Source organism: Periplaneta americana, chromosome 9, assembly GCF_040183065.1.
Source record: "Periplaneta americana isolate PAMFEO1 chromosome 9, P.americana_PAMFEO1_priV1, whole genome shotgun sequence".
Taxonomy (NCBI): Eukaryota; Metazoa; Arthropoda; class Insecta; order Blattodea; family Blattidae; genus Periplaneta; species Periplaneta americana.
The window spans coordinates 51,603,761-51,873,116 of record NC_091125.1 but is presented as its reverse complement, the minus strand read 5'-3'; the positions used below and the strand labels follow the sequence as shown (position 1 = coordinate 51,873,116).

The 269,356-nt window shown below is 36.8% G+C and overlaps 1 protein-coding gene and 1 non-coding gene across 2 annotated transcripts; one reads left to right on the top strand and one right to left on the bottom strand.

Annotated features, from left to right (window-relative positions):
- Positions 1-46,152: 46,152 nt before the first annotated feature.
- Positions 46,153-243,134, bottom strand: LOC138705929 (forkhead box protein L2-like). Its single transcript, XM_069834719.1, has 9 exons — positions 242,843-243,134; positions 171,767-171,833; positions 83,854-83,992; positions 81,291-81,652; positions 76,770-76,989; positions 75,068-75,176; positions 72,144-72,219; positions 56,597-56,743; positions 46,153-54,184 (listed from the first exon to the last, which is right to left on the bottom strand). Exons 1-9 carry the CDS (start codon positions 242,894-242,896, stop codon positions 54,084-54,086), a joined length of 1,275 nt encoding a protein of 424 aa, XP_069690820.1. The 5' UTR covers positions 242,897-243,134; the 3' UTR covers positions 46,153-54,083.
- Positions 208,501-208,572, top strand: TRNAF-GAA (transfer RNA phenylalanine (anticodon GAA)). Its single transcript has one exon. It is a non-coding gene; the product is annotated as a tRNA-Phe (tRNA).
- Positions 243,135-269,356: the final 26,222 nt, after the last annotated feature.

Sequence of the window (269,356 nt, the reverse complement as noted above, 5' to 3'; positions counted from 1 at the left end):
AACTTCTGTCTTCGCATAACATCTATCGACGTGATTTATTGTTTGAATAATCAAATAACTCGGTGGCGCATTAGGCCTTATCTCCACCATTCAATAGTCACATGGTGAAATTCACGATTTTCGGCCTTGTTATACCAAGCAATGTTAGAATTAACTGAATGGTTCATACCTTAGCATCTAAACAAATTTAAGATTTGATTATGTTTAACTTTTAACTAAATTCCATGTATTTGGAGTTTTAAAATTACAAGAAATTCAATAAGGAAATACGTTAAATATTAAATAAAAATAGAAATAAGGACAATAGTGTAATTGGACATTTTCTTGAAGAGGAAAGAGTATGGGATAAAGTAGCCTATATGGACCTCTAAAAGAGTGTAATACTCTTCAAAAGTGTACGTCTGATCAGCCTATCTACTATGAACCCATGCAGGGCCGGCTTTAAGTCGATTAGACTGATTTATCCCAATTGGTCCCTGCACCTACGTGGGCCCCGCACCTAAGCACATTGACTTATTTGTATTTTTGTGCAATTCTCTATAAGAAAATGCGCAACAGATCTAGAAGTGTCATCGACAGCTGTCAAGCTGGAACAGGAAAGGTAATAAAATAATAGGCCTACATAACAGTGCTAACAGAAACTTTATCTGAAGCTTACCATCCTGAAGACATATGTAAATTCTAATTATCTTTAAGTTTACACATTATACTGGGATCACTTTTCTTTTTTCTGCATTGTTCTGCAGTATGTTATTCATATTTCTCCAAGTGGCGGCCTAAACACCTGCAGGCTTCTAACACGTGAGTGCAGGCTGTCACAAAAGAAGCATTACAGTGCTTCCACTCCTCAAATGAGGTACTGGTATAGAAATTATTATACAATCAGAAATTTAAAATAAATATTATAGTCCAGACACATGATCTGAAGACATTAGTTCTCAATTTAAACACACAAACTTAATCATAAAAAAGCAAGAAAAATCTTTTGAATTCATTATTTTCTAACGTTAATAGAAAAAAAAAAAAGTTCAGAAAAGTTTCGGGGGGGGGGGCAGCCCCATGCCCCCCTCCCCATAACTCCGCCTATGAATGGTAGCAATTATCAAAATTCTCCCTTATTTTCAGTACAATGTTTCGTGGGTGCGCACCTGTAAATCTACTTATATTCTTTTCAGAGAACAAATTTCTAGTCATCCTAGTCATAGATGATTTTGCGAATATAACAGTAGGCCTAGATCTATTTGACTTGCTTTCATTAATTTTTATCCTGCATTTAACATAACTGAAACAGGCTAGTGTAAAGTGGCATTTCTAATGTTTGTGGAATCGAAAATACTTTAATGCTTTCAGTAAATAGTAGGCTATAACAAGTAAGCCACTGAGCCAGGACAACACGAATTTTCGGTGATGGTTCTCTGCCTGAATATAGATGGCGGTAACACCATAGAAATCGCGGACCCTGAGAAATCGATCCCGTCATCTAGCGGACGGATATTGAAGCTTGTATGAGAAGTATAATACATGTATATTTATAAACATATCATGGATTATTATAATTATATTATAATATACTCATCCATGCACATGCGTTCTTGTAGGTCAATTGCAATGATTATAAAATAAATACCCGGAATATTATTAAATTACATCGCTTATTCTTAGATATTTAAAGCAATCTAAACGTGCAAAAGTTTGGAAAGTTCAAATGTGGGATGATTACCAGGAGTATAGTTGTGCCAGGGTGCCGCCTCAGTAGCCTACTTTTTTCTGTGACCTGGGAGCGACATGCTTCTTTATTTTTGCTTAAAATAAATAATTTAATTAATAATAATAATAATAATAATAATAATAATAATAATAATCTATTATAGGATTTTCTAGTGCTGTAGCTTTTTCCTCAAGCAAAGTACCAATCATGCTGTTCGTTAATTTTTTCCTTCATTGTTCCCTATCTAAAGTATCAGGATCTTGCAGTCCTTTCAGTTGCACATTTCTTCTTACTCCGTCCATTCAATTTTCATTAATTCTTCCTTTCCTATTCCGTCCTTCTGGTTCCCATCGCATGGTTTCCTTTGGTATTCTTCCATCTTCATTACTTTTAACATGCCCATACCATTGTAATCATTTTTCAACTTATATTATACCTTTCTCTACATTCATTAGTAGGCCTACCTCTGATTGAGGTTCTGGCTGATATGTAGGCTTCTATTATCACTGATAATTTAATCAGGCACTGCATCTCACTTGACGATATTGTATGTCAGAGGAAGAACAATATTGTTTATGTACATCTGAAGTCTGATTAGTGTAATATGTAGCTAATCGGCAATGTATGCAATGGAGGAGGAAAGGAATTGGCCACCCTACCCCATTATCTCCTGGCCTAGTTGCCTCATAAGTCGTGCCTTATTCGTATCACTTGTGAAGTTCAGACTTGTCTTCGGACAGTTGACTAAACAACAATATTCATTAGCTAACTTACTGTTGTATTTATCTTTTCTCTTCTTGACCTTCTAGCTGATCTCGTCCAAAAGTCCATTTCAATGATTCTTAATTTAGTAATAATAATACTTACTTACTTACAAATGGCTTTTAAGGAACCCGAAGGTTCATTGCCGCCCTCACATAAGCCCGCCATCGGTCCCTATCCTGTGCAAGATTAATCCAGTCTCTATCAACATATCCCACCTCCCTCAAATCCATTTTAATATTATCCTCCCATCTACGTCTCGGCCTCCCTAAAGGTCTTTTTCCCTCCGGTCTCTCAACTAACACTCTATATGCATTTCTGGATTCGCCCTTACGTGCTACATGCCCTGCCCATCTCAAACGTCTGGATTTAATGTTCCTAATTATGTCAGGTGAAGAATACAATGCGTGCAGTTCTGTGTTGTGTAACTTTCTCCATTCTCCTGTAACTTCATCCCGCTTAGCCCCAAATATTTTCCTAAGCACCTTATTCTCAAACACCCTGAACCTATGTTCCTCTCTCAGAGTGAGAGTCCAAGTTTCACAACCATACAGAACAACCGGTAATATAACTGTTTTATAAATTCTAACTTTCAGATTTTTGGACAGCAGACTGGATGATAAGAGCTTCTCAACCGAATAATAACACGCATTTCCCATATTTATTCTGCGTTTAATTTCCTCCCGAGTGTCATTTATATTTGTTACTGTTGCTCCAAAATATTTGAATTTTTCCACCTCTTCGAAGGATAAATCTCCAATTTTTATATTTCCATTTCGTACAATATTCTGGTCACGAGACATAATCATGTACTTTGTCTTTTCGGCATTTACTTCCAAACCGATCGCTCTACTTACTTCAAGTAAAATTTCCGTGTTTTCCCTAATCGTTTGTGTATTTTCTCCTAACATATTCACGTCATCCGCATAGACAAGAAGCTGATGTAACCCGTTCAATTCCAAACCCTGCCTGTTATCCTGAACTTTTCTAATGGCATATTCTAGCGCGAAGTTAAAAAGTAAAGGTGATAGTGCATCTCCCTGCTTTAGCCCGCAGTGAATTGGAAAAGCATCAGATAGAAACTGACCTATACGGACAATAATAATAATAATAATAATAATAATAATAATAATAATAATAATAATAATAATAATAATAAACTTTTCGCGATGCGCCCCGCAATATTTTATTTACGATTACACCCCTGTTGATTAGGCTACATCAACTGACATTTTTAGTAGGTTAATTTACGACGCTTTATCAGCATCTTAGGTTATTTAGCGTCTGAATGAGAAGAAGATGATAATGCTGGTGAAATGAGTCCGGGGTCCAGCACCGATAGTTACCCAGCATTTGCTCATATTGAATTGAGAGAAAACCCCGGAAAAAACCTCAACCAGGAACTTGCCCCGACCGGGAATAGAACCCAGGCCACAGTTACTCCGCAGGTGTGGACTCAACTGACATCGGGTTTGGATTATTGTAATAGGCCTATCTCTCACAATCGAATGAGTAGGTGTACATATTATTTGTATTATGCGTTAAGAGGAAGAATTGTATTTCATTAACTACAACATTGGTAATTTCGCAACTGTTACAGGTTTTGATTTACATTCACTATTGAGACAGAACGCTTCATATGTTCCCTACTTAAAGAATAGCAAAACGATGATGATTACGATTGACAATGACGATGATACCTTTAACTATTAACGGCTCCATATCTATACCTGTCTTTTTTTTTTTTTTTTTTTGATATGGGACATGACAGTTAAGCGGGCGAGCTCGGAATTACAGTGCTATGTTGCCAATGTGGACTATCACGCTGCCAGCTGATGGAAGCTAGCAATTGACGTTAAGATGGCTGACGTTAAAACATTCATTGGCAATTGACGCGAAGTTAAGAAGACAATACAAAAATCGACAGAGAATCAAAGACGAAACGTATCAATGCTAACATTGTGTGCACAATAAATGTCGCCAAGACAGCTATTAAGCACTCGCGACGTGGGAACGGTAAGTTTGGCAACTACACCGTTGTTACCATAGCAACAGGCCTACCACGCTATGTGACATTCAGTTGTTTTTCTGATCGCAACGCTCCTGTCATGTCCCATCTTTAGAAAAAAAAACAGGTATAGTGAAAGTTTTGTGAAGGAGAGAAAATGAGGATCTACAGCAATGTTCCTTATCCGTAGTATAAAATGTAATTTTTAAGCGTAGGGGACAGTACAGAACATCACGCCCGGAAAGTTTTGTTAGACTGGCGACCGGTACAGCAAAACGTTAGAAAGAGCTCACAGTAGGCCTACTACGCAAAGTTTATGATTCTATTGCGTTTTGTACTTGAGCCAGAATTCATTTGAACACTATTATTGTCATCTATTCTCACAGAGTTCTAAAAAAATATAAGTTATCGTAGTTATCACGAAGTACGAGAAGGATATGACCACATTCAAAATTCTGTAAAACGATGTCAGTCAATTGATGATTTTGTACCTAATATTTAAAAAATAATAATCAGATGATACCAATGACTGTAACTAATATTGAGCAAGAATTTAAAGTACCAAAGAGAAACTATCACTCTGTTTTTATTGCACTAAACAGTCAACGCTGATATTACTCTTTCTGCAATAAAAAATTACTAGTATGTTTATGTGTTTTAGAGGAATATGCTAAATTTCAGTTCACGTCAACTCCAGATCTTATAGAAATACAGTCAACTTCGGTTATAGTGAACCTCTATGAACCGGCATATTTCGTTCTCTATATCCGAGGTTCACTAAAACCGAAATGTGTTTTTATACTATTGACGTTGCTATACATACAGTATTAATGTCCACTTGGGACAGACCACGTTCAATATCAGTATTTAATAATGTTCGCTTTATCTTCCAACTTAAACACTTCACGCTTCGACATTCTGAATCTAATCTGGCCATGTAGGTAATAGGCACTGACCGATTTCGCACCTCTTCCTACTAGAGGTATCCTACTGTGTACTCGGCCTTGGAATTTCCCCGGATTCATTTTTACAAAGATGCGGGAGGGAGGGTTGAGGACCATTATACTGTAATGCTTCTTGTATTTACTCTTTGGCCTTTTACAAAAAAAATCTCTTCCTATTCTTCGAATAACCTCTTTTAAAGGAGTCAGAACTAATCCTTCCTTTATCCCTCACTGTGTACACTATTCTCTTTAACATGTTTCAGGCTGTCCAGGAAGCTGAACGAATCCTTTGTCTTTCAATGCACATAATGAGTAGAAGGTTTGAGATTTTGTTCTGAACATATTCTTGGAAGTTTATAGGAGAAAGGGTTTCCGAAATTTCCATTTTGGCCATTTTAAAATTACATTTTCTTGGGGAAGTTCTAGTTTTACGTTCACTATAACCGAAGTGAGGGTTCACTATAAACGGAAATATTAATGTACTTTATAATGTATGCGGGTTGGGACCAACGATTTAGGTTCACTATAGCCGAATGTTCACTATAACCGAGTTCACTATATCCAGAGTTCACTGTATTTCATATTTAGACTACTTTCCTGCGTTGCAATTATTGGTCTTCCTGTAAATACACGCTCTCTCTTTTTTTTTTTTTCAATCACACACGATGAGGTAATGATGTAACCTTAATGAAGTTAATGGTGGATTGAAAACGGCATGCGAAACCGAAGTAGTCCGAGAAAACCTGCCCCACGGTCGCTTTGCCTAACAAAAATATCACAGAATCTGCCAAGGGTCGCACCCAACTTCTTTTTCTTTTTAAGAAACCATCCTCTATCCTTTGACTGAGCTACAACAGAACTGGTACCAACATTGCATCATAAAACATGTAGAAAACCACTTAACGTTCCACTTCCAATATAAAAGGTGGTACTCGCAAGTGGCGTGCTGTAAGCATCATGCCTAGGACTCACGTTACGGTATGCGCGCTGCTTCGAGCCTTCATGGGGAAGGAATTTTCTTCGTAAATTTCGGCCAGTATCATGATGAATTTGAAGAGTTACGGTAGGTACTGAAATTCGGATTCAAAAAACAGCTACAATAATAGTTGGGAGAGATAATCGTGCTGATCATACGATACTCCCGTTTTGGTTAGATGATCGTTCGCTTCTACTGAGGCTAACAGCCAGCTGGTCGGCCTTGGCCCTTCATGGCCCTTCAGATAATACGAAAATGAATTAAACTCAATTTACAAAAATTTGTGACCTGATCCACTTTAGCTCTGAAAGCCTCAATTTTAAAACGAATGCCAGAGAACAGAATGCTAAGGAAGATAATGAATTGCGAGGCGAAAGGGAAAAGAGGAAAAGGTAGACTACGAGAATGCTGGATGAATTGGGTACGAAGAAGCATGGAAGGAAGGGGCCTAAAGCTGCATCTACACGGTTCAATTTTCCATGCGCGTACGCATGCAAACTGAGAAGAATATTGAAAGAATCAAGTTTAAAACACGCGTGCATTTAAGATGCATGAAGATTTTGAGTCTACATGGTGCGTCGTTTTGAACGTCATCTTCACTACGTATAGGCCTACATATTAATTAATATTAACCCTAAATATCAATTTTGCATGAATTGATGGAATGCGTAAAATTGAAAGAAAAGTTGAACCGTGTAGGTCAGCCGTGGCAAAAATGCGATCGTGAGCCGAGCCACTGTGTAACCTGCAACGTGCAGTAGCACCTATGGAGGGACGCGGACACCCGAAGGGGAAGTGAAGCAACTGTCTGACTTATTAACGGATTTTCATTTTCCTTATGTCAAGCACTTAAATATAATTTTATACAGTACAAGGCTACAAACTAATGTTTAGTACGTGTAACGAAGAAATAAATGAACAAGAAAACATAGGGCACATTATCACAACCTAAAATTAATTGTCTTCAGAATGTTCTGCGACAGAGTTTCAAAATCAGGAATTATGTCATTTACTAGCAGTTGTAGTTGATCACGAAAGTATTTGTCTGTCAATTGTGATATAAATTTGGTTTTTACTATTTTCATTTTGAAAATAATTTTTCACAAAAGTAAGTTGTAGCGAACGTGGCTTCAAAAGAGCAGGCGAAAGAACGAAGGTTTGGATATTTATTTTTTGGAAAAGATTTGAAAAGTTCAAAATTTATCAAGTCCTTACATCTAGCTTTCACTTAACATCATATTGTAAATCTGTGAGTTTAAATTGAAGATCTAACCGCATTATTCGTACATCTGCTGAAAAAGGATCGACGTACAGAGATGATAATGATGATGATAATAATAGTAATAATAATAATAATAATAATAATAATAATAATAATAACACATCCTTTTAATGTTTCATCAGTAACATGTAGTAACTTATAATGCCGTTTTATGTTATACAACCGTTTTCCTTGTAATACTTGTGAACAAATCATACATTTAATATTGTCATCATATCGGCAGCAAAATATGCGGTCTCCCATCCTACTTGAAACTTTCGTTTTTATAGAGGTACATGGTTTCGAGAGAGACATTGCGACGATACACCACTCGCAGGTCAGAGACAAATACAAATAGAACGGAGTTTGACTTCAGTGAGTGAGAGGATGGGGGTTGGGGAAGGTAGGAAGCAAAGAAATGCACAGCTATCATTGCGAGTCACAATGTGCTCGTGAGTCGCATTTTCGCCTCGGCTGGTGTAGGTGCATCTTATGTGAGAAAGACAGACACATTTGATGGCAAAGATCGTGTTGGAATGAAGGAGAACAATTATATAGTGGAATATGATCAAACATTTCTGTGGATGTTTCGACAAAAGATTCCCTTGCGATTACTGAATTGACGTTTACATTCTGAGATGGCAGGAGAGTTGGAAAAAGAGAAATTTTGGTTCCGGAAGGAGAAAAGGCACGAGAGACGTAATTGAACTGCTGCTTACATGAGCATTACGGGCTCCAGCTGAGCACTATTTCGTCAGATTTAATAGGAAATAAGAAAATATACAAAAATTGTCATCATTTGAGATTTATACGACTTCTTGTAGCGTTAACATAGCAGTTTATTAGTGAATAAATTATTTCGCTAGATTGCATCTCATTTGGCTGATTTATCTTCAACCCCGCGCAGGGCGCTGCTCATTTGTTCGGTGCGTGTCTCGCTATAGCACGACTTCCTGCGCGCCGCTCCGCTTGATTGACGGTCGCCAGCTGAGGAGCCCCCGCACTCACTCGATGGCGGTCCTCTGGGAGAGAACAGGAATTCTGTTCTGCCTTAAAATAGTCGCCGTGCACTCCGAGGCTCATAGTTCGCAGCGGGCTCACGAAGCCGGCCCAAACGTTCACATAGCAAAAACCTATTTTGCAAATTGTTCCATGTATTGTCGAAATCAATGTGGGATTTCTTTCGGAGGGGCGGAGGAGGATTATAATATGCGTCACAGATACATAAATATCCAACGATTCAGAGAACCTATTGCTCCATCATCAGAAAATTTAAGGACAAGGGAGCTATCCGAGAAAGAATCCCCATTTCGTTATCTTTCTTGATAATATAATTGGCGCAGCGTTTAAGTATTTATTTTTATTTTATTTTAGTTGGTTATTTAACGACGCTGTATCAACTACTAGGTTATTTAGCGTCAATGAGATTGGTGATGGCGAGATGATATTTGGCGAGATGAGGCCGAGGATTCGCCATAGATTACGGTTGGGGAAAACCTCGGAAAAAACCCAACCAGGTAATCAGCCCAAGCGGGGATCGAACCCACGCCCGAACGCAACTTCAGACCGGCAGGCAAGCGCCTTAACCGACTGAGCCACGCCGGTGACTGCGTTTAAGTATGTTCTATTCAAAACTTGGATGTGAATCTCCTTCCAGTAAGTTATCAGGTAACATCAGATACTGTCGGACTATTGATGTTTGTTTTGATTATGAGCCGATTGCACAGTACTTTAGGCTTACAGAGACAGCATTGGATATCTGGAGAATGTAAACTAGTCGCAGCCTGTTTCCTTCCTCCTACGGGCCAACCAAACGGGAGGTAAAGGATATGTGAACTTAAATGAGTGTTTACTCTCTCCAGCTATCCATTGCGACAAGTGTACATTCACTTCCGAATAGCAATAATCACTTTAAATTGTATGTTACAAGATATTCAATTCATTCACTGTCGTTTTAGTTTTTCATTTCAATATCACTAAACAAATTTCAGCAATTCTCTCGCTCAAAGCGTTTGCTTTAAAAAAAAAACAACGCTTATACTGCATTACGAGTGAATTGTAGTTTCTTTATTCACTGAAATCTAAGATCATGGATTAATCTTCTCAGACCTGTAAAACTACAGTTTTTTCGTTTCAGATTTCGTTAAAAAAATATTTATGGTCGGCACAGAACCCTCTTGCACATACTCGTTGACGTTATGATTAGTACGTCTTCTTTTTAATGGTAAATTTCGGTAATTTTCTTGGAGACAAGCTTGAAGTTCCTTTTAATGTTTTAATATTCTTCAAATTAAACTGACATGCCATTCACTTCGCTAGCTCTTTCGCACTTTCGGAATGTGGAACGTAAATCACACTGGTTGCCATGGAAATTCTCACGTCATAACTGTTTAAGTAAATAAATGTGAATGAGTAATTTCTATACGTAAGAGGAGTCCGCACATATACATAACCTACTTAGAAGAGTTTATTATATTTCATGTAGGAGTTGCAATAAAGCCTAGGCTATTAAAAACTGTTATTCAATTGTTCATGGACCTGGACGGAAGCAGAGTACCGCCTTGATACCCTGCGTGTTACGAATGGAGCACATATTGACATTTTGTAACTGGCTACCAAAACTTCAAGTGTGTCTAAACATAGTGCAAAAAACCGCACCTTCCTATCACTTTCCATTTGCAAGTTATTAGCCATCAAATCTGTAAAGATCATTTTGGGACACTCTATACTACAGTAAATACATAGAATGTATAATGGAATAATACACGATTTAAATAGCAGATAAAGTGGGTAGAACGAAGCACGGGGTGGCACAGCCTATAGAACTGAAAGAGCTTCAAAATGTTGGATACTTCTACATATGTAATATTGTGGAAAAAGGAACAAAAACCTCACGTCGAACAGTAAGAGAGACTTTAATCTTGCAGTTATATCGCGCTCTATTAGTTCGTGAATTCAACACCGGTCAATTTACAAGAGACGGGTAGCAAGTAGTTACTGACTAGCTATCAAATAACTTCCATCAAACAGAAATATTACTAATTTGAAATCAGTAAACTTAGCGTCTCTAAGAAGATTGTTATTTTTAACTTGAACGAGTTGAGAAGCATTTCTCCCCTCAAACTGACGAAGATTCTAAGGGCAAATATATTTTAGGGAGATACACGAATCTGATTAGTGAACCTTCATTTTATGAAAATATTCCGGAGTTGAGGTCACCGAACCTTCATCTGACGGCAATATTTCTGCATAATTCAAAATCTGAAAGAAAAGTATTATTATCCTATAGATAATGATTGTCAACTTCAGACAAAAACGTATAATAAATGTAGTAATCTTAACTTCTTATATCACATGCTTGCCAAAGCAACGTTTCAATTATTCTGGTATACCGAATTTGTTACACTTCTGTTATCTCGCAACTGTGTTTTGTCGAGAGGCATTGTAATTTCTTAGGTAAATAATTACAGAAGAAGGGTTTTAAATTTTCATTTAAACCTTTCGTACATTTAAAACAGTAGAATCTCACATTTTTTAAATTTTTAATGCGTATATTTTAATTCTCAATATTTTATAAAAATTTGTTCCCCTCATGCCTTGCAATCTCATCGTAAAACTAGACCAATTTTTCTCACAGTTATTGGCTCATGCAATGACCTTATGCAACAGTCAATTTCCTTGACTAGGGGTGATCAGTTCGAAGCACTTTATCGGAATGACTGCTTTAGCAGTAAACGCTACCAATTTCAACCCATCAACAACTAAAAACAGTTGTGTTATCTTGTCGTAGCTGTAGGCAGAATGTATTTATTTAGTTAGCTTTAATTTCTATTCAATAATTTATTTCACAGGCTTATTTCGTTTAGAAGCAAGAGTTAGTCATGTTTTTTGTTGGATATAAATTGTCCTATATGCAAGTCGTGGCATGGTTTACATTGTAATTCTTTGTGAAGCTTAATTTTTATGTTTCTTTTATGCAATAGAGAGATTTAAGAGTTACAGCTTTAATATCCAAAATTCATTTGGTATGATTGACATAGGCTACAACTGCGAGCACTTATGAAGTCCCAGATTGACCTCTCGTGTATTGCAGGTTGAATAACCTCAGTAGAATTACGAAATATAACCATGGCATCACATCTAGTTTTATAAATAATAGCCGTTTCTAGAGTGTACACAGCTTCAGCAGGACCGACTGTAGGGGATCTTCCTGATGAAGTGCAGTAGCCTCTGCCACAAAGTGCCGTCTTAATTTATTTAAGTAGTGTGAACATTATCTAAGAGGCTCTTAATGCGCGTAACATAGATGTCGCCATGTAAATAAGTGACTACTGACAGCCAGGGCCGGCAACACAGTCATCTGCTGCCGGCCAGGCCACAGTCGTTTGTTTGGTTGCTACATGAAAGCAATTCTGGAGCAGGTAACGAATGCGACAGATACATTTACAGCAAAACAAGTTCATTTTACTCTACGTATTTTCCAGAGGTGACGCAACGTCAGCAGTAAAATTAAGTTATAGGTTACAAAACAACAACTACAAAACCTGTTTTAACATATGGATCAGAAACATTAATTTTAAAGAACTCCTATGAAAAACTTGTGTATTTTTGGGAGTAAAATGTTTAGTGTCATAATTTGAGCTAGTCTAGAGCACTGGACTTATAATCCTGTGGATTCGGATTCGATCCCCGGTGTACCTCCGATTTATAACTTGTGTGTTCACACCTGTGGAGTAACGGTTAGCACGTTTAGCCGCGAAACCAGGTGGCCCGGGTTCGATTCCCGATCGGGGCAAGTTATCTGGTTGAGGTTTTTTCCGGGGTTTTCCCTCAACCCAATATGAGCAAATGCTGGGTAACTTTCGGTGTTGGACCCCGGACTCATTTCACCGGCATTATCACCTTCATCTCATTCAGACGCTAAATAACCTAAGATGTTGATAAAGCGTCGTAAAATATCCTACTAAAATAAAAAAAAAATTATAACTTGTGTTGGGCAAGCTCGTGGTCCAGGTAACGCAGGGATTTTCTCCAGGAACTCCGGTTCCCCTGTGGCATCCCAACAAATCATCATCATCATCATCATCATCATCATCATCATCATCATCATCTCTCGGGAGTGTAGCGTTAAACCAGCCTCCTATGACGCACTCTGGGCAACGACTCTGTCGGTAAATTGGTCTACACTTCTAGTTTCATACAGGTGAATAACGAAAAGTCAAGTACCCGCCAATTGTAAAAAAAAAAGGGCCTTAGTAACTTAAATGGAGAATGGCAAATAAGATACAACAGCGAGTTACATGACTCATATAACTACACGGACATTACAAAGGTATCCCTGTCACACCCCATGAAGGCATTTGGGGGACATGGAGGTAGAGCCCCATGCTTTCCATGACCTCGGCACTGGAATGAGGTGGTGTGGTCGGCACCACGCCCTGACCGCCTTTTACCCCCGGGAAAGACTCTGTAACCTATGTATATAAAAGCAAACCGGCTAATGTAATAACAATGAGATAGGCCTACAACAGCGAGTTACATGACTTATACAACTGCAGTATATGGACATTAGTGTCTTGCAATATTTGAACATGAGAGAGGCAACCAAGACATTAAAAACTTCGTCTTATTTCATACGAAAAAGTAATCGCAAGGTATGTGCTAAAATTCTTCTTCTTCTTCTTCTTCTTCTTCTTCTTCTTCGACATTCCCCTTTTAGGAGCTAGTCTTTTGTTTCCAAAGTTGCCGGTTATTCCAGTCTCCTATTTGTAGTCCACGTTCTTCCATAGCATTAGCTATCTGAGATTTCCATTTCATAGCTGATCTTCCTCTTCTTCTCTTACTTCTCGGAGAGAACTGTAAAATTTCTTTGGGCCATTCTGTTTGACATACGCTCTACATGTCCGTACCATTGGAGTGGTTTGTTTTCCAACTTTTTTGTTACTGAACAATTAATTTCCATTTTGTCCCAGATAACTTATGTTGTGTTTTCACTCGGTCTTGTCTTGTAAGTTGTAAACTTCTTCTCATAAAATCCAATTCCACAGTTCTTATTCTATCTCTTGTTTTTTGTGTAATTGGCCACATTTCCGCTCCATACAACATTATAGCTAAAATTCTTAAGAGCTTAAAACATGGGTGAAGCATTGTGAATATTCTTATAACAAGGTAGTACAAACACAAGCCTCGTTCTGTAGACGAACATCGGCGAATATCGAACTTCACCATACTCGACAAACTTGACCGAACATAGCGCCTGTAATGCACGACGCTAATGGACATTATAACCTATATAAAAGTAAACCGGCTAATGTAATGAGCAAGTAACGAAATTACTTGTTAGTGCCAGATTAAACAGGTTTGCCGTTCCTTTAGGTATGGATTTGTTTACTTGCGCGTGGAGAGGGATAGGTACAGACCACAGATTTTTGCATAATGACGTGAAGCGTAGAATGAATACAGTAAATGCTGGTAATGTAGAGAAATCGGTAGGCAAATTATTTCAGTTCGGACTTACAGACTGAAATATAAGGATAGTTTAAGCATGTAAGCAAACTGGGGATTCAGAAAATTGCAAAAATACGAGTTACATGATTCATGTTCATTGTTTGTAAATTAAATGGGTTATTTAACCCAACAAATATTATACAGATGTTAATGCACTCACAGCAAGAGTTAAAACAATGAGTTACTTCAGGGACATAAAAAATACTGATTACAGGTAGCATTCCTTACTTTGAAAGAAATACTAGTTTCGAAACAATAATCCCAACACTTCCAGTGTTACAGTTGACGTGATTGAGACATTACGAGCTTTCATGTTGAATTACTCTGAATTTACATTTGCTGTGTTGAAATGTGTCTGGGTTCCTTGGGCATCTGTTGACGCAAAAAGATTTTATCTCAAAGTATAATTTTTGTTAGAGAATAGTGACCGTAGGAACAGAATTAAAAAAAAAAGTAATATTGTGACTTCTGCTATGCTTTCTTTCCACAAATAAAAACAGTAGATGTTACATAATACAAATAACGTTTTTTTCCTCCTCAGTGTTATAAAGTTATGTTTTATTTTAGTATGTAGTCTAGAATAAATTTATGTAGCCTATGAACCATTTTTATCGTTATTTTGACGTATAATATGTAGTATAGTATTATTTTTTCACGTAAAAATCAATTTCCAATTTATCCGAAATTATTGCGATTATCTTACAACTAATTAGCGATAAAACACGAAATATATTTTATCACAATTATTTTCGAAATTAATGCGAAATTCTGTGGTCTCTAGCCCATGATGTAGGCTAAGTTACTCGTCGACTGCAACACAAACAAGTAAACAGCAAACGACTCCGTCTTAGTAACAACCAAGGCACAGTAATTCAACGGGGCACGACCCTCGCAGCAATCGATTATACACAATAGAGGAACTCTAGAACACAATTAACCTGAAATCACCTGCCTCTCCCTCATCGGGCACTAAGTTTCGCTGCCTGGTAATGAGATATAACATCGAGTTATATGACACAAATATATGGACATTATAACTAGGGAGCGGATTTTTATGTGCTAAAAAATTTAAATATATTTATTTTTATGTGCTAAAAAGTACAAAAATATTTGCTAAAAATAAAGAAATATTTTTTTTTTTAAATATGACAAAAATACCTTACTTAGCTTGGAAAAAAAAATGTTACTAGGTACTCACCAACCACACTTGAGTGCTAGTAGTTGGCCGAGAATTGCAGTGAACAACAAAGGTCACCTCCAAATTCTCCATCACAAATGCATGCCGATTATCTCTGAACAACGACGTATACTGTGAAAACGATCTTTCCACATCACAGGACATCAGGCGTGCATATTTAAAGAGAGGAATGTCACAAACACAAACACCGTCAATTTCACCTACAGGCACACCCTCCAATACTTGAGCAAATTTACACATTTTTTTATATCTCCTGTTTTTTCCAAACACATTCTGGAATTTGTCCCTTAGTACTTGTACTTCTGAACCTGGTAGCGAGTCTAGTTTAATTTTCACGGCACGCACCTCCCTGTTTCAGATAACAGGTTTTTGGATGTTTCGAGTTTTTTTATGGAGTCACACAAAAAGCTTAGATTTGCTAATAGGAAAGCCAAATCATTTTTAAATAACCATCTTTCAGTATATCTTGAAGGATATCGATTGACGAAGCCCGATAACAGGGAATCACAACAAGATAATATATATATTGCCTTGCGAGAGGCGAGAGATTTGTTTAAATTAAATAATGTTCATACTCAACCTCTTATCTGTTGTGTTTCACAAACAAAGCGTGGAATGAAATCATCTTCAGCAACAATAAACATTCCTAATTATGTGTCCATGTTAATTTATTCTCTAATAACAACATTGATATGCTGCCTAGCAGTTCTCATAACTTGAGGCGATACTATTACGAAAATGGATCATGGATACTCCACTCAACGCTTAGAAACACGAAGCAACCAAGAATTCTTAAAAAAGATAACGTACTTCTGAGTGATATAATTGGTTTAGTTTTATAATATTTAAAATTTCTTGTAAAAAATTATATAAGTAAAAAAACTCCAAGATTTATGTGTTTATAATAGATTTCCTGAAAATATGTATTTACATAATTTTTTTGTGAAAATATGTGTTTTTATGTGAAATAAAATTCGGGTTTTAAATTTGAAACTTCCTGTTCGGAATTTTTAACTTTGTTAATTGTGTTTTATCACATTCAAAAAGAATATTTAATTACATAGGAATCCGCTCCTTAATTATAACCTAGGCCTATATAAACAGTCAAAATGAGCACTAGCCTACATGTAATAAGACCCGACGACCAAGTACCCACTAAAAGTACTTAATTCAAAAGTTGAAGGATACGTAGGCCTAATAACGTACTTTCAATCGGCTATAATGGAGACATTGTCAACCATATTAAAATCTATAGCCTTATCAAACCATCTTAATACGCCTATGCAAGTTCAAAAAAGTAAAGACAAATTTTTACAACAGTGGGTCAAAAGCTATTACGAATTGTAGGCCTACGTTAAAAAGAGTAATTTATTTCGTACACAACCCTATTCATGAAGAAATATCAGGCTTACTAGCCAGCACTGCGGCATTCTTTTGGTGCATCCGGTTTTTCTAACTGATCATTTACCCACCTACCAAAGCTGTCTTGTTTTGCCGTATTACATAATATGTAATTTTATTTCACAACTTTTTTTCTGTTAAGTTGACACATCAAATTACAAGCCTGTCTATGCCTGGAAATTCCATTTATGTGTAACTATAAAGGAGAGAGTATATTGGTATTTCAAATTCAGAAATCCATAGTCAGAGCACCAACGTGAGAGTTTCCTAATCTACAACATTCATTCGTACATAATAGATAATTCTTTTTAACGCTAAGCAAAAGACTCCTCTGTACTTTCCATGAATATAGCATAAGAATTGTCATAGACACACATAAATAAGACTTTCAGATTTAAAGAAATTGAAGCGTTGTTTTTACCGTGACACTAGACCGATCTCATGACTTGGATTTCTATATAAAGGCCTAATATACCGGTAAATGGTTTAGTGTGCATAGGGTTTTCATTGCAGATGTGAAAGAACAGAATGTAATATATTAAAGAAATTAATCATCTTCATACAATATTATAGTATAGCTACTGGTTCTTTTGTCCATCCTGTCCTTGGCCAAATGTGTAATTACACCACTTTTAACTTTAAAACGCAAAGCATTTCTTGATGCAACATGAGATAAACACAAGATCAGGAAAGGACGCACCATTCTTGTGGCAGAATAACTATTGTCTTCCATGTCAACAAAAACGCACAGCATAATAATAATAACCATCATTATCTCCATCGTCATGTTATTCCTGAAACTTTTCTTCTTCAGTTGAAGTTTGAAATTTATGGTGGCATTCTAGAATCTTTTATTTTAGAATCTAGCTACAGAAAAGTTTTTGCTTGTCATGAATGATATTTATCATTTGTTTTTATCTCAATTATTAATTTATTGTATACGAATTACGTCATGTTCTACCCGTTTAATTTTGGTTAAATTTTTAGTTCATTTTGTGCCTTTTAAATTTCTTGTTTGAAGATATTGAAACATTATTATTATTATTATTATTATTATTATTATTATTGAAGTGAATTGTTCAAGGGGGGATCTGAAAGCATAATTTCCTGACATGCTGAGTGGCGGGCGAGATGCAGACAGCTGACTGTCGTTCATCACCGCACACACGTGCACTTATTCTGCTTCATCTGCCGGTTCGACTGTACGACGTCGTTTTATCAACTGCATGATATCGGTTCCAAGGAAGCTCTCGCTGCCGACTCAACACATGGTCCACCAAATCCGTTCCTCGGGCATCAATATTGGAATCGAACTATACACTACACATTACAAGGAAATTACCGACTCTATCCTTAAACTTTAAGTGTAAAGTATTCCGAAAACTATTGATCTGCAATGCACAGCATTTCGTAGTTGTTTTTGTGACCCTTAAAAGTATTAAAAATAATGCGTAATATGTAATGTTACCTATAATTATTTATTTATACAGACTTCTCAATATCCCAGTTGAACGAATCAGTCAGCAGATGATTATTACTTTTACATTTTTTACATTTCTTAATAAAATTTTACTCAAGACTTCAGGATACCCTGTGAAAGAATTTCGTGGCTCGCGTGCTGCACCTGAGCGATATTAATTCAATAACGATGAAAGAGTAGTGGAACGGAGAAAAATTCTCTCCGGCACCGGGATTTGAACCCAGGTTTTCAGCTCTACGTGCAGATGCTTTATCCACTAAGCCACACCGGATTCCCATCCCGATGTCGGATCGAATCGTCTCAGTTTAAGTTCCACCTCTTGGGTTCCCTCTATAAAACAGCAATATTACCGGTTGTTCTATATGGTTGTGAAACTGGACGCTCACTTTGAGAGAGAAACAGAGATTAAGAGTGTTTGAGAATAAGGTTCTTAGGAAAATACTTGGGGCTAAGCGGGATAAAGTTACAGGAGAAAGTTACACAACGCAGAACTGCATGCATTGTATTCTTCACCTGACATAATTAGGAACATTAAATCCAGACGTTTGAGATGGGCAGGGCATGTAGCACGTATGGGCGAATCCAGAAATGCATATAGAGTGTTAGTTGGGAGGCCGGAGGAAAATGTCCATGAGCTTTATTTTAATATAGCCATTACAAATGCTAGTCGCACTGAAATTGCAGTTGTTTAAAAACGAAAGGCATGTTAGTGGATACCATAGGAATATGTGTGGGATAAAAACATCTTCTCCTTTCGTTTTGTCAGCTAATATTGTCACTTCTGTCACGTTTTTCATGAGTTTTTCACACCAATTCTTGTCCTATTGCATAATTTTGTTGGGTCAATATTTCGCAACAATATTGTTGATGATTCAATATGAAGTATTAAATTATGTGATGGCAATCCTTGCATTTTCAAAGAATTCAATAATTCAGCTGGATAAAATACAGTCTGCTCACTATCTACAACTGTATCGAGAAACTCAAAATACGGTCCTGATCTGCGTAATGGTACTTATTGCATGAATAATTATTGTCTAGATTTTGGCCTTCATGATGTATCAACAAAACACTTGCCTGGATGCTACTTATTGTACATAAACTGATACGTTTACATGTTCGCCATGTACTAAAGTAGTAGATAACAGTTCACTTTGTTAAGTAATTCATACAATTTGGCGCAGTGCACAGTAAAATTTTCTACTTGGAATTGTTTGTTTATCTCATATCATCAGAACAGAATATGCAAGTACTCATATCTTTTGCAGTTCATTTATGTAGGGGCATTTCTTTAAGTTACTAACGCAATAACATTTTCCTTTCCTTAAGTTTATTCCAGTGTTTTATGTTCGCAACAGAAAGAGTCCTCAGAGTACATCTTCATGTTTTGATACTGGTACCTAAAGTTGCAATAAAATTACGCAAGATCTGAACTACACTTACATCCTAGTTTGAACTGTTAAGTACTTGGGCAGCGGACGATTCAATTTAATGTTTTTTTTCTTTCTGCCAATCAGTTTTTAATTCAAATTAATGGTCAGGTAGGAGGATAAGACATGTAAAATGGCAAAATCAGAGATTTCCTTATGGCTCGATGTTAACAAATTTGTAGGGAATTAGATACATCAGACTAATAAAAACGGGAGTACTCCGAGAAAATCTGTCCTAACAATCAGCCACCGCGTGGTCTAGAAGTGCTAGAACGTTGATTCGAATTCCGCTTGGGTTGATCGCTTTGGTTTCTTACGAGGTACCACGTACTTATCGAATACTCTTTCCTCCGACGTGGATTGCTTTCCAACAGAATTAAAAGTTAAAAAAAAAATCGGCAAAGATATGTACATTCATTATGAACGAGTCTGACATCAGCATTAATCTCTGGCGAAAGTGACTTATGCGGCAATATCTACATCGCCTTCTAACTCGGAACTGCTCACTGTCTAACATACGCGGCCGCTGACGGTCTGAGCCAGGAAGCCGCTAAGAGGAATCTCATGTTGGAATCCACCCCTACGCACGGCGGCTGCTTTGAGTCTTTCCTGTGGGAACCAGGTTCAATCCCAGGGGCACAGACGACGCGTACACCCGCAGAACGTGAGATCATCGCACAAGATACTACTAAAACGGCAGTGAAAACATCGACGTCTTAATACACAACTTTTGACACAAAATATTTATAATACTACCTGTATATAAAACGAAGCTATGTCGATAATGATTGGGAATGTTGTTAAGATTTAAAAAAGTTTTGACGGTATGTACTGTACAATTAAAACCCACAAACAGTGCAGTAATTTCGCAACCCTTTGTAATAAAAACCACAGTTCAATTTCTATGCTGGGTTCGTCCCTAAGGTTACAAGGTCAGGTCTTACCTCCTTTACTATATATACATACATACATACATACATACATACATACATACATGCGGGCTATTCCATCTCAAATCGACCGAAATATAGAGAAAATTGACCTTGCAATTTTTAAATACAATGAAACTTTTTCTGTCCGTAGACAACTGTGATATAATGCTTTGTGCAAAGTTTGAGGCATCAGAACTTAATAGTGTTTAAATTAATATTTAAATTTATCGTATTTTCATAAAATTAGCAACTTTAAACTGTTGTGGCTCCGAAACCCTTTCACCCAATCATCAAAATCATGGTTTATTTTGATGCTGAGAAGTTACAGTTTATATTGACATGTAAACAGTTTTTCTTACTTTTTATGGAAATGGGGAAATTTAGATTTTTCTTCATTACAACGCCTTTGGCAACGAAAAAATATTTTTAAAATATATGGTTAGATTCCGCATTGAAAGTACAAATAAACACATCTTTTTTACTGGTGGTTCGTTGAAAAGAAAGTATTGAAAATATCAAATAAAGAAAATAAATAGTACGCGCGTGAACTAACCAGCTGACTGTGATGCGAGAGGTAGTCGAGACAAGCAAGGCAGTCGTGGCTGGGCTAGCTTTATCACAAGTTTTCATAAACACAGGATAAAAATGACGCCCAATGCTCGCTTATCTACAGCTCTCGGCCATTGCGCCGTTCAAGTCTAGGCGTGTGAAAATAATCTATGTAATACTCTCGAAACTTATTGCCGTACCACTAAGCAAACAATGCCGAATCCCTCTTAATACTGAAAGGTTTTTTCTCAATATTTTTTTTACATTTTTACAAATGATCAAAAAACCTAAAAACAAGTAAAATCAGATTATCTGTCTGTGTACAATAAAAATAAGGATTACTTCTTAACATAACCTACCAAATGTCAGCTTCAAAATAAGCTCTCGTTCAATGTTCTGCAATAAATGGTTCCAGAATTATGAGCGCTGAAAGAGGCTTGTTTTTATAAAATACGCTAAATTTGTCGCTCAATAATACGAAAACCGTTTGACTTACGACAGTATATTTTTGAAAATGCACTCCCCTCAGCACCTTGTATAAGTAGGGAAAAAATTAGAGTATAAAAAATGCGAGGTTTTTTACTGATCGCTTTCATATGGAATAGCCCATACATACATGCATGCATGCATGCATACATACATACATACATACATACATACATACATACATACATACATACATACATACATACATACATGGACATCATTTTATTTTTACTAACATTCTAATATTAACCTAGCTATACCTTTGGATCAACGATTGAGAATCGGAAACACCGTTTGCTACCCCCTTCCAAGACTGGAGTTCGATGATATTGGCGTAATATACAAACAAGTCACTTTATTAGGTATAGGAGGGAAGAAAAGTAGTTCATCCATTTACGTAAACTAGGAAATATTGCGATTTTGAGTTTGATAATTTTTATTAGGTTTTTGTTTAATCAAAATACAGTACAGTATTAACAATGAGTGTTTTTACTCACGAACTGAGCTTTCCATGCGGACGTATTCATTATGCAGTGTATATTATACTGTCTGTAGCACATTAGCGTTCACTATAGAGGATGAAGTTAAATTGAAAAATAATCATAATATGGATATTTAAACACATTTTTGAAAATGGTGGCCGTTCATTTCGATACAGGCTTCAGTTCTAATGTGCATATTATCGCACTATAGACTATTGTACGTAATTCCAATTACCAGGTTCGTACTTCGTATCAGTAACTCATGTTGAAATAATTCTGTACCTATTCTATAAAATAAACCTTACATACTGTAAATTCAATCTTCACTTCTGCCCGATCCGAAAAGATAAAATTACTCAGACATGCTATCTACTGTCCGTCCAAGTGGTTACGTCGCAGCGTCGTAGAAAGGGAGGAAATCACGTGACAGTTAATTATTTAACGAGACCCTTTTATTTAAGTTATTTAAAAAAATTGTATGGGTATAATATTACGTAGACGTCCAATTCCTAACAGAAATTAATGTTCTCAGAAAAGAGCTAAGACAGCCCAGCCACTAGCATTTACAGAGAGGCGAATAGAAGCAGGTGGGGGAAACCGGGATGTGACGTAGGCAACTGGAAAATGATGCAATATTGAAAGCTCTTTCGCCACTGGAAAACGCGAACATATTTTTTTGGAACGTACTGTTTACTATGACCGTAAGGCTACTATGACTGTATATGCGGTCTTGAACTTCATTAGTAGAAGGGGTGGGAGTGAAGTACATTAAAAAATTCAGGTACAATAAAAATTGAAGTAAAAATAAAATGATGTCCCTACACATACATACATACATACATACATACATACATACATACATACATACATACATACATACATACATACATACATACATAGGCGGATGGATGGATGGATGGAAGAATAGATATGGTTGGTTGGTTGGTTGGTTGGTTGGTTGGTTGGTTGGATGGATAGATTTATTTATGTGTTTTGCGATTTGATTTGTGTGTTGCATGATTTATTGACTGACTAGTTGATTGATCCATTCATTCATTGGTGGAGTTGTTACGTATGCAGCCAGGTAGGTAGGTTATATAAATACTCCCTCTGTCCCATAATAATTGTCCAGTACTCTTTTATTTCTTGTCCCATAATAATTGTCCGATGTCCATAATTTTACACTGGCGTTTACATAGGAGCAAAATGAAACACATGAATGAGTAATACAATTGTATTATTCCAGAATCAGTACAAAATTGTCACTCAATTAGCAAAAGATAAAAATTATTAGTCCGGGATCTATATAAATTGGCCAATCATAAAGCCAAAAAAGAACATGAATACTACTTGTTCAAATTTATGACTCCAGGATCAGTACAAATTGGCTAGTCATTGAGCCGAAAATAAATACTCCTAGGAGTGCAACTTTATTAACTCCAAGAGTAGTACAAATTGACCAAGAAGTGAAACAAAGAAAAACATTCTCCTACGAGTAATGACGAAAAAACTCCCAGTTAGACCGGGAAGGTTGTCATTCTAACAGTTTGCCTAGAACCACAGACCTATTGCTGCAGTGCTACTGTAGCCTCGTCGTAAATGTTCCGAGGACACTCCAAGCGAGATGGCAGGATGTTGAGGTGGTCCAGGTGCCCTTTTTGCATATGGGGAATCTTGTTGTTCCCGTCACTGACTTTCATTATTTCAATGATATTGGACTGCAAAGTGAGGAAGACATTGTTGAGCCTGTGGAGTATCAGCTGAGAGAAAGCTGTTTCAATGGCGGCGATCAACTCATCAATAGTTTGTGGAGCTGACTGATGCTGGAGAGACTGAATTGCCCCGAAGTAACCCAGATCTAAAACATTCATATCCAGATAGTTTGGCGGTTGGCACACGAGTTCCAAAGTGATTCCACTGGCTGCTGCAGCGTCCATCCAGGTGCGGTCATTGGGAGCGATATGCGGACGCGCATTGTCCTGCTAAACTGACACCTGAATTCTCCCTGTGCGCGGTCCAGGAGGCCATTTTGCATTTATTGCTGGGATTAATTTGGTGATGAGCATGGATCCACTCTCCGTTGCCAAATGCAGCGTGCTATTCTTTTACTGACATGAAATTTCTCGGCCGCACCTGTTATGGCACCATTCTTCACTACGTCAGCCGTAGTGTTTTTCAACAAAACTCCTATACCGCCTGCCGTTCATTGTCTGTAAGGTTCTTGCTACCCCTGTCACTCACTACCGCCAGTTGTGTTCCCAGGATGTCCATGTCTGTTCAAACGTAAGTACTCACTGCAGGAGTATGCTCTACTAACAATTTCCAGCTTGCTTTGGTACACTGGTTTGTATACAGTGCCATACCGGTGAGTTGAAAACCAATACCCACTTTCGGTAATTTTCTGGGCGGTGTGTGTTGCTTGTGTCAATAAGATCATGTTGTTGCTCTGCATAACCTTGTGCACTGATCTACTGCGCTTCTCCTCATGCGTGCCCTTCTCATTTGCCACGTCGTCTGTAATTACTGTAATACCATTTCGGCGTACCGGACAATTATTATGGGACAGAGGGAGTATATAGCTACATGAATAGATTGGTTTATTGCAGTGGTTCCCAACCTTTTTTGACTGACAACACATTTTACTGAACGCTCACGATATCGCGACACACTTATTTGTTTTCATTAATAGTAAAAATAATGCATTTCTTCTGTAGAAAAAAGTTATGGAACTCTGTGTAAAATATTTTATAGCTGACGGGAGATGCCGTTTTTAACCTCCTTTTCGTTCAACTAAGACTTTCAAGGTCTAAGCGGAATTTTCCGCCAGAAAAAAAGCATTGACATTTAACTTCTATGTAGTGTCCGACTTCCATGGGTGTAGCTAGGTCGATGTTAATACGCAATAGAAAATTCTAAGAAAAGCAAGCAGCAACTTGAGTGGCATTAGAAAAAAAATTAAGGTATGTGTCAAAAATCCTAACCTATTTATGATGCTGGATGTACGATAAAATATTTTTATTATCGTTTTTGAAAACTCATCTATTTGAAATAATGTGAAGTCTGCGCTTTGTGGATTGCACAGAGTTTATCTATACGTGGCCTTATGGTTGACAGGCCAACATGTAAATCATCTTCAAGTTGCAGCAGTCTGTCCCTTTGTTTAGATTTCACCATTTTTTATGGTAGAAAATGCAGATTGACACAAGTATGACGTTGAAAACGGCAGTTCTAAATGTCTTTTTAGTTTATTCGGCACCATCGACTGATTTGACAAAACATTTCCGCATATAAGACAGTCGGGATTTTGTTTATATTCATCTCCACGCCAAGTAAACCATATTGCAAGTATTCATCACTATATTTAAGAAACGCAGTGCGTTTTTGTGAACCCTGAAGAGAATTTTCGCTCACATAATTTGAATTAGAACTGTTGTCATCTAACCTAGAACTTGATGGAGAACGTCTTTCTCGAATTAAAAATTTGTCAGTAAAATCTAAATAAAAGTACTTTTGGGAAAATAGCCTAGTCGCGCTATCACCCGCTCACACGTATCCTACTGAAACTGACCAAAATGTTCTGAACGATTCTAAACTCTGTTAATAACTAAGTTGGGAAGAGTAAACGAATTACTAAGCATTGTTCCAGGTGTTCACTTTTTTTCGAATTATCGCCAGACAGAAAAAATTAAATTGAACACGGTTTCATTCGTAAAGTCTATTTCAAAATAAAATTATCATATCAAAGACTCCGTTGTAAATAAAAAATGCGTTGTAAAGAGACTTTCTGGATGGCATAAAATGTATTTTTCAGGTCCAAAACTTCGCGATACACTCCATGGGGCTGCGCAACGTACTCCGGTTCGGAACCACTGACAAACTACAATGAAAAGTGCTAATTGCAAAGTGAAAGCTCTAACGTTTTTCTTTTATTTATTTTTTTCGGAAAAGGAACACAAAGGCTTGTTCCGTAGCCTGACCTTATTGTGCTTACTACTCCTTGTCTATGAATGATATTTGTTGCCAAACGGTCGCGCTCTTGTAAGAATATAACACGTTGCACGTTGAACTTGAACCTGGGCTATGATAATGATGGTACTGAAACGTGTTACTGATGACAAAATGAGTCCGAAGTCAAACGCCGGAAGTTAGGCAACAATTCTGCTTCAATTGCTTAAGGAAATCCTTGGAAAAAAACCCAACCAGATTGTAAACCAGGGCCCGCTCGTTTCACTCAGACATATCTACTGTTACTCCACACATTGAACTCTATACTCCGCAGCAATGAACGCTGAAAAGTTTAGTAATGAAATAGGCTCCAGCTTGGGGGTGGAGGGGGGAAACTCGGCAGAAGAAGCGATCGCCTGAATGAAGGAGTTCTGCTAACTCAGAAACTGTTAATTAGTCTTCCTCAATAAAATATTATTGGAAATTTAAAGACGACCATTATTCATCACCGCTTTAATTACCAAAATCATGCACATCAAATCTAAATCAGTTAGGTACATGAACACAAGCGATCTATAAAGTTAGGTAGGGCCTACTTGCGAAAGCTTCAGTCCACGACTAACCAGATTTGACAAAATGATCAATATACAAGTCGAACGACGGCTTGAGATCTATAATTCTGTATAACATCTAATACAAAATCATTAAAAAGAGGATTATCTCATATTCAATCAAAAACAAATCATTTTACGCAATCCAGCGCTTTTTTGTAGGATTTTAAAGGTTAAATTACACTTTTAAAATATTCTGCATAATCGGACTACTGAAGCGAATATTACTTTAAAAAATGATTCAATTTACGTTTTGTAAACTCGCTATCAGTCTTTAGTTAACCGAAATTGAGTTCTTTATCGACATCGCAAGCTCCAGATGTAAGCCAAGATTTTTTTACGTTTTACCCCATCTAGCTTATGTATGTTATGATTAAAGCTCGGAACTTGGGGACTCGTGTGTCGTGTGCGTGAGTAAGGTTACAGGTACAATGTACACAATGTTCACGCTGCAAGTGCTCAGGGACAGTCATATATACTAAGAAAGTGGTCACATCGAGTGATAGGAAGACCGACGACGAAACTGTGTCATGTCGAAGCCAATGACATTCAGAGAATTACAGGTAAACGGTCTGTTTGAGGAATTAGAAAATACGTGTTATTCGAATGGGTATTATAGAAGTTTCAAAATACATTTTTTTAAATTTTAGGTACAAAATTTCGTGGAGGACTTCGGAGATACATTACTTTCTTCGAATGGAAAGTTTATATTTTGTAAGTTGTGCCACACACAAACTAGAGGCTGGAAACGGTGAAAGACATTGCAGTTCCTTAAATCGGTGGAAAATTTGTCCACAGCCATGGAACAAGTCGTAGAGGGACCTGCCCTAGTAGTGACACACAAATTGAAAACTATTTTAGAGAAAATTTTGGGAAATACTTATCTTTCTAGCAACTACTGAAAATCGAATAGAAAACAGTAACAGTGAAAAACATTCAGTATTTTAAGTTTGTTCCCGTCACTTCATGTGAAGTGGAAATAAGTTTCTCTCGTTTCAAATCTTGTTTAACTAACAGGCGAAGAAGTTATGGGTTCGAAAATCTTCGAATGTACGTAGTCATACACTGTAATAAAATGTACAGAGCAGAACAGGAAATTTGATATATTTCTCGTGTTTATTTTCATTATACATTCTGTAAAATTACGTGTTTCAACCTACCATAATACAATCAATATGTTGTTACAGCCAGAAACCACTTTTATAGCAGAACTGACTGTACCTTCATGCCGGAAGCGGGAGTTGTTGACATGGAAGTCCAGTCGCTTAGCCACGTGCAAAGGCACAAGTCCCCAAGTTCCGAGCTTTGGTTATGATCCAATCATTGCACCTTCTGATTGTTTTATTCCGTTATAATATGGCTTAATTTCTGAGAGGACAGAATTTAAAAACTTTTACGAAATCCATACGAGTTTACGGAAGTTCCTTGTCTCAGATTCTAAGAAATCGTCAAATTGAAATAACAGCACAAAGAATTAACATCCTGTAGCACCAAATGCAATACAGCCAGCCTTCTAAGGCTATGCAGTTCGAATCGTTCTTAAACGAGAACCAGTATCGCATTTCCTAAGTTAATGTGCCATTACATAGAGTGGAGTGCAGGGTTCGAATCCGGAACTTGTTCAGGCAGCAATTAGCCGCGACAGCTTTAGTAGCTGTAACAGGAAACTGAATGGTGGAGTTGAATGACTCGAGTGCGCTGCGCTGTTATTAAAATCAATGAATTATGAAGTGACTCACTCATTCCTGTTCGACCACCCACGTCTCAATACGCTGCAGTTACGGTTTTTTTTTTCTGAAAACAGTGGCGTGCAATTCCAGTGCAACAACTGTGGTTTTATTACAGCACCAACACCTACAAATATAGCAAGACTATTCATAATTGCGGCAAAACCAAAGCCACTTTTAGGTTGAGAAAAACAATGATAAAGAAACAATGGACTCTAACAGATGAAATAACTTATATCATTAACGAGTTTCACACTAATTCGTAAACTTAGAATTGAAGTTGTCTTGAAAGAAAAACTAATGTGTGTAGCTTCTACGCATGGCACAAGAAAAAATTCTTAAGATAAATGTGTGGTGATCTTCTTAAATGTTGTGCAACGAGAGACGATAAATAGGGTAACATTTAACATTTTTATATTAAATACTCTTGAAGCATTTAAAAATAAACAATTTATTGTCCACTGCATTCTCATGTTTGTTCCAATCTACTATTTTTTCGGTTTTAGGCTCAATTTTTGGCGTTCATTTGCAAGCATTCTTACGTGTCATGTTCTCGTTCCTTCAACCACTTTTCTAGCAAAAGCTTCTTAACAATGTAATTTCACTCACTTGATTTGGCTATATAACACCAGAACACTACACTGCTCACTACCCAGTAGCAACCCCATTTCCACTAATTTATGTAAATTAGTTGAAAATCGCGAACATCAACATCATTATTTACGCGATAACATAACAAGGCATACAATCCCGTAGCAACAATACGCTCATTCATTCATAGTTTTCTGCCCAAGGGCAGGTCTTTCACTGCAAACCCGGTATTCTCCAGTCTTTTCTATTTTCTGTCTTCCTCTTAGTCTCCGCATATGAATTATATATCTTAATGTCGTCTGTCATCTGATATTTTCTTCTGCCCCGAACTCTTCTCCCGTTCACAATTCCTTCCAGTGCATCCTTCAGAAGGGAGTTTCTTCTCAACCAGTGACCCAGCCAATTCCTTTTCCTCTTCCTGATAAGTTTCAGCATCATTCTTTCCAACACAGCTTCGTTTGTTATTCTGTCTCTAAGCCCTCTTAAAACAAGTCACAGAATTTTGTTTCACAGCGTTTAGGTTGTATCCTGCCTAAAGAAGTCTCACTTCGATAACAACCAACTGAACAGTAAATATGCAGTCCTTGTAAGGTAAAGAGAATTAAAGATTTTCGCAGCTACATAAGTTAGAACGAAGTTACAATATTAGGTCAAAGTAACCGTTTCAAATATCTAGGTATATGTACATGTCAGCAATTAAGTTCTTGCAACGTCGACCTCACAATTTTGCATACGGTGCCACAATTACATTTATTACATACACAATTTCTTGCGGAACGCTCTATTACACCTGAATTACATACCTACTACTTTATTCCCTCGTATTATCGTAACTTCATATTTATGCCTAACCTCCTGCCCTTGAAATCCCCCTTCTCTATTCATTATAATCTCCTATTTCTCTCCTAAGTAATATTTATTTTTCAGTATTATATTTCATTATCGTCCCGCGCCGTGGCGTCGCGGTCTAAGGCATCCTGCCTAGGACTCGCGTTACGGAATGCGCGCTGGTTCGAGTCCTCATGGGGGAAGAAATTTTCTCATGAAATTTCGGCCAGTGTATGGGACCGGTGCCCACCCAGCATCGTGATGCACTTGGGGAGCTACGATAGGTAGCGAAATCCAGTTGCGAATGCCAGCTATAACGGCTGGGGGGATCATCGTGCTAACCACACGATACCTCCATTCTGGTTGGATGATCGTCCACCTCTGCTTCGACATGTGGGCGTGAGGCCAGCAGCCGGCTGGTCGGTCTAGGCCCTTCACGGGCTGTAGCGCCACGGATTATTATTATTATTATTATTATTATTATTATTATTATTATTATTATTATATTTCATTATCATCTAGTAACATTAATCTACAGTATTTATTTTACTGTGCTGCGTATTCGCTACTCTACTTTTTCCTTCCCTCTTCAACTAGTTTCATACTATTTTTCCCTATAATCTTCATTACTAGTCATTACTTTGCGCTATAACAATTTCGTTTTTCCCTTTACTATTTTCTGAAACCTCTTATACCCACCCCCAACTAATTTCTTCTAATCATATTTTCATTACAAACCTAATGACTTAATTTAACCTTCAAAATTGTGACTTTAATTTCTCCTTTCTTCATCCTTTTTTATCAGTTTACTTATCTCAATCTCATTTTACTTACTACTAATCTTATCACTAAGCATTGCTTTATTCCTGTGAAAAAAGGTTCGTTGTTAGATATATTTCTTACATTAATCCACTGTTCACTAATTTGACTCATTCATGTCTTTCACTTCTTTTTCTCACTTGTTTTCTTTATTCTGCATTTTGCTATTCTAGTTCATCATCCCCTCTAGACTTTTATTGCATCTGTCTCTCTTCGTCTCTCTGCTTACTAATAATATTTATCACTAGTTATAACCTGCTGAAAAATAACATTGTGGGTTATAAACTGCTAATCACAATCCACAAGGATAAGGGAGTCTAAGATTACAGCGACCAAATATAAGGTGGCAGGAACAGTTCTGAAGAGTCTGAACCGACAAAAACATTATAAATGCTTATTATTATTAGTATTATTATTATTATTATTATTATTATTATTATTATTATTATTAGGCTGATAGATAATTCAATTCGTGGCGCGACAGCCAATGGAGGGTCAATGCGTAACAACAGACTGCTAGTCTGAAGTTCACATGTCTCAAAAGAGATGCACGAACGTCCAACCACTATGGACGATGATCCTCACATTCCAACCGTAATAACTGGTTTTCGAAACCGGACGTCGCTACCTAAATCATCAAAATGCTGAGTTGGCACAGATTCCATACTACGGCCAAAATTTCATGAGAAAATTATTTCCCGTGAGGATTCAAACCTGGGCTCATTTCCTAACGTGAGTCCTAGGCACGGCGCCTTAGACAACGCTATGGCGTGGGACCTAAGCTAATCGGAATTTTACTGAAATTAAATTTAGGCCTAAATTTCAACTGAAAACGACGATAAGTATTCTCTAAACTCGTACATCTACATCAATTAACATTTAAAAATACATTTTCAATTGGGACGGTGTCGGGTGAAGTTCCTTGGTAGCTCAGTCGGTAGAGCATTCGTGCGCTAAGCGAAGGGTCCCGGGATCGATACCCGGCCCCGGAACAATTTTTCCCTTCAAATTATTCAAGTCTGCTTCATAGGGAGCTTCACCTGAAAGTCATATTTGCACTTCAAAATAAATTATATCGTTATTCTTATTAATTATCAATTGTTGCATATCTATAGTTATTTATTCATACTTTTATCCCGTTATAAGTTGTACAAATTGATTCGCTACGAACTCCATGGTTCACTTCATTAGCAGCGTTAAATTCGAATGACGATTATGTTTCTTTTAAAGAATTTGTTTGCCACAGGTGCATTGCTTTGAAATCCAAAGCAAGGGGTCGGGGGCACACTGAAGTGTGGACTAATAAAAGCCATCGTGGCCACCTGTCGGACCCCTAAATGATGGCCGTGTTTCTTGCGCCTTGGCAAGGGACAGTCAAACAAGTAGCGGTGTTGTGTAAACCACATTTCATCACACGCGCGGCAGCATGTTTTCAGGACAGGTAGTATGTAAATACGGGGACAAGTGCTGACTAAACACAGCCCCGCGTTTATTTTGAAACTTCCAACTGAATAAGCAAATATCACATTCTTCATTCAGCCACTTTGCTCGGCCCCGTCATTAAAACGTCATCATTTTGTTCATTACGACTGTCAGCCCGGCCCGCCCTAAACAACTCGGTAACATGTGAACTAATTTCGGCAGAGATTAGGAGGAGGCGTGGAGTACGCGTCTCCCCCTCCAGGATGTCATTATGTCTTCCAGGATCATTTTTAAAGCTTATGAGTTAGTTTAAAAAGAAATAAATTCAATGAAGCTGTGTGTTGAATGAGAATGTATGAAAGCTTCCAGACGAAAATTGACACACAAACCTATGACGAAAATATTTAAAATATGTAATTACGCAACTCTGTTTTGAAATATTGACTTGTCGCCGACGTTAACCTTCTTCAATGAAGAGCAGAGATCGTGTGTGTGATTATTAAATGCATTGTGTTTTAAGTTAGGCAATTATATTTCATGGAAATGAGCCCTCAATGACCTTACTCCTTCCTAGTTGCATACACAAATCATGGAAGATACAAATAAAAACTAAATAAATAAATAAGTAAATAAATAAATAAGTAAATAAATAAATAAAAATTCATTTAGATTCTTAAAACAAAGTCAGTTCTTGTAAGTAGCCTTTCGCAGCCCCAATTCCAGACCGTAATAATAATAATAATAATAATAGGTAAAACAATAAATCGTAACAGCCCATTAAGCGCCCGGGCCGACCAGCCGATTGCTGGCCTCACGTTCACATGCTTCCGCAAAAGTGAAGGATCATCCAATCAGAACGGATGTATCGCGTAATCAGCACGATGATTTTCCCCAGCCGTTACAGTTGGCTATCGTAACCGGATTTCGCTACTTATCATAGCGCCCCAAATTCATCACTATGATGCGTGGACACCGGTCCCATACACTGACCGAAATTTCATGAGAAAATGTTTTCTTCCATAGAATTTCTAGCCAGAGAGCATGCCGTAACAGTCCTAGGCATGATACCTTAGACCAGTAGTCTGCAAAAATTATGTCATATTACAAGTAGCCCGTAATACACAGCAAAGGAGAAAGTAGGAGAAGAATGTTACGGAAACTGCTTAACATTGAACGAACAAGTGATGGTAAAGGGGAGGAAGATAATGCCTTAGCTCTCCGCCCTGCTCGTGTATTAAAGAATTGACTTGCGAATCTATAATTGCCGATCACTGCCTTAGACCACGACGCCACGGTGCGGGACAATATTAGGTGGTGGTGGTGGTGGTGGTGGTGGTGGTGGTAGTGGTAGTGGTAGTGGTAGTAGTAGTAGTAGTAGTAGTAGTAGTAGTAGTAATAATAATAATAATAATAATAATAATAATAATAATAATAATAATAATATATTTATTGTATAGTTGTGGTGGTGGTCGCAATCTTTTCAAGTGCAGGAATTATTTATAATCGAAACTCATTGTGGGATAGAAATGATCGAAGAATTTTGCCTGAAGTCCTCTATTAGAGAGAGGTTTCTTTTACAAGTCGACAAAAAGGGCTTTCTAGGTTTATGTTTCTTCGGGAGGAAGCCATGATAAAGATTGTATCACCTCGGACGGGTTCAAACTCTCGGACCTGGATGCAACGACTATATAGTATGGTGAAAGCTAGAAATACTGTATACAGTAAGAGGTTGTTAAGTCATTAAAACCAATAATTACGTCAGTAGTTCGTATATTGCACTTAAAATTGTTATTTTTCAGTATCGCTATAAATTTATTTCAAGACTTACTGATTGAAGGCTTCAGGCAAAATTTGTTGTCCATTTCTGAGCCACGTTGAATTTCGACGATGAATAATCTCAACAGTTCGAAGTATCATAAAAATAATCACTACTTTCAAATGCAAAGCTTATTCCGCGTCGAAATTCAATGTGGGTGAGATATTGCCGACAAATGTTTATGTTTATCGCTCTTCTGCGAATTGAACTGATATTCCGGTGCCATGTCTTATATCAACAATAGTGACTAGCGCGACGGAACTCTCTGAGCTGTTATCGCGATGTGTGAGCGCATATATTCGCCAAAGAATGTTTACGAATGATTAGGTCAATCATTCGTGAAAGAATAGGTTGCAAGTTCATTGTAGCTTGGGTATCAGAGTTACCGACGTTAACCTCTTGAGTGGAACGAACATTAATTTTATTAGATCTTAAGGCCCATTCACAATGAAAATTAAACATAAACATAGCGTAAGCATAAAATCTTGTGTCATGTTATTTAATGAAAGCATTCACAATGAATTACATAAGCATAAACTTAATCTTAATCATAAGACGTTAACATGAAAGTTTGCAAACTCCATACTTTCATGCTTATGTTTATGCGATTTGGAAACAGTACACAAGCGGAAAGCGTGTTTTCACTTTTTGTTTAACATCTCATGGGCTTTGCCTACAGGCAATATTTTGATCTATTGGCCGTGATGATAGCTAGGCGCGCAACATGGAATCATATGACGAAAAGTTGATTATTTTACATCTCCGTTTCTTTGATTTCAAGTAATGAAAGCCCTATACTGATGCCATTGTAGTTATTAGAAACATAAATTGAATAGCTACATCGTCAGTCATTGTGCAATTCTCCATTTTTATGTAATAGATTCTGTAGTTTTGTTGATTCGGTATGTTTGTTTCCACACACGTGTTATGTTTACGTTATGTTTAATTTTCATTGTGAATGGGCCTTGGCTACTTAAGTTTGTGGCATATGTTTATGTGCTTATGTTAATGTTTACGTTATGTTTAATTTTCATTGTGAACGAGCCTTTAGTTATGTTATCCTTCGAGTTAATCTTCTGACTTGAAGTTCCCTGGAGTCTGAAATTGTCACATTACATAGTCGCTAATATTCAGATTTTGCAAAAGTGGAATTCGATTCATATATAATTCCTCAAGACGAAATAAATCTTAATATATTTCGACTATTGGACGTTGATAATCGAGCAGTATTACCCATAAATACATTTATTCGAATTATCGTAACAGCAGCAGATGTTTTACACTCATGAACAATTCCAGAAAAAAAGACTGAGCGCACCCTTGATAGCGCATGTGACGGGTTCCCAACGCTGCGTTCACACGAGTACGTTTTCTGCATTTCATGTTATTCGAATGTGGAAGGAAGAGAAAGAACAAGTTGGAGAGTTGCGTGATAGCTATAGGGTTAAAGGTACAGCACTGATTGGAATCGACGGGTGACAGAGACTGGTGTAGGTTCAAGTTCTCCTAACAACCTCTTTTATTTATTTATTTAGCTCATTCCATGTTGTTGTAAGAGATGTAGACGATACCATAAAAAGAATATATATATATATATATATATATATATATATACTTTACTCATAATTAGGGACCGGATTTTTAGGTTTTTAAGAAATCCATTTTAAGTTATTGGAATAGGTGAAATAGTTTTATTTTATTTTTTACTTTTGCCGAACTGTGAAAGGGGTCGCAAAAATTGCCTGATTGTTATAAATGTATGCTTACAGTCAGCTTTAAATAACATAACGTTTCCCTCAGTGCTGATTTGGACTCATGCACTTTCGTAATAAATGTTATTTCACTCGTTTTGACATAGCTTAACAAAACACAAAATATTTCATATTTGTCAGCCAACTTTACAATTCACAGTTATGGTGGACCTTCACATTTCTGCTTTGCGATCCATCATCCCTTTAATACATTCCCTTTTCTATTAAAATATTCATTTGCGAAGTATTTCTTCATTACTTCCTATTCTTTTCTTTTAACTGACTTGCTACATATCCTTCCCAATCTATCATATTCTCTCACACCTAGACTGTCTCACTTCCATTTCTCGCTTTCCTATTAAATACTGCATGTTCCTTTACTTAATAATTCACATTATTTATTTATTTTCTTCTCTACTTTCAAACTTATCTACTCTTAATCATTCTTTTCCAACTATTTTCTCCTAAATTAATTATTTACATTTCCTTTTTCTCTATTTTACAACACTTAGATCACTTATTTTTTCCTACTATTCTATCCCCTGTTTATTTACGTATTTTATCTCTTTCTCTTCGCTTCACTCCTAAATTTCCTTTTTTATTACTTCTTTCCATATATTTATTCCTATAAAACTCCTACAATTATAGTACCCCTCTGACGCTACTCCCAATCCACAACATTGAAAAACATGAAATACAATTACACTTTCAATTTCTCTCTCTTCCACTTCACATTTGTTCAGATGTTTTTTCACTTTAATTTTCTTTTATTCAATCTTTGTATGTATATCTTACTACACTCTTACTCTATCTTCTTACACTTAACACTTTCCTCTCTATTCCTATTCTATTATTTTTGCCACTCCCAACTTTCTTGTACTCACTTTTCAGCACTCTTCTTCCTCGCTAATTCCATTCTCCTCACTATTCTGTCCTCCATTACGCCATTTAAAAACATCTCAAAAGCCCTATCTGTTCCGTCCTCAAAATCACTAAGCTTAATAACTGGTAGTCGCTTCATGCCTTCGCTCGTTCTTACCATGTTTTCTCTTGCATTTCCTCAATTAGTCTTGTCTATGCTCTTGATCACAGACACTTCCAGCTGTTTCCCTAATCCTTCGTATTTGCTTCACATTTTCTTTCCTCCTTGGTTTATTCTGGTCATCTGTTTCGTACTTGAAGTCGGCGTCAGGTACCAACATTTTACATCTCTCGTTTCATTGATTTTGAAGTTTTGTGTCATCTGTATTTTTTAAAGTCAAAATATAAAAATTCACTGTTAACATCAGAATAAGTCAGACTGCACAGAGACCTCAGAATAGTTCACAGCTTGTACCCGCACACGCAAGATCACAGTCTTCTATCTGGGAACATGCCCAAAACTTCAGGAACTTCAATAATACAACTTTTTCGCAGTTAATTCACATCAAGAGCAACTTTAGGCACTTCACCCTTCTAACTTCATACCCTTCTACTGGTGTGTCATATCTGCGATCAGTGGAAACTCCAAAATACACACAGTCCCAACCAGTGCCCTTGAAACCTCTGAAGGACGGTCCGCTGTACAAAGAAAGACTGAATTCCCTGTTAACCATTTTATCCAAAACATCCAACACATCAAAAGACTGAAATGGTAAAGACCGCAGATTGGGTCCCTTTCTCCAGTGCAGAAGGAAATAAAAATATAAGATGTACTGTATTGAAATTTCTAAACATAGTTATATAAAACGCAGTGAATATAGAAAAATACATATTAATTATGATTTAGAATTTTTAGTTCTTAATATTCCATACTATAGATTACATAAGAGCAACACAAATTTTTATATTATGGGGATGAAATTATATAATAAGTTTCGCAATCAATATTATAAGTTATCAATCTTATCAAACTTTAAAATTAGATTTTATAATTGGTTACTAAATAATCCTTTTTACTGTTAGTGACTTTTTAAATACAAATTTGTATGAAATTGTTTTTTTTTTTTATAAAAACAATGCATTAAGGGTAAAGTGTTTTTATTAATTTAATAGTTTCAAATTATTTCATGTTTTCATTTAATTGAATTTTACTGTTTCAATCATGAATTTTACTGTTTCAATCATATATGTTTTTCAAATGTATTATATGTTTTTCAAAGTATCTGTGACGAAGCCTATTACTGTATGTCTAATTAATAATGGCCCAATAAATTGAATTGAATAGAAAAAAAAAAGATTTTCATATAAGTACTACAATAATGTGAGGTGATATTTACAGTAATTGTTTGTTAGTTAGGTTAATAATGTAATACAAAATAGAAAATATTCATTCAGTTAAATAATTTACATTTTGTTATACATTTGTATGACAATAAATGTAAGTATCAAATAAAAATAAAGGACATAATGCGTGGTTTTGTTATGTTCCTCGTATTGTAATACAAAATGGGAAATACTGTTTACTACAAATGAAATGATGAACATTTGTGTTAAAACAATGGAACAACTGGATAATACGCATGGTAGACCAACATCGGTAGTCGACGTTGCTCGCTGGCCACTAGTCACCGGGCCGTACCGAGCCGTGTCAAACAAAAGATAATCGAAATGACGGTAATAAAATTCGCCAATAAATTCTCAAATAATTCACTCCATTAGTCAAATGCAAGGTTTAAGCAGTACAACTGCGATGTTTTGAATGCACCAAAAGAAAATGCAGATGTAGTAAGATCTTAAAGTAAGATATCACAACGAAATAAAGGGGGGGGGGGGAAGGTGTGTTTCGGGGAATATCATTCAAATGAAGGAAAGTAAATTTCCGGTTAGCGTTCACCAAAGCGTTAAGTACGTAATTATGACCGCGTTGTCGTTTTATTTGTGGTCTAGAGAAAATATCTCGACTTTTACGAAGAAAACTTTTAGCGGCCAGGAAATTATTCACAGCTTTCATCATATCATTGTTTAACAATATTACGAAACAAAAACTGTCACAAGGGCCATGATCGAAAGGATCGTCTTGGCTGTAAGCGCATGAGTGGACTTGGTTAATAAAAACCTAATCTAACCAAACCTAACCTTCGTATAATATGCAAGATGTATAACCGGAGCAAGATTTGATATGGAATATACACACGAAAATAAATTCAAGTAAGGCTCACGCTGCTACTGCATGAGGATCGCGCATGCGTCAATGCAAAACTGTTCCTGTGGCGAAACCACAGTCTAGTATATAGATACAGTTGCGAAGTTCAATACGTAGTAAATATGCAAACATTAGATAGTTACCCACCACTAGGATCGCTAATATCGCCTCATTACAGGCAATGCAAAATAGTACCGTCACAGTCTATTGTTTCTAGCACCCTCAAAACTCAAGCTTCGTGACTGTATATAGTAGACTGTGGAGAAACCCTCACCTAAGACACGTAATCTATTCGCAATATTTACGCAAATACATCTTGTCGCTAACAGTGCTGCTCTCTCTCTCTCAGTAATGTTCAGAACGAAGCAGGTAGAGGAAAAAAAAAAAAAAAAAAAAAAAAACAAATTTCTCCTTCTAACGACGCCACAGATCACCGTCATGTCCTTATGTTGGCGACATTGTGTATTTAGCTCAATTTCGTCGTACCGTAACAGCATGGTTCAAAGCTACCGTAGCAAATTCTCCAGTTTAACGAAAACATTTTTATCGCATTATTATTTAACGAAAATATCAAAACAAAAAAGGAAGAAGAGAATTACACGGAAAATAATATTTTGTTCATCCCTGGTACGAGTTTCAACCTGTTTGTACACAGTCAGTATAGATCCGCGCGGGGGCACGTAAGATAACTGCTGAGCTATTTTGTTGACGTCACACCATCTTATCTAAACCTAACCTAATATTCAACTCTTAATATTTAGAAACCACATCAACGGATGGTAAAATAGTGCAGCACGATTCCCACGATCAGAAGGTACTACTAATATGTGCAAAATGGTAAACCCACAGTGCTATTAAAGTAAATATTCTAATCACAATTATTTGTGAATGTGACCTGAAAACAATGAAATATTAATACCTTCATATGGAATAACATCAATCACAAAAAGTAGGTATTTCAGTACTCACCTTTGCTGAATTCTGCAACAGGAACCAGAAGTAGGACCTCGAAATAACCCTTGATGCATCACAGCATACGAACAAGCTCATAGAATTCAGCGTATTTTCTTCCAATATTATTTCTTCTCTTCATCCCGGTTATTTACAGACGCATCCAACATATAACTGCCTTTAGTAAACTACCAATTGGTAATAGGTCGTTACACATAATAAAACTACCAGGAGTAGAAACATGAAGAGCACAGTTTTAAAAATCGTTCGGTAATATGCATATATTTGTAACCTATTTTAGTTTGTGAAGTAGTATTAATGGAATCTATATGTAACAAACAGATCTATAATAAGATCCAATGTGAACACATCAGGGACTGTTATATTCATGACTACAGATACAATAGTTACAATAATTATTTATTATTAAACTGATAACGGACGCCACTTCACTGACAGCCGCGCTTGACCGGAAAGAAAGGAATATCGAACTTCCAATTGCTTCCTCGGTCGAGGAAAGAAACATAAAAAACTGAATAACGAAATGCGTCTTAACAACTCATGCGAGCAACGCCATCTGGCCAATAAATATCGGAAGTAATTTGCCCAACGCCTGAAAGGGCATAAGAAAAAGCTGGAGGGAATGAAAATTCAAACATAGGAAATTGTTCTCATGTATGAATGTTAAAATGTGTTTTGTTTCTATGTAAGACTATTTGAAACATTGCTTACGTTGTATAATTACAGCTGAAAACACAGTAGCCGGAATATTCAGAAAGCGCTCTACGAAAGTTGTCTGTCTGTCTCGTAGGAGGTAGGAGCTCTTATCAATGACATGAAGATATATTAATTGTCATTAATTAATACTGGTGGTCTGTCAGTGGATTAATCCAAATTAAGGTCGTTTATTTCTCTCCAGATCCATTACTGTGACTATTTTACTGTAATTGGTGGGATATAAATTTATTCTGAATCATATTGAACACATAGATAATAGAGAAGCCGCATATGCTGGCAAATATAATATGTAAATGTATTCATTAACCACTATCATCCTTTTTTTCTTTTCCTCCTCCTCGTACTTCTAAAGGCACTAGATACTTTTATCAGTTTCGTTTTCGCTTTTCTTTCTTCCTTTCTTTCTTTCTTTCTATTTACCCTCCTTCTTTCCTACAGATTTACAACTCAATACTGTGTAAGGTAGGATATAAGCTAGGCCTGTGTCCAACACTTAACAGGCACACATTACGGGCCGCTAGGCTAACAAAGAACACCCATCCCATGAAAGAAAAGTAAACGTTATCCATTGTCCACAATGGGAATCGAGCCACAGACCATTTGGTTGGAAAGCGAACACGCTATCCACATACCCACAACGGTGGAGGCTTCTGCTCTTGAATTGAATTGAATTTCGAGAGGGGACGCAGCATTGCTACCTTTCAAGATTTATTAAACTAACTCACAAGCTAAGCGCACTCCCAATCCACACCAACTGATTGCACTAAGATTCGCCGCGTACCCAGGTTTCGAGCAGACAACCCCACTCGTCCCTAGGCAGTCCCCTCCGTGCGTTCAGGGAAAGCTACGGAATGATGACGAAATGGAGAAATGTTGACGGAATTATGTAGATGCCTAATGTGGAGAAAAGAAAGAACCCCGAGTAAAACCCAACTGCAACCTTGTCCACAACAAGTGTCACTGTGGACTTGTCAATGAAAAATCCCAGATCCGACCGGAACTCGAACCCGGAACGTCTGCGTGACAGCCTGAAAGTCTGACCACTCAACCACCGCAGGGACTGCCCTTGGTTTGTTATAATTCTTAACAAGTAAGCGTATTTGTGCAGGGTCTCCCTTATCATATGGCCAGCTTGCAGCAAGGCAACCACTTACAACACAAGGGACACCCACTGCAATCTTGACTTAGGAGACTTGGATATCTCCAGGTGCATGCCGAAAATTTAATCCGCTGAATTTGTAATCGAACATATTACTATTTAAGAAATACTATTAAAATGCATGATGAATATGTGTTATTTGTATGCCACATTTGAACCATGAAAAGACTCATTACACGATTTTTTAAATTACAGCACTTTGCTCAATGCCCTTGTGGCTTTCTTCATATTCACTGTGTCAGGATCAGGAATAAAGAACCATAGGTTATAATTGACATAATCTACCTTAATTATAATAGCATGAAGTTCAGGTGTTGTATAAATTCAATATAGGGTTACCATGAGAAGAAATTCTATAGGAGGACATGGAATCTAAAATAAGAGTTCATTGCTGAAAAAAGGAGGACTTTTAAAAAATTGGTATGAACAAAATTAAAGATAAAAACAATGGCTCACCTTAGTCAGTTTTCTCACTAGTTGCTGGATCAGTATTACATCTGTACCCTACTTATCCGTGGAGCCTACTTTGTGCACAAGAGCCTGAAGGGACCAACTTGTATTTTGTAACAAATAACTATGGAACTGTTCACAGGACATGTGTTTGAAATTAGATTTCACTATGATGATACCTCTGACTGTCTCCGTTAGCATGCGATTTCGTTCTTTTGTCCATTGAGCAGATATTAGGGAAAATACTCTCTCAGCACTTCCATTGTGACTTGGGATAAATAAATAGAATTGACATATTTTTAAGAGTTCTGAGAAAGTTTCAGTGCTCGCAGAACTATTGGAATTGAAGAATTTGCATCACTGTTTAATTAAACTTAAATCTTTGTCCAAATTAACTTGATTGGCATATCTTTGTACATTGCAGAATAAAATTGATGAAATAGCTTAGAATCATGAATAGTGACTTTTTAGAGTTGTAAGAATTCAATGCATGTCAATAGGTCATCATATTTTATGTTTTTTATGTGATCCAGCTTCAATCATTGAAAGCAGTTAAATTATTTAATAGATTTTCACCATTTGTTTAAGTATTCTATCCATAATATAGCACATTATTCAATATTCATATTAATTCTAGTTGAAATCCGAAATGCCGGGCATTTCAATTTTTTTTAAATACCTGCCGGACAGGATAAAATGTTTAAACAAGAGGGCATGTCCTCCTTTTGCCGGACGGATGGTAACCCTATATTAACATGAGTAGGGCAGGCAGATACAGAAGCCTACATTTATTATCTTAAGAGCGGCCGTTATTATTGAAAGCTTCAGATTGTTATTGTGAACGAAAGTTCAATTCAGACACAGAGAATATCTGCGATCGGGGAATTTTATTAAACCAAAGCGACAAAAGAAACACGACAGTTATTTGTTTACTGTATAATTTAATATCTTACTCGCACAATATCACAATCACAACAATCACTCCATGATCGACTATGTAACGATCAGTATAATCTCTCTCATATTAACAAAATGCAAGGCTCTCGTGTAAACACAATAGACTACAATGAAAAATCTTACAGTCATTGGTTTGTGTTTCTATTACAGGAAAACTTCATATAGGAAATAGAATTTACGAGAAAAATCCTACTGGACGGAATATTTACGATAGATGGAAGTAACTAGAGGTCAATCTCTACTCCAGTGGTACTATACAGTATAATATGAGATCTGTGCGTGTCAAACAGTCACAAAGAGGGCCTTGCTACATAATTTACATCATTAGAACATTATTACAGATATATCTACATACATACATTCATTAACAATAATTAACACAGATATGTATTTGATTATTACAAAATGAAACAAAACAATGTTTAAAAAATCTTAAGATATTTATAAAATACATGGATGTGTAAATAAAATATTTTAAGTAAAGGTGTCACTTATTGTCGGGGGACGAATTAACAGTTAAACGACAATATCGGAAGCCAAAGGGAGTGAATCATATGCATTGCTTCGGACCTCCAAAGCTAGTGGATGGGCGTTTCTATGATGACGACGACGACGACGGCGGCGGCGGCGGCGGCGGCAACGGCAACGGCAACGGCACAGTAGTGAAAAGTATGTGGTTGGAATGGCAGAGAGATAAGTATCTCACAACAATTTAAAAATATAATTTAAACTATGGCAAACTTCTGTAAGACGAATAACTGTGTAACCTGTCGGCTTTAATACCGTACTTCTTATAAGTACAGTATTTGAATATACACGTCTTACGAAACATGAATATTTTATTAACTTAAATTGCACAAATATAAATACACTATTTACCAAAAAGTAATTGGGCACTGTTTTTGCCCCTTTTAGAATCTTGTGGTACCACCTCTTGTTGCTATCACACCAGCCACTGTCATTCATGTTCTCCACTAGTTTGTGTAGGATATCCACTGGAATGCGTCGCCATTCCTCTTGCAACATGGCACTCATTTGCACAATGGAGGTTGCCCGCATTTACCGAGACCTCAATCGCCGTTCCAATTCTTCCCAAAGCTGCTCAGTGGGATTGAGATCAGGACTGTGTGCAGGCCAGTCCAACCGGTGAGCATTATTGTCTGCATACTACTGCATAGTAGCCGCCGAAACATGCGGCCAACTTCCATTGTGCAACTGAGTGCCATGTTGTAAGAGGAATGGCGACTCATTCCAGTGGATATTCTATACAAACTAATGGAGAGCACGTCTGACAGGGTGGCTGCTTATAGCAACAAGAGGTGGTACCACGAGGTTCTAAAGGGGCAAAAACAGTGCCCAATTACTTTTTGGTAGATAGTGTATGTAGAATACATCTCAATAATTGATTTTATATGGCATTGCTTGCAAGCTTGTAACAAAATGGCCTTACCTTCGGTACCGTATACGAGTATTGCAATCGTTACTGTTGGTAGCATGCTTGATTTAATCTTCAAGCTGCCCTGCCTAAAAGTATCTCAACTATTTCCGGACATCTTTAGATATTCTAATATGATTTAAATTTGGTGGTAATCAGCTTATGCTGTACATTATATAGTTGGCTTGCACAATTATAATTACTATATTGTGCTTTTCAGAGAACCTACATTAATTTGTTCACTAAGAGTTTTTACTCTAAAGAAATTTAGTTTCGACTAATTCATTAGAGTGAAAACTCTTACTGAACAAATTAATTCATTAGGGACAATGATTGCCTCAATTGTTTAATATGTTACTGTTTCAAGCAGATCTTTACACGAAATCGCAACGCTTCTCAAGTATTTCCAGGAGAGTTCTCAACATAAAATTACTGCTAAGCGACAACTGTATTTGCGCGAGAGTCTTTCAGGCTGTGCGACTGAGCAACTTGAGAGAAGGTACTGAGTAAGGACCTTATGAAGACTTACAGATTAACATGCGCACAAATCACATCGGAATTCTGGCCACAAAAATTACGTCGACAGCCATAATTATCAGTAACAATAAGTATGAAGACTGTTTTCAGTTTGTTTACCATGGCAGTCAAATTATGTCTCCACTTCCTAGGTTTTCAAATTTAAAGAATTGATTACCAGGATTTTGTGTGTTCCGACTCAATTTCAGAACTAGCGCACTTATTTATTGCGTTATAACTTCGGAAGAACACCTACTAACAGTAAGTCTATACTCTGATCCTTAAATAATTCGCTACCAAACACACAACCTCATGGTAAACCAGTTTCATTTTTTTTTGTGGTCCTATTATTACGCTTTCAAAATATATCGTCCAATTCTTACGCCATAAACTCAGAAAGTTTTGACAACAATGTTAAGTGCTAAAGATTAGTCGCTTTGTCTCCCCCAATTTGTATTTGTATTTTGTAATTATATAAGAGAAAATCCCGACTGGAAGAGACTAGAGAGACCAATAAGATGGAATATCATAAAATGAAGGTGTAAACAAGGCGAAGCGGGAAAGAGAATTCAGCCTTTAAGACTACAAAGATCAAAGTGTGTGGAGTGGAAAGTGGCAGACTGTGGTTCGCTGTACAGACCGATTATTTAGTCCTGACAGCTCAGCGACGCGAAAGAGGGGAAGTAATAGGAGTAGTGGGAAGAGCTCCGGAGTAGAGTTAAGGGCGAGCGGTCGGTAAAGGAATACAGTACAGCATGACTGTACTAGAAACATACTGCTCTACCGCACGCATGACATCCGATCGCTCCGAAGGCAAGCGAGTGACTAACCCCAAACGCCCCTTGGCGTAACTAAATGGACTCGCTTGACCCAGACGCACATCTCCGGCGACTGTCAGGACTAAATAATCGTACTGTACAGAACCAACATAAGACAGCAATACATTTGCTGTAACGCTTTGCAGACTTGTATAACTAAAAATCTACAGCCTTGGTTTCTTTTTAAAAATTTACTTCGCCATTACTTATTTCCGATCACAGTTGCTTAATGAAAAGTGTTCATTTCTTCGCCTTCTACAACCCCTTCAATTTACACTACATCATTCATTAACACTCTGTATATTGAAAACTGAGGAAACTCGGTTCTAGTGCAGTGATAAACAAGGACTATGTTTTCTGAACCCTGCATATCCACTACTGTAGGCCCTACGCCATCTACACTTAATGCGGAATAACTCACACCGTCACCCATGAACCAGTTACGACAAAAAAAACGTGAACACGTAGGCTACAGAATACTGCTGCTGCTGCTGCTACTGCTACTATTGAAATGATATAATGCGGAAAAAAAAAATTGAGAACTGTCAAAAGATAAGGTCAAGGCGGTTGTCGCAAGCTGTGTGTTTACTTCATAAAAAAAGTCACAGCTTTTCTTGTCTTCTGACATTGCTCAACAAAAATGTATAATTTTGTAACTCATCTTTAAAGGTGTGTAACTATACATATTTAAATGGTAAATAAATATATGCATGTCCAAAAACATTAGAAAATCGGTCAATAAATTCACGTATTTACAATAGTTTTGTCCGATAAACGTACAACACTCAAATAATTTATAAACGTAGGAAGGTTCACAGCCCAAAACAGTTGTTCTTTATACTTTTACATCTGGAGGTTCAAGCAGACATTTCAATTGTCTCGGAAAAGTTTCATGTACATGCAGGCTACTACAGAATTCAGTTAATAGTGTTTTTATTAGAATAATGCTCATCATTAGAGAGGCCGTGCAGGCCTTTCATCTGATTAACATTATATTTTCTGATACATCGTCCCCCTTCAATTACAAAAATTGACGCCATTCTTAGATAAGAAGAAATTACACTTTCAGGAACGGTTGCATCCGTGTTTCAAAGCTTCCCTGTCATTCCTAACCTTATTTCTCTTCACATCAGACGCATTTCGAGTCTTTATAGTCTTCTCCACTATCAACTCCAATTCCGTGCCAAGTTTAGTGTAAATGGGTACAGTTAAAAACGCACATAGTAGTCAGAAAATATGGAGAAATTGATAGAACTGTTCATTAAAATATACGATTCCAATTTGCGAGGAGCTGATATTCTCAGGTGATCAGGAATGATGGAGGATTCCTCAAATAACGCAAGATGGCCTAAAGGTGCATCTACTGTAGATGGTTCAACTTTTCTTTAAACTTTACGCATTCAAGCAATGCATGCAATATTGATATTTAATATTAATTAATATGTATACTGTGGGGAGCTTACGAGAAAGTCTCTGTAAGGTGTACCTATTTTAATTAGGTGCGTTGCGGGGAGGTATTGATGAATGAAGCACCGCTCTTCCTAGAACTGACAAGAGATAAGTTGTTATGAGCCTTATGACACTAAACAGATGACATCACTGTCGCCATGATGTTTTACTTATACCGTGACTGAAAATATCAGATAGTTTGAGACTAGCTCTGTGTCGGTGTGTTGTATAAGTTGAAACTAATATTTATATTTTAAAAGTTGATCGAATGTATTCACGTTGGTTAGTTAATGTAGTCAGCAGTGTGTCATTACGTCGTTTTCTGCGAGAACGAGTGACGTTACGCTGGCTGTTGCCTGCATGTAGGATTGGCATACGTCACATTCCTACCAGGGCTGATCTCGTGAGCTCCCACAGTACGTGATGAAGATGACGTTCAAAACGGCACACCATGGAGATACAAAAACTTTATGCATCTTAATTGAACGCGCGTTTTAATTGAATGTGCGCATGCAAGAAGGTGACTTTTCCAAAAGGGTAAGTTTTCAGAAGGTTAAAACTGATTTATATTTGTACTTAATGCAAATGAAATTCATTGTTTATAATACCTCAGAAATGCAGGCATTACCATTGTCTATTGACATGTTGTAATAAAAAAGTTGTGCAATAAGATATGTGACTACAAATCAGTTTTAACCTTCTCCTGGAAACTTGCTCTTTTGGAGAAGCCACCTTTTATGTAAGCGTACATTCAATTGATTCTTTCAATATTCTTCCCAGATTGCATGCGTATACGCATGGAAAATTAAATCGTGTAGATGCAGCTTTAATGACCTTCAAGACTATCGATTCTGTGTGCCTACTGTTAAAACAAAAATCCATTTAAAACATCTATCCTTGTTAAAAACGAAATCTGAATTAGGGCAATTAACATAGTCTTAATTTCATAAAACTGTATATTCAATTAGGTAACCGTAATGATACAAAGATAACGAAGAGGCCTACATTAAAAATTGTAAAAAAAAAATTGCACTAATAAGAATTCAGAAAAATGCAAGTGGTTCATCGAAAGTTGTGTATCAAACAAATATCCCACAAAATACAGTATCTTGAAACAACGCCATCTACAAAATATGATTTAAATTCATTACTGTCATTTTGAAAAAGGACTAATTAAAAAAATAATCTTTGCGCGACAGCCCATGCAGTGCCAAGACCTGCCAGCAGAGGTGAACCACCAATAAACCAATATAGGGTAACGTGTTTGGCACGATGATGCCCCCCCCCCAACTGTTTTAGCTGGTTCGCGAAAAAGGGTTTCACTATTTACTGTGGCTCCCCAAATTCATCACGATGTTGGGTGGGCACCGACTTCATGCATTGACCGAAATCTCGCGAGAAAATATGTCCTAGACCACGCAGCTACGACACGGGACATTAATTTGCAAACATAGATTAAACTAAGGCGAATGGTAAGTTTGATCATTTTCAAACCATTCAATTTATAAGACATGGTTAAATCCGAGACTATCATATAGAAAGATTAATAATATTGACTTATTCGTATGTCAGTGTCGGTGTAAATACAGTAGGCTATATTGATTGAATGTATTAAATGTCATTGAAGTCTCTAAAAACGTTTTAAAATTCTTGGAAATTCTACCAGAAATACTTCATAACACTGTCTTGAGCTGGTTTATTTTTTCCTCTCCACTACAGTCAGATACGCTGAAACATGATGAAATATGTTTCCATACTTTATACCTCAGAGAAAAATAGCTAGACGATATAAATAACGCTTTAAACTTAGTTCATCGGATTTACGTTTGTCGCCGATAGGTCTACTAAATTTTTAAAGTTGGCAACACTAATAAGTACGAAATCACAAAGTAAAAGGGTCTTCCTAGAAATAATTTAATCTAGTGTAAGGCTGGCTTGGGACGGACAGACAGACACACACACACCTGTCGAGTCGTATGTCGTCGCAGAGAGAGCGGCCATGTCGCTAGTTTGTTTACACGACGCCAGAGTAATGTATGGCACTGCCACCACGCAACTCAATCTGTCGCGACTCCTTGCCAACCAGAGACCTCGGTTGAGAAAGCTATTGTCTACAGTTATGACACGGGGAAATCGCAAACAAAAACATTCTACGAAATATCGTAGTCTTGTCTAAACACAATGCAGCACAATATTTACGCTCAAGAAAGAGAGAGTGAGAAAATCATGTGAGAATTATGACTGTTGTGTTTGTTTAATAAGTAAACTGAAAAAAAATTTCAGTTGCCTACACTAAATTTTGTTCAGAAAAGAAAGACGAAATATCATTACATCTTTATTAGGGATTCTCAAAGGTTTCTTTCGGCTTTGTTAAATTCATTTCGAAGCATAGATTGTGCCTGATTTATGGGTTTAACGCTCAACATGACTACACTATTAGGCCCTACGTCTTTCTCGTCCTCCGTCCTGTTCGGCTAACTTTCCCTCGTATGGCGATCGAACGTTCTCTGTAGAGGAACTGGCCGATACCAAGCACTCATATATAAGTTCTCCATTAGAGAATGGAATCTTGTTTTTTTCGAATAGTAGCTACAGAAACTAACATAAAACCACATTTGAAAATATGACTATCATCGTCCAATTTTTCGATCTCTAAATAAAAATAGGCCTACACATTAACTGTTCTTTTAAAAAAAAAATTAGAACATTTAGATGCATTCAAACACCGATGGCAGGGATTTGTGGAACATTTCTAAACATCTGTGTGCGACATTTAAATACGTTATTCTGTAACTTCAACAAAGTTGAAAGTTTCGTGATTTCAATACTGCGCAGGCCTGTTTAACTCCGATATATTGCTGAAAAAAAAAAGAGCAACGAAGACTTTTATTATGGACCGAAAATAAAAGGCACTGGCGAAGTTTTATGAAGTGCTGTCAGTATCTTCGTCTTTTTCACTGCAGCAAGTTATGAACAATAAAAGCCAGGATCAGAACATAATGTAGGCCTAGCAGCGAAACTGAGTGAGCTGAATTTGCGGATACAAAGTTTTATGAGGAAATTAAACTGAAATTGAAATTAACAGCAAACTGGTAATGTAACATAATACTTAAATACAAGCTTAACACAGTTGGAAAGAATAGTAGGTATAGGACGAAATTAGATTTCTAAAAATGATTGTGTATAAAAAGTCCCATAGTCCCAATTAAAGAGATAAATTGTAAACATATTAAAGAAATTACGGAGAAACTATCGTAGTGCTACGATATGGTGAAATAAGAGAAAATAAACCGCAGACGTCCAAAGAGTATAAGAAATTGCGTTCCCCAAAAAATTCTATTGGGACTACGTCCAATCTCACAGTACAAGAGATAGAGAAAGGAAAGAATTAAATGAGATACAGAATCTTCCGTTAGGAACGCGACTGCACCCCGCGGCCCGCACGGCCGTTATATAGCGCGGCTCCTTTTCACCGGTAACACGAGTTCAGTCGCGTTCCTAATGGAGGACCCTGTATTATTACCAATGAAGGATTCTGGCGTAGAGAAAATTACACGAATTGAATGGAAGTGAAGATAGGTTGAAGACTACGCACAAGAAGGAGACCAGTAGAAATCGAGATGAAAAGATTCGAAAATCACTCACAAGTAAATTCCCTTGTCCAACACAATGTGTTTACTTGGTTATTTAGCGACGCTGTATCAACTACAAAGTTATTAACGTCGATGAGATTGGTGATAGCGAGATGGTATTTGGCGAGATGAGGGCGAGGATTCGCCATAGATTACCTGGCATTCACCTTACGGTTGGGGAAAACCTCGGAAAAAACAACCAGGTAATCAGCCCAAGCGGGGATCGAACCCGCGTCCGAGCGCAACTTCAGACCGGCAGGCAAGTGCCTTAACCGACTGAGCCACGCCGGTGGTAAGACAATCTCTCTGGTAAATCAATTCAAATGTTAGTCACGTAATTTAGTAAATACAGTATGTGTCCATTTCTAATATCTTCGAGTCAAAGAATTGAATTTATTGCACAAATATTTCGTGTAACTTGAAACTGATTCTTTTTTATTCCCTGGAGCCACCAACACTTTTACTGTCCACCAAACAGGAGAAAACCCAGTGTAGGAATTTGGCGAGCATTACTGGAGCGAAATATAAGAAGCAGGAGAATAATGACAGTTTAAAAACATGCGCCCTCGTGCATGTGAAATCGCTGTACGTAGAGTTTTACAGATCAATACTATCCAATCAAATGTCCTTAAACGGGTAGTTACGTCAGATATGAGCGTGAACTCGCGTGTGAAGATGAATAATATCAACAACTTAACCCCGCACGCCTAAGACCCCTGAAACTTTAACTCGCTTGTGGTACAGTATTTGGGGAGCATTCGGTTTAATACACTTACACAAAGAGAGCAATCCTTCACTCTTGTTCTCCACATCATTATAATTATTGTTACTGAAATTGATTTACTGGTGATGACAAATTTTCTAATGACAATCATTATTAGGCCTACTAATTAATTATCATGTCCCGCGCCGTAGCGTCGTGCCTGGATTCGCGATAAGGAATGCGTGCTGGTTCGAGTCTTCATGAGGAAGGAATATTCTTATGAGATTTCGACCGGTGCCCACCCAGCATCGTGATGAATTTGGGGAACTATGGTAGGTAGCGAAATCCGGTTCCACGAGCTAGCTATAACGACTAGGGGAATCATCGTGCTAACCACACGATACTATCGTTCTAGTTGGAAAACTGTTCGCTTTGCTGCTGAAGTATGTTGGTCCTCTATGAGCTGTCGTTCCCAGTTTATTATTATTATTATTATTATTATTATTATTAGTATTATTATTATTATTAAGACGCACTGATATTATTGGCTAGCGTAATATTCAGTTTTCATTTGAACACCATATTATATAGATAAAAATAGAGAAATAAAAAAAGCTGAAGATAAAATAAATAAAAACGATTCGACAAATAAAGCACTGACATTTGCCATTTAGGCTGGATGTATCTGAACAGAAAATTATTATTATTATTATTATTATTATTATTATTATTATTATTATTGGCGATGTTTCGTGTTATTATTGATTCTATTTTCATGGTTTTTGTGAACATTTCATAATATTCTCTAAAAATTGAATAATTATTTATTCATATTTTCGGTTTTTTTTGTGAACATGTCATAGTATCCTCTAAAAATTAAATAAATTGATTAATATTTTCGTGGCTTTTTATGAACATTTTGTGGTACAGTATAAGAATCATTTATAACTCGCTTGAGAAATGCTGCCCTAAAAGTTACAGACTTTTTTATTTGATGGTAATAATCAATAATGTAACGCTAAACTGCATCTAGAGTGAAGGACGAGACTTCTCACATGTTTTTACACCTTTCTCTAAGGGTAGAAGAAGCTATTTGCAAAGGTTTATGAAGACCAGTCAATTTTCTTGCACAGCCACTGAACTCAATCTCTTACAACTTTTGGCTGTAGGAACATTTAAAAAAAGTTGATGTATACAAGATACAAGGGCAATCAACGGCTTGGAGGCATAACATCTGCAGACTGTACTTTAGCAATAAAAATGATCGTCTTTTATCTTCGTATAACTTATGCCTGTATTATGTTTTCACCTATATTTATTAAAGTCTACTACCTAGTCTGTAATTATATTTATAAGTATTGTTTACTTGCAATTTGTTCACGATAACTGTTTTTAATCTTATCGTTCCTGTAAAATTGTCTAATGGTCTAGGCCTAATATTAAACATCTTTCACATTTTTGACACCTAATTGCAAGGAGAAATTTTATAATTAATTTAACTTAACAGTTATAATAATGAATAAACTGAGTTAGAAATGTTCTCAAACAAGTTTCAGCTGCACTTTCAATATACCTTCCTTCATGTGTGGTGCGGGGTGTGGGCAGGGTCAGGGGTTAACCAAAGGGGTGCAGAAAGGCGAATGGCGGTCATTAGCCAACCGAAACTTTCCTGCTGATGCCGTTCTTGTATTGTACTAGATTACATAATTTTGTACTCACTGATTTAAAAAGACGGAATGATTTCTCAGTTCTCATATTATTAGAGAAGCAGTTTAATTTAGTGACTCATGTATTCAGTATGTATATATGTACGTATGAATTTATTTATTCCGATATTGTTAAAAAATGTTTTTAGTGCATGTGGGTATTATTATATTTCTAAAAGAGGCAGCCATCTGTTGAGATCTTTCCACAGTACCAGTTTGACAAACACACAATATAATGGTCTATCTGATTATTTTGACTGATTTATAAATGTACAATATTCTTTTTGTTTCTAATTAAATGCATCTATCTGAAAGGGCAAAAGGCTGAACTATGAGAAGTTATATACCCCAAAACCAACGAAAGACGAACCAATGAACGGAATTGGAGTTAATATTCGTTCTCAGAACGAAGATATTTACATTAGTAGGTACCTTCTTGGCCGAGTATCACTTAGATTCTTGTAACTCAGTATCTCTATGCCATTTCAAATGGAACTGAATTCAAAGAACAATAATGCTGTGAAGTTGACGTAAAGTCTAGTAAACGAATTTAATGACCGAGAAGTTCAAACAGGATGAAGAAATAAATAAAGGAAATAGGTCTATATATCCACAACTAAATTCAGCCGACTATTGGTGTCGATTTCTTCTCTCTATTGCTGATAAATTTATCACATTTACTAGGAAGTCAACGATATTATAAACAAAATAAAGGATATAAAATAGAATATGAAGTTCGTAGACACATCCGACCTTTCAACACATTCATAATTTATGATTTCGCTGGCTAATCCGATTGACTGATTATTGTTCACATAAAGCATTTTGGTCTTGAACTAGTGATACTGAAGTCCACTCCAGTAAACGTTCCTGCGGCCGACGTGGCGACACCTGATGCATCGTTCACCATAACTGAAACAATTGAAAATCGCATTCAATCTAACATGCCAGGCTGTGACCAGCATGTTTATGTAAGGAGAAGTACGGTTGTAATAACATAAAACGAAATATAATTGTGGTTATGCATGTAATTTTGCTATCCAAACGACGTTCATTTGACAAATGTCAGATTTGTTGCAAACATTCTAAAAAAAATGACAGTACTATAATACTACATAACACAAGTGCACACGCTACTGCAGGAGAATGTATGTCTTGGACGCGCCACTACAGATATGTTCGTAACTCCGATGGGAGCAATACAGTACAAGTACACTGTGCACGGTACAGAATTTGTTCCATAATGTTGGGACTTATTTCTTCAATTAAATCAGCGGTGATCAAAGCGGGTGACGTGATTACATCGCGTAATCACAGACATTCAAACGGATACGAGGAGTTTTCTGTACATTGCTGTTTTTTTCATTCACGTACTAAAGGCAAGCAGTGGCGGTATCATGTCGCTCTACAAACTCTGTCTCTACAAGCAGTAAGAGGTGGTTTCGTAAAGAATGAGAACTTTTTTTGTTGTTCTGTCGAACAAAATATATGCCTAATATGTTTACTTTGCACAACGGTTCAATTAGGAGTATATAAAAACATTAATTGCCACGCTGAATAATGTATTATTATTATTATTATTATTATTATTATTATTGACCTCTAAGTATGTGTTTCTATAATTCTTCTGTACGTGCATGAATATTGATATTTTTAGATCTTCTCCCTAGAAGGACATAATTATTAGGTTTTATCTCAATTTTAATCTTCTTAATCTTTAGATTAGGGTAACTATTTATTAGTTATTCATTTAATAATAATATTGTATAGAAAAACTAATTCAATATTATGTGCCAACGAACTGTTAAAGGCCAGGAATTGACATGTCTTAAATCATAGCCAGGAAGAGAGAGATGAGATAAATAAATGTAAGAAAGTCAGCTACCTAATGGGGTTTGAAATATCTCGTGCTTTAAAGTCTTTTAATAGAACAGAATTTCTCAAAAGAATGATTAAAATAGCTTAAATAACTCGCCCATAAGAAGTTTTTAATTTTGAAAAACTACGAATTTCTCGACCAAGTATCGAGAGAAGAATTCAGAAAATTCCTGATTATATTCAAGAGGAAGGTAAAAAAAAAAGTATATCATTCCCTGGCTCTTGATGACAGCAATGACATTACTGATACAGCAAGCTTGAGATTTTTATCAGTGGAATTGATCAAGATCAGGAACCACCACTGGTTGTAGTTTTCATGCCAAGTACCTTTCCTCCGTCTCCTTACTTCACAGGCTGTGTCGCATGTAATCACTGCAGCTCGAGTTTTGATCACAGCTGAATTAAATAGAGGAAATAAGACTACTACAGATTAAGAAATATGTTATGTAAGAGAAACATGTTACCACATTGAAAATAATCTCCTGTATTTGAAATAAACTTAAAATCTTAATTCGACAATTTAGTGTAGTATTCTTACAAACGTGAAAATTACACAGTTGAAAAGAACAGTATTAGAATTTTATTCAACACAATACTTTTGGAAGAACAGATAATTTAATTAGTTGTCTTGAGTAGAAAATGTTCACTGTAACTTCACTCAACTGAAACTGTAGTAGCATGAATCCAGAAATTACTGTTGCTCCTAAGAAGGGAAGTAATGAGCTCCACGCTATTTAAAGTTGGAATTATGAGAGGGATTGAAGACGGGTCTTGTTTACTATAGGCCTAGTTCTTAGTTACTGTATATTCCCTTTTTATTTTTTTCAGCCCAGAGTGTCGCATCTAACGGTTGGGGCGAATAACAGACCTATAAACCATACGTCTTAACTATTGACAGAAGTTTGAAAGGGATAATGAGAGAGAAGACCATCCCCAAATGACGTGTTTTCTAATTTCTAAGAAAAGAAGCTATGTGCGTACATCGACTCAACAGCAATTCCTGAATTGAACAAGAGAAGTTATGAAGTTTGGCGACGTGCTTCTAAGCTATGATAAGTGTAAAGTTATGCAGTTCTATAACATAACCTCCGGCACACAAAGGGGCTTCATATCTGACCAGCCACTCAACTTCAAATGAAAAAAGTGCATATGGCTAACGATTTCCATCCTGAAGACATTTTATTATCGGCTGAAACCAACAGCCTTGACGACACCTAACAGGAATTTTTCTGAGCAGCAATAACGCGGAGTTCAACAGCGACCGTTTCGCGGCCACGGCGCGTTCATCTCCCGTCAGTTCGCCTTCTCCGGGCCGTACAGTTGCGGGCTCTGCCCAGCGCATCCCGGCCGACGCGGCATTTCCCGCGACAATTCTGTCTCGCCAACCGAGCTCAAAGCTGACCAGAATCGCGGCCTACCTAAACTTCATTCCAATTCAGTACTCACCGTCTGGCCAATAGGGGTACCGCATGGCGTCTGCAGCAACGACTGCAGCGGCAGTGGCGGCGTCGTGACGACGACTACACGGGGAGAATCCGGATCCAAATCCTGGCGCTGAGGTTGAACCTGCACCTGTCATTGAGCACGTTGTCACTATCGTGATAACAGAAAGAAAGGAGCAAAACATTGAATGGTTCATACAGTATTGCTTAGGCTATATGCATTACATGCAACAGTTAAAATACTCGTAGCAATTACTAAATTGCCCAATATCAGAGCATTGTAATTTAATTTCTTTCTTTTGCAGCCACAAAATTCTCACTCACAAGGAATCTCTACCTGCAATATTCATTCAACGTTGATACTAGAAAACAAAAATCTGTCATATTTAGTGAATCAGGGGTCTTTTCTTCTTCTTCAAACAAATCTCAGTTCTATCAACTGGACATCAATTAACAAAAACAAATTTAGTCTCTTAGAACGGAAAACATTTCTTCGGTAAATCACAATTCAGAAATACAAACATTTCTTATGTTTGCTGAGGATTGATTTTTTTAGTTGGTTATTTAACGATGCTGTATCAACTACGAGTCTTAGTGTCGATGAAATTGGTTGATAGCGAAATATTTGGCGAGATAAGGCCGAGGATTCGCCATAGATTACACGATATTTGCCTTACGGTTGGGGAAACATCGGAAAAAAATCAACCAGGTTATCAACCCAAACGGGAATCGAATTCGCGCCCAAGCGCAACTCTGGATCGGCAGGCAAGCGCCTTAGGGGAATCGAATTCGCGCCCAAGCGCAACTCTGGATCGGCAGGCAAGCGCCTTAGCCGACCGAGCTATGCCGGTGGCTCAGGATTGATTTGAAATAATGTCACACACAAATGGCGTAATATATACACATTCAATTACGCTAATTTTAGTTATTACAGTAGTTCAAAAGATAACTAATTCTTTTCGATTTTTCAAATACGGGTAAATTTTCAGTAGACTTCAGTGTCTAGTAAAAGTTCAATCTTTGTGGGTAAATAAGATGACAATATGTTGCCGACATGGTTTTGGTGGATGTTATGTACTGTACAGTCAAAATATTTGGTCAAAATGGCCCGCCTTTTCTGGAGATGTGATATTTCACATGTAGGCTCTTATTTAACAAACAAACAAAAAAAAAAAAAAAACACACACACACACACACACACACACACACACACACACACACACACACACACACACACACACACACACACACACACACACACACACACACACACACACACACACACACACACACACACACACACACACACACACACACACACACACACACACACACACACACACACACACACACACACACACACACACACACACACACACACACACACACACACACACACACACACACACACACACACACACACACACACACACACACACACACACACACACACACACACACACACACACACACACACACACACACACACACACACACACACACACACACACACACACACACACACACACACACACACACACACACACACACACACACACACACACACACACACACACACACACACACACACACACACACACACACACACACACACACACACACACACACACACACACACACACACACACACACACACACACACACACACACACACACACACACACACACACACACACACACACACACACACACACACACACACACACACACACACACACACACACACACACACACACACACACACACACACACACACACACACACACACACACACACACACTCTCTCTCTCTCTCTCTCTCTCTCTATATATATATATATATTCAATCATATACCTCGGCAGAAGAGAACGATCATCCAACCAGTACGAGAATATCGTGTATTCGGCACGATGATCCCCCAAGCCGTTGTTCGCGAAAATGACTTTCGTTACATACTGTAGCTCCCCAAATTCATCATAATAACGTGAATGACCTAGCTATTATTTTTAGTAGGCAAGATTTCATCTTACCCATCGGCTCTACTGAGATTTATTATATAAACATAAATATTGATCATCATGCGGAATCTCTTTGACAACGATAACCCTAGATCATATATACTAACAGATAGCTCTTTTATATAGGCTTTAGGGTTTGCAGTCGAGGCCGGCTTGATGTAGTTCAATAATCGTCAACAGATGGCACAACGACCAACACCATCACGAGACACGAACTCTGAACCGGTCTGGTCGGTCTATATCGATTATTTCCTGCTTACGAGATTATCTCGTATGTACTGTCGACAACTGATGACCATGGATAAATATTGGCCTATATGACCTCGGCAAGTTCGGAACGAGGGAGCTAAATATAGTTGTCACGTGGGCGAAGCGAAGAGATAAGATAAAGTACGCCTTTGTATTGAATAGAATGCAATACAATCTCTCGGCGCAAAGCCAATGTACCTATATAGAATATAGAATATGTAGACCATGTTATAAAGTTATCGGTCGGCTAAATTATGATTCGTTATCTCTTCTGTTTTTATATATTTGTCGTGAATATTATTTATATTATCAACTGAGTGTATAACATAATTTATCCGTTAATTGATATTTTACTAAGATAAATCCAAAGAATAATGGGAAATAAGGGACCAAACACTGAAAAATAAATAAAATAAGAGAATTTGACGTTCATAATTATGTTGTCGGAGTTTCGTTATACTTTACTTTGAATTATTTTAACTTGCACCACAAAAACGTATGAAAATTAATGTTAACATTACCTATTTAGTTATGATAGTAGTATATTGGAAAATTTGTGCATATAGCCTGATTACAATATATAAGTAATACTATCCTAACCTAAGCAATAGTAGTCTTGTTTATTTCATACATGTTCGTATAATTATACAAAAACAAGAATAATCTAGTTTGCAGCCTGTGATGTCTCGTTTACAGTATTATATAATATACATATTACGATATTTACTAGGTACTTTAACAATATATAGTTAATAATAATATAAAATATACAGGCCTAATCCATTACCAAGAAATACCCCTTCCCTCACATTTTCAATACTGTTTACCTCAAAAGGCCTTCAAATCTTAAAAACTATTAGACACTGGATTAAAATAGTCATGTTGATGTAGGCCTAAAACATTACATTTTTTTGTCACTACTCCTGATCCCATTTCAACAGTTTCAGGTTTTGTAATTTGTAACAATACTAACAATACTGATGGGTCATTCCATAGTGACACACATAACATTTTCGAAGTAACTATGATCTTCACAGGATATTTAATTAAATACTTAAGAGTTTATGAAAGAGACATCACTGTCTTTTAACGTAAGCATTCCAAAATATAAACAGAAAATCTTAATGAAAAGGAATAATTAATCGTGTAAAAAATATGAAATATTATATGGTGTGACGAACATTTTCTTGCCACTTAATTTATTACCAAAATGGAAAATGTTCATATTATTGTTCCAAATGACATAAATAGTTGTTTTCCAAAGAATTAAGACACTTATGTAGTACATGTAACTGCTGACATACTTTAATCAAAATAACAGTGCCATTAACAAATAAAATATTACGAATTATATTGTGACACACGAACATTTCTGCCAAGTTGATTACTATTTTTTTCAGATGCATATCGAGATTTATACACAGTGCCTACAGTTCTTATTATACAAAGCAACACTTGATTACACTAAAATACACATTCAGATTTAAAATGTTCTTGGTTATTTACAACCATATGTGGTGATATCTCCTGTGTAATATCATGTGCTGAATATACCAATATAGGCTATCTATTTTTCCTCCCATTTGTAGTACTTTCCTTTCTTGAACATCACGGAAACTTTAAATTCACCACCACAAGCTTTTGTAACTTCCTCTGCTTATCTGACGTCTTTTTTTTAAATTGATTATTTAACGATGTTGTATCAACTACTAGGTTATTTAGCCTCAATGGGATTGGTGATAGTGAAATGATATTTGGCGAGATGAGGTTGAGGATTCGCCATAGATTACATGACATTCGCCTTACAATTGGGGAAAACCTCGGAAAAAACCTCAACCAGGTAACTTGCCCCAATCAGGATTTGAACCCGGGCCCACTCATTTCACGGTCAGATGTGCCTACCATTACTCCACAGCAGTGGACCGAACATGGGTTATGTACATTAATTCTTTTGACTTTCAGTTAGCTTTCTTAAGAATACACATAAAGAAATGTAGTGTTTTCAGGCTATCCTTGTAATATTAGTGACTTATTTCAACCAGTTTGTTACTAAAATATATACAGTACCTAAGTGTTTACTTGTGGCACTGGTGATCCATTTAATTGGTATATGAGACGAATTTAATTTTGTGTTTTACAGAAGGATACATATTGATTTACTTTTGCTCACATTGATTTTAATTTTATTTGTTGTAGTCCAGTTTTCAATAACGTCAAGCTAGTTTTGCAAGGCAGTGATACAAGATTTATCACTAATTTTTTCTATATATTATACAGTCATCCACGAATAACCTTGCCTGAGAAGTGGCATTTCTATTCAAATCCTACAATAATTTTCAGTAAATATTTTGCACCGAGAAGCTATTATACATTTAATTTTACTTCTGAGACCAGTGAAATATATGCCAATTTTATTAGAAAGGTGCATGTATAATTATCCAATAGCATGATGTTATCTGCAACAAAAACTAAAGGGCATGAAAGAAAAGAAGAAAACATTAATGCTGTGGTTCTTAGAGTTCCATTAGAGTTACACGTTCATTGTCCACTGAAAGTTGTATTTCTCTATTGAAGTGTAAAAGAGAAACTCTCATAAATTATGTCAGAAACAAAGAGAAAGGCACCACCCAAATATGTGGGATAATTAATTTAATAATGTTATTACCGGGACTTGAAAAAAGCAATCATATGTAATGGGTGGGGAAAAAAATACTTTTTAATCGCGCTTCTATAGTTCGACAATGCAGACTATTCAGAGTTTTGCCTGACAGGTGAGCTACCATAAATTCCTTGAAGTCCTAGTTATTATTGAAGCCAAATGTGTGTCTATTGTCAAGAGTCCATTTTATTTATACTTGTTAAGACATCATTCATAGACTAGTTACCGCTTTCAGTTTTGATACTACATACATTGAAATTAATCTATTATTATTCGTCCTATTTATACATTTATATTGAATGATTCGGTCTACCTTCATAACACATCTCATCAACAATACTCGATAAAGCTGAATTAGCTTCCATGCTGCGTTGTATTTATTTTGTCATGTTCCTATAGCAGGAATATTAAATAGGAATTCCTTAAAACAGATTTATATTCACTCCTATGCCTTTATATAGAATACCAGTACATATACTGTATTTCTTAATATTTGGTTACTTTATAAACAGTATGTTAGTGCAAGAACTCTTTTTTTCATATTTAATAATTCTGGCATGTGTCATTAAATATGCTTGAGACCTCTGTCTCTCTGAATTACTCTTTACTAACTGGAAACATATTCCAAATTTATATTTTAAAAAAGTATTAAAATATCCTCACAATTTAGAGCATAACAATTCCCGAAATAATCATCCTACATTAAATTATTAAGATAAAAATGATTCAATCTATCGCTTGTAACAATACCTTTATGGTCCTAATAAATTAAGAAATAATTTACATCCAACAGATTTATTTTAAAATGGCCTGCAGTTATTATTTTGAATTTTATTTTACCTTAATAAATTGAGTTAAGGTACAATAAAATTTCATCAAGTTTCAAACAAAGTAATTCCATCTTTCCAACAGGGGACAATAAATACTTAAAGTAATGCTAAACTCGAAAAACTTATTGATGCAACTTAATTTCATATTCTATACCACTAGCACCAAAAAAAAGTATCCTATTGTTCATACTGATTCAAGATGAATAATTTCTTAGTGTTTGTCCATTCCACTTTTTTTATTGTCCTTCCCATTTCTATTTCTCTCATTTTTAGTAGGTACTTCACATGTCATATATGTTTTATTTTAATACATATAATGACCATGAAGATAAAATGGATTTGAGGGAGGTGGGGTATGATGATAGAGACTGGATTAATCTTGCACAGGATAGGGACCGATGGCGGGCTTATGTGAGGGCGGCAATGAACCTTCGGGTTCCTTAAAAGCCATTTGTAAGTAAGTAAGTAATGACCATGAAGATATTTGGATATGTCTTACAAAATTCTTGCTGAAGACCATTGTGGTAATATTCTGCCGCATCTGTAGTTTGTACATTTCGAAATTTTCGTGCTTCAGCCCAGAATTCAGGCGGGGGGAGGGGAGGTTGATGTGCCAATGTAGTTTTCCAGAATATAATAATATTCAAAACATTCTCTAATAGGAGGGGCCTCTGATATTAGCTCTGCAAAAAATCTGATACCGGTACTTCTGTTGCTGGTAAATAAGAAAGAACGAAATATAAAAATTTTTAACCACTTTCGAATTTCAGGTGCTTTGTGTCTCAGCTGCTGGTTTGATATACTGTTTGTTTCCTTTAATTTTCCAGAGCAAAAACTGTCCTAAGCGAAATTTACACTCTGTAATTTTAACACTGGGAACATTTATTTTGGCAGCATTGTGTGATGCTATTTCATAATATAACAAGAGCTTTGAAATGATTAACTGCTAACTACTTACCTGGGTGAAGCGGTTCCTGTGATTTCTGAAGTGAAAACCGTTCAATTTATAAGGAATTTTTTTGTGGAGATGCAGTTGATTGTATATGCAAGGTGTAAAAGTGCCTAAACTAACTGACCCCAGTGCTGTCATGGAGGCCACATGAGGCCATATATCGTATGGAACCTACAATTTTTTTTTAATTAATCGTATGGGGAAATGAAAATTTTGTCTGTAAGGAGCCATACGGCATATGGTGCCTAAGTTTTGTACGTGGAGATCTATACAGATCTTAGATCATCTCTTCCTGTTCCTACTGTACCTATTTTGTTTGATGTTCATAAACAAAAATTATCCACCTCTTCAGCACTGGAATCCAGAATTATATAAAATAATGGTTGAAAAACAAGAAGTGCTGCAAATATACACTCCAAGATTCATCGAGACAAGTGTGCATCTATGGTGGTGCTACATGGTGTATTCTTTAAATCAAACTTGTACAATTAAATTGTAAAGCAAAACAATTTATTTACTTCTTCTTTAATATTAAAAAAAAATAATTAAATGGCAATTGGAGAGATAGAGAGAGGAGAGTAAAATATATTTCAAGGGAGAAAACAAGGGGTGGGGTGTATGGCCAAGAAAAAAATTACCATGACAGCACTGACCAAACCTAACCTGTTTACAGACTCATGTATGCAAGGTGAATAAGCGGAGTATGAAGGAAACTACCTCAGCGCTAGTTTAACTCTTATAGATGAACTATATAAAGAATTTCAAGTGTCAATATTGTCTCAAAGGTTTCTGTGTAACAAACTTCATTTAGAAATGTCCATCTGCGATTATGTTAACTGCAGAAGAAGGAAGAAATATTGTCGTCATATGAAGTTACTCAAATTTCCAATTAAGGACAAGGAAAGGCTACAAAAATTATTTTTGATTTCACCCTTATAAATTGAACTATTTTCACTTCAGAAATCACCGTAACTACCTCAGCACTAGTTTCAGTAATTTAAGGACCAGTATAAAGTAAATTTGATTAAAGTGAGAAAGAAATTCGTAAGGGAGGCGGTCAGGAGGGATTGAGGTTGTCTACTAATTCGTTACAAACAACTTTTATAGGCTATTTCATTTGACTAACGATGATTTGTAGAGAGCAAAATACCTACAGTAGGGTAAAGAATCTAAATCAGTACGTTTATGAGAACGGATATAAAAGTGTCAGGAAAATAACAGAATTACCGTATATTGCAATTAACTCTGCATTGGCAGAGAAACCGCACGGGGTATCTTAAATCTGTTGAAAATTAGAAAATTGTGTAAAAAAAATGCATTCAGAGCGAATTTTCCAGCCTGATAATATCTCGCCCACGTTATGGACATAATTCAATACCGTAAGACTGATATGAAACGAATACTAGAACAATTTGTTAAACAAAGACGATGTTCAGTAGTTATTTAACAACATACAGAGCAAATAAAAACACAAACGCATATTCTAGCAATAGTTCAGATGAAAAGAAAATGATTAGTACGACCGCTTATTTGTAAAAAGAACACTGCCAGCTGTGTAGCCTACATGAAGCAATATATCAGGTCTACGTTATGAACACGTTGAATTTAATGTGGACGAGAAATGTACAGTTATTATTTATCTGCTTCAATATCGCATCATATAATACACCTGTAAAATGAAAACGTGTAGGGGGAGGGAGTTGTAATTCTTCCCCTTTCGGATAAATTTCAGAAGAGGGATACCTGCTTTTCCTTCATATTCAAAAATTGTAATCTTGGTCACACAAAATAAATTAGTGCCTTTTCGTGAGCATCATGATGTGCATTCAACAAACGCAGACAAATCTGCTCTTTTTAGTATTTTGTGATAGTTGTTGCTAGGGAGGTATTGTATACTGAAAATTAAAAACAATTAGTTATCGTACATCAAATGATGACAGATTTATATATTGAACGCAAACAACATTATATCAGCCATGTACCAAAATGTCATCTATGTGTGTTGATGAATTTGGGTAAAACAAGCTTCTGTATGCTACAATTTAACGACACATCAAAGTCTTATTGTAACATAACCTCACTTTACAATGAGAAAGAAATTTGGAGGTGGCATCACGTAAAAAAGTCTTCCCACAGTCGTATTACTCTATGTACTTTTCAGGTACTCTGCCATCTAGTGTTTGTTATCGCAAGCTCATTTCTCGACACTAGCGACGCATAGCGTCCGTTATTTTTCAGTTGCGTCCAAATTTAACATAAGCTTGAGCGATCTGTTTTATATATGATCTAGGCGATAACGCACAGCAATCTAGCCTATGACTAATTCGTGTCCATCACTCAGTGCAAAAGTGAATGCAATTTTTTAAAGTTCACGTGGAGTGTGTAATGTCGCCAATTCTTACGAGTACTTTACACTTACAGATTGCTGTTCTAATCACTGAAGATCGTAGGTAAATGCAAATGACAAGAATACACTTTTTATACATCGATTACGATTAATGGACACAGAAAGCCATGTAAGAATAAAGTTTGTATTGTCTTCTAAACAGTCTCAAAATCTAGATTTTAATGTTAATGCCTAGAAAGTATTGGGGAAGAGATTCATTAAAATGACCGACATTGCGAAACTCGACAGAAAATAGTAAGCAAGACTGTTAAAAAAAGGGGGGAGAAACTAGATATCTAACAGGAAAAGAAAGAAACGAAATAATTTTACAAAATCGTTTATTTTCCGTACGATATAGGCCTAGTTCGTGGAAATCTACAAGTTTTATGCGAGTAGATTGGACCAACAATTACGGAGTTACAAGAACCCACTCTTGAAGACCACTACGTGAACTAGTGACTTTATTATGATTAAAATTTAAAACGTTAAATAATTAAATATATAACTGAAAGTGCGCGATTACCTCTTATAAGGAAACCTTCACGTGTGTCATGTTAAAGTTCTTTTTCAAACTTTGCGTACTGAAAGGTCTTGTTAAGAAAAGGCATTTATAACAAAAATTGAATCCATTAGTTACACTGCCAGGCCCCTCTTTTGGAGGTATATAACTTTATGGTCGAAACAGGTTGAGTAGCCTAACACTAGACAGATACGCAAAAGCTTTGTCTGTCATGATGTTTACGTTACACCGCAGTAAAAGCAAGGAAGTGAGGATGGAGCTGTATCGCTGTATTGAAGATCATTCCGATATTACATTTACAAAGTTTTGTCACACTCGTAATTTTAAATTTATAAAATAATTGTTATTAAAATGAAACGAATATATAATTAGATCTAGTAGACCCATAATGGGCATCGAAGCGATGACTGCATTTACACGGTGATACGAATGATAAATACACGATAATTTGGAGTACGAAACTAAATAATCGAAACAATACTTTATTTATGTACTGTAATAGTAACGTATTTAAATTGTATTTAGTGTGAAACATAGTAGGCCTACTGTGATCTCTAGGCATTCATATACTCTACTATGTACAGTCTTACTTTATTTATGTACGGTAATAGTAACGTATTTAAATTGTATTTAGTGTGAAACATAGTAGGCCTACTGTGATCTCTAGGCATTCATATACTCTACTATGTACAGTCTTACTTTATTTATGTACGGTAATAGTAACGTATTTAAATTGTATTTAGTGTGAAACATAGTAGGCCTACTGTGATCTCTAGGCATTCATATACTCTACTATGTACAGTCTTACTTTATTTATGTACGGTAATAGTAACGTATTTAAATTGTATTTAGTGTGAAACATAGTAGGCCTACTGTGATCTCTAGGCATTCATATACTCTACTATGTACAGTCTTACTTTATTTATGTACGGTAATAGTAACGTATTTAAATTGTATTTAGTGTGAAACATAGTAGGCCTACTGTGATCTCTAGGCATTCATATACTCTACTATGTACAGTCTTACTTTATTTATGTACGGTAATAGTAACGTATTTAAATTGTATTTAGTGTGAAACATAGTAGGCCTACTGTGATCTCTAGGCATTCATATACTCTACTATGTACAGTCTTACTTTATTTATGTACGGTAATAGTAACGTATTTAAATTGTATTTAGTGTGAAACATAGTAGGCCTACTGTGATCTCTAGGCATTCATATACTCTACTATGTACAGTCTTACTTTATTTATGTACGGTAATAGTAACGTATTTAAATTGTATTTAGTGTGAAACATAGTAGGCCTACTGTGATCTCTAGGCATTCATATACTCTACTATGTACAGTCTTACTTTATTTATGTACGGTAATAGTAACGTATTTAAATTGTATTTAGTGTGAAACATAGTAGGCCTACTGTGATCTCTAGGCATTCATATACTCTACTATGTACAGTCTTACTTTATTTATGTACGGTAATAGTAACGTATTTAAATTGTATTTAGTGTGAAACATAGTAGGCCTACTGTGATCTCTAGGCATTCATATACTCTACTATGTACAGTCTTACTTTATTTATGTACGGTAATAGTAACGTATTTAAATTGTATTTAGTGTGAAACATAGTAGGCCTACTGTGATCTCTAGGCATTCATATACTCTACTATGTACAGTCTTACTTTATTTATGTACGGTAATAGTAACGTATTTAAATTGTATTTTGTGTGAAACATAGTAGGCCTACTGTGATCTCTAGGCATTCATATACTCTACTATGTACAGTCTTTTAATAAAATTGAAGATATATAGTGCTACTTTAACAGCTGACCATGCAGGTCCGGTAGGCCTACTTACAATAGACTTACAATAACTCTTCACTTAAAAAAATGGATATAGGCTAACTAGATTAACTACTGATTATAAAATCTTGTACAGTTTTCGAGACAAAGTTTCAATATACAGTATAATGCCGTATATTGATTAGGGTAGCCTTTAGTTAGGCCTATATGAGATTTTCCGAAGTTATTTGTTTTTCATCTCCCAACCCCAAAAGTTGTTCCAACCCAGGAAAAATTATTCCCCGTAAAATTTCATTTCAATTGCATAATTTTAAAACGACCCCCAAAGGCTATAAAGTTTAAGAATTTTAAATTTTCTGTGCAATTTTTTGTAACTATCTTTAATTATTATTATTATTATTATTATTATTATTATTATTATTATTATTATTATTATTATTATTAGATAGCCTGTAACCAGATAGCCTGTAATTATGACCTGAAGATCTCAACGAAGAAAAGGAAAGTAATGGACTTTCAGGGAAAAATGCCTCTAAGAACGAAAACTGTAATAAATAATGAGCCCATTGAACAAGTTAACAATTTTAACTACCTCGGCTATAATATATCATATGATAAAATAGAAATAAAACTTCCTAAATTCCAACAGCTAGTACGAACCATCAAAAGAACACTTTGTAACAAGGTCAGAAAGGAAACAGTTTTAAAATTGTATGAAGTACTTGCCATATCGTCATTAATCTATGAATCTGAGATCTGGACTTTGACTGAGAAACAAAAGAAAAGAATGGAAGCAGCGGAAATGAGACTGCTCAGACCATTGGCAGGTTACAGTCTACTCCACCATAAAAGAAATACGTGAAGAACTAACAAAAACAACACATGAATATATAAATAGATGGTATGACCATATTACCAGAATGGAACAAAACCGTATTCCACAAATAATAAATCAATATCAACCAAGAGGTAGAAGAGACATCGGTCGATATAGGAAGAGATGGAGTGACCAATTTTAATTTTAACATTTAGAATACGTATGGAGACGGAACAGGCCTTATGGCCTAAACCGTGTTGTTTACCACCACCACCATCATCATCATCATCATCATCATCATCATCTTTTTCCTATCACATATTAAGCCTGGTGGTCTGTTACGGTCTCACTCCATTGTTTCAGCGGACGGCCCAAAGATCTTGTTCCTAAAGGGCGGTAATTTAGTGCTTGGCGTGGTATCCTTGTTCTAGGCATCCTTAGTATATGATATTTCCATTTCTGTCTATAATTTTGAATTTTCACTAAAATTGGGTTAATATTTTATTCTTTCTTCTTGTCTAATCTAGTATAACCAGCAGTTCTTAAAACTTCATTTCATTGGCAGTGATTCGGTGTTCACCACATTTACGTATGGTCCAAGTTTCACTTCCATACATGAGAATAGGTCTCGCCAATGTTTTATAGGATTATTATTATTATTATTATTATTATTATTATTATTACGAAGTTGTTTTGATGCAGTAATGGATCCAACATCCGGCCCAGATATAAATTCGTTCAAAAGATTTACAGAAACTTGGTCGACGATGGACATTAAGAAATACCGTAGGCCTACTGGAATAGACGATATCTCTGAAGATGTCCGTGTCAGTATGCTGGAATTTCAATTTATTGGAGCAGACACAGCAATTGTTGAGCAATTTTTCAACATATTCCCCACCGTAATTGAGACATTTGTCATATCATGGGATCGAAAGAGAGGTGGAGACGTCAGTCAAACGCTGGTTCCGATCCCAGGCGGCTGACTTCTACGATACAAGGCACAGTGGGACGAATTGCGATTCTAGCCGGAACAAAATCAATTTTCACATGTTCTCATTTTTATGCGTGTCCTATCTCAAGTTGTTGCTAATGAATCACAGAATGCTTATCTACCCTATGAGAGAGAAGCTTTGACACTAACCATAAGGACGTCACACAATGATTTTGACGAGGATTCCACTCCATAACCAGTTTTATTGCTCAGTCACGCTGAAATAGTGTAAAAAGCAAGCTTGTTTTCTGTGATCTAGGAGTGAAACATTTTGTGATTCTGAAATGGAAAATGAAGAACAAAGTTTGGTAGATAATTATTATATAAATTTTATGTTCATAATAACTTTGAATTTTTGGAAACGGCATTTTAACTTAAGGGCGGCAAATGCGATTTTTTAAAACTATTTATCAAAGTAAACGTTGACTTATAATAGCAGAGTCACACAGAGTCACATTTATTTTTATGTCAGAATGTAGGTTTAAGTATGCACTCTAAGACTAACCTAGTTTCATTTGCTCCTACTGGCCGCTCTGCATGTGGTTAATTTTTTTCAGACTTGGAACCGCCGTGATCTATTTCCAATAGGAACTTGCCAATAAAAGTGGCGACTTAGATGAATAATATAGATATGTTTTGAACAAATTATGTATTGAAACATGTGATTCTGATAGTGAGAAGTGCATTCGTAATATTTTGAAAAATATTCGAAGTAATTTTAACAGACATTGGATGCAGTGCCACCGTAAAAAGGATTATTTCCTTAAAAAACATTGTTCTTGGTAGGACAGAGGCAACAACAAAGATATTTTTGCAGCTAGAAAACAAGAGATTATTTCTATATTTCGCTCTCAATTAGGGCTTCTTATTGACAAGCCGAAATCTGGTGGCCCTGGGACATCTAATGATGGCGATACTGCACGTCGGTTTTTTGAAAACCCACAAATTACAGCCAATATTACGGGCATTAGTAAGACCTCATTCACAGATTTTCTGTAATTTTATGTACCATTTCATGTGGATATTCAATATGTATTGAGGCTTTTGAGAAGTACACCAATGATACAGCCCATTTATATGTACAATTATATCCATGGTACTACATGCCATCCAGCTTGCATAACATACTGATACATGGAGGAAAAATTGCAGAAACTGCCATACTTCCTATTGGGATGTTATTTGAAGATGCTCAAGAGACAAGACACAAAGATTTACGAAAGTACAGGTTAGATCACGCTAGGAAGTGTTCTCATGAGAGAAACTTAAAAGATGTCCTACACATGTTGTTAGTAACTTCTGATCTTTTCATATCCCAGATCAATCGACATCCAAGTCCAAGAAAATCAAAACTATAAGTTGAGGTAATTAAACTGCTACAAGTACGAGCTGTGAGTGCAAACAACAGCACTGGTCAACTGCAACCCCAAGATGAAGACGACATTAGCGCTAGCGGGTCCGACATTTCTGGAGATACAACAGACGCTTCAGATTACCAAACATGAGTCATAAAATTTACTACATATATTACTTTTCTCTTCATAGTAGTCTGTGAAATAATTTCTGTTTACTTTAATTTTTTATTTGCATTAGTTGTATGCAATTTCTATTATTGTATGATTTTTTTAACAAATAGGCATTCTATACTAAAATAATAGTTCTCATACAAATATTTAATCAAATGTTATAATAATTTACCTTAATCTTGCTATTTTCAACGATTCGAAAGGAATTTATCAATATTAGATTTTATTCCGGCTAGAATCGCAATCCGTCCCACTGTGCAAGGATACAAAAATTGATCCCATGGTATGACAAATGTCTCAATTCCAATTGGGGGTATGTTGACAAATAGCGCAACAATTGCTGTATCTGTTTCAACAAATCTTTCCATGCAATTGTGCTTTTTTTTTTTTTTTTGTAAACTCCCCAAGGAAAATTACTTTCTGGACGGCCTCGGAATTGCGGTCGAGTGGCAAAAATTTGTATAGACGTAAGTACTTGTTTTGACATTATCAACACAGTGGAAGAAAACGATAAGTTTTTTATCTGCCCTCATCAGAATGTTTGCTTGTTACAGATGACAGTTCTATTGTCTGATAGAGTATTAAATAAAGACTACAAAATTAAATTTTTGGGAGTTACGAGAGTATTATTCTAGGGGTGCGATTTGTATTTATTGTATGTATTCTCGAGTTTCGAAGCAAGTCTATTCCTTCATCAGTAGATCTGTAGAGCGCAATAGCTGTTAATCAGTGTAGCGTGCGTTGCACTGCGTCGCACAACGTGCAGCCGCGGGCTCCTATGTCTAGTGCACAACACTCACCTAGGCTGGCGGGGCTCAGCGTCTGGTTGTAGCCGTTCATTGTGGCCGATATCTGCATGGACTGCACGGGCTGCAGCTGCAAGGAAAGAGCAAAAGTTTCTCCACAGCACTAAAAATCATTGAAGGCAAGTTGGACAGCTTTTTTGCGAAAGAGGGCCAACCAATAAAATAATGGGGATGAGGGAAACATAGCTACAGTAGGCCTATATCCCTTACTTACAAACGGCTTTTAAGGAACCCGCAGGTACATTGCCGTCCTCACATAACCCCACCATCGGTCCCTATCCTGTACAAGATTAATCCACTCTCTTACCATCATATCCCATCTCCCTCAAATCCATTTTAACATTATTTTCCCATCTACGTCTCGGCCTACACAAAGATATATTTCCCTCTGGTCTCCCAACTAACATTATATACGCATTTCTGGATTCGCCCATACGTGCTACATGCCCTGCCCATCTCAAACGTCTGGATTTCATGTTCCTAATTATGTCAGATGAATAAAATGCATGCAGTTCTGCGTTGTGTAACTTTCTCCATTCTCCTGTAACTTTATCCTTTTTAGCCCCAAATATTTTTCTAAGAATCTTATTCTCAAACACTCTCTGTTACTGTTGCTCCAAGATATTTGAGTTTTTCCATCTCTTCAAAGGATAACTTTCCAATTTTTATATTTCCATTTCGTACAATATTCTGGTCACGAAACATAACCACATACTTTGTCTTTTCGGGATTTACTTCTAAACTTATCTCTTTACTTGCTTGAAGTAAAATTCCCGTGTTTTCCCTAATAGTTTGTGGACTTACTCCTAATATAGTCACGTCATCCGCATACACAAGGAACTGCAGTAACTCGTTCAATTCCAAACACTCTCTGTTATCCTGGACTTTCCTCATTGCATATTCTAGAGCAGTGGTCGTCAGCACTCGCTAAAATGTGCAAAGGGTAATCGGAGCCGTCCCGTGTGCCCCGTCGTGCAGCAGGAAGAGGTAGAGAGCATACCCGCTAATAGCTACGAGTGCACTATGGTGCACTGTTCTCTGCGGGTAAGAAACGCTAGCCCCAGGGTGCTCTGTGCTGACGACCGCTGTTCTAGAGCAAAGTTAAAAAGTAAAGGTGACAGTGCGTCTCCTTGCTTTAGCTCGCAGTGAATTGGAAAACATCTGACAGATCTGGCCTATACGGACTCTGCTGTAAGTTTCACTGAAACACATTTTAATTTTATTACTCGAACTAGGTTATTGGGAATACCAAATTCAATAAGAATATTATATACTTATATCTGCATTACAGAATTCAAAATTTCATCCCTCTCTATTGATTGTAAACAGTATTAGGATTAGCAGGAAACCGCTGAGACTGTTAATTAGGAGAATAATTTGTACTTAATCTACAACACTTTTCTACCCATCCCAATAACAGCGTTACCTATTGAGAACTAGCGGAACTATTTCAAAGTCTGTCAAATTGTTATATCTTTGCTTTTGGCTTACCCCTGGCTATAAAGTTCGCTTACACGATCAGAAAATTTTAGGTCAGATATTTTTTAAACGCCAGTGTACGTATTAGACATGTACTTATCGATACATAAAGCGATAACGAGTAAACTGTAGACAAAAATGGGGCAGATTTTATTAATCATCAAGTACTCCATATGTACGTATTAGACATGCGCTTATTGTACTCACATAAAGCGATAACGAGTATTGGTTTTATAACTAGTAGGCCTACAATATCGATATATATACGAGTAGATTATATCGATACACGATTTGGCATTTTGTTTCTCCACGCATAGACTATTCGTTTATGATCTGAAGTAAAGAACAGTGAAAGCCGTCCAATTGTTGTTCGTCATGTACTTATTGATATTGACTATCTAAATCAATAGCATCGACATTATACTGATATGATATCGATATGCCGATAAGCAGTATGTATGTATGTATGTATGTATGTATGTATGTATGTATGTATGTATGTATGTATGTATGTATGTAATGTTGTGTTATGTTATGTATGTATGTACACTACCGGTCAAAAGTTTTCGACCAGTTATGAAAACTAACACATTATTTCAATGTACAAAACACATCAGAAAAACTAAATAGACCAACAAAATAAATATTCTCTCTCTGCAGCATTATGATATGATAGAATATTCAAAACGAAATCCCTGTTTTAATCACAAATCCTAATTGTGATAGGTGATCGAAAAATTTTGACCGGTAGTGTGTGTGTGTGTGTGTGTGTGTGTGTGTGTGTGTGTGTGTGTGTGTATGTATGTATGTATGTATGTATGTATGTATACACACATTGATGTGAAACTTATGTAGGGCCTATACATATGTAGTTTGTATTGTAAAATTAGGTGCCCTTATTAATTAGGTTATTTTATGTATTATTATTAATTGTAATTATTGTGTGAAATTGTATTGTTTATTCTTATTGTATTGTGTATATAATTGTATTGTGTACTGTATAATTGCATTGTGTTTATTGTATTGTGTACTGTAATTTTATTGCGTATTGTTTATATTGTGTATACCATTGCTACCGGGTCCTTGGCCACTTGCAGTGTAAATAAATACATACATACATTCCTGCTATAAGTAGCAAAGGTGTAAATAGAAAATATATTTGAGCCGTTCAGAGGAGAAATGGTTTAAATCAGAAGTGGGTAATGAGGGTTAAAATAAACATTCTGTAAAATACAGTGCAAAGTAGCAATTAATATTCAATTTATTTACACTATTAGTAGTCAGTGGATAGCAAGAAAGTCATATTAATTGCTACCTTGCGCTGTATTTTACATAATTTTTACTTTAAACCTCATTACCCAATTTTGACTTAACACCACTTTTGCTCTGAACGGCTCATTTGAACAAATTCAATTAAACACTTGTGGTTGCTAGCTTACCTGCGACTGGAGCTGGCTGTACGGGTTAAAGCTCTGAGCGTGGGCCGTGGGGGTAGCCGCACTGCGGGCTTGGCAGGGAGGGTAGGACGCCTGAAGTGACCATGCGGCGCTGAAACATACAAAAGAAATCGCCTGACTTACTTACCGGTACTGTATGTAGTCTTCTTCTTGTACTTAAATTTACTTTCAATTTGTTTCCCAGAATTAAAATCGTAGTAACATATAAAAAGAATAGCTTTTTATGTCTGAGTAAACTATAGTTGTAACTTTAAAAAATAAATGAGTAATATAAAAACATAATGCCTCGCATTACTTGCCACTAATCCGATACGTATGAAATGGGGTTAAATCGACTGAGTGGCTAGTACATTCGCTATCGATGTAGGAAGCACAAAAAAAAATTAGTCTTGGGTGAAATTTGCAGTTGAAACTACCGAATCGTAATGTTCCCAAAAATGGAAGTCGCAGTTCAAATAAAAGGCGTTAAGCGCGGCTGGGTCTCTATAATTGAGATTTACGTCTATAATCACGTACCTACTGTATTACGCAAAGATAATTTCTCACGTACAAACAGAAATTGCTCCATGGCTCATATAGTTGGACCAAAGAGTTACTGTTGAGTTCATAGAATAATTTGTATACCTGTCTCTGATGCTCCCATAAGAAATAAGCACATGATTGTTCAGAAACCTATATTGCAGTTTTATTGTTTTGTGCACAAGATTTTCTGAAGTTATGGCTCTGTTAGCAGAAGACGAGACTATACTAAGGGATATGTTACTGGAGCTGAATTAAATCTGTGATGAAGATGGATGCAAGTAAGACGAAGACCATAATCATAGGAAGAAAAATTAAAAAGGTTAACTTGCGAATTCTAAATGAGGCAGTTGATCAAGTGGACAGTTTCAAATACTTGGGGTGTACTATAAGAAGTAACATGAGCTGCTGGCAGGAAGTCAAAAGGAGGATAGGTATAACAAAGAAAGCTTTTAATAGAAAAGTAACATCATCTGCGAACCTCTGGAGAAAAAAAAAAAACTAAGGAAGAGACTAATGAAGTGCTTTGTATAATGTGTGGCATTGTATGGGGCAGAAACATGGACATTACGACGAAGTGAAGTGAATAGAAGCATTTGAAATTTGGATATGGAGAAAAATGGAACATGTAAAGTGGACAGAGAGAATAAAAAATGAAGCTGTGTTGGAAAAAGTGTGTGAAGAAAGAATGGTGCTGAAATTGATCAGGAAGAGGAAAAGAAATTGGATGGGTCACTGGTTGAGAAGAAACTGTCTACTTAAGGTTGCACTGGAAGGAATGGTGAAAGGGAGAAGAGTTCGGGGCAGAAGAAGATAGACGACATTAAGATGTATGGATCCTATGAGGAGATAAAGAGGAAGGCAGAAAATAGGAAGGTTGGAGAACGCTGGGTTTGCAGTAAAAAACCTGCTCTTGGGCAGAACACTGAATGAAATGACCACGGTACGTGCACCCAGACTTTTACTTCATGTAAGATCCGTCATGTGTAAGTTTAGACTGTTTAGAGCATTGTTAAAGATATTCAGAAGTGCATTATGTCTTGTTCGACAATCTTATGTGTATTTCACTGTGCTTGCAATTGCCGTTTATTATGGTTATTAGTGTGCAAGACAAATTATAAGTTAAATTAAATCTTACTGGATGTCACATACAGTATACACTCACCTGGGATCGTACCGCGAGTATGATGGGTATGTTGACGGCGTTGCGAACAAGTTGCGTGTTCCTAGGGGCAGCTGGTGGTGGTGGTGATGTGCCGGAGTCCGGAAGGTGGAAGGATCGCCGAACAGTGCCTTGGCGTAGGGTGCCGTTGAGCGGTAGTGACGCTTCATGCGCCGTCGTCGTCGGTAGTTGCCATTCTCAAACATGTCCTCATGCTGCGGATCTGCATATACATAGTTAAGTGTTATACTTCACTGTAAAAAAAAAGCTGCGTCACACACATCAGCATGCGTCAATGTTATTCAAACGAGAAATTCTGTGCTCAACTCACTGACTTCCAAATAATGATAAACTAGAATATTTTTATTTACCTTACTCTATGTCTGTATTCGTATCAAATATCTGACCGCTCGTAAGAACCCACTGTGAGCAAGAAAAATGCTAGTACGAGTATAGTGGTAGGCCTACAGCATTAATACTTTTGTCATACCTGACAACTTCTTTTTGGAGAGAATGAAGCCTTGCAGACTAAATGGTAAGACTTTCGGTGTCGTACAAAAGAGAACTACGAATATGTTTCTAAGTGAGTCAACTTAAGACAAATTAATGTAAATTTCTCATTCACATCAGAATAATTAAGAAATTTTGCCTTACAAGCGTCTCATCTTAAAAATGCCATTGCCTTGGGTGGGCACAAAGTCTAGTTATCCCCTATAACTATCTCAAATATACACGCTATTTTTGTAATTCCGTTCATAATGCAGACTGCATCCCCTTTAAACTAACTGTGTGTCCTAAGTGTCCAAAATGTCATTATGTCCCCCATCATTATCCTATCACAAAATAATACGTCGCCAAGTTCGGTTTAACATTCGTCTCAGCATTGCTGGTGTAATCTGTTGGAAAGCGCGTCACGCGGCGTCCTTCATCAATGGAGTCATTCCGTTCCTGTGCAACAATGCTGTTCATGAAACATCACGGCGCATTTTCACTGGTTGTGAGTGAGCTCAGAGCTCCGAGGTGGTCAATCGAGAGGCGCTGGTAAGATGGATGACCCACGGCCAATCCAGTGTTGTGGGAACATCTCAATGAAATACTTACGGATGGAAATGGCATAACGAATCACCTATCTTACCAGCTCCTCTCGAATGGCCACCTTGCAGCCCTGACCTCACAAACTGTGACAATGCATTATGGGGTTTCATCAAGAGCACTGTTGCACAGAAATGGAACGACATCATTGGTGAATTGAAGGACGCCGTGCGACGCGCTTTCAAACAGATTACAACAGCAATGCTGAGGCAAATGTCACACCGGACCTGGCGACACATTATTTTGTGTGAGGATAATGATTGGAAAGATACTGACTCTTTGGACACTTTGGACACACAGTTAATGTAAAGTGGATGTATGTCTGCATTATGACCGGAATTACATAAATAGTGTGTATATTTGAGGTATTTATAGGAGATAGTGGGACTTTGTTCCCACTCTGTATACGGAGAACAATTCAGACAGGTCTTAGTAGACCATAACTAAAGATATTAGAAAGCAGTTTTATTAAGCAACCATTATTATTAATGCATTTTTCGACACTGACAAATAATAAAGTAGACCTATGTAAATACGGTGTTTGGGTATACAAAGGTATTCAAAAGAAAACACCTATAATCATTTTGTCCCAGAACCGGGAACTTTTCCATGTTGGAGGTTTATGTCGTTATTACGTTTTAAAACGACGTTTAACGAAAGTAACAGACTGTAACTCGGCTAGCCACAACATGTGTGCATTCTTGTCCTGCTGTGTGAAAATCATTTACTCGGCCAAAGTTACCAGCTTGAGCGGAGTATTGATAAAACTTTCAAAAATTATTTTTGCAATGGCGCAAACCGAAGTGTGTATAATACTTTCTGATATATATTATATTTTGAATCATCCGAACACAATGCATGGCATTAGTGCCCTTAACTAATCTATATTATATTTTGAATACTTTTCATCCGAACATAATGTATGGCATTAGTGCCCTCAATTAATCTAACATATTATTCCTTAAAGCGACTGAGAGAACTGATTTTCATATAGGCCCCTATACAGTATATATTTATTACTCACCTGGATGAACTTGACTTCTTGATTTGTTAATGCTATACAAATGTGCCTACACTCCAAAATTGATTAAGTACATGATGAAGAACCTTATCCCATAGCGATAAGTATTCCTGAATCTGTTGTTACAATTAAAGAATGACTGCGACATTGGGATCTTTTGTATAATGGATATACTAAATTCAATCAAAATAGAAGAAAGTTATGAGTACACACATATATCCCTGAAATAATTGGGAAGTTATGTTGAGCACACACATATATATCCATTAAATAATTATATCAAGCTAAATGTAAACCCATAGGCGTCATGAGAGAGGAAATGGAGGATAACAGAGAATTTCGCTTCCTTGACAACCAGTCTAGTACCTACTACTTTCAGTCTAAGAATCCTCTCTACTTCAAATGATGAACATTTTTCCTTAATCAATTTACAAAACTTACCACCAGAGTTGCTGCCTACAATTACAAAGTATACCTAACAAACAAAATGTAATCATAATAAATAAACAAACAATTTTCAGCTTAATGATTTTGCTAAGTTTTGTAATAAAATTATAAACTGTCTTGAAAATGTTCCCTATATCAAGTTTATTGATATCTAAGTTTACAATAATTATAATTATTATTGTAGCCTACAAAATTTTTCTAAACTTTCCCTTATTCAATATTTGTTAGCTTATTTAATTAGCTAAGTTTTATAAATTTATCGTGCTGATATAATTATACATTTTTCTGAAAATTTTTATCTTATTACGCAATTTTATCTTCTTTATTTTCCTTAAGTTTCATATTTTATTGCTATAATTATTATAAACTTACTTATAATATAGTTCCTCTTATTAAGCAATTCCTTTAGTTTAGTGATTGTCATAACTTTCATAATTGAACTAGTATAATTATCAATCGTCTCTTATTCTAATCGGTAGATGAACTAATTGCTGCTCAAATAGCCATCATTTACGTAATACACATTTTTTGTATTAGGTACACAATCACACGAAAACTGTACACGCACAAATTAAAACGGATTATGAATCAAAAGCAAAAATTGAAAAGTAGAGAATCCACAGATATAGCGATGTTGGGGAATCACGAACCACACATCATAATGTTTTACTCGGCCTATAAAACTAATTATTTTAAAATAATAGGCAAACATCAGTCGCATGTGAAGCAAATAGTGTTAAGTGACAATATTTAGATACGATCAGTAAAGCTCTCAAGTAAATCATATTTGTTTGCGCTTGTATCTTAATTATTATTGATGTTAAGGAAAAGTAAAATGTGAGAATGGAACTTGTTTTGTAGTATTGACATAGCCTTCAAAGGTTAGACGATTTACGACTTTCGTTTGATAAGATGGTGACTAATGAAGGTACAGGATGGGCAGCAATACATGTGCAGCAAGACAGCGAAGAAAGCAACAATTTGGTGAAGCGGAACATTTTTTCGAAAAAATACGGAGGTGAACATTGTGTGCGAAAAATGTTCCTTCTCGCATCACTAATTTCAAAGAGATTGAATTGACTAAGAATTCGTTCTTACCAAGTTATGCATCGTACCTGGGGTTTCTAGCCCTTAAACTGTAACAAAACTAACAATAATTAACAACAGGTCCCTAATACAAACAACAAACAAATTTCTTCGCTTACAAATCGATAATTACATTGGAAAAATCATATTGTTTCGCTATTAGATCTATGCAAGACATGGTAAATATCAATACCTTAAAACAGTATACTTTGCAAACTTATACACGCTAATGAGTTTTGGAATAATATTCTGGGGAAATTGCACAGATAGTAACAGTATATTCCTGCTACAAAAAAAGAGTAACTAGAATAAGAGTAGGTGCCAAATCTAGGGAATCGTGTACAAAGCTACAAATAATGCCCATGGCTTGTCGGTATATATATTTTCATTAATAAACTTCCTCCTATGTAATCGTGAAAACTGTGTAACTAATGCAACAGCTCACAGCATAAATACTCGTCAAAAAGGACTTTCATACTCCATCGGCAAGTCTATCGTGCTATCAAAACAGAGTGCGTTATATGACAGTAAAAATGTTTAACTAGTCTCCCTACAGACTCAAAACATATGATTATTTACGGCCAAATGAAAGAAGTACCTAATTTCTCACGCCTTTTATCCTGTAGGTGAATTTATGACATTCAACAACACTATATGAATATTTCTGTCTTGTATTAACAATCGATTTTAACCCTTTGTGTTGTACTAGTATAATGTAAAACTCATCTGTATATATTTCAACTAGACTGACTATAATTAAGATTTTGTAGTACTGTTAAGATTTTTTTTTTACATGTTCCATATTCTAGATGTGAAGTGATGTACAAATACCATGCAATATAAATAAATGCAATACAATACAAGAGGTGAATGAATACCTAGCGTCCAGTAGTTCCCCTTCCTTTCTCCACCGCCCTCTCGTGGCACCTTTATGAAGCATTCGTTGAGAGAGAGGTTGTGGCGAATAGAATTCTGCCAGCCTTTCTTGTTGCGCTCGAAATACGGGAATTTCGAAGTGATGTAGGCGTAAATTTCCGACAGAGTGGCGCGCTTATGGGCGCTGTTCTCGATGGCCATGGCGATTAGCGCCACGTAGGAATATGGCGGCTTTGTGTTCGGGTCGGATGACGTTAAATTGGCCGTAGTCGTTGGCGTCGAGGAGGCCGTAGGACTCTGGTTCGTCGTTTGTGCCGTGGCTGTATTGCCGGGCCCGTCTGTACTGCTGCCATTGCTACTGCCGCTGTAATAGAGACAGGCAATATGTTACGTCACATTTTACAACCCGACTTTAGAGTATACATGTTCGAACATCAGATGGATATCGAGATACTACAAATTTCTCCCTACTCCATAAGCATGCCAACAGTACGTGGAAGTGAGGCATGTAAACTAAAATAACAGAGTCCGTTGAAAACCGGTCAGAGTCCTTATGTTCAGTTCATGTTTGCCGAGTCTCTGTAGAACCGAAGCTCCCTTTGCGTTTGTACAATCTTTCCCCTTCCTTACATACGTTCTTTTCCCTTAGTTCCTCCTCTCCCTGCGCCTTTATGCTTTAGCTAAGTAAGATGCCAGGCACATATTTTGCGAAGTTATGCGTAGTAATGAGTATAGGTAATTTTTCTTGTTATTAATATGATATTCACAAAAATATACGTATAAATAAATAAAAAGATATGTATTTAAAAAACCGCCTATGTTCAAAATAATGACTAGCAATGTGCAATGTTCAAACATGAGAGAGGAAACCAAGACATTACAAACTTCGTCTTATTCCATATGAAAAACTAATTGCAAGATTTGTGCTCAAATCCTTAAGCGGTTTAAAATAATGTCCTGCAATGTTCGCACATGAAAGAGGCACCGAATACATTTTATTTTGTATGAAAAACTAATCGCAAGATCTTTACTAAAATCCTTAAGCAGGTTAAAACATGAAGGAGTGGTAGTGGAGGACAGCGAATATGTTTATAACAAGGTGAAACAAACACGACAGACCTTCTTCTACAAAGCGAACATCGATGAATGTGAACCTAGTCACAGTCTACTCGACTAGCTTGAATCGAACATAGTGCCTATAATGCACGTCGCTACTACTTTCATCATCTCTATAGTCACACAAATATTGTTACCGAGCAACTGTGATTTTTTTAAATATTATGTGAAGAATGTAATTATACCTACTTTATGTCGGTAATTGGTATAGTAACAACTGTCTTTTATTTTTAAAACAGCGTATCTCTTAGAATCATATCATCTCCTCTTCTGCTAACAACGCCGCATCATCAGCAAATCTTATACACTTTATTCTTCTTCCTCCTATTTTTACCCTTCCCATGTTCTGAAAACAGTTCACCAAATTCTCCAAGTAGATGTTGAACAGGGTAGATGATAAAGAGCATCTTTGTCGTACTTCTGTCCCTACTTCACTTCCTTTCAGACATTTCTTCTCCTATCCTGACTTTGACTCGTTGTTTCATATATAAGTTACTCAACAGCCTTCTGTCTTTCCAATCCACACTTATTTTCTTTAGGATCCCCATCAGTTTATTCCAATCAACTCTGTCAAAAGCCTTTTCTAAGTCTACATATACTACAGAGTGTAACGAAGTTTATGGTACAGTGAATTTTTTTTTTCAAATATTTGATGGTAAATATCACATTTTCAGCCAAATTATTAATAAAGAATTGCATCACACCACAATCAAGTAGTACCAATTCCTACACCATAAAATTTGGTCATGGTTCCTGAGAAAATGGAAACTAAACAAGAGAATAATTTTAATATATTGTTATAGAAACTTTTGTTACACTCTGTACATACACTTCTTTATTCTTCTCTATGTATCTTTCGCCGATTGTTCGTAGCAGTTCAATTGCATCTCTCGTACATTTTCCCTTTCTGATAATGGAGGGGGAGGGAGGGAATTAGAGGAAGGGGGAGGGGGAGGCAAATTTTTTTTCCATGCTTGAAAATGGAAATATTATCCAACTCCCAATTGGAATTGAAATGGAGCCTACTTTTTTTATTTCTTCACAGCACTCATTATGATTGCAAAAAGACACCACAAAAAAGAGAGAAAATAAAAATGCGACACTGTTCACTGACTGATGACAAACAGATTGCCTTGCCTGTCCTAAGGATGGAGGAAGGGAATGAGCAGATGATTGCGTTATTGCCAAATCATACCTGGAGACTGATCAATAATAGTGACATTTTCGGCCGCGATCTACCGAAAAGATCTTCGCGATCGACTGGTTGATAATCCCGGCGCTACTGGGAATCGAATTCGGTTTATAGATTGAAACTCGACCGCTTGAAGCACGGCGGAGGGCCATTATAAAATATGTAAACATTAGTGATTGTCTGCAATGGGAATTCTTGAAATTGTTTATCAAATTAATTATTAATTTCTTCATTCAAATGCCGATAACACAACTCACCAGATTTTGTTGGCTACGTCCTCCAGGTGGCGCTGTGTGGCGACCAGCGCGTGCTGCAGAGTCTGGTGGTGATGATGTTGATGCGCTTCCTCCTTGACGGGTGTGAGGGAAGGTGGCGGTTCTGATTCGTAGCCCGACACTGCAGACACAAGAATTCAAGTCATTTTCATTATGTTCTAATGTGTGTCTCACCTTAGTTGAATATAATTTGCCTAACGAACGATTGTATAGGAGACAGTTGAGAACCAGCCAAATGCTACCCACGTCATAGGCGAGAAAATGGATGAAACACAAATCTCATAATATATTTTATATAGTTTGCAAGAGTTAAGGTATAATCATATCAATTAGTCTACATTTCCGTTAGTTGTGTACTCGTATTTCCATAAACTCGTTACAAGACACAAATGAAACCAATATTGCACATCTAAATAAAAAAAGAAGAGAGTCAAACCTAAAAGGGACTGCACTCCTGCCGCTCTCGGCACTACAGCCTGACGAGTAGATTGCCAACTCTTATAAAGATAACGTTCTTGCAGTTTTACGGCACTACAGTCTGACAAGTGCTCGTTCGCGTAACTAATGAATTATATACTGCATTTACGGAAATTACTATAATCTTATCTGAATTTCAGAGCATTTGCTGAAACTGTCCTCCATTATATTCTTTCTATACACATATTGCAATGAGATAAAAATTTGGACACACTATACAAGACGTCGGAAAACTGAACGCATTATAAGAATCGACTGCTTATCTGATGGACTGAACAAAAAAGAGTTTCAAAGATAGTAATCCTAGATAACGTAGACCTCTATGGGCTTAGTATCAACTTCAACATCTTAGTTTCAAGTTGAACATTGAACTATAGTCGTGTCGCTGTTATTTCCGGCGTGACTCCTCTTTGCTTACGCTTTAGGAAGTGAAGGCTCTATAAAGTCTAACAGGTAATATCGTTCGCCATTTCTATTCTTTCGTTGCCGAGCTACCAGACGAGGAATCTATCTGCCGCACCGTAAAATATTTTTATGTCGTAGCTCCTATGACAATAAATCAAACGCACTGTAATTGAGCAAATATTGAGCTGCAAATAACGTCCTCGTGTGCTTTCTGCAAATGTCAACGAAAGAACAAAAATGGCGGGCGATTATATTAAATATTTAACGAGCCTTAGGAAGTGCATAACGTCATCAGCAGCGAATAAGAAGACGCACACGTTTAAATGTAGCCGACCTGCAACATGATCGGCTGCCGGAAATATGAGCGACGAGACTATAGCAAGCCGCCTTCGTGGCTCAGCAGAATACTGCTTACGACGACCGTGGACAAGAGTTGATATCTTTGCGGCCAAAGGCGGAATTGTAATCACTGTGGACAAAGCCAACGTTGTACATTTCTCACATTTTTCTCTCGTCAGTCCAACTCTCTCAGCAAATTTTCCATTTCGAAATATAGGCCAATCTTATGTTTACATGACGCCGAATCGGCCACCCAACACTATAGGCCTAAGATTGATAGATGGAAGTGGTGGTGGGTTATAGATAGCAGTGATACTGGTATTAGACTATTTGTTGGTAACAGTTATATTGGTATTAGTTACTTATTGGTGAGAGTGACACTGGTATAGAATACAGTCATTCATATTGCTATCTTATTGGTGTCAGTGATACCCATACCAATATCATTACTTATTGGTGGAAGTTATGCTAATATCATTACTTAATGGTGGCACTTATACTAATAGCATTACTTACTGGTGACAGTGATACCGGTACTGATATATTAATTATTAGTGGCAGTGATACAGTTATTGATATTGTTACTTATTGGTGGCAGTGATACCGATACTGATATTATTACTAATTGCTGTCTGTGATACCGATAGTGATATATTAATTATTGGTGGCAGTGATATAGTTGCTGATATTGTTACTTATTGGTGCAGTGATACCGATACTGATATTATTACTTATTGGTGTCTGTGATACCGGTACTGATATATTTACTTATTGGTGGCAGTTACTGATATTGTTACTTATTGGTGCAGTGAAACCGATACTGATATTATTGGTAGGTTAGCGGTGTCAAAGAGGACGGAAGCTTTGTAGTTTCAATAATTTTAATTATGTCGCGCTGTCCATTGTCGTCAAGTCTTTTGAAGGCCGCTCTAATACTCCACGCGGAGTGTATGGACGGAAGCTTTGTAGTTTCAATAATTTTAATTATGTCGCGCTGTCCACTGTCGTCAAGTCTTTTGAAGGCCGCTACAATACTCCACGCGGAGTGTATATATAAACCAGAGTTGCAAATTTTAGCAGTGTGTCTTGTTCCATGTTATATTAATATATAGCAGCAACAAACAAGACGTGACAACGTCGCTTTTTCATTTTATTATCGGTGCATGCAATAAAGACCTACAAATCTTAAAAGGAATGCCGCTGCCTAATAATTAAACGAGGCTACTATACCGGTACTGATATATTACTTATTGGTGGCAGTTACTGATATTGTTACTTATTGGTGGCAGTGATACCGATACTGATATTATTACTAATTGGTGTCTATAATACCGGTACTGATATCATTACTTATTGGTGGCAGTTGATATCATTACTTATTGGTGGCAGTTATACTGATATCATTACTTATTGGTGGCAGTTATACCGATATCATTACTTATTGGTGGCAGTTATACTGATATCATTACTTATTGGTGGCAGTTATACCGATATCATTACTTATTGGTGGCAGTTATACCGATATCATTATTTATTGGTGGCAGTTATACTGATATCATTACTTATTGGTGGCAGTTATACCGATATCATTACTTATTGGTGGCATACCGATATCATTACTTATTGGTGGCATACCGATATCATTACTTATTGGTGGCAGTTATACTGATATCATTACTTATTGGTGGCAGTTATACCGATATCATTACTTATTGGTGGCAGTTATACTGATATCATTACTTATTGGTGGCAGTTATACTGATATCATTACTTATTGGTGGCAGTTATACTTGTGTTACTATTGATGGCAGATATAGTCGGTATAGTAGAATTCATGGCAGTAACACTTGCTGGAGTTGTTAGAATGCTCAGTTTATATTCTTAGCGGAGTGAGACTCAATTAAATTTGTTAATATTTTATTTTGTTGATTTACTGATGTGTTATTTAAGTGTTTATTGGAATTTTTTATTCAAACTCTTGTCTGGAGACACTTGCTTTGAATATAGAAACAACTGCCTCGAACTGATACATTATCAGACTTTCAAGTACAATTCATTCATTCATAGTTTCCTGCCCGAGGGGTCTTTCACTGCAAACCCAATTCGTGCTCCTCTTAGTCTCCGCATACGATTCATATTATCTTAAAAATAAACATTTTTATAATACACTATTCTTCAAACTATATGCATATTAAAACTGAAAATTGCAGTTATATTGAAACAACATAGCATTTCCCAATAAGATCAACTGTTTTAGGAACCCAGACAATAATAGCCGCATGTGTGACAGCGCTAGCGAGTTGGTTTTCAGTCCTCCAACAGCCAATCAAGGCAAGCAGATCACTGATGTTATTGACATGCAGTATTCTATTTTTATTTTGTAGAAATTGTCAAGTATTTAGGCCTACAAGGGTGATGGAGAAAATGCAGTATAATAGAGGAAAAAAATGTAGTAATTGGTTGTTTAGAAAACTTCCCAGATACCTAATAGTTTCGTTATTTTCCCTTCGTACTTTGCAATGAAATTACGATGTTCTGTTTCGCTCTTAAGTCGTGTCTTACGTAATCTGACAAATCTTCTCGAACCACAGAAAAATTCATAAGCATATTATTTTATTTGAATAGGTCGTTTTCATGTGAAAATAAGTTTCGTGTCTGAAGTGAAAGCAGCATTATTCCTGTTTGTGTATGATAAAATGTTTACAAACCTCTGTCCGCTCCAGCTTTGTCAATTATACTCAATTAGCAGTGACTCAGAAGCGAGGAGCTCACCTACACACAGCTACGATCCATAAACAAAAGCTAGCGAGGCCCTTCAACAATGAAACACGATACTTTGTGTTGTGCTTTCGTTGTTGTTGTTGTTGTCCCCCCTCTATTCACTGGAGCAACTTCCTCCTTCCCTCTTCCCCCCACCCTTGCTATTTCGTTATTTTATTTTCTTTATTATGTTCTTTTATTTCAGACACAGAAATAGAGTTTTATTTTCCTCTGCCATTCTTTTTTTCTCTCATCGTCTGTTATTGCAGACTCGCGATCTTTCTTCTCTTGTTTTAATTTCATTACTTCCCATTAGAAACAAGTGAACAGCTACAAAGTTTACTTGGTAAAGAAACACATTTTTATTCCGATCTAAATATTTCCTTCTTTCCTCTTTCCCCCAACGATCCACTCCACCCCCACGCAGTTATTTGATTGTGTTCATATAACGCACTTTATTTACTAAACTATATTTCTTTTAATGGTCTGAGGAAATTGAACGTCTGTTGTATGAATTTGAATCGAGTATTTGTAAATATCAGTGTTATTTATACATTTTCCTCTTTATACGTCTCTCATTATTTCATTTTAAATTATAATTGTTTCTGGAAAGGCGGAAAATGGTTCAGCTGATATCTGCAAGCAGTTTAGCTTACATATCTCTGCATGGACTATTTATTTATTTATTTATTTATTTATTTATTTATTTATTCTGGTGTAGTTAAGGCCATCAGGCCTTCTCTTCCACAACACCAGGAATACAAATACAATAACAGAAATAAAAAGGAAAAAAAAACACTATAAACGAAGTAAAGTCACACAAAAATATACACAGGTTGCAGTCACACAAACTTTAAATGAGTGATTAAGTATAATTAATTGTATCCTAATTAACTAACATAAACAAGAAACTTGCGATTTTAATCTGGAGTAAAAAAAAAACACAAATCGACACTTCTAGCAATATCTAAAAAGCATTAAACAAGACAAAATTTTCCAATTTAATTTTGAATTGTGATAAAGTCCGGCAGTCCCTGACATCATTAGGTAGCGAATTCCAGAGACGAGGTATTTCTACAGTGTACGAGGATGAGTATAGAGACGTTCTATGATGAGGGATAGAAAGAAGTGCTTGATGTCGGTTTCGAAGAGTTGTAAGAAATTGAAAGCGCGATAAGAGATAATTCGGAGTAGAAGTATGCATGATTCTAAATAGAAGAGACAGTGAATGCATTGTTCTTCGTTCCTTCAGACGCACCCATGAAAGTAACTGGAGGGAAGGTGTTATATGGTCAAATTTACGAGTATTGCAGATGAATCGTATGCACACATTATGAACACGTTGTAGTCTCTCAGCTAAGAGTGAACTTACATTAGTTAGTAAGGAATCGCAATAATCAAAATGGGGCATTACAAGCGTCTGAATAAGATTCTTTTTTAGACTAAGTGGTAGAAATTCTTTCATATGAAACAAAGAGTGAAGTTGAGAAAATATTTTTTTGCAAGTGTGTGTTACTTGGGTGTTCCAATTTAGATCGCTATGTAACACACTAAATAAAATGTCATCGAATTTTATGTTTGTCCGTTCACCTTGCGACAAGACCGCGTAGTCCCACTTCATATGTCACTCCCATAATAATAATAATAATAATAATAATAATAATAAGAAGAAGAAGAAGAAGAAGAAGAAGAAGAATACCTATTATAATTATTATTATTATTATTATTATTATTATTATTATTGTTGTTGTTAAAGAAAGAGAATATTAGTGTAAGTTTACGAATATATCTGGACCATACACTACACATGCCGTGTTGATATTGGGGTCATATTTGCGTGTGTGTCACGAATTGTCTTGGTTAATTGTGTATTTCTATGATCTCTATAACAAATGGCCTACATCCGGTTTCTTCAAAACATTACAGAAGCAGAGCCGGAGAATTTAATATTTAGTACAGAGTCGAAAATTATTTGTAAGAAAAGAACAGTTTTCTTGCTCATAAAGAAAGACGCAAGAAGTAAAAAAAAAACTTTGTCGCCAACATTTTACAAAGCAAGAAAGGGAACAAAAAGTAGCAATGGAACCAACAGTTCCGATATAATAATAATAATAATAATAATAATAATAATAATAATAATTTATTTTAGCTGGCAGAGTTAAGGCCGTAAGGCCTTCTCTTCCACTCAACCAGCAAAAAGTATGCATATATATACACACACACACACACACACACACACACACACACACACACACACACACACATATATATATATATATATACAAAGAATTCAACAATTTGATTTAGATAAGAGCTACATGTATACAAGATTTATTTACGAATTAAACAACAAAATACTATGAACTGTTACTTAAACACTGAAATACAAACTATGCAGCAGAATTAAGCTAAAATACATATAATGTTAATATATTTCAAATAATGTGAGATAATAGAAAGAGATTATTATGAGACAATTTTGAAAATACAGCACTATCAGGATGCATGTCTAAAGGAAGGAGTAGCAATGTAGACAGTGATAGTTTAAGTCAGTATGGAGTAAAATGCTAAGAAGGTTATCTTTTAAACTGTTTTTAAAAGTGTTTATTGTCTTGCAGCCCCTAGTACTTCGTGACAGGGAATTCCATTGTCGCGAGGTGGATACTGTAAAAGATGATGAATAACGAGATGTTCTATGAAGAGGTATACTTAACGCGCCACAGATAAGTGATCTGGTATTTACGTCGTGGTTAGAGTATAGATAAGAGAAACGAGACGAAAGATAATTTGGTGTTGAAGTGTGCAGAATTCGAAAGAGTAAAGAAAAGAGTGTAAAGTTCTACGTTCTTTAAGTCGGAGCCACGAAAGACTTGCGAAGGACGGTGATATGTAATCATCGGATTTTAGGCACTAAAAATTGCAGTTTTAGGCGCCTAAAATAAGCTCAAAATTTGTAAAATTAGGCTCTATTTTAATGAAAATAGGCATTTTAGGCACATCAAGGTATCATACTTATTTCTTTCACTGAAATTTTTAGTTATACATTAAAATACGCACAAAAAAGTATGTTTAAACATTAAAAAAAGAATACTATATTATATTTATAAACAGAGCTGCACAAATTTAATATATTGAAACTAATGAAATAATGATTATTGATATCAAGATTACTCATTTTAAGTTATTGAAATTCAGTTCCATGCTCAGACTTTATTATAATTATCTGCACAGTACACCACCAGAATTTTTTCTAAATTCTCCACAGTTAACCTTTGCCTTTTGTCACTGAGAATCATTTTGAAAGCAGAAAAACCTCTTTCAACCGAAACTGATGTGAGAGGCGCAAATTTTAAATTAGGTACAATAGAAACATCAATACTTACTGGAACATTTACACTTTCCCCCGATATCACTCTTGATACTTTTTCCAACAATGAAAATCCTACATTCTTATTTAATACGTTGTCCCACTTATTTTTAACTTTTTTCCCAGTTTCGCCCAAAGCAGAATGTACGTTCACTTGAGCTTCCTTTACTATTGCTATTTGGCTAAAAGGAGATTGTTTTTCACGTTCTAATTGTTCAATGCTTGCAGGTATGAAAGAAAAGTTTGATGTTATGTAGGCAATATCGTTTTTCACTCGTGAGTCATTCAGACAATCTTTCACTGCTTTCACACACGCTGCACTATCAGTTTCAAGTAATTTATCAATAACTGTGACCACTTCTTTAAAATACTTAGAATAATACACCACTGACTGAATCCAGGTTCCCCATCGTGTAACAACCGGCTGAGGTGGGAGTGGGATATCTGGAAAGTTCTCTCTGAATATTGAAATCCTGGATGGGGCTTTACAAAAACATTTTTTTGTGTTAGAAATAAACGAATTGACAAGAGGAAATTCATTCCGGATTGTTTCAGAAACCCTGTGAAGGCCATGTGCTAGACAGGTTACATGCGTGAGGTTAGGATAAAATGTTTTAAGAAGTGGAGCTGCAGCAACCATGTATGAGGCAGTATCAGTACAAAATAACAGAACTTTAGAATCGTCTATATTACCTGAGTATAAAGACTGTAGGCCTTTATTTACAAAATAAGCAATGGCTTGGCTATTCACTTTCGAAAGTTCCTTAATACATACGAGGTGTGGAATCGAAGGTCCATCAGGACTAAATTTTCCTACTACCATATTTGCTATATACCTATTCATAGGATCTGAGGTTTCATCCACAGAGACCCATATGTAAGAATCACCTATATCCTCCCGAATGGAAGCTAAAGTTTCATTGTATATTCTAAGTAATTTTTTCTTAGGGTCGACTCAGATGGGATATTTTGTTTGCAGTATTTTTGTAAAAACTGTCTTAAAACCGGATTTTCAATTGCATTCCAGGGAATGTTAGCAGCAACAAACGCTCTGGTTAAATCAGCATAGAAATTGCTGCTGAGATTGGATAAAGTAGGCTGTGTTAGTAAAGTTTGTTGCAGTTGATTTTTCTGCTGAGCTTTAGCCTTATGAGCCGCTCCTTCCACAAGCTGCTTTAGGTGGCACTTCTTTTCTTGCGAAATATAAAAATGTAAAGTAAACTGAATTAAAATAAAATCCTAATTCTTGTATTGCCGTATTTCTATCACAAAGTTAGTGGGTTCGAACAATCAAAATTTTAATGACCTGCAAATACTTTAACTATCGGAATTTAAAAGGTTAAAGTGTAGTGGTCTTAAAAAGAATTATACCTCAGGATAGCTCAGTCAATGTATAAATATTATAGGCCTACTCATTAAAATTAATAGAATTTATATATTTCAACTATTGTTACATACCTGTTTGCTACAAATCTTGCAGAATATTATTTTTCCATCATAAGTGAATTCTGAATATTCTGTTAGCCATTGCCGGATCAATGTAGATTTTGCACTTACATTTTTCGGCATTATCGCGTTAAACTTCACAGGAAAACGTCCTACCACTCAAAACTTCTCAACACAAATAAGGTGAGGGAAAGAGCAACTGTTAACGAGCATTCAAATGAACCGTTGTTATTGAGATTCAATTGGACAAAAATACAAAGTTCCACTTATTGTTGCATTTCCTGGTAGTGTTAACACTAGGAGGGCCATTCTTTTAAATATTTTGTAACGGTTTATCCTACTAATTCGCAGTTTTAAGACTTTTCATAAATATTTCAAAAACACTCTTTCTCCAAAAATTGTGATTTTATGACACTCTGAAGGGCAGTACAGCTAATCGGTTTCAGACCGAAAACAGTCATTTTTATAGTATATTATATCTCTGAATCGGTAGCAGCACATGTTGTGATTGTTGCCTGCTTCAAAACTAAGGTTGGTTCTTTGTCGGCATTTATGCCTCCAAACATGTTAAATTCGGTGAAATCTATTGCGAGTGTCGTGAGATTCAAAACATTTTGTTTCCTTTATCAATGGTTTCATGGCCGGTGTGAAGCAAACTTTCCACTTTTTAAATGCCTTAAATTTCGCAGTGAATGCATGTATAAATTATAAAAAGTAAGAGTAAAATGCGAAACTTTACAGTGAGTTAGGCATTTTTAGGCGAATATTAACAAATTAGGCTCTAATAACCGTTTTAGGGCATTTTAGGGCACTATAAAACTCTTTGAATACCTTTCAATTTCCATGAAACACAAATATTAATAATTATTTTTACTTTTCTCTTAAAGAAACAAAATAGTAGAGTCGGGCAAACAGCCTCTTACTCCCGCTCGTCTCGTAGGCGAGACTGGCTGGCCGATAACGCCAGTTCCGAGAATCGTAATCTCGAGATTGGCGCTCTCGGGAACGAGGAATACCGGGTCCCGGCCTGTTATCGCACGGCCGACTTATCGTTACGAAATGCGTACACTGACTGCCGGCTTAATTGCCGCTCATCACTGAAATTCGTGACTCTTTCTGAAATATTAATGTTCATAAAGTAATTTAAGAAGGCACAGCAGTGTGGTATGCAATAATACAGCACATTATGATTGTCGACATTCTTACAGAAGGCACACTATTTTAATGAACTACTTATTGCCTTTCTGGAGAAGCAAAATAATGCAGCACTTTCAGTCCTTACCTAATCCTAAGCTAGTCTAAAACAATAACACGTTATGGTTGGAGCTATGATATACTTTCTCGCTATCAGCATTTCGTTGACATTCCATATTTAATCATTCGATAGTGTTTTGTATACGCTATAGTAATGGATATCACACGACTGTATTATTATTATTATATTGCGCGTTCCCATCTGGATGTTTCGTTGTTATGCAACGGCATCTTCATCAGCATGGGTAATTATTGTGCTGTGTAAGGACGAAATGAAATAATTAATACTTATTTATATTATAAAGGACCAAAGACTCTGGCAAAAGATATTTTTGTTTCCCAACTGATAAAATGCTGCATGTGAAATGGAAACACTTTTGCAAGAGGAAGGACAGAATTACGAAATAGAGTAGATCCTTTCACAAATTGATCATAATTACTTACAAATGCATTTTAAGGAACCCGGAGGTTCATTGCCGCTCTCACATAAGCCCCCCATCGGTCTCTAACCTGAGCAAGATTAATTCAGTCTCTACCATCATATCCATTTTTATATTATCTTCCCATCTACGTCTCTGCCTCTCCAAACGTCCTTTCCCTCCGGCCATCCAACTAACACTCTATATCCATTTCTGGATTCGCCCATACATGCTAGATGTTCTTCCCATTTCAAACCTCTGAATTTAATATTCCTAATTATGTCAGGTGTAGTACAATGCGTGCAGTTCTACGTTGTGCAACTTCCTCCATTCTCCATCCCTCTTAGCCCCAAATATCTTCCTAAGAATCTTATTCTCGAACACCCTTAACCTCTGTTCCTCAAAGTGAGAGTCCAAATTTCACCACCATACAGAACAACCGGTAATGTAACTGTTTTATAAATTCTAACTTTCAAGTTTTTTGAGAGCAGGCTGGGTGACAAAAGCTTCTCAACCGAATAATAACAGGCATTTCCCCCCATATTTATTCTGCGTTTCCTCCTGAGTGTCATTTATATTTGCTTTATCATAACAACAGAGAATAAAAGAGGGTTATTATTATTATTATTATTATTATTAAATTAGTTATTTTACGACGCTTTATCAACTGCTATAGCTATCTAGCGTCTGAATGAGATGACAATGCCAGCGAAATGAGTCCAGGGTCCAGCGCCGAAAGTTACCCAGAATTTGCTCTCAATGGGTTGAGGCGAGAAACCTCAGCCAGGTAAAGGCTGGTTCACAATAAACCGGGAACGGAAACGACAACGAGAAATAATCTATACTAATAATAAATCTGTAAGCGAAATTTTTCTGGTAATTTTCGCTTTTCCAAAAATAATTGGTCCTAACATATATAATTAATTAATTATCCTGAAACCGAAAATCGCTTTTTTGAAATTTTTGTTTGTATGTCTGTCTGTCTGTCTGGATGTTTGTTACCTTTTCACGCGATAATGGCTGAACGGATTTCGATGAAAATTGGAACATAAATTAAGTTCGTTGTAACTTAGATTTTAGGCTATATGGCATTCAAAATACTTTATTTAAAACGGGGGGGGTTATAAGGGGGCCTGAAGTAAATAAACCGAAATATCTCGCTTATTATTGATTTTTGTGAAAAATGTTACATAACAAAACTTTCTTTAAAAATGATTTCCGATAAGTTTTATTCCAGGCAAAATTTTGATAGGACTGATATTTAAGTCTGTCTGTCTGTCTGTCTGTCTGGATGTTAGTTACCTTTTCAGGCGATAATGGCTGAACGGATTTCAGTGAAAATTTGAATATAAATTAAGTTCGTTGTAACTTAGATTTTAGGCTATGTAGCATTCAAAATACTTTATTTAAAAGGGCGGTTGTAAGGGGGCCTGAATTAAATAAACCAAAATATCTCGCTTATTATTGATTTTTGTGAAAAATGTTACATAACAGAAGGTTCTTCAAAAATGATTTTCGATAAGTTTTATTCCAGGCAAAATTTTCATAGCTCTGATATTTAAGGATATAAAAGAGTTTTAAAATAATAATACATTTCCACCGCCGCCTCAGATTGTAGCGTCGTTGTTCCGTAACTGCTATGTGCAAACTATTAAATTTTTTAGTAGGAAGAAAAACAAATTTATTCGTTCTATGGCAGTAGTGCATAGAAGATCGTGAATTTTTACATTTTTACACAATCAACTCTATTAATTTGGAGTGATTTATTAAAGGATGCATTCAAGACTAATTTAGAAAAATGTTAAACGAGTTATATTTGCACCAAATGAGTGGTCTCTGGATCAAAATGATAGCATTTTAATTATTTAAATACAATTTAAATTAAGTAACATATTAAACGATTTATTCTTCTATCAAACACGAATGTTCCCTGGACCCAATGTTCTATTTTAATTATGTAATTACTTTATATTTATTTCTAATAAGTGCAGCGGAGCGCACGGGTACAGCTAGTGTTAAAATAAATGTATTTAAATGTGAACATTCACAATTAACGAGAAGATTAACGGGAACGTGAAAGTTAATTGTGAATGCTCACATTCAAATGTATTTATTTTAACAATATTTCCGTTATCGTTGTCGTTTCCGTTCTCGGTTTATTGTGAACCAGTCTTAACTTGTCCCAACCAAGATTCGAACCGGAAGCCGATCGTTTCACAGTCAGGTGTGCTAACCGTTTACTCTACAGCGATTATTATTATTATTATTATTATTATTATTATCATTATATCATTATTATTAGTAGTATTATTGTTATCATCATTATCGTAATCATTAGGATGATTAAGATTATGATTATCAGGATTATTATGATGGTTATTATTTATTACTGTCTTGTAAGTTATCATTAGGTACAAGTATTAGAAATCTGATTAATTCTTAATTTGTTATTCTCGTTCCTATAACATAGGATAATTATTGTAAATCATATAGGCCTATATAATTTTATATTGTAACATGGCTAGAATACGATAATGATTGTTCTGTAACAATAATTTATAACGTGCACACCAATAGAAAGTGTAGTTTTCTATAGTATAGGCTGGTTCAGAATAAACCGGGAACGGAAACGAGAACGGAAATAATGTTAAAATAATTGTACAGTATTAAATGTGAGCATTCAGAATAGTTAATTGTGAATGCTTACCTTTAATTACATTTATTTTAAAAATATTTCCGTTCTAGTTCTCGTTGCCGTTTCCGTTCTCGGTTTATTGTGAACCAGCTTTTAATATTTTCATGTTTCATATCATTGTGTTACAAACAATTTTTTTATTTAGTTGCTATAAAAGATAGCCTAATTACTATAAAGTGTAAACCATCTTGGACTATATAGCCTCATTTTCAACTATCTTTATTAAAATATCAATTAATACTATCCGTCCAATAACAAGTTTTCATGCGTTGAAAGGTTCCGTACAAATTTTACGGAACAAACGTTTGAGTCATGAGTCCTGCGCTAACAGGTTAACTCGCAGTTATTCGAGAACCAGTAAAAATTTTGAGTGGCCATCACTTTTAAAAGTAATTTCCATCCTTTCTCAACATTTCTCTCGCTTTGACCCCCCATCTAACGTGAAAAACAAAAAAGTTTTCAAAGGTGAAAGGTGAAGTTGCAAATGTCTATTCTGAACACATCAATCTCCATCGAAGTTAATATTTTTTTTTCTCACTTTCCAAAAAATATTTTCAGTTCGATTTTTTTCCTATGTTTTCCTTAGACATTGAGCTATCAATCCAAAAAATTACAGCGCGATTGATTAAGTATTATAGGAGCTACGACATGATATATATTTAAAGAACCGGGAAATGCATAAGCCAATGCTTCCTATAGGAGCACGGCCCGAGCGATATTGCTTGCTTATCAGTACAACAGTCCCGCATAGACGTCCGAGACTGTCGGGAGTGATCTAGTATCGGTAATCTCGGGAGCAAGAGAATCTCGTGTTCTCTATCAATGAGTCATTTGGCTACGTTAGGTACTCGCGCACTGGGCGAGACTGCGGTGATTACGCAACCGAGAACGGGCGATAATATGAGGCAGTCTGCCCGACTCTACAAAATAGGCATTTGCCCTAGAATCCGATGTCTGGTAATCATATAGTCGGATATTGGTTACGTATCTGACGCACATATTCTGAACTCGCTGTAACTTGACTGACAGTTCAGAACTTAGGTCACTTAACAAAACGTCACAATAATCGAAGTGCGGCATTACTAGGGTTTGTACTTGGGTAAGTTTTAGTTGCTGGGGTAAGAAGTTTCTTAAGCGACTCAAACAGTGAATGGAGGAACAGACTTTTTTAACTTGAAAATTCCAATTTAGATTATTATCGAAAAAGTAGCCAAGATTTTTACGACAGATGAATAAGGGATTAGCGTGTTGTTAAGTGTAACAACTGAAAGATTACATGGTGATTTTGTAAAAGCGTCCAATTGACAAAGGAAATAAGGAGATGCCCACTGAATATTTTGAAATAGGAAGCCTGAGATCTTCGAAGCCAGATTAAGGAGATACGTGCTTAAAAATATCTATCGCTATCGCTGTTTGCACATTATTTACACAATTACAATTAGTGTAGGCCTATATTTCAAAATTATTTTCATTTCATTTGCTAACCTGAGTTAACAACGCACGATTTTGTACCTTAGAACAGTTGCTTAAAATGACCATCAGCAATACACGCACAACATCGACGTACAAAGACGTCTACGCACTCTTTCAAATATCTCTGACGTGTTTTCAATCACATCAGAGGCGGCTACAATCCTGACAACAAATTCCATGCCCGTGTTTACCGAGTTCTTATAATTAAGTGATTTTAGATATCACCATCGGAAACAATTGAGTGGATTCATGTCGAATAGCTTCGCACGGTATTAGAATAGGACAAATGTTTCGAAATTGTTAGGCCTATTTTGTTCCGCTTCATAGACGGAGAGAGAACCGTTTCCTTGGGGAGGGGGGAACAAAGCAAAACCATAGAATCCTCATATAATGCGGTTATGGGGGGCATCATTTACTTCCTCCATTATGGGTAGCTTGACTGTGGTACAGTACAGTAACTTATATCAGAATATGTATTATTATTGTAAATAGAGGATACTTATAGGTTCAATAATGTATTAGTTTTTGTTATATTTGTATAGAGAGTGATGGCGGATTAAGAACTGAAATACATCTAATCCGCCATGACGTGAACAAAGATTGATGAAATAAATAAATAAATAAATAAATAAATAAATAAATAAATAAATAAATAAATATCAGAATATGATCATTTAATAAAGGTATTTTCGGGAAGCATGTTTCTTACAGTGTTACATCCATATCCGCGATGTTTCGGACCGAATTGTACAGGGCTTAAACTTTAGGTCTACTACAAATTATAATAGGGCATAACTTAAAACAATCTCCCTCTTTTTCTCTCTCGTACATATACATCAATAAAACTACGTAACAGTGCTAACAGAAACTTTTTTAATATGAAGTTTACCTTCCTGAAGATATCATATGAAATGTAAATTCTAATTATTTTATTTAATCTTGTCTTTAAGTTTACACATTATAAAAAAGGATCACTTTTCTTTTTTCTACATTGTTGTGCAGTATGTTATTCATATTTCTCCAACTGGCGGCCTGAACACCTGCAGACTTCTAATACATGAGTACAGGCTGTTACAAAAGAAACGTTACATTGCTTCCATTCCTCAAATGAGGTATAGAAATTCTTATACATTCAGAAATTTAAAATAAATATTACAGTCCAGACACATGATCTGAAGACATTAATTCATCAATTTAAGCACAGAAACTTAATCATAAACAAAAGCAAAAAAGATCTTTTGAATTCAATATTTTCTAACGTTAATAAAAACAAATTCAGACAAGTCTGGGAGGGGCAGTGCACCTATGCACCCTATACTTCTAGATATTTAATCACTAATATATTAGGTAGACAATAGGGGAGAGTCGAGTAGTATCGGACAGTGCGTTTCTTTCATCTACCACCATATGGTAGTACCTGAATGACATGGTTACGTTTCTCTATACGACATCACAGAAACGTAACCATGTCAATCAGATACTATCTTCGTGTGGTAGATGAAAGAAACTCACTGTCCGATATTACCCGATGTCCGATACTACCCGACTCTCCCCTACCTTTTGTGCCCATTGTGATCTTATCTTTCTAATATATATATATATATATATATATATATATATATATATATATATATATATATATATATATATATACACAATTATACAGAGTGTCTCACCTAACTCAAATTCTTCGAAATGAAATAAGTTGTGAAAAATGTACTTGCGAAGGCATGTACCCATGGGAGGGTATGCAAAATCCAAAAACTTAAAACAATATCACTTTCAACTCAAAGTTACCTTTCCTTTTAAATAGAACATGTATGTTTTTGTAGCGAACTGAAAACTAGAGATACAATTACTGATAACAGAATTGATTTCACTTTTCTAAACCTCATACCTTCTGAAATAATTAAGCTTTTAAAAGATGGTAACGGAGACATTGTTTATGATATGCAAAGAGTGTAGTACTGTACACACAGCAAGAATTATACTAAAAGCATGCATTAAACAAAACAATCAGCACGCTTCACTTCTCAGTGTACTAGTCTCTCCTGATATGGTCTGCTTTAAGTTTGTCAATGTTAAACAGGAAAATACCGCCGTATAATTTTGTTTATGGATGAAGCTTCCTTCACAGATCATGGTAATGTGGACTTGAGGAACATGCACTACTGGTTCGTGCAAAATCCCCACTGGTTTCGCGAGGTTGCTCATCAACGGCAGGAGTATCAATGTTTGGCGCGGTATCATTGGCAACCGTATTGTAGGTCCCCATTTTTATCAGGGAACATTAAACGGACAGCGAAACGTATCATTTCAAGACACTACCCCTTCTAATGGAGGACGTGCGATTGGAAACTCGTCTATCAATGTGGTTTCAACATGATGGGTGTCCCGCACACTTCGCACATGTTTGCAGAGAAGTGGTAGATGCAAAGTTTCCAAATCGGTAGTGGGGGGTGGTCCTGTGAGATGGCCAGCTCGGTCCCCCGACTTGGCACCATTACACTTCTTTCTCTGGGGCGCAGTGAAATGGCAGAAACACTATTATCTGTGCAACGCTCTCTTGTTCATCATCTCCACAAGTGTACTGATACAAACAGTGGTAACTTTGAACATCTGCAAAAGAGACACAGTTTCATCTTTCTGATTACTGATTATTTTGTGTGTGTAATTTAGAAACGTGAAGTTTCATTGAGTTATAGGCCACTAGTAGATTGTTTAGGAAAGTGAAACTACTTCCGTTATCAGTAATTGCACCTCTAATTTTCAGTTCGATAGAAAAAACATGTTCCACTGCGTGGTGCACTTCGAATCCCTTTATTTCAGATGTAACATTTTGCAGAGTGCGCCTCGCAGTTCTACACCATCCCTCTCACTCCGAAGACAGGTCTGAACTTCACAAATGATACCAACAAGGCACCATTTATAAGGTAAGCTAACTAGGCCAAGAGATAATGGGGTAGGGTAGCCAGTTCCTTTTCCCCTCCATTGTATACATCGCTCATTAATTACATATTACACTATAAGACTTCAGATGTATACAAACAAATTGTTCAGATTTTGTTCAATGACGGTTAATATATACCTATATTCATATAGATGAGGTCACGCCATCCTCATTGAATAATCACGACTATTATTTTGTGTTAGTAGTCAACATGTATATATCTAATAATTTGAGAAAAATTTGTTCCGGCACCAGGGATCGAACCCGGAACCTCTCAGCTCTGCGCGCTGAGTGCTCTTTCCAAATGAGCTATGCCGGGACACGACCCACGGCGCCGGCTAATATTATACGAATCTACCGACACGGAAGTTCATCTCACACTAAAACCTATCTTCCCCTTGCGTATTCATTGGTGATAGAGCCACAGTACATGGTAAGTTTGGAGGACAGGTCTTGCCTCCCCTGCTGTACGAGACTAATCAGTAATAATTTGTGGCCTCCACGAAGCCCAGATATAACATCCTGTGACTTTTATTTATGGGAAACACTAAAAGGTAGGGTTTATAGAAAAAATTCTCATTCTATAGATGAACTAAAAGACTATACCTATACGAAAGAAATCTAAGCTATCAATGATGTGGAACTTCAGAGTGTTGTTCATTTGTTTGTGGAACTTCAGAGTGTTGTTCATTTGTTTATCAGAAGATGTCAGTTGTGTGTGGCGGCAAACGGGGACCATTTTCAGCAATGACTGTAAGCATGGTAAGTCCAAATTATTGAACATTTCTTGTTAGTACTGGGGCATTCCATGTCAAATCAACACAAAAAAAGTGGACTTTTCAACCCAACCACCTCAGATTTTCATTAAATTTGGTAGGATGGTAAAGAACCTTAAGTTAAGTAATTATGTAAAATTTTAGCCCTCAGTAATGCACGATATCCCTACAGCGATTCTGTCAATACGAAAAAAAAATGTAAAAATGTCGCATACTATGTCAACAAAAATAGTTCATAACTTCTCTTCTAATTGAGGTAGAATCTTACACTTTGGCTTATTTTAAAGCTAAGGGATCATACGTTTCAATAAAAATAGGTTTGCATCAAAGTAATGAATTCTTTATTGAATAGTCACGTGAAACACATTTTAACATTGAATATCTATAAATGCAGGATATAAATTATTTCGCGAAAAATGTATGTTATAGAGGTAAGAGTATTCTCCCCTTGGTGTAAGTTTCATTTTGGAAACGTTTCAAGAATATCAGTAAAAAAATATATCAATGTATTGGTTTGTAGCACTTAACTCCGTCTTACACCAACACTGCATGCGCACGAGTTCCTACTTGTCTGATAAGCTGCGTCATCGATCTGTCAGGCCGTCATGAGTGGCAGTTTATACAATACAGTCTTCAATTTATACAAAACGTGCAATCTGTTTCAAGTGCAGTGTCGTTAGTTTTCGTAGTATGTGGTAGTTTTGTGCGATGTAATGGAGTCGCGTTTTAAGTTATAGGCCTATGTTTGCTGCAATCCCTTCGAGAAATCAGGGCACTGTAATTAGAGGAAAAAATTAAGAAGTGTTATATCGTGGATGCTTAATGTATTTCCTGATTTAAAACAGGAACAAAAGGTGTGCGCTATGTGTCGCAAAGGAATAAAATTATAATATGATGCTGTTACGCAGAATCCTCATAATGACTCTAGTAATGAAGAATACGTCGACTCTACAGCAAATGTAAGTTCATTAAATACAAGTCTTTTTGACCAAGGTGTGTTCCTTATTAAACAAGAAAGGCTACAACAAGAGAAATATATAGTATAAGGGACAGAAATTTGAAAATATTATAAAAGACAAAGTCTTCGATATAAAGATGCCGAGGAACTAGGACCTTTCTGATTTTGAAATTTTGTCTCAGTTGCAGGAAAATTTTCAAAATTCAGGTAAAAGTGAGAAAATCGCCATTTTAACACTACTACCTAAAAACCTGCAGCGTAAATAATATAAAAAAGAGTTTCTTTCAGCTTTCGAATACATAATTCGGAAAGCCAAAGTCCTGGCAAAGGGAAAGGGAATTTTGTGTTCACCAAATCCCAAACCTGGAAAACCCTTGCTCGCGGCTGTTGCCGATAAAGTTAAAGAATTCTGTTGTTCTGACAAGAGAAGCAGAATGATGTCTGGTAAGAAATATTTGTTGTGATTAAAGAATCAGGGAGTAAATCACATGAGCAGAAATTAATTATATGCAGTGTTTAAAAATTCCAACCCTGACAAAGAAATTGTATTCTAGCTGGAGTTAGTGGACTATACTGTCTGTGTTTGTGTCCTATCAAAATGTAAAACTTATGCCGGAAGCAATTTATTAAAGTTTCAGGTGTACGTGGATTTCAAGAAAATTTTTCTTTATACTTTCCAACTTAACATTTCTTGGCTACTATGGTGTGCAATCCTCCTCATATAAATTGCTTGTTCAGGAAATGTACAGAATGTCCTGAACCATTCAAAATAAGAGAGGGTTTAGAGAAATGTTTCGTATAAAACTGCAGTGAATCAGTGACCTACAAGCAGTGGATGACGACTGACCGATCAACGGTTGAGACTATAATGAAACCCACAGACAAATTTTTCTACTGTCTCTTGGAGAAACTTGGTGATTTACTGACTCACTCATTTATATCATCTGAACAAAGTAAGTTTCTACGTGATATGAAATCATTTCTACAGCCATGCCTGCTTGTTGTGTTATGCGACTTCGCTGAAAACTAATATTTCGTAATCCAAGATGAAATTCAGTCATATCACAGGACTAATGTGCAGACAACCATTCATACTTTCGTAATATATCATAACGAATCGTCATCCGATACAGTCTCTATTAAAAATCTCGTAATAATTTCACACTGCCCGAAATATGACACTATACAGCTGTACATCTGTTTCAAAAATATATAACGGAGTCATTAAAACAAACATCTGTAATTCACCACAAAAATTATGTATTTCTCCGATGAATTCTCTGCTCGGTATAAAAATAGAAAAAAATTTCCTGAACCTCACATTACATGAAGAAGATTTTGGATTTCCAACAGAATTGCATTATTTTTGCATATCGCATGGCAAAAGAGCATGCGACGTTGTAGGTGGGACACTTAAAAGGTTTGCGGCTTGTGCTAGTTTGCAGAGACCATCCGATAAACAAATAACTACACCTAGGGAATTGTACGACTGGACAAGGCATCATCTCCCAAACATTAATACCGTTTATGTGACTAAAAAAAAGGCTATACTGAAGAGGAAAAAATGCTTGCTCTTCGTTTTTCAAAATCCACCGCAGTGCCTGGAACACAAGTTTCATATAGTCCTGCTGTTTAGGATGGGTATTATACTTGCTAAGCAATTTTAAAATGCAATTGAAACAACGCAGCATCCTGTCTGGAAAGATGATCAGGCTATTTCATCTCAGCAATGAAAGATAAGCATTTCTTACAGAACTTCAGGTTTAACGAAATCCATGTGACAATAATTTATTTTGGGTAATAATTTAAAAAATTCGAATTATGTACTACATGTTAAATTACATAGCGACATTCAAGAATATGATCAAATATAATTAAATAAAACGAATGTGTGGGACATAATTATCGGGACTTATACGGTTAGTTTACGCTTGCTGTGACATAATAATTTTTATCTTTATAACCTATGAAGATTCCAAGTTGAAACTTATCAGTTCATTATATTACTAATTGAGGCGTACTATATATTTTTTTCATTAAAATAGAACCCCCGCATTTTTAAATATGAATATATGCAAATTGTTTCACCATGTTTTTTTAGTGTAATTGAATACACGCAGAAAACAATATAAGTAATAAAAACTATCACATATTAAGAATGTATCACCCAATTTTTGTAAATGTATCTGGAGACGTTGTTGAGATATATAATTTTAATTGAAGCGGCGTGCTTACAAAAATGTGAGTTTTCTTCATGTTTGAAACGCCACTGACAGAAAACGAAAAGCACAGGACATATGAAACTCGGCACTTTTAGTTAGCACGGCAGGTCAAACAAACCCTCAAATTTTGAAAGAAATCTGAGTCGGTCGGGTTGAGTGCCTTGTTGATTTGATATGGAATGACCCTACTGTTATATATAGGAGAAGTGTCGGAGAAATGGTTACATGCTCGGTGGAAACCACGCAGGGCACAGCCAGCCGCTCTTTTCTGGGACCTTTGATAATATCACAACCACCACCTTAAACAAAAATTGTATAGTCTATATACAGTGTGTCTAGAGATAGTGTGGACTGCGACGGCCTTGGACTAGGCGAGAGTTGCCCCACCTACTGCCAGATTTACATGTAAACAGCCGGCAAGTTCACTGTATCACGTTGTTTTTAGTAAGTTATTTTACGACATTTTATCAACATCTTAGGTTATTTAGCGTCTGAATGAGATAGTGATAATGCCGGTGAAATGAGTCCGGGGTCCAGCATCGATAATTACCCAGCATTTGCTCATACTGGGTTGAGAAAAAATCCCGGAAAAAATCTCAGCCAGGTAACTTGCCCCAACCGGAAATCGAACCCGGGCCACCTGGTTTTACGGCCAGACGCGCTAACCGTTACTCCACAGGTGTGGACTCTGTATTATGTTAAAGTATGTTGACTCTATTCAACCTGATTCCGGTTTTCGGTTATTCCATTCCAAATTAAAGTATGTGATTTGAAGCTAACTTGTACCCGTAGAAGAAATTGCGTTAACACAAGATTTGTGGCTAGCTGGCAAGCAAGCAGGTCATTCTTGAGTGGACTCATTAAGATAGCTATATACACGAGGTGTGATGATTCCCAGACACTGCGAAGTCACGTACGATGGAGCAGATAACGTGTGCATGTATGCGTCACCACGGCAAATCAGATTCCTGCTAGCTAAATCGCATTCACTGCACAGATGGGTCCGACAAAACTATAGCGAAGATGACGTAAAGAAAAAAAAAACTCTTGACGAGACAAAAATGATACCACTCGCGATATAGACGAGGGAAACTGGAGAAGATAGAGGTAATCATGCAAATCCATTCGCAATGGTTTTAGCTATACTAAATCCATAGGTTATATATTTCCGAAGAATGAATATTCATTTTCCAAATTTTTAAAATCATCGACTTCTTCATAAAATTTTAATTCCAAATAGTCCAACAAATTAAATATATATCAAATGGTGCTCGCAGATGTTACCAAACGAATGAAAGCATGGAAACTGAAGAGAACATTTAAAATTCAAACATTTATTGGCAGTACGAAAGATTTAGCGATATCATAGACAAATTGTAAATTGTTTTATTTAACGACGCTCGCAACTGCCGAGGTTATATCAGCGTCGCCGGTGTGTCGGAATTTTGTCCTGTAGGAATTCTTTACATGCCAGTAAATCTACTGACATGAGCCTGTCGCATTTAAGCACACTTATATGTCATCGACCTGGATCGGGATTGAACCCGCAATCTCGGGCACAGAAGGCCAGTACTCTACCAACTGTGCCACAGATGCCGACAGATATAGTTTACACCTGTACAATGTTATGTTATGACTGTTCTTGAAGATGATGCAGATGATTTTAAGTGCTCCGATTCACCAGTGTGCGTGTGTATATATATATATATATATATATATATATATATATATATATATATATATATATATATATATATATCCATCTGTCCTGGACCACTCGTATAGTCGGAGATGGATTTTGTTAATCTGAACTTCAGAACGAGTTGGTTGATATCTTTTATTTTATTTTGAGTTATTTTACGACGCTGTATCAACATCTAGGTTATTTAGCGTCTGAATGATATGAAGGTGATAATGCCGGTGAAATGAGTCCGGGGTCCAGCACCGAAAGTTACCCAGCATTTGCTCGTATTGGGTTGAGGGAAAACCCCAGAAAAAACCTCAACCAGGTAACTTGCCCCGACCGGGATTCGAACCCGGGCCACCTGGTTTCGCAGCCACACGCGCTGACCGTTACTCCACAGGTGTGGACGTTGGTTGATATCTCGGTCACAGATTGAAGATTGCAGTGGCTGTGGGTCATAAGACTACATATAGACCCTATTATATCTGTGCATTTCGAACTGGTGGCCCAAGGTCAAGAAATGGACTGCATTTGCCACTTGTGCTTACCGCATCCCGCACCATTCTCAACTAAAGTCAGCTGGGACCAGTGGCGGCTCGTGATAAAATATTGTGTGTGTTCACAATTTTGTGTTCCAAAATCGAAGAGAATTTGAAATCGTACGTTTTTAGCCTAATATGAAATGCCATGATTCCAATGTTTCACTGTCGAAAAAAATCGTATATAAATTCAAAACAACATATAATAATAATAATAATAATAATAATAATAATAATAATGAAACCTAGTCTTTTTATTTCCAATTTTTCCTGGAAAGCCAGTTTACCCAGTTATTTACTCTTCAAAATTACTTGAACAGAGTTCATTGTTTACGTCTGTTAAAAATTAATACATAAAACAATTTACAAAAGCGTGTGTTCAGTAATATACTGTATTTTGATTCACAACACACTGATACACTATAGCCTATACCAGTATTGTAAACCCATTCGCATAGATTGATTACTATAAATACATGCCAGTAAATATTATTCTTAAATAATATACACCACCATACAGATATTTAAATTCATACCACCATCACATTCAGCCAGCACGTGTTTGAAAGCCAAACTATGCTATATGCCGAAACTGAAGTATAGTAATTCACAAACTACACTTTCGTAGCAGCACTGTACACACATCGACATAAAGTAAACGTTCCGACAGTGAGATGCTGACACCTGCAGGCTAAAATACAGACTTTTCTCCTCGATATGTAGCACGTAAAGATAGGCATCGATGCACCTGCCATCTGTAGGATAGATTCACTGTTCACGTAATGCTTTGTGCTCTTGACGAGTCATAAGCGGCCAGCGAAAGACAATTTTCTCCCGCGCATGCGTGAAATTTCTGTAACCTTCTTGAAAAGAGCACGGCTTATACGTGAACGGATGTTGCCAAGTTTACATAAGAAGTTTATGCAAGATGCGGGAAGTTTAAAATACTCGATCCTGATATTATACATCCCCACTACGCCAATACGATATTAAATAATAAAACCAGTCGTGCATTAATGGAAACGAGGTGTTCACGTGCTCTTGTGCTCTTATTGACGCACCGCCACTGGCTGGGACAGCCGGAATTACCAGTGCTTCAATTCACAGTTTTCAGTTCAGTGACTCGTGCGTGGTTTGTAGTCTACTTTTGTACGTGACCTTGATCCGCCAGTTCAAAATGTATAGATAATAGTATACTCGTATATCCATGGACACTGCTGGACAGTCACTTCTAAAAACTATACACATATCTTGACTACCGAACTACAGTACATTATCTTGTCCTATTACCACAGTCTAGTATATACAGTCGCGAAGCTCAATACGTAGTAAATATGCAAACATTAGATAGTTGCTCGCCACTAGGATCGCTAATATCGCCTCATTACAGGTAATGCAAAATAGTACCGTCACAGTCTATTGTTTCTAGCACCCTCAAAACTCAAGCTTCGTGACTGTACATAGTAGACTGTGCTATTACTTTCCATAAACTGTATCTAATATACAGGCCTGCTACATACTGTAAATCATCGACCTTCCATAACTCGTTTATATTTTAACTCTATCACTCCGGACATTCCTTCCTCTTCCATGGGCTGAATGTTTCCACAAGGTTGTCACTGCTATTCATGTCACTCCTTTGGATACATACTCTTCTATTACATTTAGTTTCTTCCACTTTAAACGAAGTTCATTTACAATATTAATAATATAAAGTTACTAATGCTACTACCTTGTAACCTTAATTGTATCTTAATGGACTATTGGGATTTTTTACTCCTGTGTGTAAATATTCTGAATAGTACGTCGAATAACACATTAATCACTATTATCTACTTCCATTACTCGTTTTGAAACATGAGGTTCCTTGCCCGGTGTGTCTAATGATCAGACTTAGGATCCGAGACAACTTAATGAAGTGAAGTTACAGTGCAACGGAGTACAGATGGAGTGAAGTGGTGCGGTGAGTTTTGTTTACCTGGGCGTTAGAGTACAACCTGGTTCGTGATCAGAGATACAGACAGTATCCTTCCGTCTCTCCCTACGAATCTAACTCAGGCCATCAAAGTGTATTTTCAACTTATAGTGGACATTTTTTTTTCGAACTATTGCCAAGTATGGTTGTTCGTGGTAACGCTAACGCCTTCAACGTCGCCGAGGGATCTGAAAACTTGTGAGGTATGTATCCTACTTCATTTTCCATCGTCACTAGGTTGCACTTATGTCTACCTATTAAGTTCAAGGAACTCTATGGTCAAGTAGTGCGTACTTTGGTTGCTAAAGTGCCCCGGACCCTAAGCCCGGATCTTATTTCAGCATGCCTCTTTCGGTTATTTAATGCTCTTAAAAATCGAACGTGTTGAAGATTCTTGTTGCTTCCTGAACTCGTTCTCGTACATTCTGAGTGTTCGTTATGAATCTTGAGGAACACAATTCATACCTATTTTTCGCTTCTCGCTTCATAAAGCCACAAACATTAGCAATAATTTCTTCGTTCTGGCTATGCAATGCTTTTAATTTTAATTTAGAAAATGTAGGATAAATAGGCCTACTGTAAAATAATTGCGAACGAAAGCCACTTACGACACACGACTGAATCCACTCGGAATATAGTGTTGTTCTTTTGTAGGTTTAATAATAATAATAATAATAATAATAATAATAAATATAAATAATAATAATAATAATAAATATAAATAATAATAATAAATATAAATAATAATAATAATAATAATAAATATAAATAATAATAATAATTATTATAAATAATAATAATAAATATAAATAATAATAATAATAATAATAATAATAATAATGAGCTGAGAGTGTGAAAATATAAACAACGACGGAGAGAGTTATCACAACTCACACAGAACAGTGACTCAGTGATTGGGCACTGCCATCAGAGTATACGCCAAAATCAGTGGCGTCGCGTCGACTGTAAGCATGAATCCATAAATAGCTTTGAACTGGACGTTTTGAAAACCACGCATTTGACCTCATAGTGCGCACTGTCATCATTTGTGTAAGGAACATGCAGTAAGCGGACCACTACATAGGCTACTTTCCTGACCTCCAGATGATATAATAATAATAATAATAATAATAATAATAATAATAATAAACATTTAAAATATCGATAATTTAAATTGTAGGCTTAAATAGTTTTAATATAGACCCCTCACTTGACAAAATTCTGCGTACGCTACTGCCTACATATAAAATATGAGGCGCTCAGCGCAGAAATGAAGCTTGTGCTGGAATCTCATGGAAAAACTGGAAATGATGATTAGGCCGATTTACACTTTGAAGAGAACAATATGAGGAGCTCTTTAAAGCAATAAACTGAATATGCAAATTTTGTGGGTTGGGCCATTTGTGCGCTGAGAGCCTCGTATACGTATATATTATGCACATAGTGCAAAATAGCTATAAGAGAAGCTCTGATTATCCATCAATTCAGAATGATTTATTTTACAACTATTGAACCAGTTTTATTTATGTAACTGGAAGACAGCCATTCACATCAAATAATTTACGGTTTGTAACCATCGCTTTAAAATAGAGTTAGAAATGAAACGTGCTTATTGTTTGGGGCGCGGTTCTCTGAGAACACAAATGATGTGTACGCTAGTAGTAACTGCATCTGCAGTAGAGGACAACATGATCTCGAGCTGCACGGGATATTTATGAAGCCAGCTAATGTTGAGTAATAACAAGAAAAGAGTATGTTTAGAAAACTCAGCCAGTTGAGCATTGTTAACTGTGGCAGCAGTTTACTGCATAATGCAATCAATATTACAAGTCTCCAAGACTTCCGTACTTTTAGTATTGTTTCTGTTTACGTAACACTTGCAGCTTACGTACAATAGTTACGAAAAAAAGTTCAATAAAGCAACAACAAAACACATACCGGCTGTTACTACGATGTGTCAATGATCCTTCGCCTGTTGCATTCCTGCCAACTACAGAAATATTAATGTTACTTTTTATTTGCGCCGTGCTCAACAGTTCCTCCTCCCTCGCCCCATTTCTCCGAACACATAGGAAACAAATGGACTACGAATTCCAGACGTGACTAAACGTACAACATAATGGCGAAACAAATGAAGCAAACAAGGTTCTAGGAAAAAATCAAACTGTTCTTCTTGTGAATGAATTTCGGGTTCTCTTGCTCAGTACGACACAAAGTTTCGACGAAAGAGATGCGCAATTTTGCAGGCAAATACACAAAGTTACAACGTGTCCAAAAGCTGTCTACGTTTCTAAACACTTGGGTCTATTATGGGACGCAAAGTTGCTACAATTATATAATAATAATAATAATAATAATAATAATAATAATAATAATAATAATAATAATAGATTTTCAACAGTGGAAGTTCTTCCTCAGTGTTTTTAGTAGGTTATTTTACGACACTTTATCAACATCTTAGGTTATTTAGCGTCTGAATGAGATTAAGGTGATAATGCCGGTGAAATAAGTCCGGGGTCCAGCACCAAAACTCAACCAGCATTTGCTCATATTGGGTTGAGGGAAAACCCCGGAAAAAACCTCAACCAGGTAACTTGTCCCGACAGGGAATCGAACCCGGTCCACCTGGATTCGCGGCCAGACTCCTCAGTGGTCTAGTTATTACCATGCTAACCGCTGGTTCCAAGGTTCTCGGGTTCACAAGGAGATGATTTTTTGCCTCCCGTTTTCATTTAACCTCCTCCTGTTCTATATCTTACTAATATCGTAACAATAAAAGAAAGATAATCAGTCACTGAACTTATATTTTATTAATATATCGTATTGGCCATTACTTTCAATGTTATTCAAATATAATGCAACTAACGTTTTCGACCACAAGTGACCATCTTCAGATTTGAAAATAATTAGGGTTACATGGTGAACACACTAGACTTAATGTATAACACAGGCTACTGATGTCAGGTTAGATTTAAATTACCCCTTTTCTTTTAACACTTTCATGTAAAAGTCTATGTCTGTGTAACAATTCTATCTTTACGAAGTAAATAAAACTTTAAAAACAGTTAAAATAGCTTAACCTGAAAATGAATGACAGCGGACACTACAATTCAGTAAGATTATTCAGATTCCAGGAACTCAAAAGCTCCATGCTTTTCCTCAAAGTGGAACAAAACTTTATGCTGAGTTGTCTATCTTTGCCCCATTATCAACTAGCTATCCAGCCATTCCTCATGGAAACATGTTAGACTTTGGTGAATAGATGGTTATGTAATTTCTATGTACAATGGCAGATGGTGATTGTGCTATGTTTTAGGGAAAATGGAGACGAAAATGAAGCGAAAGTTACATTTCTTCATCAATCAGAACCTTCTCATTCTTTTAATCAGCTCTCAACACCTGATTGGCACTGATGTATTTCTACTGATGTAATTTTCAAAGTGAATCCTTACACACCAACTTGTCGGCTCACTTTCTACTTGAAGTTGAAAAGAAGATTGCTAGTGTCAGGAAGTACTTCCTGGACTAAACAGAGGACCGATAGATATGAGTTAACTGCAGCCCCATCTCCATCCAGAGTATATGTTATTGTTCTGGGGTAAGCTGATAAAATAAATGTTTTCTTCTTGTAAATTAAATCTTTTTTTTTTTGTTAACATATATTAAAAATATTAACCAATACCATATTGCTTAAAACTGCTGGTAGTAAGTCAGATTTGTCTAACGCTAAACTTTAGTCAAAGACTAGGACGGATATACTAGCTATTTATACTCCTTGTATCATGTGACAAAAAAATTAAATAATCATTAAGACAAAAATAATTGAATCACGCAAAAACTTTCATATAAAATAATTTAAAAGCAAATAAACAAGCAAGAATAAAACCTATCAAATAAATTATAAAACAAAAATTGAACATAAATAAAAAAAACTAAAGACGATATATAATAAAAAAAGTACAAGCCTAATTTCTCCGTACATTTCAACCAACACACAACGTATTTTCATCACAACTCTAATAATCAACTCAATCATAAAATGAAACTTTACGAGGTGTAAGATGATAGTACGAAGTAAGTTTGTGATTTTTTTTTTCAGATTTTTAAAAATACTGTTTTCTGATAAAATTGAATTTTAAGATTTTATTTTAAGAAAAATGTTTATATTGTAACACCTATCATGTTATACATCAAATTAAAGCCTATCAAACGAGCTTTAAAATGATAAATTGCATATGTCTGTAACTCATATGGTTCTGAAGAAAATGGTAATTAACTATTTCAGGATGCGGCATTTTTGATTAAAAATATACAAATTAATACTTAATAACTGGAGACCGGATTTTAAAGGGAAAATTTTTCAACAAAAGAGGACAAAAAAAGGGGTCAGTTACAGCCAAAAAAAGGGAAAGTTACAGCCAAAAAAAGGGACTTGAAAAAGGACTATATTACTCCCCAAAACATACTTCAGTACATTCATGGAAATATGCCTACATGACACACACAATCTAACATTTATCTCTTTACAACATAAGGAAAGTGTTGCATTTGATATAGTCAAAAAAGGACTTCAAAAAGGACTATATTACTTCCTCAAAAGGTACTACTGTAATGGAAAACACACTTCGGCACATTCATGGATACACATAGCACATACATGTTTATATTTATCGCTTCACAACATAAGGAAAGTGTTGTATCTGATCACATTCAACATTTCAATATGTTTGAATATGATTCTGCCTCTTTGAATGCAGAATGTTTTTATAAACAGCAAATGACTGCTCAACATCAACTGAGACAAGAGGTGAACATTTTCTTTTTATCCTGAACTCTAAATCAGTACACTTTATTAGTTTTTCAATGTCTGGAATCAGAAGAAGGATATTTATTTTCGTTTGCTCAGGAAGTTACAGACCTATCGGAAAAAATATAGGAAAATTACCTAAATGTTTGCGATATTCTGTCAAAAAGGACCAAAATAAGAGGTGTTTTTAAAAATGGAGAAAAAAGAGAATATGGGCTAAGAAAGGGAAGTCAAAACCACATAATTTGGTCGGTGAAAGACAGTTTTGAACATTGTAATTAGTTATTTCATGTTTCGTGTTGAAATAAAAAAGGGATTCCCTTTAAAATCTGGTCTCTATTAATAACGTTTGAAAGGAAGATAATTTTTTTCTTACGATTTCCACTCATAACTATGTAAGGTCACTTGATATAGCAAGTTACATTAAAATCTGAGGTGTCAAGGGAAATTTTAATGTGAAACAGCGTTAATTTGACATTGAATGGCTCATCCTGAAAACCTTGTACATAGGCTACTAAGGACATGTCTTAAGTAAAATATATTTATATACCCAAATGCATACAAAATTATCTCAATACGTGTTTTTGTAAGAAAAGTACTTGAACTAAAAAAAAAACAATGCTCGGGAATTCAAGAACCTTGGCGCAGTGTATGGTCCAAGTCTGCGACAAATAACACTCTCGTAGCCTTAGGGTAAGTCTAATACTATAAGAATAATTATTATATAGGCCCTAGTATAAGACTGAGTCGACTGTGGCAAGTAAAAACTGATGTATGCCTACAGTATCAATTTCAGTTGGTTCTCGGTTCTATAGCCTATCTCGGAAATTGACACGAAATTTGTCAAAACTTCAGCACAAAACATATTTTTAATATAATACACTGTATTATTTCGGTATGTCCATTTATTCGTAGTTTTTTGCCCAAAAGCAGGTCTTTCACTTGCAAACCCAGCATTCTTCATTCTTAAACCTGACCCGGCCCGATCTAAACTAGACCCGAACCCGACCCGAAACCAGAGATTAGTTAATAATTATCACCCGACTCCGACCCGAAACCCGAAAACTAGCAAATGAAGCAGAGGTCAGAGGCCAGAGGGGTCAGGAACAGCTGCGAGAGAGATCACTCAAGTAGGAGCACGAGAAAGAGTAATCTGCCAGTCTGCCAGGTAAAACAATAATCAATGCTTTCTATAGGACAGGGTAGAGACGAGACAAACGCCGTTACAAAACACGAAGTCGAATTAAACAATAATTTATGATACCTGTAGTCTACTGTTCTGGATGTAGGGTGGACATCTAATGGTGCATGCATTAAAATCTTCGTATTATCAATTTAATCAATGTATAATTCGCGAAAAATATTATTTGCGTTTCTTTAAGGCCCGAGCCCGGTCCGAACCCGACAAGCATAAGTGAATTTCAACCCGAGCCTGTGCAGAGCTCTGCAACCTGCATTGAGTCTTCAATACTGGGTGTTCAGTTCAGAGTGTGTCATGGCTCGTGTATGCAGTCATGTGGCTAGCCGATTAGCCCAGAGAATTCAATCTTCCTACACTTCCGCCGAGGCGTATTACCCGTGTGCCAGAGAAGTTGCCTAGAAAGTACGGCGTTCATTCTGAAGAGTACTTACCGATACGTACGGTAACGCCGGTAGTGGCAGGAATGTGAACTGTTTGGAAACACGTACTGAGATGAGTTGTTTTCTTACTGTCGGGATATGGGGAGAGGGTTAAGACGATTACTTACGTACAGTATTTGTTGACATTAATTTCGACGGTCAACATGGACACGGAGCATTTGATTTGTGTTGTGGAATGTTGTGGTACGCAACCGACGATAACAAATACCCTGCGTACGACTTGGCCGCGCAAAACACAGTTTGAAAGAGGTTATGGTAGCACACAGACCGTACAGACCGCCATCTGTTGCTACGACGCGACGTTCAAGTTATACCGTACACGTTCTCAAGTTCAGATTGAACGCCTTGAATAATAGGCAACTTCTCTGACACATAAGCTGAAACTCGCTTCAAATCGCTGACTCAACAAGTGACGTCATGACACACTTTGAAATGAACACCCAGTATAGTTCAAGAGTCAAATTACATGTGACCAATAATACGTCTTAATAACATGATGATTATGAAATAATAAACAAATATAATAATGTTTCTAATAGTACGGTATATAGGTCTATATTTTTAAACTTCACACTACACTTTGAAGACTGGAATCTTGTATAGGCTATAATAAAATTGTAACAGTGCAAATGAATTTCATTAGTACACACAGCACAACTGTCAGTCAGAAAGTCAATTTTCCCAATCACGGAAGGCCCTGAACTGGAAAATTGTCGATCATCCTATTTGTTGATAATAGGCCTAAGTGTAGTATTTCGAAGGTGTCACAATGGATAGAAAAGTTCTTAAATCGAAGTAAGACAGAACACCCAATTTCTTATAATTCTCAGCCCGATACGATTTAAACATCCAAATTAAAATCTCTCTAATTACGATGCCCTCTCATGTCGGGGGGGGGGGATATTTTTTTGAAACACGTATCAAGGAACGCCACTTACTATTTCATCTTGGTAACATAAATAAGGGAAGCAGGACTTTGTACTTCCTCTGTTACATTTGTACTTTTACCACATTTTATAACAAAAAGTGATAATCTTAAAGAAAAGAACAGAAACAACGATATCCAATCCATGAGGTTACAGAGTGCATGTGCAGGGATGATACCGTACGTTAATCTCATTGCAGCAAAAATTTGTGTCCAACAGGAAGTATCGAAAGCGATACCCTTGGCTCTCTTCACTGAGCATGCGTGGTCTTCTACAAGATATGTGACAGGTTACTGGGTTAGTTGAGGGGATAGCTAAGTGACGTGAAGCCGAGGATCTTAAATCATTAAAATCTTTACACATATTCCTCGGCCTCACGTCACTTAGTTATCCCCTCAACTAACCCACTAACCTTGTCACATATACGTCGCGCAAGGAACGATTACCGAAAAGCAATGGTGGCGTTACTGTCTGTTTTGACGTGTGTAGGGGCGATGGTAGTACTGCCTCTTCCAAGAAGATGAACATATGAGGACATCGCCTGTGGAAATGAAGAGCGTAGCAAGAGAAAAATTTTAAGCGAATTAAACGCGCAACATATTATGTTTAGGAATAAAATAATGATACTCTCCGAGGGGAACGCTTCATCACTATACTGTATATAACATAATGAACGCACTTGGAACAAGACATGTATTCACATGCAGTGAAACTGAAATTAAAACCATAATGTAACTATCACAACGCAAGACTGATTCTATCGATGTCATTCTCTTCTGACTGTAGGCCTACTTTGAATATCATTCAAGTTACCTCGTAACCTTTCTTTGTCGTCCTTTCTTCCTTATCGAATTGTTTCATTCGCATTCCTGTCGTCGGTAATCCCTGCTTGCGAAACCTATATCTTGTAAAATCCGCGCATGCGCAGTGAAGAGAGCCGAAGATGAGATTTATCCAGTCGTGTGTCGCTGTTCGATAGGTACTTCCGGTTGGACACAAAATTCTTCCTACTATGAGACAAACGTTGATAATACCATTCGTTGTGTGTTGCTTACAAAGATCAAGATCCTCCCACATACTAACACTGCGTCGCAAATAAATTGAATGTTGTAAATACAGCGTGATTATAAAGTCCCAGGACATTTTCTGAAAAAAGCGTTAACCAATCTCATTTCTGTTTACAGGTGCCAAGATGTTGAACTTAAAGAAGAGCACTGTTGTTGTTTTAGTCAACTGTCCGAAGACAGGTTTGAACCTCATAAGTAACACCAATAAGGCATCACTCATGAGACAACTAGGCCAGGAGATAATGGGTAGGGTGGCCAGTTCCTTTCCCCCTCCAATGCATACATCGCTGATTAGCTACATATTCCACTAATCAGACTTCAGATGTATACAAACAATTGTTCTTCCTCTGACACATATTATATCGTCAAGTGAGATCGTATAGCAAGTAACTGTTCCTGCGAGCGGAAGAGGTAAAACGTACAAGGATATTAGGGATATGTTAGAACGAAAGTTCAGGAAACCAGCTCCAGCACGAGGAACATTTATTTTGATATTTATGGAGGTCATGTAGAAAAGCGTTGATTTTGTGTTGTCTCATTTGTTATTGCAGTAAAGATTATTTTGTTATTAGTTGACGATTTCCCAAAAATGCCCTTGGGCTTTATAATTACACTGTAGGCCTGTTACATTTCGGACCTCAGCAGAGATCTAAATAATTTTAACTGTACAATTCTGCTTAAGAAATATCCTTTATTTATTTATTTATTTATTTTGCTAATAATTGTAACATAAAATATAATAAAAACAGAAAAAAAAACTTTATCTCACTCCTGAAGGAGTAGAACTGATACTCTGGGGCGGACTACTGAATTGAAATTAAGAAGTACATTATACAATTTGTCTTGTGTCTACTACGCAATAAGAATATATAAATTTAAATTTACAGTTTTTCATTACTTATGAAATCCATACATAAATTTTTAAATTTAATACTAAAATTGCATATCGTCTAGTGCATGGAAAAGTATGGTAAGCACCATTTTCCAAACTTTACAGGAGAGACGGTTACAATACTTATTTATTTTATTGCTAGTAAGTTTGAAATGAATACAAGTTAATATATACAATGAAAGATAAACTAGCCCATTCCTGAATGAGTAAGACTCGTGCTCAGGAGGGAATTCCAATACAGACAAAAATAAAATTAAAATTGAGAGTGAATACAGATTAACTAGTGTTTAATATGTTTAAACCCAAACTATAAATCCAATACAATGTTTTTTTATTTTTTTTTATTAATGTGGAGAGGATTCGTGGTTAAAATAATATTGGAATAAAATTTGTTTAATAATCTGGGACCTTCACTCATGCTATGATAAAAAGCTGCATTCGTTTTACATTTTGGTTCACACAAACGCAGAGAATTCATATTTTTAGTTCAATATTTATGTATATACCTTAGTTCAATATTTATGTATATACCTTTCAAAGTTATTAAAATTTCTATGAAAATATTTTAATAAAATAAAATAATATGCTATATTTGTTTAATATTGAAAACTTTGAAGTGTTTAAACAACAATTCAGTTGGGTAATCTTTCTGCTTTTTAAACAAATTTTTAATACAACTGGTGATGAATACGAGTCTAATTTTAAACCAACTTCTCAGAAGAAAATTTTTTTTGGGTTCATGGAACTTTTACAGTCGATGCGCAATTCCGGGCAATTTATCCCAAGCACCATAACTCACTTTCGATAAAAGTGGCGCTTACTACGGGCTACTTTGCCTCGTAGAAGACGATACATGAAATCCAAGGAATATATATTAAAATTTTCACTAAATTAACTGACTGGCTGTGACTGTACGTTCTTCTATGACAAGCAAAATGAAACTAACGTTATAGTGCCCCATATTTCCTACTGCCGTGATCTCCTGCCCCGTGAATTAGATCTTGGCGGCGACTGTTCCGCTAATGGGCCATCAGTCGATTTGGGGATGAAATTTCAACTGGATATTAACTCTCCCACCCCTCTTAACCCTTAGTTAAAAGTGCGCCCGGGGGTTGTAACCCCGCACCGCCGCCCTGCACTCAGCGTATCGACTTGCCCAGGGCGGAGCGAACCTGCCGCACGACCCTGTGCACACCCCGTCCCGACCCGACCAGTGAGCCCCATGGTTTAGGGGTGTCCAGCCAAAATCAGGAGTCACAATAAGGGGAAATTGGAGGTATCATATACGAAGAAAGTCAGAAAATAGTAGGCCTATGCGAAGTTTCTTAGGGGAATTCAAATTTACGTAATCTCCACTAATGTTTCGCCAGAAACGAAGAGGTACTATGCAGGTCTAGTCGTGGAGTCTACTATTACGGCTATAGATGGTAGCTTTCCACATTACAAATAAATTTGATTTGCATTTAAAATACTTGCACCTTTATGTCTTCATTTTTCAACTAGGTAATTTTAATTGGTATCGTGTTCCCAACAAATATAAGAATATATTGAAGACTCAAGTAGGCCTACATGTCTTCGATAAATATGTTGAAGACTTTATCTGTTTGCTATATAAAAGCGAAACTTCCATTTTAATTTGGTTATATGAACTTCATTAATTTTGTTGAAGAGTCTGATGTTCCGCATAGCCACAATGTAGACTAACAATGTTCAAAAATATGTTCCTGCTCTCATTTAATGGACTAATTTCATATGTAAAGTTAAAGTCATTTAGTTATAGTCTATACAGAGTGGGAGGGGATTCTTGCAAATATTTCTAGAAGTAATCGGGGATAGTAGGCCTACCTATAGATTGAACTACATTATGTAATAAATTTCTCAATCTTCTAAGTTTTTAGACACGAAAAAATACCATGGTTTTAGGTTATTTCATACTTCCAGGCGATTGTTTTCTTTACGAACGCCTCACAAGTTACGCGGAGATCTGAGCTTGTGAGGGTTGTCAACTGTCCAGGCTTACCATGAAGGTTTTTGTGGTGTAACAGATTATCAAATAATTTATCGTGTATCCAAACACAATCATCTTTTCACATTAGCACATGGGATTACATTCATTGTTTATTTTGTACTGTAATACGTTCGAATTTCACCCTTAATAGTTTATACTGGAGTATAATAATATTGAAAGATGTGCGTATAGTCTAAACTGACAGGCGTTTCATAGTTCTACCATTCATAAATCATATCGTAAAATACGTGACACATTTATTGAAAAAACTATAAGGCACGGGGAAAAGTAAATAGGGCATTGTTTCATTTGCATTTTTCTTAAACATATATTAAAATATTTGCACATATACTTCTCTCACCCTGTATAGCACAATAACCTGAATTAAACTTAAGTGCAATTACCTAAAAGTCCTACAATACACAGTATTTTCAATTTCAAAACGCTAAAAAGTAATCTGTAATCATAGCATGCAACAAAAGGTTAACGACAAGGAGAACGTATTAAGAGACGGGACGATTCGCGGTACACACCAATTTATGAACTTAACAGATCTACAAGGCCTACGAATTAAATATTTTAATATAAAGCAAGATATTCGGTGCGGAGACACAGAAATTAACATGGATTGGTACGGATATAAACTTAATACAAAGCACGATATTCGGTGCGGAAAGACACAGAAATTAACATGGATTGGTACGGATATAAACTCGAGTGTACATGGAAATTCACAAAAGTCTTGGACTCTTGGATATAAGTCGATAATATGGAAAATTAAAATTTTAGCCAGGCTTGTAAATATATCCTATCTCCGATGTTGGGCGTGTAAAGTCTTATGGTTATGAACTGAGGAGTGCGTAGAAGCCCAACAAACTGACTACCCAATGAATAAATCGCACGAGAGAACACTGCTAATTTATTTTAGCACATAACAATTAAACCGAAAAGAATGGCTTAATCAGACTTGGTAGGAGACTTAGGAGTCATTTCAAAGTGACTGAAATGGAGCAAATACAAGGGGAAGGTACTGTAGTCTACAATGACCTACATACACGAGGGAATAAAACTGTGGAAACACGTCCTGGGTGACGTCGACAGTGCTCAGTCAGCAAATTACTGTTGTGGCTGTCGCAGTTGCTGGTTGCGCTTGTCTCAGGCGCAGAAGACTAGAGATGACATAGTAGTCTGTAGTGTATGCAATAAAGTTTTTGCGACATTTAAGAAAGTCATTAACTCGGTCATGAGGAGAGGTTATCAGTAGGCCTCGGATTTTAAGTTTAAGAAATAAATAAAAACCAACGATGTAGGTACGTGTTTAATGAAAAGTTATACCACCTGACAGTATTTAACGGTGCCTAAAAATGCCTATTTTACCCATTACTACTTATTTTATGTTTTTTTTAGCCTAAAATGGTCTAAATTAAATATTTCCGGAGATTTTCGTAATTTTTTAGTTTCCCGGAAAAATACGAAGTTGTAATCTCAGACATAAGGTCTGCCCAGTCTCTAAGATTGCTAGTGGTGGTAGAGAGACAACAGTTGTCTAGGAACTACCATCACTACACAGATATTGAATTATCTCCATTCAAGACATCATTGGAGTTTTGTCACAGATGATTCAGCAAATTGCAACTCAAGACGACATTTTATATTTTAATATTTTAACATTTTAATATTTTATTGACCACAGCTTATATAGCTTTTTATTTTTCCACATTTAATTAATTTGAGTCCACAACTGTTTGTGGTAGAGGCTCATAATTAACTCATTGTTCACATTGTACTACGTAACACGCATGTACCAGTAGTCTATACTTTTATATGTATTCTCAGGCATATCTTCTGAAGATGGCTTATTCAAGCCGAAAACGTTCAAGTTAATAAAATGTGACAAGTATTTTAATATTTGTTAAGTAGATAAGCATAGACGGACCCCGCTCATCCCTATTCAACATCTTAGGTTATTTAGCGTCTGAATGAGATGAAGGTGATGATGCCGGTGAAATGAGTCCGGGGTCCAGCACCGAAAGTTACAAAGCATTTGCTCATATTGGATTGAGGGAAACTCCCTGAAAAAAATCTCAACCAGGTAACTTGCCCCAACCGGGAACCGAACCTGGGCCACCTGGTTTCGCTGCCAGACACGCTAACCGTTACTCCACAGGTGTGGACACGGACATGAATCCAGCTGACCCGTTACCTAGTGCGGTGGGAGGGATGAAATTACGGTTCAAGGAGAAATTCACCCAAGGGTCCCAAGTGGGCACCGCTTTTCTACATATTTTATGTTGTAAGGAAACAATAACATAAAGAAACCAAGTCCTTTATTGTGTACTGTCCCTAAGTACGAGCAATCGTGCTTCTTAGGGCCTAGAGTACAATAAATAAAAAATACAAGAAAGTTGTGCGTGATTTGTATATAGACAGTACTATCTCTCGAGTGCAATTAAAAATAATATAAAAAGACTTGTGCGGGATTACTATATATCAGCTATGGGGACTATAAGCAAAGTAGGGAGGGAACGTTCCTACTCACCCCACATTCGTTTGATTGACAGGCGAGGGGTAAGGCAGTTGTTTTGCTAAGTCAAGTGCAGTGGTGGACTCGACACACCTTACGCATCAGTAATTTCTCCGCTCTTATTTCTCGTTTTAAAATCTTTACAGTATTTTGTTTATAGGAAGTACATGTATCATACAATAATTATGACGGCCACCTACTGTCATTAGGCAAATTATATATTTTTCAATTGTATAACCATTCCTTTATCATGTGCACGAAAAATTCTTGAACTGCCTTCTGATCGACATAATAAAGTATTTCTTTTTTAAAAACAATAAAGAAAAAAGCAAAGCTCCATTGTCATTTAACTGCACAATATATTAAAAGATACAATGCTCAACATAATAAATTGTTTCTTTTTAAAACCAATAAAGTAACTAAGCTCCATTGTCATTTAACTTGAAAGATTTAAACACAATATAATTATCAACAAAATCAATTGTTTCTTTTTATAAATACTAAAGAAAGTAAAACTAAGCTCCACTATCATTTAACTTTAAAACATATTAAACAAAATATATGAGATATGAATGAACCGAAATATTACTGTAGGCCTATACTGCTGGTTTTCATTTTTTTGTTGTTGATTGCCCTCGAAATTTCTTGTTATTAACTAAAAAGGATATATTTGGCTCTAAAATAGAACAATTCAACCGTAATACTGAAACTAAATGCATGTCTGTGATCCTAGACCTGGAGATACTTTTGGTCATATCCATTTTGAAAAGAAAAACAGCTCACAACAGTAAGTTGAGCCAAACATAGATACAATACGCATTGCAAATGTGCGCAGATCAGAGAATTGCTCCTCTGGTAGGTATTTAAAGAGACCTAATCCATTTTTTCCTAAATACTTTAGTGGCGTGCTCTTTTGCATGTCTATAGTGGCTATGGATTATTGAACAGACACATCTCCATGTCCATTACAGTTACTTCTGAAAATCTTTCCTGGAAAGAGAACGCATCAAGTAGGCCTAATATGCACTCAAAGTTTTAAATAAGTTCAGTTCCAGATACTTAATAAAATAATAAGTATCTAAATCTTAAAAATACCATAAACATATCTTGTTTTGTATCTTTTCACAAATATTACGAAAATAGCTTTTAAAACTGTACATAAATACTTGTAAGTTTCTTTTTTGTAAGTAACAAAAAAATTCTTTCTGCCACTCTTCCTGAAACTGACGTCCCGAGATCGAAGCCATACCCGCCACTGAATGAAGCGTGTTTAGAGAAGCACCAGGCGGTGGAGTGAGGTAAGGCGGCTTTGAGTGCAGTGGCCCTTCGGAGCCATTTTTCCCCATGGTTGGTATATATGTGTTGTATGTAAAGTTACGTATGTTCACGAGTATGCCTACTGTGACATTTGTAACCGCTATTAATAACAAATGATGACGTCAGAGTCACTCGAGCAGTGTAAGACGAACTGTCGTCAGGTTGAGAAACGCAGGCATCACGTTACACTGCTGACCTGGATTCTCTGTCCAGTCAGTGGCGATTTAAAAGCCAACGACAATACATATTCGTACGGAAAAGATTAGAGGCCAAAACCGACAGTAATTGAGACAGCAAGTCTACATTACGGACACAGTCTGTATCTATTTTGAGGAAACGGGAGAACCCCGACAACATTCACAACTGCGACCATGTTCGCCACGTGTCACTACAGATTTTTTTCAAATAAAAGGTCCCAGGTCTCTCCGAGACTCGAGCCCAGACCGCCTAAGAATCAACTTCCGACATTTGTTTTGAAGCATGTGGAAGGTACAGGGCCAAAACACAGCGCTGTAACTAGTAGCATTTCCCCTCCTCTCACCCGGGGGCAGACACGCAGAGGTGGTAATTCCTGATAAGTGAGGAAGTGTTTACAATACAACTGAGCAAAGGATCTGTGTAGCAATGTCTTCACTGCCTTATGGTACCGGAAAAGCCATCACAAGAAGTTAAAAAATAAACGTTACGGAACTGCCAGAAGTCAGTTCTTTCTTTACGACCAGTGTACGACATATTCAGCCACCATTCCACGCCAATCGCATTAATTCTTACAATTGTGGAATACAGACATTTGTAGTTCACTGTGATGAAGGAAACTGACGAGTAGAATGCTTGTGGAAGGCGTACTTCAGCTTATCACTTAACGAATAGTAAAACCAAACAACGTACTATTTAGGCCGAAGAGTTGCTGAACTTTATCAACAGCGAAAGCTGCGAAACCTGTTAACAGCTCACTGATAATTCCTTACTTTATAGATAGAAAAATCACTGGTGAAATGAATTATTTTCAATACAACTAAAAGAGTAGCGGAAGTCCCCTTTTTCCGGTACCCATAACGATAATGTAACAGCTTGGCTTTGTTTTACAAGAGCTGGACCTGGAACGGATCCGGCGCTTTGGCCTTTGTGTGCCCTTATAGCCTATGCGATAAGTCAAAGTCCGACAGGAATTCGTGAATCAGACGCTGACAGGTGAGCCATCCTGCTTCAGTCCCTGATAGAGCCAGGTCCCGTTTCACGGACGACTAGCCTAATAAGTCCCAGGAACCTGGAGCCTCAAGCCCTTCCTATATATAATAATATAATAATGGTTTATTTTAACTGGCAGAGGTAAGGCCATTCGGCCTTCTCTTCCACTCAACCAGTATGATAGAAAATTACTACTATGCTATGAATATAACATAATTAATACAATACAATACAATTCAAAGCAATACAATACTACAATACAAGACAATATAATACATAATTAATATAATACAATGGCAATTCTTTTCATCTTCACAACACCAATAAAATAATTATGTAATAATAATAATAATAATAATTATTATTATTATTATTATTATTATTATTATTATTATTATTATTATTATTATTATAGTAATGATAGTCATACCTAAATTAGATTAAATTTTTAAAATCTATCACAATTATAAGTTCAATTTTACTGCGTCCGTAAGAAATCGTTTAGCCTTTTCTTGAAAGTGGTTATTGTCTGGCAGCCCCTCTAATCTTCTGAGGTAGAGAATTCCATTCACGGGGGATTGAGACAGTAAAAGAGAGATATCACCATCGGAAACCAGTAGACTACTACCCCCACCCCAAGACTTCATCTCAATCTATTTTTACTATTGCGGCTGATAGATGAAATGAGGAGGGAGGTGAAGAATATTGGTGGTATGCTAAGGAGAAAGGGAGTACCCCGAGAGAGTCCTCGGCAACGTCAGCTTGGTTCATCACAAATTACATCACGATCTAGCTCAGAATCGAACCCAGTGAATGAATTGTTGTTTGTACTAGCCTACATATACACTAATTGATTTGCTGCTTCTGTAGGCTAATCCCATATGTAGGCCTAAGGCATGTAAGCAATTTATTATTTCTTACTGTAGGCTAATTATATGTCAAAATTTAAAGTGTATGAAAGCATGTAGTCGTATAGGCCTATTACAAGTTCGCATAACTACTGCGTAAAATTTTGCAGTCAAATAATAATCATAGCTTTTACTCTTTTAATATCTTCCGTAGTAGATGAAAAATAATATAAAAGCACTGTCGAAGCAAAAATCATTTGAAACTAATATAGGTCCTACATCATTTTTCATTACATTATTATTTAGAATTTAGATATTTCGATATAGGCTAATTCCTCATCTTAGACCGCCTTGTCAGCTCAGTTTGCAGAGCACTGACTTACGATGACCATGAACCCGAGTTCAAATCTCGGCGAAGGGAAAGTTGTATTTGTGGTGGACGAAGCCAAGATTATGAACTTTCTTCTAGAAGTTCTCTCATTTTTTCCCTCGTCATTCCACTAACACCCTCCACAAAAAAACTGGGAACCACTTATGTTTGCGTTACGACGAATCGATCATCCATTACGGTGTGTTCCTTCGTGGTTTTTTCAAAGATTGGTAGATGGCAGTAGTGGAGAATTATACGCGACTCATAGATCTGCATAAGAGTATCGAAGCCTTCAGGTTCGCCCTTGCCTGCAGGAAACATGATGACTTAATTTATGTGCATAGATCTGTAAAACTCGGCAGACCACCATCAGAGGTATGGTATACCGGTTTGTTGGCTGGAGATACGTAGTGTGGCGGATGGTGAAGCCGGCTTAGACGGGCAGCACATCGGCACGAAAATGATTCTATCACGAGTGCAGAAAAATCTATTTAGGTTGAAGATCTTAGGGATTTTCAGTGTTCCGCCCTATAAGCAACTTTGCACCGTCATAGGTCCTAAGTCTTACGTCCAACAAAAAATACCGGTAAGTTATATTAAATATTCCATGACGTAACAACTATTCAGTAATATTATCTTTCTTTCTAGTGCACAAGGATCGAAAACTACACCTAACAAGGATGAAAACTGGATAGAGTTGCACATAACAGCTCTCCAAAAAGAGGATTAGTTGCAAAGGGCAATTTTGCCAAGTTACAGGTGGTCGGCACTACTGTGGGAATGTGGAGAGTTTTATGAGCTCCAGCAATTTCCGTGTTCACACCTGTCCCACTGTTTACAACGGATGGAGAAACAAACTAATAAACTTAAATGAAGTTGGCAGACCTGTCGACGATTAAAACTGCCGTGGTCTAGAGTCTACTTTTAAATCTCTGCCCCGCCGCGGTGCTCAAAAACCAACAGCCATAAAATCGGTCATAAAGAATTTAATTGTCGCATCGGGTTCGAGTCCCCTATGCTCGTTTGGCTAGAGATGAAGCCTATCAGTGAAATACTGATATCAAAAAAACTTCATAGTTCACAAATGTTCAACGAGTTTTACTGACTTCTCAATAGCTACACATGAGGATAAAAATTGCTACGGATTTACTGAGGTCTATATTAGATTACAGCAACTGCATGACCTTCCCAATCGCGTGAGGAAATCTTTTATAGTAGACAATAAAGACAGAGACGCTTCTAATACATTACATACATCTAAGGCCTATGATGCAAAAACCGACTTGTTTCTTGTTCCTTCATACGATACATCGAACAGATGGTAGATGGATCTGTGGCGAAATCACTGTCTAAACTAGGATACCAAAATCATGAATGACGTTTCTGTGCTCTTTTTTAGTTCATTAGTGCCCAGTTTCTGGTACACCTCAGTTAACACTCAGTTACTTAACTGCTCTTACAAACTTAACTGCACTGGTAACTTTCACAAGTTTCTGGAAAGTTAAATGTAGATTTATCAACGCTTGCAACTAACAGTTGCGATAACTTCAAGTTCAGTACCTTGTCGTCCATAAATATCTCCCAAGTATTTTATTTTTTTTAGTTATTTATAGTTACTTTTGTTTGCAGAAGTTTGCAGTAGTAATATGACTGATAGGTACACAGTGAGTTCTGTACTAGTAGGTGCAAGACTTTTTAATTAAAGAACCGTGTGATAAACGATAGTGTACATGCACACTTTCACCTCAATTATAATATGATTAAAAAAGCAATAGTTGTTGGTATTTGGCGTGATCATCGAGGTAAATAATACTAGTGGAGAGAGGGCTAGATGTAACTTCTGTTACAAAACTGCATCCATAGTCAGCTCTGGTAATGGCAGTCATATTGACAGACATGTAATTAAAATATTTTACATTCGTCCATATGAATGCTTTCATGTGTTTAGATGGACTTTACAAAGCTCAGAATGCCATTGGCATTGGTAGCGCACCCAAGAATAAAATATTCCTTGACTGACGACATAGAATTTGAAGTTGATAACGAAAATTAAGCTTGAGATGTTCGAAATTGTCTTTACAAACACGTATTATTATCCTAGTATGTCATAGGAAGTAGAACATTAACCATAAGTTACGTAAATAAAACGCCAAAGTTTTAAAAGTATAGTCTACAGATAACTTACAGTAAATTAATTTACTGTGATCTATATTAGTATTTAATATCAGTTGTCATAGTGTAGTGCTGTCAACTGATGCCCATAGGAGCAAGCGCGCGCTTTTAGAGGCCAGGAGAGACTGAGCGCTTTACAGCGGAAAGGAAAGGAAAGGAAAGACAGACGAAAGAGGTAGTATATGCCGCTTGGTCGAGCTATATACAGGGATGGCCAGCACTGATTCAATGGATAAAGGGAAGAGAACTTATTAAAACTGTATCCATATTAATTTTTAGATTTGTCAGGGAAGTATAAGTGCATTATAAGAATGTAAGTTTTAATTGTAATGTTCATTTTTCACGAGTTTGCTTTTTTATTCAAAAAGAATATTTTCTCAACTTTTTTTTACAGAAAAGTGAAATTTTCAGATATGTTTGTTTAGTAGCCTTACAGGTACTAAAACAATGTTTTCGTAAATCTAATATACCGTAAATACGTATTACTGAAGATAGTGTATTAAAATGTTTGAAAATATTCGCATGAAAAATGTTTGTAAGGAAATGACTTAACAAAGCAAAAACTGTTACATCACAAACAAAAGATATGTGCCTATGTGTTGGTAAAACGTCAGCTCTATAGCTTCAGCAGATTTCGAGATAATATTCTGATAAGAGAACATTGCGCACCAATATCACCTAAAAGCATAATGCGATAAGAGTTTTATTGTGTAATATTAGTCACAGTTAAAACATATACCTAGACAACTTTGCTTTGTACTATAATATTGTTTTGATTATTTTTATAAGGCTAAAGATACCACCAATATCAATTTCAACTTATCATGTCATATTCAGTGTCTTTCTTTAGGATAACACGTTCTTTATGAATGATGTGTTTAATTCATTTAGTACAGTATAGTTGTAGTTATTATGGAATTTGTGTGAATATTCCTTCTTTACTCTTTATTATGTTCTTAACGTTTAAAACACAACTGCAATATTAGGCTAAGAAACAGGTGTTAATACTTTTGTTTAACAGACAATATAGAAAATAACAAACAGAAAGAAGTCATACAAAAACGACATAAAATTTCACGTTCCGTTTGAAGTTTGTGCACCACTGTTTCCTTAATCCAACAGGCTGCTTATTCCTCCTAGAATACCTAGCGCTTAATGCCCGCGCACGACGTCGTCAGAAAAAATGCGCTTACTTTGACATCACTGTTATAGTGTATGAAACAGTAATGCAGTAGTGCCACATGTCGGCATTTGTTCGAATCAGTACTAACAGCAAGGTAACTGCAGGCCGAGGCATATTTACCAGTTAAAGCTCAGATAAATGGAAATGTGATAACTGTTGTTTTGGAAACTCATTTTAAACATATCAGCATGTTAAATCGTAGATAACTCTGTATGTACAGGTAACTGTCTTTCCAGAAGCCGGATAAGTGATTCGTTGTTGCTAACATTTCCAGATAAAACTTGAATTCTGGAAAGGGGAAGAAAGGCCAGGCCTACATGGTGGAATTTATTATTCCCGATGAACTTGCACGATAATGTTAGCGAATTAGGCCTAACTGGCGTGACTGAAATATGAACGGCCTATAGACTATTGCTCGGAACCCTAATTTAAGAACGCAGTTCTTTTACGTGTGGATTGACTGATTGATTTATTGATTGACTGATTAATTTCACGAGGGCTGGATCCGAAATGGATTCTTGTATTTAAGCCGTTTAGGCCCACTGTACACCCTACGCGATGAATTACTAAGTCCCACGGATGGATCGGGTGACATTCGTGAGCCCAACGCTGACAGGCGGGTCATCCTTTGTGTCCTGCAGGTAAAGTTCTATCATCTACTACAAGCCCGAACACAGAGACCGGAGCCCAACCTTTGCAACCCATACTATCGCCAGACATTAGGCCTACCCCAGCTTATTTGTACTATTACAGACTGTAGATGAAATGAAGAGGAATTCGAGTGTGTTGGTGGAATGAAATGGGAGTACGTTGAGAAAAAAAAACTCTGCAACGTCTGTTTTGTCCACCACAAATTCGACAGACTGAGCTTTCCTTCACTCTGTGGGGATCATGAAAAATTAAAGAACACAATACATTCAAGAACAGAGGAATTGCGTGGTGACGTAATCAGCATGACTCATAGCCACTGACTGAAACAATTTATAACACAAAAGGACACACATGAACCAAGTCTCCATACATCGCAGCTTTCCTGTCAGGAATGGAATTCGAGTCGAATGAATTTGTATTAATAGCTGAAAACTCTACCGCCAGTCACAGTGTAGGACTGTGACACTTTTCTTTTTTTGAATCCTCTTTAGACGCCATGAAAACTCATGGGGCACGGCAGTAGAACTCTACTTATGCTTTCATAATCTCGTCACTAGACTGCAGTGGTGTGGTGAGTACCACGCACCGACCACCTTTCACCCTCGGGAAAGATCCGGTAGGCCTACTGAATTTTAAAGGAGGCTGAGTGAACACCAGACAGTTCTGGACGTTTGGTGATGAGAAAAAACCTGCTAGCGTCATGGATTGAACACGGTAGGCCTACGTAGACAATTGCTCTACCAATTAACCTACCCGATCGCTGACAAGAATTTAAGGGGGGGGGGGAATCAGCTTCCATTATTCATTCCATCACGTAAGAATTCAAAAATACAACTTCCATACAGGTACATATTATAATGGTGGGCTAAACAAGTGCATAGGTAACTTACTTCCCTCGTAGTCCGAGGTTACATTTGTTGGTTTTTAAAGTAATTACACACATTATGCTGATACTTAAGGTTTAATTGAGATTTAAAATATGTAAAAAGTCGTCCTTTTTAAAAAAAATATTTTTATAACAAATAAAATCAAATAAGACAGTGATATTTTTAGATATTTTCGTGTTATTCTTGAATCACAGTACTTCGATTGTTTTACAGCCATTTCCTTTGTCATACCAACATAACTTTGGTGACATTACGAAAGTTTCACGCTACTTAGTGTACACTCGAATTTGTATAAGTTAATTATAAGTGTAAATAGCCTATCACGATACGCGCCTTTCGTATGTCTTGCATATACGAATCTGTAACAGGTTAGTTAGTTTAGGCTTTTGTTATGCGTCGAATATACGAATCGATGACGGTTAGGTTAGTTTGGACTTTTGGTATGCTTTGCATAGTCCACTCAAGGCTGTCTAAGTAAGTTACCCCTTTTAGCTGTCCGCCTTCCTTTGGTAACTATATTGTAAAGATTTATTTTTAAAAAGGGCTATATAATCGGAGTCTTCAAAGTAAATTATTATTATTATTATTATTATTATTATTATTATTATTATTATTATTATTATTATTATTATTTAGGTTAGGTTAGTTTAGCTTAGAAGAACTCAAGGCCTTCTATCCCGCCGGTCTAAGTGAAGATGGTGACATTGAGTGCAGAATTTTTCAAGCGCTGTGCAAAGGCAAGTGATTTTTGTTAATGACGTTGTGAGTAGTGATCAGCGAGGCGCTACTGTAATGGCGGATGTACAAACGAAGTTACACTACAAAAACTCTGTTTTCTCATTATTATTAGTTCTACTTCACTATTTTTTGAGAGCTTATTCCATTAATAGACCTACAAGATATACATTCTTCACATTACATCGCATCGTGTGTTTTACATCCCTATGCTCCGTTTCTTCACTAGAAACCACAACAGGTCCACACCTGTGGAGTAACGGTCAGCGCGTCTGGCCGCGAAAACAGGTGGCCCGGGTTCGAATCCCGGTCGGGGCAAGTTACCTGGTTGAGGTTTTTTCCGGGGTTTTCCCTCAACCCAATACGAACAAATGCTGGGTAACTTTCGGTGCTGGACCCCGGACTCATTTCACCGACATTATCACCTTCATTTCATTCAGACGCTAAATAAGCTAGATGTTGATACAGCGTCGTAAAATAACCCAATAAAATAAAAAAAAAACCACAACATATCCAGTTCCATTACGACGAACCTCTCATTTCAGACGTAATTTATTACATTTCCCAACAATTTTTATTTATTCAAATATGTCGCTACAAAATCCTTACATTTTCAATTCTAACTCCACAAAAAATTCCTTATAAATTCAATGATTTTCATTTCCAAAATCAAATTACCTGTGCGCTAGCTTCTCCTCATGGCTTATGCCATTAAATTACTCGTATTATTAAGCATAAACCAATGTTGCATAAGTATGAGGCCTTCCATCACTATTCAAAGTACATACAGTTTGTGTGCATCAAACGTCGAAATTCAATCAACTCTCTAAAAGTAATTTAATGCAGGTAATAACTGCGCAAGAAATAGACCTCCACGCCCTGGTGGCGTGGTCAGGTGGACAAGATACCCGATTGGACCCGGTAGGTCGCTCAACCGGTCGCTGGCGCCCCTCCCCGTCACTCCCCCGACGCGACGCCATGTAGCAGCTGACGGCTATGCTCCTGCACACGATCACGAAACGACTCCAACTTACAAAACTTTCAGTAGGCCTACCTTTGATCTCACGATGTCGAAACCATGGCCATTATTTTCGGCAGTTGTTGCAGAATATCAATCTTTCTAGGTCGGTTGTAAGTTTCTCTCCTTTCACAATAATGTAGGCTAGCTAATTTTTTTTTATGTTAGGCCCAACAATAATTGGTACAGACCGATTATTTAGTCCTGACAGCTCAGCGACGCTAAAGAGGGGAAGTAATAGTAGCAGTGGGGAGAGCTCCAGAGTAGAGATAAGGGCGAACGGTCGGTAAAGAAATGCATTACACCTTAACTGTACTAGAAACATACCGCTCTACCGCACGCATGACATCCGATTGCTCCCAAGGCAAGCGAGTGACTAACCCAAACACCCCTTGGCGTAACTAAATGGACTCGCCTGACTCAGGCCCACATCTCCGGCGACTATCAGGACTAAATAATCGTACTGTAATTATTGCTTTTCTGACTGGCACGAGTTCATGATCTTATGTGTTATGCACCGAGTAAATATCGCATCTGACTTGTCATCTACATCTGCTATTACCAAGGCTCATATACCGAAACGCATGTGTTATGGTTGATTTGAACAGAGATACTTACATGGTCCTGAGACCAACTTGGTAAGTATTAGATTATGGTGAACAGTCAGAACTTCAGAAAAAGAACGAATTATTACATAATGTTCAATTTTCATATTTTTAATTTTATTAATCCATTAATTTAGAAACTACGAATTAGGATCTACAGCGTCGAAATACGAAGCTGAAGGCTCAATACATTAGGTCTAAACTAGGTCTTTAAGGTGTAGCAAACCCTTTTAGTTAAGAATATTGGAATAGATACAACTCAAGTAGGCTAATATTTTATTTGTTATGAGACAAGATGTAGAGAATCTGAAGATAATCTCGAACAATAATATTAATGAACCTTACATAAAAATAAGTGAATTGGAATAAACTTATGGGGATTCAGAAGAAAATTGGTGTGGACCGGATATAGAAGAGGCTATTAAGTAATAGTTATGTGAAACGAGTCTAAGTAGAACAAGTGAATAGCTTCAAATACTTGGAGTGTAGGCTACTATAAGCAGTAGACTAACATGAGTTACTGCCAGAAGTCAAAAGGGTAGCAATGACAACGGAAGCTTTTAATAGAAAAAAGAGCATTTCCTGCGGTCCTCTGGAAAAAAGAACAAAGGACGAGACTAGTGAAATGCTTTGTGTCGATTGTAGCATTGTATAGGGCAGAAAATGGACATTACGATGAAGTGAAGAGAAATGACTGGACTTATTTGAAATGTGGATATGGAAAAGAATGGAGCGTGTGAAGTGGAAAGAGAGGATAATAAATGAAGCTATGCTAGAAAGAATGGGTGAAGAAAGAATATTGCTGAAACTGATCATGAAAACAAAAAGAAATTGGTTACGTCACTGGCTAAGAATAAAGTACCTACTGAAGTATGCACTGGAAGGAATGTGAACGGGAGAAAATTTCGGAGAAGAAGATAACAGATGATAGACAACATTACGATGATATAGATCGTCTGAGGAGATTAAGAGGAAGGCGGAAAACAGGGAACATTGGAATGAATGAATGAATGAATGAATGAATGAATGAAAGAAAGAAAGAAAGAAAGAAAGAAAGAAAGAAAGAAATCCCATTTCGATAAAAATTCAAGCTGCAAAATAGTCTGTTACACAGTATACCAGTATAAAAAAGTTATAACATTTTCATTAGCTTAAGTCAGTGGCCGTCAGCACTCGCTGAAATGGGTAAAGGGTAAGGAGTGCAACGAAATATGCTCCGTCGTGCAGAAGGGGAAGAGAGAGAATATCCGCCAGCAACCACGATGCACGCTAGTGCCTCTGTTATCCGCGGGTAAGAACCGCTAGTCCGAGAGTGCACTGTGCTGATGACTGCTGACTTGCGTGTATGGAAATAGGGGCTATCGTTCAGTAACGTAGCGGTTTGGTCAAAGGTAGGCATATCACTCCTGGAATCGCATTACGAAATGCGCGCTGGTTCTTCTTGTATTGTGTTATTTCGATCCCAGATGGTAACGGTATTTTCTCGTTGCCAAACTTCCAAAACTACCCCGAGGTTCACTCAGTCTATCAAATTGTGTACAGACAGGGTCTTTCCCGGGGTAAAAAGCGATCGGAAAGTGGTGTCTAGTTCAAGAAAGCATGAGCAAGTGTGTTTATGGCATGTGAAGGGGTTACCTTTAAGCTTTCCTTTTAAAAAGGTTTCGAATACGACTACTAAAGAAAAGTTTCAGAAAGCGACAGAATTTGTACAAGGTAATAAGGCAAAATAGATATGAAAATAAGGCAAAGATAAGAAAAAATCAGCAGAGAGTAGTCACAAACCTGAATTAGTGACGAAATAAAGACAAATAACAAACGAATAAACAAATAAGACTGATACGCTCACATTTTAAACAGTGCCAAAAGAAAACCTACCCAGCAAAATATTCAATTAGAAACTAAGCAGACATAAAAATGATGGACGTTCTCTATGTCTGAGAATGAATTTTTTTTTGCGGTCAGACAAAATGAGACGGCCCAGAAGACATTACAATTTTTTCCACATTTTCTTCGAAGAAATAGTAAAGAACTGTAAACGGCAACAATTTTGTACATATGTACTACGGTATATTCAATATTAGCTACAAGAAAACCAAACATTATGTTGTAGTTGTGTGTAGTGAAGTGTTTAATATGGACGAGTGGCAGACTCTTCGATGAAGTTGTTAGGTACAATATCGGCTGCCTGCGTCCGCTCTGACCTAACCCAACACGAAGCACTTGAAGCCTGCATTAAGGCCACCGTATGGGAGACTCCAGCGCGACAGTTCAACAGCAGCCGAATTTGCACATCTTGCTAATTTTTCAAGTGATAGCAAAATCTACTCAGTTCGTGATTCAACATCACAATAATGTTCCGTCATCAATTTACCTCCACAATGAAGCTGTCAAGCAAGAATATCCATCAACTCCAGCATTAATTTATTAAATCCACGATGCCCTTAAATTAGGCTATGACGTTATTGTAAAAACAAATTACTAACTCAGTAAATTTAACACCCTTTTCGTTGATGATGAAGTGGTTACCTGACTATCTTAAAACGAAATACAAACATGCAGCTTATACATCAAACATAATGAGAAAATACACCCATAATATGCTAATTTCCACACACAAAAGTAATGGTCTTCCTAGGACAGACTTGGAACTAAAATTTAGTGTCGATGAAATAGGTGATAATTTAATAAGGCAGAGAATTCTCCACAGGATTACCTGATTTCAGTCTTACAGTTCGGGAAAACCTCGGTGATAACCCAACCATGTAGGCCTAATCAGACCAAGTGGGAATCGAACCCACGCCACACATTCGCGTGACTTCGGATCAGCAGGCAAAAGCACCTACTTGAACAAAAGCTTGTACGCCGGTGGCTCAACTATGGTCCGTCCCAGGAATCTGTAGAATGATTTGGCGCATATGGGGAGGAGTCTATCTGTGCCGAAGTGTATTGCGGGCAGCATCACCTCGAGGCCGCTAAGGGGTAAGATGGTCGTGGTAGAGAGTTCAGATATGTAGAAATGATCACCTCCCTGCAAGCGATTGGTAGCTTCATTCAACAATTGCCTCTCCCCAGAGCGGTCGTTGGTCCCAGCTCTCCCAAATACCGCTTGCGCAGAGGTCTTGTTTCGTCTTTCTACTCTACAGATTCCTGGGACGGACCACAGAACTTTCAAATGTCTTAGTTTTAATAGGATACTCAACCAGATGCGGGACCTCGGCACTACAGTATTAGAACAGTGGTGATCAACTCAGTGCTCTTACGAAGCAGCAAGTGCGCCCGCGAGCAAGCAAGCAAGCCAGCCGTGTGCAGGAATCCAAAGCTACTGGAGGGCCATGCGATAACTTACAGCCGGTTTGAAGGAAAGGCGTAACAATATTATGAATTTATAGTGCACATATTGCAAATCTATTATTAGGCAGTACATTTCACTTGACGATGTGTGTCAGAGGAAGAATAATAAATTGTTTGTATGCGTCTGAAATCTGATTAGTGTAGACTAACATGTAGCTAATTGGTGATGTATGCAATGAAGGGGAAAGGAACTGACCACCGTACCCAATTATCTCCTGGCCTAGTTGCCTCATGAAGCGCAGCGACGATATATTAATACGTGCAATAAATACTAGTATTAAATTGTATGCCTTTAACTCAGTGGTCATCAGCACTCGCTGAAATGGAAAAAATGGGTAAGCGGAGCCGTCCCTCGTGCCCCTTCGTGCAGCAGGAAGATGTAGAGAGCATACCCGCTAGCAGCTACGAATGCGCCATAGTGCAGTGTGTTCTCCGCGGATAAGAGACGCTAGCCCCAGAGTGCTCTGTGCTGATGACCGCTGCCTTAACTGTTTCTCAATTCATTGAAACATATCTTCCATATGTTTAACTTCAGATTTGACGCTATTCTTTTATTTCTATATCCTGTGAAGGTTAGTAACTACAAAGCGTCAACGGCATTCTCGCTCAGTACTGTTCTCCAACCACGAGAAAGTCTCTGCGGAATGAAACGCAGCGGAGTAATGCTGTGAATGAATGTTGATGTCATAAGGTCACACACGTAGGTACTCGTATCTTTATTGGCTAGCTCTCATAGCACAAACAATAACACTGATACACACATTTTTATACTACCCTAGTTACAAAATTATATCACGGTTAATCTCCTGGTCTTTTAATTCCTCCATACAGGAAATAACATATGCAGGAGAGCGCATGGTTTTTAAACTGACGTTATAACGGTAATATTATCTATCTACTTCGCTCCAATAGATGACGCAATAGTAAGCACATTCCTTTCACGGTTGATCTCCTGGTTGGAGAACAGTACTGAAAACGAGTAGGCGTACAGAGTAGTAGTCTCACAACTCAGTAGGGAAGGCAGGAGTGGTGACAGAGATGCTTCAACGCTTAGCCACAACAGTCAGTCTGTCCCTCGAATGTTTTTGAATAGAAAGAAAATGAGACAGAGAGGAAACGAATTAAGTGAAAGAAAAGAAAATCAAAGGGAAGAAATATTGAACGGAAAAGAAAGAAAATGAACGGCAATGAAAGAAATGGAACTGAATGAAACTGAACTGGAAGGAAAGAACTAAAACGGAATGGGAACGAATTAAATAGAAAGAAAAGGAAATGAAGGGAAAGAAATTTAACGGAATAGAAAGAAAATGAACGGAAATTAAAGAAATGGAACGGAAAGAGAAGGAAAGGGTAGAGGAAAAATGGATTGAAAAGAGAAGAAAAATCATGAGAAGGTAGGTCTAAGAAATGCAAAGGAAAGGAAAGGAAAGAGTAGGAATTGAATGGAAAAGAAAGGAAAGGAAAGGAAGAAATGGTTAGGAAGGACAAGGATGAATTATTCCGTGCAAATTTGTGACATGTGCAGTTTTTATAAATATTGTAGCCATTACGTTTAGGCTACACTCTACGTGGACGAGGAGTACAAGATGGATAATTATGCAAGAAAAAAAAAGTAGGAGCAAGACTAACAGGAGACAGGCGTAGTGAGAGTGAAACGGATAAGGTGGAAATAAAATAATTAATGCATGTGGAGGAATAGGAATATCTAATAGAAGTGGAGGAGTAGGTGGTAGGCCTACGTTTGGCCAAAAATAAATACAGAAAAGCAGAAAAAGATTACAATATTACATCTTCATCTTCATCATCATCATCATCATCTTTCCTACGTGTAAAATTGAAGCGTGCATGGTCAATACCAGGGCGCGGATTTTAAAAATCCCTAAAAATTATCTATAAAGTGATCCAAAAAATGTTACAAAATGACTTACAATACTGAAAAAAATACCTAAAAATTAACAATCCTATACATTAGTAAAAATCCTATCTCAATAAAAGCTCTCCTCTCCATTGCAATAGATGAGTGTATATCCGAAGATTCTGGATTGTAGACGAGGACATGATATAGGCTAGGCTACATTGAGAAGCTTTTTTGCACATCCGCGGTGACCGCAGGAGCATACTTAAAGAGTGACAGATCACTGGTTGTTAATTATTCTTGTATCTGCCATGTTTTAAAGCTTTCTTCTGAGAGTACTTCAATGATTTTGCACATAGTTTGTATCCGGATTTTTGTCTAACACAATTCCTTTGTTTGGAAGATAGAGCGAACAGCAACAACTCAGTCGAGAGCTTCATCTCCTATTTCTCTTCTTCCTTTTGACATCATTTACTATCTTTCAGATTTCGCATTTGAATGGCATAGTGTCAATAGCCTACTAGTTTACCTATATCTGGAAATTTTAGCTCGTTATTGAAGTCATTAGCTTAAATGACTAAAAAATCAATTTAAAATTTAAAAAAATTACCAAAACATTTCCTCAATTTAAAACATGACCTAAAAGATTAAAACAGCGAAAAAATGACCAAAAAGATGTAAAAACTCTACATTTCTGTAACTAGCAACGCGTATACAGGATTTATAAGTTATATTTACGGACGTTGCAAATAATGTAAAGAAAAAAAAAAGATGGCATTATCAAAATCTGCGCCCTGCTCATTACGATTTCAAGCTGTTGGAAACTGCTGCAGAAACAAAGCTAATGTCAAGAGTCTGTGCAGTCTTCTTCCAGCAATTAACAAATCAGAAAATTCTGTGGCTTAATAACAGTCACTCGTCAATGCCTTTCTGAGATCGGGTTACGAGGTCAGTACAACAAACCTATTCCCACTGTTCCAGATAGCTTACGCCACAGATTGAAGTTATTATTTTGTTTTCCAAGCGTAGAGCAGCGACACGTCTTTTTGTGTCGCGACGATAAAATTAAATCATTCAATCTGTTCATACAGTATTGTTCCGGAATGCCACTTCACATAAACAAAACTGGTGTGAGTCATTCAGAGCTAGCAGCTCGTGATTTGGTGGGCGACATAATCGCTCAGAACGCGATAAGCTGATTAGTCATGGCAGCAGACTGGCTGACGCCTTCTTTCAGGCAAACACTCGTTATACTCGTGTAGGTCGCGCCAGGGATTTTGGCAGATGGATTTTCTTAATGTGTACTGGAGAGCGAGTTCTCACCGCTGCAAGATCGGCTGTTATCTCTGTCGCAGTGGAATGGGTAGGACATATGAGTAAACATGCAAGCCCGAGTATTTGTGCACTCTGGACAGTCACTTCCAAAAACTAAACAAATATTACAGTAGTCTATATGTGTCTTTGGTATTCCCAAGAAACTTGTTCGATTAATTAAAATGTGTCTCAATGAAACTTGCAGCAGAGTCCGTATAGGCCAGTTTCTATCTGATGCTTTTCCAATTCACTGCGGGCTAAAGCAAGGAGATGTACTATCACCTTTACTTTTTAACTTCGCTCTAGAATATACCATTAGGAAAGTTCAGGATAACAGAGAGAGTTTGGAATTGGACGGGTTACATCAGCTTTTTGTCTATGCGGATGACGTGAATATGTTAGGAAAAACTCCACAAACGATTAGGGAAAACACGGAAATTTTACTTGAAGCAAATAAAACGATAGGTTTGGTAGTAAATCCCGAAAAGACAAAGTATATGATTATGTCTCGTGACCAGAATATTGTACGAAATGGAAATATAATCTGTTATATATATATGGAAATATATATGTATATATGGAAATATATATGTATATGGAAATATGTTAATCCTTAGTCAATAGATAAGACTGAGTTTTACGAAATACGAACATTAAGGGATGGAAAATAGGAGGCAGTAATGATCAAAATAATTATACCGATTTATTTTGTTTAACCAGCAGACGTGCAGCCTTTAAATTTAAAACAAAGATTAACTCATAAAATTGGGTTAGACTATTCATATCATCTCTCAGAATTGTTTCTAAAATGTATAAGGAAAGTAAAAAAATTCAATTTCATGTAGGCTACTCCCTTGAAATAACTTAAGGTTCCGAGCAGAGAGGAGAGAGAAAGAAGTCGACGATTTTAAAAATTCACTAAACTGTATTTAACGAGAGACGTAACATTTAAAATGAAGGCTACTCTCTACAATATTGCTTAAACATTCTTAGATTTTTTTAAATACCATATCCAAAGGTACTGATGAAAAGGCAGAAGGAAGTGAGAAATCTCTTGTCATCCGATCTCGATGAAAGTCGATATCTGGGGATCTTTGCGATCACAGAATACGAATGAGGTATTATTTAGTCCGACTTTGTCCCTAAAGTGGTGGAGTGGGACAAAAATGGGTGAAAAATTAAATTAGATATCTTGGGGTTTTCGAGACGAAAATTACGAATAATACAATTTGTGCGAATTCAATATGGCAGTTTCAGTACTATGAATTATATTTAAAAAAAATTAAACATCGGATATCGCACAGGTAACACATGTACAGTATTTAAGGGGGTATGTAACATCTTTTGATAGTAGGCCTATACATTTAGTAAAATCCAAAGTGTAATTTCTACATATTCTGAATGAATGTTGTGCTGGAATTTAATATAGTCATCAGCCAATACCTCTAGATTAATAAACGTTTTAGAATCCATAAAATACAGCATTTATTGTGAATGGTAATTATATTTTTCAATTGGTGCAATTTGTGCAGGGAAAATTGGTTTCTCTGATATTTTGTACGATTTCGAATATTTTAAAATGCTTTCTTCTCTGTTCTATTCACAATGTGCGTGTGAAGAAATTATTGCCCTTGTAATATCCATTACAATCCTATTTATTATACTCTTATATAAATCTAACTTCCGCAGCATGCAATTTTATCCAATTAACCAAATTATATTTTGATTCTTAAGAAGAATCGTAATTTTATTAACTTGAATTGTCGCACCACCAGTAGACGATCCCTAGATTATTACTGGACAAATCTTGTATATTGATCTGGTAAGGGTAGGATTTTCCTTTTAATTAAGAATTAATTTAATTTAGAAAATGTAGGAGACGTATTGTAAAATCATTGCGAACGGAAGTCATTTACCTTTATTAAAGTTATTCTTTGAGTAGGAGTGTACCGTGGTGTGTTTCATAGTAAGGATAATTGATATGAGCTGCTGTTATGAAAATATGAACGACCCAGAATGTTATCGCATCTCATTCTCGCAGCTTACACAAACAATATTGGCTCGCCTACTAGAAATGTCAGAGTAGCTGGTTACGGACTGAAAGGTCCGGGGTTCGATCCCAGGTGGTGACAGGATTTTTTCTTGTTGCCAAACTTTCAGAACGGCCCCGAGGTTCACTCAGCCTCCTATAAAATTGAGTACCGGGTCTTTCCCGGGGGTAAAAGGCGGTCAGAGCGTGGTGCCGACCACACCACCTCATTCTAGTGCCGAGGTCATGGAAAGCATGGGGCTCTACCTCCATGCCCCCCAAGTGCCTTCATGGCATGTTACGGGGATACCTTTACCTACCTTTTTTACTAGAAATGTCATCGAGGTCATCTGCCAAAATCGGTGCCTCCGACTATACTGATCAATTTATTACTTAGGCCTAAATGTGTTGTACTATTGGGTTGATGCATAAGTTCGTAGCATTTTTGTTTCGCGTGTTGGTACTCCGGTTGCTATGCGTTTATTGATCGATTGTCATTTTTTATTTGAAGTTCAATTGATGTGCTCTAGTTTACATATTGAAGTTTTCATTTTTGCAGATAGTGAGTGGAGTCGTGGACGCTAGAAAATGGAGTGTCAAGTGGAGAAAGTGGAACATTTCCGACATATTCTTCTTTTTGAGTTCAATAGAGGGGCGAAAGCAGCGGAGACGGCCAGAAACATTTGCGCCGTGTATGGAGACAATGCTATCGGAGAGAACCCGGCAAGAAGATGGTTTTCTCGTTTTGACATTAGTGACACTCTACGTTCAGGAAGACTTTCGGGGTTTGATGAAGACCGTTTAAACACATTAGGCCTAATCCACAATGATCCACATCAGTGTACCCGAGAACTGTCAAATGTGATGAACTTGAACATCCCACTATCGTGCGACATTTGCATTCAATGGGCAAAGTTAAAAAATCAGGTGTATGGGTACCGCATGCTCTAAACCAAAACAAAAATCAGCGGGTGGCCATATTCGCATCTTTGCATGCTCGTAATCGATTGGCTCGTGAACAACATCGAACATTCCTATCCAATATCGTTACTTGTGACGAGAAATGGTTGAACCCGAATAAAAAAGCAACTCCCCGTACAAAGGTCAGCGCACATCCACAAAAGATAATGTTATGCATCTGGTGGAACTGCGAGGGTGTGCTGTACTACGAATTGCTTCCCCGGGGTGTAACCATCACTGCCGACATTTATTGCCACCAACTGAGACGTCTTGCACACGCAATCCCAAAAAAAGCACCAAGATTGCGTGAAGTGATGCTACTCCACGATAACGCTCTCCGCACTCTGCTAACCTGACATAAAACACTATCCAGGGGTTGAGAAGTCATTCCGCACCCACCTTATTCAGCTGATCTTGCGCCCTCAGATTTTCACCTTTCCCGCTCTCTATGGAACAAACTTCCAGAAACGTCCCTTCCGGATGAAAATGCGCTCCGAACATGGCTTGAGGTTTCTCTAACTCAAAACCACGCGATTTCTACAGGCGTGGAATCTAAAAACTACTCCAGCGTTGATAGATTGTTGTAAATAGTGAAGGAGAATATATTGTATTGTTGATGATTAACTTCTCTCTTATGTGTATCTGATGTGTTTAATAAACTTATGAAAAATCGCTACGGAATTATGCACCAACATAATAATAATAATAATAATAATAATAATAATAATAATAATGCATTTAATAATGTATTTATTAATGTGTACAACTTTCAACCTTTTCTTATTTATTTCGAAGACCTGGCCCGGGACCTCGCAGAATGAAGGTGATTAAGAAATATTGGTGGAATGATGATGAATATGATAATGGTGAGGAAAAACGGGAGAACTCCGCTTTATCCACCATGAATTCCTTCGTGATCCAGACGGGGATCGAACCCAGATCGCCACGCTGGAAGACAGAGAGGGTAACGACTCAGTCACCAAGGACGAGCTCTACTGTAATAATAATAAAGTGTGTGAACAGGAATCGGATGCAGTGGCCCTCGGTCGGCCTGTCATTAACTGACAATTTATTATTTTTTACCAGAGTCGTTAAAATACGAACTCCACAACCGCCTGTCGTCATGCTTTTGTTTCAGTTTTCAACGACTGCAGATACTTTATGGTAGGTGTTTTCCTTTCACACATGAGCGCTAAGAGAGATGGAAGAAAAAGCAAAATCTGAAACCTCAATTCCATTGGGAAAGACACCACAGACTTGTATACCAGAGCGGCGAAAGTTTGGACGACATTGACACGGCGTCTGCTGAAGTTTACTTCCGGAATGGTCAATTGTGGAGAGGGGAGAGAATAGAAGAGGAGGTGAGATGATTTAGAGCAGAAGAGATAGTAAAGGAGAGGAGAGACGAGATGGGAGAGTGAAGAGGAAATGAGAAGAGGACAAGAGCTGAGAGGGGAAAGGTGAGAGCAAGCAAAGTTGATGGGAAAATATATTTACTTACAAATGGCTTTTAAGGAACACGCAGGTTCATTGCCGCCCTCACATAAGCCCACCATTGGTCCCTATCCTGTGCAAGATTAATCCAGTCTCTATCAACATATCCCACCTCCCTCAAATCCATTTTAATATTATCCTCCCACCTGCGTCTCGGCCTCCCCAAAGGTCTTTTCTCCTCCGGTCTCCCAACTAACATTCTATATGCATTTCTGAATTCGTCCATACGTGCTACATGCCCTGCCCATCTCAAGTGTCTGGATTTAATGTTCCTAATTATGTCAAGTGAAGAATACAATGCGTGCAGTTCTGCGTTGTGTAACTTTCTCCATTCTCCTGTAACTTCATCCCTCTTAGCCCCAAATATTTTTCTAAGAACCTTATTCTCAAACACCCTTAATCTCTGTTCCTCTCTCAAAGTGAGAGTCCAAGTCTCACACCCATACAGAACAACTGGTAATATAACTGTGTTATAAATTCTAACCTTCAGATTTTTTAACAGCAGACTAGATGACTCATAACTTTATTCCTTTGCTGTGGTTGTGCCAGAGAATCAATCCCATTCCGAGGCTTATTGTATGGATTCGTAACAAGCTCTTTTTTACGGTGATGGGTTGTTAGCCCTTCGCCCAACCCCCAAGCTGGAGGACCACCCCTTATCGGCTGTCCACGACTGCTTATTCAATATATTCGCAGCTACCCTCCATAACTGGAGGCCGTCTCCTCTATATAATAGAGAGAAAAATAAACGAAAGAAGGAAGAGCGAAAGAAGAGGAAGAAGGGAAGGAAAAGTAGAAGTAAAGAAAACAATTGAAATAAAAAATGGAAAATAAGGACGAAAAAGAGAGAAAAAAAAAGCTACGAAGATACAGTAAAGAAAGCAAGAAGACAAAGCGAAAATGCACAGTGAGGCACTGCTGTTCCACTTCTGCTGGTCTCTCAGCAGCAGCTCGACATAGGGCATATGAACAATATTGTATTGCCATTGAAGAGGGAAAGAGAGGTCCATTCCTATTATTCTTCCTTTGACCTATTTTTATTAGTAAACTTTGAGTTTGACAGAAGCGCCGGTAACGCTTATACAGCAGACTGTTACGATGTGAAAACAGCCTGTTGCCATGGTAACAATGACCATGTTGACAGAATTAGAGACGCCTTTATCCACGTGCTCCCTGCATGTAGGCTACATAATTTAAATACCAGATCATTCATGGTCTAATTCTTTCATTATGTTACGAAGTGGAGGAGATGGCTTCTCCATTTCATTGCCGTTCATTGTTATACGCTTTATTCTATGTGTGTATTTCTTTGTTCTCTGGTTCAGTTCTTAGAAAGTGTCAGAATCTGAGGTTATTACAGAGAGCTCAATTTAACCCTTAAGTACTCGCGTCGGGTCTATATGACCCGAGTGTTTTTTATTTCCTCTGTTTTCTTTGCTGGATGGTAATATGAAGAGTGCCGGTGGTGTGTAATTTCTTCTATTGTTGAAATCTTTGAAACGGTCTGGCTGTAGTCATTGTTGAGTTTATCATTTAGCCCCAACAGCTGTTTATATGTGATTTGACCCGACGCGAGTGTGTGCGTTCTTCTAAAAGGCAGGAAGATTTTGTGAATAACTGAGGAGATTTCTTTATTTATGCGTAAGTATTATTTGATGTAAGCTTTATATTATTATATTCTTCACATTTTCCGCGTTCATTTCAGCTGTATATGCAGCTCTTTTTATTACTATTTTCAAAGAATGTCAAAGAAAGTAGTAACAGACGAAGAAATTGCAGAGAAGTCGAAGTCGAGGGAATTACTAGTATAACAGACGAAGAAATTGCAAGGGAGTTGAATACGATTCTCAGTAATGCACTAATGATAATGACAATGGTGAATCTGTGGGGGAACTTTCTGAGCTTGACGATGTCATAGATGAAGACACAAGTTCCTCCAAAAAGCCAGAAATTGTGACGTTTTATAACTGTACCAAGGGTGGAGTTGATTCATGCGACCAATTGTGTAGCAACTATAGTGTTGGACGTAGAACAAGAAGGTGGCCTACTGGCAGTGTTCTTCCATTTCATAACTGTTTCAGCACTCAACTCATATGTTGTTTATTATAAGATGAATACCAGAGAGAAGATACAAAGAAGAATATTTCTGAAGAACCTGGCTAAAGAACTTCTTATGGAAAACGTTGTCAGGAGAATGAGTAATCTTCACGTATCACGCAGTCTCAGGGCAAGAATAAAAGTATTCCTAACGGAGAGAGGCGTTGAAGTGCCACCGAAAGAACAACAAAATCAAGAAACAAGAAGTGGACCAGCATCTCAGAAAAGGAAGAGATATCATATTTGCCCAAGCACAAATGATAATAAGCATTCAACACAAAGTGCTGCTTGTTTGGGACACGTATGCAAAATTCACTGCAAAGTTGTTTGCACAATATGTGGAGAATAAGCCAAGAAATGAAGTACTGTTTTGTTTTACAATGTCTGATTGAAAAGTTTTAAGACTGAAGCCAGCAGTGCTTATTGGTTTGCGGTGACATCTTAGGAATCGATGTTACAATTCAGAATGAACCCCTTTGAAGGGCATTCACTGCAGTAGCCTTTAGGTACAGTGATTTTTTATTACAAACCCAGTCAACATTTTTCAAGAATGTTTCCAAATCTAGGATAATAGTAGGAGTTTGTGTATTCCTCCAGAAGAGGACTGTAGTAATCTTTAGGTACCATTATTATGAACCTAACCTTAAAAATTTTCAATCACACCTCGTAAAGAAACAGTATGGTTATAAGATTTCAAAGTCATGTTTTCATTTTTCTTTAGTTGACATTTACAAATTTCATTGTATTTGATTATGTTCAATATAAATAATGTACAGTTCAGAATAAAAATATTTCATTTACTTCCGTTTAAACATTTTATTTATTCCATAATTTTGCCATGAATCCACGTCCACATCTCAGTTTGTGTCAATGGGTCAAATTGACCCGACATCGACGCGAGTGTTTATGTAACTTTCTACCAGGCGAGTACTTAAGGGTTAAAAGAGGCCTCGCCATACACAGGTTAAGCATATGCTGGAAATGATGTCCTTCCATTTCAACGTATTTCTCCACAATTGATTGTTGCTTGGTTACTAATTATGACGTAAACATGTGACGTAGGAATATAGTCTATCGATGGCCCAGTTCAAAAAAGGAAACAGCTCAAAATTTACAGTTTTGAGAAACCTGAATTTTAAAGCTTCATGTTGCTGTGAAAAATCTAATTCACACACTTTAATTGAAACGTATTGTCAGGGACAATAATGTCTTGGGCGATTTAGATTTACAGAAATTAATGCAACTGACAAAAACTGCACTTTCACTTGTGACAAATGAAGACCGGGAAGGATTCTGCAGACAAATTGAACATATAGAAAAACAATATTGGGAAAAAGATGGACTCCTATCAGATGTGATTGATAATATTATTATAAATTTAAGGGCTGACGACAGTGGTAGTGATAGTGATTGTATTAGTAATTCTGATGATGGTGATGGCAGTAGGGATAGTGAGAATAGTGACAACACAGCGCAAGATAACTGTGAAACCAGTAACATCGCATCTGAATGTAACGCTGACATGCAACTTGCTTAACAGCTTCCGCTATGAGGTAGGTAACACAATTTTTAGGCAGGTGGTAGCAGACTAGCATAAAGGCTCATTCACAATGAAAATTAAACATAACCGTAACATAAACACAGAAGTTTGCGTCCAGGCTACCAAATGGGATCATTCACAATGATTCACATAAGCATTGACATAAACATTACCGTAAGACGTTAACATGACAGTTTGCAAACTCCAAACTTTCATGCTTATGCTTACGTGATTTGCAAACAGAACACAATCCTGGAGCGCTGAAGTATACGACAGAATATGAGGAAATGGCGTCGTTGTTATGTTTCCATGGTTACCAAGTAGGCTATGTTTGCTGTTATGTTTATGTTCCCATCGTGAATGATGGTATGACTTCTTGATTTTACCACAGTCTAGTATATACAGTCGCGAAGCTCAATACGTAGTAAATATGCAAACATTAGGTAGTTGCTCACCACTAGGATCGCTAATATCGCCTCATTACAGGCAATGCAAAATAGTACCGTCACAGTCTATTGTTTCTAGCACCCTCAAAACTCAAGCTTCGTGAGTGTATATAGTAGACTGTAATTTTACTGTAACGTTAAGTTAACGCTTACGTTATGTTTAATTTTCATTGTGAATGAACCTTTACTAATAGGGATCATCATCGCGAACTGTAGGGTCGCGTCGCATTCCTGTCAGGTTCCAAGATTAGTGTGTTCAACAGTACAGCCCGTAATGTACCGAACACAGATTTTCCTTTTGATCCAAACTATGTATTTCTAACTGGTGACCAGTGATGTGTTCAGTCTTCTCTTTCACAAATTTCATAACATTCAATTAATGAGATTTTACAGAAATTTAAATAGTTAAATTCATCTAAATTAATCGCCTTTGGCAATACGGACTATAAATTAGCACTACATCAATCAAAACATTTCACTGTTCCCCATCACGAGCCGAGATATGTTTATCGCTTTTCTAAGAACTGAATTAATATACCGCTGTCAAGCAGTGATTAGCGTGACGAGTATACTAAAACAAAACACACTTTGACTTGCGTTACCACGATGTGTTCCAAGAATGATTACGAAGATGAGTCATTACAGCTATAGTATCAAAGAGTTGCACTCGTTAACCTCTAGAGTGGGACGGTAGTCCCGATACTTAACCGTTTGCAGCATAGTGGTTATTCAGAAGAATCACAGTTTTGTTTCTAAATTTTATGGCACAGATATTCCACCAAGGAACCATCTCTTGTGTATACATAGAGGTGCCATCTGTGTTTTGAAATTGTGTGCAGAGTTAAAATGTTGAAGAGAATTTATTATTAAAGTTTTGGTATGATCCACGATATGAAAAACATAAAAAATTAATTTGTGCTTCAAAGGATTAAATCCCAGCATGGCCTCGATCCCAGATAGGCCTATGTTGTCCCTTCTTCTCTTCTTCTGACTTGCAGTTCTCTGGACTCAGGAGTTATCATATACGTACTAAGACAAACTGATAAGTCAAAGGAAGACTGCATGAAAGATAAATGTAAAGAAATAGAGGATCTGGAGAGAAAAGGAAGATATGATTTAATGTACCGCGAAGTAAAATGTTTGGACTTCACAAATAAGAAAAACAAATCTATGTAGCTGATACAGGATGAAATCGGTAATTAAATAACAGGTAGACCAGGAATACTGAACAGAAGGACAAAATATGTAGAAGAGTTATATGAGGTAGAGAATCGTCCAGATGTCTTGGCTATAGAAGACGAAGCAACCATATCAGAAGACGAAAAAGGATTTTCAATTTAAAGGGAATAAGTTGAACTAACGTTTAAAGAAATGAAGAATAGGAAAGCAACAGGAGTTGATGGAATCCCCATTCAATTAGTGAAATACTTGGGTGAAGACAAGAAGGAAATATATCATTATGCAACGAAATATATGAGCAAGCGACTGGCCTGAAGATTTCACGGAGACAGTGTTGCTTCCACTACCGAAGAAAAATAATGCCAAGAAATGTAACGAGTTCAGGATTATCGGCCTGATATCGCACTCGGCGAAGATTCTTTTGCGAATACTGAATCGTTTATACTCTAAGATGGAAGAACAGTTGGAAAAAGAGCAGTTTGGCTTCAGTAAGGGAAAAGGTACGAGAGATGCAATTGGACTACTACGAACAATCGGCGAAAAATACCTAGAGAAGATTAAAGGAGTGTATGTAGTATTTGTGAACCAAGGAAAGGCGTTTGACAGACTGGATTGGAATAAACGGATGGGGATCCTAAGAAAAATTAGCGTGGATTGGAAAGAGAGGAGGCTGTTCAGTAACCTTTATATGAAAAAATGTAGTCAGGATAGGAGAAGAAGGAAGTGAAATAGGGACAAGGATGGCCTTTATCACCTATCCTGTTCAACATCTACTTGGAGGATATAGTGAAGAATTGTTTTCAGAACATGGGAGGAGTGATAGTATAAACAAGACGAAGACCATGGTCGTAACAAAGAAAGTAAAGCAGGTAAACTTCCGAATTCTAAATGAGGCAGTAGAGCAAGAGGACAGCTTCAAATACTTGGGGTGTACTATAAGCAGTAACATGAGCTGCTGCCAAGAAGTCAAAAGGAGTATAGCAATGGCCAAGGAAGCTTTTAATAGAAAAAGAAGCACCTTCTGCGGACCTCTGGACAAAAAACTAAGGAGAGTCTAGTGAAGTGCTTTGTGTGGAGTGTAGCATTTTATGGGGCAGAAACCTGGACATTACAACCAAGTGAAGAGAAGCGAATAGAAACATTTGAAATGTGGATATGGAGAAGGATGGAGCGTGTGAAATGGACAGAGTAAGAAACGAAGCTGTGTTGGAAGGAGTGGATGAAGAAAGAATTATGCTGAAACTGATCAGAAAGAGGAAAAGGAACTGGCTGAGTCACTGGTTGAGAAGAAATTGCCTACTGAAGGATGCACTGGAAGAATGGTGACCGGGAGAAGAGTTCGGGGCAAAAGAATATAGACGACATTAAGATGGATCATATGCGGAGACAAGAGGAAGGCAGAAAATAGAAAAGACTGGGTTTGCAGTGAAAGACCTGTCCTTGGGTAGAACACTATGAATGAATGAATGAATCCGTCGTCATGGCTATGAATCATATATCGCTCTGAGAGGGCGATTTCTCGGAGGTGTGATTTTGAAACTACAGTGACAGGCTGAACCAGTGACAAATAGGCTAAATCACGGCGACAAAATCACAGGTCTTAAAATCACAACCCATCACTAATAAAATTATTGTAATTACAAACATTTTAGAACAGATTTTATGTCATTCACTCAACTATCATTACTTTCTCGTGTGGAACATGAGTAAGGGGAAACAAATAATAAGCTTACCAATCGTGTCGTCTCTGTTTTATGATAGTTATTGATTCCTATTATTTTATATTATCACTTCTTTTTAACACTGAGCTTTATCTATAATGACGCATCGATAGTCTAACAGCTAGAGCGTCTGCTTTCCACGCTGGTAATCCGGGTTTGAATCCAGGTGGGTCCAAGTGAAATTTATGGTATTCAAAGACGGTGCTTGGCGATAGGTTCTCGCGGGATACTATCTTTTCCCCTACCAGTATTCCATCATTGCTGCATTGGTACGGTGCCGACCACCTTCAATGTTGCACCAAAAGTAACTCTCTGCGAACAGAGTCTACATGTAAGCTACGGCGTGTTCTTCCTACAGAACATTGGTGTCAAATGACGCAAAATTACTCGCCATTGGAATTTAAAATGGCGTACTGTATTTCGAATCTCTAAGCTGTTGTAAGTCAAGAGTTGAAGCCCTATTACTCTATCAACGAGACTTGGGGTAGAGTTGGGGTTAGGCTACGTACTAGCCTAATTCAGGCTTTGGTTGTTCAAACGTCACAACATAACTCTCGTTGACCACATTATAACCAGAGCCCAACTCTCATTGGACATATTATAACAGGCGCAATTTAACTATCTTATTTCCAACATATACAATGCTCAAGTACAATTAATCGAAAGGTAAAAAATTCATGACAGGTCAATATTATGATGGTGATATTGATACCTATGTAATTGTGATACTGGCAGCAGCTATGATAATTCTACTGATGGTGATGGAGGTGATTATGGTGGTGGTGACAAAATATACTGTACATATACGTACACTGAAATCTAAGATTTATGGACATTACATATAATTCAAATGTATTTGAAAAATTTTGTATCATAGAATCCTACAAAATCCAGACGTTTGAGATAGGCAGGGCATGTAGCACGTATGGGAAAATCCAGAAATGCATATAGTGTGTTAGTTGGGAGGTTGGAGGGAAAAGACCTTTGGGGAGGCCGAGACGTAGATGGGAGGATAATATTAAAATGGATTTGAGGGAGGTGGGATATGATGATAGAGACTGGATTAATCTTGCTCAGGATAGGGACCAATGGCGGGCTTATATAAGGACGGTAATGAACCTCCGGGTTCCTTAAAAGCCAGTAAGTAAGAAAGAATCCTAAAAAATCTAAGGAATAAAAGTCCTGAAAATCAGACTGTCAAATAAGACGTATGTGAAATTAAACAATAAAACTCCATATTTTTTTTTCGACATTTTATTGCATTAAGTTTCCCTAAAAAATTCGGTCTGCGGTAAACGAGACGCAACAGATTTATGATAGCTACAGTACGACTATAGTAACCCCATTCCTTGTATGCACTTTTCTGTCAGACTCATTCATATTTCCATAATTTAAATTGTGTGATAAGTAGTCTACCACTAATTAAAAATTACGTCACACACAATCTCCATATTCGTTTTATGTGTGGACCTGCAGAGTTCCTACGTAGATCGGACCTCGAACCTCTACACAAAATCTGTTTTCGGTCGGCGAGAGGTCGTACGCCGGCGTACGAACAGGTCCGTGCATGCTTTCCTACGCAGACCTCCCCACCCCTTACCATTTAGCTTCTTCTTGATGTGCGCTCAGCACTATCGTCATTAAGCCGACGGAACATTAGTACCTGGCACCGGTCTGCATAGGAACTCTCTGTATATTCTGTTTCCTTGGTACTGAATTGGGAATATGTTTTTTTTCCCCGTTTTCAATTAGTTATAATTGCGGCGGTTAGAAGTAAAGAGATGAAGGTAACATTTCTGGAGAGAAAAAAACGATTTTTAAGTGCATCCAGGGTAAACTGAAGCATTTAAAATTTCAGTGGTGAAGGGATATAGAGGAAAGTAGCCTAATATGGGGTACGTTTCTTGTTCCTTTAATACTATCGAAAATATGAAATATTTTTATCCACAGATCGTGTAAATTGATTCTCCAACTCTTTCTTTACGTTGTAGGCTATCATTCATCCATATAAATATACTATTTTAAGCTATAAACTCAATTTTCAAAAATATCAAAATTGGTTTCCTAATATGGGGTAGTGCCTAATATGGGGTCCTATGGGTTCCTAATATGGGATGGGATTTCTAATGTAAATATGTATATAACTACAACAATTTCCATTATTATACTAAACAAAAGAAATGCATGTGATCGGTTCATTCCCACAGTATAATTCTTAGTTTCAAATCGCCATCGATTACAATGATTTATTCTAAACATCTTAGGTCACTTTTGTCTTTTTTAGTGTCTTCTTCGGGTGACGAAGATTCAAACTGAAAACATACAAATCAGGAAGCTCAATTTGCACTTAATAGGCATTATTATGAAGTAGTAATGTATATTCCCTAATACGGGGTATCCCACTTTAGGCTCTCCGCCCTGCTCCATAATAGGGAACTTATGTTGAATTACTAAGGCTTCCAGCTATTCTTTAGAATGTAGTTAGGCCAAGAACAGAGTGGCATCAGATATCGTGATTTCCATACTACCACTTCAGCATAAATTTGGTGAAACAAAAAATTGCCTTCTTATATTTATATACACAGACGTCACAACCAACAACAATTTTTGAGGTGTCAACTCTTTTCTTAGGCTCGCTGAAGCGGCTTCTTGAACAGGGATGTTGTGACCTACTAACAGAAAATGTTGTTGCCTATGCTCTTGTGGTCTGTCAAGTTCCAGACGATATCAGCGCCAAACAGCTGAGATTCCGAGGTACTCCATATTAGGCAATACCCCATATTAAGCTACTTCCCACTAATATATTTTAACCACATCACACATTAACATTTAAAATTAAAACTTCACGGAATTTACGAAAGCTTAGTAACTTTCAATCACATTTTCTAAAAAATAATTTAAGTAGACCTACACTTACACCCCTTTGCTTCTGACCGCCTCATTTGCAGAAATGTTACATTTTGAACTGCCATAACGTTTTACTACTTTGTTAGTGTCGTCATAACCTTCGGAACTGTACATACCACATGCGCTGAACCTTACACTTCTGTCTCCTTGGTAGAGGTTTACTGCGAGGTAGACAAAATCTGCATGCGTCTTAATTGAACGTGCGTTTTCAACTTGCGTCTTTCAGCAGGCCTACCCTCCCCAGGTTGCATGTGTGCACGCATGAATAGTTACTTGAACCGTGTATATGCAGCTTTAAAGATTTACCCCATGTCAGTCGCATAACATGTTACCACATAAAAGAGATGGAAGTGCTAAATGTAAAATCACGTAGTATGTAAGAATATCCTATGAACAATTATATATAGGCTGCGTGTGAATCAAATGCACTGAAATTACGTACTTCTGCACCGACTCTTTACACACTTTAATTAAAGGCGTCTTACCTTCTTCTTGTAATATCGGAGTCCACATGATGAATATAGTCGCTGTACGTGTTCACAATGATGTTATGACATTCGACGCGACGCCGTACGCAATGCTCCGTATTCCGTGGCCTACTCTGGTTTGTCGACGCAGCATATGGTGACATCTCGTTACAGTCGCTTTCGATCTATTACACGTATTCATCTGCTTTTGCATCATTTTACCGCGAACAAGAAACTAAGAAAATCTACGACCTATCAACTGGACATTATTACCTCATTTAGCAACGCTGCATCATCTGACAAATATAACTGATTTAGATGTGCTAGTTTAAGAGCCGAATAAATCCTGCCTCCGGCTCCGTCTCAAATAACTGTTCATCTTCACTTCGAGTTATGAACTCAATGGTCTGCTTCGTTGCCACGGTGTCTTTCAACTCCATACGGTTAATTGCTATTTGTATAGTCCTTAACCACAGTCTAGTATATACAGTCACGAAGCTTGAGTTGTGAGTGTACTAGGAACAATAGACTGTGCAGATACTATTTCGCATTGTCTGTAATGAGACGATAGTAGCGATCCTAGTGGTTAGCAACTATCTATGGACGCATATTTACTACGTATTGAGCTTCGTGACTGTATATACTAGACTGTGCCTTAACTATTTTGAGGAATTTCGTTTCTGAAGCCTGTACCTACTTTTAGTTCTTTTATACGAAGGTTGATCAGCAAGAAAGGCTCCTCGGTAATAGTTCCTTGCATGCTAGGGTAAATTACTTTTTTACTATGTGCAGAAATAATGTTGTTTGTAACAACCTTTCAAGAAATGAAATAAATTATGCATGAAGACAGTATTAAGTACATATTACGATATAGTCCAATGAACGAAATGTGTCAACATCATCATCTTCATCATAAGTAGCAGCATTTTATTGTGGTTTTTGAATCTCTATCAAGCAGTAATTGCTGCTACAATCCACTAGTATTATACTTAAAATGAAACTAAGTGAAGTATTCTATTTAGTAAGAATTTAATATTAGTAAGAAGTCAAAATGAAAGTTTTGTAGGTTAACTTTATAACAAAATAGAGTAAACTAAGAATTAAATGAAGTAAAATAAAGTACCGGTATCACAAATTAACAAGATACTTGTTTAAAATATACAGTTGTCTATGTTAAATATAATATATTAATAATAATTTAAATTACGTAAGTATTCTAAATATATCTTATTTCTAATTTGAATTTATACGGCAAAATTTTTAACATAGATACCGGTACTTCAAAATCATGCCATTATACATTTTAGTCCATAATTAAGGCTGTTTTTTTTTTCAGCAATTGTGACGCATTTTACAATTTCAAATAAAATTACTTATTTCTACTGTTAAGTTTTTTTGTGGAAGGAATTTAATAATGTATACTTATTTTTTCCCCTAATTTAATTTCGTTCTCGACATCGCAATGACTTCACGCACTCCCAACTGTCCCAGCATCAGTGCTAGTACGTACTAAACCTTCAACCAGATCAGAAAAGTAAACAAGCTGTAACCTGTTCCCAACACTCCGCTATCAATCAACCTCTATCTCCTCCATCAGGACCAAACTTCGAAGTCTAGTTATATAGCCTATAATATCTGTTATGTATTTTTATACTGGCTGAGTGGAAGACAAGGCCTTAACTCTGCCAGTAAAAATAAATCAATTAAATGAATGAAGAAAATAAATTGTAGGAAAGATCATCGTAGTGTCATTCTTTATCAGTAGAATGCATTGTGAATAGTCTGTGAATCATTAATAGAGTGTCAACTGCACACAAACCAGATGCAACTGTTTCCTAATAGAAACATGACGTCACGCCAATATAGTCTGTGAATAACTAACCTTATCTCCATACACCCTGGGACAGAATTCCTTCCAGAGATAAACTCTTCAGAGTAGGCCTATACATCATCATCCTGAAGCGATGGCGAACCCTACTATTTCCTCCATCTGACACGATTATTGTGCTGACTGCTAGCTAAACGTATTCCTAACTTACACCAGTTGACTACACTAAGGCGCGTTGTATATTTAGGTTTATAGCAGGGAACTCCACTCGTCTCTAGACCAGTCCCTCCGTGTGGTGGTGGTGGTAAAATAATAGGAACGATAATAATAAAATCCGTCGTTAATTGTTGCAATGGGCTACTGCTCATAGTAGCTGTGGTTTAGTTTGGTCAGAACGCCGTTCCGGAAAATAAAAAAATATATGCATAACAGAAACAAAATGTTAAACTTGACCCTAGTATGAGTCCATTTGGTGATTGCTAAATTCATAAGCTGAATTCCAATAAATACTTTTTTTCAACTAAATCACTGCATAGTACCAATAGTCAAACACAGCTGTAATAAAAAGGTAAAGGTATCCCCGTAACATGCCATGAAGGCACTTGGGGGGCATGGAGGTAGAGCCCCATGCTTTCCATGACCTCGGCACTAGAATGAGGTGGTGTGGTCGGCACCACGCTCTGACCGCCTTTTACCCCCGGTACTCAATTTTATAGGAGGCTGAGTGAACCTCGGGGCCGTTCTGAAAGTTTGGCAACGAGAAAAAATCCTGTCACCACCTGGGATCGAACCCCGGACCTTCCAGTCCGTAGCCAGCTGCTCTACCAACTGAGCTACCCGGCCGCCACAGCTGTAATAAGAATAGTAAATATAACAGAACCAGAAATAATAGTAACTGTGACATTAGTAGTAATAGTAATAGGCCTAGCAGTTCAAGTAACAGCAACCAGAGCACAAGTTATAATATGTATTCGACATAAAGGTTATTGTATACCCCTGAATTCACCAATCGTTACTGACGCAAGCATTCTTGAAGCTAGTGCTTGCGACAATACAGACACTGTTAAATCGCCACCTGTCTGTCTGTGTTGTCACAGTTGAATGTTTATTGCATAAACAGAGCTGTAAGACTTATGCAATCCTAATGAAACAAACATTCTTTGTGTAGTGTGTAAACAAAAAGGGTTTCTGTTGGTCAAATCGGAAATAAGTCCATTGAATACAAGACTTATGAAACCTAAAGCGTAGTCCTAAAATCAAATTAGTCCATATAATATTATGTAACAGCCAGCCTAATCGAACATTTCAGAGTAGAGAAATAAACAAATGAAATACCTTGTGCGTTGCTTGTTGGAGCGACTAGATTACACTAAATGATCTAAGAACTTACATGACCGACAACACAAACTGACGTGACCAAGTAGATCAAATTAAATGGCTCATATGACCGATCCCACATTACTGACGTGACTGATCAGATTGATTAAACTATCCTAAATGAACTAATGATCGACCACACATTATTGACGTGACCGACGAAATTAAACTAAATGATCGTCTACATATGACCGAACACACGTATTGACGTGACCGACTACATTAGACTAAAATCTAAATTATCAATAAGCCTACGGCCGACCACACACTGGTGTGACCGACGAAATTAAACTAAATGATCGTCTATATATGACCGACCACACGCACTGACGTGACAGACTAGATTAGACTAAAATCTAAATTATCATACTGCCGACCACACATTACTGACGTGACCGACGAAATTAAACTAAATGATCTATTATATATGACCGACCATACGTATTGACATGACCGACTAAATGATCGTCTATTATATATCACTGATCACACGTATTGACGTGACCTACATTAGACTAAGTTATCTATAAAGTCGACCACACATTACTAACGCGACCACGAAATTAGAATAAATGATCTATATATGCCGACCACACGTACTGACGTGACCGATTAAATTCGACTAAATGAACGTTCATAGGCCTATGCCTATATGATCGACCTCACGTATTAACAAACTTCAGAAACCTAACAAACTACATTTTATTGATCCAAGCTGACAAACCAGACTTGGTAAATCGACCTAACCAAAAATATCTTAATCAACACGACTGATCAACTTGGCGAACCAGGCTTATTTGATGACCTTGGCAAACGGTATTCCCCATAGAACTACACACACAAGTAGCAGACAGACAAAGAAGAAAACATAAATTAACATGAGCTGAAGAACTGCGGCCAAATCACATCCGTTGCCAGAGTCTCAAATCGCAGACACGATACTCGAGGTAGAGCGTCGTACTGCTTAACGTACTCGAAAATTGTTACTTTGCACTGTCGCAATAGATGGCAAACACCCAAAGCCACCAGTGAAACAGAATTCACAATATGAGCATCACTTGCGGTGAACCAGCAAGCTCAACAATCTGAGCAAAGTAAATAAACTCTGCAGCTATAGATTGCTCTGCTTAAGGAGATGCTGTCATAACAGTGCTGCCGTCTGTCGGCTTGTCAATAAACAACGATACCTCACAGAAGCAGAAGCTCGCTTTTCCACTTGTAAAATATTTGTTTTGCTTTCCTCAACGCAAACAAAACAATGCTGTGCTGCGCCAACATCAACATCGTGTAACGTGGGCTGTATGCATGGCGGCTATTCGCGAATCGTATTACAACCGCAGCATATTCATTTCCCTTTTCAAAAGGGTTTCGATCTGGAATAAATTACTGTCTCCTCTCTCTGGTCTTCCATCCGGGCTGCATGACGTCGATTTTTTATTTTAGTAGGTTATTTTACGATGCTTTTTCAACAGCTTAGGTTATTTAGCGTCGGAATGAGATGAAATTGATAATGCCGAAGAAATTAGTCCGGGGTCCAGCACCGAAAGTTTCTCAGCATGTACTCATATTGGGTTGAGGGAAAACTCCGGAAAAAATCTCAACCAGGTAACTTGCCCCGACCGGGAATCGAACCCGGGCCACCTGGTTTCGCGGCCAGACGCGCTGACCGTTATTCCACAGGTGTGGACCTATGACGTCGATTCCCGGCCAGGTCGTGATGGAATTTGTGGCAAACCAAACGTTTCTGAGGATTTTTGTCTGGTTAAACCCGTTTCCCTCTTTCAATCCAACACATTCCACCTCCCCCCATTTCGTCTATCATGTTTGAAGTCCACCAAACAAGTTTAATGAATAGTTACAATACATGAAACGGGTGAATGGATAAAATTTGAACACATTCATATGTAATGGAGATTCTGAATATGTAAATTTTAATATAAGATTACATTCAAAAACATAAAGTTTACTGTCACATTCTGTACGCATGAGTAACTTGTTTTTCGAACACTAGTATCATATTGTATGTTTATCTTCAATAGCTTTTGTATATAACTTTTTTGTGTAAAATTAACATTTAAGGAGTTATTAGCAATATTCCATACTTACTGTTCATCCTGTGTATATATATATATATATATATATATATATATATATATATATATATATATATATATATTTTTTTTTACTGTTTCTTCGTTCCTTCATATTTCTTTGTTCTCTCCTTTCTTTTTATTTATATCTTTATTTATTCCTTTCATTTATATTTGCTCCTTTCTTACGTAGACTATTAATTTCCTTTCACTGCTTTTCGTTTCATTACATCCTCGTTACTTCCTCCTTCCATACATATTCTATCCCTCATACATTCATGTCTCCATAATTTCTCGTTTCGGTTTCTTTCTCTAGCAACAACCCTCCCCTTTTCCTGCACCGCCATGGCATCGCGGATTATGTGGGTGGGGAGCTCCATAAATCTCTCTCGCCTCTGCTCTTCTAGGCAGATTAGTAATCGCGGCTGTCAACAAGAATGCTGGGACGTGTCCACAGCCTGTTCAGAGCGCAGCACCTGTCTGCCTCGAATTAGCTGCCCCATTAACAGCACCAGCAGATTACTTTACATCGTGTTTCCTCTTAGTATTTTAGAGTATTCCTTACACTACATCACACTGTCTTGAGGTTCATTGCTTCTCTTTGTTTTGCAAATCTAATTTCGGTTTTAGAAATCACAAAAAAACACTATTAAATTAAGAAATTAATGCTTCAATTTTAAAGACAGTAGATGAAAATAGATTGGTATGTGTATTCAATAATCATCAAAGGAATGAACTATACATATGGAGTAAGTGAAAAGACACTGTACTAAACCCACCACAGTGTTCCTTGCAAGATATTGATCTCGTTAATTTAATTTGATTCTGAATATCTTGTTTCAATATTAACCTAACCTATTTATATTTTATATTATTATATAATATATTATTATAATAATGTACCGAAGTACATATGATATTTCCATGCAGATATTCTGCGTCATCATACGATGAAAGAGTAATGGAACGGAGAAAAATTCTCTCCGGCGCCGGGATTTGAACCCGGGTTTTCAGCTCTACGTGCTGACGCTTTATCCACTAAGCCACACCGGATTCCACCACGGCGTCGGAAGAATCGTCTCAGTGATTTAAGACGGCGCTTATTCCGTCGGATCCCGGCCAAACAGTCACTCATTACGAGTGCACCTCAGCACATGTGTGGACTTCGGTCCTAGGTTCATAGATACCTATGACGTAGTGCAGAGGGCGGCCACTAGAGGGAACCCAAGAGTTGGAACTTAAAAACTGAGACGATTCTTCCGACGCCGTGGTGGAATCCGGTGTGGCTTAGTGGATAAAGCGTCAGCACGTAGAGCTGAAAACCCGGGTTCAAATCCCGGCGCCGGAGAGAATTTTTCTCCGTTCCATTACTCTTTCATCGTACTTATATTTTATTATTATTATTATTATTATTATTATTATTATTATTATCATCATCATCATCATCAATTGTTGATTCAGATCAGTTTTCACGGACTAAATTCACAAAATTTCAATAAACGAACTTGAAATTCAGTGAAATAAAGCTCCCGCAGGAATAGCAATTTTTCGTCGGCCTGGAGAGCGTAGTCGGTATAGCGCTCGCCTTCTGTGCTCGAGGTTGCGGGTTCGATTCAGGCCCAGGTCTATGCCATTTAAGTGTGTTTAAATGCGACAGACTCATATCAGTAGATTTACTGGCATCTAAAAGAACTGCGGGACAAAATTCCGGCACACTGGCGACTCTGATATAACCTCTGCAGTTGCGTCGTTAAATAAATCATTTTTAAAGCACTCAACTTCAAAACACATACACTCTTTGATTCTACACTACGAACGCACCCACACAGGAAACAAGAGGCGCCAAGACCAACAACGACCAGTTCAGAAGATGATCGAAAATAGGTCGAAACATGTTAACAAGGTACGTTAATATTTAACACAAGAAAATTCTTATAGTACATATTCCAAAGAATGATTTTAGTTGCTAAACAACCATGTTGATAATTATCTGCTACGACCCATACGTTTTGCTGTGGAGGATGGTGCATGTAGGCCTACAGATAGCGCAGTTGATAGCAGAAACATGTAAACTCGCCATAGGCTATTCCCTCCCCCGACGAGCCAACCACACGAGGTAAAGAGTATGTGACCTTGCATGACTGTTTACACTCTTTAGATATCCATTATGTCTGCAATACATAAATATAGGCGTTTTTACTGACGTCCAACTATTTAAGGGTCTTATGAAGAGAATGTGGAATTATACCTGTTGCTGATACCACTACTGACAATTTTTACATCGCTATTGGAAAATCTTATATATCAATTCTGCAGTGCTTGGGAAAAGTGACATAAGCCAAGTTTCCACAAACCTTTTTTGATAATTTATTGACAAGTTACACTGGTTTATGTTGATTTGATTTTTTTCTGTATGAATTATTGTAATGGGAGAAATACTTATGCATTTTTTTCCAAGCTAGCAGATGTTCCGTAAGTCGTCAATAAATTATCAAAGAAGGTCTATGAAAACTGACTTGTGTCACTTTTCCCGAGCACTGCAGAATTATCTATTGAATATGGGTAATGTTAGTTGCTAAACAACCATGTTGATATTGTTTGTTGTTAATAATAATAATAATAATAATAATATTATTATTATTATTATTATTATTATTATTTATAGAAGAGTGTAGGCTTACTCAACCTATGAAATCTGTTATAAGATGTTCATGCATGCCGCTACACAAACACTCTGAAACTCGCCCTCCCCAAATTCTAATGTTGCAGAGAAACCTTCATAATTTCTCCAATAAAGCTATGATCTAGTTTCAATTTACTTCGTTTGAATGAAACCAATGCCATCCCACAGGTCTACAGATCCTTTCGTTTCAGATCAAGCAGTGATTCATTTCGGACGAGAAGTGGCCGTCGGTAATTTACCTTACTACTCATTTTTATAAGTACAGTAGTAGGTCGGCTTTGGGCTCCGGACCCCTGGGGCTTATCTGACTCCTAGACTGCGAAGCGTGACCTGGCTCTCTATCAGGGGCTGAGGCAGGATGGCCTACCTGTAAGCATCGGAGTCACGAATGCCACCCACAATAGCTGTCGGACTTAGACAATCATCGTATATAGGCATATAGGACGCACAATGGGCCAAAGCGTGCCTAAATGTACCGCGTCTAGCCTTCGTAAAGCCAAGTTAACCCAAAGTAGTAGCATCCAGTGTTTAGTTAGCATGTCTGACCGTGAATTGAGCGGGTCCGGGTTCAAATCCTAGTTGTGACAATTTACCTGGTTATGATGTTTTCCGTCGACCAATTGAACCAGAATTGTTAGGTAACTTTCGGCATTGGACCTAGGATTAATTCCGCCATCATAATTCCACTTTCCTCTTTCATCATCATCATCATCATCATCATCATAGTTTTTTTTTTATAGATTTTATTTCGGGATTGCTCCGATGTATAGTCGGCTGCGAACCGCTACCGAATTTGGACCTCGTGGATATATGGTCATTCGTTGTTGGCGGTAGTGCAATGGATATTACATAAAAATAATTTGCATTATAACAAAAATTAAGATTTTCTAATGATTAATTATGAAATAAATGGATATATAAAAGAAATTTCTTGTCTCAACCATTTTCCTTGAATCTCACTCTTCCTGACCAGTGATCTCACTCAGTTACCATGGGGACCCTTGGCAGCTCTGTGCTAGTCATATGGGACGTTTAAATGTTAAAATGTTATGTTTTATTTAACGACGCTCGCAACTGCAGAGGTTATATCAGCGTCGCCGGATGTGCCGGGATTTTGTCCCGCAGGAGTTCTTTTACATGCCAGTAAATCTACTGACATGAGCCTGTCGCATTTAAGCACACTTAAATGCCATCGACCTGGCAGGGGATCGAACCCGCAACCTTGGGCATAGAAGACCAGCGCTATACCAACTTGCCAACCAGGTCGACTGGGACGTTTACATCGACACCATATGAACATTCACGCTGTAGGCGGGATTCGAACTCTCAATTTCACAATCATGGCTTCGCCGCAACATTAAACCTGCGCGACTTCGACGCTGCTTGCATACACCGCGGCCGAAGATGATCGTGATAACATGGTTCACAGAGCAATCAATGCGTTACTATGACTGACACACTGTTAAATACTGTAACTTACGTGTGGCTGATATTGCATATTGCGCTCAGTCAGCACACGGGAGACGATGACTGCGCGGTATCTCCATGGAAACCCGAGCGGCCACACGTGGGCTCACATGCATAGATCACGTCTCCGAGACATAGGAACTCGAACGTTGCGGCTCGCGGAGCTTCAAGAGTCGGAACGTGAAAGGGACGGAAACGCCTTTCCGAAGTAAAGAACTGCTGATGAAATTCTTTCAATACACATCAAGTTTCGTGGCAGGGGCGTAAGAAGATCGCAGCGCCCACGAAACACGCTTCAAAGAGCTAATCCAATTGTGAGATATCAGCGGCAAGATACAAATTCTTGGAAAACAAACGGAAAATAATCCTGCGCAGAGTGTGAATGCGAAGTTCCAGAGATTTCTCAATCGTTAACCGCGATTTCTTAAAAAGTCTAAATTTACATTCGCATACAAAGAAAGAAAGCAATAGGTACACGAGTAAACAAGACATACGCACCGTTACTTAAGCATAACTATTTTTCTCACTAAATTAAGCTTCATTATGTATTTCAAACGATTCTTTCATCCTATATGATTAACTAGGCCTACTTCAAATTTAAAAACAAATGAAGTTAATTTTTAAAAATTCCGAAGAATGTATAGCATCTATCTGAATAACTAGGCCTACTTCCAATTTAAAAACGCATCGAAGTTAATTTTTAAAAATTCCGAAGAATGTATAGCATCTATCTGATTAACTAGGCCTACTTCCAGTTTAAAAACTCATCGAAGTTAATTTTTAAAAATTCCGAAAAATTTATAACATCTATATGATTAACTAGGCCTACTTACAATTTAAAAACGCATCAAAGTTTTTTTTTTTAATTCCGAAGAATGTGTAGCATCTATCTGATCGTTCATTTTGTAAAGTTATTCCGAAGTTCGTATTCGTACTAAAGTGGAAGTCAGCAAAATGGTTCAGGATTATATTGCATTTAGTAATAGGCCTATGACGACTCTATGAGGGTGAGGGGAACACTAGGATCTACTAACAGGTAGGCTACGCAAGCGCGAGTCCTTGCAAGGGGATATGACGCTATGGGGAAAAAAAAACTATGTAAGCTGCAAGGTGGTAGGTCGTTTGTCTCACTCTGCCGTTACATTTAAGGAACCTAGAAAACTTTTTATGGAAAAAAAAAAATCCCGAACATGGATATAACTTAATAGGTACCACATAAAAGGAAAATGAATGTCGCAGAGCACTATCTTAATTTTAAAAAAATGGTATTCAAACATATGACTTATTTTAATGCAAATTATGCAATTATAAATTTACATTTTAAAATTGTTAATGTTTTCGCCATTCAGTATGGCGTCTTCAAACATTGATAAATATTTAGAGATATTTTGTGAAAAAAATACATTGCATTAAAATTGTAGTAAAGATGTTTACATAATATAAAAATATAGATTGTTGATGTCAATATTAAAAAAGACATCAAAAACCGGTGGAACACTTAAGTGTACCAATTAAAATCAAAATTTAAATTATATGCATACTTAATAGGAATTAAGTTAAGTAACCTTATCATATTACGCTAAAATAAAATGTAGGCCTACATGAATATTGTTAATCAAATGCGTATATTACTTGTATTACCATAGAGAGGGCTATGGTTACGTACATGAAAATATGGTTATCGACTACTATTTAAATGTGTAGAATTATTAAACATACATATTTTTACAAAAACAAAATAAGACTAAATTACAACCAATCATATCAAAGTTATTTATTGAGCTACGATGTGACTACTATGTGTGGACGAGAAGTTGTTCAAGTGTGTTGATTGTGTTATTATATATATTACAAATCAATTTAATGAATCATGTATGTTGTATTTAAAAGTGTTACGTAATTCAAAAGATGTGGTTATAAGTTGTGCTTTGTTGTATTATACTGAAGGTATGTCTTAAAATTTTAAATACGTAATTAATAACAGTAAAACAGGTACATCACATTTAAAAATGTTTTATGTATGTATAAAAATGTATTAGGTTTAATTTGAAATCTTGCCTTGAAGAGGTCCTTTCTTTCACGATAATGGTGTTCCTGTTTCATTTCATATATATATATATATATATATATATATATATTCCACTATTTATGCAAATGTAAGTCTGATTTGAAACCATAATTAATATAGTTTCATAACTGTAAGATATAATTTATTTCTGAATACGATATTTAAAAAAAATGAGATAGCAAGAAAATCTGATCTGACTGAGCAAAATGAGTCATACATTTCTTATAAGTTCTTACGCGAGTTATGTATTTCTGAATTCAGCATGCACTAAATATAAAAGAATAACTATGAAAAAGTTGACCTCAAAAATGACCCTGACCGTGTAATTAATGTGAGTCCAAAAGACACATAATACCTTTCAAACTCTTAATGTTCTAATACATCGGACAGTTTTGGTGGTTTTCATATAAATGGAGAGTATGGCCAGTTTCATTGACGTCGGCCGTATTGTTTGTTGGAGGTTCTTACAACCACGAGGCAGATTTATACACAATCATTTAATGACGCAATAAATGTGCGGCAGCATTTCACTGTTTGTCATAAAATTTTGTTTACTGTTATTTTACTACATAGAATCGAACTTATTTACAAATGGCTTTTAAAGAACCCACAGGTTCATTGCCGCCATCACATAAGCCCGCCATCGGTCCCTATCCTGAGCAAGATTAATCCAGTCTCTGTCATCATATCCCACCTCCCTCAAATGCATTTTAATATTATCCTCCCATCTACGTCTCGGCCTCCCCAAAGGTCTTTTTCCCTCCGGCCTCCCAACTAACACTCTATATGCATTTCTGGATTCGCCCATACGTGCTAACAAGCCCTGCCCATCTCAAACGTCTGGATTTAATGTTCCTAATTATGTCAGGTGAAGAATACAATGCATGCAGTTCTGCAATGTGTAACTTTCTCCATTCTCCTGTAACTTCATCCCTTTTAGTCCCAAATATTTTCCTAAGAACCTTATCTTCAAACACCCTTAAGCTCTGTTCCTCTCAAAGTGAGAGTCCAAGTTTCACAAACATATAGAACAACCGGTAATAGGGCCTATAACTGTTTTATAAATTCTAACTTTCAGATTTTTTGACAACAGACTAGATGACATAAGCTTCTCAACCAAATAATAGCAGACATTACTTACTTACTTACAAATGGCTTTTAAGGAACCCGAAGGTTCATTGCCGCCCTCACATAAGCCCGCCATCGGTCCCTATCCTGTGCAAGATTAATCCAATCTCTATCATCATATCCCACCTCCCTCAAATCCATTTTAATATTATCCTCCCTTCTACGTCTCGGCCTCCCTAAAGGTCTTTTTCCCTCCGGTCTCCCAACTAACACTCTATATGCATTTCTGGATTCGCCCATACGTGCTACATGCCCTGCCCATCTCAAACGTCTGGATTTAATGTTCCTAATTATGTCAGGTGAAGAATACAATGCGTGCAGTTCTGCATTGTGTAACTTTCTCCATTCTCCTGTAATTTCATCCCACTTAGCCCCAAATATTTTCCTAAGCACCTTATTCTCAAACACCCTGAACCTAAGTTCCTCTCTCAGAGTGAGAGTCCAAGTTTCACAACCATACAGAAGAACCGGTAATATAACTGCTTTATAAATTCTAACTTTCAGGTTTTTGGACAGCAGGCTGGATGATAAAGAGCTTCTCAGCCGAATAATAACACGCATTTCCCATATTTATTCTGCGTTTAATTTCCTCCCGAGTGTCATTTATATTTGTTATTGTTGCTCCAAGATATTTGAATTTTTCCACCTCTTCGAAGGATAAATCTCCAATTTTTATATTTCCATTTCGTACAATATTCTGGTCACGAGACATGATCATATACTTCGTCTTTTCGGGATTTACTTCCAAACCGATCGCTTTACTTGCTTCAAGTAAAATTTCCGTGTTTTCCCTTATCATTTGTGGATTTTCTCCTAACATATTCAAGTCATCCGCATAGACAAGAAGCTGATGTAAACCGTTCTATTCCAAACCCTCTCTGTTATCCTGAACTTTCCTAATGACATATTCTAGAGCGAAGTTAAAAAGTAAAGGTGATAGTGCATCTCCTTGCTTTAGCCCGCAGCGAATTGGAAAAGCATCAGATAGAAACTGGCCTATACAGATTCTGCTGTAAGTTTCATTGAGAAACATTTTAATTACGGCAATCGAACTAGTTTCTTGGGAATACCAAATTCAATAAGAATGATACATAAAACTTCTCTCTTAACAGAGTCATATATATATAGAATCAATAAGAATCGAACTTACCCACATCAATTGTCTTAACTTAATGTAACCCACATCCGGTTCGATAATGCCAATGTGCTTAGATGGAATAAGGTTAAAAAAAAAAAACACGCGAGCATGTGAGCGAGAACATACATCGAAACGATGGAGTTCCATTTCCGGCATGTTCGCAACTCATTAATTTCTGCAAAAAATATATAGACTAAGTAAATAATTTTTCATCGCACATAAATCTTTATCGATTCTTCCACGGCGCTATATCCGACTGTTCACTAGTGCCAATGACAGTGGCATAGCGAGATGAGACTCAGAATTCGCCATACATTATCTGATACTCTCCTTAAGGTTCGGGAAAACCTGGAAAGAAACCCAACCAGGTAATCACCTCAAGCGGGAATTAACCAACTACCAAAAGAAGCTCCGGATCACCAGACAAACGCCGCTGCCGACTGAGCTACGCCTTTGGCCTGGAAGTGGTGAACATTTGTCTCCGACATTGAGGATAAATTCAGGTGTTCGATTATTTAAATTTATTTATTTAGTCATCACTTTCTTATATTCATCGTGCAATCTCCTTACCTAGCGTTTACGACCAAAGTCAGAACTTACACGCTGACAATGAGTGGTGAGTGGTGAGTGACTTCTTTCTAGCCAAAAGCGGGACTATGCAAGACCGAAGAATCTGCATTTTCCTCAGTCCTTTTCCTTTCCCTGGTATTAAGGGCCTTAGTTACTCTGAGTACCTCTGATTGAGGCTCTGGCTGAAATGTACAATATTATCAGGCAATACATCTCACTTGACGAAATATGTCGGAAGAAGAACAATTGAGACCTTGACATGGGAAAGGTTGTAAGTCAGAAAAAAAAATAGATTTTTCGTTTTGTCATGGAGAAAATGGTAAGCGCTACAAAATGGTTATGGGTAAAGGGAAGTTACCTCACAGCTCAAATCTTTTGAAATGTTGCTCGTTCTCCTTAGAAGATACAAAGAAAAAACGGATAATGTAACTAGAAGAGAGACAAAACTGCGCAATCAAAGTTGCGTTATGTAGGCTAACTGGAAGACGATAAAAATTGAGAAATCGAAGTATTATGAACAGTCTTATTTAAAATGGAGATTTGTTGAGTAGAATTTTAGACAACGCGCAGTGAACTTCAGATGCAGTAGGCGTTGGAGTTTCATCATCATCATCATCATCATCATCATCATCATCATCATCATCACCATCATCACCATCATCAGGTTAACTCATCTTTAGACACAATCGGTATTAATAGCAGTAGGGATGTCAGTCCTTCGTGCCCGCCGTCTTTACCCACAAGAAAATTTCCCTGGTACTCATTCCTGTTAGTGACTGAATAGACCCCAGGACCGTAGGGCGGCTGAAAGGGTTGGATCAATGGGAAAAATGCATGATCCCAACGAGTATCCGCGATCTTTCTGCGTTACGCCTTAACCGTGACGCTATCGCGTGCCCCATTTCTTTACATGCGGTATAATTATTTTCTGTTTTCTGTATGCGTGTAAAATATATAGGCAGGCCCGGTATATAATGTAATTCAAACTTTGGAATATAGCCTATACAGGGACTTCTAAAAAGTTCATTGTTAGAAAAGTGTTATGTTTATTATCAATACAAGTTTGAATATCGTCGTTGATTTTATGAAATCTCCTATGTGACTACAGAAAATGATTTTTCAGAAGGAAGAAACAATTAATTAAAACCAATAGGTCTACCCCGATCCTCGATGATGTCATTTATGTTTTTTATTTTTATTTTCATATTCTTATGTAGATCCATTGATTCCTCTGTAAAATTATTTTCTGTAAAGTCACACACGAGGTTTCATAAAATCGACCACGATATGCAACTGCTACATTATACTTTCTTGTATTATTGATCATATTATTTTATTTTAATTGGTAATAATTTATGAATATAATCAGAATTTTCAGAAACCTAGATTGTCATTTTAGAACTTCTGGAATATAACCTATTTTAGGTACCTGAAGTAAGATTTTTGTAATCTGAAACTCCTAGGTCTAGTTATGACACTAGCCTTGTAAGGCTAACGCAATGTCACGACCCTGACGAATCTGCCAGACACTGTGGTCAGTATTGGAATGGGGATGAACAAGGGCATTAAAGCTAGTCATGGACAATAAACTCTCAACAAAGCACTCACCATGTAATGAGCCGCTTGGAGATGAAAACGGCTCCTGCTTGATCTTCAAAACCGTAGCGTCCAGATCCTGCAACAACAAACACTGTATTAAAACAAACTGTTGCGAAGATTAGTTTCTACTTCATTTTATTCCTATATTCCTCTTATATTTAAAATAACGAGAGGTTTTACGCCGTGGAACGGAGCGCGTATGAAATGCAAGGCAGATCCTGATAACTAAGCTACCGGCGAATGCCGCGCGGGCCGCAGAGTGGAGTACCGCAGTACAATAATCTCCCTGTATATCTGAACTGCAACCGAACACCGAACATTCGGTCCTCAAATTTATTAATATTATTGTATCTCTTTTTATACTTGTGTATTATTTTATTCCATTTCTATTATTATATATTCTGTATATTGTATTTATGTGTATTTTATGTAGGCCCTGTATATTTATGTGTATTTTTTGTTTATATTTATAATAAGTAATTTTATATTTACGATATGTAAATTAGCGATGGAAAAAATTCAAAGTTTCATTAAAGAAAAAACAACTTGTAATTGCGGTATCATTATAATCATTACAGGGAGCAAAAGTAAGAATTTCATATTTTAACTATAAAGAAGTGGGAACCAGAAATCTTAACGTTTTAGGCAATAACCCATCAGAAATGGATCTCTCTGCGTAAATTCAAGGGCTGCATGGAGACAGTGGCAATCTGATGTTGCGAAAAATGTAAATTATGGTTTTCAATAGTAAAGACACCAGTAACTTTCATTTATTTTTATGTCTTCACTTATTATTTTTGTTATAATAAAAGTTGTTATAAAACTGTCATATTTGTAATAACTTCAACAGTAAATGTTAAATTCTATGATAATTCCGCAATCAGCGTATTGCAATCTGATGTGTCCATTTGTTAAAACTCGAGGTAGTGATATACACTTTTGAATCTGAAGCTAGATTAAGCATTTTCGTTTACTGAGTTCTGATTACAGTATGTCACTAGCCATACCCGTGAGCTCCGCTGCACTTGTTAGAAATACATATAAAGTAATTACATAATTAAAATAGAACATTTGGTGCAAGGTACATTCGTGTGTGATAGAAAAATAAATCGTTTAATATGTAACTTAATTGAAATTGTATTTAATAATTAAAATATGATCATTTGGTCCAGAGAGCACTTATTTGGTGCAACGATAATTCCTTTAACATGTTTCTTAATTATTGTTATTACATGCAAATAATTAAAATATGATCATTTTGTTCAGAGAACATCCGTTTTTTGGTGCAAGGATAATTCGTTTAACAGTTTTCTAAATCAGTCTTGAATGTATCCTTTAATAAATCACTCCAAATTAATGTCAATATAGAGTGGATTGTATACGAAGATAAATTTATGTTGATCTTACTGTGTATCTTTTTTTCCTTTATTAAATTTATTTACAGTATACACGTTTTAACATCTCTGGTCATGTCGCGTGTTTAGAATGTGTGAGTATACCATTAGGCCGTTTTTACTCTTGTTTCTATTGTGTTGTTGATGGCTTGTGTTCGTGTAACTGGTTACAGGTTTTGATTAATATTTATCGTATTGATAATTGAGGCGGTGATGAATCATGGTATTTAAATTTCCAATCTGGCATTTGTCTTTATGTCTAAGGGAATCCATTAAAAACCCCAGTCGGATTGGTCGGTCACCTCTCGAATGCAAGTCTCAAACTCTACCCGTATGAGCCAACTCGCTCAGTTGTGCATAATTATTTATGACAATAAAAAATAAAAATTAATGTGGTACATAAATATTTTGAGAAACACAGGAACCGAATATGGGTAAGCCTAAATTATGAGTACAGGAACGCCATTTCGTGAAACTATGTAAAATAACTCCGCTCCAGTGAGCTCAACGGTAAAATACTAATTTTTACTCTATATGTGCTGTATTTTTGGTCCAGTATAAATACTCATCTTTACGACAGAACTCTTAAAAATACTATTATGTTTATGTGGGCGGAAAGAAATTGAAGTGTATATAAAATAGAGTATTTTATGTGGACCAAATAAAGTTTAAATACGGTAATCAATATTTCGACAGAAGGCCGCCTTAAATAGACGGGGTCATTTATTTTCATTTCATGAGGCGGCGCTGATAAAAAAAAAAGTATTGTTATTTTAAAACTCGTGTAGCTCATTAAATATCAGTCCTACCAAAATTTTGCATACAGTAAAACTTAGCGGAAATCGTTTTTAAAGAAACTTTTGTTATGTAACACTTTTCATGAAAATCGATAATAAGCGAATAAAGTATTTTGAATGTCATATAGCCTAAAATCTAAGTTAAAATGAACTTAATTTATATTCCAATTTTCATAATAACATGTCAAGATTCCCAATGGGAGGAACGGTTTCTTCCTGTTCAAACTGGCAAACGTGCCAAATGCTTAGTATGTGGACGCTCTGTTATAGTAATACATATAGAACGTTGAGCCACATTACAACACCAGGCATGCTCAAACATATAATAAATAATAATACTGTTGGAGATGAAGGTATGCAACCAATAGAAAATTTGAAGCAAGCCGTCGTCAGTGAGATAAGTTGTTTTAGGAAAGTAAAGTACTGTTTCAGGCATTTACCTGCATATTGCAAAACACAGAAAAAAAAACATAGAAAATACATAAAGCAAAATCATAACAGTATTTCGTTGTGCAGATAATGTAAATATATTGAAAAAACTCTGATTTGAAAAGACAAATTGAAATGAAATATTGTCAAAAATAAAAAAAGCATAAAGTAAAACATTTTGTTATTTAGATAATGTAAATATATTATAAATACAACTCTCTAATTTTAAAATACATAATATTGAAATAAAGTGATAAAATTAATCTTGTCAATCCCAATAGGACAGTGATTCTTAATCTTTTTTTGAGTCACGGACTCCTTCGAAATGCCGCGAAAGTTAGAAAAATGTAAAAACAAAAGTGAGAAACAATTTTAGATACTTTTTGCTTTTTACGTTGAAATATAATAATAATAATAATAATAATAATAATAATAAATATATTAATAATAATAATAATAATAATAATAAATAAACATGATAATTTTTATGTGACTTTCACGGACCCCCCTGAAGTCCATCCGAGGACCTCAAAGAGGTACGGACCCCCCCCCCCCCCCCCGAATCCCATCCAGAGACCTCCAAGAGGTCCATGGACCAGAGGCTAAGAATCCCTATACTAGGAGATTAGCGACTGAGTGGCCACCACTGAACTCCTTGTAAGGTAAATGCAGAACCTAATATGAAAGGCAGGTACAGGAAACATTGACACACATAAACAATGTTGTATTTTTATATTCAATAATCCAAACTGAATTTCAGTTCATAATTTTATTCTGCGAACTACTAACACCAGAAAAAAACCCGGAGATAAGATGGCAGCACTTCTGGAAACTAACCTCAATTGGTGATGAGGTTGCCAAGATATATTAAGTGATTTATCCAGCAAATGAGACAAAAAAGAAACAGTTGAGCAACATTCTTATGTTTTGATACTATAATGATGTTTACGTCACACTTCGTCAAGTTCGTCCATAAACAAACAAACTGTCTTGAAAAGTGACCCAGATAGCGACCTTTAAGAAGGGATATCAAAAGTGAAGGATGTAATTTATGCGAGATTTGCAGGAATGCGTTATGAAATTAAAATACGTCTAAAGAAATCAGGGTAAAAATATTGCTTATTTCAATAAAGAGGAAAGGTTCGGGACATAAAGGACACGACAGGAAACATTTTTTTTTTTTCTAGAACTGTTCCGCCTGTGCAAGTTCACCTGAAATATTAGCTCCAAACAACAGTTCCCAGTAACCAGTTTGACAAGCGATACAGTATGTCAGCTAGAACTTTCGTAAGTTATTAAAATAATGAGGTCTGGGAATAATTCTAGGAGATTACATGATTTAACATAGTGTTGGGAAGACCGCAATGAACTTAATACACAATTCTAGAGCGAAATTAGTGGTTTCGCACTATTAATGTTTCTGTACGTAATAAGAAGTGGTTCTACTGTATAGATATAGTTTTTAAATATATTTGCAGCCTGTTCAAAATAAGTAGTTATATTATATAGGCCTAGATATTATTTTTAAATATTTTTCTATATGAAATAAAACCTTATAAATATATTTTCACTCTGTTCGAAACAGGAAGTGGTTATACTGTATAGATGATAATAATAATAACAATAATAATAATAATAATAATAATAATAATAATAATAATAATAATAATAATCCGTGGCGCTACAGCCCGTGAAGGGCCTAGACCGACCAGCCGGCTGCTGGCCTCACGCCCACATGCCGAAGCAGACGTGGACGATCATCCAACCAGAATGGAGGTATCGTGTGGTTAGAACGATGATCCCCCCCAGCCGTTATAGCTGGTATTCGCAACCGGATTTCGCTACCTATCGTAGCTCCCCAAGTGCATCACGATGCTGTGTGGGCACCGGTCCCATACACTGGCCGAAATTTCATGAGAAAATTTCTTCCCCATGAGGACTCGAACCAGCGCGCATTCCGTAACGCGAGTCTTAGGCGGGATGCCTTAGACCGCGACGTCACGGCGCGGGACATACTGTATAGATATTATTTTTAAATACATTTTCAGTTTGTTTGAAATAAGAACTAGTTATATTGCATAGATATGACGGCATTTTAAAATACATTTTCAGTCTGTCTGAAATAAGAAATGGTTACACTGTATAGATTATATTTTAAAATACATTTTCAGTTTGTTTGAAATAAGAAGTGGTTATACTGCATAGATATTATTTTAAAATAAATTTTCAGTCTGTTTGAAATAAGAAGTGGTTATTCTGCATAGATATTACGGCATTTTAAAATAAATTTTCAGTCTGTCTGAAATAAATAATGGTTACACTGTATAGATTATATTTTAAAATACATTTTCAGTTTGTTTGAAATAAGAAGTGGTTATACTGCATAGATATTATTTTAAAATACATTTTCAGTCTGTTTGAAATAAATATTACGGCATTTTAAAATAAATTTTCAGTCTGTCTGAAATAAATAATGGTTACACTGTATAGATTATATTTTTAAATACATTTTCAGTCTGTTTGAACTAAGAAATGGTTATACTGCATAGATATTATTTTAAAATAAATTTTCAGTCTGTTTGAAATAAGAAGTGGTTATTCTGCATAGATATTATTTTAAAATAAATTTTCAGTCTGTTTGAAATAAGAAGTGGTTATACTACTACACAGATATTATTTTTAAATAAATTTTCAGTCTGTCTGAAATAAGAAGTGGTTATACTACACAGAAATTATTTTTAAATAAATTTTCAATCTTAGACTTTTGAAATGTAAACAGACCATTTAACCGAAAATAAGGCATGTTAAACGAAATAAATAATATTAGCACTGTGTGCCACATGTTGAAAAATGCTAACCTTTTTTTTTTCATAGATGTTAAAGCGCGTAAAAAATAAACCTAACAAAAATATCACTATTTATTTTATGCACCTTGGACTGTAATGGTAAACTCACCTCCACGTGGTGCATAACGACTAAGTAGACTACCTTTTACAGTTACTAATCAATTTGAAATTTTAGAAAACTGTTGTTGTTGGTCTTGACGCCTTTTGTTTATGTTTCCTGTGAGGGCCAAGACCAACAACAACCAGTTCTGAAGATGGCCAATAGCAGGCTCAAACATGTTAACGAGGTAATGTAACATTTAACACAAAGTAAAATAATACGTTTTCCGAAGTGATATAGTGTTAAAAGTAGTGTAATCAAGATGTATATTGTAATTTTAATTCATTTTTCTGTGTTTAAGATATGTTATTTGTGTTTTCATATATTTTATTCCTTGTCGCTGCTGTAGTTAATGAAATCAAGATCTCCGGCATTAAATAAACAAAATCATTTCATGGGCATTATAATAATAGCGTTATGTGTAGCCCTGTTTTTTCCACGCGATAAGAGCGAAGTCGCCAATGTTTTGTAAACTTGAAATGTTGCTTCATCTCTCGGACTTTAATAACTGCTTGAAAATTGATTGATAACTTCAGACAGTTTAGTTCTCGCAGCTATGATACATTTTTATTTGGTTACGAGACAAATCAAAACGAAGATAAGAGTTAATAGCTTCAATTACATCCTGCTATGCTATAACTACACATGTTGTCATTCCCAGAGTGCAACACAGAAACACTAGTTGAACTTATGATCCATATGACTGATTCTACGGCCCAACATAATCTATTCCGATTAATTGTCAATAATAATAATAATAATAATAATAATAATAATAATAATAATAATAATAAATAATAATAATAATAATAATAATAATAATAATAATAAACATACACATCAAAGCTATACACGCATGTGGATAATATGGTGAAATTACGATATATTTAATAATAAACCGTGCCATTCAAAAGACACACATTTCCAAAAAATAGGTTTAAAAACAGTGGCTGCTGATGAGTCCTGTAAATAAACCTCCTCTCCTTGCTTAAACAAATATTCTGCAGTAGGCCTATACAGTACAACTGATAGGAACCTCGCATAAAGTGACATCTGTTCGCAAATTCATAATTATTGCAGTTTAAAGAAGACTGAAACACACACATATATCATAAAAATATAAGCATTTTAACTGGAATAAATTCAATTAAATTATTCAGACATCGTTCATTTCTCGTCCAGTCATTCATTCCAGAATCTTAAACAAACTAAATGCGACATACGCTACATCCGATATCAACATATTTATCAATAAAGAAGAGAGCAATGTGATAAAATCTAATTGCTTTCGCCGTGATAATAATGAATCTTATTTCGACAATTCACCACACGCTTTGAGTTGTAATATCTCTTAATTACTGAGAATAAGGAACTGTCATTTGTTCCAGTTGGTCATTTAAAAATGCTGTTTCAACTGTGCACTTACCGAGGGTCGGTGAGATTAATGATATCGAGGTTGTTAAACATTTGAGAAAAACATTTTTTCTGAAAAAAAAATCTATGAACTTTCCACCAATATGATACTATATATATTTTTTTTTTGTTACACATAACATGAGCTATTCGCTCTGGAGATCTGCAAGGCTATTTTACTTCCAGCCTGTATACTCCATTTTCAGTTTTATTTTCCCGTTCGTTATCAATGTACCGATCTAAATACAGGCCAGTAGCGGCTGGTGGTCAAAATAATGAGTGTGTTACTTTATACACTTATGTGTGTTTATCTTAATTTGAGACTCGCCTAGTGACGAAATATGAAATACATACGACGTTCCTTTCTACTGCAGAACTTGTCTTTACCCTGGTGTTAAACCCCTCCATCTTGGACATCATACTATTTTCTACTGACAGTATTGCAAGAGCAGTGAGGCGATCCTGGGACATAGTGTTCCTTAAAAACGTTTTTATGCGTTTTAAGCAAGAAAAACTTCTTTCTGGCTCAGCAGTGGTCATTGGTTTTGTAACCAAAATATTTAACAACTTCGTTACTTCACAGAATGAATCCTGTGAATTGTTGGAGACTATGTATTGTAACAATTGAACAGCTCCATCTATATTCCGGAAGTCTGGTCTTCCGTATAGAACTCCAAGTTGTGTCTTTAACATTCTTTTATTCAGTACAGTATAGCTGTTGACAGCAACTTCAAGTTCGCGTTCAGGAAAATTATGCGAAAAATTGTAAAAACATTCGCTGTTTAACAATTATGTTGGGTCTAGGTAGCTTAAAGACTGGAAACGATAAGTAGTTTCCTGAATTATATGGTCATATACTTCCTTGACTTCAATTTTCTGGGATTCCATTTTCCGTCGCTTGCTGACTGATTCAAGAGGAACCTCAAAAAGCTGGTAGATGGCAGCAGCAGTCAGACACTTGAATTACCAAATACACTGTACACAGTTCCGACACAGTCTACTATATACAGACGCGAAGCTTGAGGTGATTTTTTGCAAATCTCGTGATAAAGCGCTCCAAGCGGTTAGCAACTAGAAACAATAGACTATCCACGGTCGACTTTGGACTGAATCGTATTTCCATCGAGTGCTAGCTCGTTGCGTATTTCACATTGATGCTTGTGAAATGTTCGTTATTGGTTGTAATGAAAATGTTAATGGCTAAAATACAATAATTGGAATAATAATATTTTACTAGAGACGTAGAAAAATTAAGTTTGTTTTAATGAAATTTATTGATCACGTTTTATTTTCAATTCTGGTGGGATTATTATTGCTTAGGCCTACTTTTTTTTTCAAAGGATATGTTTTTAATTATAGCTGTTAATTTTGTTGTTATTTTTATTTGTTACTTTATTAGAGACGTAGAAAAAGTTTGTTACAATAAAATTTATTAATCACGTTTTATTTCAAATTCTGGTGTGATTATTATTGCTTAACCTCAACTACGTAAGCCTACACTACGAGTACCGGTACACCTACATAAGTTAATCCATTAATTCATATTTCCATTATTATTGTTGTAAAGGGAAATGCAAATTAATATTTATTGGTTTCATAGTTAATTATCGCTATAATCTTGAATGAGTGAAGCGATTATACTAAATTTCAGTTCGTTTTGCACAAACAAAAATAATATTAACCTATTTCTTGCAGGTATCTTTGAGTTTATGGTGGAATTTAACATACTTCATTAAAATAATAAATTAACTTTATGCATTTAATATTTCAATTATGGAAGGAAGGTGTTAATTTTTCCAAAAGAACACAACGAAAGTGTAACATATTTTGTCGGCTGCTAGGAGAGAGATCTGCGATGATGAGGCGATAGTAGCGATCCTAGTGGTGGGCAACTATCCATGTTTGCAATTTTACTACATATTGAGCTTCGCGACTGTATATAGTAGACTGTGGTTCCGAGTTCTTCCACAAACAAGCATTCTTTCGTTACGCTTTACTTTTGCAGTCTCCAAGCTGTGTTGTGCTGAAGCTGACTACAGCACTTCCCCGCGTAAAAATAGCCAATCAGGGCAGTGATTTGAGCTTCGCACATGCGCATTAATTGTCTAAATTCTCGTGTAGAGTTTTGAGTAGCACAACGTACCCCCTGAGGCACCAAAGAGCGAAGACTAAACACTTTATAACGCGTCATGAACATAACCACGGGAAGTTGTCAAAAGACAGATCAAATACTATGGTGGTATTGTAAATACTTTATTTGAGCAAAAATTATCATTGTGCTGTAGCACTGTAGCACATAAAGACGGGCAGCCCCTGATAAGGCATACTTAAGAGATACAGAATTTATTTTATGTTAACTTTATTCCAATATAATCATTATTTCTGTGTTGGCCAGTGGAAATTTTGCATAACATTCACTGTGTACATTACTTTGTTGAAACAATGACATTTTGAAGCCATTCTTGTTTTCTTGGATGATTAATTGTGCATATATAAGTCTCTAAATTGGGTTCCTCTCCAAATGCAAACTACGACTTTGATTTAAAAAATTAAGGGGTTAGGTACAGCTTACAGCAGTAAAATTTTTAGGAATATTAAACATTTTTTCCTCCATTATTAATCTATATCTTGTACAATAATGAAAATTGGTATGTGTAAAACACTGTCCTTCTGCTACACGAAAAAAATATATATTTTTACGATTTACAAAAATTATTTATACAGTATATATATGTATGTATATATATATATATATATATATATATATATATATATATATATGCGCAGTTCACTGTGCAGTGATGAAGCGTTTCCCTGATGAACTTGTTAACTTTTTCATGTTCTCTTTCTTTTATTTTATTGCTGAAACTCATGTTTACAATATCATGCTCTTTCAACTACATTCCTTAATACATATTTTTTTGTGTTACCTGACCATTTTGTAAAATGAATTTATTTTTTATCAGACAATCTATCAAAGATAGGGAAGTGATCTTGCATCATATTCTAGATCTGATATGCATTAATACACACAATAAATTTCATCACAGAATGTTTGATAGTTTTTTAGTTATGTGGAAAACGCTTCATCACTGCACAGTGAACTAAATTTTGAAAAAAAAAAAAAAAATGTAAATAATTTTTTGACAAATCGTAAAAATATTCTTTTTTCACATAGCAGAAGGACAGTGTTTTACACATACTAATTTTCATTATTGTACAAAATACAGTAATGGAGGAAAGAAATGTTGAATATATCCAAAATTTCACTGCTGTAAGCTGTACCTAACCCCTTAAACAATATGTGCTGCACTAATTTAAGATATAGTATTAATCACACTTCATCAGTTAAATAAATATTCTTTAGAGTACAGTAATAGAAATTTGTAGCATAAAATTTATTTTCGTTGAAACATGCACAGAGTTTAAGACTAGTGAATGTTTATCATGTTTATCCAGACAAATAAAAATGTGGCGTACAATAAACTCTCGATACCGGAACACAATACAATAACCTGCAGTAGAACTGTACACGTCATTAATGTGTTTACATTTCCTGCTTCTGGGGGGAACTGCAATTATTCAAGACCTGAGAGAAACAATAAATTGCAAAACAAGATCCGCAGCGACCCACTGTCGCCAAGAAGTACAGCTGACCCTATTACACTCTCGCACATACCATTGTTCTGGAAAGTTGTTAATAAAACACGCTCATTGATCATTTACAAGAATGATACACAAAAATCAACACAAAGCCCAATGAACTACAAGTTTACAAAACTTAACTGTGAATTAGTTAATTGTTCCTATCAGAAGCTGGAAACAAAAGAAGGTACACACACGTTTGTGCTTTGTAATGGGTCGTTCGCCTTGCTGCGATCACGAACGCCCATTACAGCAGAGACATTTGTTTGCCTTTTCTTCTGAAGTTGTGTCAGCTCACTGAATCATTCCATATGAAGCCTCGTGAACGTGACTTACAGATATTAATAATTCCTTCCTACTACTCTCAACGTCGAACACTAACCTACAGAACATTTACCTACTTAATTCGTTAAAATATCATCCACAGCCTAAGTGCCGCAATCCGCACAAGATTCGTGTCCATTATTTGCCAGGGCATCGTGATTACAACCACCATACCACCTACCGCCTATAATAAAACTGCTTCTTTCAGTACAAAAATTGGGCCCTGAAGTCCGATGTTAATCCAATCAATCTTCTTTGGTCGTCCCATTAAACCTATGTATTTCATTCTTATTATTTTCACTACACGGCATAAGCAAATGTCCATTCCGCCTTCAAAAGTCACTCCGTTTCTTCGTCGGCCGGTCCTGGATTCTTTGGCCTTTCGGTCCTTTATTCTGTATTCTGTGTATAAGCTCTCTTCATCTCTGTATATAATTTTCTATATTACATACCATGTAGAATAGAGAATATATTTTTAGTTATTTACTGAGGTTTTTACTTCGAATTTTATCCAATTTTCTGCGACTCTTCATACTGCGTAGGAAGGTTATACTTTAACTAATGTATTTCTGCGTTAAAACTCAGCTTTTGGAACATGTAATAGAGCGACAGAGGCCATAATTTTGTATAATTTTAGTTTTGTATCCTTTATAGTTTCATTCTTTCTTGTTCCATAATTTATTCAACATATTTTCTGAAATATCTGTAAGTTTATTTATCTTTAATGTCATTATCATATTTTCAACTAATGTCACATCTGGATTACATGACCTATAACTTTCCCTATTTAAATGTTTCATTTCACAGTATTTTTACCTAAAGAGCCATTACTTTAATTTTTTGGTTGGTACTTCAAAATTATGTCGTTAACAAATGTCCTTTATGTCCGTTCCATCTCTCTTTCATCATGTGATGACGCAGAATATCTGCGTGGAAATATCATATGTACTTCGGTACATCAAAATATATATATAAAAATATATATATATATATATATATATATATAAATGTCCTTTAATTTAAATACTCAAAATTACGTCGTTAACAAATTTTGTTGAAATTAAGAGCTTTCTTTTTATTTTGTTCCAATAATGTTAACTTATTAGTAGAGATGAAACAATTCCATCGTAAACACAATACCAGCGTATATGTGACTCGAGTGTTGTACATGATGTCAGAGGGAAGCAGGTAGGCCTATAGTCCGGGTCAGCTTACTTCATAGCCTAAGGGTGAAACCTAACCATTCTTCCCCCATTACTACATATGCTAGTGGATTATGATGATTTTCTAGTTTGCAGATTGAATTTTCTTTAGTCAACTTCGTTTCGAATTTCGATACCGACAAATACTACAAATGGTAGTGATTTTGTAACCGTTATGCTGGAAGTTGAGACAGATGTTGTCGGTACTGGAGTTCCATGAAATTAAAATTGTGCTAGATTTCTGAGCCGTTACTGGAAGCTAGTGAAATTTGAACATACTGATATTTAATTAATATATTCTACTGTTTTGTTTTGACATGTCCAGCAGACCACTTTTGTATTCCTATGTCGCAGAAGTTTGCCGACTGGGATCAGAACGGGTCATTCCATATCAAATCAACAAGGCACTCAACCCGACCAACTCAGATTTCTATCAAAATTTGAAGGTTTGTTTGACCTGCCGCGCTAACTAAAACTGCCGAGTTTCATATGTCCTGTGCTTTTCGTTTTCTGTCAGTAGCGTTTCAAACATGAAGAAAAATCACATTTTTGTAAGCACGCCGCCGCTTCAATTAAAATTATATATCTCAAAAACGTCTCCAGATACATTTACAAAAATTGGGTGATACATTCTTAATATGTGATAGTTTTTATTACTTATATTGTTTTCTGCATGTATTCAATTATACTAAAAAAACATGGTGAAACAATTTTCATATATTCATATTTAAAAATGCGGGGGTTCTATTTTAATGAAAAAAATATATAGTACGCCTCAATTAGTGATATAATGAACTTTTAAGTTTCAATTTGGAATCTTCATAGGTTATAAAGATAAAAATTATTATGCCACAGCAAGCGTAAGCTAACCGTATAAGTCGCGATAATTATGTCCCACACATTCGTTGTATTTAATTATATTTGATCATATTCTTGAATGTCGCTATGTAATTTAACATGTAGTACATAATTCGAATTTTTTTAATTATTACCCAAAATAAATTATTGTCACATGGATTTCGTTAAACCTGAAGTTCTGTAAGAAATGCTTATCTTTCATTGCTGAGATGAAATAGCCTGATCATCTTTCCAGACAGGATGCTGCGTTGTTTCAACTGCATTTTAAAACTGCTTAGCAAGTATAATACCCATCCTAAACAGCAGGAATGTATGAAACTTGTGTTCCAGGCACTGCGGTGGATTTTGCAAATCGAAGAGCAAGCATTTTTTCCTCTTCAGTATAGCCTTTTTTAGTCACATAAACGGTATTAATATTTGGGAGATGATGCCTTGTCCAGTCGTACAATTCCCTAGGTGTAGTTATTTGTTTATCGGAGGGTCTCTGCAAACTAGCACAAGCCGCAAACCTTTCAAGTGTCCCACCTACAACGTCGCATGCTCTTTTGCCATGCGATATGCAAAAATAATGCAATTCTGTCGGAAATCCAAAATCTTCTTCATGTAATGTGAGGTTCAGGAAATTTTTTTCTATTTTTATACTGAGCAGAGAATTCATCGGAGAAATACATAATTTTTGTGGTGAATTACAGATGTTTGTTTTAATGACTCCATTAGATATTTTTGAAACAGATGTACAGCTGTAGTGTCATATTTCGGGCAGTGTGAAATTATTACCAGATTTTTAATAGAGACTGTATCGGATGACGATTCGTTATGATATATTACGAAAGTATGAATGGTTGTCTGCACATTAGTCCTGTTATATGACTGAATTTCATCTTGGATCACGAAATAATAGTTTTCAGCGAAGTCGCATAACACAACAAGCAGGCATGGCTGTAGAAATGATTTCATATCACGTAGAAACTTACTTTGTTCAGATGATATAAATGAGTGAGTCAGTAAATCACCAAGTTTCTCCAAGAGACAGTCGAAAAATTTGTCTGTGGGTTTCATTATAGTATCAAGCGTTGATCGGTCAGTCGTCAACCACTGCTTGTAGGTCTCTGATTCACTGCAGTTTTATACGAAACATTTCTCTAAACCCTCTCTTATTTTGAATGGTTTAGGACATTCTGTACATTTCCTGAACAAGCAATTTATATGAGGAGGATTGCACACCATAGTAGCCAAGAAATGTTAAGTTGGAAAGTATAAAGAAAAGTTTTCTTGAAATCCACGTAGACCTGAAACTTTAATAAATTGTTTCCGGCATAAGTTTTACATTCTGATAGGACACAAACACAGACAGTATAGTCCACTAACTCCAGCTAGAATACAATTTCTTGGTCAGGGTTAGAATTTTTAAACACTGCATATAATTAATTTCTGCTCATGTGATTTACTCCCTGATTCTTTAATCGCAACAAATATTTCTTACCAGGCATCATTCTGCTTATCTCGTCAGAACAACAGAATTCTTTAACTTTACCGGCAACAGCCGCGAGCAAGGGTTTTCCAAGTTTCGGATTTGGTGAACATAAAATTCCCTTTCCCTTTGCCAGGACTTTGGCTTTCCAAATTATGTATTCGAAAGCTGAAAGAAACTCTTTTTTATATTATTTACGCTGCAGCTTTTAGGTAGTAGTGTTAAAATGGTGTTTTTCTCACTTTTACCTGAATTTTGACAATTTTCCTGCAACTGAGACAAAATTTCACAATCAGAAAGGTCCTGGTTCCTCGGCATCTTTATATCGAAGACTTTGTCTTTTACAATATTTTCAAATTTCTGTCTCTTATATTTCTCTTGTTGTAGCCTTTTTTGTTTAATAAGGAACACACCTTGGTCAAAAAGACTTGTATTTAATGAACTTACATTTGCTGTAGAGTCGACGTATTCTTCATTACTAGAGCCATTATGAGGATTCTGCGTAATAGCATCATATTATATTTTTATTTCTTTGCGACACATAGCGCACACCTTTTGTTCCTGTTTTAAATCAGGAAATATATTAAGCATCCACGATATAACACTTCTTAAATTTTTTCTCTAATTACAGTGCCCTGATTTCTCGAAGGGATTGCAGCAAACATAGGCCTGTAACTTAAAACGCGACTCCATTACATCGCACTAAACTACCACATACTACGAAAACTAACAACACTGCACTTGAAACAGATTGCACGTTTTGTACAAATTGAAGACTGTATAAACTGCCACTCATGACGGCCTGACAGATCGATGACGCAGCTTATCAGACAAGTAGGAACTCGTGCGCATGCAGTGTTGGTGTAAGACGGGGTTAAGTGCTACAAACCAATACATTGATATATTTTTTTACTGATATTCCTGAAACGTTTCCAAAATGAAACTTACACCAAGGGCAGAATACTCTTACCTCTATAACTTACATTTTTCGCGAAATAATTTATGTCCCGCATTTATAGATATTCAATGTTAAAATGTGTTTCACGTGACTATTCAATAAAGAATTCATTACTTTGATGCAAACCTATTTTTATTGAAACGTATGATCCCTTAGCTTTAAAATAAGCCCAAGTTTAAGATTCTACCTCAATTAGAAGAGAAGTTATGAACTATTTTTGTTGACATAGTATGCGACATTTTTACATTTTTTCTCGTATTGACAAAATTGCTGTAGGGATATCGTGCATTACTGAGGGCTAAAATTTTACATAATTACTTAAGGTTCTTTACCATCCTACCAAATTTCATGAAAATCTGAGGTGGTCGGGTTGAAAAGTCCACTTTTTTGTGTTGATTTGACATGGAATGCCCCGAATCAGTGTGTGACAGTCGTCTGCACCTCTCCCACGGTATGACAAATTTCTCGGTTTCGGTAGGGAATATGTTGAAAAATAGCTCAAAAATAAAATTTGTCTGTTCCAATAAATCTTTCCATGAAATTGTGTTTTATTTCTGTAAACGGTCCCAGGGAAACTTGCCTTCTGGACGGCCCTCGTATAATGGTCCCATTACAGGTCTCCTTATGGAGCCAGTCACCCAGCATTGTAATGAATTTAGGGAGCTGAGCTAGGTAGCGAAATCCGGTTTTGAAACTCGTCTATAAGTGGTGGGAGAATCATCATACTGACCACGCATTACCCCGTACTGGTTGGATTATCGTTCACCTGGGCGAGGCATGTGAACTTGAGAGCAGAAGTCGGCCTTAGAACTTTATGAGTTGTCGCGCCACGGACGAATTGCAGATCTTTAAAATATAATTTCGGCTGTTATTTAATACATTTTGATACCATAATTTACAGTAAGTTACGCTCCCATAGACATACAGACTAACCATAGGGACGAGATATTTGGTTAGTCTGTTATATACTCGTATATGAGCTGTCCAGAAGTGTAGAGCCACATATTCACATAAATTTATAAGTTAACTAACTTCTTGCTCGCATGATACGACTGCATGAAAATTATAATTACTTGGTTTCTAAAATTACTGAATTATTCAATCCGCTTACTATTCACAATAGGCCCAGTTAAATAAAAAATTCCGATAACTTTGCGCTCAGTTTCTGGTTAATTTACGATTGCGAGAGATTAGATACTGTAGTTGTCACAGGAGTTTTCTAAACCATAAAAAAATTTGTTTCCCCTAAAATATAATTAGAGAATGCTGACACCGAAGAAACGATCAACAAGAAAAAGAAAAGAAAGCATTTAGATACCGTAATTCTTTTTACAGATTTCATTCCCCAACGAGCACGTCCCATAATGATAAAAGACTGAACATATCGGCCAGTTTGTTATGCAACTTATCCCTATTAACGCCAGTCGAAGTGTAGACCTACGTCGCTCAAAAGGAGTTAGTTATTTCAGGGGCATAGTTCGGGTGATGCCTCCTTCCCCCGTACGTCCGTAGTCAGAGAAATTATGACAAAGGAACAACCATTAAGGAAAAGAGAAAGATTAAAATTGTTTCCTGCTACAGTCAATAAATTCTTATTCATTGAACTACAGTTATTATTACATTACCCTGTTGATAAGAGCTATCTTTTAATTCCCTTTAAGTCACTGAAGGAGTAAAGAAGGAAAATTCAGAAAACGCTATTTTGGCCTTGCAGAACGTAAGCGCATGCTTCAGCAGATAATCTTCCGAAAATAAATTATAGAACTATCAAAAGAATAAGAATAATAATAATAATAATAATAATAATAATATATTCTAGTGATGTTAAGACCATCAGGCCTTCTCTTCCAGCCACTAGAAATATGTATTCATACAGCGAAAAAACAAATTAACGTTTACTTATTTACAAATGGCTTTTAAGGGACCCGGAGGTTCACTGCCGCCCTCACATAAGCCCGTGCAAGATTAATCCAGTCTCTATCATACCCCATCTCCCTCAAATCCATTTTAATATTATCTTCTCATCTACGTCTCGGCCTCCCCAAAGGTTGTTTCCCCCCGGTCTCCCAACTAACACTCTGTATGCATTTCTGGATTCGCCCATACCTGCTACATGCCCTGCCATCTCAAACGTCTGGATTTAATATTTCTAATAATGTCAGATGAAAAGTGCAATGCATGCAGTTCTGCGTTGTGTAACTTCCTCCATTCTCCTGTAACTTCATCCCTCTTAGCCCCAAATATTTTCCTAAGAACCTTATTCTCAAATACCCTTAATCTCTGTTCCTCCCTCAAAGTGAGAGTCCAAGTTTCACAACCATGCAGAACAATTGGTATTATAACTGTTTTATAAATTCTAACTTTCAGATTTTTTGACAGCAAACTAGATGACAAAAGCTTCTCAATCGAATAACAAGAGGCATTTCCCGTATTTATTCTGCGTTTAATTTCCTCCCGAGTGTCATTTATATTTGTTACTGTTGCTCCAAGATATTTGAATTTTTCAACCTCTTCGAAAGATAAATATCCAATTTTTATATTTCCATTTCGTACAATATTCTGGTCACGAGATATAATCATATAATTCGTCTTTTCGGGGTTTACTTCCAAACCTATTGCTTTACTTGCTCCAAGTAAAATTTCCGTATTTTCCCTAATCGTTTGTGAATTTTCTCCTAACATATTCACGTCATCCGCATAGGCAAGAAGCTGATGTAACCCGTTCAATTCAAAACCCTCTCTGTTATCCTGAACTTTCCTAATGGCATATTCTAAAGCGAAGTTAAAAAGTAAAGGTGATAGAGCATCTCCTTGCTTTACCAATTAACGTTTATTCAAACAAAACAAGAATGTTTACAATGACAGTAACACAAAAGAAAACAGATAATGCAAAAACATGAACAATTTTAAATTTGTATACTATTAAACAAAGCTTAAGATCTTAAGATAAAACCAGTACCATGATGAGATTCCATCATTAGGCTATATTTTATGAGTTTTGCAACAAAATGTCATTTGCCACGTTACCGGCAACATTCCCGTTTATCAGTAATTTTTTTAGTCAATCTTAAGTAATTTTACTTCGATTTTAACGTAACAAGTTATAAAAAAAAGTGGGCTCAATATATCTTGGTTTTAACTTACATTCAATATATAACACACTTTACTATAAGCCTACATAGGGATTTAACAAGGAAAATAAATTATTTTAATACTATGTTCCCTGGATGTTACACGGGAAAATGTTGAATTCCAAGTTTTCAATATTTTTGTTCCAACGGATGCCATTTGAAATTTAAAAGGGAAGTAAAACCTTAAAAGTAGTCTAATTAACACCTGGAGTGTAGTTGGGAGCCGTCTCTGAACTTTTCTCTGCAACCTGAGAGCGCCCTGCTTCTTTATTTTAACTTAAAACAACATTTTAAAATAATTGCCTTATTTCAGTTTTACTCAATTTTGTCGGCCTGGGTAGCGTAGTCGGTATAACGCTGGACTTCTGTGCTCGAGGTTGTGGTTTCGATCCCGGCCCACGTCAATGGCATTTAAGTGTGCTTAAATACGACGGGGTCATGTCAGTCAAGAGGGCTATATAGGAGTATACAGTAAGTAGCCCTCTTGATGTGAGTAGATTTAGTGGCATGTAAAAGAACTCCTGCGGGACAAAATTCCGACACACCAGCGACCCTGATATAATCTCGGCAGATGCGAGAGTCGTTAAATAAACCATAACAGCCGGATCGAGAATAATATCAATAAAAGTAATACAGAAAATAATAATAATGATGATGATAATGATGATAGTAATAGTAGTATTATTAATAATAATAATAATAATAATAATAATAATAATAATAATAATAATAATTCTGTCATTTGACTGTAATAACTCATTTCACATAATGTAAACGAGAGAGATGGGGTGGAGGGATGGGAGGGGATAGGAAGAGGGAGAGGGGGATTTACCGGTCACTTACCGACAAAATTTTTTTATTTTAGTAGGTTATTTTACGACGCTTTATCAACATCTCAGGTTATTTAGCGTCTGAATGAGATGAAGGTGATAATGCCGCTGAAAGGAGTCCGGGGTCCAGCACCGAAAGTTACCCAGCATTTGCTCATATTGGGTTGAGGGGAAAACCCCGGAAAAACCCTCAACCAGGTAACTTGTCCCGACCGGGAATCGAACCCGCGCCACCGGGTTTCGCGGCCAAACGCGCTAACCGTTACTCCACAGGTGTGGACCCGACAGAGATATAATAAAAGAACTGTACACACAATACCAAAGGGGCGGAGGGAAGGGAACCAATGCTGCACTCCCTCACACTGAGGCCCTCCCTGACCCTGTGGTGAGCATGACTTACGTCACAGGACAAGTCCAAGGCACGCGACAAACAGTTCCGTAGCGAGGAGCTAAATCTCCGCCGACGCACAGTGGTCCAAAATGCAAATTTAGCGGGACAAACTAATAACTTTTCAGCTACCTAACAGATTTTTATGAAATTTTATACAGTAGTTGCAGGTAGCATATGAATCGGTTATTGTTGAAAGGAACTAAGTCCACTTTTTAAAGTTTTGAGATAATCGAAAAAAACTGTTCTGTGGATAATCCATCGAAGATTAAACCAAAATATATTGTACACGTCATATATTGCATGTGTACAATATATTTTGGTTTAATCTTCGATAGATTATTCACAAATCAGTTTTTTTCGATTATCTCAAAACTTTAAAAAGTGGACTTGTTCCTTTGAACAATAACCGATTCATATGTTTTGTATACAAACTCTCATTACGTTGGTATAAGGTGAACTATCCCTTATAAGGGGGAGCAAGTAGACAAAATTAGTAACGTTTCTCCTATCTAACAGATTTTTATGATATTTTACACAGTAGTTACAGGTAGCATGTATGTTTTGTATGCAAGCTCTCATTACATTGGCATAAGGGGAACTACCCCTTATAGGGGCGCAATTAGACAAAATAAGTAACTTTTCTAGTAACAGATTTTCATGAAACTTTATATAGTAGTTACAAGTAATACATTTGTTGGATAAATCTCAATATAGCGAACGCCAGTAGGGGAAGTTATCCCCACCCACATGAAATGTGCATTCGACACAACACTCGCCTATCACGTAAGAGTGTCTGATGAGCTAGTAGGGGAAAAGTGGAAGGGGTCGTGGGCGGAGGATCTACGTTCGCTATATTGCGATTTGCCCCATTTGTTTTGTATACAAACTCTGATTACGTTACAAGAGGTGCAATTAGACAAAATTAGTAACTTTTCTCCTATCTAACAGATTTTCATGAAACTCCAATTCTCTGGATTGTCTTTGTTTCGACCTCATACTTGCTGTAATAGAAAAGCATTCTTGGGCAGCCACGAGTTTTTCCAAAGGTAAGTTTTCTCTAAATTTTCATTATAACACGATGAGAACCTAATGTAATAAGTAGTTCACTAAGCCAATGTTCATTTCGTTTAAAAAAAAACTCATTTATCCTCTTGCTCTCCAACGATAAATTAGCTTATGGGAAAAATGTAACATTTTAAGTACTATGCATCTTTTGGGCACTCCGGAAGTTTATTTGATATGTAATTAACAAGCTATCACTTTGCATTCCCTAAACTGTACTTCGGAAGTAGATTCGGTTCTCAGATATTTAAATAACTGCAATCGAGAAAAACTGCACTACTGCACCTGGAAAGAATAGTGTGCATAATTTGTTACTTCCGAAAATCTGCGCACCATAAGACTTCATTTAAAACAGAGATAAATACTCGAAAAAGTGAAAGAATAAAAATCATTTTGGGACGGAACAAAGGGTGTTTTTTTTTCTATACCTTAGCCAAATCTGCACTCAATGGTTAGATTTATATTTTGTCAGTTTCCATTCATGCTAATTTGACATGCTATAACAACATGAAATGTAACAAAACAAACAATGTTACATATCTAAAGAACTACTCGACATGTTGATATCAAATATGAAGGGAATTGACCACTTAAAACAGAGTTACAGCACAAAGAAAACGGCAGACTCGCGGCACTTGCTGAGTAAGAATGCTGGGTGGCTAAATGTGGCATGTTACCGGCTTCTTATCTCGCTCTGCAGCCACCTCCGCTGATTAAGATAATCAGTGTTATATAGGAAAAATAATGTAAGGGTTTCTATTTCTTTTTTTGACATGTCATTTTTCTAATTTTGTCCTTCTAAATATGGATTTTGGACCACTGTGCAACGCCGAGAATGGAACCACGGGTCGCTTTGATGAGAAAAGTGCTCGCATTATCCATTATTAATCCACGGCGGCCAGCGGATCACGAGAGTCAAAAAGCGGAAAATTCATTTGGCCAATAACAGGTTGACTGACGAGGGTAAAGCGAGAATAACTGGCAATAAAACAAAGTAAAGTAGGCTTACTTCGCGAAATCAAAGAAGTTCACAGTTTATTGACGTCGAATCATTAGTAAGCTTACAAACAATCGGACAGTTTAAACACGCTTTCTATGTAGCTGTCTCCGAACACCAACAGCTGCCGGATTATGACGTCAACCTACTACCAGCTCTAATAACATCAGACAAGAGACCTGCGTCCTCTTTTGCTAGCATCACATAAATCTTCTTGACGTCAGACTTTCAGGCGCCACATAACTACCGAAAGGCTAGTCAGGTTGATCCCTGACAAAATAAGTCAACATTCCTTAACACCACTTAGAAAACCTAGTAACTATGGGGAATAATAATTAATATTCCTTAACACCATTTAGAAAAACCTAGTAACTACGGGGAATAATAACATTCTTTAACACCACTTAGAAAACCTAGTAACAATGGGGAATAATAATTAATATTCCTTAACACCACTTAGAAAAACCTAGTAACTATGGGGAATAATAACACTCCTGAACACCACTTAGAAAACCTAGTAACTATGGGGAATAATAATTAATATTCCTTAACACCACTTAGAAAACCTAGTAACTATGGGGAATAATTGATATTCCTTAACACTACTTAGAAAAGCTAGTAACTATAGGGAATAATTAATATTCCTTAACACCACTTAGAAAACCTAGTAACTATGGGGAATAATAATTAATATTTCTTAACACCACTTAGAAAACCTAGTAACTATGGGGAATAACAACATTCCTGAACACCACTTAGAAAAACTAGTAACTATGGGGAATAATAATTAATTTTCCTTAACACCACTTAGAAAACCTAGTAACTATGGGGAATAATAATTAATATTTCTTAACACCACTTAGAAAAACCTAGTAACTATGGGGAATAACAACATTCCTGAACACCACTTAGAAAAACCTAGTAACTATGGGGAATAACAACATTCCTGAACACCACTTAGAAAAGCCTAGTAACTATGGGTAATAAGAACATTCCTGAACACCATTAGAAAAACCTAGTAACTATGGGGAATAACAACATTCCTGAACACCACTTAGAAAAGCCTAGTAACTATGGGGAATAACAACATTCCTGAACACCACTTAGAAAAACTAGTAACTATGGGGAATAATAATTAATTTTCCTTAACATCACTTAGAAAAGCCTAGTAACTATGGGGAATAATAACATTCCTGAACACCACTTAGAAAAACTAGTAACTATGGGGAATAATAATTAATTTTCCTTAACATCACTTAGAAAAGCCTAGTAACTATGGGGAACAACAACATTCCTGAAGTCCACACCTGTGGAGTAACGGTCAGCGCGTCTGGCCGCGAAACCAGGTGGCCCGGGTTCGATTCCCTGGTTGAGGTTTTTTCCGGGGTTTTCCCTCAACCCAAGATGAGCAAATGCTAGGTAACTTTCGGTGCTGGACCCCGGACTCATTTCACCACTGTGGGGAATAATAATATTCCTTAACACCACTTAGAAAACTAACATCGAAAAGAATAAAATTGTTGTTATGGTAGTCACATTTAAAAATAAATGAAATAATTTATATGACATTTCAAAAAGAAATAAAACTTTACTATATTCCCTTTCTTAAAAGTAATATTGCAAATTGAAACAAATTTTGAAATTACGTTCACAATTTTATGTATATTGAAGCTTCTGTCTGCTTCTTTCAATGAAAATTAAAATCTGCACTCCATCGTCTTGTTGGTCTACTCTCATCTCTTTTCTTACTAGGTTTGTGGGTCATAGCTGAACTATTCTTGTTTTGTGTACTCTCTAACGTTTGTTATTACCAGATTTATTTTGTGATATTAAGTTTTTGAAAATGTGTAATTCCTTCCGTATAATGACGGATTAACCTCCCATTATAGTATATCCAGCCAGTAACTAAGAAATGTCACGTTTTTCTCTTTTGGGCTCTATTTAGTACAGAAGTTTCACGTTCGTAAGTTAACGTCGGAGTACCTTTCCTAGTTTTGTTACCAAGGGTGCGTTAGAGAGTTATTCGTATGTACTGATGATATTCATACAGTTTTTTTTCTTACTTTGTCATTAAATGAAGAATGGAGATAATTGTTTCGTAAAGCCGCTAACATTTATTTCTAAATTCGAAGATAATGCAGTTTTCAGCATCTCTTGATACCGAATATTTTGACATGTCGTCTGACGGTTCTACTCTGTTTTCCATTGTACAGAAATTTCCCTTGAACTAGAGTACTGGAGGCACGTATTTCATACTAACTCTACAAGCAAATTAATTTCAAATTGATTCATGTGGGGGGGGGATATCTTTATTTGGAAAAGTCTCGTAAAGTGGCTATTTGTTCAAAATTGACTGGCACGAATTTTTAGTAATATTGGCTGAGCAGAAACGGTGGTTGGACAATGGACATATCGTAAAAGCGGTGGTATTCATGTCTTGAGATTATTGTGAAGACTACAATGTTGGTAGCTATGATAAAGGCGTTCTCGTCGATAGCTAAGATAAGAGTGATTTGTTTGTGGATGCAGTGAAGGTAGTGGTGGTATTGGTGATTTAGATAAGGGCGATGGTGTTGGTAGCTGAGGTACGCGTAGTGATGGTGGTTGTGATGAAGGCGGTGGTACCTAAGAGCGGTGGTGTTATTGGCTGTGGTGAAGGCGGTGGTACCTAAGAGCGGTGGTGTTATTGGCTCTGGTGAAGGCGGTGGTACCTAAGAGCGGTGGTGATGGTGGCTGTGGTGAAGGCGGTGGTACCTAAGAGCGGTGGTGTTGGTGCTGTGGTGAAGGCGGTGGTACCTAAGAGCGGTGGTGATGGTGGCTGTGGTGAAGGCGGTGGTACCTAAGAGCGGTGGTGATGGTGGCTGTGGTGAAGGCGGTGGTACCTAAGAGCGGTGGTGATGGTGGCTATGGTGAAGGCGGTGGTACCTAAGAGCGGTGGTGATGGTGGCTGTGGTGAAGGCGGTGGTACCTAAGAGCGGTGGTGATGGTGGCTATGGTGAAGGCGGTGGTACCTAAGAGCGGTGGTGATGGTGGCTGTGGTGAAGGCGGTGGTACCTAAGAGCGGTGGTGTTATTGGCTGTGGTGAAGGCGGTGGTACCTAAGAGCGGTGGTGATGGTGGCTGTGGTGAAGGCTGTGGTACCTAAGAGCGGTGGTGATGGTGGCTGTGGTGAAGGCGGTGGTACCTAAGAGCGGTGGTGTTATTGGCTGTGGTGAAGGCGGTGGTACCTAAGAGCGGTGGTGTTGGTGGCTGTGATGAAGGCGGTGTACTGATAACTGACAATGAATTAATGGTGGCTGTGGAGGCAATGGTGTTGGTAACTGAGGTTAGGACGGTGGTAATTGTGGTTGTGCTGAAGACAGTGCTGTTGGTAGTTGAAGTAAGGGCGATGACTTTGGTGGCTGTGGTGATGACGGTAGTGTTGGTAGCTGAGATAAGGGCTGTGGTGTTGTGACTGCGGGAAAGGCTGTAGTGTGAACTGTGATGTGATGATGACTGCGATTATGATGGATGCTACGTTTGGTGAAGGCGGTGGCTGTTGTAGCGGTGATGTTGATTGTAATGAAGCTCGCCGTTTTTGCAGCGCTATTTCTGACTGTGGAAGTGGAGGTGGATATTGCAGTGATAACAGATTGACGGTGAAAGTAACGTTAGCGTTAGTGGTGGCAGATGCGATGGTAGAGCTAGCGCTGGTGCTGAAAGTAATAGCAGTGGCATTAGTGATGGTGGCTGAAAAGAGATGATGAATGTTGCCTCGATAGCTCCAAACACCAAATAACAATTCTGAAAAAATATTTTACGATACTCCTACCTAAACATTGCGTCAATAGGCAACTGATTTTTCGAAGGTCTAAGAGACCAAATATAAGACAAATAGATCAAGAGAAATAAATTACACATTTTCGACGTTCAAATTTCCTATACAGTAGAATGAAACTTCTTGAATACAAAATACAGAATGCATTCATTCATTATATTCCATAGATCTTACATGAGCAAGTCCACACCTGTGGAGTAACGGTCAGCGCGTCTGGCCGCGAAACCAGGTGGCTCGGGTTCGAATCCCGGTCGGGACAAGTTACCTGGTTGAGGTTTTTCCGGGGTTTTCCCTCAACCAATTTGAGCAAATGCTGGGTAACTTTCGGTGTTGGACCCCGGACTAATTTCACTGGCATTATCATCTTCATATCATTCAGACGCTAAATAACCTCAGATGTTGATACAGCGTCGTAAAATAACCCAATAAAATAAATAAATAAATACATGAACAATGAAGCTTTAAGATGTGGAATAAGTCAAAATTTTACAATATTACAATTACAATTTTTACAATATTTTACAATGTTTACAGTTTTACAATTTAGTAATTTTCTACAATGATGAGGTCAGCTCCGATGATTCGCCAAAAGATTACCCGGCATTTGCCTAATTTTAAACTTTTTGGACAGAACTTCAAGACTTTTATAATATATCAGAAATTTCGTTTCGAAGGAATTTATTTGCTGAATTAGATATTAATCTTTCCAAATTTAAAGTATGAATATCTCTGCTGACACATGTAATTAATTTTATTTTAAATATTTTTTTCTTTTCCTTAATGAAGCACATTTAATTTGGTAATGCATTAAAAATTCAATATTTCAGGCTTGAATCTCAGAGTTGATTTGCTTATCTTCAAATGACTTTTTCATTGAAATGTGCACTGATACTCTGAGACGTCCTGTGTCGAATGTAGGCTACTCGAAGTGCGAGGTCATCAAAACGGCCACTTGCTACTACTACTGGAACAAGATAACGACAGCTAGCGTTCTGATATGCACAGGGCAGATGTATTACGAACACTTATTGATAATAATACATGACGGAACTGTCTGTCTACACGCCAGTCACGGCCAACCACTTCTCTGTGCCCTAATGTGATGTAAATTAGGATGGCATTTCAAACTCTGGTACATTCCGGGAAATTTGTGAACTGTGAGCAAATTTTTCCACGCCATTTCAGCATCCCTTACTATTCTCATCTTCCCATTGAGCTACTATCATCGTTGAGATTTCATTACACTTTCGTCTGAAATTATGTTGATTATTACAACATATCGTTACTTTTATAAATAATACGTTGACGAATTTACATTTAGAGTAATCTGCTTACAGTTCTTGTCGATTTTCGAGTATTCATTCTTTTAACCTCCAAATGCTGTGCTCTCGCTTGTTAGCTAAAGATTCACTTCCGATCACTAACAGTAATGACAACTGAAGAAAAAGTATTTAGATATTGGGGATTTTAACCCTGCAATGCTCTCCGGGGTGACTCGTCATTCCAAATGACCCCATTTTCTTCTGTAGTTTAATTTAATATTAGCTTGGGCTATTCAACGACAACATGGTGAGCAATCCAGGGTTAAGATTTCGTTGGCAACTTTTTTTTTTTTTAACTGGGCAGATTTCTGGGGCTTTACAATATGCGTTTGGTGACACATTTATGGATATTAATTAATTTCTGAACAAAACCGCAAAATTATATGAATAAATTAGATCCCAAGTATAGCTATTTCTTATTAAGTACCTACTTAACGAGGCCCTAAGTTATTTTAAACAGTTGTATAATATTATGTAGACGTCCAATTCGTAACAGAAATTAATGTTTTCAGAAAAGAGCTAAGACAGCTCAGCCGCAAGTTTTTACAGAGGGGCGAGCAGAAGCGAGTGGGGGGATGCGACGTAGGCAAACGGACGACAGTACCTGTGCGAAAATATGATTTAATATTGAAAGCTCTATCGTCACTGGGAAACGCGAACATATTTCTGGAACGTACTATACTCACTCAGTACTGTTTACTATGATCGTTAGGCGACTTTGTATACGCGGCCTTGGTTCTGTGCTGAGGACAGTTGAAAGTTTACTAGTAGAGGGGGGTGGGAGTGAAGTACATTCAAAAACTCAGGTACAATAAAAATTGAAGTAAAAATAAAATGATGTCCCTGTATAAAGTTATCGTAATAATGTTAAATTTGTGTATTACAGTAAAAAAATTGTATATCGATAACATTTTCCAGAAATGCACAGATCTCTTCTTATTTACAGTGGGCCTGCATGTCTATAAAATAACCATGATGTTACGCTCTTTCGCCAAATAAATTAACTGAAAACTACGTTATACGTATTTGAAAAAAGTGAAACAAGTTTGCAATTCTCAAGAACGTAATTTTCCACTAAGTTTCTGATTTTGTAATGAGTCTTCTTACAGGTATAGGCCTACTGAACGCTTTCTCGAATTCAAGAATTCGTGGGTGTACTTTTCATATTTGCCGGAGTTGGTATCTCAAGAGTTGAATTGGGCTTGGAAAATCATTATTGTGAAGTAAGCACTGAATGTGGGGAAACACATCGGTTATTTATTTCTTTGGTCTCCCATTCATAGATCTATCAATCAGAAAAATACAGGAATGCTTTACAGATTACATTATGGCAGAGATTCCATTTTTTATACATTTCACCTCATGCCAAGCTTCTACCATTACTATGGGGGGTCTCCATAGTTTTGGTGACCTTCGAGAAATCACAACTGCAGCTGAGTTACATCCAAAACCACTTTTTCGAAATCGAAGATCATGTTACTCGATAGATAAACGTTAGGCCTATATTCAAAACTAGTTTTTCGGAGTCGAGCTCGTTCAGAAACATCACACCATCTCATCTTTATACTCCATACTGGTAACAACTACTTCTGGCTTTTTTAAGTAGGTTATTTTACAACGCTGTATCAACATCTCAGGTTATTTAGCGTCTCAATGAAATTAAGATAATAATGCCGATGAAATGAGTCCGGGGTCCAGCACCGATAGTTACCCAGCATTTGCTCATTTTGGGTTGAGGGAAAACCCCGGAAAAAATCTCAACCAAGTAGCTTGTTCTGACAGGGAATCGAACCCGGGCCACCTGGTTTCGCTGCCAGACGCGCTAGCCGTTACACCACAGGTGTAGACTTCTGGCTTTTAAGGAACCCGGAGGTTCATTTCCGCCCTCACATAAGCCCACCATGATCCCTATCCTGAGCAAGATTAATCCAGTCTCTACCATCATATCCCACATCCCTCAAATACATTTCAATATTATCCTCCCATCTACGTCTCGGTCTCCCCAAAAGGTCTTTTTCCCTCCGGTCTCCCAATTAACACTCTATATGAATTTCTAGATTAGCCAATACGTGCTACATGCCTGCCCATCTCACACGTCTAGATTTAATGTTCCTCATTATGTCTGGTGAAGAATACAATGCGTGCAGTTCTCCGTTGTGTTACTTTCTCCATTCTTCTGTAACTTCATCCCTCTTAGCACCAAATATTTCCCTAAGCACCTTCTCAAACATCCTTAACCTCTGTTCCTCTCTCAAAGTGAGGGTCCAAACACCCTTAACCTCTGTTCCTCTCTCAAAGTGAGGGTCCAAGTTTTACAATAAAGAAAACCGGTAAGATACCGGGAACAGTTTTATAAATTCTAACTTTCAGTTTTTTTTTCATATACTGTTAATATGAGAGTAAAGACGTTTTATGAAAACAGAGGACTGTAACAACTTGGATACGAACTGCGTTTAATTACTTCGTTCCACGTGGAACAAACAGACGAAGAGCGATGTCCACCAACAACAAGACCTGAGCAATCAATCACAGTATTAAAATAGTTTCGCCGAAAGGTCAAATGAAGTAGGCTATATCCGCAACACGGCCGACAAAGACGAGAATAGCAGCTGCTTGTTTCCCCGAATTCTCGCTCCGACACCGGCATTTGTCATAAATGTGAGCACCGCGACCGCGCTCGAGCTTTCGAACAGTCACCCCCACCCACCTTCAGATAATTAACAAGCGGAACCATTAATTCTCAACAAGATTTTTCCGTTCCTTGGAACATAAAAGCTCGCGCGCGTTGTGTACCCACACGTCGATCCTCAGTCCCAACACATCTGCGACGGCCATCAGAATGTGACAGTCCGCTGGGTTTCAGCATTGTTTACTGACGTCACAGAGGGACTCTGAAATGCTACGGGTGGATGGGCAAATGAATGGACGGACGGAAAAACAAATGAAATGAAGGAGAAATATTCAGACGAATGAGTAGTAGAAAGTACAAATTAGTAATACGAAGTTGATACTTTCTCATTATGTCGTTTATGTGTTTATCAGATCGTTTTCATGTTGCATACTATTGTGTTACCGATTTATTTTATAGAACTAAAGCAGCGGTGACTAAAGCGAGTGACGTGATTACATCGTGTAATCACGACATTCAAACGGGTACGAGGAGTTTCCTGTACATTGCTGTTTTTTTCATTCACGTACTGAAGGCAAGCAGTGGCGGTAGGGCCATGTTTACTAGCTACTTCCGAGAGCGGAGAAGTGGGACTAGGGGAAGCTAACCTCGCGACCTATGCCTGCGATATGCCGACCTGAGATAACATTCTGTATCATCCGTTCAAAAACATCACCGCTCCATAGTCTGTACAGATCTTTTATTAAATCTCTGCCTCTGTGCAACGTCACAGTTTGCGTTTAGAGGGAAGAGAAATAGCAAAATGTTGTAATTTGTTTTAATATTATGCTAAAAAACCATGAGGTTTCTGCGGAAGATATTACAGGATCGAAGACTCATTCGAGAACGACCGAACATTAAGTACCTAGACTGGCTTTTCAGGAATATCACAAAAGTTAAACCCTTTATAGATTGGCGTTTCAGGAATATCACAAAAGTTAAACGCTTTAGACCAGAACAAAGACAAATTATCTCTATGAGTCTTAGATAGACAACGATTTGACTTTCCAAAAATGGTGGAAGAAAAGAAAAGATGTTAGAAGGAAACAAATCCAAAAGGCTTATAATAGTACATATAAGTTTCGAAGCCAAATTTCTTGATGATGGTCTTCTCACTTATAAAGGTGGCTCAACTAGTAGTGACTACCACCAAGAAATGAACTCCACCAGCTTCGAGAAATGGTTGAGGGAGCGAGTAACTCCAAACTTGCCACCTGCTTCTGTAACAGTGCGAGTCTACTATGGACGAAATAATTCGAGTAAGTGGAGATGATGGAAGTGGTAGTGCTGATGGCGGTGGTGGTAGTGGATCGAAAGTGCAAGTACTAGTTATAACTCTATCTTAGCTATGCCTTTGCAGAGAAAAGCACATTATTTTATGTGAGCGTAATAACATGTATAAAGTTAGACTGTTGTATATAAATACACTTGGCTGTACTATAAGCAGTAATATGAGCTGTTGTCAGAAAGTCAAGGAGGGGATAGCAATGGCAAAAAAAAGCTTTTAATATAATGAGAAGGAGAACTTCTTTGTTGTTCTGTCGGACAAAATGTAATATGTTCACTTTGCTCAACGGTTCAATTAGGAGTACCGTATATAGAAACATTAATTGCCACGCTGAATAATCTATTATTATTATTATTATTATTATTATTATTATTATTACTATTACTATTAATGAACACTAAGTATGTGTTTCTATAATTCTTCTGTACGTGTATGAATATTGATATTTTTAGATCTTCTCCCTAGAAAGATAAAATTATAAGGCTTTATCTCAATTTTAATCTTCATAATCTTTAGATGAGGATAACTATTTATTAGTTATTCTTTAATAATAATATTGTAGAAAACTGTTCAGTATTGTGTACCAACGGACTGTTAAACGCCAGGAATTGACATGTCTTAAATCATAGTCAGGAAGAGAAAGCTGATATAAATAAATGTAAGGAAGTCAGCTACCTAATGGGGTTTGAAATATCTCGTGCTCTAAAGTCTTTTAATAGAACAGAATTTCTCAAAAGAGTAATGGTTAAAAGAGCTTAAATAACTTGTTCATAAGAAGTTTTTAATTAAAAAAAACTACGAATTTCTCGACCAAGTATCGAGAGAAGAATTTAGAAAATTCCTGATCATATTCAAGAGGAAGGTTAAAAAAAAAAAAAAAAAAAAAAAAAACAAACAAACAAAAAAAAAAATAAAAAAAAAACAAACAAACAAAAAAAAAAAAAAAAAAAAAAAGAAAAAAAGAAAAATCGTATATTATTCACTGGCTCTTGATGATTGCAGTGACATTACTGATACAGCAAAGCTTGAGATTTTTATCCGCGGGATTGATCAAGATGTTAGTACAGAAACAAACACTGGTTGTAGTTTTGATGCCAAGTACCTTTCCTCCGTCTCCTTACTTCATAGGCTGTCTGGCGCATGTAATCACTGCAGCTCGAGTTTTGGTCACCGCTGAACTAAAGTAAAGAAATTCTCATGGAACTACTCGTAGTTACAAACTGATTAGTTAAACTGAGCTCTTATTGTCAAAGAACGTTCGATGATAGTGTAATCTACACCAAAAATAAACTTCGGGTCATTCTTTACTCTGCCGTGTCCTGGAACTTAACATTTCAAGCTACATATTGCTCGCCACTTTGGACGTTTCATCATTATGGTCCATTTTAAAATATTAGTGACCATTGTTGCCTTCGTTAAATATTTTAGTGTTATAATTTCAATATTATTATGGAATATAAAACTGAAGAAGTAATGAAACATCTATAAGTCACCTTACACCTGCACACCGGAGGCATATTTCAAATAAGAAGCCCTGGCCTAACTGTTCAGTTCCATGCATTCTTATTACTGACTGCTGTTTACACTTAACACCAGCAATTGATGAAGATAGTAATTTCATCCTGTCATTTTTTCATGGCCTGCACATATTTCACTATTTCCAGAATCCTCAGAGTTTAAACAGCAAGAGAAAGTGTTTCTCGCGAAAGAATCAAACCGGTATCTCGAACATGCACGTAATAACCTTCAACATTCCAACTTTTCCGGGAAAATACACATTCTAATACCTAATGTACTGAAGCTAATCCTCTGTCCATTAGAAAACTTGTTCAAATATAAAATAGAACATTTTCTTTTCCGAAATAAAGTGCAAAAAAAGACATTGGTGATTAATACAATAACCTACATTCAACACAGAAAAATGGTATACGTACGTATTACTGTAACAAACTTGAACACACACTTGTACCACTCTTACACACAGTGCAATGGCAACTGGAATATAGCCATAACGGACTAATGATAATTAATAAGAAATAAAATGGACTAATTTATCATTACCCATTATGCATTTGTTGATAATGTGCCGCGACCAAACATTTAATGGCATATTCAGAGCCACTAAATATTTTTGTGGTTTCACGAGCAACGCCAGTAATAACAAACAGCAGCTCACATCATTTCGGAGCGCTGGAAGCACTACAACACGCGTGTTGTCACCATCGTTGATTACGCTTATCGCACCTAATCAATTAACACGGCTTGCAAAGAATCGATCGTTAAAGTCTCTAAAGCAGAATACAATTTCCATTTTCCTCCAAGTAATAAACGAGCTATTGTTATAGTAACAGTCAGAGGTGATAAAGCTTGTGCAACGTCACTAGCGAAGGCTGAATGCAATTGAACAAAAAAAAAATAGCAGTTTTTTCTGGTCAGTCCTCTGTAGCCTATGTCACTGGTATAGAATCCGCCGTGAATTAGTTCACTAGCGGCAAGCTTTCTGTTGGATATATCTTTTTTGCACGCATCAATATTTGTAATATTTGTAATGTCAAGCGGTATTGTCACGTTTCCGTTGTAAAGATTATCCCTACGTATAAAATAAATAAATAAATAAATAAATAAATATACAATTATAATCGATATACATACATACGATTTCTACGAACACCATCCACAGTGAATCAATTTTAAGCTGTAAGATGGCTTTTAATTGAAATTGAAATACAAATTACTAACCTCTTTATTCACCATTAATCAATTCGAGATATGACAACGTTGTTTTGTACTGCACTGGAGTTGACAAGTACATGTCCTTTGAAAATGGTAAGCTAAGGCGTCACTGATAAAACATGTGTTACCGTTTCTCGTAATTGGAGCAGTATCTGAGAAGACCTAATCAATAAACTCTTAGCTCTTCGAAGGAAAGCGTCCGCTTTGTCAGCGGCTGGGTATTAATTCACCGAAGAAACTATACAGTGCCAAAGCGCGGCGAGGCAGCTAGAAGCGTACCCCCCCCCCCGCAACAATCACAAGGAGGAAAAACAGGTACGGATTTTATGTTTATTACTGATACACGAGGAAGTGTTTACGATACGATGAAAAATGTGAAAATGATCTACAGTACAATGTCATTCTCTCTTGCCTTATAGCGCCGGAATGGCGAGGACGAATTCAGTTTTTATTGGCTGCCGTAGCGGGTAGGAGAGACTAAAAAACAATCGGTGGTCAGTGTTCTGGGATTGTAAGAAGAATAAACATGGTTATTTAGCAAATGAGTATTATTCAAATCTCCCGTAGCAATAGAAAGAGAAAATTCGTGAGAAGTAAGGTATGGCCAAGAAAAATTTATCATTTTCACGACAATGCGCCTGCTCGCAAATCCGCAATTGCGGCTGCTGAACTACACGTACTATAGCTAGCGCAAGGAACGATTCAGAAAAAAAAAAACAATGATGGCGTTACTGTCTGTTTTGACGCAGTTTTGACGTGTATGTGTAAGCACGCCGAGGGAGAGTGAGATGCGACCGATGGAAGTACTGCCTCTTCCAAGAAGATGAACAGATGGGGACATCGCCTGTGGAAATGAAGAGCGTAGCAAGAGAAAAATCCGAAGCGAATTAAACGCGCAACATTATGTTTACGAATAAAATAATGATACTCTGCGAGGGGAACGCTCCATCACTACACAATAAAATAAACGCACTTGGAACAAAACACGTATTCACATGCAGTGGAACAAACTAAAACCGTAATGTAACTATCACAATGCAAGAGTGATTCTATCGATGTCGTTTCTGTTTCGACTGTATTCTTGAATATCATTCAAGTTATCTCGTGACCTTTCCTGTCGCCCGCTCTTCCTTATCGAATTGTTTCGTTCGCATTCCTGTCGTCGGTAATCCCTGCTTGCGAGACGTGTGTTAGAACAGTTGTCGCATTCCCCTTATCTGCCGCATCTAGCTCCCTCTAACTTCTGCCTCCTTCCAAAGCTCAAAACTTACTTTGGCTGGAAAGAAATTTTCATCAGATGGAAATGTTATCGCAGTAGCAGAAGGCTTTACGCAGACCTCGAATCTGTTTCTAAAGACAGTCTAAAAGCATTACAACTTCGTCGGACCAAGTATGTTTAATCTCAGGGAGGAGATTATGTTGAAAAATAAATCTCTTCCAAATTATAGTCTTACTTGTGTGTCAGGGTATGAAATTTACGAACAGCCCTAGTAAATTAACTTCTATCCCTGATCACATAACAGATTGATCAGCCTAATGACTTTCAAGGCAACCACTTTTATCAAATTCACTTTGCTGCCATCTAGCGACTGCAAAAGAAGTCACCTTATAACTTTTATAGAACTGCACGGAGCAACAGTAGGCTACTTTCATCTAGCGATCGTTACCAAAAAATGCCTTTTCGACGGTGGACACTTCCCTGGTTCACATTTTATGTTGATACTTCATAACATGGGAACGACCAATATGATATAAGAGTAGCTTATATGTGATCAGCAGAGACTGGAAGTTCAGGCATTATGAATAATTAAAATAGGCAAGCAAGAAAGATATAATAAATAGCTAAAATAGGCAGGCAAAAAGGCATTATAAATAGCTAAAATACGCGATAAAAGGCAATTACAAAAACCTTGCACTAGACCCACAACCTTGCACGTTCCACAAAGGGATTTCGGCAGCAAGAAAAGCTTTACATAAGTTGAATGCAAATTGAGATTTTCGACTGGATGTTGCAATTACTGTTGGAAGCAAAGAAATCTTCTTCCCAGTAGCCTTGGAAAGTGCATTTTTGTGTTTGGTTGTACTGATATGTTGCGATATGAAATATTTCTTTTCGTAGTTCACTGCCTGCTCACATATTTTGCATGTAAGTACTTTACCGTCAGTACAAAATACGTCGGATCCAAAACTATTAACGTAACTTTGCAATTTACTGCGTAAAGGAACACTGAATTTCGGCATTTTGCTGCTAGCTACAACAACGTCATAATGAAAACTGAAAGAAAAACAACAGTTAAAATTAACGTTAGACCCGCACTCATTGTTGCAACTAGAGAATATGAACTGACTGAAAGACAATAATATACATTCGGTGAAGTCACTTTCATTGTAGCGGTTATAGAAATAAATTAAAATATAATTTATATTATTTTAATGTACCGAAGTACATATGATATTTCCATGCAGATATTCTGCGTCATCATACGATGAAAGAGTAATGGATCGGAGAAAAATTCTCTCCGGCGCCGGGATTTGAACCCGGGTTTTCAGCTCTACGTGCTGATGCTTTATCCACTAAGCCACACCGGATACAACCCCGACGCCAGTCAGAATCGTCTCAGATTAAGCTCCAACTCTTGGGTTCCCTCTAGTGGCCGCCCTCTGCACTACGTCATAGATGTCTATGAACGGTGTGGCTTAGTGGATAAAGCATCAGCACGTAGAGCTGAAAACCCGGGTTCAAATCCCGGCGCCGGAGAGAATTTTTCTCCGTTCCATTACTCTTTCATCGTATGATGACGCAGAATATCTGCATGGAAATATCATATGTACTTCCGTACATTAAAATAATATATATGATATGCGTAAATCACTTCGTGATTTAAGACGGCGCTTATTCCGTCGGATCCCGGCCAACTAGTCACTCATATCGAGTGCACCTCAGCACATGTGTAGACTTCGATCCTGCGTTCATAAACATCTATGACGTAGTGCAGAGGGCAGCCACTAGAGGGAACCCGAGAGTTGGAGCTTAATCTGAGACGATTCTGACCGGCGTCGGGGTTGTATCCGGTGTGGCTTAGTGGATAAAGCATCAGCACGAACAGCTGAAAACCCGGGTTCAAATCCCGGCGCCGGAGAGAATTTTTCTCCGTTCCATTACTCTTTCATCGTAAAATATAATTACCTGTAGGCAATTTTAATAATAAATTAATAAATGATATATAAATGATCAAATAAAAGCAAAAAAAAGCATTTATTTTGTAAATTAGGCATTTATATTTAAAAAGGCAGAAAAGGGCAACATAAAACTGTGACGTTTCAATCACAAAGGTAGGCCTATAATTCGTACAGATTTACTTTCAAAATGAAGGCAGATTTAACACATTTAAAAAGGCATTCTGCCAAAGTTCCGGTCTCTGGTGATCAGGGCTTGTACTAAGAATTTGGTTCTAATTACTATTGTCCCTTTTTACTAGCTTCTGTTCTTATATGTCATTAAAGCTGGTTGTGATTTTCTTATAGACATATTCTAACGTTGGTCATAGTGAATGCTTCATTACAGAACTTATTTCAATGTTATTTAAACAATTGCACTTAAAAGTGTTATATATCACAGCCCGAATTTCACAACGTCATTAACGACGAAGAGTATCTTTCCTAGTCTGAATGATTCCAAAAGGCACAGTTAGAGATTGCTTAGCAGAGAAAACGACACAGCAGCTGCAAATCATTACTTGCAGTATCCGTCGAACAGATTTTGCTTCACAGAATCCAAATAGTAATTCGCATAAAAGTGAAACAGGATCCCGACATATCACTTCGCAAACATTGGCCTGTGACATGAATAGTAACCTTGGGTATTGCACTGCACTTCCAGGTGTTCGAGAGTAATGTTACCACACCGGGAACAAGACTTCTCGGAACACATTGAAACGAAACCTCTAGTCCTTCGTATGACACACAGTAACTGAGTGAGATCTAAAGTTTTAATTGAAGATAATATTTTAGAACATGTTTCAAAATTTATATATTTGAATGTAGAAATAGCATAAACAGCGAAATAGAAACGGAATTAACTTACTTACAAATGGATTTTAAGGAACCCGCAGGTTCATTGCCGCCCTCACATAAGCCCGCCATCGGTCCCTATCCTGTGCAAGATTAATCCAGTCTCTATCATCATGTCCCACCTCCCTCAAATCCATTTTAATATTCCCTCCCATCTAAGTCTCTGCCTCCCTAATGGTCTTTTCCCTCCGGTTTCCCAACTAACACTCTATATGCATTTCTAGATTCGCCCATACGTGCTATATGTCCTGCCCATCTCAAACGTCTGGATTTAATGTTCCTAATCATGTCAGGTGAAGAATACAAAGCGTGCAGTTCTGCGTTGTATAACTTTCTCCATTGTCCTGTAACTTCATCCCTCTTAGCCCCAAATATTTTCCTGAGAACCTTATTCTCAAACAAGGTCAACTCCAAAGGCTTCCCCCGCCGTCCTGCGAACCTTAAAACTTCGAGCATTTAAATTCGTGTCTATTGTATTGTTTTGTTATTTTCCATTTTTTCTTTGCTAATTTCGTTTATTGCTCATTTTGACATTACGGAGGGTGAGGCTGATTCGTCTGCTATCGACAGTACACCAGTTAAAAGAGACGAACTAATGGAACAATCTGATTTGCGAAGCCTCAACAAAAACCCGTTTACAATTTGTGTAAATTTTTTAAAGATCTTGCCGTACATCCCGAAAAAAAATTGCCACCATTTATTTTCGAAAGTCTCAAGATCTGACTGCAAAACTGTGTGTGAAATTTCCAAAGGAACTGCAAACAAGGTTTCGAGGAAGCGCTAAAAATCTACAGAACATCTTGTGAAATTTTCTTCTCCTAGCAATCAAACGATATCGACATGTGACAGATCTCAATGACTTGATAAGGACGTGTTGCGCCGTTGTATTGCACTGGAAATGAATATATTTCGTGCAGACATATTACAGTGAATAATTTGATCTTTCCACGCTCGCATGTGGACAGCTGCGATGTGCTCAGCCGCTTCCGCTCTACGTCCGCGAGCATGGAAAGATAAAATGTATGCACTATATATTTAACATGTATGGGCAAATGTTTTCATAATAGATATATTTCCCATGTCTTCAATGAACGGCTATATTTTATTGAGGTTAATCTATTTTGCGCAGTCATATTATACTTAAAAAAACACACACACACGCACGCACGCACGCACACACACACACACAGACAACACCTCAAAAACATATACTGTATATCTGATTTTTAAAGAATAACTATATTGTACTGGGGATTAACCTATTTTGTGAAAGCGTATATTAAACATATATGAGCCTACGTTTGCACAATGTCCATATTTATCATATTTAAAGAACGGTTGCATTACACATAGGGCTAAACTATTTTACGCAGATATATTAGACTATATACAGTATTAACATTAGGAGGCAATGTTTTCATAATGGGTTTATCTCTTCAAGGACGGTTATATTGTACTTGGAATTAACCCATTTTATGTAGTATAACTTGTGTAGTAAAAATACATAGGTCAATGTTTTCATTGAGAGGAATAGCACGCAGTTATATCTTGTATGATTTATACAAGTGAAATGTTTATGTATTATGCGTGTGCGTGTTGATAATGGTATAGTACATCATATATATTGAGATCTCACTTCTTTTTAATAATCTCAGAAGTTTTTCACAACAGAATCTGTATCATTCTGTGTACAGATGAATACTTGAAAATCCAGAAATCCTTGGAAACTGTTCTTGATAGGGAAAAGCAAGTGATAGGCCTTCGTTCTTTTATTTTAGCCGACAGATCTATTGTCTGATGTGTACTGCGTACTGACGGTACATCTTTCTTCCTTTCGCAATGCTTTGGTAATTTGTTCTACAATACGTATTACATTACCTCGCAACCAGACCTGCCAGTTAAATATCACGGCGGACCCAACCAACAGTTCTTGTGAAAATAACTTCCTGCAGCGTATGCTTCCTTAGAAGTGACCCATAACAGCGTACTAGGAAAGTGTATGAGAGAACAGCTTTATCATCATATTGTACAGAGCAATGGAATGCGCATATGTTAAGTTAAAGTTGGCCGAATATGATCGTCAAGATAACTTAAAACATTCGTAGCCATTTAATAAAATGCTGATGATGAAGTTCATGTTGTAGAAAAATGTTCCTAATATAAGCAGTGAAGCCTTCATGCTTACCAGAAATAATGTGTAAGTACAGAACATCCCATTTCGCTCTTAGTGTTATTTCTTAATTACAGCAGACATTGAAAACGCTTAATTAATACTGGATAATTCGAATAAATGTTCATTTCCCTTGAATCTTCTATTTAAACCACTGCTGAAAATTCACATTTAATTAGAAGATTCTACGTTTACATTTCGATAAGTCAAACCAAGGATTTCACACACTGTTTCACCAATACATAGACAAATCTCAACTATTTTTTAAACTCTTAATATTTTGAATTACCTCTAATTGAAGTTCTGGCTGATGTGGATATCTATTAACCAATTAGGCAGAACATCTCACTTGAAGATATACTGTGTCAGAGGAAGAAAAATTCGATGGTGTTTGGGTTAAGTCATAAAAACTAGTTTTGAGATAAATGAAAATCAACCTTCGAACCCTTACTGCATATCAGAGAATATTTTTTTACAAAAATTGAAAAACACCAAATAATAGTATAACTTTGGCTTTTCCACACAAAACATGAAATTAACAAGTAATTTGAGAATGGATATATTTTTAAGGGAAAACCCATAAAAACTACCGACTTAACCCTTTTCCCCCCCAATGAACCAATGGAACTGAGGACTTCATATCTATTTGCACCTTTAAATAATTATTTTAGTGAAATAATGTTATAGGAGAATGAAATAACTATATTGTGACATGTACTGACGACTTCTTTATTTAAAACATAACAAAAAAAAAATGAACTTCTCACAAGTTAGTCTGAATAAGTGACAGGGATAAAAACTACTAACATAGGCTACCAAAACTAATTATGTTAGGCTTGTTAAGTAAACAATTTTTATCTACGATAGTGCGTGAAGTGCAAAGTGTGCGTTAAGTAATAACACCAGTGCGTGTAGTAAGCAAAGTGTGCGTTAAGTAATAACACCAGTGCGTGTTGTAAGCATAGTGTGCGTGAAGTAATAACACCAGTGGGTATAGTAAGCAAAGTGTGGGTTAAATAATAACACCAGTGCGTGTAGTAAGCATAATGTGCGTGAAGTAATAACACCAGTGCGTGTAGTAAGCATAGTGTGCGTGAAGTAATAACACTAGTGCATGTAGTAAGCATAGTGTGCGTGAAGTAATAACACCAGTGCATGTAGTAAGCATAGTGTGCGTTAAATAATAACACCAGTGCGTGTAGTAAGCAAAGTGTGCGTTAAGTAATAACACCAGTGCGTGTAGTAAGCATAGTGTGCGTGAAGTAATAACACCAGTGCGTGTAGTAAGCATAGTGTGCGTGAATAACACCAGTGGGTATAGTAAGCAAAGTGTGCGTTAAATAATAACACCAGTGCGTGTAGTAAGCATACTGTGCGTGAAGTAATAACACCAGTGCGTGTAGTAAGCATAGTGTGCGTGAAGTAACAACACCAGTGCATGTAGTAAGCATAGTGTGCGTTAAATAATAACACCAGTGCATGTAGTAAGCAAAGTGTGCGTTAAGTAATAACACCAGTGCGTGTAGTAAGCATAGTGTGCGTGAAATAATAACACCAGTGCGTGTAGTAAGCATAGTGTGCGTGAAGTAATAACACCAGTGGGTATAGTAAGAAAAGTGTGCGTTAAATAATAACACCAGTGCGTGTAGTAAGCATAGTGTGCGTGAAGTAATAACACCAGTGCATGTAGTAAGCATAGTGTGCGTTAAATAATAACACCAGTGCGTGTAGTAAGCAAAGTGTGCGTTAAGTAATAACACCAGTGCGTGTAGTACGCATAATGTGCGTGAAGTAATAACACCAGCGCGTGTAGTAAGCATAGCGTGCGTGAAGTAGTAACACCAGTGCGTGTAGTAAGCATAGTGTGCGTGAAGTAATAACACCAGCGCGTGTAGTAAGCATAGCGTGCGTGAAGTAGTAACACCAGCGCGTGTAGTAAGCATAGTGTGCGTGAAGTAATAACACCAGTGCGTGTAGTAAGCATAGTGTGCGTTAAATAATAACACCAGTGCGTGTAGTAAGCATAATGTGCGTGAAGTAATAACACCAGTGCGTGTAGTAAGCATAGTGTGCGTGAAGTAATAACACTAGTGCATGTAGTAAGCATAGTGTGCGTTAAATAATAACACCAGTGCGTGTAGTAAGCAAAGTGTGCGTTAAGTAATAACACCAGTGCGTGTAGTAAGCATAGTGTGCGTGAAGTAATAACACCAGTGCGTGTAGTAAACATAGTGTGCGTTAAATAATAACACCAGTGCGTGTAGTAAGCAAAGTGTGCGTTAAGTAATAACACCAGTGCGTGTAGTAAGCATAATGTGCGTGAAGTAATAACACCAGCGCGTGTAGTAAGCATAGCGTGCGTGAAGTAGTAACACCAGCGCGTGTAGTAAGCATAGTGTGCGTGAAGTAATAACACCAGTGCGTGTAGTAAGCATAGTGTGCGTTAAATAATAACATCAGTGCGTGTAGTAAGCAAAGTGTGCGTTAAGTAATAACACCAGTGCGTGTAGTAAGCATAATGTGCGTGAAGTAATAACACCAGCGCGTGTAGTAAGCATAGCGTGCGTGAAGTAGTAACACCAGTGCGTGTAATAAGCAAAGTGTGCGTTAAATAATAACACCAGTGCGTGTAGTAAGCAAAGTGTGCGTTAAGTAATAACACCAGTGCGTGTAGTAAGCATAATGTGCGTGAAGTAATAACACCAGCGCGTGTAGTAAGCATAGCGTGCGTGAAGTAGTAACACCAGTGCGTGTAATAAGCAAAGTGTGCGTTAAATAATAACACCAGTGCGTGTAGTAAGCAAAGTGTGCGTTAAATAATAACACCAGTGCGTGTAGTAAGCAAAGTGTGCGTTAAGTAATAACACCAGTGCGTGTAGTAAGCATAATGTGCGTGAAGTAATAACACCAGCGCGTGTAGTAAGCATAGCGTGCGTGAAGTAGTAACACCAGTGCGTGTAATAAGCAAAGTGTGCGTTAAATAATAACACCAGTGCGTGTAGTAAGCAAAGTGTGCGTTAAGTAATAACACCAGTGCGTGTAGTAAGCATAGTGTGCGTTAAATAATAACACCAGTGCGTGTAGTAAGCAAAGTGTGCGTTAAGTAATAACACCAGTGCGTGTAGTAAGCATAATGTGCGTGAAGTAATAACACCAGCGCGTGTAGTAAGCATAGCGTGCGTGAAGTAGTAACACCAGTGCGTGTAATAAGCAAAGTGTGCGTTAAATAATAACACCAGTGCGTGTAGTAAACATAGTGTGCGTTAAATAATAACACCAGTGCGTGTAGTAAGCAAAGTGTGCGTTAAGTAATAACACCAGTGCGTGTAGTAAGCATAGTGTGCGTTAAATAATAACACCAGTGCGTGTAGTAAGCAAAGTGTGCGTTAAGTAATAACACCAGTGCGTGTAGTAAGCATAATGTGCGTGAAGTAATAACACCAGCGCGTGTAGTAAGCATAGCGTGCGTGAAGTAGTAACACCAGTGCGTGTAGTAAGCATAGCGTGCGTGAAGTAGTAACACCAGTGCGTGTAGTAAGCAAAGTGTGCGTTAAATATTAGCACCAGTGCGTGTAGTGAGCATAGTTTTCGTTAAGTAATAATTTGAGGCTATGGAAGGAAAAACAATGTATGGTACACATTCGTGTATTTGAGAAACTCGGCAAGCCTCGTTAAGTTATATTTTGACATTCGTGTATTTGAGAAACGAGGTTTCACGAACTTGTATCATAAATAACTATTATAGTTTCACTATGTTAAATAATGAAACTATTGTGGTATTTTACCTAGTGATTAGTTTTGGCGGTACTTTACACTATTTTAAAACTGTGCGTTTTCTTCCAGTTTCTTTTTCTTGGTGTGAAAGATGTGGGCAGAGGTGAGGATGTGTTCGCAATTGGTAATGTTGTGTCCAACCGCATACTCCCCCAAAAAGATAGCAAGAAAGAAGAAGCCAGAAGAAAGGGTAAGACCTCACTATAAGTTTGAAAACAGCGTAAAGTTCCGCCAAAATTCATCACTAGTTAAAATACCATATTAGTTTCACTATTTAACACAGTGAAGTTATTAAGTTGTTCATTTAACATTATTTGTTTAAATTTCACCACCAACAGAAGCAAGGTTCCAATTAGCCTACAGGTGGCTTAAACTGATAAAATTTATATACAAAATACATGAGAAAAACACACACACACACACACACACACAAACGAAAGAAAGAAGGATACATAATAGATGCTACAAAATAATATTGTAGTTAATATTAGTGTCAAATGTCACTATAATAATGCTGAATTATTTCAAAATTAGAGTAAAGACATTATAATACGCTTGTTCATAATTTGGCACCCAAGGAAATATAGTTCTTTTCAGGGCCGGATTTAGGTATAGTGCCTCCCCTAGGCAGTGCTAAAATTTGCCGCCCCCCCAACTCCCACAAACTATTTATAAGCAGCTATTATACATGACATGTTCAGTTTAAATTAGTTTTAATGAAATGTTACAATCAGAAAACAATAAGTTACTGAAATAAAAAAAATATATATACATGCATCTTACTTGTGAATTATAAAGATTTCCTTCGCACTTTCTTCACAGAGAAAGCATTGATGATGTCATCAAAGTCAATCTGACGAAGAATATCAGACTCGATACAAATAAATATACGTATTCAAACTTATTCATTGTTGAAACAAAATTGATTTGTAAAAAAACCAGCCTGTGGTATCTTAAGCACTGGTTTTGTTTGTGGTATAATTATTATGAGCAAAGCTCGGAACTTGGGGACTTGTGTTTTTGAACGTGGCTAAGCGACCGGACTCCAATGTCAACAAACTCCCTCTTCCAGCACAGAGGTACTGTCAGGTCTGCTATAAAGGTGGTTCCTGGCTGGAACAACATATTGATAATATTATGGTAGGTTGAAACACGTAATTTTATAGCATATATATAAAGAAACATGCAAAATATATCAAATTTACAGTTCTGCTCTGTACATTTTATTACAGTGTATGACTACATACATTACAAGATTTTCGAACCCATAACTTCTTTTTCTGTTAGATAAACGTGATTTGAAACGAAAGAAACTTATTTCCACGTCACATGAAGTGACGGGAGCAAACTTAAATTTTTTAATTTTATTTATTTTAACTAGCTACCTAGTGAGTACAAATTACATTTATAAAATAAAAATGTTTCTAGCCACTACCGTAAGAGCCAGGCTCGTGTACAGTGTGGTCTTAGTCAATAATATAACATAAAATTTACAAGGACAATTTACTAAATACAGTAACTTAATTCAAACCAATAAATACAACACAAGAGCAAGAATAAAGAAGAAAGATAAAAAGAGAGAAAAATACACATTTTATATAAATTGACAATCCGAGAGAAGCCAGTGATATTTAGTAAAAACATGAATATAGTCGATAGAAATAAAAAGTAAAAAAAAATACATTTATTACTATTATATATCATGGATAATTTTACAAATTTCTTTTTTAAAAGCTTTAATTTCAAAAAATTTCAAATTTGGAAAATGGTTTGTAATTTTATTATAAAGTCTTGGGCCGAAATAAAATACTGAATGTTTTCACTTTCACTGTTTCCTGTTCGATTTTCAGCAGTTGCTAGCTGATCTCGTATCTGAGAAAAATAAGTATATCCTAAATTTTTCTCGAAAATAGTTTTCAATTTCTATGTCACTACTAGGGAAGGTCCCACTACGACTTGATCCATGGCTATGGACGAATTTTCCACCGATTTAATTTTTTTAGTAGGTTATTTTACGACGCTTTATCAACAGCTTAGGTTATTTAACGTCTGAATGAGATGAAGATGATAATGCCGGTGAAATGAGTCAGGGGTCCAGCACCGAAAGTTACCCAGTACCCAGCATTTGCTCATATTGGGTTGAGGGGAAAACCCCGGAAAAAACCTCAACCAGGTAACTTGCTCCAACCGGGAATCGAACCCGAAACCTGGTTCCGCGGCTAGACGCGCTAACCGACCACCGATTTAAGGGACTGCAATGCATTTCAATGAATGCCCGTTTCCAGTCTCTAGTTTATGTGTCCCACAACTTACAAAATATAAACTCTTCATTCGAAGAAAATATGTATCTCCTCAGAATTCCTCTACGAAATTCTGTACGTAAAATTTAAGAAATGTATTTTCAAACTTCTATAATACCCATTCGAGTAACACGTATTTTCTAATTCCTCAAACAGACAGTTTACCTTTAATTCTCTGAATGTCATTTGTTTCGATATGACACAGTTTCTTCGTCCTTCTTCCTGTCATTCGATGTGACCACTTTCTTAGTACACACGACTGTCCCTGAGCACTTGCAGCGTGAGCTTTGTGTACGTTGTACCTGTAACCTTACTCATGCACACGACACACAAGTCCCCAAGTTCCGAGCTTTGATTATGAGTATTTTTTACTTCGATAGTAAGTATAAAGTAAATTTAAAAATAAACTCCAACTCTTTGCGGAATAAACCTTACAAATCGAATTATACAGAGTGGAAGTCAAATAACCTTGCAGATTTTCGGAGTGAATGGCTCATGTTGTATGTGACATAAAAGTGTAATACCATATTGGTGGAAAGTTCATAGTTTTCTCAGAAAAAAATGTTTTTTTCCCAAATGTTTAACACCCTCTTATTCAGTAACTATTATGAGTACGATTGTGATTTTTGTCCTCTTACATCTGTATTACGAGAAGTGTGTGTTAGCGGTGATGTTGCCAGACTACTGAAACTTCAAACTTAATTTTCTAATTAGCCTAACCATGCATTTAATCACAAAGCATAATATAGGTTTTCTATTCATTTAAGTGCACCCTATCATCTCTTTCAATCTGTAGGGTTATTTCACTTCCACTCTGCATAGTGCACATGCTGGAAAGTGGTTAAATAGTATTGTTGACGATATATTATATTGGAAATGTAACTAAGAGTTGTGGTTACTATTCATGGCGGTAAATAATAAATACACATCCAACTTGATTTTCAACAATGCATTCTTGTTCATGCAAGCAGTTAAATTAAAAAAGTTTCATAATGTAATAACGTGATACCGGTATTACAATATAATTATACAGCCTCACACTTTCCTTTTACTCTCGCCGCGACCGCGAGAATGCGACTCCCACAAGGTGTTCAAGAACAAACTTCAGAAAAGATTTACCAACAAGTGTTTTTCACTGTAAAATAAAAATGGTAAAAGGAAAAGAAAAAAGGAGGAAGCGGGAGGGAGGGAGGGGGAGAGAGAATGCCGCCGCCCGTCCCCCCCCCCCCCGAAAATTGCCGCCCTAGGTAACACCCTAAATTGCCCAGACCTAAACCCGGCACTGGTTCTTTTTAAAATTGTATGACATTTTTTAATTGATAAACTGAAATCTAATTGAGAATTCAGCCAAAGAAATGTATAATCTCAAAATCTTTCGCGACTTTTGAATAACATTACCTATATGCATATTTACTGCAACCAACTACACAGGGCATTGCTACATAAATTTGGGTAATCTTAGAGTAGGGTGTCGGATATTAGCCTATTTTTAGTTTAGAGTGGTTTTAGGCACGTAAATATAGCACTATAGGTAGCTGTTACATTTAATTTGTTTAGGCCTATTAGCGAATTAGCTACACCTATAATAATAATAATAATAATAATAATAATAATAAATGCATAAACACAGTGTGTTAATTGGAAGACCTAAGAGAAAAAGACCTTTGGGAAGGCCAAAACGTAGATGGAAGGATAATATTAAAATAGATTTGAGAGAGGTGGAATATGAAGGTAGAGACTGCATTAATCTTGCTCAGGATAGGGACCAATGGCGGTCTTATGTGAGAGCGATAATGAACCTTCGGGTTCCATATAAGCCATTTATAAATAATAATAATAATAATAATAATAATAATAATAATAATAATAATCCGTGGCGCTACTGACCTTCAAGGGTCCAGACCGACCAGACTGCTGACTTCACGTCCACATGCCGAAAAGGTGAACGATCATCCAACGACAATGTAGGTATTGTGTGGTTAATATGATGATCCCCCGAACCATTATAGTTGGCTTCAGTAACCCTATTTCGCTATCTATCGCATCTCTCCAAGTGCATTAGAATGCTCGATGGTCATCGGTCCCATACACTGGCCGAAATTTCATGAGAAATTTATTCCCCCATGAGGATTCGAACCAGCGCACATTCCGTAATGCGAGTTCTATGCGTTCCAAAGGAAAATAGTAATTTGTTATTCACTGCTTTATAGTAGAAGTGTACCATTTTTTGGCCAAGAAAAAATTATCGCTTTTTTTGTGTCAGACGTGCATGAAATAAGGTTGACAGCACACGAGTATTAGCAGTTACTATGCTATCTTCTGAATGCGGCTGAATTATTTTGGCCGTTTTAAATTTCCGTATTTCATTATACAGGGACATCATTTTATTTTTACTTCAATTTTTATTGTACTGTACCTGAGTTTTTTAATGTACTTCACTTCCACCCTTCTACTAATGAAGTTCAACCGTCCTCCACACAGATCCAAGACCGCATATACAGTCATAGTAGCCTTACGGTCATAGTCAACAGTACGTTCCAAAAATATGTTCGCGTTTTCCAGTGACGAAAGAGCTTCCAATATTGAATCATTTTCGCACAGGTACTGTCGTCCATTTGCCTACGTCGTATCCCGGTTCCCCCCACCAGCTTTTATTCGCCAGCTAGTGGCTGGGCTGACTTAGCTCTTTTCTGAGAACATTAATTTCTGTTAGGAATTGGACATCTACGTAATATTATACAACTGTTTACAATAACTTAAATAAAAGGGCCTCGTTAAGTAATTAACTGCCATGTGATTTCCTCCCTTTCTACGACCCTACGACATAACCACTTGGACGGACAGTAGATAGTATGTCTGAGTAATTTTATCTTTTCGGATAGGGCAGAAGTGAAGATTGAATTTACAGTACGTAAGGTACTCTTTTATAGAGTAGATACAGAAATATTTCAACATGAGTTACTAGTACGAAAGACGAAACTGGTAACTGGGATTAGGTACAATAATCTATAGTGCAATAATATGCACATTAGAACTGAAGCCTGTATCGAAATGAACGCCCACCATTTTCAAAAATGTGTTTAAATATCCATATTATGATTATTTTCCATTTAACTTCATTCTCTATATTGTACGCTAATGTGCTGTAGACAGTATAATATACTATGCATAATGAATACGTCCACATGGACAGCTCAGTTCGTGAGTAAAAACACTCATTGTTAATAGTGTACTGTATTTTGATTAAACAAAAACCTAATGAAAATTATTAAACTCAAAATCGCGATATTTCCTAGTTTACGTAAATGGATGAACTACTTTTCTTCCCTCCTATACTTAGTAAAGTGATTTGTTTGTATATTACACCAGTATCATCGAACTCCAGTCGTAGGAGGAGGTAGCAAACGGCGTTGATCCAGAGGTATAGCCAAGTTAATATTAAAAATGTTAGTAAAAATAAAATGATGTCCCTGTACATGTGACAATAACTCCGTAGGCCTACTTTAATAATTCAATTCGTCAAATTTATAAAAAGTAGCAACAATCCCTATTCGCTTTGGATTTAGTAGTAAATTTCTCTTCACATTTCTGGTGAAAAAAAAATCAGTACGCGAGGCAATGTTCATGATTTGCCATTTACATAGCCAACTGTAAAAAAAAAAAACAACAATAACGAGTCAGTAAACTGGAACACATAACTGAGCCCTTCAGAGCAGAAGTGGTGTAAGTCAAAATTGGGTAATGAGGTTCAAAGTAAAATTTCTATAAAATACAGCGCGAAGTATCAATTAATATATCCTTTTTGCTATCCACCGACTACTAAATAGTTTAAATAAACTGAATATTAATTATTACTTTGCGCTGTATTTTACAGAATGTTTACTTTAACCCTCATTACCCATTTTCGACTTACACCACTTCTACTCTGAACGGCTCAATTATAGCATTTCTTTCATTATTGAGCCACATAATTTATGATGTACTGATTAACAGAAAGGTAAGTTCAGTCTATGTATAAATTTATATAATCAATAAATAAGCAAATTTTGCTTTAATTGACCCGACGAAGTTTCTTGAAGCTAATTGACGACTACTAAAAGCCGTAAAAAATATCAGTCATTTACCGAGCAACCAAAACCAGACAGCAAGACGGCAGACCCTATTATCACGCACTGTATATTATAAAAAGATATAATGAATTTCAATTTCAGCGCATTTCTATCCATTTTATTATTTAATTTATTTAATGACTGATTTCATTTCAGATTATACATTCACACGTAACTATTTACGATTTCATCAAGAAAATTGAAAACGCTATTGCAGAAACGAAAGCAACACAGTGAGAGACAGAACTGAAATGTAAAATAAATTACACAGGCATGTCACACGCTGGAGGCTTATACTTAAGAGTTCCTTTATTTTGGTGGACAATAGCTGTTAACATTTTCAAAAAAAAAAAATCCCCAGGTTTTATTTTCAACAAATTCTGATACCGGAAGAAACTGGCCGCTCGTAATTGCTTTCTGAAATAATGTTTCCAGATCTGGTTCCCATAACAAACACTGTTGTTCGTATAGCCTACTAGACGCGAAGTTTCGGACGAGGAAATGCAGACTCTACAATAGCTAGTATCACTAGAACACGTGTTCTTATCGCTTGTAAATGACTCTCTTAGATCACAGCCTTGCTCTAATCACTTGCGTGCTAACCAAACAAGAGTCACTTTACACTAGACAAAGGCAAACGCCGATTACGTTCAAGAATGCAATCTCCACGGTATACAGCGGTTGGTGGAAGTGGGGAAAAAGGATTAATCATTTTTTCGTGCAGAATCACGTCGCAAATGATGTTAGAAATACTTGTAACTTTAATGAATTTCATTGACTAACTTCTGTTACAAAAAAAAAAAAAAAGTGAAACATAATCGGTACGGTACATAGGAACAAAAATTATACACATGGTAGTGACAGAGCATTTAGTATATTTACGCTTCTACAGAGCGTTCGACTCGAGTCTAGGTCGATAAAGAGCGTGCATTCTTGGCGAGCAACGCGCGGCGTAGACAGCAGCAATTTCGAAGTGTAACCTCCCGCGTAGTTCCCGCGGTGCGCCGCAATATTGATCTACAACGCCAGAAAGTCTCTCACTAAACTGCCTACACGCGTCTCGACATTAATTGGTTTTCATATGTAGGGCTTATTATATGTATCATAGATAAAAATTCTTGCGGGAACTTTTCGGCTGGCATTTTAATAATCTAACGACCTAATTTAGCTTACAACAATAAAATTAAATTTGAAATTATAACTAGCACCAAACGTAAACACGCCTTGATCTTAAAAAGACTTCATCAAAGAGATTCCCTGGAGATCTGTGACATAGGCAGAGTTATGAGGGGAATGGGGGGCCCAAACTTGTCTCAAATCTTTTCCTTTTTTTTTTTTTTTTTTTCCTTTTTTTTAACATTAGAAAATATTGAATTCAAAAGATCTTTTTTGCTTTTATGATTAAATTTCTATGCTTAAAATGTTGAATTAATGTCTTCAGATCATGTGTCTGGACTATAACATTTATTTTAAATTTCTGAATGTATAAGAATTGTTATACCTCATTTAAAGAATGGAAGCACTTTAATGTTTTTTTTTTGTAACAACCTGTACTCATGTGTTAGAAGCCTGCAGGTGTTCAGGCCGCCACTTGAAATATGAGTAACAGTGCACAATAATGCAGAAAAAAAGAAAAGTGATCCTGGTATAATGTGTAAACTTAAAGACGAGATTAAATAAAATAATTGGAGTTTACATTTAAAATATCAGCTTCAGGAAGGTAAACTTCATATAAAAAAGTTTCTGTTAGCACTGTTACGTAGTTTTATTGATGTATGCATGTGTTTCTGCACGAAAGAAATAAAAGAGGGAGATTGTTTTAAGTTATACCCTATAATACAAGATAATCCGTTTGGGTATGGATAAAATAAAAACACCGTAAAACATTTACTACTCAACTTTATTTGTTGAAACTTTGTGCATACAACACTGAAAGACGGGAGATTCCTCAGAGCTCAACATGACCCCCATTGCGCACCCTGCACAACTCATAACGGTGATGCAATTCAGCCTATGTCCGTTGTAACATAAGAGGGGTGATTTGTTGAAACCTTGAGTAATTTTTACTCTCAGATTATCAATGTTCCTGGGATTCTGTGAATAGACAATATCTTTAACAAAACCCCATACGAAGAAGTCAGGAGGAGTTAGATCTGGGGAGTTTGGGGGCCAAGCCAAGAGATAGCTGCTTCTCGTACTGGGTTTCGCCTGCGAGCTCGTGCATGTTTTTTTTTTTTTTTTTTTTTTTAACACAACCTGTTTCTACAAATGTTCGATACCACAACATCATGGAATCGTATTTCGGTACATTACGCACACCATACTCTCGTTGAAATTCCCTTTGAACTCTTTTAACACTCTCAAATTTAGCATACCAAAGAACACATTGTGCCCACTGTTGATTTGTAGTAGCCATTTCAATCATGTACGATTTTCATTTGCCCTTTAAGATTATGCACTGTTGATTGTCATATATAGAAACTCCCATCTTTTAATCATAATCAGGGAACGGATTTATATGGACTAAAAATATATGAAATATGTAAATATATATGTAGTTATTTTTACCAAAATATGGAATTAAATATGGATTTTTACCAAAATATGGAATTAAATATGGACTTAAAATTATAAAAAAATGACTATGTACGTTAAATATTGGTACATTTTAATCAAACTAAACAAAAAATATAATGGACGTACCTTATCTTCCAATGTAGTTTCAACAAAACACAATTTTTATTGTCTGTTACCATAACAATAGGTTACAAACATTTCTTTCAAGTGCTGAAAAGTGAATCTTCTTCTATTGTCTCTGAGGATAGATTTATACTGACTAAAAGAGCGTTCGACGTCACAAGAAGTAACTGGTACATAATTCAATTTCACAATGTCTGCTGGGGATAAGTCCAAGTTAATCTTCACTGTTGATTCACCACTCATCACAGCAACAACCTTTTGTAGTTCTTCATATCCAGGGTTTTTTGAAAGTACAGTGTCCACCTTAGCTCTTACTGCATCTGCAACTTTACCTCTACCACGATTCAGTTATTCCACAGTACTATTTATAATTTCAAAACTTTCAGATAGTGAAAGGTGCCTATTTTGGAGACTTTTGAGCGTTTTTATGATGCATGAAAATGTATGCTGAATGTGAGCTAAGTCATTCTTCACACTTATGTCACAGGTAACTGTTTTCGCAGTATCAATTGAGACTGCATCTTCAGAGTCCAATGCAAGGAGAACATTGTTAATAGAGTCTATATGTTCGGCATAATATTCAATTGCTTCTAGCCATGTACCCCATCTAGTTAAAATTGGCTTTGGTGGCAATGGAATTTCAGGGTACATTTCTTTCAACACGTTAACTCTACTGGGAGCTTTGAGAAATACTTTTTTCACTGATGAAATCAACAAATCTACTTTAGGGAAATTGTCTCTGACCACTTCTGCCACACGATGAAATGCATGCGCCACACAAGTAAAATGAGTCAATTTAGGATATACAACAGATAATGCTTGTCCAGCTTTGACCATATAAGGGGCAGCATCGCTAATAAAGAATAACACATTATCGTACATAATACCCTTTGGCCACAGGATACCCATAGCTTCGTTGAACAGTTTAACTATAGTTTTGTTATTGCACTTTTCTAGAACATCACAATGTAAAAGAATTCGTTCAGAATATTGTTCACTTAACAAACCGATAACTACATTACCAACAAGTCTACCTTCTTTGTCGGGAGTCTCATCAATGGAAACCCAAATTGAACTATCTTTAATTTCATCTCTTATCTTCTGTATTGTCTCATCGTAGATGGATGGAGCATACGTCTTCCTAAGTGTTGACTCATCCGGGATTGTATGTTGAGTATATTTTTCAAGGAATTCCCTGAAGACCTTATTCTTTAGTTTGTAGAGAGGAATATCAGCAGAGATGAGAGAACGGCACAGGTCGATGTTAAACTCAGATCTTACATTCGATGTTGTTGGTTGTGTTAAAAACAATTGTCTCTGCTTGGAATTTAGTTGTTTGTTGGCCTGATGTTTACTAGTTGTAATGTGTTGTTGCACCAGGAACTTTTGTGTAGATGATACTGCACACTGACACAAATTACAAAATAATATTTTATTGTCAGTTGATAAACCATCTTCTTTAAATTCTGAAATGTAACTTGTTAGTTTTGATTTTAAATTGACTGAATGACGTACTTTTGGCATATTTACCGTCTTTATAGTATGATTTACAAAACTGAACCTATGTGTACTCTGACTGGCATTTAACTGTTGAGCTGCACAACTGAAGTCTGTTAAAAATTTTAAATTAAATTAATACAGTTTTGTAACTTACTTTCCCATTGTTGATAGGACTGCTAATTTTCAAATAACTCTGATGTTAAAGGGATTACTGAACATGTGTTTAAATCTCTATTGTTGAAATGTATTTTTAAAAGTTAATGGAATTTTGTTTTGTTTTATTGTTAAACCTAATATAATATGGACTGTTTTATATGAAATATGGAAAATATATGGAAATTAACGAAAATATGTACTAAACTCTAAAATATGGAAAAATATGGAAAATAAAAGTAGGATTTTTCAACCCTACACATTGTGAAACATAAAGATAATGCAAAATATAAATTATATTAGCTTTATAAGTAAATATGTATTTACATATAAATCCTTTCCCTGATCATAATATAACTAGCAAGAAAGTTTTCCTATTATCACAATAGCTTTATAATAATAAATTAATATTATCCATACTCAAACGGATCAGACTGTAATTTGTAGTAGACCTACAGTTCAAGCCCTATACAACTCGGTCCGAAACATCACGGATATGGATGGAACACTGTAAGAAATATGCCCCCGAAAATACCTTTATTAAATTATTATATTCTGATATACTGTACCATGGTTAAGCTATAACGGAGGGAGGAGGTAAATGATGTCCCCCATAACCCCGTTATATGGGGATTATATGGTTTTGCTTTGCCCCTCCCCCCAAGGAAAGTTATTCTTACTGTGCACTAATGATCTTCCCTCATGTTTAACTAACAATCACAATACTATGTTTACCGACGACTGTACAGTCATTCTTCGTGAAATGTCTATCCAAGAATTGAATGCTACTGCCGTCTCTCGAATTATGACTGAATTTCAAAACCGGTGTACTGCAAACCATATCACAATTAAAACTACGAAACTATTTAATATTTTTCAACTCTAAAGTTCACAGAAATTTAGGAACAGGCAACTCACTTACATTCAACATGCAAATAGAAGAATACTTGCTTCCAAATTCCTCGGTATGAAACTATTAATTCGTGTCTGAAATAAAGATTGTGTTAGCCATATTTCTAACCAGTCAGCAAGCTCATCTGATCTGTTTTCTAAATTATCGCAACACTGCAGCAGAAAAACACTGATTATTGCTACTAGGGCAGGGTGCGAATTAACGGGGAGGATGGGGGGAATCCCCCCCCTGTTGGAAAGTTATCCCCCTTATCATAAATTCATATTAACATCCCTGCCAGGGTTAACTTCTATACCCCTCACAAAATATAATTGTTTTAATACGAGTATAATTTATAAAGTATAAAGTAAGTAAAGAAAATAATATTGATGTATTATAATCACCGGCAAACTGACAACAATCAATAACTTATTTAGGAATTACACACCTTATCTTAAGCCTGCTCATGGATACAATTATTATGATCTAGATCAGGCATGTAAAAACCCTGCACATTGTGCACTGGTCTCCGTGCAACGTGTAGCTCCTATTCCCCTACCTGGAGGGAGTGAATCGGCTTGGAGGGGAACGCGACAGGGCTGTACAGTACCTATAGTAGCAGATCAGCTTTTGTTTCAGTAACACAGATCAGTACGGGTGCTCATTGAGCCGTGATTGTGAATGCGTTATGGAAAATAAAGTGAGGAGTCCACAGATATAACGAAGAAGAGAAATCACGAATCATATAACATAACTGTTATGATGTTTTCCTCAGCCAATAGTAATTATTTTAAAATGAAAGGCTTTCATCATATCATGTGGACCTAATAGTGATATGAGAATTTAAATCAGATTAGTAAAGTTCTCAAAATATGATATTCTCCTGCTCTTATTTCTTAATTAGTACTCTCACGGCAAAAGAAACATGAAAATAATGATGTTTTGGAGTCTGTACTAACACAGCCATAAATGGTTAGACAATTTACAACTTTTATTTGATAAGCTGATAAGTGATGAGGCTCTTGAGCATGGGTGGGCAACTCGTACTCCCAAGGCGCTAAAAACCTTGGCACAAAAAAAGCACACACCGAGGCAGCCGCTGCAGTTACAAGCAGCCAATCACTGTAGACGCAAGCGAACCAACAACCACTCGTGTTGCAAGGCCCTCGTACACTGCAGCTAGCATAGAGTTCGTTCTACCTGACTGAGTTTGTTCACAGTTTGAGAGCACGAGTTGCCCACCCATGCTCTTGAGGTTGTAAGGGAAGGAAGAAAGCAACTACTGTATTTGTAAGACGGAAAAATAATACATAATGGCGAATTTTCCACTCACGTTACTATATTATCTTAATATACTTATGTTAATAAATCTTTAAACCTGACATAAAGAAAATGTCCTCGCTTCACAGCTTGTGAAGTACTCTTTTAACTCAATTCAGTAACGCTCTCAACTTGCTAATACTTGCTCTCAACGTCTTCCAAATAAACTATATATAAATTTAAATTCAAGCTTAATTTATCCAATTTATTAATAATAATGTGAATTTATATTAATATACAGCAAGGGAATGATTCCAGTATAAAAGCCTCACAATGTCCTATTGCATGTAATTGGGAGTAAAATATTTTCTGTCTTAGCATTTGTGCACCAATGGTCACAATAATGCTTGAGGAACAATGAAAGAGTATTACTTTGAAATAATCAGTACCTACTACGTAAAATGAAATACTGTGTTCGGCTTTTGTTGTTTCGAAATTACTGCAATATTTATATTTTCTTCAAATACTGTATACAAATCATGTAAATAAATTATTCTTTACAAACGACTGCATTGTGAATTGTAACTGAGTAAGTCTATTATTTCTTGTGTTATAATTATTGTCAAATATGTAGACACTGACAATAATTGTGTTTTTTACTTCTGCTAAGTATGTTTATAATGTCCAAATGTCAATTTAATTGAACACTAGAAGCGCAGAATAGATTCTTGTACATCCCTCCCACTAAGAACTGGTAAGAGCAACACGTGAATGACGCAATCTGCACAGACAGGCGTTCCGCGCACATACACTGCACTTTCAGTGTCTGATTTTTGACATGCCCGATCTAGATGCAAGACAAGCAACTCAGTGCAACCAAGCGTTGAGCCGTATCGAATGAGTTGAAGTCGCCTCTGTCGCTCTGTTGTCATCAGTTAGTGTGTATTAAGATAAGAGGGGGATGCAAATGATGCAATACGTAAATACGTTTAGTTCCGAAAAATTCCGATAAGGTTGGACGCCTTGTACTGTTCAGCACGCCGCACCGTGAACTTAACCCAGGCTATTGTATGCATGATGATGAATTGATATGTGAATTAATGACTGAAGTAGATCCAACGCCAACAAGGTATTCTCTATCTTAGGATTGTATACCCCACCCATCAGAAATCTTAATTCGCACCCTGTTTAGGGTATATTTAGGCCTACTCCAGGATTAAATACAATATAATTTATTCATTAAGGTGCAGCAGGTCATTATCTAATGAACATAATTTTTATTTTACAGAAACGAATAATAACCATTTTCAAAATTAAACCCGGCGACTCCTCTAAGCCTTTATTCTAAGAATAAAGAATTTTTACAGTTCTCTTCATAATTCGCGGGTGCTCGTGTAAAGGGGGTCAAGTATAATTTCGCTAAACTGGGATAAGTACAGATTTCAACTCTCCACAATAACTTTTTTATTGTATTAAAGGAGTTAAATCATTCTTCCATCCATGGTGCAGCTACAGTACTCCGTATTTTGTGACAAAGGGGTTTTGTTCAGTACCAAACGAGAGAAGTTTACATACCTTACAATTTGATTTAACCCCCTTTACACGAGCACCCGCGAATTATTCTTAATGTGTCTAATATGTATAGGCCTACAACTACAAGCGAAATTCTTAAGGCTAGTTTACACAACACTAGGTTTAGCAACTAATTTCATGAAAGTAATTACGTAGAAAGTTGTTTATAAGGAGATATTTACCTAGGTATACTCTAGTTTCATGACAATTTTTGTAGGCTACTTTGCTCCAGTGCTATAGGCCTAATAGTAGCAGAGATGTTACTCCTGATCTTAAAACATGAGAAAAGAAGAAAGCAGTCTGAACTAGGACATGAAGAAAGAGATCACAATAAAGACTTGGTTTTTCTGAACCGACGCATGCGACGTGCGAGGTGCTAGGCCCGCCTCGCACAAATCCGGACTGCACGAGAGATAGTGAGTGGTTTCTACAGCTGCGAGGTGCGAGGTCTGCGCATCTCGCTGTGATGCAGGAAGTTGTAATGTCATGGATGCATAGAGATTAGGATGACATTGAATCACAATATGTCATTTCAACATTTGTTTCACATCCTAATAATAATAATAATAATAATAATAATAATAATAATAATAATAATAATAATAATAATAATAATAATAATAATGTTCAGAATTGAGACCGATATCATCTTTCGTCCTCGTATTATGAACATTCACAAAAAAAAAAAAAGTCACTAATACCGGTAGCCATGTAAAGCATATAACCGGGTTGGATGTATGGCGTCTCCCATCATCGATCAATTCTAATTCTCAGTCTTATCTCTCTCGTCACACAACCTATTTGAACTCTGTAGTCACAGTGAGAGAAATTATATTGATAGTGGATAAAATTTCATTCCTAAGCCTGGCCAGACAGCTTCAAGGTGCAGAAGTTCATCTTTCATTATTTCTAAGACTTTGACGGAAACCTTTCCCCAAGTGGAATATCACTCATTTTTGGATATTCAACATTAGTTACTAATAAGTAGGAGTGTAATTTTTATGGTATTAACGATATATTGGAAATGTGTTAAAGCCTTAATTTTATACATGAAAAAAGGAAATCTCTCAATGAAACTTCAAAATTAAGTAAAATATATCCGCAAATTTTCGCGAAACTGATAGAAATCCAACGAAATTACTTCCATGATATTTTGAACAAAAAATCAGGTCTTATTGAGAATTCGCACGAAAAATGACTTTCTTCCAAGTAAAACGTGAAAATTTTCTTCATTATGAAATATGCATGGACATTTCTACATTTTGATTGTTCAGCATTACATGCGTATGACATCTAGCAACGATGTACGCATAGTTTCACGGAATATCTCCAGGAAGCAGCGCAAGCAGACAAGGGTTATTTCTCTTTCCCGTAGCAACTGCCTTAGTGAGATCAAGCAGGCAATGTCGTCACCCCTCACAGCAGTAGCGGCCGGTGATCGAAATCCTCGGTGAGGCCAGATGCAACTAGTTTAAGTGCCTCCGATAGGAAATGTTTATTTATGATATTAATTACTATTGTTATATTATTAATATCAAGATCACTGTATTATTATTAGTCTATTATTATTAGCCTACTATTGATGAAAAATAATGTCACTCACCAAATAAGCTATTATGCTGTGAGTTTCAGTGATTGTTTCAGTGTGATGAGGCAACCCACATTATGTGTTGAAAATCCCCTCCTTTCTGTTCTTTTTATTTTTTTCCCTTGACAGCAACGAACAAGGCCAACAGAGAAGTTTATTTTGCACCACATTACCACTTAACCATTTATGTTGCCCATACCAGGATGCAATAGAAACTCGCGTTTTAAGATTATCTGTCAGAAAAATTGTCAGCGATGTCGTAGGTATCTCGGTAGACTCTCTCTTTATTTAAAACTTCCTTTCTTTCAATATTATTTCTTCTTGAAAAAAGGACACTCTAACAATGAATTAACTACACCAGCATTATTTCTCGCATTTGTTTCTGTTTATATTTTCCCGAAATACATAACAACATTGGCCCAGATTCACTACTGTACTACGAATTACAATAGTACAATACCCTCGCTTAAGTCATAAACTGAGACATAAGGGGAGGGAATAGTGTGGGTCTCTGCCTGCCAAAGAGCTGGAATTTGTGTTATTTATGACCTATTTAGGAAGACAAGTCACCATTGCTATTCCCACCCCACTCTACCCTTGAGGCCGGCCCATGGATGTGAGGAGTGAAACCTGACCAGGCCACGAGGCCAGACGAATTGTGCCTCGGCTAAAACGTTTTAAGCGCAAGCTCAAACCCCGCGAAAATACAGGAAATTCAGAAGACAGACCCGGCACGAACAATTCTGGCCTCAGGAACAAATTTTACTGCAAAACAGGCCTATATACATCACAAAGTTTTAAAATGCTTCTACAGCGATGCTTCATTCAAATAACTAATACATTATATAAAAACACAAAATTTGATTTCTGTTAAGCCAAGTGACTGAGGCCCGGCCTCACTTGCCTCAGTCAATCAGCCGCCACTGCCTCACAGTCGAATTAAATTATGAATTAAATTAATGATGCAAATAATTTTCTGTTAGTTTGAAAGGAATTGTTAAATAATTTTTAAAGTGTTATTTTATTATTTTTTAAGTTTCTTCAGGGTGCAAAGTATGCTCGAAATTGCATGTTTCTTTATTAAATATTTACCGAATTTCATCATTTTAATCACCGAAATCAGGGTAAAATAATCACCGTAAAATCATACCCCTACTATTAAGTGAACATATTAGTAGTAAAGGTAAAATATCTTCTCTTATAGAGTTGGTGTGGTTGGCACCACATCTTTTACCCACAGGAAAGACCCGGTACTCAATTTGACAGGAGGCTGAGTGGACGCATGGATCATTCTAAAAGTCTGAAAAGGAGAGTTAGGTCGCCGTGATAGGCAAGTTGATTTGTCATATTGCGGAGCGCGAATTTTCCACGTACGTTTGGTACAGTCTATTAACGCGTAAATTATGAAATTAGTTTTAGTTACTATCCCTGATTACACATTGTCCTAATTGATCAGCCTAATGGACTTTCAAGACAATCACTTTTATCAATTTCACTATGCTGACATCTAGTGATTGCAAAAGAAGTCACGTTATAATCGTTATAGAATTGCATGGCGTAACAGCTTTCAACTGTACTTCCATCTAGTGGTCGTTATCAAAAAATGTCTTTTCTACAGTGGAGGCTCAGGAGGTTGTTCTTTTTTCATGATGCAGTTTCATAATATGGGAATAAGCTAATATGATATATGATCAGGGTTACTATGAAGATAGCACTGGATTCTATAAACTTATAAAGTAATGCATTTTTTATAATACCTTGTTGATGACTAGTCCAATTTTTTTTTACACAAAAACGATGTGGAGGTAAATAAACATTCGATAATTTTATAAGAATTGTATTACACAGTCGTCTTTACGCTGCGGCCTATGCAGAGTCCACCACGCTACAGCACAGACTCCGATCTTTATGTGGAAGTGTTTCAGTTTCATCGTTTAACGGTTCAGTATAATAAAATTTATGTTTGGCACGTACAGGAGAGATATCTTTGTAGGGTTATGAAAGAGCGAGAAACTTCTCGGCATTATGTAGTCTACATGTGAAATGGTATACGTTAATTATGTTTGATTAGGTTGTGACGCAGTAGTTGCATATAATGCAAGGGTAAGGCAACATCTACTTTAGACAATAATATTAATTTTGTGAGAATGGATTTGTGGTAACTCATATCTGCATTCTCAACATGTTACGCATCTCTGTTCATGATTTCAACATCTTGATAAGAACTGCGAATTAATTTCTAGCGCGTACTTCATCACTAGCCAATAGTAGAACACGCATGATGTAGTAAGATGGTATGGGATGTGGCAAAATTCCACCCTTTTGTGTACCTAAGGATTTTTCTTATCTGGAATTCCGTTTAGGTTTTTGTCACCAGTTTATGGTTAAATTGCAGACCTACCAATTTTCATGCATAATGTGCGATTCAACCGTAATTAGCTCACATCATCTTTCTTTCTCGCAGTAACACGAGGTAATGGCATAACTTTCATTTTTAATGTTATGTTTTCATCCCAATACTAAAAATAACTATTACTATTAAAATCAACATTAACTTAAATTATTATTATTATTATTATTATTATTATTATTATTATTATTATTATAACTTTGCTCTAGAATATGTCATTAGAAAAGTGCAGGAAAACAGAAGGGGTTTGGAATTGAATGAGATACATCAGCTGCTTGTTTAAGCAAATGACGTGAATATGTTAGGAGAGGATACACAAACGTTTAGGGAAAACACGGGAATTTTATTTGAAGCAAGCAAGGAGATAGATTTGGAAGTAGATTCCGAAAAAAGTATATGATTACGTCTCGTGATTATAACATAGTACGAAACGGAAATATAAAAAAAGTTGGAAAAATTAAAATATCTCGGAGCATTAGTAATAAATATAATTAGGAAATTAAACGCAAAATAAATACATAAAATGCCTGTTATCATTCGTTTGAGAAGCTTTTGCAATCCAGTCTACTCTCAAAAAAGCTGAAAGTTAGAATCTATAGGCTAAAGCAGTTATACATTATTAAAGTTATATTACCCGTTTTCCTGTTGTCACTTTGAGAGAGGAACAGAGGTTAAGGGTGTTCGAGAGTAAGTGCTTAGGAAAATATTTGGGGATTTATTTAAGTTACTTTACGACGCTGAATCGACATCTTCGGTTATTTAGCGTCTGAATGAGGTGAAGGTGATAATGCCGGTGAAATGAGTTCGGGGTCCAGTACCGAAAGTTACCCAGCATTTGCTCAAATTGAGTTGAGGGAAAACCCCGGAAAAAACCTCAACCAGGTAACTTGTCCCTACCAGGATTCGAACCCGAGCCACCTGGTTTCGCGGCCAGACACGCTGACCGTTACTTCACAGGTGCGACAATATTTGGAGATAAGAGGAATGAAATTACAGGAGAATGGAATAAGTTACACAACGCAGAACTGTCCTACGTATTGTATTATTCACCTAACATAATTAAGAACATCAAATCCAGATGTTTTAGATGGGCAGGGCATGAAGCACGTATGAGTGAATTCAGAAATGCATAGGCTATAGAGTGTTAGAAGATCTGAGAGGAAAAAGACCTTTGGGGAGACGTAGGCGGAAGGATACTAAAATGGATATGAGGGAGGTGGGATATGATATGCTAGGGACTGGATTAATTTTGCTCAGGATAGAGATAATAATAATAATAATAATTATTATTATTATTATTATTATTATTATTATTATTATTACAAAAATATCCCCACTAAATTCCCATCTCTCACATTCCATCTCTCGTAGGTTAGCAGGCCCTTTTCACTTTGCTGTTGTCAAGAATGATGAGCTCTGCGATTGTGAATAATGATGGAAGGCATTTAGTACACTACTTCGCCGATGGCACGGATGTGCAATATTATATTTGTACATTTTTTTATGTTTTCCTGTTAAATATTAATTTTTCAGTGTAAAATCGCTGAAATAAAAAAATTAATTACTACAGCTTACAAACGATATACCATTAAAACGAAAATTAATTTGAGTGTGATGTCTACACGAAGTTACCGTAGCAGCACAGTCTACTATATACAGTCACGAAGCTCAATACGTAGTAAATACGCATCCATAGATAGTTGCTAACCACTAGGATCGCTAATATCGCCTCATTACAGACAATGCGAAATAGTACCTGCACAGTCTATTGTTCCTAGCACTCTCACAACTCAAGCTTCGTGACTGTATATACTAGACTGTGGTAGCAGCGTAATCTTGGCAAGGAATGTGTTGCGCGACACAACGCAGCTAATTGTGCGGGCGTGACGGCGCCGTCGAGCGTCAACTTGTCATCACCACCTGCGGCAACATTCCGGTTTTCAAGCAAGCTTTCTGAAGTCCTGAATGCGCAGATTTTCATTAGATCACATACTCTTCCTACCCATTAAAGAATCAGATAGGTCTAAACCACGTCACCAAGTCGTGTAAACTCCAATCCAGCTCGGAAAGGAAACCTCAAACAATGCAGTTTGCATCATTCCACGTTTAAGGGGCGTGATTGGTTCACGGCATTGTCAGTCTACAGCAGCGGTGACCAAAACTCGAACGGCAGTGATTACACGCGAGAGACAGTCGAAGAAGTAAGGAGACGGGGGAGAGGTACATGGCATGAAAATTACAACCAGTGGTGGTTCGTGCACTAACATTGAGTTCTTTATTAACCCCGCGAATAAGAATAGCAAGCTTTGCTGTTATCAGTAATGTCACTACGGTAGCTGTTAGACCTACCTCTTATATCCACAATCCCCAAGCTGTACACACAAGAAAATAAAATATTAAATAAAGTACATAAATGAATATAAAATACAATGACACAGAAGTTTGACAATTACATGTTTGACTATTGCCCTATTTTAGTGCCGTTCTTACAATATTTCCAACTAATAATTTATTAAATTGAGGGATGTTAGTTTGTATTATGAAGTCAGGGGGGAGTGACACAGTGCAGATTGTCCCGTTGTGTATGCTGTAGAGTAGCAACTAAAGGTGGAGAAAACATTTATCTTCTGCTATCAGTAGCTTTTTCATGTGCCAGTTGATATAAACAACAATAAAACGAAATATAAACGTTCAATATAGATTTTTGAATTATAGATTACCGGTAAACTTTTTCATGTTGCATGTTGGAAAAGTGTGTGTGTGTGTGTGTGTGTGTATATGTGTGTGTGTGTGTGTGTGTGTGTGTCACAGAAGAGTGTGAAAAACCAGCCTTCATAAAATGTTTGTAGGCCTACTGTTCAATGGCCCTTCACTTCACTTCGAATCCACAACATTATATTTGAAGTGAGTCACATAGGCTATTTTAAATTCAAATTTAATTTATATTTCAGCAAGAGTACTCTATTAATGTGAGTTAAGAGAAAAAGAAAATAGACAAAGTATTAATGTAAGAGCTGTAATACGATGTCGCGAAAATACGAGGATCCGAGTGCGCGCAAGAAGCTGCGTAAGTAACATCGATTATCAAGTCAATATATTTCTTAAACGAAGAAAAAGCGAAACGAACGACTATCACCGCGTTTCTTAACGAACGAAAATTAGATGAAGGATGGGTGGATTGGAGAAAAATTCTCTCCGTAACCGGGATTCGAACCCGGGTTTTCAGCTCTACGTGTTGACACACTATCCACTAAGACACACCGGATTCTAATTCCGATGGCGGATTGAATCTTCTCAGTTTAAGCTCCACCTCTTAGTTTCTCTTTAGTGGCCAACCCTCATGCACTGTGTTACAGATGTGTGACAGTGGCAGAATGTCCAACACACTAATGTGCAGAGGTGCCCTCATTACGAGTGACTAAGTGGTCGGGATCCGACGGAATGAGCGCAGTCTTAATCACTAAGTGATTATATACGCATATCATATTATTGCGATGTACCGAAGTACATATGATATTTCCGTGCAGGAATTCTGCGTTATCAATTATGATCAGAGGATTCAATCCGGCATCTGAACTGGAATCCGGTGTGGCTTAGTGGATAGAGCGTCAGCACGTAGAGCTGAAAAACCGGGTTCAAATCCTAGTGCCGAAGAGAATTTTTCTCCGCTCCACCGATCCTTCATCATATGATATATAACGCAGAATTCCTGCACGGAAATATTATATGTACTCGGTACAGCGCAATAATAGAACGAAAATTTGCTTAAATAGGCTATGAATTTTCATTAAATTTTAAGCACCACGACCAGGGACGGTTCCCTTGTATCCTAAGCATAACCGCCAACTTATTCCGCACAGTCATATGCATAGTCTTAAGAGTCCTGCGTTACTGTTTTAAAATCATGCTTCCATACTTCATGACTATAAAATGAACACTTACAATACAGAGTGCAACTAAGGTGCGAAGTTAACTTACGGCAGTTCTCTCTTTTCACAACATATTTTACTTAAATACAGTAGTCTATCCTTATTCCTTACCCAACTAAGCAACATGTAGACTAATACTAATACTAGATGTTCTAACACAAATTCTATAAATAGCACTGTTATATCAAAGACCAATAAGAATTCATATGGATGTACCGATAACTTATTTATAAATGTAACATAATAAAATATTTGTACTAGCTTAAATTAATAAAGGACACAACCTATTTATGAATCCCGAGGTGTATACTGAAAGAAAATGTCAAAGTAACACTTGAAACTTTTACTGTATATAGGCCTAGTTGTGAGATCAGAACTTCGTGGAGGTCAGGCAAACAGAACTTGATCATCTGCAGATCCTCTTCCAATCCACCGGTTGGGAAAGGTCATATTCAGGTATCAGTACACTTGCAATACGAAGTCTTGCGAATACACGCTTTTTTCCACCCCAACATAGTTTCGTTCCTTGGCGGTGCCACACCAAAGCGATCACGAAATTTCATCTTCACTGTTTCCACGGTGTCGCTGTCAGTAATCTTTGTTCGATGGTAAATGGACTCTGGTCAGCCATGTTTGTTTATTACTGCAGGTTACCAAGGTAGCAACGTAAACATGGGAGTAACTTACCAACGTTCACAAAGTAAGTGAAATAAGAAATCATGTGGGTACGCCCACTTTGTGACCTCACTGTATAGTAAATAATGAAGAATAGCCTAATACGCTCCTGTCTCTCCCCTAAGACTGATCAACGGCCCTTTCCGCCGATTTGTGAAAGCAAAATTGCTTTCGGCGAGGAGAACCCCTGATTTTGTATTTTATTTTATTGTAGGCTACTTTGTTTCTGTATCGTATTGCTCAATCGATGTTTCGTCCATGGTTACAATACGATTCAAAAAAGTCTGCAAATCCACTTGGATTCTGATCACCGTTCAAATCGTGATACAAAATGTGAAACACAACTTCATAGCAAATTTTAGAAGTCTCTGATATAGGCCTACATTTGAGTTCAATTAGTCGACTCTCCACTATGTCATGTACGTCAATGATCCCTCAATGGAGGTCTATCGATCTTATTCGGATAAAATCTGTTGCCGGACAACCCTTTTAAATAAGTAGGCTTACCGATACTGACTTTTATCAAGATTATTTAATGCTTAGTATGAGTACGCCATTATCAATCACTAACGACATTACATGATCATTATAGGCCTGGAGTACCTTTATAGCACACAAATCACTTAAAGTAGAGTTTCTCATCAAAGTGTGTTCCGCAGCGAGCAAATCATAGAGGTTAGGGTTTATAAATTTTATTTTATAGTCTACTTAGAGGATATTATAAAATGCGCACTAATGACTATATGGACCAATAATAACATGAATCATCACCACTAGTATTAATATTAGGCTATTATTATTCCTAATCATAAATAATAATACTGTAAAAGAAAGAAAATGGATTACAATGGTTTCACGGCTACACTACTTAGGTTAAATGGGGGTTCCGCTGTGGAAAAAGTTTGAGAAACACTGAATTAGGGTAACGTAACATTAAAGAAGGCGCTTGGTAAACTTCGTCAACGTGGTAAATAATTATGATCGCTGCGATTTTAATTTCGTGAAAGTAGACATTCCCTTCACCAATCACTGAACAACAAGAATTTTGCTCCGACTAAAAACAATGTGTCCCTTATGGTCTGATGTGCGCTGAATCCGAAAATGCATCTCTTTTCTTCGTATCACGTAAGGTTTTTAAGATATAAGCTTACTGTGATTTCACTTTTCGATAAGCGCTCCCCAGGAAACATCTGGCGCGGGTTGGGGATATAAACCAAAACAAAAGCTAATGTATTTTATGAGTTTATGACTTATTCACGGTTTATTATGGTTGTTGGCATGTTATTTTATATTTCTAATAAATAAACAGATATTGGTCCCTTTTATTAAGTAAATGTCATAACAGTTCAAAGTGAGGTCTATGCAATGAACAAACAGGATGTGGTTTTCAGTATTTAAAGGAAAAGTTTACCAGTTTGAGTGAAGGAAAATTAAAAGCGGGCATTTTCATCGGTCCACAAATTCACAAAGTTATGGCTGACCCTTTGTTTGAAGAAAAAATTTCCGTTACAGAAAGAATGGCATGGCGCGCTTTCAAAGACGTTTGCTCAAATTTCCTTGGAAATTCTAGGGCAGAGAACTACATAGCCTAGAACTTGTTGTGGAAATCGTGTTAAATGCATATGACAAAATGCAGTGTAATATGTCTCCCAAAATACACTTTTTTACATTCTCATTTGGATTTCTTTCCTCCTAACTTTGGAGCGGTAAAAGACGAGCATGGGGAAAGATTTCATCAAGAAATATCTGAAATGGAAAGGCGATATAAAGGAAGATCATCATCCAGCATGCTTGTAGGCTATTTTTGGTTCCTTGTAAAATACAGTCCCGAGTCTAGTTATAAACAGAAGTCATCCAGAAAATTATTTTAAATGTACAGTAAGTTCAAATTCCGAGATTTTTCTCATTATATGCATGAAATATTTTTATTGTTGTGTTCTAAACTATGTAACATCATTTTTGTATCCAGTACACATTTTTCAAGCATTAAACTTATGAGGAATTTTGAATCCTTAATGTGTTGTAATTTTATCAGTAGCAGCGAAAAGCCCACACCTGTGGAGTAACGGTCAGCGCGTCTGGCCGCGAAACCAGGTGACCCGGGTTCGAATCCCGGTCGGGGCAAGTTACCTGATTGAGGTTTTTCCGGGGTTTTCCCTCAACCCAATACGAGCAAATGCTGGGTAACTTTCGGCATTATCACCTTCATTTCATTCAGACGCTAAATAACCTGAGATGTTGATACAGCGTCGTAAAATAACCCAACAAAATAAATAAAAATAAGCAGCAAAAAATTAAAAACAAATAAGTTTTGTTATAAAAATGCAATTCATTTTCCCCGGAAAATGGTACGTGATGAGGCAATTTGGATTTTAAATTCAGATTTATGGCACACATATTAGTAATATTCGCCTATTTTTATTTCGGAGCAAGATAAAAAGTAAAAATCTGTTGTTCAGTGTAATACAACAATGTACAACGCCAAAGACACCAGTAAATGGATCTAAGCCTAAGGGATTTACCTCAAAATTGATTTTTTTTTACATCCTCAAAACTGAATTTGTTTGCATTCATCTCAAACTTGAATATCCTATTCTCTCATAATTTCTTCAAAACTTCGTAATATGCAGCAGACTCGGCTTAATTTCAGCTTATCACAGGATATGGGAAAACTACAGAAAAATAGACCCTCTTTCCCATGGTAGACTAAACGCTTTCGCTTTTGTGCAGGCCTACGATCTAAGTGCCTTAGGGACTACAACTTTGGTAAATTGTTTTTTAATGGCTTTTGTAAATTTGTTAAATCAATCTCGCAGTTAAAAGTGAATCTGTATGAAATAAATATTTGCCACTAAAATTTCATTTTTCTCCTCTCCTGCCCTTTTTATGTATCTAAATGCCTATTTACAAAATGAATAAACGTCAGTTTCTAGGTTACCAAATCGGAAGAGAAATATGACATTTCTTCCGTAGGGAAGAGCAATATTGTAGGCCTAACAATGAAACATCAATCGTTGTGCTACATTTCGTTTGCATCTGTGCATGAGGACTTCAATAATAAGAATTTCAGAAATAATTTACTCCCGGTCGTGGAAAAAATAAGAGGTTATAGCGTATAGGCTACACCACGAGATATGTACATAATTTTTTCCCTCGGGCTATAGTCATCACCTCGGGAAAAATCATGCATTTCCTTACCCTTGATGTAGGGTATATATAATATCGGGAGGTTATTACGCTGAGAAACGGAGCGCGTATGAAATGCAGGGCAGACCCTGATAACTAAGCTACCGGCGAATGCCGTGCGGGCCGGGGGGTGGAGTCCCGTAGTAGCTACCATGATCTTCCTGTATAAGCTGCTATTATTTTCTTTATTTTATTATTTCTTTCTGTATTATTAAAAGTTTATTACATTTCAATTTATAGACTAACTGCATCAATTACAGCCTATTACCGACAGAAATTCTGGCTAAACTAGCTCTCAGGTAGTTTCCTTCATATACCTACTCCGCTTAAATATCTTGCACATACGAATCTGCGACAGGTTAGGTTTGGTTAGTTTAGGTTTTTGTTATGTCTTACATATGAAGGATAGGCGTACACGGGAAAAACGATCAAGGTCCATCAAAAATCGAAATTGAGTTAATAATGCTATCTTATAGTGGAAGGGAAGTACTATCATGTGGTCTAGCTAGTAATAAGAAATCATCGTTCTTGACATTCCACTACGTCAATTTCTATTAAATACACACATAGGCCTAACAAAGTATCAAGTGCTTAAACTTTAAAATTCGTTTCTCTCGAAACTTTCTAAAATGGACATTGATCGTTATTCCCGTGTACCCTTCATATACGATCAATTGCATTTCCACAGGAAATCCTTTATAAATTCAACGATTTTCACTACCGAAATTACCAGAACTACCTCATCGCTTGTTTCACCATATTTCATACTGAAATGACGTTCGAAATGTCGGAGGTTAAATTCCTGCTAGACATACACTCGCGCTTCGAAACAGCAGCAAAGACATCGCATCATTTAAACTCTCATACATACTGATTATTCGTTAAAAATGTAATTAAAGAAATAATCCTTATATAGTACGCCTGTGTAGTCAAACAAATCTGTAACCTTATCTCACATTCTCACAGAATATTTAGCACAACACCACTTTCCGTTTCATATTAATCCTTCTTTTAATTCACGACAGCCTGGGTAATCAAGATTCATAATACGTACAGTTTATGAAGGCACATACACTATATTGTTGGATAAACAAATATTAACTGATAAAACTATTACTTACCGCTCCTGACATGAGATGAGACACCATTCTGTCGCACGCGATTCGATCAGACATAGGATGTGAGCGCCTCAGTGTCACAAGTCCATTACAGAATCACACTTTCCATAACACTGGATGTGCAGCAGTGATTCTGTATGCCAGGGACCAGGGCCCGAAGACAACCTGCGTGCGCAGGGGCAGGGGCTGCCATGACGGCGTTACTCCGCCTCCGGTCTCCCATTGGTGGAAGGCTAACTCCTCATTGGCGCGTCAATTACCCAGTTCCGGTGTGGGCGGGTCGCGCCGGCCCCTCTCATGCAACCCCCTGCAATCAATTCACACACACCCCATTACTGGACAAATCCTACACTACACACCACACTTCGCCGAAATATAGACCATTAAACCCGAGTCACACGGAGATAGTTTACAGGAATCAAGTGCTTGAAGCCTCTAAACTTGATGCTATATTTGTGATCACACGGAGACATTAAACTTGAAACCATGCTTGAAAAAAGCGCGCGCTGAATGTTGTATTCGTAGTGGTGTTTGAATTCTTATATTCTGTTATAGTTAATAAAAATCAATAGTGAACTGGCATTTTAGTTTGGTGAAACTGAAGATGCCACCAGCACATATTCAAGCAAGTGTGCAGCTAACTGGCGCCTTGTTATTGTATGAATTACAAAATATTCTTGAAAAAAAGGAAAAGAGAACATGGGTTAAGAAATGGATTCGTAGAAGAATTATGCACGGTGCATCTAATACCTTGTTGAAAGAATTAGCTTAAGAAGATCCTGCAGAATACAGAAAACATCTCAGAATGAGTCCTGTTTTAAGGGTTTTTAACTTTTTTCTACGTCTATGTTTTCGAAACCTTGTTCCATGAGTTCACTGACTAGTTTCTGGCATAATAATTCCCGCTTGTTTTTATTGAGGTATTCTTTGTCACGTATATTCCATATAAGTTCATATTTCTCATACACTTCCAAAAACTTTATGATATCGTTGGAATTCCACTTAGGGGCGCTCATTATTAATTTACTTCGACAATAGGCCTAAAACTACAAACTTTATCCTTGCCAAGTTGCTACAAGTTCGCATTCACACGCTGGAAGTGGTGGAGGCAAGTTGGTCACGTGACGGGAAAGTGGACACAAAAGTTGACGGGTCGTCAACTCAAATTCTGCTTGACCGCCAAGTCACAACTTGACTGTCTCAACCATATCACAAAGGGAAAGTTGAAGGAAAGTCGACTTGCTCCAAGCACTAGACTCCTGTAAACTATCCCCGTGTGAATTAGCCTTTAGTGGATCCCAGGATCGAGTTCACGAGTGTCAGTGGCGGCTATAGTCTTCTGTAATCAAAGTGCGGTAAATTGAAATTCATCTTTCTTCGGAAACATGTAAGCTTTGGTCACTAAATGTTCACGAAACTTACTCCATTTGTAGATGATGATGATGATGATGATGATGATGATGATGATGGCCACTGGCGTAGATCAGGCGCTAGCGCGTTTGCCTACTGACCTTGGGCTGCGTTCGACCCCCGCTTGGCATATTAAAGCAGCCACAATTCCATAATTACCTTTGGCTCTACAAAGATTTCTTCTAAAACATAGACGTTAATGCTGACACGGGATTTCGGAAAAACTAGCGTTGAGGTAGTTGCGGTGATTTTGGAAATGAAATGGTTGAATTTGTAAGGGATTTCTTGCGGAGATGGATTTCAAAAGTTAAGGATTTTATGTCCGGAAATGTAGTAGGCTAAATTAATGTGAAACGAGATGAGCGTGGTAAACGGAAGTGCAAACGTTGTGGTTTCTACTGAAGGAAAGGAATGTAGGGTCATAAAACACACGATACGATGTAAAATAATGTGAAGAACGTAAAACTTGAATTAATTCAATAAACACTGAAATACATGAAGCACAAGAAATAGTCTAATAATAATGCAATAGACAATTGAACTTCGTTTCCACGTCGACCATTACGCTGACAACATCGCTAAATAATCACTAGGCTTTCAAAATCTTGCAGAGATTCGTATATGCAAGGCATAATAAAAGCCTAATCTAACCTAACCTGTCACAGATTCTTAGCCTATAAGGCTATACAATACATAACAAAAGCCTAAACTAACCCAATCCGTTACAGATTCGTAGACTTATATGCAAGGCGTAGCCTGAGTGTGCATCAGCGTGAAACTTTCATAACATCAAAGTTATGTTGGTAATACAGAGGAGACAGCTGAAGGTGCGGAAGCGTAGTGGAAAGGGAACTACCTCAGCGCTCGTTTAATCTGGGCACTGTTAACCAGGGCTCGGAATTCTGTAACACGACATATTTTTATCCTGGCATCTTTTTATAAACTCAAGTTATCGAACAATGAAAACCATTTAGCCTAAAACTAGCAATATGCATAAATGGAGTAAACTAAGAAAAGAATATGGGATGAAAATTTTAATCGAGAAATAAAAAAAAATGGCTTTTTATGGTCAAGATCCTACAGTAGGTTATAAAGTGAAATACTAATAAATAATTAAATTTATTGAATAAACGAGCTCATTTAATCATTTAGGATGCTCATTATCCTACGAAAAAGTCATAGGTATACATAACAAAATTTAAATAGGCCTATTTTAAAGAATAACAGAAATTATTAATAAAAACACACACGCTCGCGCGCCTAGGATGTCTGACTTAAGCCGTACATTTTTGCTTAGGCATCCCAAATAACATTCGAGATATGTGGGAGGTATTTAATGGTTTCATAGGCGAAATCAGGAATGGGTATAACATTCACTGATATGATCACGTGAATGTTACAAATATTACTCTTCGTATGCTAATTTTATTTTAAGCACGTGATGTTAATCTATTATGATAATTACTTATTTTCTTTCTACTTTCCAACGTTTATCCCAGTTATGGATAATGTTTTATAGAGTCATTTGCTTTTCTTATAGGCTAGTTCCTGTAACATTATTTTCTTAATACGAAAGTTATATCCAGTCCTTAAAATTAATTTATTTGGTTTGTTTCATTCGGAATATGCAACATATCTTAAAAAAAAGAAACAGCGCAATTTATTCATTTATTTCGATGTATTTTGAATATGTGACACTACCATGAGAATGCCAAAACCGGGTAGACCAAGAAAAATGTTGGATTCAGATTGTGATAGACCATATAATATGGTATAAGACATACGAAATCGATAACAACCCGCACTGAGTTGGACGATGTCGACCTAGTTCGCTTGCTGAAACATCTTACATTTAATCCTTCTCTCGCTATCTTTCATTTTTTATGTTACAAGTTTTAGATATTCAAACCATTATTGGTTAGCGATGGTTGAATTCGAGCTTTTGTAGCTACTTCTGTGGACATTCTGGTTCATGTAATGTTATGGTGGATTGCGTATTTCTATTTTAAAATGTTATTAATTAAAATATTATAGAATTACCTGGAATCGAAGTTTGAAATTAGAAAGTAGACTACGAAAGGAAGAATATCGAAACATCTCAATCAGTCGAAATATTCCTACGAACATATCACTCTAGTTAAGAGCTAAGAGCATGAACTATCCTCGAGAGATTAGCGTACTGTAGTTGTTTGTTTCTTTAATCAGTCGCATCGTATGAATTAATGTATCAATTAGTCCACCGAACCTATGTATATCTATTTATTACTTGTTCTAAAGTTGCATTTTATCCACTGTTATTAGTGTGTAAAGTGAGCCTTTAAAACAATCACTTTAGGCCAGTGGTCGTCAGCACTCGCTGAAATGGGTTACGGGTTAAGCAGTGCATGGCAATATGCACACCCTCGTGCGGGAGGAAGCGTATCCGCCAGCAGCCACGAATGCACGCTGGTGCTGTAAGAGATCTGCGGGTAAGAGACGCTAGCTCGAGAGTGCAGTGTCCTGATGACCGCTGCTTTAGGCACTACTATTCATTTTACGCACTGCCAAAGAAAATGTAATATTCAATGTACAAACTTCATTCAGTAAGAAATTAATGCTTTACCTCGATCTTTCCTTGCTTAAATATTTCATTTAACACAAATAACTAACAAATTTAACATTCATAACCGAGCGAGTTGGCTCATGATATCGTATGGGACTCGCATTCGGGAGGTCCGAGGTTCGATTCCCGGACCGTCCAACCTGACTGTGGCTTTCCACACTTAGTTAAGCAAATGCCGAGTTGGAATTTTCATTGGCACGGTCCATTTTCTCTTCCCCTCCCGTGTAGAAAAAAGAATTTAGATTTCACATTATATCATTCATCTTTCTCATCTCATTCAAAATATATATTCAGGTCAAGATGCATGTCTTCATCCGCTTATGGGAGGGAACGTCCTCTCCGCAACCATTCCAATATACTGACAAACTATCAATGTCTACATTGTTACTCCTTCCTTTAGACATGCATTTTGATAGTACTGTATTTTCAAAATTGTCTCATAATAATCTCTTTCTATTAGCTAACATTATTTGAAATATATTAACATTCTATGTATTTTAGCTTAATTCTGCTACATAGTTTGTATTTCAGTGTTTAGTTAATAGTTCATAGTATTTTATTGTTTAATTCGTAAATAACTCTTGTATACATGTAGCTCTTATCTAAATCAAATTGTTGAATTCTTTGTCTTTGTAAGTTCATACATATGTATGTATACTTTTTGCTGGTTGAGTGGAAGAGAAGGCCTTACGGCCTTAACTCTGCCAGCTAAAATAAATCATTATTATTATTATTATTATTATTACTATTACTATTACTATTACTATTATTATTATTATTATTATTATTATTATTGTTATTATTCCTGGGTTCCCAGCCTTCCGCAATATCGCTGCAAGGATTCATTCCTTAAGAGCACTTCCAAGGGCGCTTCGACACTTTGGAAGGGCCGTTGAAATGGATCCTGTGCTGCTTGGTCATCTTGGCGGTGTGAACTTAGAGCTGGGGAGGGTAGGAGACCCCTATTGGATGAGCGGGTGAGGGGATCACAAGCGGCCGGTGGGGTGGTACGCCCTCATCCTCATTCATCCCATACAATTCGGGGGCCACAATAGCCCTCAGTATGGCCGACGAACAAAGGATCGTCCTAACCCGCCTGTAGCCACCGTGACCTAACCTAACATTCATATCCACATTTTAGCCCTTATTATTCTGAAGTTACATGTAGTATACTCATTTTAACAAGATTTATCATTCAACTGTTCCTAACCGCTTTGTTGATTAAATCGCCGGTTTAGACGGCCATGAAATCGTGATCGTGAATAAAACAGGCTGGATACTTACTTCGTAATGGTTCTGAGTTTAGACAGAAATGACATTGTGACCTCTCCAACTTGAAATGTTTATTTAATGTAACTTTGTATTATCGTAGAAAAAATATTGTATGACACACATTCGGCTTCGACTCGTTTCACAAACTTTACACTTGTGCCAAAGGGAGAACCTTTACAAACTTGTCTCAGATAACTACTAGCTGATCTTAATCGTTACTTAAACTAAAATACAAGCGCTGCAAGTTAGAGAATTTCGACGACGAAAAGTATTTGCATATCCAACCGTTGCACAGTGGGGCCAAACCCACTTTTTCTTGGCAAAAAAGATTTTATTGTCTCAATGTCATTTACATAGAAGAAAAGTAGTTTTTGGTTTTTGTAAAGCTATTGTAACAACAAAAAGTGCGATTTCAGATCACAAAGCAGAAAATTAGGAAGTAATTACAAAAAGCTAACATCGGGACTCTTCAGCCTCGTTCGCACTGTCACTGTCGTCGCTGCTGTCGTGTACTGCAGAACGAACATCCGGTGCCCGAAGCATGTCCAGGACCTCCTTGTCAAACTGCTTGGATTTCTTCTTCGGAATCTTCCTGAGAGAAGAAATAATCGGATCCGAGGATATCAACAGCACGTTGAGGACATCTTCATTTGTTTTTGTTCGGGATACCTTCCGGGAGAAATCTTCTCTGTACTTTTTAAATTCCTTGTTTCTAGCCTCTTGGGCTTCCTCACTTAGTTGACCAATGGGAACTATAGCGTGACGGATAATTTCTGGACCATGGATTAGGATTTTATGAATGGTTGGAGGCATGACGTACCATGAGTATTTCCGTACAAAGAGCTGGGCTGTCTCGAACGCATAGTTGCGAAACTTTTCCACATCTATTTCGTGGCCACAAGAGATCACTTGCAAAATTATATTGAATCTTCTGATGATTTCAATGTCAACACCAGTGATGCTTGCAGATAATGCCGGATTCTCAAAAAAACGCCTTGATGTATTCCCATCATTTGTATTGCCGAAGCCTGGTTTTGGCTTGTCTACCAGCAATCCCATGTCTTTTTTAAATCTGTCTTGAATGGTTTTCTTTGTGTTCGAGACAACATTCTTCTGCTCGATGCCCCGAGCTTGCCATTTCTCAAGCGGAAGTTTATATGCAAGATGGAGCACACACTCAAAGAACCTAATGCGTGCGTGAAGCACGGATAAGCCGAAGCTGAGTCTAGATGTATCGACTATCTCCGTAGTCAGCACTTTCTCCAGATTGTTGAAGTCTTTAGAAGTGAGGTTACAGAGGAAACACCTCTGAGTGGATGAAGTTCCTGTAATAGCATTGCGCACTTTGCCGTCAATCATAGTGAAAAGCATGTTGTAGATGACTTCAATTTGCTTGCCATCTAACTCGCAAATAAAAGGCTGTAATTGATGTATTTGCCGTTCGATATGATCCTGTTCCAGTTTTGAAAGATTTGCTGTTTCACGTTGGAACTGAAACCGAATAGGCCTACAGTACCGTGTTGACGAAGTTCGTGAGTTTTGCCAGAAAACAGTTGGCCCTTGTCCGTCCGGGTTGTCGTCAATCAGACGTATAGGCACAAATGAAGAAAGGAACACGTTCGAGTCTGTGCAACCGGATTCACTTGAAAATGTTTGTTTGTATTCTGATTGTGTAGAACCGTCGAATCCCCACTTACAAATCAGGATTAGTTTTAGACTGTTCTGAACTGCATTGTGAAATACGTCCTTCTGAGCCTCCAGAAGACGAGAGGCAGTATGGTCAAGAAGTGCTTGCAAGTTAACTTCAGCAGCAGTTTCTGATAGCGTTATGTATTCTTTCTGAGGAAAACAACACTTTTTTGCTTTCTGAATGCTTTTATAAGGGGGGAATCTCCGTTTATCATGCTCTCGGATAATATTGTATTGAAATCTGGTGAGCTGAGCATCAATACACATGGCAAGCGCTTCTGTTCCTGTGAGCTGCTTCGTTGGTGGACTACAAAATCTTTTGTAAGCTTCTTGATATTTCTTAGGTCGCGTTGGTGATGTTGCTGTCACATCTTTCACAATTTTTGAGGCTTTCACTTTGCCAGAAGAGCGCAAGCTCATTTGAGCGGCAAAGGAGAGCTCATCACTTGAATATGTGGCTCGCAAGTTTTCTGTTTTCTGTCGTTTTGTCCTATCAGATGATTCATCGAAACTCTTCGTAGGTCTACCCATACATTTTCTAGTAGCGTCCCTATCGTAGTTTCGAAAACTCACTGATGAGTCTAACCAGTCCTTGTTCTTCTCTAAAAATCTTTCTTCTATCCTACGAGCTTGCTGCCATCTCTTCTTAAAATCGGATACAAAAAATGAAATTTGCTTGTTGAGAGCCATAATATATTCGTCTGTACACTTTGTCTTCATTCGGACGAAGTCTTTCATAACCGTAACTTGCTCCTGTAATTTTACACGTCCTGACTGCCTCAGTGTATCATAAAGTTCTCTTCTAGTTATGAAAACACCATCGTTGCAACCCGATCCTGCAAAGAAGAAAATGTATACGAATGCTTTGGGTGTTTAGGTCAAGCGTACTTGGCTATCTGATTTTTAGAAGCTGTCAATTTTTTAACCGCTGCTGTTCCAAAATGAGCAGATATGAGCAGGGTTTGTTTCCATTTACGGCAAGTATAATGTGTGAAATAAACATAAATGTCGAGATGCGGAACATGATATGCCCTGATATACACTAAAACCTTAAAAAAACTTATCTCTTTTTCACATTTTCGCTTCATTTCTTTATCGTCCCATAAACCACTACTAAATCCACAAAACCTATATGTAATTGCATTAAAATATTCTTACCTGATGGTAAAGACATCATGTTAAACCACACTTCGTAGTTCCACCAGCACACGACAATATGACGCATTTAACTACTTCCCGTGCACAAGCTTCCCTCTCACTGACTCAGCTAGGCTCAGGTTCTGACATTCGCCGTGACGTCAGCTGCACCCCAATGACCTTGTCACTATCAGAAACGTATAGTTCAGGGATTTATCTATCGTTAGAATATAAAATATTGCTAGTTTTCTAAGATTCATTTTTTGTTTTTTTGCCAAGAATAAGGCTGTTTGGCCCCACTGTGCGTTGTCGTGTTGAGCGTGATGCCTAAAACAATTTATGAACGGCTTGACTAAGACATCCTCTTATATACATAAATGACATTATATAGGTGTATATATATACATACATACACAATTTTCAAACAATAGTCGAATTAAAATTTGTAACGCTTTGGCTCTTTCAATACTAATGCATGGCAGTAAAATATGGATACTAAAAGCGAATGATAAATCAAGAATTGGAGCATCTGAAATTGAATTTATAAGAAAACTGCACAAAACAGTACAGATGGTCAGCTTAAGCCTAGGCCTATAGGAAGAGAAATAAAGAAATTATACACTAGGCCTACATAATAAATTAGGCTAAAAGTCACTGCAGTTTTAGACAAAATTCAGGAATATAAAAATAATTTTATTGGTCTAAACATGTCTAACGGATACCAAGAGAATTTCTCCCAAGAAAATGAAATATAGGCCTACAGTATATTGTATATTATAGGTATATTTATTGTCATCAAAATTATGTATAATTCGTGTAGGCTATCATTCGTTGACGGTAGTCCTGTTACATAACGAAGTATATATCAACTCAAATTTAAAGAAATAAGACAAGGAAGATCTCTAAAATGTTTATTAGGCAGTAGAAACCGGAATCAACAAATGGTCCCGAAGGTAGCCTATGTAACTTATAATGGTATGATGATGATGATGATGATGACGATTGAATGATCTAATGAATTAGTGTCAACTTTGAATTCTATTAACTGCAATTAATGGTCTAATATTGCTCTCATATCTCGGTCAGTTAAAAGAAGCAGCTTCACAATCGTTCTTACAGGTCTTCTACTTCATCGACAATCTTTGACAAACTCGAATTGGGCTTCATTCCTGACAACCTCTGATTTTCTCAGCAGCTGTAAGTGTATAGAATAGGCTACTAGTATAATCTTCAAAATCATCTTCAAACTAGCCTCAAAAAACGTGTAATGTAGTAAACTATCATCTACTATGTCTGTGTTTACCAAACCACAAAGAACTTTATAGCTTTCAGTAAGATTATAAAATCGACGCTATTGAAAAATTTTACACACATACAGTCACGAACTTCGTCGATAAATCCTGACATATTTCCCAACTTTCTACAGCGACGTTGACTGTATGGAAAACATATGTTAATTATACTCGTTAAAACAATGCGTTATGTCCAAAGAACAATGTTTGAGTAACAATAACAAACTTATGCGATATTGCATAAAACCACTATAACATTAACTTACGTCTTCCAGGACAATGGAGCGAGTACGTTCCAGATGTTTCTTACCACAATAGACATATTTGTTTCCGTGAAACAAAGTGCAATGGCGCAACGCCTAGCAGCGGTGGCTACTGCAGGAACACGTGCAACTATAAATATTCTGGTGTATAAGTTACCTATTCTGTATGCAAAAACTAATACAACAGTTCAAAATAATCGGTAACCTAACCAAAAAAACCTTGGTAATAGGTCATACGAACCAATTAATGTGGATTACTTACATACTATAGTGGATGCCAACTAGGTCCACTTACCCCATTATCTCCTGGCCTAGTTTCCTCATGGTGTTACTTATGAGGTTCAAACCGTCTTCGGACAGTTGACTAAACAACAACAACAACTAGGTCTAATCATTTCTAGCTGTGACCTTTTTTTCTAAAATTGCGGGAATAAATTGAGTTGTACAACGGCTATGCTCTCATGCCGTGTGACTTAAAACGTCTGTGGAAATTTATAAACTGCCGATAACGAAAGTGTAAAGCTTAAGGATGTGAAATAATCCACAACGAAAATAAGAAACGTACTCTTCCCCAGAACGACAACAATAATGACTGGATTAGTCTGCAAAATAATTCGTATGTAAAGTGATAGGCCTAGACTTATTCAACAGCTTTTTTTCCCCTAGTCAACGTTTCGCATGCTAGAAATAATTTCACGGTAAAGGTTAATGGTAGAAAGAATCTTGTGTATTCTTCACATATCTGCTCAACCAAAAGATACAGATCTCCTCCAGAGATTGTGATCCAGACATTCTTTGATTTCCATAGGCCTACTTATTTTCTGCATGCTTTTTATTTAAATTTGGTAATTTCCCTTTCTATTGTACCAATAGCAGCTAAAAAATACGAAACATCCTTTAGCAAAGAACATAGAAGTTTCGTCAAGGAATGTATGAACATGCAAATATGGCTTTCAGGTAGAAGCTCTCTGTGAAGCAGGCTTGAATAATTTCAAGGGAAAAATTGTTCCGGGGCCGGATATCGATCCCGGGACCTTTCGCTTAGCGCACGAATGCTCTACCGCAGTAGTGTCAGAGTTGTAGGCTCCGAAAGCGGTTGTGGAGCTAGAGACGTCCAGTCGGAGCGTGAACTTGCTTATGTCTGTGGAAGCACCGGAGCACGCAACGAGTTATAGTGGAGCGCTCCGCTCCGTTTAGGCTCTGTCTGACAACGCTGCTCTACCGACTGAGCTACCCCATGAACTATACACGACACGTCACAATTCTTCCCTTTATATTCGCACAACAAAGATGGGCTGACAAGACGCCAGAACCCAACTTTGAGTGCACACAATTCTGTGTGACTTAAATTGTGGCTTTCTGTTAACGTACCTACAGTAACGAATATATTATGCAAATCTAGCTTTCAGGTAGAAGCTCCCTGTGATAAATAAAGAGAAAAATCTTTCCGCTTTTAACTTTTACTCCATTTTAATTCCGTCATTTTGTGTGAATGTGTGCGTGTATGTTCTGCTCTCTCCATCGAAGCTGGGCAAACTGAATGAGAAAGTGTGAATGGAAATAAAAGAACATTATATATTATAGAGAGACCTACCGCTTAGTACCAACCTTGTAATAAAACGAAGCCGAAACAATATAAAATTTAACATATATTATGTTGTGAAACATTAAAAAGGTTGTTTTGACAATTCTGCAGTGCAGATGTTAAAATATTGTGCATTGTCGGTTTTGAACTCATTTTAAGAGCGGTATTCACCCGACCGTTAGTTTGAGTTTTGACTTTATTGTGAAAGGTTCGTTTAACGTGTTGTGCATTTGACAGGTCATATTTTAATAATCGAATAATACACAACATTTAACATACTGATATAATGTAGGCCTACATTGTAGGCCTAAAAAATTTTAATAATGACCCCCCCTTGACGAAATTCTGCGTACGTCACTGGACCAAACACCAAATTGTACCGGCGAAAAAAATACTGAATGTCTTAAGTCATTTTCGAAAATCACAGGGTGCATTTAACATCAGATCTACCAACATACGAAATATGAAAAGCAGGAGATGATAGCTACTCGTATTTTGGTAGATGATAGGCCCTATCTATTATGATTACGACGATGATGATGATGATGATGATGATGATGATGATGATGATAGCAATGGGGGTCCACGCCTGTAGAGTAACGGTTAGCACGTCTAGCCGCGAAACCAGGTGGCCCGGGTTCGATTCCCGGTCGGGAAAAGTTACCTGGTTGAGGTTTTTTCCGGTGTTTTCCCTCAACCCAATATGAGCAAATGCTGGGTAACTTACGGTGTTGGGCCCCAGACTCATTTCACCGGCATTATCACCTTCATCTCATTCAGACGCTAAATAACCAAAGCTGTTGATAAAGCGTCGTAAAATAACGTACTAAAATAAAAAACAGCATTGGGACGAAAAAGTGACATTAAAAACGAAGTTTTGCGTGCTGGAGAATTAGTAGGTCTGCAACATAGGCTTCTAACCCCGAGTCTGTGTCTGTGGCAGATATACAAAAAGATTTAAATATTAAACTATATTTTCGTTGAATGAAAAAATTATAACATACAGGAAAGAGTGGAAAAATCACCTCTTGAGAATGGATAATACCTGCATTCCACTAGTAACATTATAGATATCAACGTTCTGGCTATAGAGATGTAGAAAGACCTGCAAGAATATGGCACAAAACATGAGGCCGGAACAGGAGAGCTGTTCACCGTTGTGGAGTAACGGTTAGTACACCTGGCCGTGAAACGAGCGGGCACGGGTTCAAATCCTGGTTGGGACAACTCGTTGAGGTTTTTTTTTTCCCGGGGTTTTCCCCCCTCAACCCATTAAGAGCAAATGCTGGGCGCCGGACCCTGGACTCATTTCGCTGGCATTATCACCTTCATATCATTCAGACGCTAGATAACAATAGCAGTTGATAAAGCGTCGTAAAATAACCAATAAAAAGCAGCAGAGTTCTCCTAATTCTTGAAGAGCTGATGATGGTGATTAATTTAATACTGAAAAATTGTGGAGACATTTCAATCGGAATTGGAACGATTTAATCATAGAGAGTGCTGTTAATTGACGTTTTAATGTCCATTGCACAATGTGTTTTAAATCATGCTTGCCTCGACGCCCGAAGAGGCAAAGTGGATGTGCGTCACATGAAGGTTAATTGGCTTAGAGTAGTTCTGCCTGTTTGTGAGTTCCTGTCCTCCCTCAACCAAAGTTTGCTCTAGCGGGCTTTCGTACATTTGACTGTCGGCATTTCTGCTCACGGAATTACAGACCATGAACCTCGGCGCATATCCTTAACTACTGCAGTCTTAGCTAAATGGTCTGAGCGTCAAACGGAAACATTCGTATAGTAGTGCGTAGTAATCATGTACGTCGTACGTAGTTGACTCACGAGCCATAAATCCATCAAGTGGATTGCTACCGAGAATACAAAATAAAACAAAGCGAAATGATCCCACATATTATGCCCTTGTCGGTCTTATTACCTTACTGTGACTCAGTTCACCCGTACACATCGTTCCTCTCTGATATTTCTTGGAAGTAAGAGGTCAAAAGCGCCATTTTCATGACATCACCAAATCCGAATATTTTCAAAAATAATATAAGATTATGACGAAAGTGGTGCAAGCGTGGACAGGCGTTGTATTAGGCTTACATCTGATACCAACAAGTGAAGTATTCGAAACACGTTCTAACATAGACGGCGATGAGTTGGGGGGGGGGGGGGAGAAATGCAAGGCCAAAGTGATGTGAGCTACTCTCTCTCCCTAGTAATAGGTAGGTCTATGAAGAAATATATTGTAAGGAGTTATATAGGTTTCTTTGCAAATTAATATATTTATTTTAATAGGTTATTTTAAGACTCTTGATCAACATCGTAGATTATTTAGAGTCTGAATGAGATGAAGGTGATAATGCCGATGAGATGAGTCCGGGGTCCAACACCGAAAGTTACCCAGCATTTGCACATATTGGGTTGAGGGAAAACCCCGGAAAAAACCTCAACCAGGTAAATTTCCCCGAGCGGGAATCGAACCCGGGCCACCTGGTTTCGCGGCCAGACGTGCTAATCGCTACTCCACAGGTGTGGAAGCAAATTAATATACAACTCAACCTAAAAGTAAATGTTAAGGACCATATTCACAGACATTCTTAGCGCGGGCTTCCGGTGGATGATCATCGAACTAAAGTTTTTCGTATTCATAAACCAGTGTTAGCGATATGATACGGTATGAATCCTGTACAAGTAACCAGTCGATAGTCGGGGCTAATTTAGCACGCTCGTAGCGCGGGCTAGCGAAATATCTATGCATAGCACCCTAAGTTTCTAAATACAGGTATTCATTATGTGATTTATCTTTTTATAGATTTTTGATGGAGGAGGAGCCCAAATGTTTTCATTGCAGCCTGAGGGTTATTGTGCTTACTACCCCAGTTCTGTGAATAAGTTATTTGTAGCCGAGACCATGCTCTTGTACAACAAGCCGCGTCGTCGCCCAGTGAACTTAACTCGGGCTATGGTATATATGATGATAGGGCTAATATGTGAATTAACGATGACGAAATGAGTCCGAGGTCCAAAGCCGAAAGTTACTCAACAATTCTGTTTCAATTGGTTTAGAGAAAACCTCGGAAAAAAACCCAATCAGGTAACTTACCCCAACCAGAATTTGAACCTGGGCCACCTGGTTTCACGGCCAGACGCGCTAGCCGTTACTCCACAGGTGTGGACTGTAAGTCAGTTAATCATTCCTTCGCAGGTATAAAAAATCTGTGTTGACCTATGTTAGGGATCAATATAGGCCTACAGTAGGCCTAGTCATAATCACCTTTCAGGTTGGTTCGGTGTTTTTAAATACCGCTACTATAACCGATGTATTTTATTCTTAATATCATATCATAACAGTTCGTGATAATGATGAACGAGTGTGCAAGAGAGATCCTTTTGCGACTCTCTTGTAGGCCGCATTACGAAAGCTGCAGTCAGTGATACAGAGTAGTCCGCTGTAGCGGCTGAGTTTTTAGACCGGCTGCACTGTAATACAGTAGAATCCCTCTTATCAGGGACCAGGCTAGTTCCGGATACGAGATTTTGCTGGAAAATTGAATAAAATACTCTTACATAAAAAAGTTCGTATTTCATGATGCCAAAGTTGAAACTTCAGCCATGCGAAGTTTATTTCTCTATAATTTGTTTATAACTGATTAAACATGAAGACTGTGTGGATTTTCCTTATTAAAATACATCACACAACACAAATAATACACTAATTTTAGCTTCGAATATTCATTGAAAATTAAAGTTCGTCCGAATCCTAATGTGGCAACACTGACGGCCTGAACATAATTAAATAAACATAAAAGCTGTGTGGATTTTCTTTATTAAGACACATCACACAATACAAATAATGGGCCTACATTAATTTTAGATTCGAATATTTACTGAAAACGAAAGTTCGTGCCAACTTCCTAATGTGGTAACACTGACGGCCCAAACGTAATTAAATAAACACAAAAGCTGTGTGGATTTTCTTTATTAAAACACATCACACAATACAAATAATGGGCCTACACTAATTTTAGGTTCGAATATTGACTGCGAACTTCCTAATGTGGCAACACTGATGGCCCGAACATAATTAAATAAACATAAAAAACTGTATGGGATTTCTTTATTAGCACCCATCACAAAATACAAACAATGCACTAATTTTAGGTTCGAATATTCACTGAAAATGAAAGTTCGTGCGAACTTCCTAATGTGGCAACACTGATGGCCCGAACATAATTAAATAAACATAAAAAACTGTATGGAATTTCTTTATTAACACCCATCACAAAATACAAACAATGCACTAATTTTAGGTTCGAATATTCACTGAAAATGAAAGTTCGTGCGAACTTCCTAATGTGGCAAAACTGACAGCCCAGACTGTGACAATGTAGCAAAAGTAAATATTTTTGGGCTTAGTCAAAAGTGCCGTTGTTTTGATATTGCCGGTTATTTGGGTGCCGGTTACGAGGCATTTTACTATAGTTATTTACGATATGAGTATCTTAACGTTTCATATTACAATACAAGATTGGAAAGTTGTCAAACGAGGTCGCAGGCGCAGGCTGATTTCGATAACCTGTCGAATATTTTAATATGAAGTTACGATAAATATATCGTACAACGTTTCATCAACTTTGATAAAAAAAATAATTCTTTAATAAAAGTAATTGCATGATTTCTATTAGTTTTGCACATGTCTTTTGTGGAGAGGCGATATTATTATTATTATTATTATTATTATTATTATTATTATTATTATTATTATTATTATTATTATCTTCCTGCGAGAGACGATTCGTTTATGTTTGTTTTATTAGTTTTGAACACGTTAAGTTTTTGCTTATAACAAAAGAACAGCAGTACTAGGAGAAATAAACGAATATTGTTAAAATGAGTTCAAACGAAGATTAAGATACCGTATTTAAAATGTTGCAAATTCTACAATTAAATGTTTAGGACTATCGAAATCCCGCCTGAGATATGAAATGGAATATAAAAAATTTGAAGATTAGTGTTCCAAGAAAAATGTAGAAATGTTTAGAATTAATGTTTATAATAAATACAATCAATTCCATTTTCTTTAATGTAATGTGTGGTTCAAATTACGCAACCAGTTAGGTAATAAAGGTATCCCCGTCACACGCCACGAAGGCACTTGGGGGCATGGAGGTAGAGCCCCATGCTTTCCATGACCTCGGCACTAGAATGAGGTGGTGTGGTCGGCACCACGCTCTGACCGCCTTTTACCCCCGGGAAAGACCCGGTACTCAATTTTATAGAAGGCTGAGTGAACCTGGGGGCCGTTCTGGAAGTTTGGCAACGAGAAAAATCCCGTCACCACTTGGAATCGAACCCCGGATCTTCCAGAAGTCCACATTACATAATCAAAGTGAACACATCTGTACATCACACAACTCCACTGTGTGCAAAATACAGGTCACTAACGAAACAACTTTTGTAAGGATATAACTTAACCTACGACATTTTGGAATATTAAATTAACCTATTTTATGGATAATTAATACGTCATTATAACACAAGACCAAAAAGTTGTTTGGAATAATGTTACCAATTAATCCGAGGAAAGTTAAGAAGAGCCAACGATTTTATCGTCAAATGCTTGACATTAGAAATCCATCAACAACTAGAGTAGGAAGAGATCTTGCATGGCAAACACAATATTGCTAAATCTAGTGCACTGTATGTGGAAATATGTAGGAAAGTGGTTGCTTTTACATGCTCAGATAATATATTCATCGTTTGTAAAATAGCTGTATTATTAATATTGCGTATATTTTTATTATTACCTAACGTAAACCTCGGAAAGCATGTCAAGATGGTTTAACAGGTTATCCATCTCAAGAACACTATTAACTATATTACACTAGTATAAATCTACAGTAACTTAGTAAACACAAGAAAAAATGCAGAAGACACTTACTTAATAACCACCTTGTGCTGAGATGAAGCTTCTCTTCGCATGTTTAGCCTATTGTGCCTTGGCTGTGTTGCAGTAGAGATGAACTCGACTTTTCTTCTGCTTCTGCTGTGACCTACAAGTTCAATTTATGTAGGCTACTTACTTCGCATTTTGCTCGGTACAATTTCTCACATATCAATACTATTCCTTCAGTTCAATATGTTTGAATTAAAATGTCGGTGAAACTTCGCTTACTATCAGATGACATTCACATAATTTGCCATTGAATAGTGAAATGTTGAGAAAATTATATAAAGAAACAATATTTCTATTTAACTTAAGGTAACCTAACACATTCTTATCTCTATTAGCAACTCATCTTACAAAGTAGCTTTATTAGATTATTTATATGATAGTATAATAGGCCTAATCTACGAATGTTTTGTATTACTGCTGCTGCTACTGCTGCTGCTACTGCTACTACTACTACTACTACTACTACTACTACTACTACTACTACTACTACTACTACTACTACTACTACTACTACTACTACTAATAATAATAATAATAATAATAATAGGCTATTTTATTATCATTATCGGTCACTGGCGTAACCCAAGCGGTAGCGCGTTTGCCTGCTAATCCGGAGTTGTGGTCGGGCGTGGGTTCGATTCCCGCTTGGGCGGATTACCTGGATCTTTTCCGAGGTTTTCCCCAATCGTAAGGCGAAAATCAGGTAATCTGTGGTGAATCCTCAGCCTCATCTCGCCAAATACCACCCCGCTATCACCGTTCCATTGACGCAAAATTACACATTAGTTGATACAGCGTCATTAAATAACCAAGTAAAATAATAATAATAATAATAATAATAATAATAATAATAATAATAATAATAATAATTATTATTATTATTATTATTATTATTATTATTATTATTATTATTATTATTATTATTGGCAAAAAATTCCGGCACATCGCCGACGCTAATGTAACATCGGCAGTTGCGAGCGTCGTTAAATAAACCATAATTTTAAAATTATTATTATTATTATTATTATTATTATTGTTGTTGTTATTATTATATTTATTATTATTATTATTATTATTATTATTATTATTATTATTATTATTATTATTGACCAATCTTCGATATCGCCCCACACCACACACGGTACTGACGTCTGATTTAAATTTCTTTATTGGTTAGATTGGTTAAATGAAGGGATAAAACTAAGTGACATTAAGCAGAGGTATGTGACAAGGTTAGTGGGTTGGTTAAGGGGCTTATTTAAGTGATATGAGGCCGAGGAATTTTGTAATGTGGAAAGATACCAAAGTTTCACATTATTATTAGTATTATTAGTATTAGTATTATTATTATTATTATTATTATTATTATTATTATTAGGTCTATTATAAATATTACACAAAGAAAGATAATGACTATCACATCTACTGCACATAACTACAGAATGAACAACCAAACAACTTTCAGAATGAATTTGTATCTGTACATTACACATCTTACAAATTAAAATTTAATGTTTATACAAACTTTTGTTTTAAGCGTACTTATATTCATTTATATTCTATAACCTACAACTCATAATAATACGAGTATATTCAATTACCTCATTATTCTTTCAAATCACAAGTAGAGGAAAGCAGGAAGTGCTGACTGCCTACAACAGCAGAGTACCGGAACAAGGACGAACCAATGACGTTATAGCTATAGTTACTTACGACCAGCACAATCTTGCGTCCGGTTTTAATACTTGGAAACTAGATCTGTTATTCATGTCAAAGTCAAATGGTATTTAGTAAGCAATAATATATACCTCAGCTCCTTGCTTAATTTAATGAATTTCTAGATATTACTAGGTTTGTCTAAACTACATTATGATTTAGCCGGAAGTTGTCAAGGTATAAAGGAAGTGTTTTATAAATATGTATTTATGGACATGCTGGTTTGCAAAATACGCATCGGTATCCATGAATATGTAAATAAATCCATAAATTTAGGTTTATGCTTGTATAGACATTTGGGCCAGCAGTTACGTTTCAAACAGAAGGAAGTCTTATTTAATAAAAGTGAGTGTGACGAAACGTTTTCATGTTATGTAAAATGTTTACAAGTCTTGAATTAATCCAGTTTCCTTACCATGTTGCGAATATTAATGTTTATACTCATTTTTTTAATTATTTAAAACACGTTTATAAAAGAATAATTGGGATAATTTAATACGTGGCAAAGTAAGAGGATATAATTATTTTTATTTTGTTAATTACAAAACAAAATTTCTATGACCCTAAATTTAAGACATTTGACTTCATTTATAAATTATACAGTTTTTAGCTGGTTACTTAACGACGCTGTATCAATTAGGTTATTTTAGCGTCGATGGGATTGATGGTAGCGACATGAGGCCGAGGATTCGCCATAGAGTACCTGACATTCGACTTATGGTTGGGGAGAACTTCGGAAAAAACCCAACCAGGTAATCAATTCAAGCGGAAATCGAACCCACGCCCGAGCGCAACTTCAGGTCGTAAGGCAAGCGCCCCTGCCGACTGAGTTAACGCCGGTGGCCCTTGTAGGCCTACGGCTTAAGTAGATAATACGATTTAATTAATTTTTCACAGATTTACGTAAAAAAGCTAGGCTTATACATATATTGCAATCATTTCTTATATTAGGCCTAAGGGTATACTGAAATGAAATAATGACTCTCACGGAAAATATCAATTTTTTCTTATTCTTAAAAAAATATTCCGATGCTTATAGATGCTCCTCGCAAAATTTCAGAGACTTGTGTCCCTTAGAACAGTTGTTTTGGCATCCATTTTAAAGGTGTACGCACTTTAAATTCCCTTCAGTGTAGGCCTATACTGTTTAACTCTATTTTCTCGGTTTTTAGTTTTTGCACTTTTGCACTCCTCCCATAAATTTTGAGTTAGCTGCATGTCATTTTTGCACTCCTCCTTTAATCTATAGCTTATTATATGAGAATTCGCGTGAATATCTCAGTAGGATTTGCAAGGGACTTAAAAAATAATATTTGTACAGTCGTGGCAATTGAATTACAGCAGTGTAAACAATGTTTAGACAAAACTAATGGCACACTTAAAATTTCCATGTCAATCATTATTAATGACGATATATTGAACATAGTAGTAAAATTTCAGTTAAAAATAATTTTTATATGAGAAGACAAAAAACAATTCAAATCAATTCTTTTATGAAACACTTAAAAATTATTTAACAAATCAGCTGAAAATTTATAAGTACAGTATACTCTCGATTATATGGTTTGCGGATTACCAGTACATGGCTTCCGCTCGAAAATAACTTACCTATTACTTATATTAATATAAAGTAACAAATCATGAACAAATTATACTGGACTCCAAATTAAAACGGTAGATTGTGAACTAAGCTGAACTAACAGAATGATTAGGAGCAGGAAAGCATCAAAGACTACTACAGGACATAAATTATGTAAGTAGTAGGCCTACTGTAAACAACAAATTTACTTTTGTTTTCTACAGGGACATCATTTTATTTTTACTAACATTTTAAATATTAACCTGGCTAGACCTTTGGATCAACCGGAAATACGTTTTCTACCCCCTTCCACGACTGGACTTCGATGATACTGGCGTAATATGCAAACAAATCACTTTACTAGGTATAGGAGGGAAGAAAAGTAGTTCATCCATTTACGTAAACTAGAAAATATCACGCTTTTGAGTTTGATAATTTTCATTAGGTTTTTGTTTAATCAAAATACAGTAGGCCCACAGTATTAACAATGAGTGCTTTTACTCACGAACTGAGCTGTCCATGCGGACGTATTCATTATGCAGTGTATATTATACTATTTACAGCACATTAGCGTACACTATAGAGAATGAAGTTAAATTGAAAAATAATCATAATATGGATACTTAAACACATTTTTGAAAATGGTGGCCATTCATTTCGATACAGGCTTCAGTTCTAATGTGTATATTATCGCACTATAGACTATTGTACCTAATTTCAATTACCAGTTTCGTCCTTCGTACCAGTAACTCATGTTGAAATAATTCTGTACCTACTCTATAAAAGAGTACCTTACGTACTGTAAATTCAATCTTCACTTCTGCCCGATCCGAAAAGATAAAATTACTCAGACATGCCATCTACTGTCCAAGTGGTTATGTCGCAGGATCGTAGAAAGGGGGGAAATCACGTGACAGTTAATTACACTTAACGAGGCCCTTTTATTTAAGTTATTTTAAACAGTTGTATGGGTATAATATTACGTAGACGTTCAATTCCTAACAGAAATTAATGTTCTCAATAAAGAGCTAAGACAGTCCATCCACTAGCCTTTACATAGAGGCGAATAGAAGCGAGTGGTGGAAACCGGGATGCGACGTAGGCAAACGTACGATAGTACCTGTGCGAAAATGATTCAATATTGAAAGCTCTTTCGTCACTGGAAAACGCGAACATATTTTTGGAACGTACTGTTTACTATAACCGTAAGGCTACTATGACTATATATGCGGTATTGGATCTGTGTGGAGGACGGTTGAACTTCATTAGTAGAAGGGGTGGGAGTGAAGGACATTAAAAAACTCAGGTACAATAAAAATTGAAGTAAAAATAAAATTATGTCCCTGTACAATCTTAAATTTTATTGTAAGTGAATTTTAATCTTATGTGTAAAATGATATACACCCACTATATGTAGTACAGTAAATATGAAATTAAATATAAATTTAAAAGTATTTGTTCAACAAATAGGCCTATATGCCAATCGCTGTGGCGTAATGGTTAGCGTGTCCGGGTTCAAATCTGGTTGGGACAAGTTACTTGGTTGGAGTTTTTTCCGGGGTTTTCCCTCAACCAATTGAAGCAGAATTGTTGGGTAACTTTCGGCGTTGGACCTCGGACTCATTTCGTCATCATTAATTCACATCATCATCATCATCATCATCATCATCATCATCATCATCATCCATATAATAGCCCAGGTTTAGTTCACGGTGCGACATGCTGCACTTGTACAAGAGCGCGGCCGTTCGGCTACCCAATCATTCACAGAATAGCAGTGGTAAGCACAATAAGCCTCAGGGTGCAGTGCAATTATGCCAAATAATGTGTGCAAAAAAAATCAAAACTGTAGATCAAATATTTTAAAATTTCACTTTGGTGTAGGCTACCCTTAATTTTCTATTCATAAAAGCTGACATTTAAAATTTAAATGTTAATGGGTAATATTTTATTTAACAACGCTTTCAACTGCAGAAATGAATTAGCGTCGAAATTGAACGTAGGCGAGAAATGACCGACAAATTTTGCCTTGACTAGTGTCGTGTAGACTATATACGATACAAACAGTGCGTGCAGTGTTGCCAACTGAAGGTCCGGAAAATCTCCAAAACATTAGTTGAAAAGTCCTAGATAAAGTACAGTATTATTTTTGTCGCTAGAGGGTGTTGAAAAAGTCGCTAAATCCCTATTTAAGCAATAGAAAAGATACAAAAAAAATTGTCGCCGAAAAACAGTTAAACATAGCTAGATTTAGCGTCAAAACCAATAAATTGGCAACACTGCGTGCATGTGGCTCAAATGCTAGCGTGCTGGCCTTCCATCCAGACGGTCCGGATTCGATCTCCGGCCAGGTCGTGATGGAATTTGTGGTGGACAAAGCAGACGTTGCAGAGTTTTTCTCAGGGTACTCTCGTTTCCCTTTATCATTCCACCTCTCTTCCTTATTTCATCTATCATCCGCAATGGTAAAAGTAGGTTGACGTGAAGTCTTGGAAGTAGTTCGGGGGTTTCCGATGCTTGATATATGAAGGACTTGGGGCTCCGGGCTCATCAGACTACTCGCATGAGGACGGGACCTGGCTCTATTAGGAGCTGAGGCAGGATGGTCTACCGGTCAGTGTCGGATTCATGAATGTCACCCAAGCCACTTGTCGGACTTGGACAATCATCAAACCTTGTCTAAGTGTACGGGCCCGTCCCGGTTCCAGCCTTCGAAAAGCCAAGCCAAGCCACTGTATGATACAGTCCTTCAAGTTTTACTTTTCTTCCTGAGGAAGCAGGATTCTATCGTCCTCGGTAATGGTTCAGCTACCTCTGCGGTAACTAAGTAATCAGACCTTCAGCCTGTCACGCAAACGGTCCCGGTTCGAGTCTCTGTTAGGCCCGGGATTTTTCATGGAAAAATCCATAGTGACACTTGTGGCGGACAAGGTCGCAATTGAGTTTTTCTCGGGTTCTCCTGTTTCCCCATATTAGGCATCTTCATCATTCCGTCACACATTTCGTCGTCATTCCATAGCATTCCCCGAACGCCGGTTGGCGATGTATGGAGGGGACTGCCCTGGGGACGAGGGGGGTTGTCTGCTCGAAACCTGGATACGCAGCGAACCTTAGAGTAATCAGCCAGTGTGGGTTTCGGAATGGGTCTAGCTTGAGGGTTAGCGCAATGGATCGTAAAAGTTCGCAGTGATAGGTCATAGTAACCCCTCCTGAAAATTCCATTCCATTCAAATAGTTCATCCACGCGTAAGAAATAGGTTTAAAAGGGAAGGGATTGTAAATCCTTGGCAACGAGCCCGCTCTATCCTGTTTTCCGCTATGGGCCTATTAGACCTACTTCTACAAGGATGTATCACATGCACCAAACCTGGGCGCTATTAACTAGATTGAGTCATGCAGGCCATTCCTTAACTCCCCACTCCACCTTCCCTGGCTGAGGCAGTAATGTTCTGGTGCAGACAGAAACGTTAGTGACGGATTGTTTCAGGCGGATATCATATTTTTACGAACTTTCGGCTCTCGCTGGTCGCCTAAAATTCACCACTGATGCACAGAGCCTTAGGCTACTCTGCGTTTGTATATAAGACGGTGTAAGCGAAAAGGACATGGGCGTGGATTTCTCCGTCCCTTTCACTTCCCCTCTTATGGCCAGGTGACCTACCCTGTTCAACATCTAGTTAGGTGATTTAGTGAAGAACTGTTTTCAGAACATGGGAGGGTGATAATAGGAGGAAGAAAAATGAAGTGCATAAGATTTGCTAATGATATGACGTTGTTAGCAGAAGAGGAGATGATACTAAGGTATATCTATGCTATTGGAGTCACATGACAGCTATGAGCAGTTTGGGATTAAGATAAATGCAAACAAGAGGAAGTCCATGGTTATCGGAAGAAAAATAAAGAAGGTACACGTGCGAATTCTAAATGAGGCAGTAGAGCAAATGGACAACTTCAAATACTTGGGGTTACTACAAGCAGTAACATGAGCTGCTGCCAAGAAGTCAAAAAGAGAATAGCAATGACAAAGGAAGTTTTTAATAGAAAAAGGAGCATCTTCTGCGGACCTCTGAAAAAAGAAGGAAGAGACTAATGAAGTGCTTTGTGTGGAGTGTGGCATTGTATGGGGCAGAAACATGGACATTACGATGAAGTGAAGAGAAATGACTAGAAGCATTTGAAATGTGAATATGAAGAAGAATGGAGCGTGTGAATGGACAGACAGAATAAGAAATGAAGCTGTGCTGGAAAGAGTGGGTGAAGAAAGAATGATGCTGAAACTGATCAGGAAAGGAAACAGCAATTGATTGGATCACTGGCTGGGAAGAAACTGCCTACTGAAGGAGTGGAAGGAATTGTGAACGCGAGAAGAGTTCAGGGCAGAAGAAGATATATGATAGGCGACATCAAGATATATAACTACAACGTCTTTGATTAAGATATATGGATCATATGAGGAGACAAAGAGGAAGGCAGAAAATAGAAAAGATTGTAGAATGCTGGGTTTGCAGTGAATGATCTGCCCTTGGGCAGAAAACTATGAATGAATGAATTATTGTTAATACTGTTACGTAAAACATGATGAATATGAATAGTGACTGCCCTCCTGTGTCACATAAAGCCGGTATTTACTGTTTTTTTTTTTGTGTAAATTGTATTACAGGTCATTCGTTTTCTCGTGAAACCAAATGCTTGCGTGCGCCGTAGCATATGTATAACACCTTATGGTGGGGATAAGCGAGCAAGATAGCGGCAAGTATAAGCATAGTGAGGAAGCGAAGCTTTTCAGCCCACTTTCTTCTTCCTCTGACGAGCAGGTAGGTTTCACAAGTTAACTAATGGCCTATACTTACTAGTTTAAAAAGTCTGATATCTCCGGAGGGAACATCCTGGAATCCGAGGGGAAATTCTCCCCCGGGCCACCCCTGAATTCATCACTGCACTCGTCGATAAATAAATAGGCAACATAGACTGAGTTACTGACAAGGAACATGTAGTGTAATCTGTCACCAGAAAAGAAAGTCGTGCAGAAGGAGTTATTTTACTCTTTTTAGAGCGAAAAAAAAAAAAGAGTTCCAACTCCACAACATATTTAGACACTTCGGAGGAAATTAAACTTGCATGTGAGTTCTTGATAACATTATGCATTGAGAAGTGTACGGTAACAGTTTACATTCGTGGAAGTCTTTTACAAAACCCAAAAAGTTTCTGTTTTCTCAGAGCATGTGTTTTACAGTAAGCATTAGCAATAGAATCCAGTATTTAAAGCAACATGCCATCCTTTACTTACTCGACACTCTGGTTGCTCAACTACGTACTTCAACAACAGAAGAGCTGCTCAGACGTGTCTTTGCCATGACGCGAAGTATATGGACCGATTCTTATACAATTTCAGCTTGAAATCAGTAAGTAGCTAAACGTGACATCCTGGAACGTGGATTTCAAGTGGAGTACTGAATACAGCAGTGATCTTCAAACCATATAAGGGGCTAGTATCCGACCCTACGAAATATCGTTTCTTGATCATTCTTCTAGAATCTCCATTTTTTCACTAGCTCGTGTAATAAATCAGTAAAGTAAAAAATTACAATATGTAATACTTTATGAGCTTTTTCCCTAGTAAATACTTCACGCAAGTTCATGATTACTTTCCGCAAGAATTACGCCAACTATTACGGATTTAGTCCCGAGCCGTAGCGTCATGGACTAAGACTAAAACAGTTGTATTCAACCGGGGGTACGCGAAGACTTCTTAAGGGGTACGTAAAATTTAAAATAAGAATATACGTTTCATGAATTATCATAGCTAATGAAAACCAATGTGAGGGGAAGAATTCATGACATGGCACAAGTTGTTGATTAAATAGTAGGAAACATTAAACTGGGTAAAACGATTTGCTATCCAAATTGATAAATCGGTGAATGTGTCTGACGATGTCGAGTTACTTATATAATATGTTTTATATTTTGATGTTAATAAATGTGCAGTTGCTGATGAATTTCTAGGATGTTGTATC

Bases quoted from the DNA above. Each gene is read 5' to 3' on its own strand.
- LOC138705929 (XM_069834719.1), bottom strand. From the start codon at position 242,896: ATGTCTGATCGAATCGCGTGCGACAGAATGGTGTCTCATCTCATGTCA. The intron at 171,834-242,842 runs GTAAGTAATAGT...TTGTTGTTGCAG, and splicing joins CTCATCTCATGTCAGGAGCG to GATCTGGACGCTACGGTTTT. The intron at 54,185-56,596 runs GTGAGTACTGAA...CAATTGTTTCAG, and splicing joins GTACCCCTATTGGCCAGACG to TTATGGTGAACGATGCATCA.